At 42.4% G+C, this 288,358-nt stretch overlaps 10 protein-coding genes across 19 annotated transcripts; 6 read left to right on the top strand and 4 right to left on the bottom strand.

Moving 5' to 3' along the window:
* The first annotated feature begins 35,355 nt into the window (after positions 1-35,355).
* On the top strand, positions 35,356-62,673 carry mecom (MDS1 and EVI1 complex locus). Of its 5 annotated transcripts, none has more exons than XM_083985781.1 (17): positions 35,356-35,857; positions 37,435-37,569; positions 44,615-44,717; positions 44,917-45,030; positions 45,352-45,463; positions 45,604-45,751; positions 45,896-46,076; positions 49,246-50,638; positions 50,886-50,976; positions 52,344-52,370; positions 56,275-56,441; positions 56,641-56,718; positions 58,321-58,490; positions 59,453-59,597; positions 61,638-61,883; positions 62,001-62,187; positions 62,294-62,673. In XM_083985781.1, exons 3-17 carry the CDS (start codon positions 44,669-44,671, stop codon positions 62,426-62,428), a joined length of 3,243 nt encoding a protein of 1,080 aa, XP_083841907.1. In that variant the 5' UTR covers positions 35,356-35,857; positions 37,435-37,569; positions 44,615-44,668; the 3' UTR covers positions 62,429-62,673. The 5 variants fall into 5 exon arrangements, with proteins under 5 accessions (XP_083841907.1, XP_083841909.1, XP_083841910.1 ...); XM_083985783.1 differs by having other exon boundaries at positions 45,896-46,052; XM_083985784.1 differs by having other exon boundaries at positions 45,896-46,052; positions 50,889-50,976.
* An 8,863-nt stretch (positions 62,674-71,536) lies between these two features.
* egfem1 (EGF-like and EMI domain containing 1) lies at positions 71,537-126,620 on the bottom strand (the record flags this gene model as incomplete). The annotated part of the gene is made up of 38 exons (XM_083985258.1): positions 71,537-71,616; positions 72,064-72,192; positions 72,310-72,438; positions 73,364-73,492; positions 73,661-73,789; positions 74,203-74,331; positions 75,938-76,066; positions 76,207-76,335; positions 76,755-76,886; positions 78,107-78,235; positions 78,439-78,567; positions 78,953-79,081; positions 79,198-79,326; positions 80,139-80,267; positions 81,016-81,144; positions 85,060-85,188; positions 85,550-85,681; positions 86,314-86,442; positions 86,667-86,798; positions 87,148-87,273; positions 88,703-88,837; positions 89,140-89,274; positions 93,301-93,429; positions 94,622-94,750; positions 97,213-97,341; positions 97,458-97,715; positions 97,855-97,977; positions 98,376-98,498; positions 98,649-98,786; positions 98,990-99,112; positions 99,857-99,979; positions 100,377-100,502; positions 102,072-102,194; positions 105,807-105,929; positions 124,334-124,438; positions 124,653-124,762; positions 125,296-125,430; positions 126,538-126,620. 38 exons carry the CDS (start codon positions 126,618-126,620, stop codon positions 71,537-71,539), a joined length of 4,887 nt encoding a protein of 1,628 aa, XP_083841384.1.
* On the top strand, positions 90,115-92,966 carry LOC310996011 (EH domain-containing protein 2-like). 2 transcript variants are annotated; one of them, XM_083985259.1, is made up of 6 exons: positions 90,115-90,429; positions 90,552-90,728; positions 91,012-91,109; positions 91,551-91,963; positions 92,067-92,231; positions 92,339-92,966. In XM_083985259.1, exons 1-6 carry the CDS (start codon positions 90,209-90,211, stop codon positions 92,897-92,899), a joined length of 1,635 nt encoding a protein of 544 aa, XP_083841385.1. In that variant the 5' UTR covers positions 90,115-90,208; the 3' UTR covers positions 92,900-92,966. The 2 variants fall into 2 exon arrangements, with proteins under 2 accessions (XP_083841385.1, XP_083841386.1); XM_083985260.1 differs by having other exon boundaries at positions 90,155-90,452.
* Positions 126,621-127,560: 940 nt separating the features above from the next.
* mffa (mitochondrial fission factor a) lies at positions 127,561-132,798 on the top strand. 3 transcript variants are annotated; one of them, XM_083984571.1, is made up of 8 exons: positions 127,561-127,751; positions 128,382-128,599; positions 128,917-129,086; positions 129,416-129,507; positions 130,382-130,546; positions 131,548-131,604; positions 131,820-131,904; positions 132,004-132,798. In XM_083984571.1, exons 2-8 carry the CDS (start codon positions 128,386-128,388, stop codon positions 132,133-132,135), a joined length of 915 nt encoding a protein of 304 aa, XP_083840697.1. In that variant the 5' UTR covers positions 127,561-127,751; positions 128,382-128,385; the 3' UTR covers positions 132,136-132,798. The 3 variants fall into 3 exon arrangements, with proteins under 3 accessions (XP_083840697.1, XP_083840698.1, XP_083840699.1); XM_083984572.1 differs by having other exon boundaries at positions 128,917-129,083; XM_083984573.1 differs by lacking the exon at positions 130,382-130,546.
* A 402-nt stretch (positions 132,799-133,200) lies between these two features.
* On the bottom strand, positions 133,201-135,102 carry dnaaf1 (dynein axonemal assembly factor 1; the record flags this gene model as incomplete). Its single annotated transcript, XM_083985622.1, has 2 exons — positions 133,201-134,060; positions 134,166-135,102. The coding sequence occupies 2 exons, from the start codon at positions 135,100-135,102 to the stop codon at positions 133,201-133,203; spliced, it is 1,797 nt and encodes a 598-aa protein (XP_083841748.1).
* Positions 135,103-135,392: 290 nt separating this feature from the next.
* mrpl44 (mitochondrial ribosomal protein L44) lies at positions 135,393-138,230 on the top strand. The gene is made up of 4 exons (XM_083984583.1): positions 135,393-135,574; positions 136,567-137,035; positions 137,146-137,324; positions 137,533-138,230. Exons 1-4 carry the CDS (start codon positions 135,399-135,401, stop codon positions 137,708-137,710), a joined length of 1,002 nt encoding a protein of 333 aa, XP_083840709.1. The 5' UTR covers positions 135,393-135,398; the 3' UTR covers positions 137,711-138,230.
* A 1,075-nt stretch (positions 138,231-139,305) lies between these two features.
* On the top strand, positions 139,306-163,178 carry agfg1a (ArfGAP with FG repeats 1a). Of its 3 annotated transcripts, XM_083985227.1 has the most exons (16): positions 139,306-139,670; positions 147,599-147,692; positions 149,319-149,459; positions 150,658-150,773; positions 151,898-152,063; positions 152,499-152,661; positions 153,878-153,997; positions 155,235-155,306; positions 156,300-156,383; positions 157,447-157,665; positions 158,266-158,482; positions 158,813-158,892; positions 159,457-159,555; positions 161,657-161,812; positions 162,030-162,124; positions 162,321-163,178. In XM_083985227.1, the coding sequence occupies exons 1-16, from the start codon at positions 139,504-139,506 to the stop codon at positions 162,378-162,380; spliced, it is 2,049 nt and encodes a 682-aa protein (XP_083841353.1). In that variant the 5' UTR covers positions 139,306-139,503; the 3' UTR covers positions 162,381-163,178. The 3 variants fall into 3 exon arrangements, with proteins under 3 accessions (XP_083841353.1, XP_083841354.1, XP_083841355.1); XM_083985228.1 differs by lacking the exon at positions 149,319-149,459; XM_083985229.1 differs by lacking the exon at positions 149,319-149,459 and having other exon boundaries at positions 153,881-153,997.
* Positions 163,179-163,350: 172 nt separating this feature from the next.
* Positions 163,351-171,121, bottom strand: LOC310996242 (uncharacterized protein; the record flags this gene model as incomplete). Its single annotated transcript, XM_083985623.1, has 16 exons — positions 170,821-171,121; positions 170,441-170,620; positions 170,011-170,176; positions 169,512-169,827; positions 169,191-169,342; positions 168,288-168,480; positions 167,672-167,813; positions 167,290-167,434; positions 166,951-167,003; positions 166,686-166,850; positions 165,213-165,448; positions 164,551-165,097; positions 164,255-164,333; positions 163,831-164,023; positions 163,586-163,727; positions 163,351-163,500 (listed from the first exon to the last, which is right to left on the bottom strand). Exons 1-16 carry the CDS (start codon positions 170,968-170,970, stop codon positions 163,351-163,353), a joined length of 3,009 nt encoding a protein of 1,002 aa, XP_083841749.1. The 5' UTR covers positions 170,971-171,121.
* Positions 171,122-172,061: 940 nt separating this feature from the next.
* Positions 172,062-179,702, top strand: daw1 (dynein assembly factor with WDR repeat domains 1; the record flags this gene model as incomplete). The annotated part of the gene is made up of 13 exons (XM_083984547.1): positions 172,062-172,101; positions 172,328-172,400; positions 173,208-173,352; positions 174,119-174,177; positions 174,265-174,387; positions 174,492-174,591; positions 174,733-174,840; positions 175,398-175,504; positions 175,658-175,760; positions 176,389-176,503; positions 176,648-176,724; positions 179,140-179,302; positions 179,668-179,702. 13 exons carry the CDS (start codon positions 172,062-172,064, stop codon positions 179,700-179,702), a joined length of 1,248 nt encoding a protein of 415 aa, XP_083840673.1.
* Positions 179,703-181,384: 1,682 nt separating this feature from the next.
* Positions 181,385-232,311, bottom strand: sphkap (SPHK1 interactor, AKAP domain containing; the record flags this gene model as incomplete). The annotated part of the gene is made up of 12 exons (XM_083984332.1): positions 181,385-181,543; positions 181,750-181,934; positions 182,729-182,778; positions 183,434-183,517; positions 184,512-184,673; positions 186,190-189,532; positions 190,894-191,158; positions 191,858-191,998; positions 192,423-192,482; positions 204,106-204,216; positions 205,573-205,675; positions 232,268-232,311. The coding sequence occupies 12 exons, from the start codon at positions 232,309-232,311 to the stop codon at positions 181,385-181,387; spliced, it is 4,707 nt and encodes a 1,568-aa protein (XP_083840458.1).
* Positions 232,312-288,358: the final 56,047 nt, after the last annotated feature.

The following is a 288,358-nucleotide window of genomic DNA, read 5'->3' on the forward strand; positions in this document are numbered from 1 at the left end:
CAGCAGGGCAGCTTGAGTGCAGACAGACGTTCCCTGCTCCCTGCAGAATCAAGGCCCATCAATCATGTTAACATGTTAATTAGTGGGATTTATTTTATTCAGCAGAAATAACAGTGAGGATCCCATTACAGAGACTGGCCTGAGGGCAGAACCGTGTGTATGTGTGTGTGTTAACGTGTGCGTGTGTGCGTGTGTGCGCATTTGTGCATGTGAAGGTGTAAATGTATGAGTTGGTGGGGGGGAGGGGGGGTCCTCTGGGGAAGACCCCCTTCTCTTCTTGTGTAACACCCAATCTCTCTCAGTGGCTGTGCTGTGAGAAATAACGATAAAGCTGTAATCAATCAAAAAATTTAAGTCAATCAATTTTTTAGAAAATCAAACATCATGTATCGTGATTTGTGTGGTCATTACACAACACACTTCAGCACATTTCCAATACGTCAAGCTCGATTCCTTGTTAAAAAGCAAACGGAAATGCAAATTGCCTGCACCACGTTATTGAGCAAAGTTAGTGTGTTAGTGAGCAGCAGCGTTCATAACTGTATGTTTGAGGTGGAGGCCTGCCCAGATACAGCAAAAGATTTACACTCCACTGCTCACTTTCAGAGTGCAAATAAGATTAGGAAATAATACCTGGCGTTCGAGTTACCCCACCTGACAGTCTATGATAGGTTTCATGTTGCGTGAATAGCACAGGCATGGGCTGTATTACAGGCAGCCAGGCTGAGATGCATAAACTGGCTGTGCATTTGCTTGTGCTTGTTCCCTTTGTCTACACAGAGGTGAGGGTGATGCCAATAAATGTCATATTACGTTGATATAAGGATAAGTACCTGTAGACATAGATGTGCAGTGTGTGGGTGGGTGTTTTATGGTCATGGATAATGAACTATAGGGGAGCTCATCGAGTTTTTTATTCTCTCACCTGTGTGCCGCCCATCTGTTTTCACTGAATAGACAAAGGATCAGAGGCTCTGATACCACTGATATTACAACAGGGAAGTGTAGGTAAAGAGAAGCAGGTGAATTATAGAAGTTTTTTTAATTAAAAGGTGTGAGACGATAAAGATGTGCGTTAAACAAAAGGAACTGCAGCTCTGTATCAGGAAGATGTCCGTAATCAGTTTCATTGTCAACGCACTTCCTCCCTCAGCCTTCTGGAAAGTTAGAAACAGTACAGTACTAAATGAACTGGATTTGGATTTTTTTTAGCACCTGTTCTGTACTGACTGGATGTCTAGTGATGAGGTTAGAGATGTATTCAGGAACAAATGTCAAGTTCCTTTCTGCTTTAGCTGCTGAAAAACAGATAAAACAAGAAAGCTGAGTGTGCGAGGCCGGTCGAAATGCGTTAAAACATGTGACACAGCTGTTAAAGACACCAGGATACCCCTTTAGAGTTTTTTTCCCCTCTCTCCTCTTAGATGTATGACTATGCGCTTTTTTCAATCAGTGCTCCATCAGTGTGGCAGGGCGTGTGCCACTGACACATAAAAAGGAAGGTGAAAGGCAGCGGAGGGAAACAGGAGCTGGGAATCTGATCCACCTTGTCTTTATCTGGCTCTGTAAAACAACACCACGCTCCATAGCAATTCAGCCGGCTGTGGACATGCACATGTGTGTGCTCCTGTGTGTTCCTTGTAGTGTGTGTGTGTGTGTGTGTGTGTCTGTGTATGTGTTGTGTTTCCTCGTACAAACCTGTGTTCATTTATGGACATGGAAGTGTGGCTGTATAAACAGTTCTGCTTGTTTCTATTTTTTGTTTTCATGCTTACGTATATATTTGTATGTGTGTTTGTGTGTACGTTTGTTAGTCTGTGTTTGTGTGTGTATTTGTACTTGCGTGTGTATGTGTGTGTGTGTGAGGCTGTTTGATTGTTTCACCACCTGTGCCCGCCATGTCCACAGATTAGTGCCTCCCACCCTGACACTCAAATCAAACACAGCTCAAGTTTCTCAGCTGTCTTTTGTGTCGAGCGTGTTAAGCGATTTTTAAAGTGGTCCTATCCGGTTTCTCCTCCGGGCTCAGGGGGCAAAACTCTCACTGCCTCTCTATCTTATTTCTTTACTCCTTTTGGTTAATTCAAGCTTCTCTTCTTCTTTTTCTCCTTTTTTTTTAAATGTGAGGAATTAAAATTATTAAACAGTGAAGTGATTGTGACAAATTAACAGAGAATTGAATTTAAGAATTAATTCCAATTAAAAGTTGTTGGGTTTTTTCAACGAAAGCTTCAAAGGACCCAAAGCGATCTATTCCACAGACGAGTGGAAAGCTCATATCTCACTCCTCATTCAACATTTTTACTGGCATCCTATTTGCATAGCTGAGAAGAGTGGAGGGGGACAGGGAGATGTGTATGCGGTGGCTAACGAAGTGGCCTGGAGAGTGCATGGATGGATACTTGCCAAGCAGCCCCCTCCTTGCACCCGCTGCTTACTCCCGGTCACCCACCCTCCACCCCACCCACCCGCAGCACATCGATGAGTGCACCCACTCTAAAAGCTCACAAATTCTGCTCCCTGCGACAATGGTTAGGTCAGCCTAGATAAAGCACGTCCATTAGAGGCAATTGAGCTGGGGGGACAGAGAGACAGAGACAGACAGGAGGGCAGAAAAGGAGGGGAAGGAGTGGGAGGGCTTTGACAAATACCAAAGGTGGCCGTAACTCTGCTTGTCTTCCTGGGAAATTTTAGCTCTTTTTTTTTTTTTTTTTCTTAGAGCTCGATAAGTGTGTTTGAATCAAATGGGTTTTAATTAGCAGTTCCTAAGTGGCAACGTTCATTAGGAAGCTCATTAGCATATTGCCCGGGTGTTTGGCTGTTTACATGGGGATGATGGTGCTGCTCTCTGGGGCTCGCTCTGTCTTCCCTGTCTCTCTTTTTGTTTTTTTTAACTACAGCAGTAAAAGAGGCAAAAAGGGAGACAACGAAAAAAGGACTGAATGAGCGAGTAAATAAAGAAATTAAAAAAAAAAAGATGTGGAGAGGAAGAGAGATAGATAAGAGAGAAGAAGACAAGACACTTTGCTTCTCATGTCTACCTTTTTACTCTTGTCCCTCGTCTTTGCTCTGTTACAAACCCTTTCTCCACTTCTTTTTTTCCCCCCATATCTCAGTCATCCCTTCTTCCTTCCTCCACAGTTTCCCTCTTTCCCTGACTTTAAGTGGTTAGCTTGTGGTTATGTGGTGGTGGGAGTTGATGGCTGGCGGTTGGTGGCTGTTCTGTAGGGGCTTTGGAGGAATCCATCTGTGACCGAGTGGTTGTGGTTTCGTCAGACGGTGCAGACCGGCCCTGCTGCGGTGGTGTTACTGGAGAGTGGTACTCAGGATGAAATCAGGGGGGGGGCAGGGTCATCATAAGACAACAGCTCAGATCCTGATGGCTGCTGTGGTTCTGTTGTCACATCATGTAAAGGAGAGTTTGCTTGTAAATGTTGGGGTATCAATTCAGAGGGATGGTTAGCCTAATTTTTTATTTTCAAAGGAAACTTCTCTAGACAAATAGGAGTTACTTGAAATGTTTAAATATGATGGAAACAGAAAATAAACTAAGTTCAGGGTTGAAATTCTGCAGTTTTCCCAGACACAGCATTTTCCTTATTGGTTTTCATTCCTTGATTTCTTTGCTGCTTTCTTTGCTTCTGTATTTTTATTTTTTATTTTTTGCTGATAATAGATCTGCCCTATATTTAGCAATAAATAGTATTATGAAATATAATCAGATATCAAAGGTATATACATGGAATATATAATGAAGTGATGCTTTGGATGGATGCTTTGAAATTTAGTGCCCATGTATTGATGGAGCTTCCTGTGGTCCCCTAGTGGTCATGTTTTCATTAAATGAGCTGTGAGGTCAGTGACCTCGCCTTGACAAAAGCTTTGACCTCATCCTCGGGCTAATGGCCAATAGTATTGACAGATGTATCAGCACATGTCAATACATTTAACAGAAACGTTACAGTTGGCACATAAAGATATACACCAGCACTGAGAGGGGACATTGAATGCAATCCCAAATTCAAATGTAAGTACTCGTGTACTGTTTGTGTAATGAATCGCTTCACGCTGCACTGCACAACCACACCTGTCCAACCTTTCACTGTCTCCCTCCTGCACACATAAATATGTCACACACACACACACACACACACACACACACACACACACACACTGAGTGAGATAAGAAGCACTAAAGGAATATATTTGTTGTGATTTGAATTGCGTATGTGAGTACTGTGAGGGATCAATAGCTCTATATGGAATGGCGGGGGATGTCAATGCCATAGCGACAAGGACTGAGTAATGAGCAAGGGGTCTAATGGCAAAGAACGAGGGGGGAGCGTGTTCCTCTCCATATTACCTATTCCTTATTCCCCTCCTCCTTCATGTCTTCCTTGGAAATGTCCTTTTATCACTCGCTTCCTTCCTCCTCTCCTCCCCTCCCCTCCCCTCCTTGTGCCTTCTTGTTTTCCCTCCCTTCACTCTCTCTATCCCTCCCTACATACTGACATCACTCCCCTCCCATGTGTAATGTTCTAAAGTTGGCCCGGCCCATGGCAGACCGCTGCCGATACAGACTGATTAGCTATAAATCTGGCTGCAGTGACCAGTTACCTCATAGGGGTCAGACAGACAGAAAGACAGGCATGAGAGGAGATTGAGTGAGCAAGTGTATTTGTGTAAGCCCCGTGTGTGGATACCGCAGAGGTAGAACTGTCCGACTTACCAAGCCTTATTAATACAGCGATGACTGATAACACTCACTTTCAATCCATCTAGCTCCCAGTTTAAATATTAAGCCATAACCAAAAGCCAGGGCGGTGACCTGAGCTTTTCCAGGGATCTGCTGTCAAGCCTGTTTGAATGGGAAACACTTGATGAAATACTCATAGTCCTTTGACTAATCCCACAGGAATGTGTGTGTGTGTGTGTGTGTGTGTGTGTGGGTATATTCTCTCGCTCCTTTGTCACCTGCTCTCAGAATCAGATCTGTCAACATCATTAACTCAAGAATATTGTTGTTGTTTTTTTCACAGCGACTATAACATCAACATGAATCTGATCTAAAACATAAAAACAACTGATGTGCGACTCATTACTTAAACTAACAGTACTTCACTTCCTCATTGTGGACACTGCGTACACATACAGTGTATATGTACAGTTAGTTCACAAGACTGTGCATCATTGAACTATACATTTTTAAAGGTATTGTCCACCATTTTTGACGGATTATACGGTAAAGGTCTCGATGGTATCATGAATAAAAATATAGTTAAAATCTTTGAGGCTTTAAATGAAATCAAAATATGATTAGATTAAATGTAATGAACAACCCGTACTGCCTCTGAATCTAGCAGGCAAAAGTAGGATGGAAATGATGAGTAAATTAACATTGACATTGACTTTTATTGCTTAATAAATTACATTAAAAATTCTAACTCAAATTTAATGTCATTGTAAAGTAGAAACCTTTTGTTTAACTCATGTAAGAAAGAAAAACAAAACACTGCTCTGGGATGTTTGCCACTGGTGTTTGTTTTGATGGCACTCAATGTGAAGCGATCAATCAACCACCAAAGATTATTGGAAGGATTAATCAAAAATCCTGTCTGAACCATACTCGGTACAATGCAGAATTCTAAAATATCTCTTGATTGACACATCTTTGGACTGTGGGAGGAAAGTAGAGCACCCAGAGGAAACCCCTGTGAAAATGAGGAGAGCGTCCAAGCTCCACACGGAAAGGGCCAGCATTCAAATTATGTGCAATTGTGGATTGACCCATATGGAAGATTTCCCTAAGTAGCTCGCTCTGCAAATTCACGAGAAGGTGCGGGCGTGCGTTTCAAAAAACATGCAACATATTTCTGCAACTTGTTGACAGTGGCGCTCATTTTCTCTGGCTCTCGGCTCTTCATTTCAAAACTTTATAGATCTCCTTTTTATGTTGACAGAGGGGAGGTAACGATGGACTGGATGAGGAGACAGTCTGACCTTGGCACTCTGACTCTGGGGTTTTTTGCTCCGGTGAGCCCAGAGAATAGCCTGAAGCTGCTCCCTCAACGTGTTCACCACATGTCACTCCGACAACACGGGGCTCTGCATTAATTTCTCCTTTAATCAGATCTTCAGTTGTACTGCGCAGTTCCTCTGAATGTTCTGCCAATATTTGGTGTGTGAATGAATGCTCATGTGTCTGAACAGGTGTTTTAATCTGTGTATACTGCTCTTCACACACCTTCAAACATTGTTATTAGCTGCTGATTAATTGTCTGACAGTGTTCATAAACAGACCAAATCCCTGCTCTTGCCTTGTAGTTCTTTTACTGCTCTGGACCACTTTGAATTTAGAGTTAAAAGTTGATCTTTCACACCAGATGCTAAATAAAGAAATAAAATTTAATGCGAGGAGCAACAAGAAATATGAAGCACTTTGAAAAATTAGCATCATGTAGACATTTTGAGTTATATGAAAAGGACACTACAGCTGTTGCAATAAAAGCTGTGTGGTTACCAAAGAATATGATAATATGGAGAATATAGTATTTCATTGCATTGAAAAGCAAATGCAGTTGTAAGGCCCGGCCGATGCGAAATCATATGCAGCGTATTAATAACACTTTGAGACCTTGTGGCGAAGTGACAATGTATGAGGAGCGCCAGTCTCGGGGAATCCAGTCTTGCACGAGACTTGCGGGCTGGAAGCATGTCTGGACTGTGAGAGCATGCTGTTCCACTCAACACAGACAAGCCCCTCTTCACCCAGTGTGTCTCCATGTCTGTTTCTTTTTCAAATTGCATTAATATTAACACATGATAATGAAGGTCCAGATACAGACAGAGAGGCCTTTTCTCTCTCTCTCTCTCTTTCACTCACACTCAGTCTTTCCCTCTCTCCGTCTCTGTCTCTCTCTTCCTGTGACAATCTAAACCAGATGCCACGGGTCACGGAGTTAAGGAAGAGGGCGACGGTGGTAGGGATGTGTGTGTGTGTGTGTGTATGTGTGTGTCAATGTCCAGAGATGTGTGTCTGTGCATGCACGATTTGGTGGGGATCAAAAGTCAGGGGAAGGAGGGGGAAGGAGGAGAGGGACGTGTCTATAGCCAGGAGTCAGTCATCAGGGGTTGGGGTGGTGGGTTTAGCTGGGGGGGGCACGGGTCATTAATTTGCTGTCCTTTGTTTTGTCAGTTTGTTTTCATGAGGCCCTGGTCGGGCCGAAAGTAAAAGCAGTCAGCCTGAAAATTGTCTGCCTGCTCTGCACCATGTTCTCCCCTCAGGGCTGGCCAAGCCACCCCTGGGATGAAGAGGGGGTGCTGGGACAGGGAAGGGTGGGGGTGGGGGGTGGTGGTGGAGAGGGTGAGGAGGGGGCGCCGGGGTCGACCCCACTTCCCTCTCACACCAGCTACTTCGTCCAAGATTGATCACAGATTACAGATAGCAATCCTGCCCACTCCAGCGACTCCCCTGTCTCTCACTTTAGCCGCTCATGTCTCCGTTTCACTTCGGCCTTCAGACAGGGCGATGGGGCCGAGATAAGACCACAGCCCGCCAATTAATATCAGGAAATGAGTGCAAGCAGTAAACCGCTAATCAATGCACACTCATGAACAGACAAAGTTCTTTTGCTCTCTCAGCCAAGGAAACTGTGCTTGGAAGTCTTTGTATTGCAACATCTTGAGCTCAGTGATTGTGAAAAACATGTTGCTTTTGATGATGTCTTTGTTCAAATGAAGTAGATATTAATCACAGTCTCACCAGTATTATGAATAATTATATTATAGTGCAGTGCACATATGTGGAAGATATCAGGGGTGCATCTCATAGTGTTGTGGAAAGGTGCATGCAGTGTCACTTTATGTTGCACTGTAGATTAATACATTTTAAAGAAGTTTTGCATCTTTGTCATCAAATGTAATAGAAAGTAACAATTTCCATCTTCACTATTTTAAACATTTTCCCTCATGTTAGCTTGAACAGACGAGATCCAACTGGCACCCTGGTACCTCAGCAGCAGGCAGCAGTACCTACAAACCACATATTGCAGCATACTGTATAATGCATCATTAAAAGCAACTGTATAATCACTGCACTTGTGAAAACATATGTGAAAAGAAATACCACACACACACACACACACACACACACACACACACACACACACACACACACACACACTTTGGTGTCCCAGCCCTGATGAAGGCAGGAGGGAAGTTAAATATTGCTAAGTTGATAAATGAGAATATACAGTTTTTGGCAAAGCCATCATATTGAAGTGCTTCATTTGTTTTTTACAGTAATTTAAAATGAAATGTGACTGTGTTTATATGGGATGTGTGTGTGTGTGAGTGCGAGTGACTGGCCCACTGCACGCTGAACCAATAAAACTGAAAATCTGTGGAGTAAAACACTTTCCTTCTCTGGTTACACCACCCATGGTTTTCTGCAGCGTGCTGGAATTCCCACCTCTGCACCCCGGGGTCCACCTAGGTTTCCCACAATGCACTGCTCATAGGGGCCAAATCCCCTCGACACTCCATCAGGGTAAAAAAAAAAAAAAAAGAGACAAAGTAGAATGGAGTAAAAAAAAAAGAAGGGAGTGAAGGAGGTGAGACAGAAGCACAAAGATTGAGATGGAGAGATTTAGAGGGTGCTGGCACCGCTCACGTTCTGCTCAAGTGGGACCGAAGGTGGCGGGGCACGCAGACTCAACTGGGCAGTTAGTGTGCGGGTGATGAAGATGGAAGGGGGGGGGGGGGGCACGTTTGGGCAAATGTGACTCCCAGATGTCACCTTTCCAACCACCAAACCCACGTTGGCCTCAGAGCGAGCGACTGCAGAGCTATGAAGTGTCTGTGTGTAACAGAGCAGCCGACGTACATACATGTGTGTTTGAAACGCCTCCAGGCTCGAGGGGGTTCCAGGCCTTTTTGGATGCAGCTTCATGGCTACACAGAAGCCCAGAGAGTGTGTGTGTGTGTGTGCATGTGTGTATGTGTGTGTGTGTGTGGGTAAGATGCGTGTGTTGAGGGGGTGGGTTTAGCAGATTGTGGATGGAGGATATTAAGAGAAAGAGAGGCGGGTGCGGAGGGGCATATTTCACTGAGGCACCCCTGCTGAGTGCTGTGTACCCACATTGTTATGAGTGCACAGATCTTTAGGCCTGTAAAAATACCAGTGCTTCACTCAGCAGCAGCGTACAAAGGAGAGCCCTCGCGCTTTGTTACTCTCTCTCAAAAACGGCAAGTGACATCAGCCTCCCTTCCTTCTCTCCCTCTTCCATGCCCCCCCTCCCCTCCCCTCCCCTCCCCTCCTCACACTTCTCTTTCCCTCTCTCACCCTCCTCTCCCTCTCAGTTTCTGTCTCTTCTAAAGTGTGTGTAATGGTGTTGTAATTTCTCTGTCTGTCTGTGCTCCGGGAGGCCCAGTGCAGCCAGATGACTGTGAGCCGACTAAAGTTTCACAACATGTAATTAGGGCCTAAGTAGCAAGGTCAGTGCTGCCTGGCCCTGCGGCCGGCCCTCTCACCCCTCCTGCCCTGTCCTGCTGCAGCTATCTCTCTCTCTCTCTCTCTCTCTCTCTCTCTCTCTCTCTCTCTCTCTCTCTCTCTCTCTCTCTCTCCCTCTCTCTCTCTCATTCTCGCTCTCTTTCTCTCTCTCTCTCAATCTTTCATTCCCATTCACTTTTTAATTACACCTCCTTTTTTCTTGCCTGCTCCTCCTCCTCCTTCCCCCTCCATGCCTCTTTTCTGTCGGATCTTTTTCTCCTTCCTTCCCCTTTTCCTTCTTCCTCCCCTCAAATGAGGCACCCCGCTCCAGCTGTTTCACATATCCACACCATCTCATTTAGATAAAGCCTGCCATCTTCCAAAAAAGAATGGAAATGATGTGACAGCCTCTTTATAGAAACTTTTTAATTTAATTGTAGTTTCTTCTCTTATAAATGGTTAATTGAAATGCCGGAGGGTAGCCTGGCTCGAAAGTCAATAAAAAGTCCTCAGAATAGAAGTTTATAGGGGTTGTCTATGTACATAATTAAACCCTTCAGGCGCTTTAGAAAAAAAGAATCTGTAAAATAAATGGTTATGCAAGACCAGCCTGCTGAGAGAGGGGATTGAGGGAGAAGGAGAGAGACAGATAAAGAGAGGAGAGACAGAGGCTATTAGGACAGTGGAGCACACAAATCAGTGGCTCTACCGACACCTCAGGGATGCCTTCACGGTGGCTGACAAGAGCAATACTCCACGGCGCTCTGCCTCCCCGAAAAAACAACAAGGGAGGAAGGAGAAAGCACCCATTGACATTTTTTAAAGCAAAGGGTGAAAAGGAGAAGTTGGAAAAGAAGAGGGGGGCTTCGCCTTGAGAAGTTGCTCTTCAATTCCAGTTACAGTCGCTGATTTAAGTTGGTCTATTTATTATTTCATGTGTTACACAGATACTGTAGAATGTAAGAATGGCTCCTCAGCGTGGTGCCATACGCAGTAATTTGTGTCTGACTTGTTACTGAAAGTGTGCACATTTCTGGATCTCCGAGGTTAATTGGTTGAAACGGTGTGCACTGCATAGCCAGTGGGGTGCAGAGACTGGTTTAGGGTTACACACACACACACACAGATACACACACACACACACACACACACATACAGACTTATCCAAAAAGCACAACTTATAGTTTTATGCTTACAGCATTCTTCAGGGAACAAGGGAACACTGCGGGGCTGTTGGGCCGACACAGGGAGGTCCTGACGATCACAACTCTGTTTGCGTGAGCTCATGAGCCTATATTTCATTCCACGTGGGTTTTATGACTTCTTTGTGTGTCTCTTTTAATGACATGCATAGATCCACCACATGTATTTTATGCCCGCACATCTGTTTGTTTTTTATGCTACTGCCAACCATGTGTATTTTTGAATGTATGCAACACGCAAATGTGTCATTTTTGGATGTGCACATGTGTAAGGGCAGGGGCGGGGCTAGTGGTTAGCACATCTGTATGCGTGTTCTCCTTACACATCTGTTTGTGTGTGTGCGTGCGTGTGTGTGTGTGTGTGTGTGTGTGTGTGTGAGTCCTCTGTCGACTGCACCGGCCAGAAAGGTGGCCCTGCTTTTCCTGACTGATGATAAATGACAGCGCCAGGAGCAGATAACCCGTCAGGAGTTTTCACTCTGGAGAACAGCGGTGGAGAACATTCTGAAACTCCCCGCTGACCTGACACACACTGCAGTCTCTGTCCTGTTTGTTTTCTCTGCCTGACTCTCTCTCTCTCTCTCTCTCTCTCCCTCTCTCTCTCCTTCTCTCTTTCTAACATCTTCGCCATTGCTCGCTCTCCCTCTCTCTGTGCTCTGGTCAGTGATAGAGGAAGGGCCCAGAGCGACCTGCTCACTGTGGGCAGCACACCGTTCTTGGCGCCAGCCAGTCGCAGGAGCCCCCCTCTCGCTGGAGATGTGGGAGGGGGAGGTGGGGGGTGGAGGGGTGGAGGGGTGCTTCTGCTGCCTCTCTTTCGCCAGTGTCTTACACAGAGGCGAGAGGAAAAACCTAAAAAGAGGGGTTGATCTGTTATCAGGTTGCTGTGGCGTGGGTCGTGCCAGAGCTCCTGTCGTCCGGCCGTACATTGGGGTCTTTGTTCAGAGATGTGCCAGTTGGGTTTGTGTGTGTGTGTGTGTGGTTACAGCAGATTGGTGTTTTTTATTGGAAGATGTGGGCGGATGAGTGGATGCATGCACAGTAGCCTGAAGCTGGAGACCAACAACGATCCCGTGGCTTGTTAAATCAAATGCTTAAATACATCTATTGGGGAGTGAGGAGGAGTGTGGAGGGCTGTAGGCCGGGTTATAAAGGGGGTTGAGGAGGAGGAGATGGATGAGAGGAGGAGGAGGAAGAAGAAGAAGAAGAGGAGGAAGAAGAGGGGAGGTGGGCTGCTTTTACAGCCAGGCAGCAGCAGCAGGCTCTGTTTAATATGAAGTAAAGAACAGATCCAACTGCGTCATTAACTCTCAATTACAGCCATGAGGCTAGCAGGCCGGGCTGAGTCGAGCTGGGCACTGTGTGTGTGTGTGTGTGTGTGTGTGTGTGTGTGTGTGTGTGTGTGTGTGTGTGTGTGTGTGTGTGTGTGTGTGTGTACACAAGTACGTTGTGATGGATAACATACTGCCTCGATTGGTGTTAAATCTGAATGCACACAAACATAGGAGGGCTTAAGTATGTTAATTTCAGATTTACATGCGTTTGTTCACAGTAAATACTGGTATGTAGAGTGCTTTTAATGATATGACACTCTAGTGTTTAATACTCTCTTGACGTTACTGTGTTTTTATATTCTTAAGCAGGTCAGGCAGGAGAAGCATTCTGTTCTACAAATCTCAGAAACCTTACTTTGTACGTACAATGTAATATTTCCAGACGCAAATAACATACAGTACAGCGAAATACCTCTGAGATAATTAATTGGAAAGTTTAAGAGTTACAGTTCAGACTTTAATTGCCATTAAGCTCTGCAACTGTCAGCTGGGCTACTGGCAGAAGTCATAGGAAGTGCTGAGTGTATGAGGAGACAATTGTAAATCTATAAATCTCAGACAGCCTGAATAAAATGAAAATGGATTTCCCACATGCAATAAAGGCAAATGGGAGAGGGGGAAACACAGCTGTAACCTGTTAGGATCATTTTGCTTAATTAAATGTTTCTATTAAAACAAAAAGCAGATTATGTTTCCTCAGAAGGCTGTCACTTAAAAAGCCAAGGCAGAAACACACTCACACTTAACTACTTACTTCTTTCTCTCTCTCTATCTCTCCGTCTCTCTCCTCGCTTCCTTCCCTTTCTCGTAGATGAGTAAATGTTGTAAAGTTAGCTGATCCAGATGAGGCCCATTGCCCACATGGGACTGAGATATTTGCGTCTGTGTGCGCGACTGCGCGTTTGGTTTTCGTATAGAGACTTTTCCACTTTGCAATAAACTCAATAAGAGCATGTCCAGATCCACAGCCACAAACAGCCACCGGTGAGAGTTACTTTCTCGTTTATTAGAGGAGCAAAAGCGCCTGGTTTTATCCTTTGATGAAATGCTCTTGCAGGTTTTCGTTGTTTTAAGAAGCTTTACCCCTGACAGACAGGTACTTGGACAGACACTGACAGACAGAAAGACAGATAAGCAGGCAGAAATAGACAAAATGACAGGAAAGACATTTACAGTAGAGATAAACAAGATAAATATATAAACAGACCAAAGCTGTTGGGGTTTCAAACCAGTTGATCATCGAGGGTATTTTTGGATTATCTTGCATGTACTGTAAACCATCTAATTCAGTCAAGGCTAGATGTGTACACTACAAAGTGGATTTTAAAAGTCTTTCCTGAACTGTCTGGTCTTCGGGATGCCACAATGACAGTCTTGTTTTATTGGTTTTCTTTGAGGACATTCACATTCGGACTGGCTCCCTGTCAGTGTTTTGGGTTACACGGAGTTCTTTTTGGCACCCAAAAGAGAGGTTGGACCTGACTCGCATTATGCTCTCCTCTGGCGTGCCAGGAAGGGTTACAACGCGGGCAGTTTTTGGCTTGGCAGAGCGCAGCTTGGCTTGGCACCGCTCAGATTGGCGTTTCCATCAATACTGAATTTTAATGAATGGCAGCTACATGAGCAGTGCTCATCAGTGGCTACAGTGATGATGATCTTCGAGCAGATGAAAAAGTCCACAGCAAAAAACTGCTCATAGTTTGATTATGACTCAGAGACGAGGAAGAAGAAAAAAGAACGCAAGAGTATATAGTTTGAAAAAAATGAAGGTCTGTTTGATGAGCACAACACAGCGGTTATTACAGATGCGTCGCTCAAACCCTCTGAACTCAAGTGCAGCTGCCAGGACCATTATCAATTAATGACAACGGACGCTCTCTCGGCACAATAACTGAAGCGTTCAGTGTCTCATGTTTTCTCATTTTCACGCTGTCCTTCAGAGCTTCCCTCTGTTCCCTCTATTGTAGCGCTTCCCTGTCCCATCCTCTCATCCTCCCACTGTGTTTGTGTGAAGAAGCTTGTTCCCCCGCTGGGCGAGGGTGCAGCGATGCCAGGCTGAAAGGCCCCAGGGGAGAGCGCTTTTTGAACCTCTCTTGTCCCCCTGGTTTGATGCAGTGCATCTCTCTGTTGTTGGGTGTCTTTGTCAGACACTCCGGGAGGTCCATTACTTCAGACTCCTCCAACAACAATCCTTGAGCCTTCCTCCCTCCTTTAAAATCCCTCCATCCTCTGAGTGCTGCTATCCTGTCCTCAGATATCCTCTTGCCCGTGATCAGTCACAACTGACACACATCCTTATAGTCAGACACATCAAAGCACCATCCAGTCACTGAAACAGAACAGCTACAGTGAGTAACTGATGTAGGAACAGAAAATCCTCTAAAGTCATCATCTGAAGCAATAGATCTCACATCCTGGCTCCTCCATCCAGCATTTTCAGTTTTTGTTCTCACCGCTGCAGCATGGACAGAAATGCAGAAAAAGCAAAAAAATAAACAAACTAGGCATTACTTTGTAATTCACCACTCTGGCATTTCAAAATGGTAGCATCGAAAGTGGATCGATCCCACATCTATTCCAAACAGGGCAGCTTCTCAAGAGCAGTGTGTATGCCCAAGGCCACGTGTGTGTGTGGAGGTTTCACAGGGACCACAGAGGCCGGAGACCCAGGGTAAGCAGTAAAGTGGTGTGTGCTGTGCAGGCCGTCTCCCTGGGCATTTACTGGGGGGGATCTGACTGTTTGGACTGGTGATTTAGGATGTTCTCTGGGTCACAGGGCATAATTATACACTGAGGCCGAGGTCAGCTATGGATTGCCTTTCCGCCGGCTCTCCTCAGTTTACCAATGACACCAGGCCCCCACCCTCACCCTCTCAATCACACCTCCCACATCTGACCATTGACCTTCCTCATGATCCGTTTAGATCCATGGTTCATATTCCCAGTAGTTGAAATTTTGCGATATATGTGTGTATTTAGTTTAATGTTTCAATGCACTAGTCTCAAGACAAGGCATGTCATAGGAACAAAATACACAACTGCACAAGGCCATGACCAACAATAAACAATATAATGAAAGTGCACCACTAGTCATAACCACTCACAATTATCCATCCCTTCTCCTCGTCCCTCGAAACCTCTGCACACTGCATGTGCTGCAAACGTGCAGCGCTACGCACCATGCATTCAGGAATGCTTTAGGTATTCATGCAAAATTGATGTTTATCTGCAACTTCCTTTGGGTTTTGAGACGATGTGGGATAACAGTAATTCCTTCGGTCTAAATAGAGGTTGAAAAAAATATGACAAATTGAATGCAGTTGACAGAGGAGCCACGGCTGTTCCTTGTAATTTTTGGGAAAGTTCAGTTGTTAAACATAATGGGCTCTGCACTGTGAATGAACTTTCTTTCCTGGGCAATCTACTCTTATTTTTATGCAAGATGACTGAAAACATGGAGCTCAGTGTTTGCACGCAACAGAGGTTGTCACCATGCATCACAGCAGCAATGATCTTATAAAAAAAAAATGTTTTTACCACCTCTCTGCCTCTAAATTTCAATCATGTACCAGGCCTCTTTTTTCATGCCATTCCTCAGGAGTGGTGGGTCTTCCCCCTGCGTGACCACTGACAGGCCTTTACGGTAAAGAGTTGGACAGGCTGAAAGGCCGTGTGTGTGCGAGAACACCCTGACTCCCCTGCTCTCCTCGCGTGAATACATTAATTCATTTACCACTTCGAGGTCGCCAAACCCAAATATTTGCCTCTGCACATATTTAATATTTATGATGACGAAAGCAAATATTGCCCGGTGGATTGAGTGACACGGAGAGGTCAAGCTCTGGGCTTGGCCGAAGGAGGCAGGAGTGAATGTTATTGGTGTGTGGGTGTGAGAGTGTGTGTGTGTGTGCTCTCCTGAGAGAGCCAGTCCACATCACAGGAGCAGTGCACACTGCTCTGTTTGCTCTGAAACACACATGCAAATATGACACGGTTCAGCAAACAATTTACATGAATTTGTGTATTATGGATTCATGAGCTTAAATCTCAACTTGTCTTCTGAGAAGGACAGCTGTGTTGATGAAAGGGGGTTAAAGTGTGTGTGTGTGTGTGTGTGTGGGGGGAGTGTGTGGCCTTTGGTTGTATGCCTGTTGGGTTTACACGTTTTCACATAGACATCTGTGTGAGTGTGAGTTAACATCTTTGCATGCATGTACGTGCCATGCGCCAGTGTGTGCTTTCCAGTGAGGTGATCCATTAGGAGGGACAGTTTTACGAGCTGGTCTCAGATCTGGATCTGCTCAGATCAGATCCCGTTTCCTTTGGACTGATCTCCTTCACCACTGATTCCGGCTCAAGAGCTGCATGACTAAATGGTGCATACCTAATCTCTTTTGAACTGCAACCCAATAGAAGCAGCTTTAAACTGTAATATCAAGTTTTCTGACAAGCTCTACTTTCAGATTAAGTTGCATGTAGCTTTTAAATTTATAGCCCTCGGCTTCAGAGAGAATCTGTGAGTTGAGCAAGATGGTAAAAAATAAAGACAGATATTTTTCTGTATACAAAAGATTCTCTCTCTTTTTTTTTGTAAATCAGCACAAACATGCCTTCATATGTGATCTTAAACTGTTTTTGACACATAGACACACACACACACACACACACGTCTGCATCCCACCCAGCATTCAAGCAACCTCTGGGACTGGGAGGGTTAGAGGAAGCAAACTCAGGAGATCTCTTATATACACAGATCACCTCTTCACCTCCCTGCCCCTATCTCCCCGCATTTCTGCCTTTTATCCTTTCTTTCATATGAGCTATCTTTCTTTTTGCCCTTCCTCCTTTCACCTCTGATAAGTTATTGTGCAAGTCTGTGGAATGTACACAGCCCAAGGATCTCGATGAAGTGTCATTGTTCTGTCGGTTGAAAGGCACGTCGCTCTCTTTCTTCCTCTCCTTCGGATATGAGCATGGAAAGAAAAGGCCTTCATGGCAGAGTGATAAAGAGTCTTTCAATGAAAGAGACACAAAAAGATGAGGAAAGAAAGGGAGAAAATCCTGAGACAATATTTGACAGTGATTCACCTACAGTTGACACCCCAAGAGAGAGATATGGACTTAGTGACCTAGTCAAGGGGAAAGCAGGTGTGAGTGTTTGCCAAAATTATTTGTGTTTCTGCATGTGTATACAGTGTGAGTGTGCGAGAGGGATAGACACAGCTAATACATTCATGCCTTTAGTCAGTGATAATTCCAAAACACTTAGTCACTCATGCACAGTCTGAGCGCAAATGTGAAAGGATTACATGACAAAACTGGAGCAAAAAAAAAAGAGAAATAATGGCACACTTTCCACACGCCACTGACTGCAAGTTATTCACAAGGAGGAAAAGTCATCCCAACCGGCCAATTAAAGTCTCTCTGCAGCCGCTGTGACAACCCAGGGGACCAATAGCTAAGAGCGATGGAGAAAGAGACAGCGAATGACAGAGTCCTGCTGTGGCTCTTAGGACTCATCGTATTAAAACCCTCTTGATGGTGATGAAAATGGATGGACAGATGAACAAATTGATGGATGAAAGGATGGATGGATGTGGTTAGTCTCCAGAGGAAGGGAGAGACAGAAAGAAGCAAGGGAGGAGTAGGACATTTTTAGAGAAAATTGTACAGTGATCATGACATCCATCATAAACTGTGCTGTAAAACTCTTGTCACTAGAAAGATGAATCACTCACTCACTATGATACTTAGGTAAGGGGCTGTATCATTTTAACTTTAACTTTAGTCAGAAATAACCTAAAAATGAGGAATGTACAAAATCTACACACAAATTTTGGTTTTCTGAAAAACAAAAGAAAAAAGTGATTATTCGTGGTACAAAGATCTCATAACAACCCTAACTTGAAGACAAAGAACAGTGGTGTCATCAAAAATGTTTTCGTAAGATCACTTATGTGAATTAGAGAAAGCTAATTTATTTTTACAACTAAAATGATTTTTATTTAGCATTTATTTATGTATTTATTGTTTTTAATCTTAGCTACTTTAAAGGTTTTTTAATTGGACCAGAAAATAGGATTGTAATTTCAGGTAACAAGGTATTTCTGTTTTAAGTAAATTAGGGGGGAAGATACGATGCCATAGCAGCCCCAGTGATTAAGAAAGCTCTAATGTTATCATTTGAATAAAAGGAAGAGCATAGAAACTTTAAGGAAGTCGTTTCTTTTCTGGCAGGTGAGTTAAGAATGTATGAGTACATGATGAAGATTTTTACAAATATTGTTTATGTGTATGTTTTGGCAGTAGCAAACCCAAGATCACCAGGTTACCATCAGGTAACAGTTGATTTTAACTTAGTTGCTGTATTGCTGGGGATTTCAGCAAACTGGTTATAAGAGCCGGCTGCCAGTTTTGGTGGGAACAGAAGATACTTGCTGTCCTCCAAAGTTTAGAAGCTCAACCAAACCCCACAGTGCCGCACAGGGCAAGGGCTGATGAAATGCATGTCTTTGGACGTGTCTAGTGGGCAATTGTAAAAAGACAAGTGGAGTTACTTTGTGTAAATTAGTAGAATAAAGTGATTGTTGTGAAGGGGAGAGGGTCAAGGCCATGTTCATGGTAGTGCAGTGAAAGCAAGAGGCTGTGTGGGAATGACCTCAGTGGGGCAGCTGGCAGCACTCCCTCTCTTCTTTTGTCAACTCTGAGCATTTGATGCCATTGAAACGGAGCAAGGCAGAGAGATTGAGAGAGCAAAGGCGAGTGCTAGTGTGAAGGTGCAGAGCAGCGTGATGCAATGTGAGATAGCAGCTGCGTGAACGCGCTGTGTGTGTAAGTGTGTGTGTGTGTTTGTCGGTGTACTTGTGCATGCATGCAGTGTGTGGAGAAATGACTAGATTTCATTTAATCGCACCAGCCGGTCTATTATACCCCCCTCTCTCTCCATTATTAGCTCTCACTCATCCCTCACCCTCATCCTTCTCATCGTCCATCCATCCCTCAATCCCATTCTTTCATTTTACCAGAAAGCAGAGGAGGAGGAGGAGGAGGAGGAGGTGTTGGCGGCACGGGGCGGGGGGGACAAGGTGATGTTTTGAAGGCCTTGCTAGTTCCACACCTGTGGGTGTAAGGACAGTTTGTAACCTTATCTCCTATGCTTTGTGAGTCTCCCTTTTCTTTGGCACTGGATATGAACAAATTGAGCATTGTGTTTAGGCAGGGGCCAGGAGGATTTTGAAGGAAGGAAGCAAGCGAGTCCAGGCTCTGCACAGCAGTAGCCTGAGACGGGAGATCAGGAGTGATTCCATGTGTAAGATTCCTTCCTTCTCACGGACAGTGCTAATGAAGTGTGTGCACCCTTTGTTAGACAGGCTCCTCATGCAGGGCCCAGCGCTCTTACAGACACTCCAGACTGACATGAGTGTGTTCTCACAAACATTTTTGCAGTGTATTTTAGTACTGTAGGTTACGGCAAGCTCTGAGACTTTCTAAAAAGTTTCAGTCTTTTGAAATCCCAATAAGTTTCCTCTTAAAATATTGTGTCACTCTCCTTATTAAAACTTACCCCAAATATGTTTTAAAGACACTATTTCAGGTCTATAAAGATATTTCACAGACAGACACAAAAGAAACAAACAAGGGATAAGCCACAGCAGAGACCATGAATCACACTGGGTCCTGTGACAGGGTAGGGAGTATACTGGTGGCTTTTTCAGCCCACAAACAACCACTTTACCTCGTACAACTACAAGTTTTCAAAGACAATTTTACATGTCTCTCTCAGTTGTCATGTCATTTCTGACTTTACGTCATAAGCGAGTACAATCTACCGCGTGTGTACATACATCAGTGGGCGTGAGTCTGCATGGAGCTATTGGAGTCCATATCCGCTGTCACGCTCTCTTGTCTCCGCTCTGTTGAATGCAGATGAGGGAGGAAATTAGCCAGTGTGGGAATATCAGAAGAGACAGATACCCGTGTCACCATGCATCCTAATAGAAAGACTCCTGTTTCCAATTATAGCCAGCTGTAATGATAACGTGATGTGAGCAGCAAGACAATGCTGTCTACAAAGTCCCGGTCTACCGCCTTGGAGAGGAGCGAGGGGGGTGGGGGGAAGGGGGGTGTAGAGAGGAAGGAGGAAAGAGGGGAGGTGGTGATGAGCTGAAGAGTGACACATGAGGCAGGATGAGGGGCAGAGATGAGGACTGGAGCAGTAAACGAATGCTGTTAACAGGAGGGAGGGAGTTTTGGGGTATTTTTAGGTTCCTCTTTTCCAAAGATGTTCACACAATGTCATGTGGGATGATGGAGGGGTGCTGACCAAGATAAAATAAACACATGGGTCCAAATGATAGCTTAAAGTATTTGTAATGTTCTGTTGCTACATCTCGCTAGACAGAACTTGGGCAGATTGTGTCGATAAATCAGCCACTCCAGCTGTTGCTTTTTGTTTTCCTATTTCCAATTGTACTCCGTTAACCTCTGCTTCTATTATTACCGCTGCCAAAGTCTTCATCATGGCGCTCCTTGGGACTTAGGAGAAGCTACCGGGAAACTTCCAGGACCACAAGTTGTGCTCCCTCAACCTATTTTACTCCCACTCCACACTCTATCTGTCTTGCTCACCCTGGCGTGACCCAAACATGCGGCCAGTGAATGCAATGTGTTTTCTATGGACATACAGGGAAGGTATGGAGGCTCCAAACCAAACCTCAGCCATGCCAGGCCTGTGAGGGAAGGAGGGGCCCCTTTTGAGGAAGTCATCACAGAGTCCAAATAACAGGGCCGTCCCCGCCTGGGGCCCGCTGTCAGGTCAATGATCGATGGTCTCAGTCTCAGATGCCTGCCCCAACTGGCCAGTGGTGAACAAAGAGGGGCAAATATAGAGACAGAGAGGGGGTCATCCCTGCCATGGAGGGTATGACACTCAGCCAGGGAGAAGGATGGAGGGAGGGAGGAAGAGAGAAGAGGAGGAAGGGAGGGAGGGAGGTAGTGTAAACCCCAGCATGTTGATTGCTAGTCTCTTCTTTGATTCAAAAAACAGACATGTCGTGCTGTTTTATTTCGTTTGTAACGTGTCCAGAAATCGTCGGCATTGAGACAGCGCTACATTTTAGTGATTGCAGCTCCCGCAGCTGTGGCCACAGGAATGCAGCCTGCCTTCCTTGCCCTCTTCCTCTCTCCTTCTCCCTGTCTATCTCTCATTCAAGCCTTCTCTCATTTCCTCACCTCTGTGCCTACCCTTCGTTCTCTCACTCTTTCTACCCTGAGGCGATGACTCTGGCTCTTCTGGGAAATCTCTGATTAACACTGAGGCCTTTTTTTTTCTTTTTTTTTTTCAAACCAAGAAAGCCTTCTCTTTTCCACATTTCCCTCCCTTTCCTCTTCTCTCTCCTCTTTCTAACATTCAACACGCTCCTGAGGGTTAGCCAGCATCAGTCAGACCTCTGAAGGGGGCTCTCCTTGGCTCAAGAGGAAGGCCTGAGACAGACCCTCTGTTGTACCAAAAATGAGTAGTGATGACACACATTATCCACCTTCAGCAGACTGAATGTACATTCAATACGCACCCAGTCTAATGAATTAACAAGTTGGATATAGGGGCACATTTATAGTAATTCGATATAAATTCTGGCTGTAAATCTTCAGTATGAGATTGTTTACGTTGATGTGCCATTCTAGTTTATACAGATCCAGAAAGGTTTTTTTTTTACCTGAGCGTTCTCAATGGACGCTTTTCTGACAAACAAACCTCAATGGCAAGATCCCCTCAAACAATACTCAATCTGTGAATGGGAGAGAGAGAGAAAAACAACAGCCCTGACTGTCAGCCAATCATCTATCCTCAGCAACCGTGCTGAGCTGAAAGCAGACAGCTTATTTTTAAGGGCTTTCAATAGCCACTTTCCCACAACTGTGCCAAGTAAGGCTCACAAGAGCTGGGGCCAGCTCCAGATGTTTATAATGGGAAATAGACAGTGTTACTTGGCTATTTGAATCTTTTGACCAGCTTATAAATTGTTCTTGTAGCAGACAAATCGTGAACAGCATCAATGAAAGGTAGTTTTGGGGAGAAATTGAGGTGATGTTTGTAAGTGAGTTCAGGCCAGGCCATGCTTGGCCCTGGAGTGGGAAGGAGGCCATTGTGAAAGCAGAAGAGCTTTGCTGCCTTCAAGGCCCTGACACACAAGCACTTATTGTTGTCTCCCCTCTCCATATAAGTCAAACTAAGCTGACTGAATGTACTTGACCCTTCACCCACTCCCTCTTTTCTCTCACACTCCTCCACTCTTCCTCTTCTATACCTCTCTCCTCCTCTGCGTGTGGTCTTGCTTTAACCACCTGTCTCCATTACCGTTGGATTGTCCCATATCTAGTCTGGAATATAATTGAATGTGGTTTTCATGTACTTGAACTAACTCAAGTGTGTTTTTCTACCCAAGACTCTGGAATTAATTTTGCTATTATTTCGGCCTGTGAGATAGTTACCCATTGGTTCTTGACACCCCTCACGAATCACCATCATCATGAATACAACCTCCTCACCGAATACAGGCCTTTACCATGCTGTCCTGGTCCAGCTTGTTCATAGAGATGTGAGTGTAGCTGAGTTTAAAAACCAAATGGCTGGAAGATAGACAAAATAAATTGTGTTCGCTTTGCAAAGTTACTGTGTGAAAGGAGGGGGGTTATAAAAGTTTTATGATACTCTGAACCAGAGTGGACATTTCATTGAGTACCATGCTGAAATAGTGGACAAGCTTAAACATTTCACACAGTTTCTTTTGGCTTCTGCTGTTCAATTCATCTCAGCTTGATTCAATTACATTAAATTAAATTGAATCCATTTAATTTCATTCAAATCAATCCCAAATTGCTCTATTCTCCTCAGCTGAATTCAACCAAACTAAGCTCAGGTCATATTTTAATTGGGTTCTGCCAGCAGGGATTAAAAACATACAACAAATCAACATCTTATAGAAAAACTACTCATGCAGTCAAGCATCAAGAAAATGGCATTGAGAAGCCCAAAGAGGGAGTCAGCTAAAAAAAACAAATCACTCATCAGTATAAAGTACATAATGATAAATGAATCAATCACTGGTTCTTATACTCTTCAGTTTAGACACTCTGAAGTGGCACCATAATGACTTTGGCTTTAATTGTTCTCTGGAGGGGAGACCAGGGCAGCCAGTAATGGCAGCTGCTTTCCTCACCACGTGCCCAACTGAGATCTCAATCGGCTGTGCCCTGCTCACGCCAGTAACCACACGGATCGTTTTCACTAAGCTCCTCGCTGTATTTTTATTTGCTATTTTTACATGCAGTTTGTTGCCGAGTCACATTCAGCGAAAAATGGAAAAAGAATGCGCCTGTCATTTTGCCAGTTTACAGATTTCGGCGGTTGTCTCTCCTACCACAGCTCACATGGCACCGCTGTCATGTGTGTGTCTCGCACAGTCATTCAAGTGAGCGTCTCACTGATTTTTTTGGGGCGAGTGTGGGTGTGTACTTCTCTGAAGACCTGTCATGGTGTCTAATACAGGACTATGACTATTCTGTTTTAATGGGTCGTCTTCTTTCACTCAGAAGGCCCAGACAGAGATAATTAGCAGGGAGGAAATGAGTCACGTCGTTGGTGTAGTGAGGATGTTTAAAGGAAGTGACCACAGATGACCAACTGAACTGATGAATCTGGGAGTGTGTACGTGTTTGTGATCCATGTATGGCGAAATTGAAACTTCACTGTTGTCGTACGTGAGTCTTAGCTGATGACTGAAATGAGTCAGACAAGGACAACAAACACAGAGAATGACTGAGAGAAAGATGATCTGCTGCCGGTGGGGGGTGATAGTTTGTGCAAGACCACAACTATTAGGACAGAGGACAGTTCTTTTCTACAATTGAATCTGTTTTTCTCTGCTTAGCTTAACAGCCTGAAATAATATAAAAACACTCCCATGCTGTCTTGTACGCAAGTGCTCTGTATTTGATGAAAACCTTTTATTGATGTCATGTAACAACACAATGTACAAGTCTGTTTCTAGGAGCCGTGTTGTGTTCTTGGTTGCAGAACACGTTTTCCAATACTAGTCTTTCAACATAGTTTAAGATAATGTTTGATTTTACTGAGAGAGTTTGGAGTTCAATTATTCTCCAAGCCCCATGGTTGTTTTAGCCGCTGTTGTTTTTCTGTCGTCTTACATGCGAGGTGCTTACACTGTGTGCGCCAGCAGCTATGCTTGGCGGGCGGCGTTAGAGAGCCGAAGGAGTAACGCTGATCAGATGAGATATGTAACACGGCCGTGCATTCATCAGCATGTGAGCATGTGTGTGTTTGTGTTAAACCTAATGTGAGGCCGATCATTTGGTCTGCTTCTTTAAAACAAAAGGGCTCTGGTCCAGCTTGCTCCCCTGGGGAGGCTACCTCTGGCCAGGAGAGGGAGAGAAGGAGAGAGAATGAAACCACGCAGCTTGTTGGGCTCTCCGACGCTCACTCCTCCACACTACTTTATGGGAGGGTCAAGGTAGTTAACTAGTGGCAGGCGTTCAGATGGGTTCTGCTCCGACTTCAAACAGGGAACATTATGGCCGTGCGCGCTCACAGGATATTGCACTGTAAGGCCACTGAACACGGCTGGGTTAGAGAGGGGAGGCTTTGTATCAAGCCCATTAGAGCCCTAAACCGATACTAATGAAGCCGTTTCCTGTACAAACGGAGCGGCTCAGGGGAAACCGGCTCCAGCGTTTTTTTAATAAGGCCTTCTTCTCCAATCCCAGTTAAAGATCGCTGGAACTTTTTATCTGGGTACTGAGTGGGTTACTACTACTGGTTCCAAGCAGAACCTCCCTTTGGAAAAGTTAATTACGCATGATTAATGGAGCGTTTTCCTTCCAATGATATCTGTGACAGCACAAAGCTGTCGTAAGGCTTGTCAGGCCCAATTCGAGCTGAATAAGTATTTATGTGATCGCATGTGATGGGCCTCCTCTCACCAGCACCAGCCCTCATCAATCAAGCCCTGCTGCTCGCAGTAGTGGGAAATTGGTCTATCAGCGCGGCTGCCTCTACCCCCCCCCACCACCACCACCGCCGCCGCCGCCTCCACCCCACTGCCACCACCACCTCCGCCACCTCCCTCCCTCCCCATTCAATCAGGCCTGGGGCTACAATGCTTCTTTAGCTCTTACTTCTGACCAACGCAGGGGTCATGGGGGGGAAAGTGGGAGCCAGAGCTGAGCCCATCCATTACAGCTCTTGTTTCTCTCGGTGGCAGCCGGACGACGGGATTCTATTAAGAGCTCCGTCTATTCAGCACTGAGATTACACCAGGGCCCTCTCTCCGAGTACACCTCACCACCAACCCCCGAGCCCTCACCAAAACCCTATACCCACCCTGGGGGCCTTATACCCCCCCACCCCCCACCGCCACCACTGCATCTCAGTCAGCGCCCCCCCTCCTCCTTCTCTTTTTTTACACTTCCCTGTAGTAGTGTTGTTGTTTTTTTCCTGCAGCCAGAACGACAATAATCACTGAGAGAAAGACAGAAAGAGAGAATGAGACAGAAAGACAGGAGGAGAAGCTTGGAGAGGAATGAAAGCAGACACTCTAACCTGAACCTGTTCCCGGTTGAGACGTGGACACACACACTGCCTGCCTGCCCTGGACAGCATTTGACTTGTAAGCACTACTACTGACACACACATGGTTGTAGCGCATGGACACACACACACGCATACACACTCCAAAGCCTTTACTCTCCGTCTGAAACAGAAGACATAGAGCTTCAGCACCTGGCCAAGAGGCCGGGGCCATCTCCACCGCAGTGTAAACACACTTAGATGGGTAACATCACAAACACAACTCTGCAAGCAGTTACGTCGTAAACACTCGCCGACACCAGATCAAACCGCCACTCCTCCGATGTTTAAGAAGCTCGTTTGTCTCCTGCCGGCATGAAGAGACTCTTCATTTACTTAGTATGTGTTAGCACTTGAGAGAGAGAAAGAGAGGGGAGTGCTGCTGGGGTCGCGCCCCCTGCTTGGATGGATGGGGGTCTTCCTGTCAAGGAGAAGGAGAGAGACAGCACTCCTGTCAAACAAACAGAAATTTAATACGTTGTCTTCTATCAGGATGTCCACTGTGTGTACATACTCTCTTGGGCTTGATTATGAATAACCCCCTCTGTCTTATAAACAAGTGGAGTGAAGGCATTCATCAGGGATAGAGAGGTAAGGGTGTGAAGAAGGTGGAATGTTCTCTCCTCCAAGGAGAGCCTGCTGCGGTGTCTCCGCGTGGTGGAGGGGAGGAGAGGGCGGATCACAGAGGAGAGGATACAGGGAAGGAAGAGGGAGAGAAAAGGCATATGATTAAAGAATAGAAAGCAAAGAAGACAAGAGACAAGGGAAGAAAAGAAAGAAGGGTTGAGGAAATGAAGAGAGCGCAGAGGCCTTTCCTTGGCAGGGAGAGGGCACCAAGGGTGGGGCCGTGTGAGGTTTACTCTCCCAGTGCTTTGCCGCGCGGCTCGGGAGCTGGCAGCCAGCGTGCGGGTTAACAGGATCGGAATGCTTCTTCAGGGGCAGCATAATCAGCACCAACTTCCTCTGATTCAGAAACCGTAGGCCTCGCTCTCCGCCTCTTTTGTTTCAGCCGGGCTCCGCTGACAGCGCGGAGGAAGCAGCCGTCTGACGGTCAGGGGAGATGTTGAATGTGTATACACTCACCGTATCCAGGGAGGGAAAGGAGAAAGAAACTAAGAAACTTTAGCGCGGCCTAATGTGTCTGTGCGTTGATAGGTGCCCGTGCCATCTGCGCGCATAGATGCACACACTCGTTTGTGTGTCTTGGCAGTTGCATTGCCTGCCTCTCCCAGTGGAAAACACGCAAGACATGAGTTAAAGGAGGTTGTGTGAGGGGATACTGTGCACACTATAGCACCGTACTCTGTCAGGCCAGTCATCTCCAGCTGTCTGCCCAAGACTTTTGTCTTTGTTAAATGTTGTGTGACAATGAGATTTTCCAAAGTGCCATCTAGATGAAGAAGTGGATTGAGAAAGAGAGAGAGAGAGGGAAAAAAAGAGGAGGGGGAGACTGATAAGAGGTGAGATGGTCTGGTCATAGTCCAGCAGCTGTTCATCACTGCTGCAGCCCCAGATATATCTCCTCTCTGTCTATGAAGGCACTCAACACGCGCACCTTCATCACTTTGTCTCTCTTCTCGCCTTCACAAACTAATACACACACTCCACAACTGCACCCAATCTCAATGCACACACACTCAAGCACACCTCTATTCCATCACTGTGGCTCTAGATCCACAATCGATCCTCGCAGCAGCACCCCAGCCCCCAGCAGACACCTGCAGGTGATTGATCCCCAAATCAGTCCCTCACAACCCCAGTGCCGTAAAAACCATAACAACCCATCATAAAAGCTGATTTATCTTCACTTAGCCCTGGGCCTCACGGTTAGAATATTAACCCAAAAGTGTATGACACCAGAATGATTGGTTTGGAATTGAATAAACCTGGGGAGTATTGACGCTCATGTCTGATGGTTCATATCAAGTCTGACTACTGAAATGTGCCAGGTGAGATTGCATTATCTCAGGACAAGGCCTGCTGCAGACAAACACCCACACATGGAGAAGTTTAGTAGTTTGCATCTGTTGTTGTATTTACGAACCTGCGTGCTTGGCGGCTTTTCTCCACTTTCAGCAGAATCGTATGAGGATGTCTTTAAATTTCTGTCAGCTTGATTAACTTTTACCACAAAAAAGGTCAAAACCAGGTATTAGGGCTGCAACCATTAATCGCATTGTTAGCCAGAAGTGTTGTGTTGCACCAGAGACATCAAGGCCGACAAATCATATTCACACTGCATGAAGGAACATGTTCATAAATGTTATATTTTAAAGGGAAAATGAAAAGCAAAAATGACAATTCAAACTGATATGACATTTGTATATTGTAATATTATGTTTATTTGCATATTGTGCAGCCCTAGCTGTAGTTTTAGTCGTCTAATGTGGTGCATGACAGCAGAACATGTGATTATGTATAGATTTGCCTTATTTCAATAAAGTGTGTATCGATATGGGAAAATATCCATATAACCAGTAACGATGTCACCCCGCTCTGACATGCACAGCTTGTAAAGTAGGATGAATTATAGAGAGACAAATATTACTAATAGTTAAAAACATTACACAGCTCGTATAGTAAAAGATCTGTCGTAAGCGGAGGAAAACAAAAAAGCGGCATATGGTAATGTCTTTTTTTTTTTCTTTTTTTTTTTTTAGCTGTTTTGTTGTCAGTGTTTATGTGTTTTGGTCGTCTGTGTGCATTACTCCATGTGTGTGTTCCTGTAAGGAAACAGTGCCCAAGCCACATTTTAATGAGAGCGTTGGTCGGGATGCCAGAAGCATGGTGTACTGGCAGCAGCATCAGCGTGTGCCCTGTACTCAGCAGTGCAACAAGCTCCCAGGTTAAATATAATCCCAGCCTAACTCAGGGGCCTCTTTGATGCTACTGAAAGCCAGTGAAGCCTTTAATGGGAGCCACTCCGTGTCCCTGTGTTATGTGTGAGCTCCTCAGCTTTCCTTCGATTTAGGGTTGCAGCAACTGATTTGTTGTTTTTTGAGTTAATTCTGACTTTAATCATGCCCACATACACTGAGCTGACCTGAGCTGGATAACAAATGTGTGTGTGTGTGTGAGTGCAACTGAGTGTGTGTGTGTGTGTGGTGGGGGTTTCTGTGAATGTGCATGACGGACACGCTGAACACACTTTCACAATCTGCTTATGCTTTGCACTTACTCAAGAACATTTTCTCACTTTCTCACATTGCAGTTTTGACCACTTATAAATTTTGGATAAGAAATACCCGTTAGTCCCTCTCGTCATGTTTCTCTGTGTTTTTCTCTTCGGTGCAGCTATATAAACCTTTTTTCTTTGCTTTGCATAAAAGGAAAAATATCCAATAAAAGAAAATACCCAAAAGGGTCTGCATATCTGTGAGCCATCAACCAATGGGTGTCTGTTACTCCACCTGCCGCGCCGTTGGGGAAATGGTCTGTCACAGAAATATTAGCAGTTGTTTCTTTTTTAAGATTGGGTCAATTGTAAATATAACACTGTCAGAGAGACTTACAGATTACTATCCTTTCATATCACATTGGTGGAGTTTTTTCTCTGGGATTCAGTTTTTTTTGTACGTGCATGTTTAACTGACATGGCAGCGTTTCCTCCTGCCACACAGAACAAGTATATCGTCTTATATCCGCCAAACATTAAAATATTAGCCTTCCAATTAGACACAGTATATGAAAAGCAGATTGTCGCAGCACTAGAGCGGAGCCCTGACTTTAAACGTGAGAAGAGAGCTCAATAAATGTAATGAATGTGTGACACTTGAACATCTGAAGTGCCGTGTTCAGTTCCATACCGCTTTACCTCCTGTACATAAAAAGGTCTTTTAAAGATGATATCTATGAGCGTTTTAGAGCCAATTTGTTCACCCTGCGGCGACCAGCAACATGCTCTAATTACCTGCCCCCCCACCCCCAACCCCAACCCCTCTTCTTCTCTGCTGGGCTGGAGTGGGGAGGGGAGGGATAGGGTGGGGGGGTGTTTAAGTTTCCAGCCTGTCCCGTGTGTATATGAGCTGTGTGCCCGCTGAATTTATGCTTGAAAAACGTGACCTTTGACTCTTGTGCAGCTTTATCGCACCCCGTAGCCCACATACAGTGTGGCCCTGTATGCTGAAGGTCTGCGAAGGAAGTGTCTGTGATTACCACAGCATGTACTACTTTCTGTACATCATTGCCACCACCACCCCTCTACCCCTCCACCCTCCCAAAGACCCCCAGCTCTCACTGCAGCCACATTCCAGGCACTGCTGCACTAAACAACTGCACACATCGGGTCGATGAAAATTTAATTTTGATCATTATTTTTTACATTCACCCTCCTTTGGTTATGATGTGATGAACATGTCCTGCTGTTGTGCAAGAAACAATATCGCTTGTTCACACTGAGGAACCACTGAACATCACATTTGTTCTAATAGCAAATTCAGGATTGAGACATTAGTGTATTTGTTGGATTTATAGAACTAAAAAAATCTATTTTTATTCTAAAATGCCAAACCACAACAGAGGTTTTCTTAAGGCAATTTTCACATAGAGCAGATCTAAACCTATTTACCATATTGATTCCAGAGGCCTAACAGTTCCCATCATGTGCATGCATGGATGCATACGATCCAGCACTTGATTCTGCAAGATTACCACCTAGATTTGTGTCTTTTTTTTGTTGTTGGTTTACTGCTGTTCATGTAATGCAAATAATTTAATGTTACTGTCTTTTTTCTTTTTCTCTTTACTAATCTGCACCTTAGATCAACAAACATATTTAATGATGAAAAACACACAATATCCCTTTGTGAGAAGCTCCTATCACACCATCCTGCTCTCAGCTGGCAGATGACATTAGATAGATTATGTCCTCTCATAAATCCTCCCAGTCAAGCACCATGTCCTGTGATGGCCTGGCCTGTCCCAATATTGACACTTGACTTTTTGAACGTGATGAAAGAAAGTCGAATGCTCTCATTGATATAATATGAATCTGCTCCTTTCACCAGAGGAACCATTTCATATAAAATAAAAACAGGGCATTGCTTCAAGGTTATAGATTAAAATTAAATAAAGTAAGAAGGCTTTTTGTCTGCCTCGCTCTGGCCGACCTGTCACTGCTGCTGGGTGTCAAAGACAGGGACAGACGTTGCCAAAACAAAATGACCCGGTGCTAATTCAGCAGAACACGCCGGGATTGTTCCTCACAGGCCGCAGAATTTGTCAAGAAATCATCCCTCTCTCTCTATCTCCCTGTCTCTCTGTCGGAATGCCTGGCTGACCCCCGGCAAATGAAAATAATCCAAAGTAATTAGAAGTGAGCTGGTCTGGTCCTGAGAGCCCCCTGACGGCCGGGTAAACATGGCGGAGGGGCCGGGAGGGGCCAAGTAGAAGATGGGAGGGGGTGGAGGAGGAGGAGGAGGAGGAGGGATGGTGGGGGGGTGGCTGACCTTGTCCACATAAAGCAGTGATTTATGAAGTGCAGGGCACAGCAGCAGGGCTTCTGTCTTCTCCCGCAGAACCAAATTACTGAGGTGGAGATTAACACGCCGCTCACAACGGGCCTACTTCCAGACCCAAGGAAATTTTTTATTTACATTTTCCCCTTTCATTTCCTCTGCTCTGTTTTAATGGTAATTGCTCTATATGGACACCAGGTCTGTCCTTTAATATAGGGACTTAAAGCTGCACACTTATTGTATTGTGCACTAATCTCGGCTGATGGACGTGTTAATTAAAGGGGGGAGGGGGGAAAAAAAGGAAAAAGTTGCAGAGCGTTGTACAAACTGTAGGCCAACTGTTCGTTTGAGCCTTAAATGAGTTTTTAGCACTTGATTGAATCGCCCCCACATTTAAGCAAAAATAAAATGCGCGGGGGGGCCGTGTGTATACAGAGGCATGATGGAGACTTAATGCAGCTTTTCGCCGGTGTCAATGGGAGGTCTCGCCGTGAATGGTGGGACTATTTCATGTGGATTTGGCTGCGATATTTTTCTTTCTCTCCCTCTCTCTCTCTCTCTCTCTCTCCTCTCTTTGCTTTTTTTCTGTCCGCTCTCCTAGAGGATGTGCTGGAATGCACCACACAGGCCTACACAGTGTTTCCATGCGGCCCCTCGCCTGCTGCAGCAGCGGTAGGCTCCTGCTGCAAGTCCGCTGGCTGTGGAGTCAGTTTGCAACCCACACGGGAATCCCCCTCTTCTCCAGCCTGTCCCATCTGACTTCACATGGCTCTATTTGAGCTGCAAAATCCAAATCACTTTTTTTTCTCCCCCTGCTCCGTTTTATACCAGATAAATATTACTGCAAAGTTATTCGAAGGGTAAAAAAAAGAAGAGCGGGCCAGTGAAGCTGAACCTCAGATCAAGTAAAATATGAGGCTATTTGATCATAAAAATTCTCTACATTCATGTATGAATTGGTTTTTGCGTGACTGAACTCCTAAAACAAACAAGAAAGCCGCAAGCAAAATAAGCATGGGCCCATTTCAGCAATTTAACCTCCTTTCAAGAATTTCACAGCACTTTAAAGCCTCAGCACTAAACATTATCCGGATGCTGTATGTTTTAATAGTCCCTTAAATAAGTATGAAATGCTGTGTGGTATGATATAGTCGGAACTAACATACCCTGAAGCCTGCATGTGTTTGGTTTGTAATTTGTTGATAAACAGCTTTTCCACACCGCTATTTACTATGTCACAATCATTATGACAAAGGCATGGCATAATTCAGATAAAACAGATGTGTTTAATCTCGGCACATCAGAATAGTGTTTATGGCAGATTGCTCGAATAAATATAAATTAGAGCTGCGCCTTTGCAAATCATCCTCGTGGTTTATTAACAAATGAACGAGTGTTTTAAATTCACCTCCATCGGTCTTTTCAGTGTGGATTCAGGAGCTTTATGGCCGCTCGTTCAGGTGATTATATATTCAAGCCCATGCAGCTGAATCTTTCATGTGCCCATCTAGCAATCTGACGCCTTAATGTAGATGTTTTGTGCTGCAATTCATACGGAGGAGAAAGAAATGACCCCCATCTTATAATAAGTCAAGAAGCTGACTGATAGAGCAGACTGTTACAGAGGATGTAAGATGCAGCGCTTTCAGTGTGAACTTAACGGCTCTGAAATAAAAGACCAAAACGTGACCCACAAAGGAAAGTTTGATTGATTTTTTTTTTTTTTTTTTTTTTTTTTGCTATGGGAGGCAATTTTTTATCAAACCTGTTCCAAAAACATCAAACAGCTAAAACTCATAAACCTGCTTTCATCGATTACATTTCTACAGATACAATTGTGCAACTGCTGATATCTCATTAGTGTCATAAATTCATAAATAGTTATGTAAATCACCACATTATATTTCACAGATTAACAGTTTTGTTATGATTCAGATTAATCTGATAATGTGCTATTAATATAGGCAGAAAACCTCACTTCACAACAGCGACAAATTGTAAGTTTTTCCAACTGTCATATTGTCATCTGAAATGTTCAACTATGCATTCACATTTTTTTAAAGTTCACTTCAGTTGAGCACGCCATCTCCTGACCGGGGAAAGAAGTGCAGTTCCTTCATGTGTCCAGGCTGAGGGGTCCCGCCACTGTTTACCCCCCCCCCCTCGTTTCTCGTTTTTTCTCTCTTACCCCCAGTGATTCCACACAAGCCCTGCGTGTTTATCCTCCCTTTTTTCGGACATTTCCTGCTTTTCAGAAAAAGAGCCGCAAGACCCCCTCTCTTTCTCTCTCTATCAGAATCCTCCATCAGAGCCGGAGAGGCCGTGAAGCAATCACTTTCCCAGATTACTTGTATTTAATACACAATGCATCATAAAACAAATCCCTCATCCTGACAGGAAGAAAATAGAACAGCTCATTCGACTTGAGCTTTCCCAATTTATGGCTAAATTAAAAAGGCCTCCAACAATGGACAAGTCGAGGAGAGGCAGGAAATCAATGACCGGGCGGACCGGGGTGTCTCCTCGGTTCTCAAGGAGCGCGAGACGATGGGAATCGGTGGCGGGGTCCTGCCTTATTTACACATGATTTTTCCTGTCCTTCCTGCACATTTGCTCCACGATTTCGTAAAACAATGGGCATTATCTGGGATGGAAGGTCAATGTCACAGTGTGAGGCGTTATCCATCATCATCTGCTCTCATCAGCCAAAGTCCTGTCCTCTCTGGCTTTATGAGCTGCCTAATAAACTGCGCTCACTGACAACGAGGACGTTTCTTTATTATTCTATACCCTTGTCCTTGCGTAGTATATATGCACAGTGTCACTCTCGGGTCTTGACTTCGAAATTCAACATTTATTTAACACAAAACGAATGCAAGGTTTTCTGTGTCCTTGCGGGCCGGTTGTGAAGCAGGTGCACGTGCAGAAGTGAGAGTATGAAGTATACAGTATGAAGTATATTTTAAAATGAATTGGTTTCAAACACCAGCAACTTGAGCTCTTGTTTTGTAAATTCTTTTTTTCCCCCTTTAATTACAAACTCTTAATATTATCATTAAAAAAAACATTCTTCTCTCATTGTGTGCGCGCGTGCGTGCGTGCTGTGTTGGAGGGGTGTGGGGTGGGAGAACAACACTCTATCTACCTTTTTAACAACTTGCAGTATTTTGTACAAGTCAGGGGAAAAGCAGGTGATTAGGTCAGTGTTTCCCAAAATGTGGACCAGGGACTTCCAATGGTCCTTATGGAGTTTCCTGCTGGTCCCCAGGAGGAACACTTAAGTCTGGCTGTAACATTAGGCTACTCCCCTCCCCACCAAAACACAATTAGAGACTGTTTTATTGTAGTTCTCACTTGTCCCCTTGTTCTGTTCTCGCGTCCTAATACAAATTCAACTCATGCCTATATAGCCTCCATCATTATTACCCCCTGGTTTGGAAAAAAAACGAATTAAATGGTAGAGAAAGGCTCTTTTCAGCTCGGATCTTCAGGTTAATAATGTCATAAAATGGTCCATGAACTGGCGCGGCATGTTGTGAAAAAGTTTGGGAACACGTGGATAATAATACGCTGCTTTGATGCTGATGTTGGTTCATTAAAATGTGCTGCCTGTGTGTGTGTGTGTGTGTGTGTGTGTGTGTGTGTGTGTGTGTGTGTGTGTGTGTGTGTGTGTGTGTGTGTGTGTGTGTGTGTGTGTGTGTGTGTGTGTGTGTGTGTGTGTGTGTGTAGTAGTAGTAGTAGTTCATCCCTTCAGAAGCCCCCGTCCCGACCTCTCCCTGACCCCGCTCACCCTCTCCAACCCCGGACCCCTGTCACTTTAAAATTTACTGCGGAGAGCAGTCGCTTCCGACCGGGGGACAGGGGCAAAGACAGTCCCGTTGCTCCCGTTGAGTCGTCTCTCTCCGGGCTTTTATAGGGATGGATGGACGGGCTGCTGGATCCTTCTTTATGAGACAAAGCGTGAAAGAGAAACATCACATAATCTGTCCCGGACGCGCAAAGTGAGGAGGGGGGCGATACTTGAAAATCACCCGTCCATACACTCACACTGACACAGACACACACACAGAGACACACACACTCCCCCCTGGATCTCTCCGCTATCATATAGACGACACATCCCGACCGGCTGAGGAGGAAGAGGGGGTGGGGGGGGAGGAAGAGAAAAGTGAAAAGTTGAATGGCTACTAGAGGACACCTGGGCGCGTCAGGACAGGAGGGGTGACAAGAGAGGAGCGGACGAGCCACAGCGAAGCGCTCACACACTGAAAAGTTAGGAAGCAAGTTGATGCACCAGAGGGGGATTTAGTGGCGATCCGCGATGTCTGTAGCAGGACAGTGAGAGAGAGAGGAGACCTCCCGAAGTCAGCGGCGTGTCTCCGAGACAACGATAGTGAGAGAGGATTTACTTTCCCCCCGCACCGCGCGGTGTCTGACGGACAGTGAAGGAGTCGACTCGTCCCGCGGGTTGGAGACGCGGAGAGACACCGACACCGAGAAAACAGCAGCACACTGGTGCTTTTTTTTTTTGTTTTTTGTTGTTTTTACTGTGCCAACAATCTGGACGAGGCGCCACAGTAAAGACAATTCGTAGTTTTATTTTCCATCTGACTGTCGAGATTTGATCGCTTTTTTTTGTTTGTTTAAAGCGGAGTTTTCATCACTTTTTAACAGCGCAGTTATTATCCCAGGAGGCTTTAAGTGTCGCTCGCCGCTGCAGGAGAGTTTGAACGGTAAGAGGAAGCAGCCTGTGAACAAAAAGAAAACATTTGTTTTAATAAGCGAATTGAATTGAAAGCAAAAAAAAGCAACAAAAAACTAATAGTCATTGTTCCTTCTTTGTAAACTAACTTTGGCGATTAAAAGACTTTTTTTTATTATTATTTTTGCAGGCTGAATGGGTAGATCTAGTGTTGGTCTAGACAAAGGGCTTTCTGCAACCTAAATATTTATTCAGTGGCAGGTTATACAAAGGCAGAAAGACAGATTTGTGACCCTGGGAGAGATTCCGTTTTGCATCCCAGCTATCGGCTTCGTCTTCATAATTCTTATCACTCGCGGTTTCCTGCAATTGATTTGTTTCCTCGGGATAAAGTTTACAACTGTTGTATAATAAATAGTGACACTAAAACAACGCCATGCCGTTGAGAGAAATGCAGTGTAAATATTTTGTAAACGATGCAAGTCCACTGATGTCATGGTTTGCATCTTAATTCACCTCATTGTTTTGTTTTTTTTGTTTTTTTTTAATTTTATTTATTGTTCTGTAGCCTACATGTTTAAAATGTGTTTGTGTTGTGAATGAGAGAACAACAACCGTCTTCTTTTATCGCTATCAGTATTATTATTTATTATGTAGATTGTTTTTTTTTAATGAATTAAGTAAATCATTTTCAATATTTTTTATCCCACCTTTTAGGAGCAGGTGACATCGGTCATCTGAGGTTTTAGTGTTTTGTTCGTTAAAATGACATTTTCAGAAACGAATTCAAACGACAACTGCTGTGACTCTAAACACACACTCAGTGGCAATATATATTTTTATTTTGATACAGTAAAATAATACGAAATTGATCAGATTGAAAGACAAATGAAATAAGTTTCCAATTGTTGCATTACATAATTTTAAAGTCTTGTTTTAATTTCCCTCTAATCCTGTCAACTAATAAATTCATATTCTGGGGATCTGCACAGTTTGAAGTTGGGACTGATTTATTATTCTCACTTAGAAACATGAAAAACATGAATATTATTTCCATTTTTATTCCACAGTGTAAATTACACAATTTTCGGAGAGATTATTAAAAAAAAAAAAAAAGAATTCACAGACAGACTTATATAATACATTTAATTTATTTATTTAAACATTTATTAGTATTTTGTGGTTTCTTACGTTACAGGAATTCCCCCAATAAATGACTGATGATTACAATTGCAAAAAATATATTTTTTATTATGTTATCAAACATACACAATTATTTCCACATTACAAAGGATTTTTTTTGATGATCAACATTGCCTTTTATTGTCCTCTGTCCAATTTGTGTGTGTGCATGCATGGGTGTGTGAGTGTATGTGTGTGCAACTGTGCATACGTGTGTGTGTGTGTGTGTGTGTGTGTGTGTGCGTGTGTGTGTGTGCATGTGTGTGAGCCACAGACCAACTCCTAACATTTGAGTCTTATTTCTCTGTGGGAGGTATGTGGTTAGTCAGTGTTTGGACACAGTAACCTGGACTGATACTGATCAAAGTCTGATCCCCCCACCCCCACCCCCCCCCTCTCTCTCTCTCTCTCTCTCTCTCTCTGCAGATCTTGGACGGGTCAGGCCATGTAAAATTCTGCGTGGATGCCAGCAAGCCAGATATCGGGAGCTGGCTGAAGCACATCCAGTTTGCCCCTGCGGCCAAACAGCATAACCTGACAGCGTGCCAGATAGATGATCAGGTACGTGGAGACACTCACAGCCTGCCTGGCAGAACAACCTCAGAAATATATATATATATATATACACAAGTATGATCTGAAAAAGAAAGAAAGAGAGAGTGAAAAAACATGTGGATGACTTGATTTTGAACTCCCAAATGGTGATGTGTCCTCTTCTGGATCTCGCTGTCTGGCAGGATGAATCAAGTGCAACTGAGAGTCATACAGATCTTTGAACCTCTGCTCTGCTTCTTCTTTTTTCTTTCTTTTTTTTTTCTTTAACACAGCTCTGATGCCAGAAGGCTTCCCTGTATTTTCCGATAGTTGTCCTGTCTGCATGCTGTTGTGTTAAAAGGTGTTATTGTGATCTAAGTCAGATAGTCCCATGAGCGGTTGGCCCACCCTGCCTTCACTTCACACACACACACACACACTCAGCTCTCCCCTACGCCGCACCGCAGAGACTCCTTGCTATCTGTGTGTGTTTTCTTTCTGTAATTGTGCGCTGGCTTCTGCCGTGCAAGGACCACAGGGCAGGATCAGAGGCGGCCCGCCGAGATGATAGTTCCACACACTTCCCCAGTCAAGCTTGCGATATAAAGTCTTAGATATGCCAGGAATGTCACAGTCCTTTTGCTTCTCACCTGGCTGTGCAGAGAGGTGCGTGCTGTACACATGTGGGCCTGTTCACCTCAGTAATCCCACAGCCTGGCGCTCCTCCTACACAGAAACATCCAGTGGGGTAAAGAGGCTAAACTTTATTTGACACGTGTGTGGAGCATACCAAAGCCTGACCCGAATGAAAAACATAATCTAGCCTGCGTGTTTGTCATCACTTCTCACCGGTGGTCTTTGTTGAGTGTCACCCGTTGAAATGTCAGCAAAAAAAAAGTTCATGTCAGTAGAGTATTAAATAACAGCAGCGGCCATGCAAACTGTAATTAGATATGGACCTTTTCATACTGATAAATGATGCTTTTGGTTTTATTGGCTAATAAATAGTTTTGAAAACTTTTAGCCATCAGTCAGTAAACCTCCTGCTCTTCATCCATTCCATACATCTTTTTTCTTCTCACCCTCATGTGCTCTGGATAAAGAAGTTAAGAGAGCATATATGCCCGGCACTCTTTTCATCCAGAGAATGGGGGGAAAGAAGGAAAGGAGAAGCTTCCTAGAAGTACTTAGACGCTCTCCTTTGGAAGAGACAGAGAGACAAACAGGCAGAGAGAGCTTTCCTGAGCTGCCCTCTCCTCGAGGTGTGACTCGCTGTCAACACTGTGGTTCTGCTCGGGTGGCTGTGTAAGGCTCCGACAGGTCACGGACATGGCTATGATGAGGTGATTGTTAAGTATTACACACTGTCACAACACAGCACAATGTGGCGTCTTTAAGCCTTCCGGCCAACATTGGTGTTTTTGAAAACAGGCTGTAGTGTCTCACAATGGCTGTCTGTATGTGTAAAATGAATAGACTAAGTGGGGTGGTCTTGTAAACCCGCTGTCAGTTTTTTTGTGTGTGTGTGTGTGTGTGTGTGTGTGTGTGTGTGTGTGTGTGTGTGTGTGTGTGTGTGTGTGTGTGTGTGTGTGTGTGTGTGTGTGTGTGTGTGTGTGCGTGTGCGCTTATGAGGCCTTTTTGTCTGTTTATGTGCACTGACCTGTGTGTGAAGTGTTTCCTTGTGTTTCTCGAGTGTGCACACACACCTGTATCTGTCTGCGGTTCTACAGTACATACAGTGGATGTATGTGTGAATATCAGTTGTGCGTACATGTGTGTGTGTGTGTGTGTGTGTGTGTGTGTGTGTGTGTGTGTGTGTGTGTGTGTGTGTGTGTGCACGCTGCAGGACTGTGAATTGTTCATTGCGGTTCAGATGACTCCCCATGCTCCTCATTCCGAGCTGGAAATGTTTAAACACACAGTACCTGATTCCAACAGGTTTTTACTGCCACAGAGAAGTGCTGAGTCTAAACCCAGCCTGAAACCACATATTACACTCTCACCGCACTACGTGTACCATCACCAGATTTCCACACAAAGCCTGACCGAGCAACCCATGGCTTCCATATTACATGTTCTGCTAAATCTTCTCCTCAGAATCCAATCTAAATCTTCTCGCACCACGCCATCACTACAGACCGTTTGTTGTTGTGATTTATTTTAAGACGGTGTCATACAACGACTGCAATTTCCAGGTGTGTCGGTCGTTATTTAGTCCTGGTTCTTTTCAAGCATCAGTTTAGTCCTGCCAGTGTGAGAGTAAAACTGGCCTCCATCCTCTTATTTCTGACCCAGTTCTGTTTATCATAAAACTTTATGACCAATCTCAGGAGGGCGAAGGAGAGAGAGGGAGGAATGAATGAGTGAGGAGGGAGAGAAAAAAAACAGCCTGTTTTGTCTTACTGTAGGAACTGCTGGGGAAAGCACTTCTCCTTTTCTTCTCTGTTTCTCCCTCCTTGTTCAGTGTTTTGTCAGATCGTCTACACTGAGTAGAGTGTATAGAATTATTGAAAGTTATAGATTATATTGAAATGCCAGCATTAAATGCAAATAAAGTATTTTTGCCAGGGTAGACTTTACTTTCCTGCTCTTACTGTTTTATTGCTTTAAATATTTGACACTGCAGAGGAGAGCAACAGGAAAGACTGGAGAGGAAGGAGATGGCAGGTGTCGCAGTTTGTGAGTCACACTAAAAATCTGTAGTGAATTCATCGTGCTATAACTCATAGGATTTGGCCCTTAACATATTATGAAAACAGCTCTCTGAGGAGAATGGATTATTATACATGTTTGGTTATTTTTATTTTAATTAAAAAGTTATATAATTTATATAAATAAAGTATTCACAGATGATAAATAATGACAAAGCTAAGTTTCGGATAAGCTTATTTGTAATTGTTAAATCTTTTTGCTGTAGCCTGCAGCCCGCTTTTGGTGTTTAATGTTAGCCTTTGACCGTCCATGCCACAGTGCTAAAGCTCTCCTGATAGTCTCATTTGTTTGTAGATGCAATGAGCAACGCAGCCTGAGCATTACTTGCATAGATCCGTCCATGATCAGCATGTTTTGTCGTTAAGATAATTAGGGCAATTAGCACTCAAAAACCCTCCACTGTGCTCCTCACTCTACTGATTCAGTTGAAAGGGAAATGGATTAAAAGTGTAATTAACATCATCCAACGAGGCCCTGAAGAGCCTTTCATAAGACAGTGCAGAGGGATATGAGCGTTAATCTCATTCGCTCTATTGATTCTCACTCAGTATTGAGTGGAATGAAGTGGCTGAGGGGCATGTTAGCAAAACACTGACAGTCATTCACTGTGTAAATACAGAATCATGAAGTGAATACGTAATCATGAAGCTATTGTAGCTCGCTGAGAAACCAATTTAGAGCTGATTCAGTTTTGAAACAGTTCTCAGTAAAAAGAGTTTAGATTTTAAAATGTAATGATTGCACTGAAAAAAAAAACCCAGAAAGCCTCAGATCTTTCTTATATTTTCACTTTCAATGCCTTTTACATCTGAAAACATGCAACCTACCGTTACTTTGCAATAATCACAAACCCAAAAAGCCGTTCTGTATATGCAGTGCTTACACCTGACATCGCCGGTACGTCCTTTATGAGGTACCAGAGTGTTTGTGCTGCTTCATAAGGTCACTTTCCCACAGCTGACTCAATCTAACACGAACAGAACCGTGTTGGCTTCCTTACATGTTCATCCAATTTGCTGGAAGCAGCTGCACATTGTGTGCTCATACTCTTTATTGCTATCTAAGTCACGAAACGCTTTTGTTCAGAAGCCAAGTGATGGTGACTGCCAAACATACTGTACATGTTGCATGACCCTGATAAATGCAGGGAGGTTACAACACATGTGGACACACACCGTTGCTCTTACGCCACCGGTGAGCAAGCACAAGTAAACAAAGCAGTGGGAATCAATCTGTAACTTGATGATACTCTTGTCATTTCTTTGATTAGAAATGGATACGTATTTTGGGGAGTTTTGGATGAGTATCTTTTGAAATGTATTGTTGTATCCGATGCATTTTTGAATAAGTGCAGTTTCCCTAGTCGTGGGTCGGAGGCCTCGCTCTTTTCCATAGTTTTTACATATTAAAGTGGCTTGAAATTTGAATTTCACCCAGACTGAGAGTTCATTGTGGCGGAACAGCGTCGCTGAATGGCATACCTGTCGAATGAGCTCTGTGTGAGCGAGGAGTCGGCCAACAGGGTGTGACCAGGGGAAAATGTGACCGTGTTTACTCTGCTAATGACTAATGGTGTCAAGGTAACAAAGTAGTACGATTATAGCCCCTGATCCTTTCGTGGTTATAACCTTTGACACTGAAAGTAAGTGAGAGAGAAAAGGAGATAAGTAGTAGTAACTCAAAACATGAACACTCATCGAGGGGAGAAATAAGATTTCTGTTGTTGCTGTTTTGCAGTACGAGAGAGAAATGGCCTTGATGCTGTGGGGGCTGCGTTTCACAGTGTGAACTCAAGACACCCTTGTTATCTTATCTACACAATAACCTGTTATTTTAAGCCACTGTGTGTATGTGTGTGTGCATTAGTGTGTCAATTACATGCTAAGGATGACCTCTAGGATCAAACAGTGCGAGTCCCGGCCTGTTTATCTGTGTGTGTGTGTGTGTGTGTGTGTGTGTGTGTGTGTGTGTGTGTGTGTGTGTGTGTGTGTGTGTGTGTGTGTGTGTGTGTGTGTGTGTGTGTGTGTGTGTGTGTGTGTGTGTGTGTGTGTGTGTGTGTGTGTGTGTGTGTTTTTGCTGTTTATCTGTGGTAACCCTCAGGGAAGGGATGGTGCATTTGGGGGAATTTCCCTCATATTCGTAATCACCCTCCTGTGCCCGCTCAGGTGCTTACGCTGCCCTAAAATGCATCTTCTTGTGCAGGGAGTGCAGAAAACAGAGCTACAAAAGTTTATTGATCACTAAAAGAGTGGGGTCAAAGGTCAGGCTCCGAGCCAAAAGGGTTGCTGCTGATGCTGTCAAATAAGTCTTTGGTCCTCCTCACTGCACGTCTCTTAATGATCTCCCGTTGTTTTTTTATTTCCAAAACATACAAAAATTACAGAGTTATAGTTGCATTTTACATCGAACTTGTGTCCTTGTATTTATGAACAAAGTGGTTTTGACAACGTCCATTAATTTTTATGTTCCGAGGCCTCAGCCTACGTCCTAGTAGCTTTCCAGAGAGCCTCCCTCCTCGGTCTGGGTGTCAGTGTCTCGGAGCAGAGTCCCTGCAGACTCACATGTTCGTTAGAACTGCTGTCTGACTGTTTCTAAATCACAATATTTTTGTGGCCTTACAGAGGTGACACATACAGGAAAGAGAGCGTCTTGTTTGTATATGTCTGCATCCATGCTTTCTGAGGGCCTATGAAGGTTCGCTCGTGTGTGTCTGTGGTGTAGACAGAGGTTAGAGTAGGGGTCCGTCAGAGGATTAAAGCTCCTGTTGAGACTCTCACAGCTCAGTTCCCTTTATTCTTTCTTGGAAACAATGCAGATGCAGCGCTGCTGTTGATGACCAGCGCTGCACTTCTCTTCAGCCAGACAATGAAACAGCAAAAAGCTGGCAGACTTGTCAGTATGGATGAAAACAGGGACGTATTTTGGATCGAATGTGCTGTAATGTGTCTCCGCTGGTCTGGATAAGTGTAATGACTCTGATTTAATCCTGTAGTGAGTCCGAATTACAGTGCCTCCCACCATCCCACTGACCTTCTTGGCGGCTTACATAGCTTTAATGCCTGAACTTAAATCATACTTCCATTGCTACCACAAAACTGCATCAGTTACTTGCTCAGCGCAAGTTCTCTGCCTTGGCCAGACCAGTTCCCTTTACCCCAGTTACTCTAAGTCTCTAAACTTCCTGTGCTTCAGTGAATCACAAAAAAAGATCAGTAGTGTCATATTTAGTATTATGTCATTTGCCAGGAGCTAGAACAATGACATGACCAATTATAGAATAATGGACCGAATACATCATGATCTTTATTGTGACCAAGATATTTATCATAAACCTCCGTGGAGCCGAAGTGGCTCGAGTGGTTCTCGCAGCGCCGGCCAGGAATTCAATCCACCAGTTGTGTATACCTGTGACCCATGCCTTCCCAGAAGCCCCCTCCCGCTTTCCTATTGCATTTCTAATAAATTCCCCCATCATCATTGTCGCGTCGACGCAGCGGAGGAAGGTAATATGTTAAACCTCCAAAGCATGCCAAAAATAACGCCATGTCTGATTGTTTCGCAGAGAAAGGCCATTGTGTGTCCATGGGAAGCACCACAGTCCCAGGGTCTTTTAGCTGATTCTTTAAAAACGACTGACCCCCCCCCCCCCCAAATACACACATGTTTAGCAACAACATACTCTCATAATCTATATGTGTTGTGGATTAAATTAAGTTAAATTGTGGCTTTTTAGGTACAAAAATGCTGACTTTTTCAGGGAGCTGAGTTGTATTGAATGAGCACCCAGATGTGGTGTTAGTTCTTAATTGATCTCACTGTTGATTTCATCCATCACTTAAAAATTCAATTAACAGAATGCATTTTTTTAACAGCTTGCTTGTTTTTGCAGTTCATCACACATACACTGTGTTTGCTCTCCACACATTTATTGGCTGCTTCCTCTCAGCTATGAGCGTTACTGCAGAGACCGGTCTGCATACAGTATGTGTGTGTGGACAGCATTTATGAGACAGTGTATTTATTCTACAGGATGGTTGTTTCCACGAAGATGGATGTCTTACATGATGATTAATTACAAGTTAATGAGTGTGTGTATTTCCATGTGTATGTCTGCTCTGTGCGGCGCAAGTTTAACAACCATGTACACAATTTTGTAGCCGATCTGCGTGCGTGTGTGCGCGCACTCATATGACGTACGAAGAACTACCCCAAGTGACCTCAGCTGGTTTAGTTCTGGTTCAGTCAAAAGAATGTCTTTACATGGCAAATTCAGATTTGAACACTGTTTGACCTTTATAATTAAACTGTGATATAAAAACAGACTCTATAATCCCTCTTCATGTGTGTGTGTGATTTTCAGATCTTCTACAAAGTCACCAGAGAGATTTTTCCCGGTGAGGAGCTGCTACTTTTCATGAAGGCTGAAGAGTATTCATGTGACACCATGGCTCCGGATATTCATGGTTCGCAACCCACCCCCACCCAAACACACACACACACACAAACACACACACACACACACACACACACACACACACACACACACACACACACACACACACACATACACACACACACAAACAAACACATATTTCTGCCCTTTATCAAAATGTGAGCCACAAATACAGTAGACCTCACTGTTTTCTCCCTCTCACCCTGCAGAGGAGAGGCAGTACCGTTGTGAGGATTGTGACCAGCACTTTGAGTCCCGCAACCAGCTGCTGGACCACCAGAAGCAGCCATGTGGGATGCCTCCCTCCTCTTTCCTTAACCCAGGTTTGACTTTTATTTGTAAATTAGTAGGTGATTTTCATGCCACGGTGGGTAGTGAACAGTAGTGAGGAGAAGGACATGCATAGCTAGAATGGGAGAGCATGACACCAATGATGTAAGCCCCTGAAAATGTGTTCACAATAATTCAGTGACAAGAAGCTGAAAGTAGCCTGTGAATACTTTCAGCCTGCCAGTGTAGAGGTAGAACTTACAGTATATATAAAAGAATACATAAGATAAACGCTGCAACCACAGCGTTTGATATTTTATTATCGGACACATTTAAACAGTCTTCTTCTCTTGCTTTGTTTTCTGTGTTTCTAGGAGGGGACAGTGACCTGAAGGCCCAAGAACCTCAAGACTTGCGACCCCTCCATATGTCCCACGGTCTACATGAGTGTAAGGAGTGTGACCAGGTCTTCCCTGACATCCAAACGTAAGTGTACACCTGGCAGACTCGGCCACATAGAAACATGCAGGGAGCTACTGCTGCTACTGACAGACACATCATATTTATACATTTGTCCATGACCAGATAAATTCTCATTGTTGTTGTATTATCTGTGCTTCCTGCAGTCTGGAGGCCCACGTACTGTCTCACTCTGAGGAGAGGGAATATAAGTGTGACCAGTGCCCCAAGGCCTTCAACTGGAAATCAAACCTGATCCGACATCAGATGTCACATGACAGTGGCAAGCATTACGAATGTGAAAACTGCTCAAAGGTAAAGTGATGCCTTTTGAAGGGGCTATTTAATCAACACACATCTTTTTTGTTGTTGTGTTTTTTTAATTGCAGATGTTTATTCTGTATGTTTGAAGAAGCAGATACTAACTCCCTCTTGTATCTGTGCGGTTCCTTCCCCCAGCAGGTGTTCACAGACCCCAGTAACCTGCAGAGGCACATCCGCTCACAGCACGTCGGGGCGCGGGCCCACGCATGCTCCGACTGCGGCAAGACGTTCGCTACGTCTTCAGGCCTTAAGCAGCATAAGCACATCCACAGCAGTGTCAAGCCCTTCATGTGTAAGTCACTAAGACCCTACCTATGTAAGTCTCCTCAGTACGTTATAATAATAATAACAAAAATGACAATAATAATGATAATATGCTTGTGACTTGCCTTCAGTAGAACGACTGTTATGTTTTTGCAGAAATACATTTTTATCCTTCCTCAGCTAATCCTCAAGAGTCAGCCATGCAATGTTCTACAGGAATTACACAGGGGATTACACTGTACTGTATAGTAGCTGTGTTAAGAGTGACAGCACCATTTCTTTTAAAACAAGAATCATCCAGTTATATCTGCATCAGCACTCTCACATAGTGCTGATAAGGTGATAGCAGCATTTAAATGAGCTTGTAATTTGACACGGTCCCACTTGGTCTAACCTCATCATTGCCTCTCACAGTGACCCAGCTTAACAGACGTTTTCTTTCTCACACACCCACACCCACACACACACACACACACACACACACACACACACACACACATTTCTGGTCTCTGCTCCTTTGTAAACGCTAACTCCTGCAAGACCCAAACACATTTTGACCTTTCACACTTTCACCACCTCACACCACAGATCCCATCTCCTTCCCCTAAAGCATTATGACCTTCACCCTCTGCCCCTTCTCTCTTTCCCTGACCCTGCACTCTAGCACACACACACACACGCAAGCTCACGGAAACCTGTCTACTCATGACATACACACCCTCCTCAAGCAAAGACACACATACACATATACATGTATATATATATATATATAGGTCGTGGTGACTGCATCTCCACTGGAGACCTCTGACTCCCTTCTCTTTCTCTTCTCTCCCTCCGCCACATCCACCATTCCTCACAAATAGCAACCACATGTACAACCCTCTTCCTTGTGCTCCCTCTGAATAGGAGTCCATTTGCTGTAATCAGCAGAAAATATGCAGGTTTAAAAACAACTAATGTGCTGTGTAAAAAAGACAGGCAGCCTTACAACATGACGGCCGCCTGCGAGAAACCATGTGTGTGTCCGAAAGCGTTTGTTTGTGCAAGTGCTCTTGAAGGCCATGAGTGTGTTTTGGACAGTATTGTACTCGTATGCGCATGTGATTGTGTTTGTATGTTAGTGCACGCAATATGTCTAGGTGGTGTGTGTGTGTATGTCTTAGTTTCTCCATGCAGCACTCAGGCAGACTGGGTTATTAATTCAGACACAGAGCGAGCCACTACTCAGCCACTGCTCTACTCTCAGGAATGTGTTTATAATATTTTGTTTCAGTTTATTAAGAGCTGACGAATACACGCGTGTAGTGAATCAGGTCTCACACTCAGTGTGTCATGCGTGTGTGTTGTTAGTCTGTAAATGTCACAACTACATGATTTATGGTGTCGAGCTCTTTCTTGTAGTTTCCGCAGGCCATGTGGCTATACTTGTAAAAACACACATGCAAAAAGAGAGCAATGCAAGCTGCTACACCCCGTCACACTCCGAGTGGACAGATTTAATAATTGCTTATATTCTATCAACAATATTTAATTCTTTGTGTTGATAATGCAAGTTTGACTGGGAGCTCAGCTAGATTCATCAGTTGAAAAATATCCCTATACAATATCCAGATTTCTTCATCTGTGTTGCAAGACAGATGCACAACTTCCAGAGAAGAAACATCACGTGCAAAATCAAAGGAACAAGGCTATTTTTTTTAACGTTTTTTTTCCCAGATGTTTTCAAAATGTTTTCAACTACCGTTCTGCAGAAATTGTGTCCACCAAAGCCAAGCCACAAATACTCTTTATTTCAACACAGTTTTCTGGGTCTATTCATTAAAATTGACTTTTTTTTTATATAAGATTACATTCACCCTTGGCTCAAACATTCCCATTTGTCTTTCCTCTGGGTGTTTATTTAAATCTCTTTCCACAATACTTTTTTTCCTACTCTTCCTCTCCATCTACTTAAATTGCCTCTTGTGCACCTTGAGGTTGGAAGGCATCCAAAGTATGCAGAAGTGTAATCACAGTGTGAGCCTAACCACTTCCTTATCCTCGTTTTGAAGATCTAATAAGAATGTGAGCAAAATCAATCATTCAGAGCTGCTTCTAACGGCTCTCTGAAATTGTCCGTTGATGTCTGAAGTCATCTGTGGTGTAGCTCATCTGCATAGTATCATATAGTGTGGAGGAGGGTGAGCAACAAGGGGAGGGAGGGGGCATATTCCCTTATTCATAAACTGCATTCTCAACTTTTATTAGAATAGCGAGAGAAAAGAGCATGGGAAAACAATAAGTACTTGGCTGCCACCCTCCTTTGTAAAGTTTCAACAAGTCATCCTTTAGTAGTAGATAATGTTGACAGATTAATAATGGCGACAGATAATGTCCCGACGGCGAGGTTTTGTTTAGCGGCCCGGGTGTTGTCACTGTACGTCTCCCAGGGTCAGACGGAGTAACAGACAGGCTTACTGGGGTTGACTGTGGGAAGGTCACTTAGCGCAGGATGACAGGGACCCAGCTATAGGGACCAGGTGAAGGGGGCTGAGGGGGTGATGGGGGAGAGGGGCCCGGAGCGAGGGGGGAAGAGGGAAGAGGGGCAGTAGAGGACGTGAGACCTGTCCCTGGGAACCGGACTCCAGGATAGGATTCATTCAACTCCGCTTCCTTCACAAACTTAAAATAGAGCCATTGTACTGCATACGGCTGAGAATGTGTGTGTGTGTGTGTGTGTGTGTGTGTGTGTGTGTGTATCAGTATGTCTGCATGCCTGTGTGTCTGTGTGTGTGATTCAGTTTCTCTGTGTTATGTGAATATTTTGCAAGTGTTCCTGCATGTCTATGTGTGTGTCTGTGTGTGATTGTTTATGGACTCCCTGGGAGCGTCCCTGGGAGGACAATGGGGCCTGGAGATGCCTGGGAATTTAGTTTTGATGTGCAGGTGATGAGTGGCAGCAACTGACTCACACCATCAACCAAATAGATTCACTCACAATGCCAGGATCTGGACACACCTCTCCTCCTTATTTTGCTGGAAAACTATTGTCAGAGTATTGATGGGAACACAAGCGTATCATTCATGCTGCATTTCCTCCTGCCATAGCTTCAGCCAGCTTGAAGCATGTTAACAAGGGATTGTCATATCATGTGATGTTATTTTCTGTGTGTCTACTGTATGTGTATGTGAGCGTGTGTTGCGTACTGATGGGCTCTGTATCTGTCTCCATGTTCCTGCAGGCGAGGTATGCCACAAGTCCTACACCCAGTTCTCTAACCTGTGTCGCCACAAACGCATGCACGCTGACTGCCGCACACAGATCAAGTGTAAGGACTGTGGGCAGATGTTCAGCACCACGTCCTCCCTCAACAAGCATCGGCGCTTCTGCGAAGGAAAGAACCATTTCACAGCAGGGGGTTTGTTTGCCCAGGGTATGCCACTCCCTGGAGGCCCCGGCTTGGACAAATCGGCCCTGGCCATGGGCCACGGCAGCGCTGGACTGGCTGATTACTTTGGGGCCGGTCGCCACCACGGCGGGCTCACCTTCCCTGCTGCCCCAGCATTTCCCTTCAGCTTCCCTGGCCTCTTCCCCTCTGGACTCTACCACCGGCCACAGCTCATTCCCGCCACTACCTCGCCCATCAGACAACCGTCCCACGGACCCGTTACCGGGCACGGCGCAGAGCTGAGTAAGAGCCCGCTGCTGCCGCCGAGCCCCGGCTCTCAGGAGTCCCGAGAGCTCCTCAAAGCTCTCAGTAAAGACGGCGGTTCACCTGGCGGTCAGATGCCAGGCTCAGAGCTTCACATCCAGAGCTCCTCATCCTCCGCGAAGCAGCGAATCAAGCAGAGCGACCAGTCCGAAAGCAGCGACCTGGATGATGTCAGCACGCCCAGCGGAAGCGATCTGGAAAGCACGTCGGGCTCAGAGCTGGAGAGCGACATGGACAGTGAGAGGGAGAGAGGGGCTCGAGAAAATGGCAAAGGCCCCAAGAGGAAGGCCAGTGAGGGAGGCCCCCAGAGCCCCGGCCTGACAGGCAGCAGTACTGCTAAAGACTTTCCAGGCCCTTCCCTCATCCCATCCTCGCTGGACGAGCACACGGCCGTAACAGGGGCTGTGAATGACTCTATTAAGGCCATTGCCTCCATTGCTGAGAAGTACTTTGGCTCCACAGGGCTGGCCGGCCTGCAGGACAAGAAAGTCGGGTCTCTGCCCTATCCCTCCATGTTCCCACTGCCTTTCTTCCCAGCTTTCTCTCCTCCAGTTTACCCTTTCCCAGACAGGGACCTTAGACCTCCAGGCCTAAAGGGCGAGCCGCAGTCTCCGGCAGATGACGGTAAAAAGGCCCAGGGAAAATCTTCAGCCGAGTCACCGTTTGACCTCACTACCAAGCGAAAGGAGGAAAAGTCAGCCCCATTCACTCCCTCCAAACCAGAGGCCTCCCACTCTGCCGGTCAGGATCAACCGCTAGACCTGAGCCTTGGCTCCAGGGGTCGTGGACGCAATCCAAGAGAGGAGGAGACAAAGAAGAGCCTGAACTATGAGGAAGAGAAGGGAGTGGTGGAGATTCCAAAAGCAGACACCTCCTTACAGCATGCCAGGCCCACCCCTTTCTTCATGGACCCCATCTACAGGTATTGTTATTCCCAGTAGCTTACAAGGCCATCATTCAGGTCACTACTGCAATTTTACATAATGTGTGAACAATTTCACATGAGACTTACACAGAGAGTGAAAGTTTTAATCCCTCAAAAACACTTCTGGTGTCATTTACTTTCATGTTGTATAAAATGTAATTGTTTGTAAAACTGAATATAAGTATAAATGTATCCCTATTTTCTGCTGTGTATGCGTTAAGAACTGATAGAAATCTACTATTAGCAGGGTTGAGAAGAGGAGAATGAGCGATCCGTTTGAGACTCTGAAAGACAAGTACATGCGGCCGGCTCCAGGCTTCCTCTTCCATCCACAGGTAGGTTCAGACTTACATCTGTGGGAATGGGGGCAACTTTTACCTATGCTTTGTTTTTATTTTATTTTCCAGTTGATTTCAGATGTCTATAATGACCCTGGATTGAATAGACAACGAGACAACAGTCCTAATTTGTACGGGTCGTTCTTCTTAGTCCTACCAATTTGAGTCCACAGTGGCTGTGATTCGATGATTGATCATCTCACCATGGCAACATCATCAAGTTCACTGTTAGCTTTCTGGAGCTACAGATGTAGCAGCAGCATTAAATCAGTCAAGCTATATCATGATTGTTTCTATGAGGAGTTGTGGAGGCTGACCAAACTGGATTAATGAGGATTAGTGTATGGCTCCAGCCTTATCCAAGCTACTGCCTGTTAAGACCGTTGTTGGCTATCTGAAACAGATGTGGCAGAAAGAAAAGGCACCCTGTGACACATCTTCCCATAACGTGTCTTTGATTACAATATAAAAAACGATACGCTCTTAAAGCCATGATTTCTGCCCCTGGGTTCTCTGTGCCAGTAATTCCAGTGTGGGACTCCATGTACATGTGCACACACCAGTGCATGTGTGTCTATGACATGTTGCATTGAAGTTCATTTGTTCAATCTTCCCCTGCGGGTGAGAATGGTCCGTCGGAAAGTGAAAACACCATTTTCTCAGGCATAGGCTTTTTTTCCCCTCTTTTCTGGCCGTTTCAGGTCTGGTTTTTACAGGCTGTTTCATTTGTCTGATTTATGTCCCCTGTCCAGACTGCTGCATGGGCCCAGGCTGCAGCAGCCACATGGCCGTCCAACACGCCTTAATGAGGTGTCCTATCAGTAGAAACACTAACAGAGTGCTTAGACCATCTTTATGACTTTATGATGTCTGGACACACAAATCATTCCCAGAAACACCAGACCTGGGTAGGGCTAAGCCAGACCAGGCAAGGGGCCCTTCCGTATACTTTTGAGGGGGTTTGTTTTCAGTCACCTGACTCACTATTGAGCAATATATCAAAAAAAGGAGGTTGCAGAGCTGAGGGGACTGGAACTTTTTTTCATCCTTTAGTGATTCAGCTTTTTATTTCCTGGCAGGAAATTTTACTGCTAAGCAATACTGGCTTAGATTACATACTGGAATTGTATTTGTAGCCTGCTATAATGGGCTTATTCAACACCAGGAAGCATTGGGAACTATTAGAGCCTCCTATAATTCCAGCGCCATAACTCTACAGATAAGTAGCTATTGCTCATTCAAAGTTAATCACAGCGAGACCCATCATCCGTTCGTACCCATATGTGACCAATCAAAAGCTGTTGATTCATGCGCAACTTCCTGGTTCTGACTGCTTTCTCTTTTCATTTTGTTCCGCCCCTCAGTTTCGTTTGCCAGATCAGAGAACTTGGGTAAGTTCCTCTTAAACCTACAGTACCGCCATGTGTCAGTATTTCCACCAAACAGACCCCATCCTCTAATTAATGCATGGGCTGCGTAACAGTTTACGACTGACATCACCCAGCGTTCGCATGGCTTTACCTAATCACCATCATGCACTGACTGGACTTGTGTCCGTTTCTGTGTTATTTGTAAGACATATATATCATCTGAATGTTTACTTCGAACATCACATCATAGTAAATTGTAGCGATTCATTTTGAGTATTTAAGTCTTGCTTTTTGGTTTGTTTACAAATTTACATCTTTACATCTCAACATACCCCCCCTCTGATTCACATGAAAGGTTTAAAGCGGGGATTTCCAGCCGCGCTACACCCTCTCTCCGTCCACCATCTCTGAATATATGTTTGCTTATTTCAAAAATGAAGTACAGCGCTTGCAAATGGGCACGGGGGAGATGAGTGGAAGGTGGGGTGGAGGGTGGTGTATAGGGGGGCTGCTTTACATCAGCACAAGGGTAACAGTCTCTTTGGGACACTGGCGAGCAGGGGGTTAGTGGGGGGGGGGGGGGTTAGTTCCTCCCTCCAAACATCTGGTTCCCGATTAAGATCAACAATTGAGAATGCATCTCGCTAATTAAGGCCCTCACAGCATCACTGACATCTGAAGATAGCCAATCAACTGCTGGTCCCAGAGCGACGCTACAGCAACAAGCAAGTTCACAGACGCTCACACACATTGCCCAGGGGGAAGGACAAGGGGGTTTCAGGAGGTGTGTGTGTGTGTGTGTGGTTGTGTGTGTGTGTGTGTGTCTGTCTGGGTTTTGGAGGGGGGTTGATATAAAACCTTTGAAAAATCACTTTAGAGCCAAATGTGGAGCCGTTTATCCTCCTGTCCTTTAAGTCGGACATTTCACACACATGGCATTGTCAGACAGTGGCCTAATGAACCTGACTCACCATCCATAAAAAACGCTGAATGGCTGAAGGTTTTTTTGAAGTGTAATCTGTGGCAGATTTATGGTTAGTAATTTCAATCATTATTGATGTATTTAATCCATTGGACTAGTTATGTGAACCGGTTCCTGCTCAACTGGTTCTAGAGGAACTCCCAAAACACTGTTGATTGTTTCTGGAACGTTTTAACAAAAAATGTGATGCTACATACAGTAAAGGAAGATTAAACAAAAAATGGAAAGGAGAAAAAATACTATATATATATATATATATATATAGGGTTATTAGGTTATTTATTTTGTTATGTACTAAATTCAATTCACTCCTTTTTAAGAAAAACACATTAACCAATGTCCCAGTGCATCATAGAGACTATTTTGATATACAACCAGACAAATACCATTATTTTAGAACTTATATTTTTAATTTAAAGGATTCAGAGGCAATGGCTGAGCAGAGGTGTGAGATTAAACTCTTAATAGAGTGGAGCAGCATGAGTGGGTTGAGGTGGGACCAGAATTCCCCAGTAGATGGAGCAGAGATGAAGTAGTCTCAGCTCTAAAAAGTGTCTTATCGGACAGGCTCGATACTGCTGACAGCTTTAGGGGCCCTAATGTTCCCGAGAGTTATGGGTTCTCATTGAGCAAGGCAGACAAACTGAGTATTCACTCAAGTGCCTGAAAAGAGCCCAATGAAATACACAGCGCACACTCAAAAGAAATATGAAAGCATTTCACCTCCCCTTCTTCCCCACAACCCCTTGCCCATCTTTCAATTCATTCCCCTCCTTCTTTCTTTCTCTCGCTCTGTTCTCTTCTCTTCGTTCTCTCTCTCTCTCTCTCTCTCTCTCTCTCTCTCTCTCCCTCGCCTTTGATTCATGGCGTGCAGCATTGGCATATTCATAATCAAACGGACCTGACACTCCACATCCTCCCTCAGTGGGAACGTCGACGGCTGCGGCAGGAACTTTACACTCGGCCGTCACTCCTAATCAGCCGCTCCCAACACCAGGTTCCACCACCATCCATCAGCCCTTCTCTCCCCAGACTCTTTTCCTTTTTCTTTCGCTCGCTCGTTCTTTCTTTCTTCCTTCTTTTTTTTTCTTCTTTCTTTCCCACTCGTCTCCCCTATCATCTAGTCCTTCATCATGCTTCTTCTCCGATTCTCTTCCTCTTCTTCTTTTCCCCCTCAGTCTGCTCCATCTTGGCGTGAAGCCTGAGAGTGACAGGGGGTGAAAGCAGGAGATGGGATGTCAGAGTCGGAGCAGGGCTCTGGTGGAGGACCCGAATCACCATTGATTTGTTGCCTTATTGAAATAAGAATAAGAAACAGGCTGAAAATTCAATACACGCAAAATAATGCAAATTTGTGTGGCCCCTTTAAAAACCGACGGAAAAAAAACTCTCAAGCGTGTGTGTGTGAGATGGGCTGACAGGGCCCTGCGGCCTACTGGGACCCCACCCCCCCACCCCCTCACCGCCTCACACCACCCCTCTCTCTCCTCCTCCCTCTAGTTCTCCCTTCACTCCCCCTCCAGCCCCCCGCTCCTCCCCCATCCCGCCCCTCTCAGCACAGCGATATCATTATTACCCGTGTCTGGCCCTTGATCAGTAATGTCAACATCTTTCATATTGACGAATGTGCTGTCTGCTCGCATTGTGCACAGAATGGTTTACAGCCCAGCAGTGGACATGAATCACTCCTCTGCCACACACACGCACACACACACACAAACACACACACACAACACATACACACAACACATACACATACACATACACATACACACACAGGGACATGGATCTGACACCACACAGATACACACACACTAAGCATGTACAATCACGCTCACATACAATGCCCATGTCCATAAGCACACACACACAGTCACATGTACACATGCATTACAAATGTATTCCTCTCTCTCTCTCACACACACACACACTTTCTCTTTCACATACATTGATGGTAATTAATCAACTACGGCCACCATGCAGCACATAGTTTCTCATACATATACACACACACGCACGCACAGACCGACTGACAAGTACACATATTTCCTCAGAGAGTATCTGATGAAAGCAAATGTTCATTAGTAGATTGGCTGCAGTCCTTAATCCTCTGTGTGTGTGCGTGTGTCACTGTGTGTGTTTATGGATCTACTCTACATGTGTATATGTGTGTTTGAACAAAAGCAGGAGTTGGATGAAATGCACATAAAAAGTTTCACACCTGCTTAAAGTTCAGAATCAGTATCACATGTGCTCTTCATACACATCTAACACGGATTTGACCTTGTCATGCATGAATCATTAATGAACGTCATAAAAAGAATTCACCCAATACCCAGTTTCACCTCATTTCACCTGCTGTGATGCCGGTAAACAAGGCTCATCAATCAAACCAGATATGAACAAATCTGCATCAAATGTATTAATTTATATCTTCAGTGAGAAGCAGAACTGTAAATCAGAGTCAAATCTATCTGTGATTAATGTGAAGATGTCCACAGCAAATGTGAAAATGTATGGTCACTGTAATTCTTTCAGTGTTTAGAACACGTGTCCCTACTGGTACATTGGACTAAATTATACATTTTTCCTTTTTCATTTTTACTGCTATCAGAAACTAAATCAAGAGTACAGTGAGAACCTGCTGCAGAACTGCACGGCTACAGTATCAAAGCTGTAACAAATAACCACTAGTTATTTTCAGCAAGTGCAGACTCACAGCTTAAGATAATATTATTTACTTTGGATTTTTTTTTTTTTTTTTTACAACAGGTGACACAATCATAATAAGTAATGCAGCTTTCAGAACTGAAGCAACTCCATTTCAGCATCACTTTTTTTTTTTGCTTTGCATGTTGGACTTAACTCTCTGTTAGATGAGGAGTCAGCATGTTGTTAACCACAGCACTAACCACTTCGCTTCTGTCACTTCTGTCTCCTCAGATGTCGGCCATCGAGAACATGGCAGAGAAGCTGGAGACGTTTGGCTCCTTGAAACCAGAGTCTGGAGACCTGCTGCGCTCTGTCCCTTCCATGTTTGATTTCAGAGCCCCTCCCTCTGCACTCCCAGAGACGCTGCTGCGCAAGGGCAAAGAACGCTACACATGCAGGTAACTTCAACTTTTTTTCTTTTTTAATCTTTAGCTATGAGCTATATTTTTTGAATGTTTTCATGTTACATTTTTTTAAACGAACTACCTAAGGAGTGTTTTTGTTTCTTATTTTGTACTACTGACAACAACTTTTACAGTTTTTTTTTTTAGATAGCTAAACCATAAAGTAAACCATACTTATTTTTTTCTGCTACAGATATTGTGGGAAAATCTTCCCACGCTCTGCCAACCTGACCCGCCACCTCAGGACTCACACAGGAGAGCAACCATATAGGTGAGAAGATTTCTACTAAGTCTGAGGAGCTACATTCACACACTCTGTCTCTTGGCTTGTGTCAATGAGCTATTGCAAAGGAGAAGATACACGTCAGCCAAGTATCATCCTCCTCTCTAGCCATTGTCAGCATCCCCTCATCTATCCTCTGTCTCCCAGGAATGCACACAATACAATACTGTATAGGCACATTATCGTTGAGTCAAGAATCCAATTTGCACAACAGAACATTGACTCCCCCGTGAAAAGCAGATTTTCTTTCCCCACAAATCTGGGTGAAAGCAGCAAACACACACTTTCAAGCAGCGTATTCTCAGGCAGACAGAAAGACAGAGAGGCCCGGCTCATTTGTTAACGGCACATGGATGTTTTCCCAGGGAACTCTTGTCTACAGTTAGAACAGAGTTTATGTATGTTTTCTTATGCCGTAAAAGCCTGGAATAATTATCCTACTGCTAAATAATTTGCCTGATGAAAAATGGTGTCCGTCGCCTGGGTGACAGGACAGGGGTGGGGTTGGGGGGGGTCTAAAGCTGAGCTGTTAAAAGAGCAGAGCAGAGGGGAAGGGAGGAAGTTTGGAGGAAAATTGGGGAGATGAGGAGCTCGGGCAGATGTCCAGACCCGGCAGCTGTGGTCATTTCTCTTGCGCGTTTGAGGCCAAGACTTGTAGTCATCTGCGAGTCCACTGGCTACTTGCCACACTGAGCGAGACTCTCTTGCCAACTTAAAAAGGTTATCACAGAATTAAGTTTCTCTTTTTTTCAGGAACCATAGTAATAATAATAATAATAGTAATAATAGCAATTTTATTTTGTGTTAGGGAAACTTTAGAAATCGTTAACAAAGCCTCCCTCTTCTCACATCAACACTGCGCAGTTGTCCAGGTGCTGCTGAGGTAGAAGTAACAATGCAGCAGCAGTTCAGTGCACATGTAAAAATTAATCTTACACGTTTACTACATTTGGATAATGAGCGAGCCCTGGCTAGCACCGCTCGCCTTTGTAGTTACTAAGGTAGAGGAATGTTGGCCCAAAGCTTGGAGGAGGCCTGCTGACCACAGGGGAGAGAGAAAGATAGACGCAGGCCTCGACTGCCCCAGCCTGATAGCCTGCACTCCACACGCTGGCATGCCATTAAAGATCACCGCTGTTTATTGTAATTTTTTTGTGGAGATAACCGGGGGGCTCCTGAGGGACAGCCAATCGAGCGAGGTAATTCCACCAGAAGAAAAGATGTAATCTTCTTGTATAATTTTGCATGAAGAAACTTGGCAAGAGGCTCTAATTTTGCAGGGTTAGAACCAAATCTGTTGCGTGCTTATTTTGTGAGAGAAGAATGCAATTTTATTGCGCTGGCTGGAGATAAGAGGCAGAGCTGTTTCACCTTAAACAAGCTCCTCCATCATGTCTGGGACTGTGGGACTGCTGGGACTGTCTGTATGTGTGTAGTACATTATGTATCTCATTATGTTTCCCACAGAACAAACCATTGGTCCCTGATTCATTATGCTGCACAGTTGTACTTATGACTAGCAGCATCTGTGTTTTCCTGTTTTTTTTTACATTTAATAGTTGCTCAAGTCAAATGTTCTTTTTTCTGCAGGTGTAAATACTGCGACCGCTCCTTCAGCATCTCCTCCAACCTGCAACGTCACATCCGCAACATCCACAACAAGGAAAAACCCTTCAAGTGCCACTTGTGCGACCGTTGCTTCGGCCAGCAGACCAACCTGGACCGCCACCTCAAGAAGCACGAGAATGGCAACCTGTCAGGTGAGGGGCCAAAAAAAGTCAACACATGTTTCTGCTTTGCAGATCGTGGAGATGTTAGTAGATAATAAAACCGCTCAAGTTCTCTTTTCCCATTTCAAGCTTTTTTTCCTCCCTCTGTATTTCATCAGAGAAAATGAGAGCTGGTTTGAATGATTTATAAATACTTGTGCTGATTAACAAAAATCATAATTTACTCAGGATTGGAAACTATTTTAGAGGCTGAAAAATGAAATAATATAAATCTGTCATCTGCCTCTGCAAGAGCACAAATATTTTTTGAATGAGCTGCTTTCATCAGCAGCTCAGCTCATGGGTTTGATAGGTTGCATCAGCCTGACTCTGAATCAGCAGAACGAGCAGTGACACCTGGCCGGCGGCCGACAGCAACAAACAACGAAGCCTTCAGCACATTCTGAGTGTGAACCGAGTCTCTGTAGATGACAGTGCACACACGGTATTTTGTGATAAAGACAACAGATTGGAAATGTTAAAGGAGCAAAGTCTTTTTTTCCACCCACAGTTAAAATAATAAAACCACAGCCTCTTAAACCTCACAGACACTTTGGCAGCTGTCATTACAAATGCATTTTGTGTGGCCAAACATTGTCAGATCCTTCATGACTTTATTTTAAATTGTAGTGGAGATCTGGAGGTCTCCAAAGATACCAAATAATTTATGGAGGATTCAGTGGAAATGTGTTTAACATGATACACAATCCAATTTTTCCCTGTGATGTAATGGCTCTACCATTACATCAGTAGGGAAAAATTGGATTTGAATATTTCGCTCATTTCAATAACACATTGTAACCAGCAGATACTGACAATGAAGAGAACGTGTTTGTGTTTAAAGGGACATTTAAAGAGGAGCAGACAAACACAGGTCATCGCAATAAAAAAAAAGAGTTGCCAGTGTTTTGAAATATCACAATCAAACCTTATTATTGTTTGTCTCTCTGCAGGCACTGCAATGTCATCTCCTCAGTCTGAACTGGACAGTAGCAGCGCCATATTGGACGACAAAGAAGACTCTTATTTCAACGAAATAAGAAATTTCATCAGCAACACCAGCCAGAACCAGACATCCCCAGATCCCTCTGAGGAAGGGTAAGCACACAATTATGTCCAGAGTCATTACTGGGTGGAATTTCTAAAATTTCTGAACAAATCTATATCTACAAAGTTTTAAAAAATATATAATAATTTGATCATAGATTGTCAAGCACCAGCCTATACACTTCCACAGCAGGTACAAATAAGAGCTAGGGCCTCCTAAAGAATCAGATCCAAGATATCTTTTATTTATCTGAAACTATCAGTACAACCTACATTACTTCATGCTGAACCTTTGCAGTAATTGACCATCGTTGGACTTCAAAAGCCCAGAACAAGCTGCTATCAGACCATTCTGGACTTGTATTTTCATACCACCCAGCCAGCCCTCACTAATAATCACATTATGCTCAGGGGTCTGCACTAGAGAGCAATCATCTGTGATGACATTTAAGATAATCGCAGGTTCTGGAAATGCGCAGGAGCTCTTTATATCAGTTGCAGTCTTGGCCACACGTATGAACAGATATCTGCGCGCATGCAACTCTGGCTGAGCATTATGCAAATAAATTCTTGGAGCTGCGATCAGGTCGGATAGCAGCTGAGAGGTCTGTTCAGGTCTGGGAGTTTGTTTTCACGTGCCTCACGTTGGTGTGATCACAGGGCAGATTGTAAGGCCAGATAGAGATCTCACAGACTGGCGTATGATTGTGCAGAGAGAGGCCTGTGAGAGCAGGGGCTGGGGCTGGGGCTGGGGCGGTGGAGCGTCAGAGGGACGTGGAGGGAGGCGGGAGTGGGGGAGTGGGGGGAGCGCCGCACATCTGGAACCAACATGTCTGCCTACAGGAAGAGGGTAGAGGGGGTGGGGTCAAAGGGTCGGCCCGTGTTTCCTTTCAAAGTGCTTCTCTCCTGACTACTTCTGATAGATACTTTATCCTCAGCAAATTACCACGTTTGAAAGCGTAATTAGCGAATCTGTTTTCTTAATCACAGAGCTCTCGCTGGCTCTCGCTCTAGTCCCTCTTCTCAGCCCTGTGAGCTCCACGCAGCAACAATACCACCTTGTCAGCGTCAAACTCTGTCCCAGCGGGACCTCTGTCGAAAGCACAAAATTATCAGCCGCTGATAAAGGAGAAAACATGATGTACATCCACGTATGTGCCAAAACATAATTTGCGATAATTCTCTCCTCGGGAGTCGCTGCACGCTCAAATGCATCCCTTTTAAAAATCCAGCGCAGGTATCCTGTTTATAAGCGTCCTGTAATTATGTGGTGATGTGCTTGATGTGTTTTTGTTTCCTATCTGTCTGCTTCTCCACGTCCAGTTCTCAGTCCTCATCTCTGAATCCTTTGTGTGAGAAATGGCATTTTTGGGAGCTGACGAAAGACGTCCCAGAGTGTAATTAGTGAATCAGTCTTAATGTGGTTCCAGATGATTTACCAAATGGTGGTTTCCTGTGGCGCTGAGACAGAGGGACAGATTAAGACTCAGGCAGTTTGGATAGCTGGCCCCCGTCTCCCTCCACAGGGATAGAGGAATGGGCCGGTTGGCAACGTTCTCATAACTCTCTCACCAAATGGGGCTGTCAGCTAAATATTTTGCCTATTAGATGAATACGAGATAGCAGAGAAAATAAACAAGGAGAGAGGCAGAGCACTCCAGTTAAGTACTGCAACGATCAAACCCAGTGCTGCTGTGCCCAGAGGGGCCCCCGAGCCTCGATGACAAACGGGATTCCGGCTCTGCTCTATCCCAGCTGCCGTGCCCTGCTTCAGATCCACCTCGCTCTGGTGTTTATTCCACGCACTCCTTTGTTTTTGTTTATGCTGCGAAAGAATTCACTTTTAAGAAACAAAAAACTAAAGACGAAAGCCAGCGCCAGTCATATTTACTAAACCGCCGTATAGTTTTCACTCCAGCGCCTCATTCCTGATGTTACTAATTTAAGAAGCACAAGATTTCAATTCTCAGTTTTTTCATCACTCTCCCTTTTCCTAAACATAAACACAGTGTGTATTTATAGTGTGCATTTCACAAGATAGATGGGACTATCATTTACTCTCTAAAAAATGTTCATGTTCATGGCCTGCAGGTTAAATGGCAGTCAGTTTGAAGAAGAGAAGCCGCTGATGGCCAGCCACGGCTCACACGACCTGGAAGACGAGGAAGCGGAGGAGCTCGGTGCTGATGAAGAAGAAGGTGAAGAGCCCAGCAACACCTCTGGGAACCAGGAAGGCGAGGTGCTGCCAAGCAACCTCAGTGATGACATCATACAAGACGAGATGGACTTCACCGGGCCAAATGACTTGAACCTCAACTGCAAAACTTCTCCTCGGGGGTGAGTTTGTTGGAGAGGCTCAGAACCAAAACACAGTTTTATACTGCGCTAAAGCTGATAATCCTGTTTAAATTGTGTTGAAAATGTCTTATTTGAAATGTTCTGCTTGACATCCAGGTATAAGGACGAGGAGGAGCAGAGCGGCTACTCAGCCCTGGATCATATTCGTCACTTTTCGGACATGCGCAAGCTGGAGGAGAGTGAACTGAGCGATGGAGACGGAGACGAGGATGACGGATCATTCGGCTCCCCCTCCTTGACCGAGGCAGTCAAACAGCCGCTCTTTAGGAAATCTAAGTCTCAGGTAACAGAAGCACTGACACTTGGTATACACTTTTATTGACCTAATTACTTGCATTGACACATGGTAGTTAAATGTATCTCACCCTCTCCCTCTCTCTCACTCTCAGGCGTACGCCATGATGCTGTCTCTGGCGGAGAAGGACTCTCTCCACCCGGCCACCCACACCCCGGCCACCATGTGGCACAGTCTGGCACGGGCCGCAGCTGAATCCAGCGCCATCCAGTCCCTCAGCCATGTATGATGACACCCCCTCTGCGCTTTCCCTCTCACTTCTCAACCCCCCCGCCCGCCCGCCCCCCCAATTACTTCCCTCCCTCGATCCTGACCAGTGGCACTGGGAGCCCGTTACAGGGGGCTATCTGCCGGGGGCCCCTGACCGTCCACAGAGTGACTGCTGAGCAGAACCACAGCCCATCTGACTGCTGAGCGGAGCGCCTTACACACAAAGCAGGGTTACTGTCCATGCAGAACCAAGCCCAGCCCCAGCCCAAGAGCCCCGCCAATGCCCCCCACCCCAAAAGAAAAAAACAGATAGAGGGCAAAAGTGTCCCTGTGACACCTTAAAATTGATTTCTTACATTAACACCAACCAGGATGTGGTGAAAATAATAATGCTAAAATAATAATAGCTGTATTTATTCTGCTGAATTTCTATGTTTTGCACAGCAAAGGCAGCTGGTGGACATGGAAGATGTGCTGATGTACCATTGCTAGACTGCATTTACTGCCCAGCACATACAAAGCAAGGAGAGCATTTCATACTGAGGGGGTGAGTTTGGTTGAGTCTCTAAGACAAGCGCCCATTTCAGCCCAGAGTGCTTCACTGTGCGTAAAGCATAAGAACCCGACAAAATGTATCTTTAAAATGTTTTACAAGAATTCCCTTTAACCCCCAGAGACCCACAGGTGCTTCTCATAAATACAATGTACTTGATGATAAAAATGAAGGGTGGGGTGAAGCAGCCTCAGTTCAGATGAAAACCACTCCATGTAAGGAGAGCGCTAACAGCGCTTTAATATCACAGAAGTTACTGAAGAAGAAAAAACAGAACCTAATTGTTAAACTGAAATCAGGCCAGTTTCCCATCTGCGTTTTCATAGCTGCGTGTGTCTGCACAATCACAGCACTGTACACTAGTGTCTACCAACTGTTCTCCACTGCACTTCATCCTGCCCGCCTGCGCTATCTGTGAAAGGATATAAATAGATTGTCTTTTTAGTGGAAGAGAAGAAAACACTTTTTTTTTTACTGAGATAAGTAGCCAGTGCTGAAGTTAATTGTTGTTCTGTAAAGGGCATATGTCTTTTTCAAAACCCTTGAATCCATCTTAGTCAGCCAACAATACCACTAAATAGCCTGAATGCTAGTCGTTAGCTACTCCATGCTCGTGTGTCTTTCATTTTTAGACAATCATGATTTTGTTTTTTTTGTTTGTTTTTTTCAGTTTTGGTTTTTTTGTTGGTGTTGTTGTTGTTATTTGTTGTTGTATGTTGAGAATTGTATTTATTTCTTGGCAAACTGTAGTTTGTTTACTGAATAGCACTGCTCTTAGCCCAGGTGATGGGGAGATTCCTCACCGGGCTATCCCAGAGTTCAAAGGGGTTTGTAGATTACATTTGAGTGCCGGATAGTATTAAACATACAGTTCACTCCTTATTCTTCTAATGAAACCGGTTGATGAATAGATATTACTTAGGTTTTTTTTTCTATGACAATTTAATGATTCAATTGTAAAAAAAGAAAAACATAAAGAATGAATAATTAAAAAAAAAAAAAAAAAGCCAGGTATAATTTCTTCATAAGCGCATGATTGGTCTGGTAAGATCTGTATCTGACATTTTCTACGGTTGTCTGCAAGCTTGTGTGACGTTCGGTTCATGTTAATCCCTTGTGCCAAATTTATGATAAATAACAGATTACTTTCATTTATTCTCCCGTTTTGAGGGACCAGATTTTTTTGTTTTTGTTTTTGTCGTTTTGTTTATAATCGATTTTAAAAAGTAATCAGCAAGTTGAGGTACTTTGTTTTAATGCTTTCTACAATGTAACTGTTATGCATTTCAATTCAATACTGTGGGAGGAACAACTAAGAAATAAAGGACAACAATGTGGATTGACACGTCTTCCGTTCTCTCGTTGTTTCTCCTTAAACATTTTTTTTTTACTCTCCCTTTGTCTCCCTTTTTCCCCTCGCACCTCCACACTCTATATAATTTCTGGCTGCCCATCATTTTGGCCCCGAGGAGAGATTTATATGAAGAGACATGAGTCAGAAAACCACCTGGCGCTTTCCTCTGGCGCTCCCATGGCCTCCAGGAGAGAGGGAGAGCCTGAACTCTGGTCCTCTTTTTTCTCCAGGCTTTGGCTCACAGAGAGCGAGGGAAGCAGAGAAAAGGCTGGAGAGAGAGGGCTTGAATGTGGTAGTGGGAGCGGAGGCAGGAATGTGTCCTCTTTATTTGTGTCCGTTTGTGGGGCATGATGGATGAGGTGGGTAGATGTGATGACCTGGCTCATCGCTCAAACGCTCAATAAGAGTCCCATCCTGCAGCAGGCCTCCCCATCCGGCACCCCCCTCTGTCACTGCTGCCAGCCGACGTGGGCGGACATTGTGGCTGGGAGGGTTGGAGGTTCAGCGGCTCCATTGTCCGGCGTGGAGCTTGGGTGGGGGGTTGGAGAATTGGGCATGACAGTGAGGATGGCTGGCGCTGACACTCCACATTTACAGTGCTCTTGGCACCCTAATGGATGGGGTGTTTTCTCAGGGCCTGTCGTCGGCCCTCGGGGCTCCGCGGGGCGTCCGGCTTTGATGAGGTCACGGGGGGTCACTCGGTGTTGATGAGGTCAGCGTGGGTCGTCCAGCTTTGATGAGGTCAGCTGCTGTGATGCTAGTGATGGTGCAGTCCAGGGCCATAATGGAGTGGCAGTGATAATGGTCCTGTGTATGAGTTTGGCCACCTGTACTATTGTGGACTAATTTAGGCCGTTATGATGAGGTGGACATGTCAGGTGTCACGCAACAGCTTCACTTTGTCTAATAGCCACAGTCCTTAAACCTGCTATTACTGCTAGCATACCGTTCTCCACTTACAATTCCAGTGGTTAAAGAACAACATTATCATCTATTTGTCCTGTTTCTGCCAAACTGAATTCACTCTCCTTTTTTTTTTCTTTTAAATCTCCACTAACTATAGTCTGTAGGTTGGTTGGTGCTGAGCAAATGTGGGGGTTTTATTTAGAGCTGTTTTGCTGAAAAACATCTGCGTGCTACGGCCAGAGACGATTCTGTGAGAGTGAACCAAAGCAGTAAAGCTCCAGGCCGCAAAACCTAAACAGTGACCTGCAAAACTCTATAAAACAAGCTCAGGAGAACTGCTGAGTCGGGTGCAAATTCTCTGTTGTTTTGTCCCTGCAAGCCGCCCCTTTTATGGTGCACACACACTCATGTGATCCATTGTTATTACAAAATTATTGCTCATATCTGCTTTAACTAGTATTTCTTTATTGCGTGTTCCTTCTTGACCATATTGTCATAATTTATGCCAGAAGCCAGATATCATGTAAAAAAAAAAAAAAAAAGCACTTAAGAACCATGGTTTAACTTAAACTTCCATTTACATGATCTATGTCCCATTAAAAAAGCTGGAACAAACACAGAGAAAACTCCTAATCACCTGTGTTGGTGCAGAAGCATTTTCCAAAAAGGAAATGATGCATTATTCTGCAGGTGCAATGAAACTATCTAGAAGCAACTGTTCGACAAACAGGGATTATATAATGTATACCTTGACTACATCTGGGAACTAAACTTGGCAGCGAACAGACTTTGCCACCACCCCTCACTGACCACGCCCCCACCGTCACCACCACCAGTACAATTCAAATTGCCCGTGTAATTACATCACCTAAGAACTTCTCCCCTAGACAAAAAGTCCAAAGGCAGTTGCCTCTTGAAAGAATACCAAAATATTATGAATACACAGCAGTGTGCATAATGTCATTGTGTGTGGGCAGTGAAGAGGTGTGAGGAGGGCACTTGGGTGAGTTTGGCAGCTCAACGTTTAACTGCTGTGCATGCGCCGGTTTGATCAGCGTTGATTAGCGCATGCCAATGTCACCCATGTATCCTCTCGCACTTAATCAACACGTTGGGACGAGTTATTGCCGTCATTAACCCACAGCTTCTCATAAAGGGCTCAGTGTGTATTGAAGTGTGGCTGGCAGGGCCCGGGATGAGTGAGAGTGTGTGTGTGTGTGTGTGTGTGTGTGTGTGTGTGTGTGTGTGTGTGTTTAAAGAGCTAAGGAAGTCAGACAGAAGAATGTGCATTAGTCAATGCAATCTGTTTTAGTTGTGAAGTGTGTGTGTGTGTGTGTCAAAAGGGGCTAGATACCCAAGCTGCTGTGTCCCTCCCTCCCTACCGTGTGTGTGTGTGTGTGTGTGTGTGTGTGTGTGTGTGTGTGTGTGTGTGTGTGTGTGTGTGTGTGTGTGTGTGTGTGTGTGTGTGTGTGTGTGTGTGTGTGTGTGTGTGTGCATGTGGTCGGGTGGGCACACTGTGGGCAGCGCTTGGTGGGGCTTGGAGCCACTCAGCTAATGGGGCAGCTGGCACAGCCTCAGAATCCATCAGGCCTCATTACAGCTCCTGTTCAGCCACTGTCCGCTTTTTTTTTCTTCTTTCTTTCCTTCCCCTCCTTCTTTCTGTCCTCACCCCCCATCCTCCCCCACCTCCTCACCCACACCACCCGTCCCCTCCCTTTCCTTTCCTCTGCCACCCGTCCACGCATGCAGCCGGCCCTGTGTGGCATGTAACTGCCCTGCTCCCCTCCACTGGAACATACATCACAGCCCCAGAGAGGGAGAGAGAGAGAGGCCATCACAGCTGGCAGCTCTCACACTGATTGACTTGGCACCATTGCTGACTCAGACGCCAGGGGAAACATTTTCGGAGAGGGAGGCATTGGATGGGTGTGGGCGGGTATATGGGGGGGGGGGGGGTGTCGGTATAGAGTGGTACTTGTTGGCACAAGAGTGTGTGTTTGGGTGGGGAGTCTCCAAAAAATCATCACATCAAGGGTTTGTTGTGTTTACAATAATGGTAGCAGCAGCACCTCCTCCTCCTCCACCGTTGGTTCAGTGTCCTCCCATATGTGTGTGTGTGTGTGTGTGTGTGTGTGTGTGTGTGTGTTGAACAGGCTGCTCACACTCTGTCCTCTCCTTCCCCTTCCTCCTCTCTCCTCTGCTTATCTTCTTCGTCGTTTCTAATCTCCACCCCCTGGTAGAAAGCAGCAGAGTTTTTAAGGTTTGTGGTTTCATTCCACTGTTTGTTTTTCTCCCTGGAGGCTACAGGTCATTAGTGTTATTGATGGACACTCAGCGCAGGACGGAGCAGAGCAGAGCAGAGCAGCCGTGCACATGGTTTTAATATGACGAGTCTAATCAGGACAGGCGTGGTGGCAGAACCACTTGGAGTCTGCTATTGAAATCATCTCATTCTTTGCTCATGGAGTAGATTAGAGAGTAGCTCATCAGGCCCCTCAGCTCCACCACCACTGAAGAAGTGTGTGTAGCTATTTAGGGAGGGGAAACCTATAGATATCAACTCAAATGTGTATATTTTGTTATGTTAATTACACTTTACCATAAACCAGTGTGATTATCCCACCAGATCCTGAGAGCCTCTATCATCTTTTCCATTTTGAGTGCCATCTAGTGGTGGAAGTAGCAATGTACACCTACCTAAAGCACATCATCAACTAAGTAAACAAGAAAATACAACTACAGATTCTAGGAAAGTCTTTAAATTATTTTTTCTGCAGCTTATGCTCAGTCTTGCATCTGAACTAAAAGGTAGGCTACACTCTTCACACCACAGATTCCAGAGTGTGGGAGAGTTCATTGATATGCATCTTTGTTGCAGCTTTCACATTTCACATTTATTTTTCCAGGCAACAACCAAGTAAATGGTGCAGCAACGTGTTGAAATGATTTCCCCCTTCCTTCACTCCTTTATCTGAGCCGACAGCTTTGTCAGCTGGAGTTCAAAACGCCGCGGCCTTCTGGGAGCTCTGCTTCAGTGCAGAGGGGGCCAGAAAATTATCTCTGAGGACGTGAAGCTATGGCAGCAAAAGTGATAGAATCTCTTGTGCAAAGAGTGGCGTATGCTTAATTACAGTGAAAAAGTACCCATGATGCGATCTTACCTTTTACGGGCTATTTCATCGCCAGTTTCCTGCACCCTTCTCCCTTGAGATAATTCCTGATAAGCCAGCATGAATACAACAGAGGGCCATTTTCCCCCCCTTCCTTCCAAAAGACTTTAAGCACAAAGAGCATCTTTTTTCATGCACTTGTAATAAAACAAAAGTGGCTTTTAAAGTACTGAGATCATTTTAAGTGAACCAAGATGATGTCTGAATCAGCTCCTTTTCAAGCATCTTAAATAATAATAAAAGAAATAAAAAATCATGCAGCAGTGTGCCGAGCGTACAGAAGGTTTGGCTTCCCACTACAGCTACTCCTTCTTGATCCTAGCATTTAGATGTCTTTTGGCGTGCCAGCTCCTCATTTGTGGCACTGTTCTTAGCCTATGTGTGGAGAGCTGATCCAGCGGTGCAGCGGTGCAGTGGTGGTGGCCACCCAGAGCTGAAGGGATGGATGGCCTCTCTGGGCCTGTTTGACTGGAAACAGGTGTGTGTCATCTGAAGATGAAGGCCCGGCTGATAAACATTATTGGAGAACATCTGCTGCTTGTCACAACACGGGGCGAAGCTGGAACGGCCTCCCATCCATCAGCCACACCGGAGAGCGGGCGGTGTGTGTGTGTGTGTGTGTGTGTGTGTGTGTGTGTGTGTGTGGGGTGGTGGGGGGGGGGGGGGGTTTCATCCTCCGCTGGCGGGCCCGCTCACCCATCACTCACCTCCAGAGGATGCTGGATGTTGGTGCACGTTTTGGTCCAGGCAGGTGCTCAACTCTACCGGACCAGGGCCGCCTCTGGCCGATGGAGGAGAAAATGCTCCAGTGCACATGAAAAATGCCTGAGGGATAGCACTCTCTCTTCCTCTGACACCCCCCACCCCCCAGTGCACCCTGCTCAGGTACCCCCCCCCCCCTCTTTATACTACTGTCAGGGAGGCAGACATGGCCTTAATGCTTGACCCCTCTCGGGCTGATGAGAGATGCCTGTGTAGTAGCCTCACACAAAAACACACACTTACATACACACACAGGATCCCATAGGTCTCCATGACAGCTGGAACCTCCCCCACCAACCCACCCCCTTTTTTTTTTTTTGTCCTACCTCCATACCTTTACTGTGCCCTCCGCCCCACTCAGGGATCCAACCACGCAACACTGCATTCAAAGCACACAAGCAGGTGTCCCCCGTATGTTGTTATTTATTTGGTTCATGGCTCATCTTCACTCTGTTGAACACAACCACATGATACAAACGCATCATCGAGGAAACAAAAAGGAAGACAGGAAGATACAGTTAAAAAAAAAAAAAAAAAGTCAAACAAAAAGCACCACTGCAGCACCGCTGACCATCAGGGGATGAGCACAGTAAGTTATGACTGATAAATGACCTGAGATATAATACAAATACAGTTTTTTAAGTACAAGTCGTACCCTCAAATCAAATGTACATGCATGGTAAATAGGAACAGTAGTGATATGGGACCTGTGGTTGAAAAACAAAACAAAAAACGGCTGCTAATTTTGTACAAAGTGTGCCAAGATTCTGCAGAAAACCCGCAGGGAAAAAAAACACATCAATTTTTATCATACTACCCGACTCCCAAACTCTGCCTTAGCTGCCGATTCAATAAACACAAATCCGGAAGGAGAAAAAAAAAGTGCAATTGCATGCAAAACCCACAATCAAAGCCAATAAATGAAGAGTGTTTCTCAAGCTGGTAAATGAAGGGTGTTCCTGTCCTTATCAGAATGAAGAAATAACTTAAAGACAATATTTTTTCTAACAGAAATCTGTTAAAGAAAGGTGAATAAACGGATGAATAAGTTAACGTGAGGATGAGTCTGTTTAAAACTGAAAACATGAACCAGTGATGGGATTGAAGCAGTTTCACAAAGAACACAAAGCAAACATGTCTAAAAGTGAACTTTTATCAACAACAAATAAGAAACATGGAAGTGATAAGAATCCCTGTGAGTGACAGACACAGAGACATCTCACACATCTGCATCTGCTATTGTTATCCTGTGATATTTGTGTACATGTACAAGGTTAAAAAATGTTTTTCACATTGCCAATTTGACTTGTGTGATTATATAAAACTCCACTCACTACTCCAAACTCACCTGTGTGTGTGTACTGGCTTTAAATCTGACTTACAATCATGCCAATATGTAAGTAAAGCCTCCAGTGCATGCGCGCACACACACACACACACACACACACACACACACACACACACACACACACACACACACACACACACACACACACACACACATAAAGGACTTCTAGGTCATGTAGGAGACACCTTGTGAAATGAAACATCTTTTCATCCAGAGACATTCTGAACTTTAGGCAGAGTTGATGTCACTTTTTATTATTTAGTGTATTTAGTGCAGAAATTATTATTCAAATCAGAGTATTTTTTATACATGATAAAATATGTGTTGGGGTCATTTCTATTATGAAACATCCTCTGCTTTAACATTTATCACTTTTCTATTGGACCATATTTTCCTACTGCCGTCCCTTTATGTGTGGAAGTTGCCGTTTTATTTTTCAGAGTAAGTATATAAGTCACCCATATACATTTCTAAATCGGTTTTAGAGGCATTTAATTCTAACCAGAAATATGCCTGGCACTCTGTCACATTAACCATCAAGTTTTTTGTGGATATGCACGCACACACACACAAAAAAAAAAAAGTGATGTAAAGCGTCTCCAGTTACAAGAAAGTCTGTGCTTCAGTCACACGTCTTGTGCGAGCGACTGCCCTATAGAAAGAAACTGAGCTCTTAACAGCTCATTAGGCGTCGAACTGGAAAGCAAATGAACCACTTTCAATCAGGGATAGTAGCAGATGTGATGCAGGTATTTGTGTCTGTGCAGCCCTGGACTTTAAATCTTACACAATCCGGGCAGGGGAGGAGGGGAGGAGGGTTTAGAGTTTACGGTCCTTGGAGGGCCCCTCTCGTGCCAGGTTCACCGGTTGATTATCTTGAACTCCAGGTTCAATGATGTGGGTCTGGTTTCTGACAGCTGAGTACCACTTTCACAAAAACATAGCAATACCAACGCTCGCTGAGACGCTTCACACACGGCCTGGGCGCTGTGTGTGTTTGAATGTCCAGTCAGGAGTCTGCACCTCTGCTTGGGTTATGTGGTTTTGTTGCCTGCTCGTCTCTTTCTCTGGGACACGGAGAAGTTCAGCAGACCTGGGGTTTGGTGCAGCAGTGCTGAAAAGGAAGGAGGGAGGGAGGGAAAAAAGGCAAGAAGACATCAGCACTATTTGAAAATCAAAAGCAAATGTTCTGGGGTTTGCGGAGGAGAAGTAACTGGTGTGTAGTCTCCCGTGTGCTTGGCTTTGAGGAGGTAAAATGAAGACAGCCTCCAGCCCGGCTCCACGCTGGGTGCAGATTAAAATAACTGTCAGGAGACAGGAGCGGCTATTGAGGGAGACAGGGTGACACACAGAGTGATGGGGCTCAGCCTCTCACACTTCATGACACAGTATTTCACTAAAGCTGCTTCAGCTTTACAGCCTGTGACCCTGTGTGTGTGTGTGTGTGTGTCGGTGTGTGTGTGTCCATTTTGTTGTAGCTTGACAGCCCTGTGTGTGTGTGTGTGTGTGTGTGTACGTGTACGTGTGTGTGAATGGCAGTGGCAGCTTGCTGTAGGTTTACCTTCACTACAGGTGGGACCCAGCCAGGTGAGCGGGCACAGACATCGGCCAGTCAGCCCGTCACAGTGGGCGCCGTGGGAACACTGGCACGGCAGGGAGCAGCCGGGGCCAAAACGATCCCCACCGCAGTCTGAAAGAACGGAGAAGAAGAGAGGGGGGAGGAATTTGACTCTACTTGACAGAATTTCAACTCAACATTTTAACTTAAAACGTAAATGTCGTGTTCATAGTCGTGTCTTGTGCCTACTTTTTTCACATCTGCCTCCTGTCCTTCCTGGGGGACAGAGACACTGTCCAGTCGACGGGTCACACGGGGCCTCGCCAGCACAGTCACATGACTTCTCACAGCTCAGTCCGAAGCTGCCAGCTTCACAACCTGAAAACACACAGGTACACACACACACATGCAGCTGTACTGGTGTATAACATTTTCATTGCCTTCATGTGCCTACAAGGACGGTTCTTGTACTTAATGATGAACAATCATCAATTTATTGGTGAAGTTAACATCTTGACAGACAACATAACCACTAATTAACATGACACACTGTTCTTTATTACACACGGCTGTTATCCTTATATTTATCCAGTCACATAAAGAAAAGCAAACAGGACAATGTCCTAAAAGGTTCAATTTAGACCTGAAGCCCTCTACTTGTGGACATTACAATCTTCCACATGTGAAAATACAAGACCACACAATCACACGAGCAAAAACAGATACAGGTGCACATAGAAAACATTCACTCAACACAAGTGCATTTAGTGATAAGAAAATGTGCATAGATACTTTCTCACGCAGAGACTAAGACACTCACACACAGGCATACACTCAGATAGTGCCTGTGGCTGCCTACAGCTGCTCCACACTGCTCAGTCATATCTCCTGCTGGGACTGAAGTGGCCATTTAGGCGCTCACACTGCGGCTGAGAGCGCTGTGAGCAGGCAGGAGGGCACAGGGATGCAACAGGAACGCATTAAGCAGCCGGGAAACACCTGCCTCTCATCAAATAACCAGGCTGCCTGCCTGCCCACCTACCTACCGGCCTGTCCGTCTGCCTGCCAGAACACACTCACTACTTTTTTTTTCTTTCTTTTTTTTCCTCTTAGGAAATCTCTTATTCATTCATGCTCATATCTGCCCATGTACAACCACAGCTGGGAATCCAGGTGGCTGCTTTTTTTATGAGCACATGAATCAAAATAATAAATATGTATACAATACTTACCCAATGAAATATCTATTTTCAGTCTAAGTTCACATTTGATAATTCATGTTTAGATCCTCGTGTGTACTCACGTCTTTGGCATTGTGGTCCATAGTAGCCCGGTGGACACACACATTGGCCTGTCACATGGTCACACGTCTGACCCACCTTGCAGTCACAGGTGTGGGCACAGTTCACTCCAAAAAACCCTGTGGGGCATTCTGGGAGATAGAGTCAAGGTTTAAGCTACGTGTCAAAGCTGAATGATTGAAATTTGTATCAAGGTCAGACAAAGAAAAAAAAATCATATCTGTTTCAAAGTCTGAGTGAGACACCTAGTAACCTTATCACCAAGTTTCTCTTTGTGTTCTGAGTAGAGGGTTACATACTGTGTTGACAGGCGTGGCCGTAGTATCCAGCGGTGCAGCTGCAAGTGCCAGTGAAACGGTTGCAGGTCCCATTGTTGAAGCAGGGACAGTCATGGGCACAATCAAGCCCATACTTTCCCTGGGAACATGCTACACACACACACACACAGACACTGGATTGTAACTTTCCAATCAAGAAAACATTGGTACTTCTGATTATAAACAATATCAGTAGAAATCTCTACTGTCATATTAACTTCTGCCACTAAAAACAGAGTTAGATCATATAAGGATGATGGCACTTCATCAGGTACATAAGAGTGTGTCAATCTGCATTTTACACAATAAAAAAATAAAAAATTTGAACACGAATTGCACAAAAAGTGAGAAAATGTGGAGATACAAATGAGCCTTGAGAAGATGTTTTGCATGACTTGTCTGAGAAGGAGGAGAAAGTAAACTTCTTGTTGTTGTTTGTCAGAGTTTTGATTTCCCGTGAACAGAGCATGCTTTTGTTTGGTTCTCAGTGCGTTGTGTTGTGTCTGCTGCCCGTGGAGCTGTACCTGTGTCACAGTGCGGCCCGGTCCAGCCCAGTCCACACTTGCAGGATCCGTCGACAGGGTCGCACAGAGCCCTGTTCTGACAGCGGCACGTGTTCCTGCACTGCAGGCCGTAGCGCTCTCTGGGACACGCTGGAGACACGTTCAGAAAACATCAGAGCTCAGACGAGAGCTCCAGGCTCTTCTGGTCTGCTCAGCAATCACACCAACGGGTGTAACACACAGATAACACACAGAGCGCAGCAATGTGTCTATCTGTCTCTTACACACACACACACACACACACACACACACATTGCACACACAAGCCTGCACTAACCACATTCATGTTTATTTAAGCAACAGTTCATTACAGAGATGGCAAAGTAGTCTAATTTGGCGCTGATATAAAAGAATAATCATGTTTCTTCGGGTAATTTAGATTGGGAACACAATAAGCAAGCCGTCTTTGATTTCCCTGTTTATTTATTTGCTTCCTTGCCAAATCCAGCGACACGGAACACAGAGAATGAGCTACTTATAGGTTTCTGTAAACATTCAACAAGAGGAACTTAAGAAGTGGTATGTCCCAAGTACATGCAGGAGGCTAAAGAAGAGAACATTTAGCACAAGCAGTGCTGGAAAGCCCCGTTTGCAATCCAGCTGAATTGCTGATAAAGGGAGAGATTAAGAAAAACCCAGCTCTGCCTCCGTTTCCCGCGAAAAACAGCCCTGTGATCATCAGAGGCCTCACACTGAGGAAATGGAGAATTTGTTACTTAAATATACAGTGAGAGATGTTGAAAAATACACCCTCATCTTAGCGGTGGTTTCTCACTTTCCAGTTACGTCTCCTATTTCTGAAGAACTCATTAGGGCCAATGGTTCCCACTGATGCATGTCCGCCTCAGTGGTGACTCTCTGTATACTCAAGAGAATGGTAAGAGATAAAAGGCTGAATACAAACCATGTTTGATATCTACTGTATCTGAAAGCTCGGTGATGAATTGCCTCTTGTGATTGAACTGATACTCATTTATTCTTGCCCTAAAAAATAAACGATGTGTTGTCCTGTTTCTGTTTGTTTTTGTGCGACTTGTAGACTTTAAACCAAATTACCCAATTTGGGATGAATAAAGTTGTTCTAAGTCTAAGTCTAAAAAAGTGTCAGGGCCTTTTCTGCTTATTGCATAATACAAAGTAATGCACTTTCAGTGAAACGGTATTTATTTATTTATTTTTAACTTTTTAACTCATTTATTAAGTCCCAATCTTAATCATCTTAACTTGAGCAAAATGTTGCTTTTATATACTATATATCAGACTTTGATCAAACTGTGATAAAATGATTCAAACTGGCACCAATAAATACAAACAAAAGGGGAGGTGTGTCACAAGTCCCCAACATGAGCCATTTAATAATTAAAGCAGAAGTAAGCGGAGTATTTGTGTTAATATAAGTCTTAAATAGTTATATCTTCCGACGGCAATCAATTATATAGAGAAACACGGGTCCGTCAGTCACTCTGCTCTGCTGTAAGCCGAGGAGAAAACTTTCCTTGTATCCTGCAACCTTTATCCAATGAGGAGAGAGAACGGCATAAAGGGGTGGTCCACTCTGTGTGCAGCCAAGGGATGCGCGTGAATGTGGTGACGTAGGGACGAGGGCGGGGACTGCTAACTCCATCGGCTGACAAGAAGTTAGCCAAAACAACCGGATCGCTTACTTCTGCTTTAATGGCGTCATTTTTTTAATTACCTTGTTGGCAGGACTGTCCCATCCTGCCAGGAGCACACATACACCTCCCAGTTGTTGGGTGGCACTGCCCCCCTTCCCCACAGGAGCACAGCTTAGCGCAGTCCTTCCCATAGTATCCGCTTGGACAAGCTGCAGAAACAAACACGCCTTCAGCTCCAAATCACAAAAAGTTACGCCTGTGGGTTGGTGGTGGTGGACCAGGATCCCTTAAACACAAACTGAGATTCATGACTCAACTACAAACAGGTGCAACAGGTTTCTTGACTTACTTGAGCTGCAGTCAGCTCCAATGAAGCCTGGAGGACAGTAGCAAGTCCCAGTCCTGAAGTCACAGCGACCACCATTGATGCAGCTGCACCTGGACTTGCAGTTGGGCCCGAAAGTTCCTGCCCGACATCCTGGAGACAAACCATGAGGGAAAGAGGAGAAAAAGAGGAAGGAGTGTAAATGCCGTTAAGTGGTTTGTTTAAGTGTTTGATCCAGTTTTTTTGGGGTTCTCTATTATTCGACCTGCAGAGTAAAGGTGACAGGTTAGCACACGGGTGATATGCAAAATCGGAGTATTTTACAATCAGTTACAAATGTAAAATCAACAAACTGACATCATGGCAGTTGAACAAAAGGCCGTTGAAGTTCTGAGTGACTTTTATTTATGACTTAGATATGAATCTTTGACTTCAGTGGAAATCTACAAATATGTACCCTGCTCCCATTTCTCCCACCCAACTCTGTTTGACTTAAGGCATATTAGTACATGCCCAACATGAGTCCACAGCAGAGAGAGAGAGAAAGAGAAAAAAAAACTCTTTATACTCACGTAGCTCACACTTTGGACCGTGATAACCAGGTAAACAGCTGCATTTCCCCGTCACAGGATGGCACTGTTCCTGATCACCTGAACACTGGCACAGCTGGCTGCAGTTTTGCCCGAACATGCCGGCAGGACAGGCTAGGACAGTACATCCAGAGACATATCACACACTGGAGATCTTACACATTTAAAAAAAAAAAAAAAATTTGTAATGCATTTTTATTTTTTTTCCCATATGTGTGGTTTAATGTTGCATGTGAAGCTGCAGCATGATAGAAAATCACTGCATGGCGTTTAAACTACAGTTGACGGGGCCTTGCGCGCGCACGCACACACATCAGAAGTTTGTGGGAACAAATACGAATGGCGTTTCCCTTTCCTTCCTCAGATGTTCTCTGTGAACATACTGGGACATTCAGTATTGACTGGTAACAAAACCAACACTCCCAGCAACTTTCCCTGGTGCCTACAAAAACCCAGATGGACGCAAAGGGACATTCTTTCACACACTCCGGTCTGCATACATGCTTACACGCTCATCACAATAATGAATAGAGTCCGCAGACAATCAGTCATAGCGAACAAGATGAATCTGTGAACCGAACATGTTTACGGGTGAGACCGCAGCACTCGGCTACTCAGTCAGGCAGCAGCAGGCAGCGTGGGGGACAGATAAGAAAGGACTCCAGACTAAAGAGGCAATTACGGCGCTGTCATTATGCATGTCTGCCTTCCAAAAGCCCTTATCCGCCGCCGAGGAGACAAAAACAATGCCTTCTGTTTTACTTGGCAACCGGTGTGTAACATTTATCAGATGTCTGGGGAGTGTGTGAGGAGAGGAAGGGAGTAAGGGGGGGGTGGTGGTGGTAAGGAGTGATGAGGGGCTGAGTGGCGAAGCTAGTCGTATATAGTCCTAAAGGGTACGGTCTAAATAATGAAACATTAGCATAAAGTCCTGTGACAAGCGAGGCCTTGGTTCTGGAGTAGAGCGCATTTCCTGGAGTGGAATAAATGGTAATGTTTTCCAGGAGGACTATGAAAAAGAGGAAATTTTAATTAGTATTAACAGAAGGATTCTTGGTGATCACTTCAATCCCAGGATGCCTTTTTTTCCCTGCAGGGAGTTCGCCAAGGCACAAATGTCAACCAAATGGTTTTAAATGCGTGACAGTGATATTAGCCGTGTGCCAAGGTTTTTTCAATAAGTTCTACATTAAAGACATTTGTGAGATACAAAATTGCCACTATGAGTTTTTTAAGATGCCCCCTAGAAACCAGCTGCTGCTCACCTCACTATTAAAACAAGAAATCTTGATGTATCAGTCATAAAGTTTTGTTTTTATTCTTTTTATTCTCACTTTTCTCACAGCCAGGTCCTGTGAGCCCAGCTGGGCACCCACAACTCCCCGTCTCATGGTGACAGGACACCCCGGCCTGGCACTGACACCGCTTAGCACAGGAAGCGCCGTAGGACCCCGGGAGGCAGGCTGTGGAGTGGACACACACACACACACACACACACACACACACACACACACACACACACACACACACACACACACACACACACACACACACACACACACACACACACACACACACACACACACACAGTCGGTTTACTCTCAAGTTCAAAGCCTACACTGTTGCCAGATTCATTCACTTGCAATTTCCTTGGTCCTATACTCACGTTTGTCACACCTGGCTCCTCTCCAGCCTGGCTCACACTCACAGCGGCCCGTCACATGGTGGCAACTGGAGCTATGGACGCAGTCACACCTCTGCTCACAGCCGTCTCCAAAGAATCCCTTAGAACAGGCTTCAGACAAAACACACAAGCATTCCTGTTCAGCAACATTAGAGCCTGAAAGCAAAGTTAAAAAAAAAAAATTCTGGGGGTTTTTGTGCTTATTTACCCAAGGCTAATTGCACAAATTGTTTTGACACAGCAAGTTTTATGACTCCAGGAGAAAGTAAACCTTCAATTTTGTTTTGCCACCGCACCACTGAAATGTTAAAAAGGCTTCACTTCTCCAAGTTGTTCAGGACACGACAGTGGCAACAGGCGGAAACAGCTGGATGACAGGTTATCTTTAAATCTCTTTGTGAAACCTTATTCCAACTGTGTAACATGTCCGACGACAATCAATAAAAACTGATGATGCTGTAATACAACAGAGGTGATGTGAAGTTCAGGGAGTCACCTGACTGACAGAGCTCTCCTGTCCATCCGGGTCGACACACACATCTCCCTGACACCTTGTCACATCTCCCTCCATTTTCACAGCTGCAGGCCTGAGTGCAGTTCTCTCCATAATGTCCTTCCTCACACTCTGGGAGAGATGGAATGAAAAGTTCAGATCGGAGGTACAGTAGATTTTACAAGACAATGTATCTCACAGGTGCAGCGAGTAGCTGGAGGGAAGTTAGGATGGAAGGCCTCTCTCACCTAACTCGCAGGCGGCTCCAGTCCAGCCGGCCGGACAGGAGCACTGACCAGTCGCGCTGTCACAGGAGCCACCGTTCTGACACAGACACTGTCCAGAGCAATGTTCCCCATATTGTCCTGCAGGACAGGCTTAAAACACACACATAACACACCGACATTTAAATGAATGCGGTCTAAGATGAGTAAGTAATGAAGACACACATTTTTGACTTCAGAACTACTGAGCCCAAGTCTCACGTCTACATATTTTTCATAATGAGAAATAAGAGAGCAAAAAGTGAGCTGAAGGAGGGAAGCAGATCTGGACCCTGAGATTGTTTTTTTAAAACCAGTTAAATATACCAGAATCAGATGCGTCAGGAGAATTAAAAGTTGGCAAATAAGGAAGAAGCAACCCCAGCGTCTGAATATTAAAATACACAGATCAGCCATATGTGATTTCTTTTAATGAGGCGATTGAGCCAAGAAGCCGTTAGAAATAACTGAAACTACAAATCACATTTCAAATCAAACTAACTAATGATTCAGAGTGAACTCTCAAAAGAGGCCACAGATACACACCAATCAGCCACAACAATAAATGTGTGTGTTCATGTGTGAGATCATCCTCAGTAAGATGGGGGATTCACAGGGAGGAGCAGATTTCTGACATGCTGATGGAGTAGTGTGTTCTAAGGACCATACAGGGGTTGTTTGCAAGATAACAAACATGGCCAAGTTTGCAATTGTGCAACTCAAGTTTCCGTTTGGCTACTTTTTTTGAATTTCTGATGCATTTACTTGTAAGTTCCGGTAATCAACTTTTTTCTTTATCAGGGATCTGAAAGAAACAGACTAAGGATGAAACCCCACTGCGAGGGTCCTGTAAGAAAAACAGCAGCAAATATTTGGAGAGCTTTATTCATTGTCCGTGCTGTGGAAGTGAGTGATGAGCTACTCACGCAGTTGGCAGCTGACTCCGGTCCACCCGGCCGCGCAGCTGCATCGCCCGCTGACGTGGTCACACCTGGCTCCGTTCTGACACTCACAGGTCTGACTGCACTGTTCTCCAAAATGACCCTGCGGGCACTCTGCCCACACAAACCACACACACACACACAAACACACATTATAGCATAATACAGCACACATACACATGCACACACACATAAAACACCGTTCAGCATTACCTAAAATGAATTGCAGCTACATGCGCTGAGAATGTATAAGGGGCATTTTTGGGGCATTAGGGTTTTCAGCACACATATTGTAAACTTCTTAATGATCAAAGTCCTCGATGACATTTAGAGTCTAAGAAAGAGGAAAATGCGCTAATGACAGAGATGCATCATTAAGTCATGCTAGTGGCTTTCTGCTGACTCTGGCTCTGGTAGTTAGGACCACAAAATGGCTGTGGCAAGAGGAAAGTCTTGAATAAGACTGCAGAATGACAGACTAAGAACTTTAGTGGGCATTTCATTGGATTCATTAAAACAACGGCATGAAATCCTCAAGAAACTTTAGCATGAGAACACTGATTGGTTAGCTACTAAAAGACTCTTCCAAGTTATGTTCTCCCTTTCCTAATGTTGATCACTATAAACACGTGGGTGCATTTATCCAGAATAGACCTCAATTAAAGCGTGTATGCCAGAGGGCACGCTCGTCCTCCCTCCTTTCTCCACCCTTACCCATCCCTAAAAAAAGTAATCGGCAATGTCTCATTATAGAGATAATTGTTCGCAAACACATCATAGTTGTGTTTAAGGAGAGGATGTCGTGATGGGCTGCAGTGAGGGCCTCCCTCACACCCCGTTTTAATGATGTGGCTTCCATTACCCAGAATGCAGTGTGGTCCTGCCCAGCCGGCGGTGCATAGGCAGGCTCCTGTGATGTGGTGGCAGCGGGCACCGTTCCTGCACTCGCACATCTGGCCACAGTCAAGACCGTAAAAGCCGTCCGGGCACACTGTGGGCCAAGATAAAACATCCGACTGGTTAGAACTGGCAGCTTCACAGAAGAGGAGAGGAAAAGGTTTAGATGCCAACTTTTTTTTATTTTATATATATATTATTCAGTTCTTTCTCTTCCCTTCCCCATCTCTTGCTCTCCTCTCCTCCTCTTACTTTCCCTCTCTGTCTTACCACCTACTGAAAATACCAATATCAAATTGCAGTACCACGCTGCGGCTGTTCATTTGCAGAGCGTCTGCGTTCGTTAAGTGAGCTCATGTCCCACATGTGTGGTGGATCTGGGCCACATCAAAGTCGACGGCGGCTCGGAGGCTGTTCCCTTTTGGGGGTAGAGGGGGCACAGAGAGCCGGTAATTAGAGCACCTGCTGAGTCCACAGGCCCCACCAATAGACTGCAAAACAAAGCCAGGTTACTGTGCCCCCCTGACACACACACACACACACACACACGAACACACCTACAGTACTGCTGCCGATGCAAGGAGATGCCAGTGTTAGAGTCTGTTTCCCATTCTCAAGGAGAGCCAGAGAGATTGTTTAAGTGTGTGTAGAGTCAATTGACACTCAGAGAGTTTGGTAAACATGGTGCCTCCTATCCACAAGAGCTGAGCCAGAGGCTGCGGGATGAATGAGGCTTTCCACTACTGGGATGTAAATATTGTCTGTAAGCATGACTCCACCAGAGCAGGAAAGAATGACTCTGTTTATTCACGGCCTATTTTTGATCGCTCAATTTGTCACCGAAGAGATCACAGCCTAACTCAAGCATGATAGTCGTATTTTGCAAAACAAAAAAAAAGCTCTGGTTCCATTCCGGCCTTTATTTATAGGAACGCTGCCTCTGACGCTGCCAGAGTTTGACTGATTGACTGACAGCTGTTGTGGACATTTCTCTCTTCGAGTGCCCTCTTCTGTTTTCTATGTGTGTGAAAATCGCAGCCTGGTGAGGGATTTTGGGTGTCTATCCCAACGACCTCAGAGGCCAGCAGTTTTTTTTTTTTTTCATTTAATTTATATACACTACTACGTCCTCGATCTATAAGCAGCTGTCTGTGTTACCAAAGGAAAACACACACTACAGAAATGTGGAGCTTGGTGGTTTTATGTCTTCTAAATGCCACAGTGCTGTACTCAGGGTGTTCCCCTGCAGTTTATGCATCATACCCTCCTTCTCCTGCTCCAATTGATGATGCTGTCCACTCCTACTTTTTCTGCCTCAGGGCCTCAAATTGGGAAAAGTATCTTTCCTGCTCAGCAGTTTCTGGCACGGCCATCGCCTTGTTCCCACGCTGACAGTATGACGTCTTTGCCTGCCTCTGTAGTGGTTAGGCCTAGATGTTATTAAAGCTAGCCCACTGAGGATGCTGTCATTTTAACCCAGCTGTACATTAGGTCTGTGGTGTTACTGTAGCAAAAATCATGGGTTTATTGTCTGTTGTTTATTATTATGATAGCCGTTTCTGACACCATAGCAACAAGCTGTTCTCTCTGTCCCGCGGGAAAATGTTTCAGGAATGTCACTCTAATCATGATATCATTTATTTACTAACGCAATGCGTCGCCGATGTTAAAATATGAACATGAACATAAAACATCTCAGATGAGTGATGTTCCCTTTTAATGGAATTATTCAATCCTCCAGGCGCAGTAATCAGTTCAACATGTTAGAGCACATTTCTTTCTTTCCAAATGCAGCAGATAAAGTTTACGGCAGTACACACACTGTATATGTTCAGGGAATATACTGCCACATCTGACTGGCAAGGTTTATTATTTGTTTATGCCAGCAGGGGGCGACTGGTTTCCATATTAACCGCAGAGCATCAATCTGTCATCTGATATTAGCACAGCTAGTGTTTGTAAATGTCGACTCTTCCCTCTGAGTCTTTGTTTATAGGTAGGCACAGACGATTCGGCCCAACACACACACGCACACACTGTGCCATCGCTGAAAGACTCCATCTCTACACTAAATGAGCTCTTTAAGACAGGAGGATTATTTCCAGATCCCTGGTTGTGTAAGAGCCACTGCTGTCAGCCCATAAAGCAGGTCCAGGGACCACACAGCCGGGGAGAGCAGACCACAGAAATAGAGCGGATAGAGAGAACATAGAATAGGACTTCCTGGTGCTATTCAGGGTCTATACACCCAGAAAGGTCAACACAACAACAACAACAAAACAACCCGGTTTTGTTCAACAATGACGCGGATGTTCAATAGCAGTCAAACCAGAGTCCTTTACACTGCGCCCAAATGAACTGTTTTGATGTAAACATCAAAGCTGCAGAGCAGAACCAGAGCACCAACCACATTAACTGAAGAAGTGGCACAGTGTGCGGGACCGTTGTCAGCACAATGCCTCATTTTTATCCAACAAAACTTGACTGAAATGTTTAGCGTCAGCCTCGGTGACACATGAACGCTCGGCGCAACAATGCTTTTACCGTAGTAACAAGCTGTCAGGGTCTTGCAGTACCTGTTATTTTCATGAATAGTGAGATATAAGCCAGAGTTTGGATGAATATCACCCACGTTGGAGCAAACAACCAAAAGGAAAAATCATCTCTTTCCATTTTAATTCTGTGAAACAGATGAACTGGAGAGATCTGGTCCTTCTCACAGCGCAGGCCTCTTCCTGAATTCTGGTGAAGGAAGAGGCCCAGCAGAAGACTGAGAAACTGGACACCTCTGTTTGAGGGGAAAAAGGCCTTCAGAAAACAGAATCTGGTCAGAGCGATAGCCCTATTTCCACAGCGACGTCCAATCAGAGCGTCGTCGACGTCTGAGGCCATTAGACTGTTATGACTAGGGATGTGAAGCTCTGTTCTAGTGTGACATGGCCATGATTTACGATGCCCCACGCACCATGGAGGTGGTATGAATTTCTGGCCCTGGTAGCACACTTACAGTAAATCTTACACTTTGTAATAACATGAGGCCACTTTGAGTCAAAAGACTATAATCAAGAACAAATCTATTACATTGCTAAGACTCTGAGACTGCTGGCATGTCTTGCAGTTCAGGACAAATATCATAATGATGAGATGAATATTAGTTACATGACGAGATTGCTATGGCAGGATGGCTATGAAATACAGTGCATCTATCCCAGAATGACTAATACAAATTATATCTTGGGACTGGTGTGGTTTTAAAGTGGTTTTGCTTATGACATTACATGGACAATCGGATGATTCATTGAATCTGTGTGATGATTCACTAAAACTTGGAAGAGATGAAAAGCTTAGAAAACCATCCTGCAGCGCCCTCTAGTGTGGTAAAGGTGAAAGACATGGTAGAGATAATCACCTGTGACAAAAAGGAGCAGTGAACCATCGACATGTGGTCACACTCTATTTTCTACCTCATACGACAAAGAAAGCCAAAATCCTCAGGACTCAGGGGGATGTTTTGAAATTACATTAAAAAAATTAACTGTTTATCAGAGTGGTTGCTGGTCATTTTTCTGTTTGTCAACCTGATAAATTAAACACCTAAAAAAAAGAAAAATCCAAATGAAATGTAAAAGATTTTACTCAAGTTGGATGGGGTCATCTGTGAAAAGCTTTTATAAAGTAATTTACTGTAAGGAAAGTATGTTTGCTTTATATTCATGTGAGTTCAGTATGTGTAGGTAGGAATATGTGTCCTAAAGATTTTCTGAGAAAATTAGTTAATATTATACTATATATATATATATACTACAACTACTCCAAAGTATATCCACAGGTACATTAATAATAACCTTGTTACTGGTGAGTTCTGTTAAAAAAAGAAAGTACCAAGGGGACCAATATGAACTGCGCAAAGTTTGCAATTCTCAACAGTTTTGGAGACATTTAGGAGGGTTAATATGACCCAAAACACAAAGGTTAGTTAGTGTTAGTCCTTTATCATTATAAATATTACCTTTTTCACAGAAAGTGCCGGCATATCCAGGGGAACATGTGCAGGCTCCACTTACATGGTCACAATGGGCTCCATTTTGACACTGGCACTGCTGGACACAGCCTGGGCCATAAGTGCCATTTACACAAACTGTGAGTGGCAGGCAGAGTGCAGAAAAAAACACAGAAAAAAGTATAGTAAGGAGTTTGATCTTTAATAATCTTAATCCTTTAAACATTTAAAATCCTCAGTTTCTAACCAAAGTGCATACCCACTCTGACTGTCTCCATAATTGAACGAGGTTCACATAATGAATTCAAATCTCCAATACACATTACATTCTAAACCACAGGATAAAATGCTACTGAAATCAAATGTGTAATGACAAAACAAGATATCAGAAAATGTATTTTTACCATTGTAGAAGAACTCAAATGCTGCTATACCTGTAATCACCCCTTGGTGGCAGCAGTCACTAACTATATTTTTTTAAACTAATGTGAGAACTTACTCTTTTCACAGAGATCTCCGGTGAAGCCAGTCTCACACACACACTGACCAGTGACAGGGTCGCAGCCCACGGAGCCGTCTTGGCACTGGCACTTACTGATGCAGCCTTGGCCCCAGTAACCAGATTCACATGCTATAGAGGGTGTGTTGCAGTTAGGTACATAAACTGAAATTAAGCAATATATACAGCTCTGGAAAAAAATAAGAGACCACTTTCACAAATGTTTCTTAAAAGCATCTCTACATGTATGACAGTCATTCTTTTCTTTTCTTTTTTAAATACCAACACAAACACAACTCATTCTACTTAATGAGACACTGATGAGGTCATCACCTGAACCACATCTGGTTTTATAGGAAGATTATAAAAAACACTGTTGGGATTAAACATTGACATTATCCCACAAAAACTGATTCATAAACTCTTCCTGAGTTAAAATATTCTTGCTGTGTTGTTTAGGAATAAATATGAACATGTTTTCTATGCATTATTATTATTCAAGGTCTGAAAAGACTTGATTATTTTGTTATTTCGACTAGTTCAGTCATTTAAAAGTCATAAATTTATCTAAAAAAAAAAAAAAAAAAAAATTAGCCAATAAAAATGTTGTCAGTAGTTGATAGACTAAAACAAAAAAAATGTAATCTAATTTTACTCAAACACATCTGATCATTTTGGGAGTGGTCTCTTAATTTTTTCCAGAGCTGTATATTTTTATTTTTTCTTAAAAAAACAGACAAAAAAAAGACAGTTCCAGTACTTACATGTTGCACAGTCATGACCAGTTTTGCCAGGAGGGCATATGCAGTGTCCAGTCTGTGGGTCACATCTGGTATCAGGGTGGCAGGAACAAAGCAAAAGGCAGTCTGGTCCATGGTACCCCGGGGGACACTCTGCACACAGCACACATCCACAGGAAACATTTTTAAACACAATCCAAATATTCCGCACATCTGACTAGAGAAATGATAACATCTGGACTCATTCAAAACTGTTTAATTAATGTCATTATTTGAGACATTTCCATGGGAATGATTAAAACAGTCATAAAAAGAAAACAAATCTGATTGAATTTCTTTTATTTTCAGGCTTTAATCTCAGTACAGTGTAAACTCACCCTCTTGGCAGAGGTTTCCAGTGAAGCCTGGTTTACAGTCACAGCCTCCACTCAGCTTGTTGCAGGAGCCTCTGTTCTCACAGGGAGGGCAAGATGACTGGCACTTTAACCCCCAGAATCCATCAGGGCAGTCTGGGGAGCATCAAGTGTCATTGAGATTAAGTCAGCAGTAAGCCACTTATGTTAGTTATTTCACCGTAACGCCTTAATGCCACTTATGCTTAAATCATTTGGGATAGAGATGTATTAAGTGGGCAACTGAAAGGGGTGAAATCTGTCACTAAGCCAGGAAGCTTCAATGCAAAGTGCAAAGAACTCAAACACTGTGGTTGTTCAGTAGGCTGAAAATAATTCTGCAAGCCTGTAGTGTCAGTTCACACCACCCCTCAATACATTTTCTTCCCCCTATAACCTGTAACATGATCACGGCCAAACTGTCCCAAAACTAATATTAAAGGAAAGCATAATTGGATAAATGTACCTTCCTGACAGGAGTGTCCTGTCGTCCCTGGAGGACAGATGCATTGTCCAGTTATGGGATCACAAGGACTTCCTCCACAGTCGCAGACCATCTGACAGTTTTCTCCGTAGGTCCCAGCTTTGCACACTTGCAACAGACAATAAAAAAATAAAAAGAATAAAACATAGAAAGCAGAGTTAGAAAACACAAGGGGCAGGGTGTAGCACAAGAGAAAACATCAGACAGGACTACACAACAAGGAGAAAACTGCATGTGTGAAGCTTTAGAAACACTCAGTTATTTCTGTTTATTTATTCAGTCCTTGCCAGTAGCCCCTGCAGTAGTAACTGAAGTAAATTGCCCCCATCATAACCTGGCCTGCAACTGAAACAAAGTACAAGCCAAAAGATGTGGATTTTTTTTTCCTATATTTGGCGTTGACAATCTCAGCAAGCCCAGGTCTGGACTGTGCATTAGTGCTGACATACTGTAACTCTGCTCTGTTGCCTTGGTCAACTCCGCAGAGACTCCCAGTCATGTTTTTACCAGAAGCTCCTGAACAATATTCAGTATCGCTTCGGATCACAACACAGAGAGTTGAACTTCCATTCAACCAGCAGAGTAAACAGTCAGAGAGACACCCTGCAGTGGAAGGACACTCATATTCTTTGAGTTGTACAGTTTTCAATAACAGGAACACCTGCAAATGACCAGGTGAGTTCAAGAGAAAGCCTCATTTATTTCCACTAAATCCAGTCAATCCATCAAAGGTATCAGAGAACGAATCAAAGAGGTCAGACTGAAGGAGGATTTATAGGTGTTACGGGAATTGAAAAAGGTTGCGACAAAGGTGGTGATGTCAGAAACTCATTTATAACAGTTTGTGCTGTCAGTGTTGATCAGAAAGGGCAAACAAGCATGGAGCAGGCAAACAATAACTACACAAGTAGACACATGTGCCAGTAGGCAGGCCCACGCATTTCACATAATCTGCACAGATACTCATGGCAAGTGTATTCATAATGATCCTCCACTGTGTGACCACAAGAGGGAACTGTGGAGTGGAGCTTTGTGGAGGACCTTGCACTTGCACATCAACAGTGTCTGAAGTACTTTTAAAGCACACAAACAAAATCTAAGATCTAAATAAGACCCAAACTCCTTACATCAGTGGTTCCCAACCTTTTTTGGCTCGTGACCCCATTTTGACATCACAAATTTCTGGCAACCCCCGATCACGTGCAGTCATGTGATCGCAGCCGATATTTTTATATGCTGCATTTTATTTGAACTCGATTTATATTTGAGAAAGTAAAAATGTATAGAACAGAATTGTTTAAGATTGTATGTGGTAATCATAATTTTTAAAAGAATAATAATTAGTTAAAAGAATATTTTTATCAGTAATTCTTTTAATCAATTATTAGACATTTCAGGCGACCTCATTTGAATTCCAGGCGACCCCACATGAGGTCCTGACCCCAAGGTTGAAAAACAATACCTTACATTGTTCAACCTCACCACTTCTACAATGTGATGCACAATGTTAATTAAATCGCTCTGCCTGTCGTCTCACCGAGCTGACATCTATCTCCATGACGTCCTGCAGGACATCGCTGGCCGCACTCTCCAGTCCTGGGGTCACATGACCCTCCACCTGGACAGTCACATGGCTGCTCACAGCCTGCACCGAAGAAGCCAGGATCACATTCTACAAGGGGAATAGGGACACGTACACACAACAAGAGAAGATGAACATGAGGGATGAGCCAACATTGTGTAAAACCTATTCCAAGCAGATGGTGATCAACTTGACTCTGTGATCAGTGGTGGAGGTTATCACAGCAACTTCTCAATATGATTTTCTGTTATGGCCTTTTAGACTAAAACCACGTGTGGCTTAGAAATCTAAATGAGAAGGAGCTAAACACAAATCTTCATGATGCGGAACGGATCGTGGATGCTGAAGCCGACTATGAATTAATGAGTTGGTGTTGTGTGAAGTGCCTATACCTTTCTCACACTGTGGGCCATGGTATGCAGCTTTACAGAAACAGCTCCCTGTTTTGGGGTCACAGCCAGAGGAATGTTCTTGAACACAGTCACATTCCTTGGAACAGCCTGCGCCGTGCGTCCACCTGGGACAAGCTGAGGAGCAGACCGGGGATCAGTTGAGAAAACAGACAAAAAGCACGAGTGAGGTTGAGGCACAACAATGACTGGTTTCAACATGTTCTCATGTTTGTTTGATATTGCCCAAAAACAATATACACATATGATTTAACTTGAAGTATACGGCTATACTCCACTAAAACAGCTTCATAAAAGTTTTTAAAGCTTAGTAAAGAAAATGTGGTTTTGCTTGTTAAAGTAAAGGTGAACTGGGGGGGAAAAATGAAATGAAACCTTCTCCATCATCAGATCACATTTTGGTAAACAAAACAAACCCCCAACCACCATGTTATCATAACGCCAGACTGCTGCTAGTTTAAGTCATGTGACCGCTGACTCATGTTGCACTCAATTCATAGAGCTTCATGCACAATTATGATGCATAATTTGTCTGTGAAGTATAATTACAAATCTCACTCAAGACCAGGCCAACTACTGTTGCACATGCCTTCTTGCAAAGTTTGACATCAAACCATAATGATGGTGGTGAGTTTGTGGCCTCTGTTGCTGGTGGTTTCCTGCAAACTATCGCATAAACAACAGTGCTGGATAAAGAGATGTAATAAATGTTGAGTGTTATGTAAGACTTTAAAAACTTGAATACTGCCACATCCCTGTTCTGTCTCTGGAACAATCAATGTGCAAGAATTTTGCCAAGACTGTCCCTACTCAGCAACAAATACTGAACTCACTCCACCCTGTCCCTCTCGATATTGGCTTTATGTTAGGTGCAGCTGCAGGCTCTGGTTACACCCTCTCCACCCTCTCAATGTCCCGCTGCAGGATGGAGCAGACAGCTGTGAGAATCTGATAATATTCCTCGTGCACATTCCTCCATCCTTCAGTTTGGCCTTTCGAAGGGTGAGCACTGCTTCGACACTGAGACATCCAGAGCAAAAAATTCATCGGCATGTCCTTTCGGAGGCTAAGAAACAACCCTAAAATACTGGGGGATGTCAATATGGTGACAGACGAACTGAAGAATCTTTATTACAAGAGGCTGCTGCCGATAGAGAAGTACTACTCCTTCCATCACTTTCACTCTCCGAGCTATGAGGACGCAGACTTTGACAACAAACCAATGGTGCTGGTCATGGGTCAGTACTCAACAGGGAAGACAACGTTTATCAGGTAAGCTTCCAAACTTCACGCAGGTAAGAAAAGCATGTGAGTGACTTTTGCATGCATTAAAAATATTGTGCTGGAGGAAAGGGTTGATTAACAGTGGTAGTTTGCATATTGGTTGTCTGCAGGTATCTCATAGAACAGGATTTTCCTGGAAGCAGAGTTGGACCAGAGCCAACCACTGACTGCTTCAGTGCCCTCATGTACGGAGAGCCAGAGGGAATCATTCCCGGGAATGCCCTCACAGTGGATCCAAAAAAACCATTTCGCAACCTCGACCCCTTTGGGAATTCTTTTCTGAACAGGTGGGTCAACAGGAAAAAAAAAACAACGAAGACTGACCTAGAGAGGTGATGGGAAACAGAGACAGACAGAGAAATAGTGGATTAGCCTACTAAATTTAAATAGTTTGCTGTATCTCTGAGGACTTGCTGTTTGATTATTATTCTCTCTTTTTTCTTCAAGTTCCCACCCATAGTAATCTTTCATAATCACAGAATTAGCTATTACAACCATACTGATGCTTTGCCAATATTGCTTCATTCCTGCATTACTTTGAATGGATTGTTGTTGTTTTTTTCAATGCAGGTTTCAGTGTGTGCAGATGCCAAATCAGGTCCTTGAAAGCATCAGCATTATTGACACACCGGGCATCTTAACTGCTGCAAAAAGAAAGCTGAGTCGAGGTGAGACAGAATAACTTTCTGATTTCCTTTTCACTCTCAGAAGGAATTAATGGGTCTTTACATCCATATATCCAGTTTTAGGGAGTTACAGATGTACAGCATTGTTGCTGTCTGGGGGATTTACATTCCTGGTACAAGCATAGTCATAGAAGACGTAATAAAATAAGAACATTTCAGCCCAACATAACTCAAACACTTGAAGTCAGAAGCACAGCAGATGAAAGCAATTTGACAGTGGAGTTGGGAGGAGACGAACAGTGAGGAACGGAGCAGTCTTCACTTTGTTTTATGGACACATTAATGGGTGTAACTGAAATGGCTTGAAACCAGCAAGGGCCAGTGGGATATGTTACATGTTTCCCTACATCTTGAGGCACTGAGGCCTGCCCCATTAGAGACAGTGTTAATGAAAACCCTGTGTTTTTGTTCCCTTGTCCCCAGGCTATGACTTCCCAGCAGTACTGCGGTGGTTCGCAGAGCGTGTAGATCGAATCATCCTGCTGTTTGATGCACATAAACTGGAGTTTTCTGATGAGCTCACTCGGGCCTTTGGGGCCCTGAATGGCTATGAGGACAAGTTGCGTGTGGTTCTCAACAAGGCTGACAGGGTGGACTCGCAGCAGCTCATGCGGGTGTACGGCGCCCTCATGTGGTCGCTGGGGAAAGTGTTTCGAACGCCCGAGATCCTGCGAGTTTACATCGGGTCTTTCTGGTCTGAGCCGAGGCAGATGTGTGACCACTACCAGCTGATAGAGCTGGAGGAGGAGGATCTTTTGGCCGACATACGGAACCTGCCGCGCAACGCTGCAGTGCGCAAGCTGAATGACCTGGTGAAGAGGGCACGCTTAGTAAGGGTAAGACATCGCCTTGGGCCAAATGTAACCCATAATTCAGGAAAACATTTACAAACCCCACAGCTGTGGTGATCCTACTGTCTCATTTGATTTCCTCTCCTAGGCTCATGCACACATCATCAGCTATCTGAAGCAGGAGATGCCGACCATTTTTTGCAAAGAGAGCAAAAAGCACAATCTGATTTACCAGCTGCCTGTGATTTACACTAAGATCCAGCAACAACATCGAGTCCCAGCTGGTGACTTCCCTGACTGCACCAAGATGCAGGTCAAACAATACTTTTTAATTGCTATGTAAATATCTTCTTTTGTTTTTTGAGAAATGTGTAATGCATCCTGTGAGCCTTACATTTATGTACTTGTAATTATCTCCAGGAGAAACTTCTGGGTCAAGATTTCTCAAAGTTCAAGACACTGAAACCCAGTCTAATGGCATCCTTGGAAAAACTCCTGACCACCGACATAGCAAACCTGGTGCCTTTACTTCAACAACAGGAAGTGAGGAAAAAATCCCTTCCTGGCGTGTTGGACGGTGACTTTTTGGGCACATTCAGACGAGAGCATTACAAGAGAGATCCTTTCAAGGAACTCCCCAGGGACGATGAGAGCAGCATGGCGGATTTCGACGACTGGGTTGTGGAGAAATACAAGCCAAAATACGACGAGATTTTCTACAACCTCAGTCCAAGTGAGGGCAAACTGAGCGGCACCAAAGTCAGAGAGTGGATGACGACCACGCTTCTGCCTAACTCTGTGCTCGCCCATATCTGGAGGCTGTCAGATGTAGATGGAGATGGCATGCTGGACAATGAGGAGTTTGCTTTAGCTGTGCACCTTATTGAAGGAAAGCTGGAGGGGCACTGGCTCCCTCGAGAGCTGCCCTCCCACCTGGTGCCACCCTCGAAACGGTCAAGTTCAACCAGTGACGACGTGTGAACATGACATCAAAAGGAAAAGACTGAGAATATGTCTTCACTACATGTAACATTTTCTAAACATAAACAAATCTGTGATTGCAGCTCGGTTTAAAAAAAAGGGGACTGAGACAGTGTCATCATCATCAGTATCATCATTACCACCAAAACAGTAGAAGTGATGGTTTTAATCATCTAAAATGCAATGATTTCACATGCTATTTCTCATATATCTGACAATACAGAATTTTCATTTTCAATCAAATTAAACTCTTCTTTAGTTTATGTTTTTGTAAAGTTTTCACTCTCATATATGTAGATGGTATTAAACTTGCAAAGATGACCAGTCATTATGTTATTGTTTGTTATTACATCAACAGCATCTTTATTATCATGATGTTTATATAAAGTTCAGGTACTCACGCAGGTGGCAAAATCGACCATATAATCCCGGAGAGCACAGGCAGGCTCCATACAGCCGATGGCAGCGTCCGTTGTTGGGGCAGTTACACTTTCTTCTACAGTGTCTCCCGAAATAACCTCTTGGGCAACCTGCGGACATGAGTGCAAGAAAACTGTTACACCGCAGGGTACCTGCTTCTTTAAAATACCGGTAAGCTCCACTGTAGACTCAGGGTCAGCGCCAAAAAGTTTGACCCGCAAATTCAGAGGATACGTCGATCGTCTTCAGCGCATGCGCAGTGAAGAGAACCCCTAGACTAAAAATTGTGAAATTTCTGAAAATAAAAAAATATAGTGGAAAGATTGTGGAAAACAAACACTAAATAAAATAGACTATATTCACACAGAAAATATAATCCTCCAGAGTCTAACAGGTGGTTGCCTTACAAAATTGAAGCATTATACGCATGCGCAAATGTGTGTGCGTAAACTGAACGCGGAAATAGCTGAAGCATTTTTTTTTGTAACAAATAAGCAACAAAGCCAAATTGTTACAAGAACCGCAGCAAGTTATATTATAGTTTGATATACGGTAGGATATATTTTGTAGGCCTATGTAGCGCAGCTCCTTTCAGGAATAGTTCAGTACGCAGGTTGTGTATGTGTGTGTGATGGATCTGTTCATTGGAGCTGAGAGGTAGCTAGTTGGCCAGCAGTAGGCTATGTAGTATGAAGAAAATTTGACAATACCAAGGCTGGTAAGTAGAAGATTCTACATTGTTTCTGGAGTGTGTCATTGGTAAGTATACTAAATATGACCGTAAAAATGATATTTTCCTTCCATTATGCACATGTGATTTGTTTACTGTCAGTTTGGAAAAGAAAAAACCCTGAATGTTTCTTCAGCCAGGAAGAAAGATGAAGAAGTCCAGACAAGAGCAGCAAGATGCAGAGAAAGACAGACAGCACGAAGTCATGACACAGAACAGATCCTGCATTTAAGGGAGATTTTCTACTACAACTGTCATGGAAAGGTATGTTTGAGTCTGCTCCATGTTTTTGACAGGTACTGAACATCTCATCTGAAATGCTGTCACTGCAAATTGCTCTTGTGAAATACTGCAATCAAATGTTTAAAATCATTCAAATTAAACATATTCAGATGGTAAAATCAGTCTTTAATAGGACAATGCAAAGTTTAAGATGGCAACATCAGTTATTGCCTTTATATCAAAGGTTCACATGCAAAAAAGGTTTCAAACCAGACCCAAGGCCTGGTTGTTGCAGTGTGTGAATGTCTGCTCTAAGAGTGTGTCTGTAGAGAAAGTGTGTGTATACAAACCATCCTCGCAGAGCAGGCCCTCTACCCCTGGGGGGCACAGACACTTCCCGGTCACAGGGTCACACGAGCCTCCATTCTGACAACGGCACAGACTGTTACAGGCCGCCCCATAGGTCCCCTGTGGACAAGCTGGAGAGACAGAGAGGAGGCAGGGTACACGGGGAAAAAGCAGTGACACCATTAGTATTATACTAATTGGATCATATTGTGGGAAATTCAAGGTCTGTGCACTGGTGGTAAGAAGTCAGTCAACACTTCCACCTTCCATCCTGTCTTTCCCCATGGATTGTGCCCCCCTGACTCTCCTAATCTCTCTGGCCTTGTTAGCAATTACAACATGAACCATCTGGCTGTTTAAGATGTGCTAGAGTGTTACAATCCATCAAGTAAACGTCTGCTTAAATTCCATGTCACACTTTATTCGCAGCAGTTTTATGTCTCTCCGTGGGAAGATAAACTTTTAAATATATATATATGGACGCAACAGCATTATAATATAAAAATGACACAGAAAAACATTATAATGAATATGAATGGAATGAAAGAGAACAAAAGTGTTTTGTCTAACAAGAATAAATAATCTGAATTTTCTATTCACAGACTTTTTTTCATTGATATGATTAAGTGGTGCTATCATTCATGCCAGATGTTGTGTACATGTGGAAATATGACCAAAGTAAAAGAACAGCACAGTATAGCAGGGATATGCTGGATGGAGTCTGCTTCATAATAACAGAATTGATACCGGCTTGTTTGTTAAGGCAAGCTGAGGCACGATTGGACAACACTAAAACACACACACAGCTGTGATTTTGTGAGAGCTTTTAAATCTTACCAATCGAATGGTCTGTATGTCCTCATTTTGAACTTTGTACTCACAACGTGTAAAGTTTAACTATGTTGCCATGCTATTGAAATCCTTATATTTTTTATTTTATTTTCTCAGATGAAGATAGTAAAAAAAAAAAAAAAGACTAAAGCACAACACACAAATACCATATTCTGCTCATTCAGTACATGAACTTCAGTGCAACTTACAGCTAAAGCTTCATTAAAAAAGAAAGTCAAGTAGTAATGGACTAAGTGGTGAAACATTTTCATTTATTTCATGTTAAAAGACCATATAAGGTCCAACATCGTCATCATCACCATCTTTTGACCAGCCTTTGTGCTTTATAGACTGCTATGTTATTACCTACTGTGACTGTTCCCATATCCTTGCTTCAGGCAGTAACAAAGGACATCTGCCCCACCTGAAAATGCTGCCCGTGTCTAGACCCATCACCTTCATGGTGTGCATCTGAATACTGCCACCTGAGATGCGTGTTTCTAAAAGTGACAGATTGCTTCCAAGATATTTACACTATCCCACGTGGCTCTCTTCTTATGATTACCAGCCAGACTCGGGTTCAGACCGAAGACAGCCATTAATCATGGAGCTGGATGGGAACAATGGAGCCTTGCTTTCTAACCCAGTAGTGGACATCCTTGGCCTCAGGCCGCACTCTTGCTGTGGGGCCCTGGCCTCACTCCAGTAGCAGACAGATTGATTCCCCCGGTGCTCTTGTGTTCAGGAGCCCATAAACAACTCAGCCTCCCACACAGAGGAGCCGACAGGTTTTGATACATGGCCCTGGATCCATGCACAGTGGGAGCTATCTCATCTCTCTCTATAACTAGACCACATTACTATGGGTAGCTCAAATAGACCTAGAGGAGGCTGTGTCCTGTGGGGAAAAAGTGTGTGTATGTGTATTGTACTGTACATTATCTGCTTGTCATGTATATACGTATATATGATCTGGCCATAAATTATTTCTTTTGATTCCCCGTCCATACACGTCATAGCCACAGTCATTTGTTTTTCACTGCTACAAAATGAAAACCTCAGGTCCCTGAACTTTTAAAGAAATACTGTAGCTTGGAAAATGGCTTTAGAAACAATTCAGGAGAAGAGCAGCACCGTTATGTACTGCTTGAAAGGTACATATGAGGCCATAGCCAACATCCAGTTAGCTTAGCATATAGACTCCACAGGAAAGCATCTGTCACAGCTCTGTGTGAAATGATCAAAATGAAAACTCAAGATTGTAGCTCTTTTATAGCTTATTTTATTGTCTTTTCGTGACCATAGTAAGTGTGATGTTGTTACACAGCAATAAAGTGGCATTGGAATTAAACACATGAGGCTGCTGTTAGTTTCCCGTTTCATCTTATAACCATTGTTATTTTATAACTTTATCCAGCGTGTTTATTGTTACCATGATGCTGAATATTCTCTAACCTTAACAGAGTACTTATTGTAACCCAAACCACTTTCTCGGAATCAAGATACATTATTCTTGTGCCCTAAACCCAACCATTATCACAAGACAAAAGTTATTTGTTTTTCAATATTGATTTTTAAAAAGATTCATCTGTGGCATCTCCTGCCGCTATACTTCTATTCGTCATGTTGGAGGTCAGGGACAGATGGGGTTGTCTAGGCTGGAGGTCTGTGTTATGTGGGCTTGAGCCTGCTGTGGTATTTGTCAAGATTTAATGATGCGTATGACGCACAGACTCTACAATGTCCAGTAAACTGTACTTACTCATGTTGCAGATGATACCGGTCCATCCAGGTGAACAGTGACATCGGTCTCTGTCTTCACTACACACTCCATTCATACAGTCTTCACAGCTCACACTGCAGTCATCCCCAAACGATCCGTCCAAGCATACTGAAAAAGAAATGGGAATAAGTTCCTCTTTTTCTCTTCAGAACTTCCGGTTTAGAAGATTTAATGGAAAAACAACAGATGCATCTTAGTGTCATCACTCGCACTCTTTACTGTACCTATGTGGCTGTCAAGCCGAAGTTCTCCCCTGCGGTCTCTCTGGATACCAAAATCTTTTTCATTGTCACCACCATCACTGTCGTCATCATCATCATCATCATCATCATCACTGCCGTAACGGGTGTGCAAGGCTGCGGTGAACTGCAGTAGTTGAGGAGCTTTGCGGAATAACAGATCCGGTAATCTGTGGACTTCCAGCTGCTCTTCGTCTTCTTCCTCATCCTCCTCCTCTTCTTCCAGTTCTCTGCCATACAGAGCTAAACACAGCACAGGGTCAGGGTGGTGATAAAAATAGAATTCTTTCAAAACATTTGTTTTATTTCTGTTTACAATGACATTAAAATGATAGATATGACTGTGCTGCCTAGGAATAACTAAAACACTAATGTTACTCACAGATGCAGGAGTGCTGGTCCTGATCCAAGCGGAAGCCCAGTCGGCAAAAACACTCATACGTTCCCAGGGTGTTGACACAGTAGTGTTCACAGCCCGAGGTCTCTGCTAGGCACTCGTCAATGTCTACCAGATGAATTCACAAACACCACAGGTTGCATACAACATTTTTTTTTTTACCGATGATGTGCATGTTTAATGGAACACAGGTTGTGCAGGTCAAGCGTAGGTCGGCTCTGTAGTTTATCTCCAGCAAGAGGAAGACATGAATGTTGCTTCATCTCTCAATACTCATACAGATGTGATACACACCTGGATGTTGCTCTTGTACAACTCCTCAGTGAGGAAATGCTCTGTTTCTAGTTTTCTGATCTAAAATAGCATAAAAACATCTCTGTCTGAGCAATAATTTAATTAGTTAATGTGCTTTGGGAATGTGTATCCTGTATAGAGCTTTGCCAGAACATAGAAAACAAAAAAAAGCATCGAGACGAGGTAATCTGCTAACAATCCAAAACTCTTACCATCACAACCACAGCCGTCTGGGTTTAGTCTGTGGCCGGCTCTGCAGCTGCACTCGTAGCCGCCCGGGTAGTTTCTGCAGAAGTGACTACAGCAGGATTCCCCACTGACACATTCATCACTATCTGAGGAAGGCACACAGCGATACAGAGATGGTTTCAATACAAAGAAAGAAAGAAGCTGAAAGTCGTACATGAAAGAAGACTGAATGAAAAGGAATAAAAAGCAAATATGGATAATTAGACAATGTAGAAGACACAGACAGATAATCTTACCTACACAGGTCTTCCTGTCCTGGTCCAGCTGGTAGCCGTGGTTGCAGGAGCAGAGAGGGCCATTTGTGGTGTGCTCACAGTGATGGGAGCAACCGCCGTTGTTTTTCTCACAGCTGTTGACGATCTCCATCTCAATGCCTGGAGAAGAGAGGAGAAAACCACAAATGTAGTGCTGAAACATAAGGACAAAGTTGTGGGGGCATTTCTAGCTAATGAGGACTACTGCGGTTTATCCCAATCTTGTCATTACAGAAGCCAAGAAGGAAACAAAATAATGTAAGATGTGTTCAGCTGTAGTTGGACTTTGTGGATTTACGTACATTTCTATTTTGTTTACTTACGGTAACATTGTTTGCCATCTGCACCGAGTTCAAAGCCTGGATGGCACACACAGCTGAAGGAGCCCAGCACGTTGACACAGCCATGGGAACACCTGGCATGGCCTGAACTGCACTCATCAATGTCTATAAGTGATGGGTAACACAAGACACAGACATGCATGTTTTGACGTCATACCAAACCATAAATCGAGTTTATAGGAAAATATATCTGTTTTGCAAAGATGGAAAACAAGAGGACAACAATATTGAGACATATCCAAATTTCTGAGCTTTCTAAATGTCATGACACATGTCTTCTTGTCCTCAAATCTTTGACTAGAATTAAGTAACCTTAACCTTTATAGCCGAGTTGACATTTACCCTCAGAACCAGAAAGACTTGGGTCATTATGGTTCATACTGCAACAGAGTTTGGGCAATGCACAAACACACAGAGTAGCAAATGTTAAGGTTTTGGAGCTGGGTTTCTGACACCGGAGGTTAATGAACTCATGATCACATACTGTCACACTGATAAGCCACTATTACAAAAACTGTTTCCATATGGTCATAGAAATAAATCTGCATGTGTGAATGATTGTAGAAGATACTTTCTCAAGCAGGGTCGGATTACACTATAGCTTAATCTCTCCTCTATAGATGTTGGAGAAGAAATGTAAATGTGAGTAATGTCTAACATCGGCCTCTCAACTTAGCACATGTCTGTTGTAACTTTTGGAAAAATCATAAATGTCACCCCCTGAGACTGTAGCACATCCTGGGGAAGGTATTTCTCAGCCTGTTTGAAATATGCGCTCTCTAATTATTTTCTCACTTTGTATATACAGCATGTGTGAGTGAGTGCATGTGTGTGTGTATGATTCCTCACCTTCACAGTTCTTGGCATCTCCAGCCAGTGTAAAACCAGGTCGGCAGCTGCACTGAACCCGACCATCGTCCGAAAGACACAGCTGGGCGCAGCCTCCATTCCTCTCATTACAGGGGTCCCTCACTGACACAAACACACACATCCACTAAGACCGGAGCCAGGTCAACCCAGCAGGCGACTCTCTGACCCTACCGGTTAGCTCACGAGGACAGTTGTGATTTTTAACACCAGATTAACATCTAAATTCTCTTACAGGTTTTCCTCCTGTGTGAGTCTGGTTATGATACTGTATCTGATCCCTCATAAAACTAACAAATAGATTTAATAGAAATAGAAATTCAGGTGGACAAGTCTGAATCACACTCTTTACTGTGCAGTGACCGCTTCCAAAGCAGCATTTTACGTTCCTTTCCTTTTCCTACCTTGCACGCCAGCAGTATAGCCACATAAATTGTGCAATTATGCTTTGATTTGGTCATACTTGTGCATTATGAGAACATCTGTGGGCAAAATGACTTACATTCGCAGTGTCTCCCATCTCTCTTCAGCTGGTAGTTCTTTCGACACTCACATTTGTAGTGGTTGTTTCCCATGTCCACACACTTGTGCTCACATCCGCCGTTCAATACTGAGCAAGAAGTCACAGCTGAAAGGCAACACAGACACGCAATTTAAAAATCGGAACCCGCCAAGGACGACAGATATGATTGAATTAGTTGGCAACCTAAAATGGCTTTAACACCTCAGATTCTGAAGTTGTGTAATTACGGAAAACACTTGGGTAAAAGCTGCCAACTGGAAAATCACATTCAAGCTGGGTCCAGTGGGTACCCCTGGTTACTTTCTAATGATCTTTCCATCCCATTTCTCCTGTGATTTAACGATGTGCCAAATATGAATATCAGCCGGGTGCCTTCTGGGTGCTCTACACACAGACATGATGACACAGAAGGGCTGTAAAACTGAGAGACTGACTGGCTCTTAACATTGATGACTTCAACAGACACAATTAGCTACCCCTCTGCCTCCATCTCTATCCTTTACCACAAAGCTACAAACGTCAAATTGGAGTATTAGAGAGAGAAAGGATTAAGACTAAAAGAGTACTGATTTTCACCATTTAACATTTTCTCTCATTACCTAAAGGTTTTATTGTGCTAAAATGGGAAAAGTACTTTGCCACATTACATTACTCCCTGTATGTCATGTCATGGAATTTCCCACAAGGCACTGTAATCAATGAAGCTTAGTTCTACTATTCTTTTATTGTATTAATCTAAATACAGAGGTGGGGATATTCCCCCATATGTTCTCTCACACTAGAAATGGCCACTTTGGAAATAAACCACAAGGTGTGAATGAGGAGACAACAGGGACCAGATGTTCACTCTGTATGTGAGCAGGCCATTAACCATACTCGCACATCACAGTATGTGAGAAAAACTTAACTGCTCACTGTGAAACTTGAAAGCTGTGTTAAAACATTAATATAGATCTTTGTATTTGTGAAGCCATAGAGTTGTAGTCAAAACTATGGAGACACGATGTAATGTCAAATATTTTTTAAATGTATTTTTTATCCATACTAAATGTTGGACTTGGTTCCTAGTTATGTTTAAATTACTAATTTGATGTTTTGAAAAATAGGCTAATGGACTGTCTTGCTGAGTGTGAGTTGAGAAGAATGATACCACTTGCATCTTGATTTCGTTTTATGAGTCATAAAAGATAATTTGCCATTTTGCTTTGCCATGACATTGCCTGGCAACCAGCAGATACTCCAGCAAGTGACCGGTCCTGACCAAGAAATCCCACAGCCTGTTATCATTATATGTCAGTCGCTGTTTGGATTAAAAAGAGATATAATGTATGAATGTGTGAGCTTCAGAGGTGTTGACATGTGAATATTGCTGCCCTGGAGCCATGGCTAGCTGTTTCCACTCTTTATGCAATGCTAAGATAACCAGCAGCTGGCTACGGCTTCACATTGAACAAACAAATTAAACGTGTATTTCTCAAAATGTTTCAGTATTCTGTAAGGGAGCAATTTGCTCTAACCACAGAAGCCTAATTCTTCGAGCTACACTTTATGTTATTCCCCTTTGTCACTGAGGGAACATTTGGAAAGATTAATGTGGGGAAAAAAAACATGTGGAGAGGATAAGAGAGAAAATGATTACCACAAATGTAATAAATATTTCTGTTTACTACTTACCAATGCAGGTCCGGGCATCAGAGTGCATGCGGAAGCCTTCACTACACTCACAGCGATAAGAGCCCGGTATGTTGACACACGTTTGCTGGCATCCTCCATTCAGCTCCTCACACTCGTTTACATCTGAACAAACAGATGGTATATTTTGATATACATATAAATGCCGTATATGGTACATACAGTTTACAGACAAATGTAAATTTAAGTAAAGGACCTCTTGTTTACAGAACAGAGTATCGCCTCAAACCGCAAGAGTACACAATAACCTACACTAATCAGGAGCCATTAAAGACTTGTGAGGAATGTCACTCTGGCAATGGCGAAAGTCTAACTTCAAGCATCCCAGTCATGAATGTGGCATAATTGGAAGCCCATTTAAATGGCATTGTGCCTTGGGTCCTCTATTGTGTTACAAAAATTGGAGCTTTGCCGAACAATGCCAGAGAACTCTGTTCAGTTGTGGGTAAATAACATTTAAATGAATGGAAGCTTAGATTGAGCTGCATTTTAGAAACAAGACATTTACTGCATCCTTTATAAAATCTCACATCCAACTTTGTGGCAGTCCAATTAAACCTTCCATCTGCAGTGAGCCAAATGAAAGAAACTGAAAAACAAGTCCCCAGTGTTATAGATTTCAGTTGGGTTGTAATTGCATAATTTTGTATATACATATATATATATATCAGATATATCAGATCTGTTTCACATTTTTTAGACATCTGTTTCCGAGCAATACATGTGCAGTTCAGTTGTCATGTTTAAGTGTAACCATCATCACTCTTAATTATTCAGTAATGGAGAAAAAATAGAGAAAGTTTATACTGGAATGATTCTGTATGTTCCTTTCAATGGCAATGTTAATGACTTGCTTCAGAAGCATATACCACGCTGACCCTGTACTCCGAATCCTCTAAGAAATTATATTAATGTCTTCAGTCAGTGAATGATGAATGACTTATCAGGCTGTTGTGCAGTAGTATGTGTGCAATCAATTTGTTTCCTGCACAGGATCCATATGTTTGCACTGCACATGTGTCAGACTGAAGCACATGCTCCACGGAGACAGCAAGTTGAGAAGACATAGTACCTGAACGCTCCATTCAAGGACCATCAGACTTTTTTGTCAGACATCTGGATAACACATCACACATCCTCCTGACCTCCTCCCGCTTGTCATATGCAAATCACTGGGGCTTTTTTAGCTGGCACCATTGATGACAGAGTAAGTAGATGTGTGAGGAGAAGGCAAAACAGTGTTGCAGTTTCATTTTCTTCAAGAACATGTGGTTCGGTTTATTTAAGCATGCAGGACTGCCATCATTTAGGTACCTCAGAGGTCAAAGTACTTCCCAAGTAGTGCAAATATAAGAAATCATTTTCAGATAGATTGCGTGCATATGCATGTGTGTAGCCTATTCTTTCTCTGAAATCTAAACTCTGCGGCAGCCGCCTGGGAACAGCCCTCTTCAAAATGATGTCAAGACTATTTTAATTAGTTTGTGTCCAATAACAGGGGCTAAAAGGAAGGGAGGGGGCTCGTCAAAGTGGGCGATTTTACCCGCTGAAAGAATCCTTTTCATTCCCTGCTTATAGATTAGTGTGATCAGGGTAAAGGAATTCATATCAATTTGCCCTGTTTGTATAGACAATCAGAACCACCAATGATGAGCTACATATTCATGAGCGGTCCCATCAGTCTGGGCTTCTTTTCTACTTTAACACATCAGCTATTGTAGAGGATCCCTAACAAACAAAACAACAGCCGTAAAGAGGAGGTTTGTCAAGGTTAATATACTTATTGGTCTCCTCATGTGAGAGGATTTCAATGGGAGACACACAATGGGTCCTTTTCACCGGTGGGTGAGGTGGTGTTTGTGGAAGCAGGGTTGGGAGTGGTGGTGGTGATGTCGGAGGTCACAGGGCCATGAGTTTTGAATGGTATCATGTGACACCGTCTGGCTCTAAGCAGAGCTGCTGAGTTAGCATCTACAATAAGACAAAGTAGCAGATGAGGGGGGCTCAGCTTTGGTGGTAAAAAGAAATGAACAGATGGTCGACAGAGGGAGTCCCATTGGGAACTAAATTTACCAAAAACAAAGGAAGATCTGAGTGTGACCAAAATCTAAACATGTGTGCCTATGCAATTAAATAATTTATACCTAAATCAAAGTGTTTTTTATTAAGTGGTCTGTCAAATTAAGTGGTCTTAGTTATCTCTCAGTTTCCATAATGCCATACTGGCTTTAAAAGTTTCCCAACAATTCAAACTCTGAAAAACAACATTGTTATTTGCTTTATTTCCCCATAAATAGGACCACACATACAATTCACCCCAAATCTTGTAAAAGAAGAACTTGACAACTGCTGATGCTACTTCCGTTTCTCTGCTGCACCGGTAACCTCTCAGACTCTAAATTATTACAGATTGACAATATCCTGCCCTAAAGGTTGAAGATCAGGGGCCAGTGTTCACACCTGTAGCTCTCAGGAACAAATGGTCCGAAGTGCCCCAACACTAACTCGGCATATTTCTGTCGGCTGAGGCTGACAAACTGAGAAAGCATGTTGCCTGAGAAGGTTATTAGAAAGGTATGTGCTTGCCAATATGGCTGGTTCAATCCTTTGCAGGCTGAAGTCTAGACTGTTAAGTAGATCCTCAGTAGGTCAGCATAGGCTAGTGAATTTAAATGGAATGACCTAGATTTGGCTGTAAAACTACAAAGGCCGTTGAATTACTACAAACGGTTGTACTTGTACACAAATTCATTGAATGTATCAAGTATATAGAAAGCAATTGGTATTAGTCCTCAGTAAATATGGCATGCCAGTTGTATGGTGTTAAAAATGCATTAAAGGTAAACTATAGAGCCTTGGAACACTAGTGCCACAATGGCAGAACAATGTATTTTAATGACTTTCTCTCCATATTGTTTTTGCCATGACCTGTAAGTCAAGGCGATGTGAGTGATGGAAACAGCCGAATGCATCTGTAGGTCCCTTTTCAATAGCATTGCCAGCTTGTCTACCTCCTACTGAGGGAGAAATGTTGAAGAAGCACATAACACAACTGCAAGCGAGAGCAGAGAAAAGGGGAAAAGGCAGTAAATCTTGTAAAAGCGCACAGCAACAGAGGTGATCTGAAGCACATTTCTATCAAAGGCAGAAGAAGACCCCAAGCCAATATAAATATGCATCTTTCAGTGCACTGAAACAGGCTTAGCAAATGTTTTATGAAGTAGAAAATTCAATAGTCATATTTCTTGGGCTTCCAAGTTACACTCAGGGTACATTTAACTGAAAATCATATTTGTTCAGACTAAAAACTTAGACTTAAACTTAGTTCAGACTTATGTCATCCTGCTTTGTTTCATCGATGCCTGCAGTCACCCTGGCTTAAGTGACATATTGCTGCATCACCGTCGTCGTAGAAGAGTGTGAAACTATTGGTAGAAATACATATTGCATCCCCTACATGTGTCTCTTGCGTTGGTATAGAGGCAAAAAAGTTTACAGAGCACCTTCAGGGTACGCCATTGTTTGCAATGCACTGGATAATTTGGGCTGGTGGAAACAAAAGCAGGCATCATAGACATCAAATAAGTTCATTCATGCTCTACTCTGAAAAAACAATTCCATTCACAAAAAAAGTGCAGGAAGCCCCAGCTGGGCAGAGAGCCTGCTCCAGTCCGTCTGTGTTTGTGCACGTTAGCTACATCCAGATGTCCATCTTACCGTGACATGCTTTGCCATCTGGCCCCAGTCTACTGCCTTCAGGACACTTGCAGTAGTAGCTGCCAATGGTGTTGCAACAGTACCCCTCACAGCCGCCGTTATCCACTTCACATTCATTAACATCTGAAAGAAAAGGATTAAAAGGCCAGTTTTACTAACAGAATGCACAGTTGATACACAAAACGCTGCAGCTAAAACAGTTGTCATGCCCCCTTCTCAGCTAACCTGTCCTGCTCTTTGCAGGGCTCCCTCTATGTTTTAGTTTTTTACCTTCTCAGCAAAAATGATAGCAACAGAGCTTTTACGGAGTTTGTTTTCCATCATCAATTTGTACATCATCACTGTGACTGTACTGACTCTCAAGGTAATCTCTGACAGAATCGCTTTGATGTCATAGTTTAATCTAAACTTTTGTTAGTGGGTCTGTTGCCAATCTTTCAGGACCAGTGCCCTTCTGGATGTAAATATTAAGAGAAGGAGAACCTATTACTTGTTATAGCCATATGATAAGCCGCATGTTACAGTTTGCTCATGTGAATGAAGATGACAGAATTACTTATATCAATACCAAAGAAAGAAAACTGGTCTGATCTACAGTATCTCACTCGTCACCACAAAGCATATGCAGGACACTGTCATTAGCATCTAAATCTAATCAACTATTAGTTCAGTATATAATACAGTAAACATGCTCCATTATCTAAAATCAAACATATTGTAATGAACTTTCATCTGTATCCTTGTATAAACTGTTTGAACTGCTGCTACTGCCACTGTGTTCTAGTCCACGTGGCAGCAACACGGCCAAACCGTTCACCAATGATACAGTGTTGTATGCTTGGTTTGGAAAAAAGGAGAAGGTGACAGAGAAATACATTTCACTTGCACGGACCCCATGTCACGAAGAAAGACTAAAGTAACAGAGGGCGGAATGAAAAGATATTAAGTATTTTGTCCCCATCTGTTAAAGGATTTGATGGAATCTCTTAGCTTTGCGTTGAGCAATACTTTGTTTATCTATTAACAACAGGAAATTTTGGAAGCACAATTTGGAAAGAGACCAAAAACAGAAAGATTGGATTAAGTTGAAGCATACTTGAAAGTAACAGGCTGTTTGGCAGCTTGTTTGTGTATGACAAGTCAAGAAGGTCTGCCTTTATAATCATGACGTATCAAATGACTATGGCTTTTCTCGAAACAAGGAAATGCACCTGATTATTGCCAAGCCTCTAATTAAGTTTTAAAACATTGTTTAAAAGTGTATCTAAATCCCAAACAGTTAAACTCATTGCCCAGAGTAAATACAGCATAGAATGCACTCCAAGGCCCCTCTGGTTAAAAAAAAGAAGAAGCCTATCTGTTTAAGAGTTTATATTGCTAAACAAGTGATCTGGGAGCACTTGCAGTATCCCCCTGTTGGTCTGTTCAGGTACTTGTCACCTATGAAGCAACAGACAACCTGTGCAGTATTAAAAACAAAACACACAGTGGGGTATGAAAGACAGGCCTTGTTGCAACAAAAGCTGTTTGATAACGTATCTGTCTCCATATGTGTGCCCATTGGGGGAAAAAAAACTAATAAAAAAAACTAAAAAGTATGTGACTATCTACACATGGGAGTAATACAGCATGATAATTACACAAAACCACAGCAGTCCATTACAGTCAAATTGTCTCCAGCTGACTGTGTGAGATGGTTTATTGATTAGTAAGATCATTTGAATAGATGGGAGGCGAAGCACAGTAGTTTACAATGGTGATGCTGAATTTATTACAAACACGTGAATTTCCCTTTTATCTTCTCTGTCAGAGGAGGAGGTCAGTGTTTCTCCTACCCCTGCCTTGGGGTGAGGTGGCAGGTTGACGCTGACTGTAGTAGGGCCCGTAGTAGTAGGCCGATTATAGCCCGTTTGAAACTAATCGGTAATCGGCCAAAACTCGGCGATTGTCGCCGATATTTTCAGGAATAAAATGCAGGGAATAAAACTTGGTTTTACTTTGAAAAGATTCCCCCGCACCGGCGCCGACCTCATGACAAACTCCATCCACTACCACCTCAGTCACAGCACACAGCAGAGTGACTGATCTGTCTCAAAACCAGTGTTGCCACTGGCTTTCTGTTTCCCTTTTTTTTTTTTTTTTTTTTTTTTTTACCGCGGTCGGGTTGTGAATTAATTAATTAATTAATGCTGTCTCCGGCCGTGTTGGGTCCGAGATTCAACAAGCCGGTCGGGGTCGGGTTTTACCGTTATACCGGCACGGCAGTATGCTCATTTATCACCAATAAACACAGTAGTGACTGAGCTGAGGCTGTGTGACGGTGGGGGGGTCCGCGGTGTGGAGCATTGCGGGACTCTGACTGCAGCGGGGACTATCATGTCTCTGCTCCGTGACACTGCTGTGAGACTGACCGCCGGTGAGCGCTTTGACACGGTGCCGGTGTTATGCCGAGAAATGCCTGCTTGCCGAGATCTGCATGCCGCACAACAAACGTGGAACTGGATCATTCATTACGGGGACGGGGATGCAGTTTTCGGCACAGCAGTTTATTGGACCTGCCGAGATTTGCATCCCCTGGCATTTCACGAGCGACATGCAGATCTCGGCAAGCAGGCACTTTTCAACACATGCCGAGAAGTGCCTGCTCTGCTGGGGTTACGCACAATACGGTTTAGGTGTTTATACATACGAACATGCATTTCATACATGTAGCAAGTAGTGTATTTGGCTAAAACAGCCAGGGGATGCAAATCTCGGCAGGTCCAAAAACTGCTGTGCCGAATACTGCATCCCCGTCCCCGTAATGACTGAATGATCCAGGTCCACATTTGTTGTGCATGCAGATCTCGGCAAGCAGGCATTTCTCGGCAGCAACCGCTGATCGCTTTTGATTGAAAAGAGAGAGAGAGAGAGAGAGAGAGAGAGAGAGAGAGAGAGAGAGAGAGAGAGAGAGAGAGAGAGAGAGAGAGAGAGACGCCGTGCCGTGTAAAAAAAACGTCATGACTTCCTGTATTTGGCCCTTCAAAATAAAAGCCCATATTGATTTTGACAAGACAGGGCTTCAAATGTTTTTTTTTTTCATGCAACCAATCGACCAATGAAATTTTAGTCGGCTAATGATTTTTTGGTCGACCAGGCAGCCCTAATTTATATATTATATAATATGTATAGATATATTATTATAGTAATACAATTTTAAAACTTAATAAAAAATAATCGGCCGATTAATCGGTTATCGGGTTTTTTTCCCCCTAATAATCGTAATCGGCATCGGCCCCAAAAAATCCATATCGGTCGGGCCCTAGACTGTAGTAACAGCTTTCAGACAAGTGTTACAACTCCCACCCTTGATTATTATAAAGTTAATTTGTTGTGTGAAATTCATTCATAATTCAAATTGTATCTTCCGAAGAATTCTGCAAGACCTCAGAAACTAAGGATGGGTCGCCACATTTGTCTCTCAGGCCACACCCACACTTGGTTTCTAAGGGCAGGCAGGGTTGTTTCAGGACTTTCTATTACAGACCGAGCAATGTAGTGGCCCTAAATTGTCATATTGAAAAATAAGGAATATTTCTCCTTTTAGGATTGTAAGCATGCATTTTTCATAATGTGCTCTGTTTTCCTTAGCAGAGGATAAAACAATGACATTGACACTGCACCTTTTCAACTCCTCCCTGCCCTGCCTCAGCCTTTACAAGCTTTTCCTTACACAGCACATTCTACTTCACTAGGGACACACACATACACACATAGTTGAAGCTCCACACAGAGAAACAACCCTGTTCTGCACTTTTCATTAACTCATTTTGAGGTGACGTGGGCCCTTAACCTCAGGCCCCTTCCCCCTTACACATCCTCACTTTGATCCCACAACCCCTTGAGAGCCCTAATGAGCTCTCCATATCAGTTCAGGGTCATTTGCCATCACCAGCAAATGCCAAGTGGGAAGAAGAAACACAATTGGAGAAACATTCATTCACACCCTGCCCAGGAATTTCAGAATTTAGTTCTGGATAACATGATGTTTACAAGGTATATTGCTCAGAACGAGACATGTTAGCAATGCCTACGTAATTATTTCCGACCAAGCTACTCATTATCCTTCGTTGAAAAAATTAAACTAAATGCAACCTCAAAGAGACACAGTAATCCACAGTTTTATGATGCAGGTTTATGAATTTTGCCATTTTTCACTTTGTGGCTTGGCCCGTTACTGAAAGTCATCAGTCACGCTCTGCGTCTCTGGCCTAACTAGACCACCATCAAATGAGCACAGTACTGAACTGAAAGCAATTTAACATGAGAAGGTAAAAAGGTGACGTTGAACAATCACATGTGCCAAACCTTCAGGAAAAGATTTAACTATGAAATGTATCATCATTTGGGAGACTTCAGGGATTGTACTATGAAGATAGAATGAAATATAAGTAGCATTAGTTTACTGTTCATGCAGCCAAAAATACCATAGTGGTTTGTGTAACAGTCAGTGTGAGGGAAGTGGAGAATATTGTTTATTGGGAGCATAAAGCAGATTTATAGCAAGGCAATTATCACTTTTCTTTGGGTATAGAAATTTCAGCAGAATAAAAATCATGAAAATGTCACAGAAAAATGTGAAAATGCAGGGTTTTACACTCCTGGATGAGATCTGCTAAAGAGATTTGATTTCACATGATATCTCCACACATTTTGAATATATATTCAATGGCTTTTTAGATGGTCTCATAGGATTAACTTGGCAAAAATGGCTGGAGCAAAAAAGAAGCATTTCTTATTTTGGCTTAACCCATTAATGTAAAAAACAGTCTTCCTAGCCTCGTTAGCATATTGGCCAGGGTCACACAAGGGTTAGGGTTAGTAAAGCAAAGTAAAGCTAAGCAAAACTGTGAGTTTATACAGTCCATTGAAATTCATGGACTTTTAGCCGAAGTGTCCTGAGCTTTGAACGGTTTTCTCATTGTTGAACATAAACTAAATTGCTAGAGTAGAAAAGTAGGCATAAATACTTCCAGATGGGGCAGTGTTAAAGCCTTGTGCATAACTGCACCTCTCAGATGCGCACTGGGAACCATGACCTTGAGTAGTTTATTACTTTATTAACTCAGTATTTCTCAGCACAGCCGACTCTTCTGTCTCTCAGAACCCAGAAGCAATCTACTTACCAATAAGTCTGACCCACAGTGGTGGAGCATTTCGTTCATGGAAACGATCCTGTTTGACTTTGAATCTGAACAACGTTACTAATGGCACATGCTGGCATTAAGACCTCTTGCCTTAGTTCAGCTGTCGTGACTTCGGATGCATTACACAGGCCACCCTCAAGTACCACACACGCATGCATGCATTTATTTCTAAACGTTTCCATAGACATGCCCGATGTCACAAGGGGACCTTTTATCCTCTGAGATAAAAGGTCTGAAAAGTCAAAATATGGTATCATCAAAACAAGTAAGGGCATTTTTTTCATATGCCTCACACACCATTCCTATGGCAAAAATGCTTATACTGTATTTCTAAGATTTTAGATGAAACTTCCCCTTGTGATTCTCTTGGAAATCTGACATTATATAAGCATCACATAGTTTATTAAAAATGTTATAAAGTGCTGTGACTCTAAACTGAAGCATGGGACTCCCCAAGCATCAACTCCCTCACAAGGCCTCTAGTCTCATGCCATCAATATTTATTTCATTGATAGATTGGAAGGACAGGTGATACTGTACATACTGCATACCTCAACTCAAAGATTTTTTTGGAAACCCTAACCTGAAAGTATTGTTGCACATCATAATTTTCCTTGACTTTTTAACTCAGACACACACTTTATTAGAGGTATTGAATAAGAGAATAATCTCTTACATGCAGCCCTGAAATACCTTTGATGTCTTTTAAATGAAGATTTCTTGAAAAAGATTATTCTTCGCTCAGAATGAAATGGAAAGTGTTGGTCTCTTGTTGCTCTATGAATGGAGGTTCAAAATTGTTTCCCATCAGGCAACAGAGAGAAGGGACAGCTGCTCGAGTGCTCTTGTGCTCTTAGCAGATAAACATCAGCCATTGAGACCTGATTCCTGCTTATCTCATTAGGTGTTAGTGGCATTACTAGTCCCCAACAGTACTGTTTCCCACTTCCTCTGTCTAAAAGAAAGAAATTTGAAAGAACATGAACATTAAATAAATTTGCAAATGTTCAGCTTTCTCTCTGTCAGATGTTTTTAACTTTAAACAGAGAGAGAGTCAAGTTCAATAACTGAATCACCTTGCCTCAGCCACATGGCATGTCTCTTAACCGTGGTCAATGAATGTGGCGGCTTTAAATTATTAGTATGCCATATCTTAAAGGGATAGTTCACCCAAATTCAAATTTCACTCATTATCTACTCATCCTCATGTCGACTAAGGGCTGGGAGAATTTTCAGAGTCCTCCGTGCCTTCTCTGAGTTACGGGGGGGTCCGCGCAGCAGTATTTGTCCATATGATGGTGATATGATTGCTCATGTCGGGGCTTCAATACAAGAGGGACATTACAGACGAGCAGTATGGAGGTATTTGGATGTTTTTTGGTGTGTCTTTTTGGACGAAGAAAAGTGGTATCCATTCACAACCATCATATGGACAAATACTGCCCCCCCCCCGTAACTCCGAGAAGGCACGGAGGACTCTGAAAATTCTCCCAGCCCTTAGTCGACATGAGGGTGAGTAGATAATGAGTGAAATTTGAATTTTGGGTGAACTATCCCTTTAACCTGGAGTCATTTATCATTTTTTCTTTACTATATGGAAGGAAAAATAGTCAAATATTATTACTCCAAGTCCTTGTTCCCACATTTCTATTGGAAGACATAGATAGAGAAAATGAATGTAAAGTAACTATTACGGTAATTATTGTCTGTGTCTATTAATGCAGCCAAGGTGATTATGATTATTTAGGGAGCGAGGGAAGCCTGTAAAACGATTACAAGCTACAAAGGTTCAACAATGTGCACTAATTTTGCAGGCTTTTTTAATTTAACTGGAAATGACACATTACCACAAGGAGATGACATATTTGATGTTGTAACATCTGCTCCCCAAAAGAACAAAATTAGGATCTGTCATAACAGGAAACATCCTGTCATTGCTGTTTTGAACATCACAAGGGCTATTTCAGAGAGCCAGCTAATAAAGCTGTGAAATCGCTGCTGTTATGCTCTAGGCTGTGATAATTCAATGCAGAGATGTTCCAACTAATGATTTGATGGGTTCACTCCCATTTCCTTCTCCCAGTTTGTTTTACTGCTAATTATGTAATCATACTAATTTGCAAAATGTATTGTATCTAGATTATTTATCATGCATTTGTTCTCAGGAACTGTACTGCAGCAGCTCCATTGCAATTGTAATATGTGCAGTTACTGTTTTGTTTTTATGTCTTTGCTGTTGACTGAGGGAACACTAAGTGACATGCACAAGGTTTGATGTCATGTGTATTTGGTTTGGATTTGATTATCTAATCAACCTCTGCTCTCGGTTCAGGGAGCCATCACTAATATCAATATGAATGTAGATCAGTTTGAAGATGGCACAGCCTCTATGCCAGTCTAGATTCAATCTGCCACTATCCAAACAGAAATTTGTCTGACTTCGGTCTACTGACTTCTAATCAAGGTACAGTTTACTTCACCCACCTCATTTGAATAGCCTCCTATTAACTAAGATTTAAACCGGTAACACCTGATACACATAAATTAGAACATTTTATTTATTTATTTATTTTTCTTTTAAGCAGTATAATGGATAGGACAGATGTTAATGGGGAGGCAGATATAGCAAATGACATGCAGCAAAGGGCCACTGGTGGAATTGAACTGGGGCCACTGTAGCAAGGACTACAGCCTCTGTATATGGGGTGCCTGCTCTACCCACTGAGCTAAATGACGCCCCATATATCTGGAATCTTGTCTGCCATAACAGACAATGCACTTCATTACTATAAAGATCATTTCATCAGAGGAAAGAAGGGTAGATCAAGATTCTTTGTAGACAGCTGAGAAGCAGCTGAGCAACATGATCTTAAACAATAAGCTTAGTAGCAGTCAGATAGGGATGAGAAGTGTTGCACTGAATGTAATGAAAAGTAAACTTTAGAGGGTCATACAATCAATCATGGCATTAACATTAAAGAATAAGTCAAGTTGTCATTAGGTCATGAGTCAAGTAAGTGTGTGTGAAGAAGCACACGCTGTTTTATTATCTGTTGGATGCATATTAACAATGTGAAAAACTTGTATGTAATTGTTTCTGTTGCTTCTCAGTGCAGTGAGGAACCATTTATCCTTTGGACGACACTGTCGCAGCCTTTACCACCTCCCTCCCGCAGCTCACATGTTTCCCATTTGTCCCTTCAACACAGAATTTATGCCCTAACATAAGAAGGATTTTCAGAGACAGTATATTTCATATTTCAAACTGGGACTGGTTTCTTCGCTTACTGTTCACACATTTTTCATCTGTTTCATTTTTTCATGGCAAGAATAAAACGTAATTTGTTTCCTCACAGAACAGCATAAATAACCTGAATGATGAAAGCTGGCTGCTGCTATGTATTTTTTCACACGTATACTCCATGAATACATGTATATTACTCAACTAATTTACTAATTATCAAATGTGCCATTCTTAAACAACATTCTCACAAACAAAACATGTGTCAATGGCTCTATCTTCCTAAAGGGGAGGAAAAACAACTGGAACTGCACACCTGCCCTGAGAGTCCTGTGTTGGCTTTTTGTACTATATCTCCATGAAAACTTCTGACAAATTGGTCTGGAAAAGCAGTTCCAGTTTAGTTCCCTTACAGATAGGACAGAAAATGTCTTGCACAGAAAAAGGATTCAATGTGGCTGTAGATTTTTATGCAGATATGGGACTACCTGGCATCACAAAGTAAAAATCTTTAAAAAAAAAAAAAAAATCCCCACTGAAAATAGATTTTAATCTTGGGCTAGATTTGGATCAGTCTCTCCAGTTTCTAAGAAACATCATGAAACAAATGTACTCAGTTACACAACTTCAAATTTGCCATTGTCGTAAATTTTACCATTATCCAGTCCCCCAGTGGATACTGTAAATGCCTGTTAAAACATTAGCTCCCTACAAAACAATGAAAATTCATTCGGCTTCTTCAGATCCTTCTGATTGTTCAAACCTGGTAATGTCTGTATGTCCATGTGACTCGCAGATTTGGCTAGCTCAGCTCTTTGATAGCCATCTACAAAACAGCAAATGGGAAAAACTGCAAACACAGCCAAAAAATGACAATAAAGCTCCAGAAAGGTCATACTGAAAAACAATCATCTTCACTCCCTTGTTCTGTAGCCAGACAGCTGCGCTGTGGGTTCAAAAGTCAGATATTTATCCAGTGCTAGACTGAATGAAGTGTAGGCCATTATCAGAAGCCTTTTAGGATGCATCATTGAAGGGTCCCAATGGTGAATTGTCCTTCACAAGTTTATTTTCATAAACCTAATACTAACGCTTAAATGGAAATAGTTAACCCAAGTTCAAGGACGATGAACTGCTTTAAGCTGAGAGCACTCCACTGCCACTGTAGGAATCGCACAGCAAGTCTTGGGAGCACATGGTCAATCACACAGACCATTAGCTCTAACCCACTCACCATTAACCTGGTAAACAATAGAGTGTGCTTCTTTAGAGTGTGAGAACTTCTCTGCCATATGGCAGCCATTAGGTTCCTAATGAGCTTCTTCCTCTGATAGCAGTACTAAGCATGTAGCACTCGCACTGCTTCTTGTGTCCTCCTGTCTGAGCAGCAACCTTCAAGCCTGCTGGCATACGATTCCTACATCCACATAGTTAACGGTCAGACTTGAGGAATGAAAACAGGAATGGGAGGTGCACAAGGCTTAAAGAAAGCAACATTAGTGAATGACAAGTTAATGCTGCCATCTTAATCTCGCTGTTCTTTTAGACACAGCTATCTAGAGGAAGTGTCCCACCTTTGCATTTAGGATCCCTCCTTTATACTGTTTGATTTATTCACTATTTGTCGCAAGACTTTTTTGTGTCAGTAATAAAAAATAATAAAAAACAAAACCTCAAAGTGGAACAGCTGTGGCTGACATTGCATGTGGAAAAAACAAAATGTTAATGTAATTTATCAGCTTTGGTTGGATCAATAAGCCACCTGGGCTTTTAAATCTTCTTAAAGGGAAAGTTTTTTCTTAACATTTGGTCTGCCTTTTCAATATAGCAGATGCTTATTCTGACATGGCAAGAAGGAAAAAACTGTTGACAAACTTTTTTTTTTATTTGCATTTTTTTTATTTCTTCCTTTCTAATTTCTGAACTGAACACCCAAATGAGGGCTCATGTTTCATAGCTGCAGTTAAGTGGTTTAGCAAAGTTTATCTCCATTACCAAAAGGTCTGATGTGTCCTCCCAGAAGCCTCAGTGGCTTTTGAGTTAGTTTTCAAGAGCTGATCATTACTGTATTGCCCAGAGTATTATCTTCTTCTTCTTATCTTATGTGCCATTCTTGGTGTCCAGAAAACATATAGGAATAAAAGTAGTGATTGCTCAGTGATTAAGTTCATGTTACACCAGACCTGCCAACTTTAAAGGGATTTGTTAATCTCTTAAGGTTTACAATGTTAATATAGTCTTCAGTGAACTTTTCAGTAACCGCCAATAAAAAGCTGCTAGCCAAAGCAAAGACCAAGCTGTCAGAGGTAATCATGAGGTTCTTTATGAAAACAAAGAACATCATGATATTCACACCTCAAGAACGTCAGCACCACAGTGGCTAGCGACTGAATTTTGGGTTAAAGGATTCTTTGAAATGAGACCAAAATAAACAATACGGCTTGCCTTCATTACAAGCATATGGTTTCCATCATACCTTAATTCAGACTACAGTCTGCTGCACACTTTTCACACAATTCAAACCCTTTAATCTGTAAACAGGGCCTTTGGATTAGGCTCTGGTACCCAGTATTAAACTGTGTTATGACCAGGAGTCTTTGGTGCAACTATGCTATTGCTGACAATTATTTAGCCTGGAATCACAACAGTCCTAAAATTGTGTCTTTTTCTCTCAAAAGAAGTACCAGGGAAAATAGGTGTTCACAAGGTTCATGTCACTCAGGAGCCAAAACAAAATGCGAATAATTGACCTGGAGCTCTGCAGTGGACCATGGAAAGACTCAGAGAGGATAAACTGTGTGCATGGTATGTTAGTTAAGTTTGGGTGCAGGAATCATTCCAAATCCAAACCTGTAAAAGACATCACTGTTCCCTAAAGCTGTGAGAACAACCACAGGAGCTACAGGAGAGACATCATCTTCTACACCTTGCTTTTCAAAACGGAATTGGGTTTAACACCACAATTTTTTACCAAATTAAATCTTGGTCTAGAATTATTTACTTTTCCTCTGCTATGTTTTTGTTGTAACCACACCTTGAAATTTTGACTTGACTGCATTTCTGGGCTTAATTACTTCCAGAAATCGGAAAGAAAATATAGTTTCTTTCCATTTTGAAAGACAAATCCTTTCACCGGCTCTCTTTGGTAAGGTTCAGTGCAGGAGCAGCCATACCAGTAAAAATAATGCTGGGCAGACTTTTCCTTCTGCCTGATAGAAAGTCATCGGGATTTATGATGTTACTACCAGAGATATGGACACAGTGGAAGAAAGGAGATCAAACTCATGTGGCTAAAATCTATAGAGATCTATCAGATCTATAATAGACAGTACCATCTGAGAGTTTTCCCACAATGCAAATATTTTTTAACTACATCAAAAAGCAGATAATAACAAAAGCTAATTCAGAAAACCCACTCAATATGCTCTGAGATTCCCCAGCAGCAGGATGTTACAGTGGAAAATGAACTGAACATTGTAAAACAAAAAGGTTTTGAGATGTAGGCTACTAAGGTAACACACAAACAGAGGCCCTGCAGTAAAATAATAAAAAAAAAGACAAGAACAAAAGCTATCTAGTGTATATTCTAAACACTACATTCTTTCAGTACCAAACATACAGGCATAAACTGAAGAGACTGTGAGGATGAATTCCCTGAAGACTTTAACTGAGTCAGCATCTTCTCCCCAGGGTTTTATTCACCTTCCTTCCTACACACAACCCTGCAGAGCGAACCACTTTATGTCAGTCTATAGACTTCAATACAGTCAGTGACAGCTGCTGTTATATTACAACCATTAGATACCCAGGGATCATTTAATAAAATACTTTCAGTGAAGACAAATAAACAGCATTAAGCACATAAAGACTCGACCTGCCCTGCTGTTCCCACAATGACCATATCAAGACATAGGCTACCACTCTCTCCACTCTATATCATTAACACACAAATAAACACAACTTAATGCACACATAAGAAAGCATCCATAGGCATAAACCAAAGAGGATGACAAAGAAAATAGTGTAGTTACTTGTGTCCAAATAACTACACTGTGGGCTATGTACATGCATAGACATACAGGTGTGTTTAATTTAATAGGAAAGGGAGCCAGTCTTGCCCTTGCCCTTGTCCAGACATGAAGTCAGTGATTGAGGTAGGAATTGAGCCTATGGGAGACAAAACACGTTTATATGAGGAAGGATGATTCCTATGAGAAAAACTGTGATTTTTCTCATTTACTGTAAGCTATAAAGCTTTCTGCAGAGTTTCTCAAAGAAAATGACTGATGATAACACATATTCTCTACAAAACTTTTATTGGAATGTAATTTCTTACACAGTAAACTCTGTTTTGACTTTGGTTGTGTGTTCACAACCCAAATTCCATTTTTCCCCTTCCCTGTTTTCTCGGATTCAGGAAAATCCAAATAACTGCTGACATTGTTAGCTGTCTTATTAGATTGCTAAAACCTTGCGTACAACAGGACCCAGTCTTAGGCACTATCCATAATCACTCTTCTGTAAAGTGCTTTGAAAACAGCCAGGCTTCTTTAGTGAGGACCAGATGGTTTCTGTCCTCACTCTGTTGTGTGCCTATGCTCTCTTAATTTCATGCAGACCCATGCACCAATTTAACGAAAGCAAAGCCTAATCCAAGGCTTAATAGAGTGAGACAGAGTGGCATTCCCAAGCACGGGTAAATACAACTATTACAAAACATGCTCCAATGTCTAGGCACATAAATGAGCTGTGTGCAGGCTGTTAATTACCTCAAAGTGTCAACACCATGGCTTTAATGTCACTGGCTGAGATACATTTCCATGGACGGTGCTTTCTGTCTCATATCAGAGATTGAAAGCAGGTGGCTGGCAGCCTCCACAACACATATTGGGCTCTACCACTGTAACTTGGCAGGAGTACCAAAGAGGGTAAAATTCAAGAAGCCAATTGACAGTGAGTGCTGAAAAGAAGGGTGGAGGGTGCGCAAGACATGGATTCTTGCTTGATATGTTACGAGAGCCAAACTATTTTAACACTGCTCATTTAGAATATTCCCCTCCACTCAAATCTACCGGGAGTGAATTGTGCTGAAAAGGCGAAGCTAGCATATTGTCTGTCCAGCAACCCGCCCATCTTTCATCCTCATGATTTATCTTGTATCTGCAGCAACATACTCTACTGAATGTGTTAATAGTGACATTTGCTGAAGAAGTCTGCAGTGTTGTATTTTGAGGTCAGTTGAACTCTAGTATTGTTTTCTTTACATGTACCGGGGCCGCCATGGGCTAGCTACCCGTGGCGGTGGGATCCAGCACGACGGGTGTATGGGTCCCACCCACCTATGAAAAGTTCTAAGAAGAAAACACCCTAACCCTAACCCCTTAGCTGGCAGACAACCTGGTAACAAACACAGGAACGGAACAGACTACGAGATTGATGATCAGCATACATGAGGCTCCGACAGCCACGGCAGGACGCAAGCTCCAGAACGGCGTATGTGGCTGGACAAAGTTTACCTCCATCCAAGGCCTGAAGATACAGTACACCAAGGCAAGAAAGGGTGCCTAAAGAAGGGTCAACAGGGATGTTGCATACGACAACTACTTTCTGAGAAGCAGGCCAAGTCGACTGAAGTTCAGCAGCGGGACATACGACAACGTCCTGGCGGAGAGCCGGACGGATCCTTATCCCCCCCCAAAAAAAGACTCATCAGAGATCTGCCAGTTACACCGGATCAGCCTTCTGAACGTCGAGGGAAAAATCTTCTTCAGCGTGGTCGTTCACAGGCTGGCAGAATACCTGCAAAGAACCAACCTGATTGACACATCAATCCAGAAAGCAGGCATCTCAGGCTTCTCCAGGTGTGTGGAACATGCTAGCGTCATCTGGCATCAGATCCAGGTTGCCAAGAAGGAGGGAACAGATCTTCACGTGGTGTTCCTGGATCAAGGAAGTGGCTTGGTCTTCCCAGGTGCCTCAGCACAGCAGTATTGGGCTCTATGTCAAAGGGACACCTTCCCATTTCCAGTCTGACAGAGGAGTACAAATGCGCCAAAGTCAGACTTAAGATGATGCTACTGGATTCGAGCGATCCATTTGGAGCCCAAGCTGCCCCCATCCTGGCCACCAGGAGGAAGTGGACCCTACTGGCCGAAACTGAGCAGACAAAGGGAACACTCAGACACAGGGAGCACACCAGCCTGGAGCAAGGCCACCCCATCTCAAGCCGTTTTCCCACTAAAATTAGCGGGTCGACGCGGGTTTTTTAAACGCGGGTCGACCCGCTAACAATCGGCATTTGGCCCCTTTCCCATTGACCAAAATGAGCCGAGTCTGACCCCCCGCTGAGGGATCAGACAGAGCATAAACCAGTCGCCCCGCTCTCATCCGCGGTGCAAGAGACACACACAGTCATGCCACAGCCGCCCGCCGCGGAGTGTCCGTCCGCCGAGGCAGACTCTCTGGCTGGCTGACCTGGAGCACCAGGACCGCGGAGGACAGAGAGTCTGCTGCGGCCGGATGACGGACGTCCGCGGCAACACGTCAGTTAAACAGACTGTCGCTTCTTTTCTTTTCTTTTTTTCTATCGTTTTTGGTCAGTGTTCTCTGATCTTTTGATCCCAGTCTCGGATGAGAGCAGAGCGGAGCAGAGCTTTGTTTTGGTACGTGATATGAGACGCGACCGGCGCGATGACGTAGCGTCACGTAACGTTCAGTGTCATCACGTAAATTAGCGGGTTGACGCGGGTCTGGCGTTCCCACTGCAAGCCGTTCGGAGCCGAGCCGATTAAAGGCGATTTTAACCCGCGTCGCTTGCCGAGTCGTTTGACCCGCGTCGACGCGGGTCGACGCGGCTCGGTGCGCCTTTCCCACTGCCACCAAAAGCCGATTGTTAGCGGGTTTAAACGGGTTTTTTGGCCAGTGGGAAAGGGGTATCAGAGACACAAGCTGGTGGTCCAGGAGGTACGTCGGGAAGAGGAAGCGGTAAGGTGCACACAAGCTGTGGCACAGACAAAGCAAGGGCAGTGGATGGCATGGGAACAAGTGGAGAAGAAGAAGATCTCCTGGAAAGAGCTGTGGGAGATGGCGGCATTCAGGGAGAGCTTTACCATCAGGGCTGCCTACAATGTTCTGCCTTCTCCGCAAACCTTAGCCAGTGGTATGGCAAAGACCCTCTATGTCCAAGTCCAGCAACGCTGAAGCACATCTTAGTGGGATGCTAGACCTGGCTTGTTAGCTTGACTGTGCTAACGTTACTAATGGGAGCTCAAATAATAAACGCTAAACAATACAGTGTATGAGTATACTGAATAAAGTAAAATAAAGTAATTCTGTTGTGGAAATTTGAAACAACAGATTTATCTATTCTTTGAAACTGACATGTGTTGCCTCAAGCAACAGTACAGATGCATATAATATACTAGTTAATTAAAGATGGCAAAGAAGAAAGACTGAGATGCCAAATACGTGAATGCTGTAATACTAGAGACATTACATGCCTATGGTTAAGACCACATCATGAAAAACATGCATGAAACGCCATATAATAAATCTAAAAACATCTTCATGACCAAACAGCAAGTCAAGGTGCCTTTAATTTATCATTTCACAAAAAATCTATAGAAGTCAGCATTCCTGCTTCTCTACTGTATCTGCTCTTTCTCCATCATACGTGAATCACACACAAGACAGTCATAAGTCTGTCACTGTGGAATGTAAAAGCTCACAACGGAAATCTAATAATCTGCAGGGTTTCCCAGTGGAACCCTGGTGGCTCAGTGTGCACATGCAGATATCCAGGTTTCCAGGTCTCTCTACGTAATTACGTTAAGCTCGGAATATCTACCATACACACACAAAGAGACCGTTTCTGATCTTTTTGTTTATTATTTTCAAGGAATGCATCAAAATTTGGAATAGTCTATTGTTCTTGTGTCTTATTACTTAACATGTAAAGATAGGTTTGGTAATAAGACACATGTGATTTTAACAATATTCATTTTCAGACAGTTTGTATATGATGTTGATACCAAACACTTTCTCTAGCAACTCTTTTCATTTATTGGGTGGATGCCTATACCATTCCATGTTTCAAGTTAGGATGCTATTGATATCATATTTATCTTGCTGATAACTTGGCAAATCAGTTTTATTTTATAATCAGTATTATTCATACTAACATAAAACAACATCAATTAAAGAAAGAAACAAAGAAAGAGAAAAAAAATTATATGATCTCACCATTTAATGTCTTTAAAATTTGAAAGCTGAAATGTTCTCTTTATCCCAGTAATGCTACTTGACACCATTATCATGTCTTTCTGTTATTATTACATATTAGTTTACTTGAGCTTAAGCAAAGCAAAAGCAGATGTTGCTGTTATACAACACTGATATTTAAACTGTATTGTCTCTTATTGCGGTCAAATGTCACTTAATACTTATCCAAATACGAAAATAAAAAGAATGATGATTTCAATTTGAATCATCTTAAACTGAAGAAATGTGAAAAGGGTGTAAATATGGGGTAATTATGAAGGGTTTCTAGAGCAAATATAGTTACATTCTGCCAAAATATCTTAAATACCAAACAAAATAGTATTAGTGCATCTGCATTTAGTAGAGGGAAATACAGTGCAATGAAGGAAACTGACTGAACAGGGGAGCTTGGCTGACTCTTTTCCTTGTATAATGATTCTGGCAGACGAATGAGGATAAATCTGTCTCGAGAGATGAGGGACGGAAAAATTCTTCACAAAAAGGGAAGAGCAAAATGTGAGTTTTCACTGAGGAAGATCGAGGCACAGGATGTGAGAGAGCGAAAGTAAAACCTAGAGGAATTGTGATTATATCCGATATCTCCTATCTGTTCTCAATCTGTCACTCCGATGTGTGAAAACCAAAGAGCCCGTGTCAAAACAAACGGACAGGAGAGCAACCTCTAACAAACACTGACACGTCCCTGTGAAATGGCTTAGCGAGAGGCAGGACTGTCTACAGCCTGTAGCAGGCGGGCCCTTCCACCTGGGAAAGTCAAGGAACCACACGGGAAAGCCTCTGCAGTGTCTATGTTTGTGTGTTTGCAAGCATGTGGGGGGTAGGAACCAAATATCCTCTGTTCACCACTTTGTCTCTGCGGGACTCTTCGAAAACACTAACAACCATCCTCCTGTTTGCATGTTGACGTAGACTGCAGGGGTTTGGACAGTAGAGAGAACAGACCATAGCCCCCTAACAGAGACAAGAGTTAAGTGTTTACCTTTTAATGTTGTCAGATCCCAGATAGGACTGCTCAGAATCTGACTTCACCACCTCTCACTATTTTACACGTTTTATCGCATTTGCTTAATCCTCTGAGCAGCTGCCAGGCAACCAACGGACACTCCAGGAGTTACTCCCTCCAGCCAAGAAACAGTCCAGCACATAACAACTTGTAACACAGAAAAGTATAATTTTTGTCAGATTTGCTGTAGGTTAAACAAATAACATATACTGGTTTAATTACTGATCTTATTAAGTGTCACCATTCTGACTAACTTTTCCACCTATCTCTACATGTTATGCTAAACTAAACTAAACTAAGTCTAACTCTTCACCAAAAATCCAATGAATACATTGCCCTGTTTCCAAAATGCTGAAATATTCCTTTAGGTTACTTTGAGTAATCTAATGGAGTATGTATCTTCGGCTCCTTGAGTGAAATATGGTCAAATGTGGCATCTGTTCTTGGCTTTTGCTTCCTTAAGCATATTAAACCAGAACTGCAGATACACTTATTAACAGGCAGTTTTTACAGAGTCTCAGCTATGGCACTTCAGGCTATAGCCTTCAAAGCAAGCCATTTCTCCCAGAGAGCACTTCTTCTGCTTTTAACTACCCAGAGACCCCCACAGAGTAGCCTCGTCCAATCACATCCTACAGGCTCATTCTGCTTTTGCAAAGTGAAAGCATAAGGTCTGGGCCTAATAAAGCTAACAACATGATCTCCTCTGAGGATGTTAGTCAGTTTAGTGACCAACAAAACTACACAGATGTGGGATATGCAGGCCTATACATATTTATTTATTGAGGACTTTTATCATATAGAAATAGAAACTCACCATACTGGCATTGCGTCCCTTTGAAGCCCAATGGACATTGACATATCTGGTCTCCAGTCTCTGCACATTGGCCTCCGTTGAAACATGTATTGGCGCCACAAACCCCTGCAGATACCACAGAACATATACCACAGTGTTGCTGATGTATCCATTTTTGTATGTTGTTCTAAACATAGGGATGTGTACAGTTGGTCATCTAACTGGTGGGTTGGTTACTTTCCTGTCACATATAATTTACATTTTTGTAATTCATTATTGTTCAAATAGCAATACAACTAGTCCTATAAGATACATGTGTATGCAAAATCATGTTACTCACGATGAAGGCAGCCCATTTCTTCACCCCTCTGAGTCCAACCTGGGCAGCACTTGTAGACTGTGTGCAAATCCATGTTGTACACCTGCCTGTACGTTGTGTAGTAAGCTGTCCTGAGAATGAGACATGCTGTTATAGTCACATGATTGTATTTTCTGCCACATGTGTATACTGTAATGTAATGTGCCAGCATTGTATGTCTTGTATTTGGAGAACCACATCTTCATGATAACACAAAGATGAAGATATCTTACTGTTAGGACTACTGGTGTTCAGTAGTGTTATTAGTTGAAGAATGAAAACACTAGTCTTTTGTCTTTTGCAAATTTAGAGCTGCACATTTCCTCTATTGCTGGCAAGTAAATCAAAGCTGTTATCTCAGTGAACAGGCAAATAAAAAAGGGTTGCGTCCTGGCACTTGATCCATCCTTTATCCACAAAAAGACCCTAACTTACAGATGGCACACACAAATGTATTTGACAAGGAAAACTACAGTAAGTTTGTGCACAGGCCTGATGTGTAAAACACTCCATCACTACTCACCACATGATGACTTATGAATGACATAATGATGAACTCCTTACCTAAATAAATCTCTGTCTATTTAGATAAGTGTCATGAGGTGATAATATGATCTAAACTTACCTCCTCTCATAGCCCATACACCATCTGTGGTTGTTGCAGCCCTGTTTCCACACCTTGACCATGCGGGTAAAAGCCTGGACACAAGGCTGACGTGCCCCCAACATGGACATCTCCTGGTCAGCACAAACATTTGGCCTGCGCATTGAAAAAGAAAAAGAAAAATAATCCACTAGACTTCAAAAATCAGTAGTAATACATGGGGGGGGGGGGTGCACAACTGGTATTAGAGTATTTTATTCCTATGGGTAGTTGACAGAGTTAGTGGTCTAAGCCTCCTGCAGAGCTTTTGCATGAGACATGAACTTCAAAATGTTCTAAACATGTTCAGATGCATAAACATCATCTCATTTAGTCAGTGTTTGTCAGGCAATTTTGCAGCTTCCTGTTTGGTACTACAGCACCCAATAAACAACCAATGAAATTCCACAGGAAATTCACATTTGTTCCCCAGAGTTGTTTTGCATGGTAATGTGCATGCATGCAGTGATATCCTATGGGGTGCATGTTCATTAAAGAAAATGGAAGGTTGTACTGTATAGGGCTCTGTCATAATTAACCTGCATGCGTGTTGTCAGTGCAGGTAAACTATTCAGAGGTGTCCTCCTCCACACAAACCATCTGGCTTCAATACAGAGCAGCCTGATGTTAATTAGAGAAAGTATTTGACATATCTGTTAATGAAAATGATTTCTCCAATCCTGTCCAGCACAAGTCTATTTACACTTAGAAACCTCTGGTAGAGTAACAGGCTACAATGAAAAAAAAAAATCCATGAGAGGCTATTATGATAGATAGATAGATAGATAGATAGATAGATAGATAGATAGATAGATAGATAGATAGATAGATAGATAGATAATTTATTAGTACAGACTCTGGGTCCAGTTAAAAACACAAGACAGGACAGGAAAGGATTATGCAGAAGCACGTTACACCAGTGCTATAAAATGCATATCCTCATGGGGGACCTGAAAGAGCGACTCCTGGTGGGCACTGAACAGACTGAGATGTAAGGTAACAGTTACGCTATAGAGACAAAAAAAAAAGAATTACATGCACAACTTGGACTGTAAATATATTTCTAAATGTAGATTGAGTCACGTTGCTTGTGGCTTATTATTTAAAAGCCTGTAAAAGTGAGAGAGTAGGCTAACCCTCCCTCACTCATTCACCTGACTGCTTAATAAAAACAAATGAGTACAATGTGAGAAAACGATTTAAAAAAAAAAACACCTTACTTACATGCCAGGTTGCAACTCCAATGACGATGCGACGTGCGTGGTGCTGAGTGATATCATGCACAAAATGAAAATATATGGGAACATAATTTCAGCCGGTTACAGACACGGAGAGAAGTAGTCAATCGGCGCAGCCTCACATGAAGAGCATCCTGCTATTTATGGACCTTCGTCTTTCGACATGACTCAAATGTTCATGATTGTCTTGAAGGGATATCTGCGGAGATCCAGACGTGATTCCCCGTTCACCGGTTAATCGCAGGGAAGACTTGTCTTTGAAAGGCTCCGAGTAAACGCACCACCCACAATCACTGAGGGGCCAGCTCCCTAAACCCCCGGCGACTCGAACCTGTGTGCTCACTATTAACCTATAACACAGCCAGTCATGCTTTCACAGTAGCCTAATTTGAATAAGTGGAAGAAAGTAGGCTACTGACAAATTTATACTGAAGTGAACTCCTGTCCACCTTGTTCATGAAAATGAGAAAAATACAAACAAGAAACACATTTAAATGTATAATGCAATCCAGTAGGCACAATTGAAATACAAACAATCTATTAAATTATTTTGTTGAATATATGCTGTTTTATTTGCACAATGTAATACCCAGTAGCCAATACCTTATTGTAATGTTGACATTTTTTATGATGTAATTTACATTAAATGTTCGTTAGATTAAGACGTTTTTAAACCCACCCAGAGAAATTTAGACCTAAATGTCAGATGAATAGCCTAAGTAAACATAAAACAAATATAATTTTGTATTAAGAATTTTAAACAGGCTATAGTCTAGCTATATTTATGAGACATGAAAAACAAGACAGTAAAATACAACAAAATACAATTTAAAAAAAAGGGTGCGTACATCGTATGTCAATTGTATTGAATTATTTTTCAAGAGGAAGAGCTGGGAAACAAATAACCCTGATGAAATATCCATCTGCATGTCTCATGTTTCTGCTTTTAATTTCAGCGCTCGGTGGTGGTGACGTCACTTCCCCCTGGCTGTCGGTACTTCCTGATTGGTGAAGCGACAGAGGAAGAAGAGAGGTGTCTCCTCTCTCACATCAACACAAGGCGATGCTTGACAGCTACATCATCTGTTACACATCCACTTAGCCGTGCCAGTCGGAGGGAACTTGGACGTTGTTATTCCCCCTTTGGGATCTGATAGATATTCTCTGGAGAAGTCGCTGCCCTTAGCAACCAAACACACGGTAAGAAACCGAAGCTAGCGCGCTAGCTTGTAATGGCGCTAGTGTGTTGTCTAAACAAAACTAAGGCCAGCTTCTGCATTTTTTAAAGATCTCCTGGCATTTATTGAAAACACAGAGGTAGTAGTAGTTTAGAAACTGTTACAATCATTGGTGAATTTACGGCATTAAAGAAGAAAGGCTCTGGTCTACTGTAGCAGCTCTTATCTGCTGCAGTCAATACCTCACTGCTGCATGTAGCCTCTCTTTGTGTCCCTTCGTCAGAAGACACTTAGTTATCATATGATTGTGTCATATGATGTGTTTTCCCTCTTTTTCATCTCTTCCAAGCTCATCAGCTGTGCCAATATTTCTGTGAATATAGTGACTGCGATTTCAGTCAGCTAGAGAGGGAATGCTGTACAACAAGCTCATCAAATGTGAAAATGAAACTATTAGAACACAAATCTCTCATGTTGGATTGTTTTATGGCCACAATTGATATAAATTGCACAAAAAGATAAGCCGGCAATGAGTTTGGGAAAATGCAATCACAAACTCGAGTATCTTTCATGTTGGGTTGTTTTCTGCTCGTTGTTGTTGTTGTGCCCAACTGTTCATGTCTGTATTGTCTGATCATATTATTTCACACAGCCAAATGAACGGAGCAGCATTCCCCTCACCTACGGCAGAGATTGCCGAGATGAACCGCATCCACTATGAGCTGGAGTACACCGAGGGTATCAGTCAGAGGATGCGCATCCCTGAGATGCTCAAAGTCGCCCCTCAAGCCCATGAGGACCCTAACGCTGGATCTCAGGAGGTCCCCCGCAGCGTCCTTATGCAAGTTCCAGAGAGAATTGTGATTTCAGGTTGGTACGCTGGTTAAAAAATAATTACTTGACAGTATGTTATCAGACATACACCCTGCCTGTCATTGATTCCTGTCAGCTGACTGTGATTTTACTATTATGTGGCTTTGATACAGCTGTTGACAGATACTAGATATCCCTCTATCAGTGGCTCGGGACTTTGTCCTGCTCCTAGAGGCCATTTCATGAGTGACCTTTCCTTCCTGTCAAAGGAAGGACATTATTATTGTGTCAGTTAAGAGTAAAACTTGAAGAAAAAAAAACTCAAGTCAAGTAGAGAATGTGAGTTTGTCATTATCCACTCCTCTCTCTGCCAGGAGACAGCAGTGACTCCCAGTTCTCCAGGCCCAGGGACCTGGACCTGATCCAATCAACACCATTAGAAGCCCTATCACTGAAGACTCCACCCAGAGTCCTGACCCTTGCTGAGAGACCCCTGGACTTCATGGAGGAGGAGCAGCGGGCAGCTGCAGATACCGAAGAGGTGGTCTGTAATAAAAGTGTTATATTAATCAAGAAATCTAGCTGCCAGATAACCTGAGTTGATTATGCAAGTAACATCATAGGTCAGTTCAATTAATTCAGATCAGTTTCTGATGGCTGGAAATCTAGCTGTCAGATAACATTCCCCCTGAGTTGAAGTTGCAGATGAGTCAAATTGATACCCTGGATTTATCTGCATGTATTCCCAAATAAATAAATTGTATGTATGTTATGTAAGGAGGCTATACAAAAGCCACTAATTAGATTTTTGACTAATGATTTCTTTGCAGTTATCCATAGCCTGAATAAATCAGTTGTCTGTTTACCCTCTAGTTACAGCCCCAAGGCCGAGTGCGGCGGGAACGTTCAGCCAGTGAGAATGCAGCTGTCTCTCATAGCCGTCAGATGATGAGAAATGATTCAGCGTGAGTATTGGCCTGGATATACCATTATTAGCCTTGTGCTAGCTCCATCTTATCTTCTACGTGTGCGCTAGCATGTTGCATCTTTCTTTTCATTCTGTGCTCTATGTCTTGTCTCTGTGATGTTGTCCATGCTGTTTGTTGTGAGACATTTTGCAGCTTTCAGTGTTAAGGCAGACTTTATCTGTTGTCACTGCCACTAATCCATCAACTAATCACTTTAAACAACTGATATGTACATGCCATTTTGATTTGATCATTTTCAGATTTTAAAATGTACTAAATTAGTTCAGGATTAGTGCAAAAAAAAAAAAAAATTAGCATATAAACACACTTAAAGACCACACTCCTCAGAAACACTGGAGGAAAATCAATGTGTGCTATACATGTTATAATGTTTTAATAGAAATCTGTTCTGGTGTCAAGTGTATGTCTGTTAGCTTTGCTTATTTGAATACAGTCCTATTTTACACTTTATGTACTCTGTAGCTTTATTGTTTGATTTAACATTTAGAAAACTACTTACTTACCTGGACTAACAATTATATAATTATGGGGCAAAAAAAATCTTTTCATGTCCTGATTACTTTTCAATGCTTTGCGGATGCTTTTCATTCATATTTCCTTTTCCATTTCTGTTTTTGTTGGGTGTATTTATGTGAGCAAAGCCCTGTAAGTGGTTGGACTGGTGAAATCTGAAGCTATGAATGCAATTACTTTTATTTACTTTGTCTCAGTGGCAATTTTACACAGACAGTGAAGTTGAGGACAGTTTCTTTTCCTTATTTCTCTCCCTTTCCTCCTTCCTTCCCCTCTTTCCTCTTTTGTCTTCCCTTTGTCTCTGAATTGGCTGCTCTTAATGGTGGGCACTGAGCAGTGCGACCGCGCCCCCCCCAGCCACTGTCCACCCTTGCCCCACTCTCACCGAGACTGAGGAAGAGCACAACCTGTACAGCGCTAGTGGTGTTCTATCTTTCCTCCAGTCCACCACACGTCGGGCCTACCAGCAGGTCCTGGAGGTCTTGGATGAAAACCCTCGCAGGTGACCTTGCTATCATCTGGTCATTTCTTTATTAAAAAAAAAAATGGAGGAAATTTGGCTGACTAGACATCAGTCAGAGAAGAAGATGAGTGGTGTCAGTGGTGTATCTGAAATGTTGTTTGCCCCTTAATTATGTTGGAAGCCTTGGATTATTTGTGTGATAGTCCCAATCATTATTTGATAGTTTCTAACTGCCTGGTTCTAACTCTCAGTAACAGTATTAATACGGCATGTTTTATTGAAAAGGGTTGTAGCTATGTTTTTTCTCCGTCTTTCTAAACTGGGTGTTGGTTCAGGTCATTGGTGTGTTATAAAATAATAATCACTACAGGAGGACTGAAGTGTTTAAGGTGCGTTAGGCCTTGTCAAACTTGTTTTATTTAGTTTTAAACACTGGAGGTAATTTGTGTGTTGTATCATCATTAGAAATACAAAAGATGCAGTGATGGCTGCACCAAAAAGGATCCCATATAAAAGGATCCGGTCCTGACAGCATGCCATGTTTACTCCAAACATCACAGGTGCTCATGGGTCAGGAGAAGCTGTGAGTGTACAGAGCACAACTTCATTACTGAGCAGCAAGGATCATAAAATGCTCGTACACACATTCCTCAGAGTTTTGCAACAGTTTGAACTTTTGACTGTTTGCCTTCCTGAGGACTGGATGAGGTGAAAGCAAAAAGGAAAGTCTACAAAGTGTTACTCGCAGATGTGTATGCTCTTCATACTCTCTGCGCACTGCAGAAATGTAATTTACAAAATCAATCAAACATCTCATCTTTTTTACCATTGAAGGATCATTAAAAAAAATAATTTAGTAGCACCTGTGTTGAATAAGGAAAAAATACAGTTTTTCTGGAAAATGCAAAAAATGTTGCTATTTGAAGGATATGCAGGAAGGTAGAGGGTATTGTGTCTGCATATAGGCAACACTGTACCATGTGTGTTTCTGTCTCTCTTATTCTCCCTTCTCCCAATCCTGTCTTTCCCCACCTCTTCAGCAAACCATCTCTGCGAGGGGGGTCGGCTTCAAGCTCCAACCCCCTGCATGAATCCAGGTAACCTCACCTGGAATCTTCTTAATTCTGTTCCCTTTTCGTTTCCTCATCTTTTCTTATCTCACATTCTCATTTTGCATCAAGATAGAAGGTACAAAAAAAAAACAGTCTTTGAATAAAATCATGTTGCAATTGTTAACATACTGTGTGAAACTCATGCTCCGTCCTGACCGTTTGGATCATGTCAAACTCAAAGTGGGTGTTCTCTTCTCAAGGCTTGTCTTATCAACGTATGAAGCCACGCTGGAGGGAGGGCCTGATGACATGACCGTGGTTGACGCGACAACTCTGCGACGTCAGGTTAGTTCTTAAACAACATGATGACAACATGAACAACGTGACTTTATCGTGGAACCTCGTGACTGAGAAAAAAAACTTTCTGTGATTTTTTTTCCATAGCTCATCAAGTTAAATCGGAGACTCCAACATTTGGAGGAGGAGAACAAGGAGCGAGCAAAGCGAGAGATGATCATGTACTCAGTCACTGTAGCTTTCTGGCTCATCAACACTTGGGTGTGGTTGCGACGTTAGAGCCGGCCTTTATTTCTGCCATCACCATGACAGGAGAACGCACTGTCCCTCATTCTGTGTCAAATGTTTGCTACTCGCTGCACTCCAGCCCTGTGTGGGGAAGACCTTGACGCATGTGTACAAGGCCTGTTAACACACAGGGCTGATATTTTTGATTTTGTTTATTTAATACATGTACAGTTTTATTTTTTTACTCCACTCTTATTCTGTTTATTCTGTTTTCTCATACTTTGTTTTTATTAGAAACCCTCTTGCTAAATGCTAAGCATGACTTGTTGTAAATATTTGTTCCTGTCACACAAAGCTTTGGAAAGAACTCACCAGAGCTAATATACAACATAGTTTATCAGGATGGGGAAGATGAAGCTGCAATGAGGAGAAGTAACATTTTGACTATTTAATGTGGAGAGAGTAATACGTGACATGTACTGGGAAATGTAATAGAATGATGTCGCATGACGACTTGTCCTGTACTTTTATTGAAGCCTTATGTGAAAAATGCACACATTACTATAATGTTGCAGCTATGTGAAGAACATAATGGTACCTCTCTCACTTTTAGCCTGGTAGCATCTGAAATTGAACTTTTTGGGGGGGGTTTATTTACACAGGTGGATTTGTTTTTAAAATCATTTTTCCTTAATGCTGACATTTCACTTTACATAGATGAAATGATATACAAATGAATAAATAATAGACTATTAATGTAGGTTGTCTTTTTTTTTGCACTCCAACTCACAGAAAGCCAGTGTATGATTTAAAATAATAGACATTAACATTTGGCATAAAGCTATTGTTGCAACTAAAGAAAACATGGGAGAATTCAGACCAGATCAACAAAGATTTATTATGAGTTCACTGTCTTATAATGAACCACAAAAACAAAAATATCTGGCTCCTTTAACACAAATATGCAAAGAATTAATAACCATATGATGTGTATCTTTCCAAAACGTTATATTCATTTTTAAAATAAAATGCACTCTTTCCATTGTCTCACATAGGCAATAGAATATCCAATTTTAAGCCATGTAATGTGAGACTGTTGTTACAAACTTAAATACATCAGTCCAGCTCCTCAATCAGGCAGCGTGGTGGAGATGAGGTTTGGTTTGTCTTTGACTTTCCCACTGGTTCAAATATCAGTGGCTCAAGAGAGTCCCAATCCCCTGGATACAGGAGTGATGAAGAACTGCTAGAGACTTGAGTGAACAAAGAGCTTTTGTCTGGACTTGGAGAAGGAATGGTCTCACTCTGGTTCCCAGTCGGCTCATCTTCATCACTGCTTCCTGATATAACCTCTATTTTTGGTCTGAACACCTGCTGAGAAGAGAACGCCGAAGTGAAGTCTTCTGTGTCCACATCCTCCAAATCAGGCAGGTCATCAATATGGAGTGAGCGATGCAGTGGAAGGTGAATGGTTTCCAGCTGTTCTACATCATCCAGCTCTGTAACCAGTGGTCCAGGACCACATGTTGGAACGACCACATCTGTTTTAGGAGGTGCTGCCTTGACAGGGGGAGGCTGTTTCTTCTCACACTGCTCACTCATGTTTGCCTGCTCTCCCTCTGCTTTATTTCTCATCACCTTGATTACACCTCCCGACTTGTTTTGCTGTTGTTTATCTTCAGTTTTCTCAGTGTCCAACATCTTTGGAGCGATACTTTCCAGCTCTTGCGCTGACTCTTCTGGATTCACTCCTTTCTCTTCTCTCACAAGCTGCTCCATCTGTGATTGGTCCTGGTCATCCATCTCTAATTGCTCTTTCTGCAGCCCTTGACTTGCCTGCTCCGTCTGACTCTGCAAGAATTCTTCGTGGGCCTCCATGCTGTCCTCCACAAAGGCTTGCATCTTCACCTCTTGGGATGATGTCAAAACCTCGGTGTTGTTTTCCTCACATTGAGTGGTGAAATCTTCTTCCTCCCCTGAAATGAAGCACACAGGCAATACTTTTCAATCATGCAAATCCATATTTACTGTATTATCTAGTCGTTATTAAAAAAAAAAAAAAAGCTAAGCAATCTTTTCACCTTTTTCCTGTAGCTCCCGTAGGTGTCGTCTCTCCTTAGCTTTTTTCCGAATCATTGCCATGCTGTCCAAGCTGTCCTGTATTTTCTTCCTCTCCCGTGTTTCCCACTGCTCCCTTTCTTTGCGCTCTCCTTCCAGCCCTCCTACTGCCCATGCCTCTGCACATGCCCTGTCTTTGGGAAATACTGGACGATCATCAAGATAGGTCAGATTCTTCAGGTGCACTATCATGGTCTTTCTGTAGTTTGGGATCCTCCTCACCACCTCATTCCCCATGAGATTTAGCACCCGCAGATCTGGCATTGCCTCTAGCGCAGTGAGGATCTGTGGGTCCTTCAGCAGGTTGTGAGACAAATCCAGCACACTTATGGCCAAACACTGACTCAGGTGCTCTATGTCCTCCACAGTTTCCAGCTTGTTATGGGCGATCTGCAGGGTGCTCAGGTCAGGAAGGCAGGAGATGTTCTCTATGGTGTGGATGTAGTTGTTGGAGACATTTAAGGTGCAGAGTTTTTGCAGATCTTCAAGATTTTCCAGCTTGTATATGAGGTTCTGCTGAAGAAACAGGCAGCGCAGATCAGTCTGGGCATCCAGGTTCTCAATGCGCTCCAGGCCATTGCTTTCCAGCCAGAGACACTTCAGTCCTGTGTACTCCTCTAAGTTCTCAATGGTGGAGAAACCTTTGAAATGCAGATACAGTGTGTCATTCAAACTGGGTGTTATGTAAAGTTTGTTCTGTTTGCAGTGGTCCTTCAGGAATTTCTTGGTCATTCGCGGCCCTGACTGCTGTACTGTTTCCTTCTGAGGTGGGTTTTGCAGTTTGTCGCCTCTTTCCTTGTTTGCTTGAGATGTATCCTTCACCGTGGCATCCACTTGGTTTTTAACAGAACTTCTCTCGGCATCCCCACCGTCCGTGTGAATTTCCTCTTTATCTTCCATTGTCTCTTGGTATTCAGCAGTTGACATTGCCATGAATATATCGAAATAATTAGCAAATGAAACTGAACTATTCTCTCCTCTCTCTGTAGATGTTAAATAGCTGTTAATTAGTTAGTTAGGTGTCCAAGCCGCTAGTTTTTCAACTTGCTGTTGAGCTAACGTGAGTTAACGTTTATGTTTGTTACCATGGTAACGCAGGGCAGCGTTGGGAGGACCGTTCCAATCAAGCCGGATGTTGTCAGTTGTTCCGCGTCGGACACATTTAGCGGTCGCAATCCGCTGTCACTGGAGTCAACATGGCGTCGGGGTACATACTAAATCGTGGTGCGCTAACATTAGGGATTCACTGCCAGCGTGTTTGCAGAAATATACAGTTATCACAAGTCAGAGAGAAGAAGCGATGGATGAAGGCGTACACATACCTCATGGCAAAGAAGTTAAAGCTGGAGGGACCGCCACCTCCGAAGCCACGGTGAGACTGACGTTAGCTAACACAGGAGTTCACTGGAGAGCATTTCAAGGCCATTGATGTGTTTTATGTTTGTTAGTGAGATACGGGCGAGTCGACAATACAGTACCATCGAGTGGGTTTTCACTGTGGGTTTGTTGTTAAGCTGCATGTAGGTGGCTCGCACGGTTTTGAAATATTTTGCATAGATGGAGGAAAACCTGGGCTCCCCTCCATCCTTATACACACACTTTACAGGTCAAACGTTTGGACATAACCTTTTCATTCAATGGTCTTTATTCATTTGTTTTTTATTACTTTCTACTTTGTAGATTCATATTTAAGACACCAAAACTATGAAGGAACACATATGGAGTTAGGATGTAGTAAACACCAAAGTGTTATCTGTCACCTGACCTATACCCAGTTGAGATGGTTTGGGATGAGTTGCACCACAGCGGAGTGAAGGCAAAAAGCCAACCATAGGAACTCCCCCATGGTGTTGGAAAACCAGTCCAGGTGACGACCTCATGAAGCTGGTGACAGAATCAAAAGTGTGCAAAAAGCTGTCATCAACGCAAAAATTGGCTACTTCGAAAAATCTAACATGTAAAACACCTTTTGTTTACTACATAATTCCATATGTGTTCCTTGATAGTTTTGATGTCTTCAGTTTGAATCTACAATGTAGAAAGTAATAAAAAATAAAGAAAAAACATTGAATGAGAAAGTGTGTCCAAACTTTTGACTGGTAGTGTGTGTCGTTTACAATGGTGGTATTTGTTTTGGCAACTATGTTAATAAAATAATAAATATAATTAGCTTTTCCTGTTCCAAAGTATTGGTTCTTATCTTGTGGTGCAATGAATAACAATCTCAGCACCAGTCCTACTGAACTGGTACATTATGCATGCATACCTCACCATCATCAATCAGAACAGAAGTACTTACCATCCGTATGAGAAACTTTCCTCACAGAAAGTTGGTTAACTCCATGTGTGACCTTTTTTTTTCAGATCTCAACAACCTCAGTGGGATTACCATGCTGAGGTTCAGGCGTTCAGCATCCGTCTCCATGAAAACCTTTCCTTGGAGCTTCTCAAAACAGCCTTCACCAATCCCTGTTACCTGACGGCAGAGATGGGGAGGAGACAGGGGCTGGGTGTGGACTCTGAAACCACTGCTCTTGTTCTGAAAGATAATATTCAGCTTGGTGCAAACGGTGCTGATTTCACCAAAAGTTTCCTGACCGACTGGTGCAGGGCCAGCTTCCCGAGCCTGCCGAGCGAGGGAGTGGAGAGTATAGTAGGGCACCTCACCAGTTCAGCGATAGTGACATATGTAGCAAGAAATCTTGGTGTTGAAGACCTGACCATGAGTGCAGAATTCCCTATTCCTGATGATGTGCTCCATTCCACCTTCATGGCAGTGATTGGAGCTCTACAGGAGAGCAGTGGAGCAGAAAGAGCAGGATTTTTCCTGAGGGTAAGATGTTTGGTGCACTGTGACATGAACACTTCACCGTCTGGCTTAGGACTCTCGCTGTCTCCACAGCAACCTCCTGAGCTCACCTTCAACTTGTTTCCCCTCTGTAGGATTTCCTGGTCACTCAGCTGATAGGAAAGGACCTCTTTGACATGTGGACAGTGGTCAACCCAATGGGACTACTGGTGGAGGAGCTTACTAAGAGGAATGTCTCTCTGCCAGAGCCTCGCCTCATTAGGTCTGCAGGAGCCAGCACTGTTCTGCCACTATACTTTGTGGGCTTGTACAGGTATGTGTGCATTGTGGATGCTTTCCTAAAATGAAGATTTTTAAATTAATATAAAGTATGAGCTGACGTATTGAGTGAGGTTACAATTACACTGCAGCGTAATTTGTAACATGACAATTACACTGCAGTGCAAAGTTGTGATGGTAAATAGTATTATTTGCATAATTTCATTTATTTTTTGCCTGTGCTCCCCTGTCTGTTGATGTAGTGATAAGAAGCTACTGGCTCAGGGTCCAGGAGAGACGCTTGTGGCAGCTGAGGAAGAAGCAGCCCGTGTGGCCCTCCGGAAACTCTACGGCTACAATGAGAACCGCAGACCATTTGACTTTTCTCCACCACAACAGCAGCATCAGCAGCCATTAATTCAGTCAGTCAGCAGCAATTAATGAAGTAACAACTCCAGTACAGCAGCAGAAAATCATTTGAGGATAAGGAGGAGACGTTGAAAAATAAAAGAGGTAATTTCAAACACGGTATGTCTCGTTTTGAGGACCAGAGACCAGACATGGATTGCAAGGAGAAAGTTAAAGAAGCTAAGGTTACCATCTACCTTGCTAAGCGTCAGTCCAACAGTGCACTTGTCATGATTGATACTATTGGGTATTCAAGTGTCAGTACCCCCAGAAAAAAAGAGACTAGAATAAGCCTTCATTTCAGAATAAAAAGTGTGACTCTGCTGTAAGATTCAGGCTTGTGATATAACCTCTGTAATTTATCCTAATTGTTAATTTTTTTTTTTTATCACATGTATAACATAATCAAGTGTTAAGTCCACTGGTCTTGGAGGTTAATCTGGCCAATTACCCATAGGTTCAGCAGTCTATCATGCAAAATAGTCTTGATATACGGTTTTCCTTGTAAATAATACAGTTGCCATTTGGTTTACTTGGTCTTCTGTGATAAAAATGTTTTTCATCTGTAATAAAAAGTCATGTATGTGTACATCATAACTCTGTCAATTCATATTTATTTGGAACAAGACTTTCGCTATAAATATCTACACATATGTCTCTTAAATGTTATCTGAGGGTTGTTAATTCAGATTTTAAATATGTCTGTTAAATATATGTTATATCTGTTAAAATGTCCATTGGCAACTATCTTTCACATATCTTCATGGCTGATTTAGCTGTAGCTTAAAGTCTAGTCACATGAAATTTGTGTTATTCATTTGTTTATAACAAATTAATTCACAAACAGGGACTAAAGTGTAGATTACAAAGTTTTGGTTAATAGGATTTTTCTTTAAGCTGTAACTGCGGATCGTGATCTCCTCTTGAGCCAGCAGCCATTTACGCAATAGGGGAAAAATATTTTTACTGACAAAGCCATTGGCTTTTTATATGCATTATTTATCACATGTTTTGTTTTGCTGTATTACCTTCAGCACCAACCGCAGTAGTGCTGCAGTGGCAACGCTAATCCGCTTAGTGGCGGTAGTGTGTAAGAAAGATTTGTAGCGGTCCATGGTCTGTCAGTACAACCAAGGAGGTCTCAGTGTAGAGACAAGATAGTTCTCACCCCTTTCTAACCTTCAAAATCATCCGTGTTTACACGTGATATTACGCAGAACAGAACGTCTCTGATTCCGCATATTAGTTCGCAGAGTCTCTGGTATTAGTGTCCCATATATCTATGTAATTGTTTTCAACATAAGAGCACCTCACCGTCCGAAATGGCAGATAAACGAACACGCATACGCTCTGGGTGAAACAAAATGCGGCTCCGCGCAGTACATCGTCTGATAGTTATTGTGTGAGACCACTACGCTCCAAGAAAGCTACCTTAAATATAATTGGCACAACAGGGGTTTCGCTAAGAAAATCTGTTCCAAATATTTTAGGATGTTATCAATATGAAATGCTCATATTTGGCCATGGTCCAAAAAGTAGCGTAGTCTGTATAACGGGATTTGAACGAAGGCGGAAGTAGGTGGCAGTGCAGCTCTCGTTCCGTTAGTGAACGTGATCCGACGCCTCAAACTCCTTGTTCGAGGAGGAGACGCGAGGCCGCCGTGACAACAGAGCGACCTGCCCATTCCCTCTCTGTCTTTAACACGGGCCGGGCAACCGTTAAAAAGAAAAGCACAGTCCTTTGTTTTAGTTGTAGCTGACCCCCTTCTGTCTTCCCCGGTTTTATTTAATTAATCCTGCTGTGTACCCCCCCTTCCTTTTTTACCATGGCGGCCAGCGCTAAACGAAAACAGGAGGAGAAACACCTGAAGATGCTGAGAGAAATGACGAGTTTGCCTCCCAACAGAAAGTGCTTTGACTGCGACCAGCGCGGCCCGACCTATGCCAACATGACTGTGGGCTCCTTCGTGTGCACCTCCTGCTCTGGCATCCTGTAAGTATTAAGTTACCCGGGTGACCTTAGCTTAGACATGGCGCACCACGATATAACGTTTTTAGCCCGCTCCCTCCGGCTACAAACGGCAGCAGTTACCCCCCCCCGAGCCCGTTAGCCGACTAACGTTAGCGCTGCAGCTAGCGGTGGGTAACGGTAGGTATGAAGTAGTGTCAGTGTGAGTTTTGACATTGTCTTGCTGTGCTGTGGGGCGGGGTGCGTTCAAGTGCCAGGGCTCAGCACAGCAAGCTAACGTTAGCAAACCAGCCAGCCACACGGGATGCTAGGTAACTTCATCCTCTGCTGTTAGCTAGTGAACTTCTCTTGCTCGTATTTATTATTTTGTCTTAATTATAGTCAATTACAAATACAATACTGTTTTCTTTCTTTTCTTTTTTTTATACTGCTATTGCGATCTGCTATTATCTGCAGTCCTATACATTTCTTTGCTGCTGTCTGCTGCTGCGACCCTGTAAATGTCCCCACTGTGGGACAAATGAAGGATGATCTTATCCTATCTTCTCACTTTTTGCTACACAATTGCTACTACCAGTTTGCAAGCACACCCTTGTGACCTGGCTAACTGATGTGGTTACTGGTATACCCCCCCTCTCACACTCACACATTACTACATGTTTAAATTTCTCTCCTGGACAATGTTACATTTTTACATCCCATTACTATTGTATTGTGTTACTTCATAGAATCAAACAAGGTAATCGGTTTATAATTTATATTCATTACTCATTGTTCTTGGGTGGTACCTTTTATATTTTTGAGGGCCACATAATTTCTGAGACGGAACCGATAATGATGGTATTCATGCTGCCTTAGTCCAGCCATCTATGTTTATATCAAATTTTAAAGCATTAATCTAGTCAGCCTCTTAACAGATGCACACTGTGATGAGAAATACCTCGGCTCAGTTTTCTCTCTTTTCGTTGGCTGACTTTAAACCCTTATGTATGAATTCACTCACGTCAGTAGTTTACACCCCTGCAACAGCATAAGTCCCTACCCACAGCATTGATATTTTTTTCAGTGTAGCTGGTGTTTGACTGTAGATAGCATTTGCCTGACTTACAGCTTTGCTCTGCAGTTGTGTAACCAAGCATCTGTAGCTTGGGATTTGGGATTAGTGAAGCATTCCGTTTTTTTCTTATTCAGCTAAAGTATCCCACCTCAATATAGGCTAGCTGTCAAATGTTGCATGGTAAAAAAAAAATGTTGTTGAGTGATTTTTTAAATATTTGGAAAGAAATCTGATGTTGCTTAAAGCAGAAGTGAGCGATATTTTTGTGTTAATCTAAGTCTTAAATAGTTATATCTTCCGACAGCAATCACTTACATAGAGTGTTTGGACCGAAACACGGGTCTGTCAGTCACTCTGCTCTGAGCCGAGGAGAAAACATTTCTGGTATCCTACAATTTTTATCCAATGAGGAGAGAGAACGGCATGCAGGGCTGTGTGTGCAGCCAAGGGATGCGCCTGAATGTGGTGACGTAGGGACGAGGACTGTTATGGTGCGTTCAAGGCAACTCGTAACTCGTGTTTTTTCCAACCTGTGAAGTCGTACCAGTTCGATCTGGTACGAGTTCACGGGTCGGAAGTTACGAGTGGCCGTTATAGTGACTTTCACAGGTAAAACAGGTCGGAAAAACACGAGTGGATTGCCTGGAACGCTACAAAGTCGTAATTTGTGACTTGAAGCTGTAATTTACGGTTTCAAAAGCCTGCCTGGAACGCCGCATTACCCTAAACGACCGGATCGCTTACTTCTGCTTTAATATAATAATGACAGTAAATCGTATGATTTTCACATAGTCTTTTCACTTTATGTCCTGATACCTGGCAAACTGACTTTAATCTTACTGTTATCAACATTTGGCTCAATGGAACCAATCTACTGGTGTGCTCTCATATGGATGAATTAAAGGAAACAAAGAATGGTGGTTATTCTCCCAGATGAGTTTATGGAGAATCAAAGCTAAGGGGCACTGAAGGTGTTGGCATTACTGTAGGTGTTTGTTACCCGTCTGTACATCAGTTGGCCCTTCTACTCTAGTGGTACCTAAAAGACACATGCCTTTTTTTTCTAGATCAAGGTTACAGGCAGGCATGGCATCATGGGTATGATGCTGTCTTTTATAAAACAAGAATTTCTGATATAATCTTTGCTCACAAATAGTTTACTTTACACAAGCCTTTGCAAATGAAAATGTTTAAGTAAATTGGCAGTAGCCTATTAGCAGGTAATTTAATAAACTGTTCATTTGTCCCTCCTGTTCTGCTTATTCACTGTCAGCAGCCTGCACTGGTCTGCCTTAATGCTTTATGGAAATAACCCTGCCATTCTTCGTTTGAGGAACAATCGTTCTAATAATTTTGAAGGGAAAGTATTTGTTTCCCTGTCAGTTCCCTACTGACCTTTTCCAGTTGTATTAGTCCACAGAAGAAGAGACGACTGCTTTGACACATTTAAAAAAAACTATCAGTCCTCCAGACTTTTTCCAAGATAGGCTACAGCCCGTGTTTGCCTAGGTTTGTGACCTTAATCTGTGAAAACTGTTTTAGCTGTCTCCACTTTGAAGGTTATTTACTGTAGCACTGAAAATAATGAGATTAATTGTGTGCTTGCTGATGGGCAGAACTTGCCCTCCATTTCACTTCACCAGTGGGTCTGCAGGGACTCCACTATGAATTTTCCATCTGCTCACCCCATAGTGTTTAAGTCTGTAATGTGAGTTAATTGAGTTATTTTATAGCTTGATATCACAATTCCTCACTTTTTTTTCTCCTGCCAGCATTCACACTTAAACATGCTGAGGATGGGGTCTGGGTTAAAAAAAAAAACCCAATAGAAGGATTGATGTCTGTCAGATGTACTGTATGCAGGAAACCTGGTGTGTTTGTAGGCTCAGGAAGTGGTATGGCCTCGTTGTGCAGCTACATCAGCAGCATGTGATTTTATGTGCAACAGGAACTGGCGGAGAAGTCACTGTCTGCCTCTCACTTTCCTTTCAAGTCTAGAGAGGCAAAGATGTTGAGCATGGTACAAAGAGCGTCAAAAAGTTATTTTTCAGACTGGGTGTATTATCTTTGCTACTGTCTTGCTGCGTATTATTCTTTTGTAAAGAAAAAAGAATTGTTTGCTTTATATTCCTCTCCACAAGGAAAGCAAAACGACCCGTCCCCCCAACCTAGACATGCATCACTGTACACAATCCTCAATTAACATGAAATATTGTGTTACTAGGTCAGTTTTTTTTAAGTTTTTAACATTTGAAAGCCAGGGATTTATCTGAGGCAGTCTCATAAGTCATTTTTCATTTATGGAATTTGCAGGTTAGTAAAAGCAGTAACGGTGTTAAATTGTTTAGGGGCACGCGCGACCATCTGCTTCACTTCGTTTGCCCCCATAGTTGTGGTGGTAGTTTAATGGGTGGAGTTGGAATCTGCTATGTAAACACATTCCTTGTGAAGGTGGAGGACTTCCCAGGAGGTACGGCACTCACAATGACTCTTTCTGGAGATTTGCTCATAGCAGGAAATAACCCCACTTGGCCTGTCTGTTCCTGAGTAAGCAGGGCTGCAGCCCAGAGCATCACAGGTGTGGAGGTGTCACTGACACCAAGCGTTCACGATAATATTAATAAATAGCAACTTAGCGGGAAGGATTTGAACTCTCTCAACAGCTTGGTTAGCTTTTCTTGTCTACGACAACGTTTGACTTAACATAGGTGCACCATAAACGTGACAAATTGCTGTAATTAAATATAAGTGCTGATTAGAAAGTGATATTAAAATTGAGAAGAGGTATTGTCCTTTGATACTTAACTGTTGTTTGGTAGGGATTAAGAGTAGCAAGTTGAAGGCTGGTGCAGAGCCTTGTATCTCTTTTGAGACTTAACATTGCCAGTTTCTCTCCCCTTCGGGGTGTAACAGTATGCAAATGAACTGACTTCCTGTGGCTTAGCTGGTCTGATGTACAGTAGCGACTAAGTCATAATTATTTTACTGAGCAATATGTGATACTGTGATGATGTCAGGGTTGGACACTACAGCCAGACTTCAGCAGTTCTTTGTTTAAATTGTTAATCAGTGTGTTGCAGAAATTGTTCATGCATGCCAGACTGTGAAGAAGTAATTTTATCACTACATTTTACAAAATTGATAGCTACTGCTGTCATTTAATTCTCTCTATGAATATCCCCCCTGTCACTAACACTGTTTCAGTTGTAGGCCGACTATGTCCAGAAGAAATATGAGGTGTTGGGAGTCTGCAGGGCCACAACATTGTGTTGCTGGGCTCTGTACCAGACTGGAATCCAGAACACAGTAGTTGTCCGACAGTTATAGCCACCACTAGATATAAAAGGACCTAGAGTTGCACGATACCCACGGTAGCCACGGTACCCCGCGGTGCCAAAACGTAACGGTTCCTACTATACTAGAAATTCTACACGACGGTACTACCGTGGATTACTACTACCGGTGCCAGTTTCCGCTACATAGCGGCCGCCCCTCCTCTCCTCCCGGCTTCTCCCTGCATGCTACTCCCTTGTAAACAAAACCCACATGCACCCACTGCAACCTAACTACACAGCTGCTGAATGATTGGCTGTTTGCCTGTTACTGGTGATGTCCGGGGATATGATAGGCTGTTTCCGCACGCTGGGTCCGCCCGTCTGTTATCTGATTGGCTGTTCGTGTGTTCATGCCGGCAAGAACGGACTCATGCAGACAGCTGAGACAGCTCCGCTTCCATAGAAATTCGCTTCAAAACAAACAACGAGCTAAAGTTCTGTCTCGCCCAGACGCGCGCACGGCACGAGACAACACACTGACCACGGCAGAAGCACCGGGCGCGAGCGGCGGGTCTGCCGCGGCGTCGTCGTCAGTGGCACTTAATTAATTTAGCTCTGTTTATTTTCTCATTGGCTAATATCAGGCTATATGCTCCGTGTACAGGCTGAGGAATAAAGAGTTAAGGGATGTCCAAGTATAAAGCACCTAGAAAATGCATAAAAATATAGTTTTCACAGGGAATCAGTTCCTGTTCATTGTATCTTGTCCTCTATGGTTTATTATGAAGAAGCATTATTGTCAAATAGATTTTTTTTAAAGACAGTGGATTTGTTTTTATCCTAAGTTGATTATTTATATTTATTAAACATAAATTAATGTGCTAGAGACTGAATGGTTATTTATGTTCAACCATATAAATTCTAACTTCATTTTTTTTTTTTTATTGCTTATTTAAAAATATTTGTTTCAGTCTAATTCCTACTTCACCAGTATTATGTTTATTATGCACCAAACAACATTATAAGTAATTAATAAGTATTTATAACTTGTACAAATACATGGCAGTTCATAAAAATAATAATTATAAAAAAAGGTTGCAGTATCGTGATATTACCCGGAACCGTGATACTTTGTCTGGTATAGTACCGTGGTTACTCATTTTGGTATCGTGACAACTCTAAAAGGACCTATAAGACTTTTCAAAGTTTAGAGAGGCTTTGAATTAAAGAAGAGGGACAGACATGCATTTAATACAAAATAAAGTAAACTAACTAAAACAAAATAACCACTAGAAGAATTCTTTAATTGGATATCTGGATAACGCTGGTATCATATTTAGGCCTTTAGGGCTGTGGAACTTTCTTCTTGTGTTTGACCTAGTTTCATCTTCATGAGACAAGGATCTGATCACTCACCTACCTCAGGGCGCAGAGGAACACACACTGAAATACACAGAGACTCATTCTCACACATTCTGTATTCTGTTTTTGTTTTTTTTGTTTTTTTTACAGATGTTTTTATTAGTAGCCACTTGGCCTCTTGCTTTTGATAAATTGGACTCTGTTTTGTCTGAAAGCTGAGACATTTTTAGTAATCCAAATAGATGCCACTAATAATTTATATAAAATATTTTGAGTTATATTAATCTGAACACTTATCTCCACATCAGCATCAGCCACGTTCCCATCCCTTCTCATGAATGCCTGATGGGAACTTCATTACAGTACATATGATGTCCACTTGGACTTGATGGTAAACTGATTAAGAAGGTTAAGTTCACTGTGACCTCACAAAATCTATTTGGTCATAACTTTATAATTCAAAAATCACTTATAATAATATATTCATGTTTCTGCAGAAACATGAATGTGAACTGCAACTTGACTGGCTGGCTAAGGTAAACAACCATAAGACAGTATTCCAGTTTGACAAGTAATTACAGCTGTTGATTCATCGTCATTTTTCTGTCTTTTGGCATTTAACCAGGTTTTTCATTTCCATCGTAAGTTCTACTAATGTTTTACTTACAATACAGCAGTTATTTTTAGTCCTGTGGCATTTTTGGTCTTATCTCTCTTCTGATAGTAATCCCAGCATGACATGACTGCAGGCAAAAGATGATAGATGGGTAACCCTCATAGTTCCCACGGACCTACTTGATATTAAGGAGAGGGCATATGGACGCTTTTCAATTAACACGCAGTCTTTGTATATGAGTTGATATAGCTACTTAGAGGATACAATCTGTGGACCAATTTGTGGCTCTTTTATCTCTTGTCAGAGTTCATTGTCATAAGTATAATTGTCACTGTCTAACACTTCATGGTACAGTCATCTGATTGGTGGGTGTGTAAAGAATGGGTGGAGATGAGAACAACTTCTGTTAGGGCTGACAGCAGTGAATAATTTAGCAGTCATGTCTAGTATTTCACTGCCTTTAGGATCTGACTCCTGCGTTTGTATAGCATTGTGTTTGTACTTGTGACACTGTGGATCTCATTTCCTAGAGAGCTGTCATGACAAACTTACAAAAAATGTAGAAGTTAGTAGTTCAGTGGGAAAATAATATCTTGATAATCCTAGATTTAGTTCTGTGGTTTGCAGACAAGTTCACAGGAAATACAGTGAATTTATAGATCAAAGTTTTTTAACCTGTAATCCTTCCTGTTTGCCCAAAGAGCTCACCCACGGAAATGCATAACAGGTGCTTCAAGCAACAGGTTGTTTTAAGAACTGTGAAGGAACAGCTGCCTGTTCTAACATCTTGGCAAAAAAGTGAAATAGTTTAGAAAAACCTTCAGAGAAAAGTTGGGGAAAAACACTAGATGTCTCTGTTCCTGATAAGAAAACTTTAAGGTATTTGGTGCCTGACTTCAACACGTTTCTGACATGCTCTAGCCTGCTCCTCTACCACACACCCTGGGAGAGTTAGGGCCAGGTGCTCAGATAAAGCAGTCAGATGCAGTTCTCTATTAAACAGCAATAATTTCCCTTTTTCCTCATTCTGATGACTCTGGTTGCGGCTTTCTTCCTACATGCCTAATGCGTATTGGCCACACAGTCAAAACAGGTGGTGATCTTGAAGCAAGGGCTACAATAATTTTCACTTGCTGCTTAGTCTGGGAAAAAACTATGCAGGCGAGCAGGCCTGGAGCTTAATATAAAAGCCTAATGATGGCTCTTTTCTACTATTACAGTTACTAGGCAATGCATTTTTAATTTGGGCCGTTGTGGCATGAGCTGTGACCTGCTCAGGAAAATGAGCACGGCTTGTGTGGGCTAATGGGTGTTACTCCATAATGGAAGTTTCTATATTAAGGGAGATCATTCTTTCACTGCACTGACAACCTCAGTTCAGTCAATAGCAAATACGAGAGAGTGTCATCCTCTTCTTTTCTTCTTTCTGGTCCCTATCTTTCTTTTTAAAATGTGTCACTGTCATTATTTGTCCCTGTCATCTCCCTCTGTAACACTGTCTTCCTCTCTCCAGTTACCCACACCAGCCAGTCAGTTTGTTGCTAATTAAACGGCCCTGTCCTGAGACGTAGTATCTGGAGAATGTCCAGATGAGTGTCTTCAAATTAAATTGACACTTGTCTCTTTGCGTCTTCACCCACAGACGAGGACTGAATCCACCCCACAGAGTCAAGTCCATCTCCATGACAACCTTCACGCAACAGGAAATCGAGTTCCTACAGAAACATGGCAATGAGGTAAGCACGGTGATTATCTACCCTGTCACGGTTGTTAATTAAGTTTGAGGTTAACTTTCCCACTGCTTTGGCAGGTTTGCGTTACAGACTGTCCTTGTTATCTAACCCGACATTGCACCATTTTTTTCTTGCATTTGTTGTCCATCTATGTCTGTTAAAACGTTTCATTGACAATATGAAAAATGTGTAATGCGAGAATCAGCATGCCACAGCGTGCAAATATTTAGGTCTTTCACGAGGACGGCTGTACTATTACTTCAAGACAAAATAGCTTGAAATTTGATTGGACGTTTTTTTTTAAATAGCCTAATATTTGACAAAACATACCTTATTTCAATAAAAATATGAGGGCTAGAAAGACCCCTGAAACAGGATGGTCCATTTTTTCCACACAGATTATTTTTAAGTACCACAGTATATTATAGGGGTGGGGGAAAAAATCGATTCATGTAAGAATCGAGATTCTTATTCTCTAAGATTCTGAATCGATTCATAATCTTCAAAAATCGATTTTTTATTAATTTTCCTCCGTCTCAATACGCGCCCTCACTGTGCCGTACACAGCGCTGCAGCACGCCATGGCGCTAAAAGACGCTCGTTAACCACCTACAAACGTTAACTGATCTGATTTAAATGCTCTATTGAATGTCTGTGACTAGGCTTGTGCCCATCAGCAACCCGACCCTCTATTGGGGAGAGAGGACGATCGCTGTTTTTTTTTTTTCGCCGTTAAACACACGCGCGCTCCAGCTGAGCAGCCACATCCACTGCGCTCTGGATCAGCTGATCGGTGCTCAGGTGACGTTAGATCTTCACTTTTTTAAACTCATACAAAGTGCAGCCAAACAGCAGGCTGAAGAGTGAGGACCAACAGCAGCAGCTCCTCTGACAGCTCCTCTGTGGCGCTGCAGAGTCAGACAGGCTGCAGGTCAGCTGGCGTGAGAGCAGAGTGCCGTCTTTTTTTTTTTTAGCAGCCTTTGTTACAGGTGATACATGTCTATGTGCATGTGCATGAGAACTGATTTTGAATCGAATAGACACCCAAATATTCACATCCCTTCAGTCCAGGCTTTTGAAAAGAGTAGCCTATAAAATCAGCTTCATGTAGCAGTTTACTTTAAAATGGTTCAAATATATTGCTGCTGAATAAATCTGAAACATGTGATGTGCATTTTTGGGGGGGAAATATGGCTTCTGATATAATAGTCTGTAGACATCATCATCATTCAACTTTTTCACATGGTCTGGTGTTAATAAAGCAAACCAAAAATCGCAAAAATAAAATCAAGAATCGGTTGAATCGAATCGATTTGTGAATCGAATCGGTTGAATCGAAAATCGATTTTGAATCGAATCGTGACCCTAAAAATCGGAATCGAATCGAATCGTGAGCCACCCAAAGATTCACATCCCTAGTATATTACAAACATTACTGTTATAAATTTTAGCCTCAGTCTTGTCTGTTTGACTGCAGATTGTGGACTTCACTAAGTAACTACACTATACCAACATAAATTCATATGGAAGTACATTCATTTCAAAGTTGTATTTAATGGTATGGAGTGTTGCTTTTTATATTATCCATTCATTTATTTTGAGGAAACACTTAGTGCTTTGACCTTATAGCCCTCATCGACCTTGTACTTGGCAGCATCACATACCTGTTTTCACCAGGGAAACGCCAGTACTCCACCCCACAACACAGCTGTTGCTAGAAAGCAAATCAGCACTGGAAGACTGATGACTTGTATGGCATACTTTCATAAGGTGACCAGATAGGGATCATTATGTTGCGCTCTGGCTGTTGTTGGATGTGGAAATATGCAATTGTTTGTCAACATGTCAGTCATTGTAGACTAGGTGTCTGTTATAATAAAGATGTGCCATTGAAGGCTGTAATACACTTCAGTGACCCAGTTACGCTTATATGCAAAAATATCATGAATTATATTGCTACATACCGGTAAATAGTTTTGAACAGTGCAACTTCTGTTTGTCATTCAAATCCAGCATCTCTCACCTATCTATCATAACCACAAGCAGGTACATATTTGTACAGCACAGAAGGGCATCATCGCTCAAGAACCATTTCTGGTAAACGGAGTATGAAATAGAGCAATGTCACCTGGGAACCACAGCCTATTAAAAGCTGTAGCAAAGTGGCAGGGCAGGCAGACATGCAGGAGATTCAAGGTGGGAGCTGATGCATATATCCTTCAAGGCTGCTGTATAAATACCACTGCATTCAAGTTGCTTTTTGTCTTTCCTTGGAGAGCACTTGGCACAGAAAGAAATTCACATACTACATGTAGCAAGGTGTGCTTTACATTTTCAGCAGCCACAGTTACAAAATCTATCCAATGAGAGAGAGGGCGTGAGCTTGAATGCTATGTTTGTGATCATGTGCACTAAAGCCGGCTAAAGAGAAAGCAGCAGTAGCACCAGCAGCATATCAATAAAAAAAAAGCTGTGTTGGCTCTTGCAGCACCATCATCCCATCTACTATGCAACACCCTATACTGTGTGTATATGCATAAAGCCTATAAATCTCTCTTTGCAGGATTAGGCAAATACTTCAGGAATGCCAGTGTCCAAAACCCAAAGCTATAGTGAGACACTGATTTTACAGAGTGGCTTTGGTCAATCTGAATTTCTAAACATGGGGTCAACTCATGCTAGACTCAAACATGGCTCCATCCTTCAGTCAAGCCATTGAGACAATGGCACCACATAGATGCTGTGTGTGCATCTTTTATTTCTTTCTAGTCCTGATCAAATTTGCACATGATTACATTTTACATTTTTTTACAATCAGCCAATGTTTCTGCAAACTTAACTAATTGCTTTATCTTTGCATTTCCTATGGTTTAACACTTAAATGGCTGATGATTGAGTGCAAGTCCTGCACTAAACTGTGTGAGTTACACTGATGTACCAAAAAATGTTCTGTCACTGTGCATTCTAGGTATGTAAACCAATCTGGCTTGGCCTTTATGATGACAGAACCTCCTCAGTACCAGACTTCAGAGAACCACAGAAAGTCAAGGAATTCCTTCAAGAAAAATATGAGAAGAAGCGATGGTAAGTCCCTTTCACAAACATGCAGGGCAAAGGTATGAACAATCCTCTGACAATCCTCTGGTGTGTACTGTGTAGATGTGTAGCTTTTCTTTACGTTTGTTTTTTTCTCCTGGCTTGGAATGTCTCACAGGCAGCTCGTAACATTTAGCCCAAAGCAAACCTCCAGATACCCTTCTTTAAATGCTGAGAATGTAGGTCAGTACAGTGAAGCTGCTTTACTGTATGTGCAAGATTTAGTTATCCCATAAAGTTGTAGGTTTTATTGGTTTCAAATATGTATGAGATTTAACTTGTTTGTTACTGGTGCGTTGTGACTTGTGTACTATAGCTAATGAGAGCATTTACTTTTACAAAAATAAAACTAAGGGCAGACGTAACCAACAAGTGACTGCCTTACTAGATGCAAATTAGGGTTTAGTCATTAAAGGTAAAGTCAATATTGACTTAGCGTGGCCGTTTGTTTTTGGAGGTATACGCCACAGAAAAAGTCATATCACTAAGAGACTGTGTCGAAGCACAAGTGAGCACAGGTTTCCTTTTCTAAAAATATTTTATTTAGCTTATTTCACCCGTTAATACAAATTAATGAACATTAGCAAAAACTGGTCACTTGAGAGGTCTTCCACACAAAACCCTACTCAAAACACATCAATAAGAAAACAAGATGTTAAATAAACGAACTGACCTAACAAGAGGGGATATGTAATGGCTGATCACGCCATTGGAAAGAAAAGCGGAAAACAACATAGACAGTAACTGAAACTGTAATGATGTGGGGGAGTTTGTGAAACCATAAACAGATTCCATCTTTGGAATTTATATGTTGAATATAATAAGACTGGAAACATATTAGCATCAGATCTAACTAAGAAAATGTTATTTTCCCACATATTGATGTAATTACTCAGTGGCTAACAGTTGCCCATTCAATTAATACACCTATTCGTTTAGGTAGTGGTGTTTTTGTTGTCTCTTTGTAACTCTGAAGTCTGACCAAGATGAGAGCAGTGAGCTGTGCATGTCTCAACATGCCCCCATTTGCAGGCATTTTTACTCACAAAGCCGCTCTTCTGTAACAAACAACACACAGATTCTAATTTAACTCATGTGAATTGTTTTCCCAGGTACGTTCCTCCTGAGCAGGCCAAGGTAGTAGCATCTGTCCATGCTTCCATCTCTGGGTCTTCAAATAGCAGCACCAGCAGCACCCCGGAGGTTAGACCACTTAAATCCCTGCTGGGGGAGTCAGCCCCCGCCCTACACCTCAACAAGAACACCCCACCAAATCAGGTGAGATTTTAACTTGTTTGCACTCCCCTCTCCCCCAACCACACAGACAGCGGCGCCAGAGACACTCTCTGTTTTTCTTGTATGGTATTGGTTTGTATTGTGCAACAGAGTTTAGTTTATTGCATTTGGCCTGCCTGAGAATACTGTATTTCTGCTCAACCCTTATTTTTGCATTCTGTCAAGTAGTGCACATCTTTAGTATGAGGATGTTTTTAAGAATCATTATTCTAAACCAGGTGTGCTGTTTATCTGTCTGAATATCTCTTAAAGTCAGGGTAGCACCCCTATTTTGTCATTAATGCCTATACATGTACTATGTGCAGACACATTGTATACGTAAGACTGCCAGACATTCATCCTCCTTGTCTGGGGCACATAAACACAATCACCTTCATGTGCATGCAGTTTTTCTAATCCCTCTTGTGTCTCCACCAGTCTCCAGTGGTGAGCCGTGGACAAACGCATCAGCAGCAGTTCCATGACAAGAAGTTTGACCTCCTCAGTGACTTGGGTGGAGACATCTTTGCTGCCCCACCTAACTTGAATGCAGGCTCCAGCTCCAGTTTTGCTAACTTTGCACATTTCAACAGCCACACAAGTAAGGAACGCAATGATTGCTTGAAAGTCTAACAAGAAGCTACACCACTACAACATGTCAGACAAAAAATAAAATAAACACAGGAGAGTGATCTAGTAGGTACCAGTCAGTGAGGCAATGCTGAAAAGATGAGCAATACCTCTCATCTCTAATTTTAGATGTTTATTTGTGAAATTGCCTTCATGGTCTGGTGGAAAAATGTGATCTCCATCTGAAACATATTCATTTTCTCAATGCATGTACACATGCTCTGTTAGAGCACTCTCTGTCTAATTTATACAGGCTGCCTCTGTTTTTCCTCATCCCTTTCACAAACACACATTTTGTGCTCTCATTGTCTCTCTCACACTCCCGCACTCTCATAGATCATTATGGATAATATTATTTAACTTCTCTATGTATAACTTGTCTTTCCTGTTTCTTCCAACAGTTACTTTTAGATTCAGGCACATGTGATAAACATTTAACTTACATTTTTGTGAGAGGCGGTTTATTCTTCTTTTTCAGCTCTTGGTGGTGGTAACTCAAATAACTCTTTAGCAGAGGCTCAGTTGCTGCTGTTTTTACCTACAGTTTAATATTAGCATATTGGCATATTTAGAACAGCAAACAGACACCTGTTGGTCATAGGTGTCTACTTGCATCATCCAGCTATTTAAAGTGAATCTTCACTGGCCATGGTCTAACGATTAGTATCAGAGGTGCTATGGACAGACACATCTCCATGGTTACTAATGTCTACTACATAGGGCTATTAGTGTTTGCTTCCCATGGCGAATAATGTCCTCTCATCACCGCCTCAAAGAGCCATCAAGACTGGCCCCTAATGCAGTAACTAAAGTGGCAACCACACAGCTCCACGTAGCAAACATGAGCACAGATGTGAGCCTCTGAGTTGAATGTTTTGTTTATTCATAAGCAAGGTTATTTATTCTCATACTGTATGTGCTCCTAGATAGTATCTTGGCGCAGAGGGTAAATGTCAGGCTGTCCTGCCTGCCCTTAAAGCTGCTATGCATGTTATTGTCATGTTACACCACTCTATGATTATCTCTCATATTTAGCACATAATCCATTGTATTTGTTCTGTAGTCTGTCATCCATGCCTTTGGCTGTCATATGTATAAATCCATTCTATTATTATCTCATCCATTGTTATCCTCTCATTGTGTCTTTTTGTTCATCTGTCTGAACCTCATCCTGACACCACCTCCAGCAGCACAGAATGCCAACGCAAATGCAGACTTTGCAAATTTTGATGCGTTCGGGAGTACTTCTGGGTCGACAGGTGGTTTCCCCTCCGCACCCCAAGTCCCATTCCAACCCTCAAACACAGGTAGAGCAAGTTATCCTCGCTGGACAAACAACACACATCCAAAACCATTCTGATGAAAACATCAGCTTGTATACTTTTAAGTACACAGACAGTGAGAATGTACACAGAAGTCAAAGACAGACAACCTATTCAAATGCACCACACTGTAAGCCACGTCCTCTGCCAAGTCATCAGCTTTTTGTTTGTTTTAACTGTCATAACTCATATCCTTTGCTTCCTAAAACCTTCCATATGTGCAGCGTCCCTTCATCCAGTCTTCAATTTTAAAGGTCTCTGCACCCAGTGTACAGCCAGCACATTTAACAGAATCTGCAATTTTAGAAGATTAAATGCGCATTTTGGTTTTCTGTAGTTCAGCTAATTGCTGTTGACTGAACTCCTGTGTAACCGAGGAACACATAAGATAATGTTTAGCTTGTATGTGCCTTGGGCATAGAGGTTAGGAAATAATCTTCAGAGAATTTGCATGCCACACAGAACAAACACTTTAGAAGCATTGACTTCGTGCCACTTGCAGCTATATATACAGTGTGTGTGTGTGTGTATATATATATATATATAGAAAGGGATGGTTATACATCACAGCAGTATTACACTCAGTCCAGCTTAGGTTGTTTTTAGTGGCAAGTAATTAATAATATCAAATATGAACTGATTTGTGTTTTTAAGAAGTAAAAATGACCAAGTAAGTAAAGATCACTGTCTAGGCAGGCAGTTTTGATATTGTACTATAGTATAGTATAGACAGTACAACAGGTTTGTTAGTGCTGTAGTACCGTAATCACATTGTGTATAAACTATTAGGAGGTTGATATCGGTATAAATGCAGGCTGCGTGTTTTCATTTGATATATTTATTGTAATCTAGAAAAATGCAGTTGGGGCCTAGTTTCAGGAAAATGTTGTGCGCTACAGTGCCATCTGCTGGATGTCTATATTGGTAATGATCTTAATGCGGAGCTGCACAGTGATCTCTAGCATGCCTACTGCCTGATGATAAAGCTCCCCTCACTCTTATGGCTTATAATCCCTTTCGCACAGACACTGACTGACTGTGCTATCTGGCCTCAGCTGTCCATTCTGTCTTATGTGTTTTTCATCCGTTGCTTCAGCAGTTGATTCATGCATTTTATTTGTTTATTTTTTGGTTGACATCTTGCTTTGTTTCTTCACCCTGTCTTACTCTGCTCATTGCCCCATTTCTCCATCCCTCCCTCCTTTTTGATTTTGGCTGCCAGCGTTCACTGTGCTCTCATCCAGCCGTAGTATGGGTGAGTTTGCCACTGCTCTGCCTCTCCAGGGTGCACACAGTAAGTTTCTCTCTCTGGACTTGCCCTCCTAACAGCGTTCACCCTTTCCACCGCCTCCTAATGTGCAGTCTCTCTGATCCTCCTGCCTCTCTGGATGTTACATGTGTCTCAGCATGTGGCTCATTTTGTCTGACACTTTGAATGACAGTTAACAGTCTCACTGTTTAAAAGTGGTAACATAATAAGCTTTGCTGGTTGCTGCCATTATTGAGAATGTCTGTGTTGAACCAACCAAATTGAAGGACAGTAGCATAATCTGGTGTAAAATAAAAAAATTTAAAAAAAGGGAAAATCAAGGTACAATCACAGAATCACTGTACTGGTTCTACATACCCTTTCCCTTAAGCAATAATTAGGAAAGTCCAGATTTAACTTGAAAGGTGAAATTTAAAAACAGTAAACATGGAATAAAAATAGTCTTGATTTCTCAGATGCTTACTTACTGCTCTTTAAGTTCTTCCTTAATAAAAAGGTACAGTGTTTACCTGTATCACACATTACTTCACAGCATCTGTGTTCTTAAAAATATTGTTAACTATTATTAGTAATTTAAACCTTTAACCTTCTTCTTGTTTTTCCCGAGCTAAAGTCAATGTATCCCAAATTTCATGAAATGCAGTGAAACACAGGTCAAGATTAAACTGGTGGTTCAGTGTCATTACTAAAACTCTTCTCTCCCCTTTTACCGTCATAGGGACTGTGCTGTGTTGTTTTACCTCAGTATTCATTGTATTTTTAAGCTCTATAAAGTGTTATCATAATTAATGTTATGATATAGCAAACTTTTTATTGCATTACAAACATATGAGTTCACCCAATCTTACAGAAAACCATGGACTTTGGTCTGAGATTTTTATCATAATAGATGCTCTGAAATAGATGTTTATTTTATATTATTTATCGATAAATGATAGTTAATGTTAACCAACAAGATTAAAATGTATCTATGATGGATGAGTGTCTATAACCCATTTAAAAAATACAAATACACAGGGGTTAAAGTGGATCGGAACATGGAGCGAGACAGACGAGCACACAGGCAGGAAAGAAGCCCCTCCCAGCAGATCATCACGCAAGGTGATGGTCTTTTTAACTTCATTATTGCAGAAGAAACAACGGCCCACTTATGTGGGAACACATAAAAGCTTCTACATTATAAATTCGTAAGGTTATATTGTATAGTTCAGCTCTAATTAAAAAGAGCAAATGTGCAGGGTGGAAAAATTGTGTAAACAGTCAGACAGCTGAGTCAGAGTCTGGCCAGGCCTTTCTCAGACCTGAGCATAGCTGACAGCTTGTCTATTGGTTTTTTATTCAGAAACAACTTGTTGACAGGCTGTTGGATTATTCTAGTGTGCAGTCTGTTAGCATAGAGAGAGGATACCTGCTCAGATGGTACTGATGTCCCAAGATTTGACTGACCTATAGTATTAATACTGACCAGTCAAAATTCTAATTATTGGTTAAGTGCTTAGTCATGAGCAACCTTACTCTGAAACAGAAGTTAGAGTTCATCTGCAAGCATTTCTTGAGATGTTAAATGGGGGGAAATGTCTGAATTAGTATGGTTGCCAAACATAAACAGTACAACAGATATATAAGTTTCTTACCATATATACATACAATTCTCAGTAGTTTATCAATAGATGTTGTTTCTTGTAAGTATGTTGTAATGTTTTGTCTTTTCTGTGTACTCTGTACTAATGTTTTGAAACTTGTTTTCTCAGTAACAAGCTTGGTTTTGGTTAAAAGTGACACCCATTTCAGTTTTGCCTGGTGGTTTTGTCAGACTAACAATCTTTCACATGATCCACAGTGTGGTTCTGAACTCCTGTGTAACTGAGGAACTCAACAAGGGTGCTGTTCTGTACACCATGAATCTTTTAACACAAAGAAATTTGAATTTCATACGCTCCCCAGGTCTATAGGCTAATGGGGGGCCCACCTAGTGCAGCGCTGCAGACTTGTATTAGTGTTGCTATCTCTCCTATAGATAAGAAGTCCCATCCCTAGCCTGAGTCCGTCCCAACTTCACCTTCCATGCAACTTCTTCTCTCCCTGTCCACCATGTTAATATTGTCAGTCAAATCCAACAATCAAGGTCCCCCTTATGACTTTTGAATCTCTCTCTCTTATACAGGTAGCGCCTCAGGGGGACTAGCAAATGCCAATTTTGCAAATTTTGACAACTTCCCCAAATCGTGTAGTGCTGACTTTGGATCCTTCAGTTCCTCCTCCCAGAGTAACTCCACAGGAGCTGGCAGAGATGCTGTACAGAGTACTAGCGTCGCTGCTGCTGATAGATACGCAGCCCTGGCTGACCTGGATAACATGTTTAGCTCTGCGAATACAGAGCCAGGTAAACTTCTCCTGCCTAGCCTGTTTCATAGATCTCAATTGTAGGAATAGAGGTAATCGGATGCATAGATTTCAAATCCCAAATGAGTCTTCCTCTCAGTGCAGGGACAGTCGTAGTGGCTCTCAAACAGGACTAATTTACATTATCTAAACATCTAATCCTGTATCACTAAGTTTTTGGCTTCACCAAGGCTTGGTTGTATTTTGTCGATCAGATGGCCTCACCAGTTTGTTTCTTTCAAAATTCTCCTGAACTCAGTGTTATGGAACCATCCTGTGAAAAAACAATAGGCCATTGCACATGGTGGAAATACCTCCCCGCTTTAAAAAAGTTTTCATTTTTTGGTTTCATTGGAGAGTTTCAATGTCACATGGTCAGAAATCTGGCACTCGAACATCTGTGCTGGTATTAGTATTGTTTCATGATACAATCTGTGTTTCTGTGCTAGAAAACTCAAATTTCCTAATGATTGAACATTTATTCCCCATTATTTTTAATAGGTTGAAAATGGCAGCTATCTCCGGCAGCTAATTTGAATCCTCCTCCTCCATTGGTCGAATGGACTTAACCTGGCTGTGTTCTTCTTTGCTTTTATTGCAGGAGGTGGTATTCCTGGGGGGCTGAGCCCAGCCGCTGCAGCTGCTGCTGCTGCTGCAGCCGCTGCAGCTGCGGCAGCAGGAGGAGTGGGTGGTCTGCCTCAAAAGCAGCCAGCTCTGACAGGGGGGGACCGTTATGCTGCTCTAGCTGAGCTTGATACTGTCTTCAGTCCTTCAGTCCCTGCCACTAGTGTTTACAACACCACCAGTACATCACAAGGGTGAGTTAGTAGCTCATACACACAATAGCCTAATGATTATTTTATTTATTTAAGGTTTAAGTTCACCGTAGTAAAAATCTTTATGGCCAAATTATTCACCTGATTGTTTAAACATAGTGGGCCGTAGCTGAAGGATAAGAGCCAATGTAGCACATTGCAGTTTGAATACAGGCACAGCTAACCCACAATTTAGCAAAGTTACTTTTATCCAAAGCAACATGACTTGCATGGCAAACGGTGACCTCTGTCATAAAGCATTATGCAGTGGTCCTTGAATATTGCTAGGTTCCCCCAATGAGTCTGTGTTGTGTTGATTGTGTTTCCCTGCAGGGGCATGTTTGGCTCGGAGGCTGGGGTGTCAACAGCACAAGCACAGCAGGCGATGCCTGGCATGGCTCAAGGTTTCGGAGGTGAGTGAACCCACAGGCTGTTTTTTTCCTTTCTGACGGTTTCCTCTCATCATTGAAATCAGTTATGATATAGAAACTCCAGTTAGATACAGCTATTTGGATTTTGCAATTTACAATCTTGGTGCTTTTGTGCAACCTTTAAAGACCTTCATGGTTGAGATGTGATGAGCAGAGAGTGTTTGGATCATCAATTTGTTGCAAGTCTCATGCTTTGAAAAATCATTGTGGCACGTCAGACATGGATTACTTTTTCTCAGGGGTTGTTTCTTTTTAGGCAACCTGCCTCAAAGGTCATTTTGGATGGATATATTCTATTATATATTTAGAGATGTTTTATTTTATCATCTTAGTCCTTAGAACTCAATGTAAAGCCTAATTTGTCAAAATGGTTTAAGCCATAACCAGTTTGGTTGAGGGACACAAATGATGACAAGGTCATCAACAGGAGTTAATTAGTGCTCCAAAGATTTAAAGTGGGTGTATTTCAGAAGTTTAGACCATGAAGTTCATAGCGCTGCTTCCGACTCTACACACGTATGTTGACTTGATATCTCTCTCCAACAGCTCAGTCAACTAATCCGTTCGTAGCTGCCCCAGCAGCAGCTCCCACCAACCCATTCCAGAGCAACGGCAGAGCAGCACATGCCGCAGCAGCAGCAGCAGGTTTGTTTGTGTGTGAATGTGCAGTGCACCATCCATTCAAAATTGGTGCTCGAGTGCAGATCAAAATCATTTATTTATTTAAAAAATGTAGGCCTGTTGTATTATCTTTGAATGAATGTATTATAACCTTGCACACCCGAAGTGGCAGCTTTTGCCCAGCCTGCCATAGCAATGAAAATGCCTGAGAGCAGACGAGACATTTATTATACAAAAGTTCTGAATACCATCTTGTTCACAGTTAAAATTGGTAGTAGGACCAGTGTTACCACAGACTGGTGTCTACAAGAGGAATGTAGAAACTAAGATTCAGTTGTGTGTTTGATTACTCCTGCCATGCTGGACAGGCTTGATGAGGGTTCTTCAGGGACAGGGTTATCCTCCCTCCTTTGGTAGGTTCTCTTGTGTGCTCACTGATCTGTTTCCCCTTTGCTGTCCTGCCATCACTCTGGCAGCACCTCCTTTTTGTCCTGTTGCAAATGGATCAGGGAAATGTTGGGAGAGTGCGACAAAAATGAACTCAATCAACATTTCATCATAGGGGAGAATGAATCAGACCCTATGTCTAATGCAGTATGATGACATTATAGGTCTGCACTGCAGAGCAAAGCAGTCTTGTTAGACTAATCATTTGGTACATTAGAAGAACAATGAGTAAGGAATCAAAAGAGCTGCAGTTTAAGAGAAGTATAGGTGGATATTTATTCATCTTTACTTTTGAGTGGTGTCTTCGTTTTTCTGAAATGTCATTTATTATGATTAGTTGTATTACTGAGAGTGGATTACTCATCTTACCCCACACTCAACAACAATGGCTTCCTCAACATTTTCTCATTAGTCTGGTCTGCCTTTTATAAAAACATTACATTTTTAAACAAACTTTTCATTATAATCTACATGAAAAATCATGCAATTATTATTTAGATTGAGTCTTAAAAAACTGCTATCAGTCCAAGGCCCCAGTAAAATAATCTTCCACATTCAGTGTCCAGAGCAGTTAACCTGTTTGCTTTTGCTCATATATTCAATTCACATTAGCTCCAGTCATTGACTTTGATCAGTGGACATTGAATGTAGCATTTGTAGCAGATAATTACATTGTTCAATTAACAGCTGACTGCACTTCCCACAGTTTAATGTCACTTGTTGCACAGTGGGAAAGTTTTGCTCCTGTGTGCTCAGCAGAGGTCAGGCACTGGTGCTATACTTGCTCCAAGTGTTGTAGCCTCATGCCTGATTCTTGTTCAGACAATGCGTCCTTTTCACTAAGGCTTGTCTGTAGACGTATTTGCAACTTGCATGTGTTTTAACAGTATAAATCCATGCACTGTAAGAATCTAAAAAAAACCACGCTGTTGATTATAGAATCACATGTACAGCTGTTCACCTGCTAAACTAATGAGGACCATGCCTACTGCATGGCATAAGTGATGAATTTTCAGTCCCTAATTGGTGTTTCTTTTTGTTATTGATTTCTTGGTGACTTGTCTGTAATGTTGTTTATCTCTTATTCCCTGAAGTTCACTACAGTACTACAGGATACTACCTTCTAACAAACTACTCATATGAAAGGGATAGAAAGGATTTTCTCAGAGAGTTGTCTGACGTAGTCACATGTAGTCAATACATTACCTCCAGTAGAGCCTGAGCAGCATGGTATATTGCCATGTATGGTGGCACCAAAAGAAGTTTCAGACACTGTTAAAACACCCACCAAGACAATCCAATATTTAATTGCACATACTGAGCTTAGCAACACCCAACTTTGCCTGTCTGCCAGTGCGCCCAGTCTGGGCACCTAAAAGCGTGTGCGCTGATCACAATCTACTGCAGGTAATGAACCGACTACCTCACACAATCCCACATCAAAAAAATCTGAACTATCCCTTTAAAAGCTGTCTCCTGTTTAAATTATTTTGTGCTTTTCTGCTGATGTGTGCCCGCTCTTGTGTAATCTAACATTTTAAATCCAAGTGTGTGCATGCTATAGAGTTAAATTTCTAAATTCTAAACAAGCGGTTGTAGTGTAGTGTAGTGTAGTGTTTATGTTGTTGTATGGATTTAGGTATGGGCTTATTTAACCAGTTGCTGTTTTGTTGTGTAGCTGCATCATTTGGCACGGGCTCCATGAGTATGCCGTCTGGATTTGGGAACGCTTCAGCCTACAACCTCCCCACCAGCTTCAGTGGAACCTTCCAGCAACCCTTCCCTGGCCAGGCTCCCTTCCCTCAGCCTCCTGCGTATCCCCAGCAACCCAATGGTATGTATGCCTTTTTTTTAGAAGATGACCTGGTTAAGGCCTAATATTAATAATCACACTTTATATACATACATTATCTGGGATTCTTACTAGATACAATTGTGATACTTCTGCACCTAAATGGTTTTGAAATATGTCACTGTGGATTTAGGCTGTTCTGTTCTGCTGTGATATGAGGTTAGAAGTCCTACCTAATAAAGAAGTACATGTCTTTCAGGTGGAGGATATCCAGCCTATGGTCAGGCTAAGCCTGTTGTGACTCCTTTCGGGCAGCCCATGCCTGGATCCATGGTCTCCAGCAACCCATTCCTGGTTAGTGATAAGGCTACATCTCATGATTTCCTGTAAAAGAAATCAGCTTTACATTAAGAAATAAAGGGGCTGTAGTTTCATGAGCCAAGATTGTTTGATAGAGATGAAATATCAGATTTTTTGATCCTACTGGATTTATTCTGAATCTCCTTTATACCAACTCTTCTGACTGTGTCTCCCCTTTTTCCTTCTTCAGGGTGCGGGTCCATCTGCACAGTATCCAGCTGGAGGCTCTTCCACGAATCCCTTCTTATAGCGATCCATTCAATCAGCTGTACTACAGGGTCAACAACTGGCGCGCTTGCACCTATTGCACTGTTTTGTTTCACAAGTAGCTTTAAAAACACAATGTTTGTAAAGGATTTGTATTTTTTATCGCAGTCTGTCACTAATGGAACAATATGACAGACAGTCATGCTGACACTGTCTATGGCTACAAAAGTGATGGTGTGTGCAGAGGGAGAGGTGGATCCCCTCTTCTCTATTTAACCTGTGAACTGGCCAGACCTCTACTGAGCCACAATGTATAATCAAACTGGCTGAAAACTTAAGTTATTGCATTCAGTATATTCCATTCATTATGCTGCAATTCTGTACATACTATTTTTCCTTTAGGAAATTAGCTCTTTGTGCATATCAGTATTTGTATCTAACACACAAGATTTGTTAAGACAGAGCTGTTGTTTGGAAAAGCTAATGGGTACTGCCAGTTACCGTCTTTGTAAAGAACCAAACTGTTTATTTGTGCAGGACCCTTTTAAGGTAAAACTGTTCTCACTAAAGATAAAAAAAAAAGAATGCATATTCTGTTGTCAAGATGTGGAAGAAAAAGCGTGAATGCTGCATCAGGGATGGGTAGGGGACTCATTTCTCTGCCATCCCCTGCCCTGCTGCTCCTGAACTACAGTGAACCACATCCGTATGTGGGTTAACTAGAACGATGAACTGAAAACCACTTGCATTGGGTATTAGAGAATTTTAAGTTAATATGTAAATATATACAGTATATATATTAAAATGAATTTTAAGTAAGAAGAAATGACCAAACCATTCATTTATATGGATGTATGGAAATCTTGTATATTTGTTTTTGTATAAAAAAAAAAACTCCGCATTTACATTCATGGTGTTGAAGTCAGTAATTTGAAGCTTGTTTTTGCTTTTAAACTGACACGTAGCTACAGTCGGGTGATTATCTTTGCTTGCAGGGTCACAGTCCTTGTTTCTCAGAATCTGTGCTCATCAAGGACGAGAGATTCCTTTTTGTCTGGAGGAGTTGTCTCTTTTTCATATGTCCGCGCTTTCCAAATGGTAAACAGTCCACGAAGTGTAAACAGAACAGCGATGACTGAGAAGTAGCTGGCATATATGGTGAACTGAAAAAAAAAAGAGCACATGGTTTAGTGATGCGCGGACTTAGAAACATTTCCTCTGCCCTTGTTTTCTGGTCAGGTGGCTCACCTGAGGGAGGATGGCCAGGCCCAGTCCTCTACTGTCAACCACAACCGAAGTGATAATTGTCTGTAGAACCAGAGCTCCAAAGTTGTTTGCTCCAAAGATAAGTGCATATCTTTCCATTGTCAGGTCAGCTGCAATTTGGTACCTAAGAAAGAGGACTTAGATGTGTTTTTTTTCCCAGGAATATTTGGTCTGAATGATGGGATAAATTATAAACCACCTTATTTAAGGTGACCTGAAATTCTTACATGGCTATTGTTATCAGCAGCATGTAGAGGCACTTGAAAACGACGTAACTGGTATAGCAGACCCATATGTTGTTGATGAAGGTCATGAGGAAAAGTGCAGCTGCCCCGAGTGCAGAGAAACCCCCGAGGGCCAGCTCTCCCCACTTCTCCCATCTCACCTCAGTGAAGCCTATACTGTAAGCTGTAGCTGCACCTGTAAACACATCAGATTTGGATTATTGTGCTACAGATGAGAATTAGATGAGCAGTCAGAAAATGAGTGGGATGTCGAATAAGAGCTGTGAGGGATTAACCCTTTTTGTAAACAAATATTTACATTGAATATGGTGTATTAGTATGAGTCTTGCTAGTGGCCACAAAAACATAATTTCTATTTGGCCAAATTTCCTGTTTTCTGTGCTGGAAATTTGTATCTGTTGCTTACTCAGTAGGTTGGACACTGCTTCCACGCCTCCATTGTAGATGCTGAAGTTCTGAGAAGGCTGCACATGCTCCCACAGCACCTGCAGGGTAATAGCATAGTGCACTTATTTGTGTTGGAGTTTTTGCATCGGCTCATTGGATTTTCATTTGCAAAAGAATCAACTGTACACAGTTTGACCATAAAGGGCCGGTACAACTTGATCTGATGGTGCTTTAGATTGGTGCAAAGCTTGTGGATTATATTTGCATTATGGTATAACCTTTATTTTCCATTGTTTATTCGCCTACACAACTGACCTGCACATAGTTGACTGTCTGGTTGTAGCCGCAGGTGGCCATGGCCCACCACAGAGACCAGTACAGCAGCTCTCTGGAGGAGTAGCACTGGCAAAAGTCCCTCCAGAGCTGGAGCAGAACTTGGCTGCAGCGCTCTGTACCAGCAGACTCCTCACGGTCCTCAGCCTTATGCAATTTGACAGCATTTTCCTCTGTTTTTCCATTTGTATCCACCTTTTCATCTCTCATTTCTTCCAGAGAGGTCTTTGCTCTACTTGTGGGCTCTGTCACATCCACAGTGTCACTTCCATTACTCTTTGTTTCCTCTGTTGCTGTGTCTTTTGCATGTCTACGATGAAAGAACATGCTACGCTGTGGCATTGGCAGGAGGCAGGAAGTGAGGAGAGCGATGGCAGTGAGAACCAGAGTAAACACCAAGATGTTGTTGTAGGACAAGAGGTCGAAGCTGACGAGCAGCTGACCTAGAACAGAGCCCACTGTGTACCCCAGGAGCTGGATACTGCGGCTGTAGGAGGTGGCCTTCCGGTACCTTTTCAGATCTACCACACTGTAATAAATAACACATTCAAAAAGTCATATCTCTGCCAACAATGGAAAGTTTAGTTCCCTGACACATGGTAGTTCTAGTGCAATGCTTTGCCTTTTGACCTGCAGTACATGACCTGTAGATGTAGGAGAAATAGGCCACTTCGCTGGCTGTCACCACCCCATAGAAGAACTGCGTGGCCTGCATGGCTGGCACACCTTTGGTCCACAGAAGAATCGCTGTGGTGATGAAGAGTGAAATACACTGGAACACCACCACCGGCTTGTAACGCAGCCAGTCCGTCAGCAGAAACACTGGCACCAGCACAGACAGGTAGGAGTATGTCCACACCGGGAAAATTTGATTATTGACCTAATGAGGAAGAGTGATAACTGTGACAACAGCCCTTGTATATGAGACTATATTGCTTTGTATTGCCATAGCAAGGTCCAATGATGAAGATCTGTTTTTATCCTTTTGAATGCAGAAAGTTCCTACTTGATTATGATTATATAATTTGCCTGAAACTAAATGTAGCCCCCGCCCCCTTCATTCTATGTAAAAACCAAGATATACTGTATGTTGACATGATAGATCTTCAATAGAATATAGAAAATAAATGTAGGTGATGAGCTTCTCTGAGCCAGTTATCTGCCCTGGAAACATTTTTTAGGTCTTTAAATGTTTTTGCAGAGTTTGCGTGTCACTAACTGCCATGAAACCCAATCTGATCTTCAAATGATGTAAGCCTGTGCATATTCTCATTTGTCCAGGTCATAGTATCTCAAAGGAACTCAAAGGATCAGTTCATGTACGCATCTGACCAGGCTGGACCAGTCCCAGCCTGGTCAGATGCGTACATGAACTGATGAAGCCTCTTGCATGAGAGGTGAAACGTCTTCCCAGACAAATAACTAAGTCCAGTTGCTTTCGATTTAACCTCCTTTGAGATACAAATGATGTAAACACTTTTATTATTGTGTTACTTGTCCTTTAACTCCTCAACTCATGGCACAACAACACAACAAAACACAACAACTCCGCCCACACCAGTACGTCTTCCCAGAATGAGGGAATAAATTAGTTCCATAAAATGCTTCTTTATAAAAGAAAAATAGATATTTATACAAGAGCCTGCATTGCAAATCATCTGTACAGTACGTGTTGCGCAGGCTGACAGCATTTTCAGAATAAAATGACATGACAGTAACTTTATTGCGGTAATAAAAGACGTATATGCTACAAACTCTGAAGGGATAGTCATTACAGTATTTCTTTAGTTAAGACATTTGAATAGAAAACAGTTGTTAGCCTGTAGCTGTTAGCGTGTAGGCCCAATGAGCTTTGTCAGCACCTAAACAAATCTAAATACGTAAGACATAAATGAATGTTGATTCAGTTTTAAATTCAATCATGCCTGGATTTGTACTCCCACTAACAAACCATTTTAATATGATTTACCAGCTTGTTTATTTTGTATTTATTTTGCATATTTCCTATTGTCAATGTCAAAAAACACAAAACAAACTGAAATACTAAATTATGTCATCATATTTGTCTGATTCATTATCTGCTTAACTAATGTTGGCATTTGTCTCTGCTCTTATACCTGCTCTGTTGTCAGATTCTTGTCCGGCCCTGTCAGGTATGGGATGAGGAAAGGCTCCAGGGGTTTAACAGTGCTGAAGAATCCATAGATGCACAGCAGAGTGGTGGGATACCTCCAGTCAGACCTCCACCTCTTAACTGCCTCCATCTTCTGCTGTTTTTCTACCTGTTTCAGGTGTGTATGTGTTCCCTGGTGTGCTACTCCTTCTGTCTTTCCACCTTGTGGGAAACTTCTAAGTGTTGAGCTTGGTTTGTCAATCAACAACCCGGTCAAAGAGCAACACAGTCTTGGTGATGGTCCAGCTCAAGCTCAGATACACTTGTAACAAATTAAACAGGCACAGACAGATATCAGGACTTATATCCATACGTTATCAGTTACAATTGAAGCTTTATTGCACTTTTTATTGTGTTTACAAGATGTATAGATTATATGTCTGTCGTTTCATTGTCAATGAGCAGCACTTTTGAGGCAATAAAATGCTCAGTGTTGCACCTGTTACACAAAAATATTTTTTTCATTCCCTGTAAACAAAAGAAACAACCACCTGCTTTTTTTTTAGCGCTATTCAGACTACAACAGGTTGTTAAACTTGGTCAGAAACGTTCAGCAGCGACAACCTCTATGCTGGACTTTTGCTCCTCAGCCTCTATCTCCCTGGGTCCATGACGACTTAAACAGGTGGTGTAAGTCCCTCGGATCAGAAACAGCACCGAGATGGCAGTGTAGTAGCTGCCGTAGATGAGGAACTGCAGAGAAATGTCCAATTTCAGTCATGTTAATGCTCCATCTACATCCAACATGTCTGCATGCAGTAGTAAATTATAACCACCAGGTGTCACTTTGTCCTCACATTTAATTGTTTATTAGTTAGAAAGATTAAGCTGATTCAGTGTGAATTTACCCCAATAGGCCTAGTCTTTTGTGTTAAATATAAATGCACTGCTGAAAACAGTATAGAGGTAAGATGCGTATATAAAACATACCTGTGTTTTAATGTCCAGTCCCAGTACAGCCTTATCAACTACAATGAGTGTTAAGATGGTCTGCAGTGACTGAGCCACAAACGTGTTGATCCCAAATGTCAAAGCATAGCACTCCATGGAGAGTTTAGATGCAATCTGAAATCTTACAGAAGAAAGCGAAATATAAACTCTGAGAGAGCTCAAAATACACAGGCAGTGTTAAGGCATTGATGGTTCATCCAAAAAAATCAGTGAGCACTTGTATAGTTAATTGCTTTAAGTAAATGCCAAACAATTGCAGGTACTTTCTTAGATGAAGATGTCTTTCTTTATCCACTGTTGTGTATTTTTGTAAATTGAATATTTTAGGGCTTTGAATGAGGGGAATGAAAATGAATATTGAATGGTTCTTGGACAAAATGATTAACCAAATAATGAAGGAAAATAATGGAGAAAAGAACTAGCAGATTAGTTGAAGCTGTAAAGCCCCTCTCCAAAAACCAGCCTTCTTTGTGAGTGAGCTTGTTTCACTGAGAGATCTTTGTAACAATGCCTCTTAAGAGTGGAGAAAGTTATTTCAGGATTTGTAAAGCCGTGGAATAATCGTTTGGTTGGAGAAATTCTCTGGTGAACTTACGTTGTGATGGTGATGAGAAGCATGTAGCAGGATTTGAATATGACATAACCAGCATAGCATGCCCAGATGCTGCTGGTGAGCGCCATCAGAAACACAGCACCCGCCCCTACAGCCGAGAACAGCCCTAAGGCCAGCTCTCCCCACACAGCCCAGGTCACCTTGATGTAGCCCACGGAGAAGGCTGCAGCAGCACCTGGACCGTGGAGGAGGAAAAAAAAGAAGAGATTAAACTGTCATTCCAGTGGACCCCCCCCCCCATCCCCTCTGTTGTGCATCCTTGTTGTGACTCATCCATTAAGCCTAACAACAACATTTCTTCCCTTGATCACTGGCATAAAGGGGGATGTGGCCTCTATCAAAACGTAATGCGTGCACATGCCTTTGCCGGCCTCCTCAGCCACCGCCTATTACGATGAACCACTTTCACCCGGCTCCTGGAATCAGCGATTATCAGAGAACCCATTACCTTCTAACTCTATCTCCTTAATTGAAGCAATTACTCTTCTTCTTCTCATGCTGAGCGAGGTTAGGAGTGAGCCAGCAGGACTATGGTGATGCTGTTCTCTTTGAAAATCAATACGCATTTTCCATCCCCCATAACCAAGTATAGCACCATTGTTTTATTTTAATTGCAGGTTTTTATAGCTTTATGTGCCATCAGACATAGCAGATTTTAATAACACTGTTACATTTTATTTTGCTCTATATGATGCAGTTGCACCACAGCTCTCTGTTTCTCCTCTGTGCTAACTGAACTCCTGGTTCCTGATCTCAGTGTGGTGAAAGACAGTGAACGTTATCCTGTTTCTATGGTCATGTTTTGGATGATAATATTATCAGTGATGTTGAATTAGACTGAACAGCTCAAGTCTCTTAACAGAGCCAGTGTATCACCAGTCTTACCTACAAGAGAACATGCTGCCTCTACGCCTCCATTGTAGATGGATGATGTAGCAGATGGTTCTATATGGTCCCACATCAGCTGGATGTAGTTGAAGACTTGCACATAGCCAGCTGTTGCCAGAGCCCACCACAACGACCAGTAGATTAAATATCTGCATTATGATAAAGATTATAATCATGTATGAATACATTAAAACAACATACTATAAATAATCATCTCCTTTGTTCATTTGTGGCAGTAAGATACATTAAAGGATGAAATAACTGCATACTCAGCAAAGCCAAACTCAAAGTGTATTGAAATTCAGAAAAAGGAAATGCCTGGAAGAGTATGACTCCCTGAAGCTTTGCCAAAGTAGATGGCCCGCCGTGACCACACTCTCCCTGCTGCACCAGCCAGGGCTGCCATTATGCTCCATTTTCTCGTTCCCTGAGCCAGCTCCATCCATATCCATCACTGCTTCCTCAGGCCTCTGTGCTCCCAGTGGTTCCACCTGCTGGGACTGCAAGTGCACAGCTGCAGCCTGTTTCCCTTTGAAGAACATGCTTCTCTGGGGCATGGGCAACCAGAAGGAGATGAGAAAAGCCATGCTTACAATCCCCAGAGTGATACAGTTGATGTAGTAGTAGTCCACTCCTGTTAATTAGAGTTCATACTCATACATCAGCTCTTATGGTTCTTCATGCAGTGCAGCTGTATTCTATTAGCATTCATTATTGTTACACTGACGAGGCAGATTCAAAGTGAAGAAAATGTAGGCACCGTATAATACAATTATTATTTTTTAATTTTTTGTGTATTCAGCCTTGAAAAACCTACCAGCAACAGAGACAAGCACTTGGCCCAGGCCAGCACCAAATGTATATCCAGCCAGCATGGCACTGCGCAGGTAACCAGTGGCTCTTTGGTAATTCTCAACTGGAATCACACTGTAAATGTAAGAAAAGTAGGCCACATCTGTGGAAGTCACCACAGCATAGTTGACCTGTGGATGGGAAACCGTTTTAAAGAGACCGTATAGCCTATAATATGATGAAGTCTCTTGTACCAGTTATGCATTACTGTACGAAGTGCAGCAAAGCTTGTCAGCAGCATGATTACAATACATGTACTTTATTTTTATGTAAATAAGATATTTTGGTGTTAGGATACACTGCAACTAGTATAATTCTGAATTATATGGCAGTTGGTAGAAGAATATTATCAGTATTCAACTCCTTTAAAAAAAGTTATGAGATTTTCAGCAGACCTGAAGGAAGATCATGGCATGGAGACCAGGGGCAAAGCAAAGCAGGACATAGTTGGTGACGAGAAATAGCCCCTGTACCATGATTAGGGGCTTATACCTCAGATAGTCAGTCAGAAGGAAGACGGGGAAAAGGAAGGCCAGGTAGGAGTACGTCCAGATAGGGAACAGGTAGTTGGTCACCTATAAACAGTAAACAACAAGGAACAAGAATGCTGATAGGGTCAATGATTTGTTTTCTTGTCCATGCTGTCACTAAATAGGAGTAGGCTAAGTCACTGATAAGGGTTCCTAATAAAAAAACAACAATTGATAAAGACAGGCTGGATTGTGACTCTGTGTGCACATTTCATAAAAGGAATCTGTGTTTCTGCCGTCCTTACCACTTCTTCAGAGATGTTCTTGTGTGGTCCAATTAGGTAGGGTGTGAGGAAGGGCTCTGCTACTCTGCAGTTAGCAAAGAACCCATAGATGGACAGGACAGCGGTGGGAAAGGCCCAGCTGGAGGACTTCATATTTGCCCAACAGCCCATGTTTCCACTCCAGCAGAATTTCTCTGAGACAGTTTTTCTTCTTAGTTCCCCTGGCCACCACGTCAATCAGACTACCTGTACAATCCCCTCAGCGCTGTGAGCTTCACTGAACACTATCATTACTCATCAGTAGCTAGAATATACACACATAATCTTTATGATCCACACGTGCCATTCACCCCGGTTCATGAGCGATAGACTTTGAGCTTGTAAACAATGAGATGGTTGAAATGTGGCGTAACTCGACTTTCTTCAGGTTTGGTTATCAGTAGGCTACTATGCCATGAGTCTATGACAGATTATATCAGATGAGACAATTTAAAAGACTGAAATCAAACCTCTTGTCAGGCAGAGGCAGGAAAAAATTAGCCTGGAAATAAGACGGCTCCTTATTATCAAGAATTTGTTAGTTACATTAAATACATGTTTCAATTATGACTGTGTGATTGTGTGTTTGTTTCAGGGTATGAACTCCCCAGGAACCCCCTCGATAACCTATGGTGGTACCACCATACAAGGACTAGAATAGGCATGACAAGAATAGGCATTCAAATATTTATCTGAAATTGCTTGAAAATTGTGCATTTACCCTTTGAAATAAAATCTTCTGGTCCCCGGATCCCATATAAAGATCTTGGTTAAACCTTAGGCTATAAGTCCTATCAGCCTCTGCCAGTAACTAACATAGGGTGTTTCACCCATTTACGTATGGTTTCACCCATAGACATAGTTAGTTAGTTAGTTAGGCTGACACAAATTTGGGTCCAAACAATGTAGCCTACAACAAAACCCATAAACACACAAAAAGAAGAATGATACACACTTATTATCCCTTCCATCTCCCACCTGGCTTTCCAGCATTATAAAACAAGCTTGTGACATAACTAAAATCTTATTATCAGTGAGAGTGCAGGTTTTATTCTATTATTAATGTTAATATAATACATCCATGGTTTTATATCCAGGTTCCACCAACTTGAGTTCAAGCTGTGTCATTTATGTTCAAACTGCGCATGCGCTGTGAGTGCACGCGTGTATGTCGCCGTGGCAACCGTTTGTTGACAGGTGTTGTGAAGGAATATTATCACAAAATGAAGCTCAAGCGGTTCCTGCTCCGTTATTATCCTCCAGGTAACAAGCTTGGTTCATTTAGTTGTTTATTTCTGACGTTTATCTATGTTAGTTCCTTCTATGTGAATATGCCGCCGGCGTAAGGGACTGTTCGTCAACATATTGCAGTAGCAGCTTAACTTTAGCTGCTCTAATGCTACACGGCCTTACTACCAACGAAACTGTTGTTGTTGTTGTTGTTGTTGTTGTTGTTGCTGCTGCTGTAATTTCTTTTTTCTACTGTCAGGTATAATCCTCGAATATGAGACAGGAGGAGATGTGCATACCAGATCAATCGACCTTTTGGGTTTGACCACAGAGTGCGTGAGTTTTACCCTTAACCATCTTTAGAAGTACTGTAGCTATTGTTGCTTTTCATCTATTCCTTCATCTGCATACAATATACGCAGCTAATTACCAAACTACACTACTAACCTAACGTTACACTGGAGAGAACATGAAAGGCCTAGCTACTAAATACTTAAAACATAATTTTGCTTTATGAAGTTACGTTGTGAATAGTACAGGTTATAGCTAGTTCTATAAGTTAGTAGTATAGTACTTTGTGGATGCTCTTGTGACATTTTATAGATGAGTAAGTTGTTCTTGATACCTCATTACAAGTCACATTCGTCTGTCTTGCATAAATTCATCAAAAGTTTTCTCTGGGCACTTGGTTTAATCTCCAGGAAAGCTTTTACACATACTTTCTAAAATGGGCAAGGCAAGGCAAATGTATTTGTATAGCAAACACCAGGGAATTCAAAGTGCTTTAGAGAGGCATATAAATACATTAAATCAAAAACAGAAAAATACATTTAAAAGAAAAAGAAATAAATAATAGCTATCAGAATGATTAAAGTGATGTACTTAATTTAGATAAAAGCTGTAGCAAATAATGACATTTTCAACCCTGATTAAAGAATTGACAGTTTGTGCAGACCTCAGGTGTGCAGGGAGTTCCACATATGAGGAGAATAATAACTGAATGCTGCTTCACTTTGTTCTGATTATATCAATCATTTTCTGATTATTTTCCTAAATATTTTGTGTTACATTGTTCCATCACCAAAAGGCTAATTTGATGGTTAAAAAATGCATAAAACCTGCATTTTCCCACCATGCAGAACAAACCCAGATGAGCTGGTGGCAGAGATCAGGCAAACAGAGCCTCTGATCACAGAGGCCCGGGCCGCTCAGGTCAAACAGCTGATCGTCCGACTTCAGCAGAAACAGAGCCAACAGGACCACCACAGGTTCTGTTTCCACAAGGTCAGAACAATGGACTCATTATTGGCCAGTGATAAAGTAGCCAACACCACTCTGCCCTCTAGATTCATTACAGTTTCTCCTTCTGGTTGAGCCAGTGCGTTGCTATTTATGTCCCAGGGCAAGTTGTAAAATCCATGGTACTGTTTTGTTATAGATGGTTATTTGTCTTTTGTGTCAGCGCAGACTTTTTGGCACATCTATATTTTTGCATTACTGAGGGACTGAAACAAATGCTGTTAAGTGGTAGGCTGTGTTACTGCTTTCCACTCACGCAGTTAAAAAGACTTTGGATGATGACATTTTTGGCAAGAACAGCTAATTCCAGCGGCATATAAGTTTTCATCTGTGGCATAGTGGGAGTTTGAGTTGTGAAATTAACAGTAACTTCTCCAAACAGGCACTAGAGAGCAGCAGTGTTTAGGTTACTATGTCTTACATTTGGAAGAAAGGTAACATGGTTATAAAAAAGCCTTATATGTTTTATGGAATACAGTATGCAAAGCTGCTTTGCTGATAAGAGGTCAGGGGTGGTTACATGGCTTTTTGCCTGTATCTAAAACTGGGTAGATTCTCAACTCTGAGCTCAGTGAGGGAAGAAAATCATTCCTCTGCTGGTAGCCCAGGAGGAAGATCTCTTCTCATTACATCAAAGTCTGATTAATTATATATGGATGGATATTACATGGGTAATCTTAAAGATGAATGAAAAGTTAATAACTGTATCACTTCAGAGGTTATATTTTATAATCTCTGGGCTTCTTTGCAGGATCTTAAGGCACACGTACTGCCACTGACAAACGTCGCCTTTGACAAATCCGGGTCGAGGTAGATTCACCTGGAACACACAAATGTCTGGCACTTTGGAGTTTTTGTTTATTGTATTGCTATTCACGCTTCTCTTTCCCTCTTCAGGTTTCTAACTGGAAGCTACGACAGGACATGCAGAGTTTGGGACACGGCCTCAGGCACTGAGCTGCACACGCTAGTGGGTCACAGAAATGTGGTGTATGCAGTTGCATTCAACAATCCCTATGGGTAATGAACACATACTTTATTTGTCATAGCCACAAGAGCGAGACAAGAGAGCTCCAGACATTTGCACATTCTTCACCTATTTTTTTCCTCTTTATCAAACTTAGAGACAAGATTGCCACCGGCTCCTTCGATAAGACCTGCAAACTGTGGTGTGCTGAGACGGGGAAATGTTTTCACACCTTCCGAGGACACATGGCAGAGATAGTATGTACACCTGTCTGTTTTATCTTATATTCAAATACTATTTACTTAAATGGTATGTTTAGTGCTTGCAAATAAAAATCCTATTTGGCTTTGTGGAAGAGTCCAAAACCAGTAACGAAAAGAGAGCTTTGTACTGCGTAGGTGTGCTTGGCGTTCAACCCCCAGAGTACACTAGTGGCCACAGGCAGCATGGACGCCACTGCCAAGCTGTGGGATGTGGAGTCTGGAGAGGAAGTGGCCACTCTGGCTGTAAGTTGTCCTTTTTTTTTTCTTATCCCAACGCCTCAGTGTCCCTCTTACTCCTTTTTTTCTGGAATCATGGCTCACAACCATTAATTATGTAGTGATTAACTTTTCATTTTCTTGTCAGAGTAATTATTGCCTAAATGAAGTGTTACTACCTCTGCTGACGGCTGGCATCTTTACCAGCTTGTATATGCACCCATGGTCTGATGGGAAATGTAACTGTAACTCTTCAATAAAGCCCTGATAACCCACCGCAAGGGGAGCAGCGAGTCCTCTTGATGTGCTGCTAACTGCCTGGGGTCCTGGCTCTCTCTTTGCAGCTCTCTCTGTTCTGTCAACATATCCCGCCATGAAGAATCAATCATACTGACAGCAGTCAATTGAGCAAAGAATTCTGAAATACAAATTTTATTAATTTATTTATATCAATGTCTACCAGTAAGGCCAAGCTCTATGTTTATTTTAATAAATAATGCTGCCTTTTTGATGTGCATTTTCATGCATAATGGGAGATATGAGGCAGTAGTGAGTAACAACTCTCTCTCTTTGATTCCACACAGGATCACACTGCAGAGGTCCTCTCTCTGTGCTTTAACACGGTGGGAAATCAACTCGTCACTGGCTCCTTTGACCACACTGCTGCTATATGGGACGTTTCTACAGCAAGGTCAGACGTCGTTGTCGCACTGTAACACCTGTATTGATCTGTGCGTTGGTGCTCGACTATGAACATGTCATCACATATACTATACAGCACATGCATAACACCTATAAATTCTGCATACAGTGCTGTACTAAGCTGCTTTCTGTTTTTTCTCAGACGTGTCCACGCTCTGATCGGGCACAGGGGGGAAATCAGCAATGCTCAGTTCAACTGGGACTGTTCCCTCATAGCGACAAGCTCCATGGACAAAACCTGCAAGGTGAACTGTCCTCTACCCAAAGACTTGTAAAGCTGCACTTGTACTGTATGTGTGTGTGTGTGTGTGTGTGTGTGTGTGTGTGTTAACTCTTTGAAATACAGTTATGTTTTTCCAAAAAGCTTCCTTTTTTCCCTTTTTTTTCACCCTGCTGTATTATGTATTTATTGCCCATTGAAGTAGTTTCTGTGAGAGTGACAGTCATCCATTTAGCATTTTAAACTATTGCATACCATCAGTATTTGAGATGGATGGCTCCTTTTGTCCTTCATATTCACTATCTTCTGTTTCCCACTTTCCATCTCTTCCGTCTTCCTGTGTCTAAGGTCTCCATCATTTCAAGGAGAAAAATGAATTCCTTAATTATGCCAAGATGAGTCATGCTCACAAGAAAGTATTATCCAATTCATTTTATTCCTCGAGGGGAGATGGTTAAAATATAGCCACTCACACAGCTAGTATGCATAAAATATGCAAGCATATTTATGCAAGCATATTTTATGCGACAGTGTGTGTATGTTTGTTCACATGAATGTATGTGTGTTCCAGTTGTTTTTCATCCTACTGTATATATTTCCTGCCAGAGTGTGTGCGTGTAATGTCATTTTTCTTGTCACGTGTGTATTTGCAGTTGTGGGAGGCAGCCAGTGGCAAGTGTGTGGCCACTCTAGTGGGACACAAAGAAGAGGTTCTGGATGTGTGTTTTGATTTGAGTGGTCAACTCATTGCTACTGCCTCTGCTGATGGTGAGACATAAATATCTATTTACTATAACAACATTACAATTAAAGAAGAAACACAGTTTTTTTTTCTGATGCCACAAGTCCTCACCATCACAATATTCTGGTTGTCTGTTGGTGTACACTAATGATTGTGCCTTTCTATGTCAGGTACTGGACGACTGTTCAGTGCAACCACACATCAGTGTCTCCTGACCCTGGAGGGCCACAACGGAGAAATCTCTAAGGTAAATCACTGGACACAAAACAGCCACTTAGACAGACAGACAGACAAAAGTTACATCATGCCAGCACAGAGACATAACAATGGGTCAATTTTTAGCTCACAGCAACTATGAAAATATCCCATAAAGTGCAATTGCAATTGTGTCTCTTTAAGTCACTGTCAAGAAAGAGCTGTGTGCTCATGTTTCAGCTTTAATTAGCCATACTCAGTGGAGGAGAAAGGAGCTCAGAGCTGAGTCAGGACTTTGGCTCTCTACAGGCTGTTTTATCAGGATTATTTCTCATGGCCAGGAAATTGATAGGAAACATCAGAGGCCAGATTTTCTCCCTGCCAACCTTTCACATGAATAAACACGGCAGCAGAAAACACAATTTTACCCATTTATACTGCTCATGTTTGAAACTGTAATTAGAACATTCCCAATATTGAAATGATAGTATAACATTCAATGTTTAAATGCAAGTGTTATTTTAACTGACCATGGTGCAGAATCTGTTTTGAGATTGTTATGAATCATTAACTACTTGTGCTTGCCTCGTTATAGAGGGTAAAGTTTGATGCTGAAGTTGAGTCTGAATAGAGGTTATCAGCCTTTTCACTCTGATGACACTTCCGTTGATCCACCTAATTAAATCTCCAGGTTTCAAAGTAGATTTTCAGTGCTTTCTAGGTGCAGCTCCATGAGAGATGATAAATACCATGTATTTCATCTTTCAATACGACTGAGCATGGTTTCACCTAATGTTATTAGCCTTTGAACTTGAGAGCACCAAAAGCCATCAGATGTAATCACACATCCTCAAAAAGCCAAACAAACACATGCTTACATCAGGTTTATGTGTGTGTGTGTGTGTGTGTGTGTGTGTGTGTGTGTGTGTGTGTGTGTGTGTGTGTGTGTGTGTGTGTGTGTGTGTGTGTGTGTGTGTGTGTGTGTGTGTGTGTGTGTGTGTGTGTGTGTGTGTGTGTGTGAACCTGCACTGATCTTGTTATCTAATGTGAATGATATTTCCCACTCACTCTATGCCAGGTTACGTGCTGGGCATGAGTGTGTTTCCCCACATAGAGGAGGTTTTGTGTATTAGGGGCAGAGGAGGGAGCTACCTCTGTCTGTTTCCTGTAACACATCAGGCAGTCAATAATAAACAGGCTGGATGGGGGATGATTCCAGAGGATTATGACACTAATCTCTCCCTAACAGGACACTTCTCTCCTCCCCTCCACCATGCTTCTTAACCATCAACATGTTTTTTTCTTTTTTTGTTCTGAGTCTGCTGTTTTTTTTCCCCTCTTTCATTTTTATTCCAATTATGTCTCAATCTCTACCCTTGTTACTTCACCTTGCTGCCTCATCCTATTTTAAATCCCAGTAAGACGAATGCAGGATTTATCATGGAAGAGTCTAAAGATTGAATGCATGTTTTTGTGGAATCTATGTGGTATTTTCGTGTAAGGAAATCAAATACCTCTTGTTTTCAAATGTTTTATCCCTGCTGGTGAGAGCAGTCCCTCATATTTAAGAAGCTCCTCTGGCTCTTTATTACATTTTAATGAAATCATTGTCATGTATTATTTAGCCCTAAAACAGCTACAGCTTTATTTACATACTGTATGTTGGTTTATTTTTCTTTCTCTTAAATGTTTCAAACTGCACTGAACACAGACGCAATTTAACAGGTCCAACTTGTACAATAACTTTAATTATGGTCTGTATGCAATAAAGCCTTTGTAATTTTGAAACCCATATTCGGGACATGAGGTCAGAATTAGTATGTAACTGAATGTAAGAATTGGGATACAGCTTCAGTTCCGTTTGTTACTAACTTGTTCCTCATGTTTTTCTCCTTTCATCCATTTCAATCTGTCTTCTTTCCATTTCTGTTCCTTTTAGCTTCCACTCATCTTCTCTCCCCCGGTCTTCTATCTTTGTCAGCTTCTTCTCTTGTCACTTTCCATTTCCTGTCCGGGGATGCTCCTTGAAGCTCAGTTTAGAGTTTTAATAAAAACACACTTTACTTTCATGGCCATCTCGAGCCAGCTTTATTTAATCATCCCTCCCTCTACCTCACTGTGGGGATATAAAACCATTCACGAAACGATAAAGCCAGGCTCTAACATGATCAGCTTCAGTCATGATTTTCGTAATATGCTACTGGAAAAAAAAACTCCTGACTAAGTAGTGCCACCGTTGCCTCTATCCTCCTTACATATTTAAAGTTGAATGACCTGTGTGGAATAATACCACTGATATGGTAAAAGTCTGCTAAACTCACTCGTTTCCCTCCATGTCTTTGTCGTTTTAAACCACATCTGGCCTCATATCTTATTCAGCGCTCTCTCTTCTCTCTGGCTCACTCTATCACTCATGTAGCACTGTCCTGTGTGAGAACAACTCTCCTGACTACAACTCTCTTGGTAGATCTCTTTCAACCCTCAGGGCAACAGGGTCCTGACTGCCAGTTCCGACAAGACAGCTCGTCTGTGGGACGCTCAGTCTGGTGTCTGCCTGCAAGTCCTGGAGGGACACACTGACGAGATCTTCTCCAGCGTCTTCAACTACGAGGGTGACACCATCATTACAGGTACGACACAGGCACACCGTGTCTGACAGCTACACATGCAGCTGACACCTATGCGCTGTTAAAATGTTGCCTCAAGCTGTGACTACACTTTTGTCAGCCCTCACAAATGCTCGTCTTGGCAGCACCTTCCTAACTGACGCCCACAGTCTTTCATGTACTCAAGTTATATTTCTTTATTTTCTTTAATTTTTTTTCTCCTTCTACTCTAACTTCTTAATATTACTATGCTCTTCTGTGTCTTATTCTGTTATTTCTTGTTACACTGATCTGAGGAGAATAAAACCACTTTGATTCTGATTCATGGCAAATGTTGCAGCTGTTTCCCTTTGTGCAAACCACCTGTTCATGTTTGTGCCCTCCTGCAGGGAGCAAGGATAACACATGTCGGATCTGGTACTGACCCTTCCTGTAACCCTTCAAATACATGGACACAACAATTATTGTGTGTTCCCATGTAGTGTATGACCTACTGTGTACCTTTGTCAGTGGTGATTACACACTGATACATCTGCAGTTGCTTTGAGGTACAGTAAAAATCTGGATCACAGCAGGTGTGTGAGTTTTTTTTTGTTTTTCTCAAATCTGTACTGTGCTAACTTGGTACTAGGCTCACTGTAGTGTTTCTTTTTCTATGGCATTTGTTTGTTTTTTTTATGTTTGTTTTAATTCTTACACACATTTGAAACAGCTTTTGGAAATATTAGATAGCAATTTTGAGCTGGTCTCACTCACATGAGCATTACTCTAAAGGTTTAGCTTTGTTTCATCTTTATAACGCTGTGATCAGTAAGCTAAAGTAATAATATTGCTATCATAACATTTTCATCCTACTGCCTTGTGTCTTTCTGTGACGAAAGCTCAATACTGTGAATGAATGTTTATTCAGATGCTTCTTTGCAACTTCCCGACAGATCATATGGCTGTTGTTTTACAGTCTCACTGCATCTGTGACGTGCTTTTGGCAGGCAATACAGTGTAATACTAATGTGGATAAATGCACTACCACGCAGTGTTGGCTTTCTATTGAATGTTAAGGAATGATTCCAATATGCTTGTACTTCACATCACATAAATTTATTGATGTCAAAAGATAAATACATTCATTTCTACTGTGACAGAGTTGACAGCTGAGTCGTGTGCTTTTTTTTTTTTCCCAATGCTGATGTAACACTAGAGTACCACTAAGTAGAGAAATAAACGGACCAAATTCACATACAAATTCAACGTTACAAACCTTACTCTGCCTTTTTGACATAGTAAAAGCTAAAGAGAGCAGTCCACTACTCCAAGGTGCAGCAGTTCCAAATCTACAGTATGTACAGTACAGCTATCCAAAATAATCAGTTCTCAAGTAACATGAACAAGATGACATACTTACTCTGAACTGAATTTCAAGGTCACAACAGAGGTGGCATGTTGGCCAATGAACACAACAAAGATATGAACATTTTGCTTATGTTAAGCAAATGTGCACTTCTAAGTGAATAACAGAAGAGAGTGGGCTTTTTCTGGGCTTTCATTTCATCAGCCTCTTTTACAGAGTCGTTTTTTATACAAAAGTTTTTAGCGTGTCGAGTTGCGGGGAGAATTGAACCTGATTTTCCTGTCTTCTATTGGTACTTCGTTTCACGTGTGTTCATTTGGAATAAATAAATAAACTCATAATTTGGTTGTGAGAATCTGTAAATAAATATATGTATATATAATCTAGAGCAGTTAAAACCTGCTGACTATAATCTCTTGAAGGTTAGTTCATTCCCCAAGAGGAACGTCCAACCTACAGTTTACTTTGCCTTGGTGTCTCACGCTAGAGAATCTGAAATCAAAACCGTACTTTTATTAAAGGGAGACTGGTCCAGTCATGGCTGCGAACAGACAAAAAGCACGACCTCTGCGAAACAACGGCTGAGTAGTGTGAGTTTGTCAAGTATTCTGATCCCGTCGTGCTTTCAGCTTCAGCAGCACAGTTAGGCGACACTTGGTGTGAGGACACAGGGTTAGGGCAAACAGTTAGGGATATGTTTTCGAAGTGTGAGCGAGCGTGTAGGTTTTTGTTTGCAGGATGAGGAAGCTAAATCTGGACTACAGGGTCTCCAAGAGCCAATCAAACAGGCTGGACAGAGACCTGCCATCCTCTTCCTCTTTCTCTTTCTCATGTAGCTTACAGAACTGCACCACAGCGCTGAACAAGTCGGCAATCCTCCACGCCTTCTGAGACATGAGGTGGACCACCCTCTGGAACTGATAGGACACACAGCGAATCAAACAATGAATACATGGACATTAACTTCAAATACGTGTAAATCTTTGCTGAAGAAATTACCAAAATGTTACATGAACAATTTACAATAAACAATATCAACAAGATAAATGGGGATTACCAGCATCTTAAGCCGTCTACTTTTCAGTTTTTTTTTTTTTTTTTTCATCTGACTTGCTGTGCCTACCTTTGAAATTCTCTTCTCTTTGGACTTCATAAAGTAGAGCGCAGGCAGGCCCAGCTCGGAGGCAGCGATCCACTGCAAGGCCACCCTCAGCTCTGTGTCCACGCACTCGGGCTCAAGGTCGCAGTTTATCACCAACAGCTCCCTGAGGTTACCGCCGCCGCCCGCTGTCCTCGCTGAGCCGCTCTCTGAAACATCAAAGACGATGAGACATACTCAACCTGCAACCTCCAAAAGTTGCACTTCTCTAAAATGACTGCTTAAGGGGCTGCTTCCAAAAGTGAGTCGATCCCTGTAGACTCCCATGTTAAAATGCCCAAACTTTACAGCAGGGATAAACGTGTCTACAGCTCAGTTAACAGGGCGAGGAATGCACAGCTTTGCAGCTTGTCATAAAAATAACTTCTGCACTCCTCAGAACCAAAGCCAGGCTCCTGTGTTTCACTTGTCACCTGTGGTTTGAAGTGAAGGGGGTCAGCCTGAAGCAACTCCCAAGCCCCCCTCCCTCCCAGGCTCTCCGACTACAGTCTGGAGCTGAGGCAGCAGCAGTGAACAGACGGCATCCCTGGATAACACACCTTGAATGTTAACTACGTTGCTCTCACCATCAAAGCAATGCAGGCCTGCAAAGACACTTCTGTGTTTTCTCCACTTGCCAAAGCTTCACATACAGTCACACAGTACACTCAACTTCACAACATAGAAATATCCTGAGCTCAGTTTTGCTTTCAGATGATGTTTGCTGGAATGTAAGTCAGTGCTGAGATGCTTCTGTAACTTTGGGCCCTCTTAAATTATTGATGATCATCTCTACTCAAGCACATCCTGGTTGAGAAATTAATCACACAGACCCAGCACGTGCTGTCCTCTGAATCGCTCTAGAGCTCTTGGTGAGCAGAGGGATGTTAAAGCACAGGGAGGAGGTAAATAATTAACAGGTTGATAACATTGAGACGGCATTAGAATCCATGACTACACTTACCAAATACATTTTCCTTAGTTGCTGCCAGATGGCCCTTTTCCGTCTCCTCACTGTGAGGGGAGAAAAACACAGCATCACTTTAAGCAACAGCTCAACATTTTGAGATGTATGTTTATTCACTTAATCTCAGTTAGATGAGAAAGTTGATCATTTTAGATATGCCCTATATAAAATATGATACTACTGACAACAGCTTGTTTGCTTTAGCTTATCATTAAGACTGAAAATGGGGAAATAGCAAGTCTGGCTCGGTGCAAAGGCAACACACTGCTTACTTGCATGTCTGAGATCAACTATTTCCCATGTTGCATCATGGTTGATTAATAAGTACAAAAACTGAAATCTAAAAAACAACACACTGTATTTTTATGGGGCTACTTCATCCAGGGTTATTCCCTGCCAATCTGAATGTGTTACTTGACAATTAAGATATATATATATATATATTATATAGAGAGAGAGATAATTAGAAATGTAGCAGACTGTGCCTTTAATGTCTGTAAACAGATCTTTATTCTCTGTGATAGAATGAAAACAGAATATGTAATTAGTGTGAGCCCAGCAGACTGTCACAGTCACATGTCACCTGACTGCTGTGCTCTGCATGAGGACATGAGAAAAAGCAATATACTGTACTTTCTGTCTTATTAAAAAAAATGTGACACATTAATGAGAAATATTTCAGCACTGGCCTGTGACAGGTACCTGATTATTGTGCTCTGAGTGGGCACATCAGAGAAAGTATCTAGGTCTGCCAGGCCTAGGCTGGACGCGCTGCTGGTCCCGTTCCTGCAAACCAATAAAAAAAAAAGAATATGTGATAACTTCATATGCATGTCCTCTTGAGACGTATGACACTATCGTTGACTTGTTAAGAGAACGATAATCAGGTGCGGTGATGCAGGTCATGTTGTTTGTTAGCAGCTGCAGCAGAGCTGGACGCTCAAAGTGGGAGAGCTGGTGATTTTTGCCTGTCTGAGTGTGAGGATGGAAAGAGTTGGAGGCAGTTTAGGGGAGAGGAGAGGAGAGGTGGGAGGTTAGGGGGGTGCGCAGCCAGGCAGGGCCGGCGGCAGCCATGCCCTCGTATCGCAACATGGATCAGCGATGAGGTGGAGTTAAATTAAGCAGGTAGATGGAGAGGTTGCAAGGAGCAGCAAGTGTTATGGTGGTGCAGACAGCTACCATTGCAGCTGATTAAGCAACGAGCTGATACTTCATATCATTGCTACACTGAGCACATGGAGCCCTCCAGCTTCCCTTTCCTCTCAAATCTACACAGCAAAGTCTTTACAGATTAATATAGTCAAACATGCCGTTTAAGACACTTAATCTTAAACAGTATTTGTAATAATTGTTGTAGCTATTTGTAATGTGGACAATTGTTTTGGCACCTGTTTGTAGTGTTTGTGGTGGAGTTAAAACAAATGAGAATTTGATGAAGCAGAAAATGGTGCAGCAAAATGCTCAGCGCTAGAGGGCTTTTGACGTGAGCAATCACAACCCTGTTCCACTGCAGCCCACTGCTGCAGGTTGTCGTGTGTGGGGTTGCAGGCGGCGCAGAGCCGAGCAGCGGCGTGGCAGCTATGGAGAGGGCTTTTGTGGAGTGACATCTCTGCCATACACTACCTTTAGCAGGCGTGGATATTGCAGCAGCAGGGGAGGGGGTAAATTGGTGTTGGCACAGGAAGAGTGCAAAGTGTCAGTAGCGATGGGCCAATGAGAGTGGGGGTGAGGGTGACAGTGGCGGTGTTTGGAGCAGCATCAAGGAGCAACGGTTACTGACCCCTCACTCAGCTGGATAAAACTACTGGTCTCCTCGTGGGGGTCTTCCTCTGGGCTTATATGGGACCAGCTCCCCATGCTCTCTTCACTGCTAGCGCTCATAGAACGCTTGTCCCTCTTCACTACTGCAGCCACCGCCACAGCTGGCCTGTCCCTCTCACTGCTGGGGGAAAGCAAACCGCAAGACGGTGGGAATGACCATCACATCGACTAGATGTGCACAGTGTCTGCTGTGATGTGTGGTAAACATTGGCTGTTTAATTTCCACTGTTCTTCCAAGGCTGCTCCTCTGCAAACAGTATTGTTTTGTTGAAATTAAAATACATCTTAAAAAGGCAATATCCTCTCTAAAAATCACTTTCAAAATAACTTCATACAAATAACAAGCCTTTGCAGTCTGAAATAACTATGCACTTCATAAAAAGAAAGCTAATTCATTCCCCCCCCCCGGCGACTGTTGGATTTCAGTTTCTTTTCCAGGGAGCTGATTCAATTAAAGACATAATCAGATGATTGAGGGCTGCCATCCGCAACAATTCCAGAGGGAAATTAGCTTTTATTGACTAGGCGAGTGATTGACTTCCACTGTTACACAAGGGACAAACAGATGCACTCCACTTGTTCCTGGATTACATATATTGTCAAGTGAAAAGGAACACATCTTGTGACACTGCTGTGTCGTGTTTTTCTTTTCAATAATTTCTGACCATATCTATTTGCTTAAAACAAATTCCACTGGGTCACAACTCCTTCCTCACATCTGGATGTTTTACTTTCCTCTATGTACCTCTCTTGGCAACCCCTTTTTTCCACCTTAACATTTTCAGCATGTTCATTTGATTCCAGGATTGCTTCTGTATTCATTACCAGCAGAATATCCACTAAAATGTCTTCTGGGAGAGTCTACGCTATGCTGCCTCCTCTGAGGCGACTTAGACACTTTGACTTTTTAGAATTAGTGACTCTGGCCACCTTGCCGAGGCCTCGTCTCACTGAAATGTCAGTGGTTTGAATATGCCCTGAAGACTGACCATGTCGAATAAAGCACTAATCTAAAGGGACTACATACGCTCACTACAAATGAACCGATGTAATACAAACACCAAACTCCTCAGCTAACCTGCAGCTGAACAACTTAAACAACTCAAGGAAGTTTCCATCTAATGCAGCCCCAAAACTCCTTGTTATTTTAGCTGTGTCACTGCAAGTCTACAGACCTAAGGATGTCAAGTGGTTTTAGTGTATTAGGCAAGTGCGAGAGTAGCTTGTACTGATCAAGGTGAGTTCAACAGCCCCACAGCGGATAAACGATGAGGCCACTAAAAGCTTTCTGCACACACAGTACATCATCCAGACAGCGCGAATCACAGCCTAGCCGAAGGTTTGTCAAACCTCACACACTGCTCAAATAGATTAGTTTTCCTTGGGACTAGATCCTCTGCTGTCAGTCTTTGATGAACCTCTGCAAAATCACTAAACTGGATAGTTGGATGTTATTGGATTAGTGGAGATTTTCTTAGATCTATTATGTTTATCTTAACAATAATCATGTGATTCACTTTTCTCTTATCTACTTTTCACATACACACTGTGATTATTCTGCTGCTGGGCTGTAAAAAGTGGTTTCTGCCTGAAGGAGGGGTCTGACTGTCAGGACAGGACTGTGAGCAGTGTCGTACCTGCTGCCGCTGGCTGAAGCTCTCTCCGTTCGCTTGGTAGCCGACACTTCCGGGGCCGTTTCCTGAGGTCCTCCTCCAGGCCTTTCGAGGTTTGAAGGGGTCTCCTCATCTTTCTGATCTCCCTCAATGTGGATCAGTGGCACATCTCTGGGACTCCTCATGCGTGGCGTGCAGCTGTCACTGGCCCCGGGCACTACTCCAGTACCCGCTTGCTCCTGGCTGGACCTGCTGCGACTGCAACTTAGATGTGATTGTTTGAACCCCCTCCGTCTTTCACCAACTGGCATGTGCGACCCGAGCATGCCCCCAGCTACGTCCTGCTGGCCCCCGAGCGCAGACTTGCCAATATCTACTATGTCAGCTGCCAGGCGATTGGCAAACTGCTGCACATGGGGCTGGGATTCTCCTGCAGCCTCCAGCTCGATACTGTCCTCTGGATCAGCAATGATCTTATTCTTTCTCATCAAAGACTCGATGGAGCTCGACCAGGTCTCATGAATCAGCATGTCAGTGATCTGGTCGGTCTTACCCCTTTGATAGAGGCAGGAGTCTGACTTACACAGTCCCATTGCTGACACCGAGTTGGTGGGGAAGATATTCAGCGTGTCTCCATGCACATTACGGGCGAATCCATCAAAAGAGTTGGCTTTAATGGGCGAGTTGACTGTCAGCCGTGAGTCTGAGGAGCGTCGGTCTGGGACGGAGGACTGTCTTATGCAGAAGGGCGTCCTAGGGGAAGGTGGAAACAGGCTGTTGCTCCATTCTTTAGTCTTGGCAATGCCATACTCTTTGTTTTCCTTATCCATGTCCCGAAGCATGAAGCGGTAGAACTCCTCTGTGATGCTCTCTGTGCTGGACTGTTTGGACAGGCAGGACGAGGCCCTGACATTAAGGTGACCATTTTTCTTTGATGCAGCCTGTTGCACAGCTGCGGTCAGAATGCTGCTGGCATTTTTCCCTGCGTAGTAGTCCAGCAGAAGGTCAAAGCCCCTGCCCTCAGTCTCCATCTGGTTCACCATAAACCGTGAGAACTCATCCGTGATGCTCTCACAGCTGGACTGCTTAGAGATTGAGCTGCCACGACTCAAGTTCTGACCTAAGCGACTGCCGGGCCCCAGCGTGTTGGGCGTTCCTGACGGGTCTGCGTCTTCCTCAGGAATGCTCTCGTAGCTGGATGCCTTCCCGCGGCTCCATCTCTCACACTGCAACCTGCTGCGTGGCTGTCCTGCTTTGGAGGTATCTACCACGTTGAGCTCGGGGCAGTTCATGATCCTGGCTGTGACCTCTGAGGCAAAAAGGGCAAATGGGTCCTGCAGTTCATCTGGGTTGACCGACTCATCCACCACCCGGTTCACAAGTCGCTCCATCAGTTCTGGTTGCTCCTCCGTTTTCCTCTTGATCTCGCTGAGGCGTGGAGCCCGATGCTTCTTGGAGGTGGCGTTGCCGCTCGGACCCTCTTTCCTCCTGAGCACCGTGCGGCAAGTGGGGATCATGTAGGCTTCTGGCCCTTCAGTAGACGCCCCTTTCAGAGCACAGAACCAGGGTTGTTTTCCAGTGGAGTTCTCCAGGCAGATGGCTGCCAGTTCTGTGGCCATCGATACGACTGTAGCAGCCAAATCATCAGCGTAGCATGTAATAGGCGTCCTGGATTCAGAGTCCATCCTAAAAGAGAGGAGAGAACTGCAAGAGTTGAGGGAGGACTGTGGCGTGAGGGAAGCCTGCCTGCTGTCACTTCCTGTCACTAGTCGTCCCCTCCTGTCGGTGCCGTGAACCGAGATTTCGCTCAAAGGTTCCCTGATGCCCTGCTGGATCTGCTGGTGGTCGGACTTCGACTGACTTTGTCTGCACAGCGACGGCAGCTGTTGCTCTTTGCTCTGCGCTGCTGAGGAGGATACAATGAGATCACATTCCTCAAGCACATATTTCTCCTTCAGCCCAGGGACCATGTTGAGCATATCTGTGAAGTGCAGCGTGCCACCGTGGTGCTCGCTATTAGTGGACTGGCCGTGGCTGACTAAGCTCTGTAATTGGCTTAATGGATCCTTGCTCTCCTTGGTGGCGGCCGGCGCCCGAGTACAAGTATCACCCTCCTGTGTCTCAGCTGACCCTTGGTCAAATCTAGAGATGTGACTGATTTTCTTCTGCGTAAGGCAAAGGATCTCAAACAGCAAATTGTTTACACTGTCCTGCAGGCAAACCTGAAGGCTCGGTGCGTCTTTTCCAGTCCCCTCCAGTTCTTTTTTCTTTTTTGCTTTCTCTAAAGCGTGCTTAAACAGGCTGTCTGCGACCTCATTAATTAAGTCATCCACCTCCCTTTCATCCATATAGGACTTTTTTGGACAGGTAATACCATCTACTATCTTGTTGTGTGTGGACTCCAGCAAGTGAGCCACACTCCTGTAGCCTTGTGGCTGAGTCAGCACGTCTGCTGCCTCCCTGTGCAGGACTTCAGCAATGTTGGCACGAAACGCTTCGACGCTGGTGCCCTGCGCCACGCTGCAGTGCAGGGTGAAGGCCGCGGAGGCCTCGGCGGCGGACATCAGGCCGCGGGATGCTGTGTAGACGTCCGTGGAATCTGCGTCAGAATCGCCACCCTCCCCCGAATCGTCCGTTATCTCCACAGCCGCCACAGCGCCGGCTACCTGAGCCACGCCACACATGGCCGAGGTGAGGGAGTAGTCGGCTCCATCCTCTGCGTCCTGCAGCTCCTCCTCTGTTTCCTCCTCTGAAGCAGATTCCATGGCCAGCTGTTCTGTCAGCTCTGGTGCAGTAATGGTCCCGATGACACTGGCAGCACAGGCCAAAGCCACTTCTACGTGTTTGGATGAGTGTCCCCCGTTGTGGTGGGGAATGTGAGCCTGTGTCCCATTTTCTGGCACCTCTCTGGCCTTGGCAGCGAGATCCTGGTCGGGCACATGGGACACCTGGGTCTCTGGCCATTCTGCAGCTCCATCAGAGCTGTCTGGGCTTTGAACTATAACAATCTTGGGGAGTTCAAAAGAACATGTGCGCTGCTTGGAAGGCTCTTTGGTCTTTGAAGGACCAGTGGGTTTGGACGGACAACTTGCAAGGGACACGCTGACAGCAGCCTCGGAAACAAAGGAGGTTTCATCTTGAGAGAGGCGTATGAAGGCGTCTTGCAGCACTGACTCAGCCAGATTGGTGGCGTAGTGACCGGCTGATTCCTTCGTCTGGAGGCTCGCCCGCTGATGCCCTTCTCTCTTCAGTTCAGCATCCTCCCTGCTCTGGTGACGGGCCAGCTGTCCCCTCTGACACGCCAGTCTGACACAGTGTTTCTGCGCAACCTCTACCAAGCTGTCTGCCAGATCACCACTCTCTGGCTCTGTGGAGAGACAGAGGGAAAGGGGGGGGAGGACAGAGAAACAGAGGGAATGAGACATGTCCACTCTGATTAGAAAGTAGCTCAGTTTCCAAAAAGTCACAGCAGAATGAGAATATTTCCCTGTTTTAGCTTGTTTGTCTCATTCAATTTCCCCTTAGACAAAATTTCAGATAATTATTTTCATCTAAAGTATTTTGTCACTGGTGTAACACACTGACTATAAATATATAGGCGACTGCTCTCCTCTCTGTGTTTGCCTACTTGGTAGATGTGCTGCAATACAGGATTCTCGATTCCCTTTTTTTTTTTAAACAAACAAACAAACCTAATACTCAATAAAACAAACATGACTAGAACAGGGAGTATAAAATTAAATGTGAATTCTAGCTTGATATCAATAATAATGTCAGAACAATTCACATTTTATATTGTTGTCCTTAAAATACTACAGTATCTAGGTGAGACAAATAGTCTTATCACTATTTGACAAACATAAGACTTAACTAACACCAAACCTCTTTGTTGGCTGTGTTGTGTCTCATTTCTGCCACAGACCTAAACATGAAAACATTACACTTAAGAGTAAGTGAAGAGAGCAGGATCCACATGAACAGAACAGTGTCTGTTCTTGATGGACTCAGTTGCTTGTTGCTTGTTTAGCAAGCTTTTAAAGATGACCTTAAAAGTCAAGATTACTGTAAACTTCTTCTTTTTTTTCTTCTTTTGCCTGTTTTCTCAGTTGCTTAAGAAAGACGCTATCACATCAAAGCATATTTTTGGAGCCGGCTCTTCACGCTGCACAGTATGTGGTCACCATGCGCTGTAAGGTTTTTGAGTGGACGGCGTGCTGACTCAAGCTGTGAATAATTGCAAATGTATCACAGGAACACTGTGAGGCTGCTGGGGCCAACGCTGTTTACACAATGTGCAGATGTAGGATGAAGTCTTTAACCCCTGTGCTGTTGCACACTGGGTCACGCAAAGGACAGAGTGTCCTTCAGGCAACTACAATGAATAAAGCTTTGACAGAGAAGATCAACATTTATATAAACACTCAGCTTGCATTAATGCATAGAAAACTCACTGCATAAATGCCAGAGTAGCTATGAATATTCACAACATAAATAGGAATTCATCCAGATTAACTCCCATGGCTCTTTGAAAATGTATCTGGATCTTAATCCTTATAACACAAAATGACAGACAATCATATGACACATGTGTAATTCTCTTTTCATTTACATGCAGAGGTTCAAAAGAAAATTAGTCATGATCTTCCACAGTAGAGAATGTCTAAATATTGAGAAACCAGCCAGCTGACATGTGCACTTGAAAAGAAAACCTCCATGATGGTGGTTCACCATTTCTGAAGCCGTCATCCTCGCTGTCATCTCCCAGGTGTTCTGAAGCCGTCAGGAAATCCTCTTCTATGGACGAGATGGAGCGATTGGTGTCGTCTTCAGCCCGCTGCCCTGCTGCCGGGCCCTGCTGGTGCTGCCGCTCCTTTCCCCACTGCAGACCGATCAGGAACTTGTTGATCTCAAAGATGATGCTGCCGGGTTGGGGGGAGCGTCTCTGCCCCGAACACTGTACCAGGCACACACCTGTGCTTCTCTGCTGCCCGCCCTGAATGGAACATGTACAGACACCTATTATGCACATAAATACACACACATCATATACACAACTCCTCCTGCAGACACACGCAAAGGTGCACACCCATCATGCATAAACAAAACACACAGGTGACAACGTATATACATACATACACGAATTATGAGACATAAACACACAAACATCTGGAACCTTTAGTAATTCTATGTAGCTATGATGGTTATTTCTCCCTCCTTTATTCCATATACTGTAAAATCATTGGACTTGCTCATGCAACTTTAACTGTCTCTGCAGGTTCCTCAGGCTGTGTATTGATTCTAATAGTGGATTTGAGCAGTGATGTATCTGGAGAGTCCATGAGATGAGGTCGTAACTGTTGGTGTATTTTTATGCCTGTTTAACCTTTTGAAGTTTTCTGAAATACATGCTCTCTATCTCCAAGTGTCATTTCCTGTATGTAAAATGTTGGTTTTCTGTGTGACAAGAGGTTGTGTGATGACAGAGATATTTTTATATCCACGTGGAGTGAAGGAGGGAGGATGTGCCTCCTCCTGTGGATCTGTACCAGCACAAAAGGTTCAAATCATAATCACACAAAATTGCTGTACAAAAGTGAAGAACAGCTTGCACCCTCCGCCTTGTACCGCAGGGCTGGTTAATTCAAAGGCTGAAAACGCTCACAATGATTTGAAGACATCACTGCAAACTCACCTGAGAGGGAGAGTGTGGGTGTGTTTGGCAGGCGTCTGTGGCTTCCAGGCCGCCTAGCAGTAGGATCTCATTTTCTTTCGGCTGGTGGACTGTAAGTAATTCAACGAGCTTTGGCAGATCTGGAGACACCAATGCCAGTTTCTGCAGGAGACATGCCGAGCACAAAGAGACGATGCTAAATGATAACAAAAAAAAAAAGCCCCCCCCCCTCCCCGAGTTACTTCCAAACTGAACATAATTTGTTCTGTGTACTTCCAACTCAGAGACACGTAATTATAAAATCCTTCCTGTGAGAAGTCTTGAACCATGGAATGATTATTGATCGCCCACCAGTGCCACCAGCAGCTGCAGGAGGCTGCTAAATCTGCATATTATCTAAACAAATCAACCCTCTAATTCTGGGTAATGATCCTGAATCCATGGCAACTCAGCCAATGTTTATATGTGGAATACAATGAACCCCTGGGAGATGAAAAGTGGATGGAAAAGGAAAAGGGGTAGCAGGCAGCAAGGACAGAAGGAGGAGGAGGATGATGAGGAGGGAAAGAATGAGGAATCAACTCACCTTGTTGTTTTTGTCATTACGACAGTCTGTTTTCTGAGGGTCCAGATTTACAAAACAGATCTGAAAGACAGAAAGAGAAAGACAGATTTACCACGAGAGGCGGATTGGACCGCAAAAGCTGAGCAGAAGAAGCAACAACAGCAACAACAACAGCCATTTCTTTGTCACAGTTTCTGGCTGAATAATAGCTTTCCTCTAAGTGACTCCCAATTTAAAACTACAGCAGCTGTTTGTTGTGAATAACCACTGTAAGGCACCTTCGTTCATTTGCAGAGCTCTTTCTAAGAAAACTCCCCTGTGTCGCAGGGGCTGCTAGAAGCAGGTGTAAACCTGCTACGATTGTCTTAGCAAGTCTGTCTTTTTTTTCTTTTTTTCCCCCTGCCTCCCTCACTCTGCCCTTGTCACATTCGGTGCGTCCCCTTCTCTTCCCACCTCACCCGCCTTTGCATCCGGCTGCAGGTTTAATGGTCTGTGTGGAGTCCTCGTGTCAGTGCTGGGAGTCTGGGACTGTCCAACGTTTGCTGTTGGATTCGACAGCACACAAGCCTCTGATCTGAGTCTGCATAGCCAAGTTAGTCCTGTGCGGCTAAAAGGATAAAGCATTGCAGCAGCAGCAGCAGCAGCATTTGGAGGGGGGTGGGATGTTGCTCCCACATGAGCAGCCATACTAAGCATGTGTATTCAGGGTACTGTGAAGTGCTTTGAGAGAAGTGACATGTTTGTGCATCAGTCAGGAAAATAGACTTTTCTATATATGTTTATCGTCTAAATGCTATCATGCTTGTCACTAATAATCAAACCCAGTCCTGAGACAGACGCAGAGACAGTTTCCATCTTTTCAATGCAAAACAGACACAAGCTGGATTCTGCTCTCTCCCTTTTTCCTCTGGCATCTGCATATCCACTCTACCTGCTGCCATCTTTCCACCTTCTCTCCTCTCTAGACCTGTGAAAAATATATAGTTTCAAATAATCCCATCTTGACACACATCTGTGTTTGAAATAATTTCCTTTGAACTACCTGAGATGTGCTTGATTCATCCTGCTAGGCTTCTAAACAGCCTCAGTGCTGGTGAGATAGCATGATTTTTATCCTTTTTTTCTGTACCTCCCCGTGTGTCTGCGTTGTATTTAACAAGATCTTTTTCACATGCAGAAAGTCATGTCAAAATAGATCCTGCACATCACACTGTCTGTTTCTGGCTGCAGATTTGAAAATGAAGCAAAGGATGAAAAAGAAATGCTGCAATAAATAGGTCAACAGAAAAATTATATTATAAAATAAGGCTGTAATTTGGATGCACTTTGTGCATTTTCTGTCCGTTAAAAGACTCATGATTGACTCATCAAAGTACAGGCTAAGATTAAGAGGGAACAATACCAGAAAAACAACAAAACCCTGTCTGCAAAGCCACATTGCATGAGCCAAAATGTCCTTCGGTAATGCAGCACTTTCAAAACAGGCCAATTTCTCCCCCCCTCACCTCCAATCTGGCATCCTGCAGTCAAAAACAATATTTTACAAACTAGCACGTCTAATGTGATGAAAATTGCCGCTTGAAAATCGAGTCAGTCAAGTATAAAAAATGTGAACTCAATGACAGCTGACAAAGACAGAATATTTGAAAAGGTTTTCCTATCTCACCCATATGTGTGTGTGTGTGTGTGTGTTTTCCTCATTTGCCCTTCATGGATTCCATATGTCATTTATAACATTTATCTGAATACCAGGAGGTTTCCTTCTTTTGTTACCTTTCCCTCCAGATAACAGCCCGAGGAACACAAACAATTGCTCATTGGCTTGTCTGTTGTTCAGATCAGTTTAGTGAGTGTGATGAGGAACTGTCAGAATAGCTGTTAAATGTCAATGATATACACATAGGACCTGAGATTATTCTTCAACATTTCCTGAAAACAAATGATGCATCCATTGTATTTGGACTGTATGATTGTTTAATGCATGTTGTGATGCACAACTCATTGATTTCTATCCATACTATGACCCCCATGCTCAGGAGACCTCTATAGTAGGTACTGATGGAAATCAACTCAGAAAAGGAGTGTCGACACCTTCCCACTACCAGCACCTCGCCTGCAGATGACACTGAGATTGAGGCGAATGCGAGGCGAGTGATCCACGATTTTGACCTTGAGAGGGGTTGAAGCAATTTAACCCCATCAGACGGCGAGAGCCGAGAGGCAGTTGTTCTAAATTTGGGTCGCAGAGGACCGTCTAGTCCTTTCTGTGTCCATGTGTGAGATGAGCCCAGGGACACGCTCCGATTCTATCACTTCCTCACAGACATGCCAGACAACACTGGCTTGCATAAGCCTGTCTCTGAAGGACTGACCACATAAACATCAGCTGAGGGATACAGAAAGCGAAGTAGAGAAAGACGTATGTAGACATTGGGAGGGAATATGACGATGTGGGGCTAAACTGATACAGTGAGAGTAAAGTAAAACACTCAAGGGCTTGAAAATTGCTTTGGATGAGAGAGATGGGCAGTAAAACTGTTCAGAAAAGTAATGTTGTTATGGTTTGACAGTTAAAGCTCCAATAACTGATCGTTTGGCCACTTGGGGGCAGTAGAAACGAACTCTGAACAAAACACTATCATTACCTTTTAAGAGGACACGGTAAATTTATATAACAAGTCAAGCAGATGCAGAGAATATCAACATTCATCTTGAGTTGTGTATCTGAGTTGTGAACTTGAAGAACGTATTTATATTCAAAATTCTTGATATGAATGTCCTTTATTTCCCACCATGTTGTGTCCACACTGTAGCTGCAGCAGAGGTTTTGCTGTCTTTCCAGGCTTTCTCGCATCACTAGGTGCTCAGCTCATGTTAATCTGAAGTCGTGTTCAACATTGGCCCAGCCAGCCAAAGTGAAACTCGGGGTGACTCTGACCACCTGTGCTCATGGAGCGCTAAGACCAAACTGGACAGCAGCACCAGGGATCTAAAAACAGCCTCAGAGACAACGGGCAGCAGCAGAGTTGTGTTTTAGTTTCACCTTCAGAAAAATGTGAACGCTTGAATAGATGGTTGTGCAAGGGAACACGAAGGCCGTCTCTTTGTCCGATCGGCTTCAGGGGCTGCTTTATTTTCATCCCTGACTTTGAAAGTAGTAGTTTGACAAAGCAATCCCAACTCAAGCCAACTCACTAGTTTTCTTTTTCCTCCAACGCAACTTTAAACAGTGTCTCTAACTATATCACGCTTATCACCAGTGATGGAGTTGGCTTACTGTACGATGCTAAATGATAACAAAAAAGGCTTTTTTCTAATTTGTTCTGTGTACTTCCAACTCAGAGACACATAATTATAAAATCCTTCCTGTGAGAAGTCGTGACCCATGGAATGATTATTGATCGCCCACCAATGCCACTATGCAGCAGCTGCAGGAGGCTGCTAAATCTGCATATTATCTAAAAAACAAATCAATGTGTAGACAGTATTGTCATAGTCGCACTGTTTGGTGGCCGGGTGTTGCCGTAATATAGGTACTCCCGCGAGAGCTTATAGTAACGTGTGGAAGAACACACTAGCAGGAATGTTATTGTTAGCTGTTGTGATCACACTAGGTTCCTGAAGCTGGTTGCTAATAAAACGTTACCTTGGACCGACATCACCTCTCATCATTTGACTCAACACAATGTATGTTGCTGTTGACATGTGAGCTCTAGGGGAGAGCGGGGTAAGTAGTGCCAATTTTTACTTAAATTGCCTTTAAAGCAAGGGGATTATAATAATGCCCCCAACTAATAGTTTAGGATGTTGTGCATCCCTGGGAACAATCACTTTGAATCTTAAATCATCTGTTTCAGAAATATAGCTTTAGAAAAAAAAAGAAAATTCTGGCACAACTTGCCCCTGGTGCGGGGTAAGTTGTGCCATTAGAGAAAATACACTGGGGTAAAATGTGCCATTGATAATTGAAGTAAAACAGATCATTTAATCTCACAAATGTTAATGCTATATAAAAGCAAGACATTCAATACAAAATTAAAGCCAGAAGCGGCGATGATCGGGCCCTCACGTGTCCCCATGCAGTCGCGGAGGCCTGAGCCACGCTGGGGGCTGTGGCGCAAAGAAACACAATGTTTCGTTCATCCACCAGGCTACGAGCACAACCAGACTGGGCAGGTGTGTTCAGGGGCAGTCCCTCATCACACATGTTAAGTTTCAAGCAAATCAGTGCCCACTGCCATGTTTCTCCTATACACAGACAGCACTGCCACTGGCACAACTCAACCCAGGCCCTTTGGCACAAATTACCCCAAACTCAGCATTTTGAAAAAAAAAAGGATTCCCCAGCTGTTATGAGCTGGCATAATGCTAACTGTATAGACTCATGGTGTAGCTTAATAAAGCACTAAAACATGTGTGAACTGTTTTCAAAGTTATCTATAATTGTTCAAACACGGCAATCAAAAAACCTTGATCATAGAAATTTTACTTTGGAGGGCAAAAACTTGTTTTTTGAACATAAATGTGCTTTCCTCTCAAGCCATGTGTCTCCCTTCTTGATAGGATGAGTGAAATGGATGCCCCTTCAAAAATATGTGGTCACATGACCAACTTCTTCTATGGTTTTCTAGATAACAGGGGTGGAACTACTTGCCCCATGGCACAAATTACCCCACTCTCCCCTATATGTTTTATGTGGACACATTCAGAAACAGCATGTTGTGCATTTGAGACACACACACACGCACACACACACACCCACACACACACACACACACACACACACACACACACACACACACACACACCATAAAATCACATTTGGCTTTGGACATAAAAAAAAAACTGTTAGGCAGGCAGGTTTCTTTCTAGGACTAGGAATATTGCTTATTCAGATCCTTAGTCCCCAGTTTCAGCACAATATTGTGTGCACACACACGTAGCTAATACAACAAACCATTACAAACATATCGGTCTCCTTTGTCCATCAAAGCTTCACTCCCCTTCAGCAGCCCTCCCTCTCTGCTCACTACTCTGATCCTCCCACACACAGCTGCTGCTCTCAGTCCTTCTGTCTCCTTTTTTTCCTCAACTGTGGCCTTTTTTTTGCTCTTTTTTTTAATATATATTTTTGTAGTTGTGTAGTCCTTCGTGTTACTGTGTGCCATCTTTCTTAGCAAAAAGCAACAATGAAATATAGTTAATAACTTCAGCCTTGGTAGCAGCCGGTGTGACTTACAATCTTCTACTGTAACACAGTAGTTCCTTTAATTCTGCATTATTTACCATCATTATTGTCTGTCCAAAATTAGCAGTAGCAGTAGGATGCATCATCCTTGAATACAGATGTGGAAACAGTGTGTGCTTCATCAACAGCCGTGCCCGTCTACTGCTAAAAGACACACACACACTCATTTACTCACAATTACAATTGATGTTTGGCAGTGAGTTGCTGAGCTTGGAGCCCCAGGCTGACCATCAAGAAGCTGACCCTGTCCCAGTTCTTTTCACGGCATGAATAATATAGATATGTTATGGAAAAATGTTGAACGCAAAGAATGAATCGTATCTCTGGGGAGTTCATACATTCTCCCGTGGGTCAAAAAATGTTTACATTCACGAGAGGATCCTAAATTTACCGGCACATATGGACAGAGTGTGTAAATGCGTTCATTCCTCAAGAGAAGAGGAAAAAAAGGACTATGATGAATGCTTGGTGGATGCTGTGTCATATTTGCAGTGCATACATTTGAATTTGCAAATGAGCTTCACATTAGAAAAGTGTTAAGATATGTTGTCACCACATCATCATTATTATTATTATTATTAATTTTTTTTTTTTTACAATGCTTTTAATGCTAATATCACCATAAGAATATTTTTGCTCTGTGAGAAGAGAAGAGAGAAGAGTGCACATAAGAAATAAGACCTGTAACACTAAATCCTATTATGGTAATGAACATACACTTAAATAATCTATCTAATGGTCCCGGTCCCATTCTATATTTTGTACAAGTTATTTTCCTCCCTCTATTTTTAATGACACATGGTGGACTTCACAGAGAAGGGGCTTCAACTTTTGGCCACACTTTAGACAATGACCCTGCACCACAGACTGTAGATTCTCAACCTGTCTGTCTGAGGTGAAATGTGTAGAGGAAAGGTTTAGGTTTAAAGGGAAGGAGGGTGTTTGTGTTCCTGCTCTGATCCTGCTGTAAGTCAGCGCTCCTGCCACAGCTGATGGCATATTTATTCTGTTCTGCCTCTCTCTGTGCTGAGAAGGGACAGGTCAGGACACGGCACTCCGCCCGAGTGTGAAGTGTTTGAATCCGGTGATGAATGGATCACTCTACTCCTAGGACTACAGCTTCAAAAGAGGAAGGACACTGAAGAAAATAATTTTCAGCATTTGAGAAATGTTCTTGCATTTTGTTGAATTCTCTTATTGGCCTCAATTGAAATTCAGTACTACTCGTTTGGTTTTCCCTCTTGGTTTGCTCTTTTTGTTCAACAACAGAACTTTTATTGCTCATTTTCTCAGAAATATCTTCACCCTAGTCTACACCCACATTAACTGAATAAACACATCGATTAAGAGAAATACAACATGGAAATCAGATGCAGAGATTTGACAACTGTTTGCCTCACGAAGAAGAAAAAAAAAAAAGATCCAGTCTCCCTCAAAACGCTCACCCTGTCGAATCTCTCAGGGATGTGATGAAATGCAGTGTGACTATCACAGCAACATGACACTTCTCTGTGACTTCATGCATTAAAACATGAGTGAGTGATCAAAGGTGACAACATGATGCAGCCAGTGGTGGGTGATGGAGCGAAAACCACAAGCTTTTATCTTTTATTTGCCTCACTATTTATTGGCCTCTCCGCATTCACTATTCGGGAATGTTCCTGAAAACATCAATGCTTAAAACTATGTCGACTCTCAAACAACATGTTCTTATAGAAACCACAAGACAATGGGACTGATGTGGGAAAATTTGGATTTTCAAAATATTCCCTAACCAGTCAACTTCCAGTAAAGTCAGACTATGCTGTTTTAACCTTCAACCAAACCCTCAAAAACTCAATACTATAATTGCTTTGGTAAATTAAAGCCAAAGAAGGCCAAGTCAACAACACAAAAACAATCAGATTCCTCTCCTCCTTGTGCTCTGTGTGTTTTTGTATCTCTCTGCACTTTCCAGTGTTTGTGTGTGGTTTTGTGGCGGCTCCTCTCAATCTCTCCGGATCAGCATTCATTGTCTTTTTCACTCGTTTCCCCCGCTTCTATTTTCCATGCTAGGCCGTCTCTCTCTCTCTCTCTCTGCCTCCCTGTACAGTTCAGGCCAGGACAGGAGAATTTATTTCTCACACGGTGTCATCAATCGTCAGCTACCGCCTGATTGATTGGCTGTGTTGAGCCAGGGAAAAGCCAAATAGAGAATTGAGAGTCAGAGGAGCAATTTGTCACGTCAACGTCCAGGAGCGACGCTGTGGGAGGACGGGCTGCATCTGTTCACTCTTGCATTAAAGTTCCACCCCGATTCATAAAAAAAAGTCTCGATGAAGAGAAAAAAACAAATGACCATTGACTCCTTTATGAAGATTAAGCTGCTTTTGTTTTTACATTTCACGAGGGAAAACAGAGATAAAACTGTCTGCAAAATCTCTGCCCTGGGTAGTGCGAGTGATGTCTTTGTTTTCAAGTTGGCACAAACAGCATCCCAGGTGAAGAATAATGTAGAGAAAGAAGCATTGAGGCATAATGCATAAATCTAGTTTGTGAGACTCTTTAACCAACAGGACATTTGAGCTGATGTACAGACCATCTGCCCTTTGAAATACCACTAAACTTAAGCTCTGTATTTTTCACAACTTGTATCGGTACATGCGCGGAGCTGTAGCAAAGATCAAACACCTCTGAAGAGCTCTTGCATATAACCCACACACAGTTTGAGTCTTGTGTATAACTTGTCCTAGATAATCCAGCTGGTGTCTGGGGGGTTCCAGGAACATTCAATTGAGCACGTGGCTGCTCTCACTTATGAAGTGCGACATGAGTGAGTGAGAACGGTGCTCTTTGCTAAATGACTGCTTGTCCTGTTACCTTGGTAATGATTATCAAACACTTGAGGCATGTTTTAGCGAAGAAGAGTATGGCGGAAAAATGTCAAAACACTCTGCGTGTTACTGGCATTTATTCTGCAGAAGCCAAACCAGCTATCGACCATGACTCAGGAATGAAAAATAAAAACACCAACAAGTTGCACAAGTGATGATTTGGTGGTGAGAACAAAACAACAGGAAGTTTTCAATGCATCACTTAAATAAGGGTTGAAAACCTGAAAACCATGTGATGCTCTAATCATCCTTATGTTATTTATGATTCTCAATGTTGACTACTACTGTGAAATGAGAGAGTCAGTGTAGTAGTCTACAGCCAAGTTAAGGCTACTACACTATAGTGTGTGAGGCTGTGCATCACTATCTCTCTATGGGAAGATCTTTGAGAGTGATACCACTACTCTTGCAGTGGAAACTGAATCACTGAGTCGTGGCTCTGATCAGTGAGTTGCATGTCGTGACTCAGAGACAGTGCTGCCCAGGGGGCTCTCAGGAAGAAAAAAAAATCCATTGAAACAGGGAAATATGAGTTTGAGATGATGTTATTACAGAGAAGTGATTAGGCTCTTTAATGAACCCCAACAAAAACATTGAGCAAAATTTCATCTTTCTTAAAGAAAGACCTTAGTCCGCATTTATTTACAGAGTTCAGCTGGTTTAAATCTATATTCTTTGAAGAAGTACACATGAGTAATTTGTGTTGTTGACAATCATCAACCTTCTTTTAAATTGGTGTCATGTGCCTTGTCATTTGTCCCACAGGACATGCTTACTGGATTTGATATTGATAGATTAGTGTTTCTACTTACAGTAATCTATTCCCACATGCAAAGAACAAAGGCAGGGACAGTATAAAATGGCTAATTTACAACATTATGTTCCAAGATATAAACCTAAATGTTGTGTTTTAAAGGTGTACAGAAAAGAAAATTGAATTTGAGCCCACTTTGGGTCATAACATTAATGTGATAACTCATCTTTCAGACGTTGTAGGCCAAACTTTGTGCAAAATTCTATTTTTGAGTAAATCCGGGATGAAAGTGTGTATTTTTTTTTCCGCATTGGATAATGCAGGCACACGGATTATACGTCAGCCTGTACACGATTCATCAGCCACTGATATTGGATCCGTCATCCGTCATTCAAACGTCTGAGACACGCACACACACACGGAGCTCGGGCTCGCTCCAAGCTTTGAATATCCCGCCCGCTCGATAACGACCAATCAAATTCGTTTTCCTCACTCGGGTAAACTCGTGTTGCAGCTCGTGACAACTCGGCGCGACAAACAGGATAAACGGCCATTTCTGTACACCTTTAAAGTGTTCTTTGAATAAGAATCCATGACTTACAGTATATTATCTCTATTAAATCTAAGTGGGACTGTGCAGCTACTCTGCTGTAGCTCCAGGCATGTCAACCCAAACTCAGACATATTTAGTGGCAAAGAGGACAAAATCATAAGATGAAGCTAAGGTACACTGATTGAATTTATGTAACACTGAGATTGTTTATCTCATATTGATGGCTGTATGTCCAAATATCAAACTACTGAAATCCTCGAGACGTTACAGCAAAGATGAAATTCCACCCAAAAAACATGGTCTATGGTGAGCTGGACAATAAACCCACTTTCTGTCATAGCTGAAAACAGAATTGGCTGCTAAAAGGTAAAGAAATTCAGGTCAGTTCAGTCATGTACAAGTATTTGCTTTGGCTAAATAACGCTGGTGTACACCACAATTTTATTTATTTATTTATTTTAAACTATATTTTTGGGCTTTATGCCTTTAATTGATAGGACAGCTGTAGAGAGACAGGACGTGGGGAGAAAGAGAGAGGGGGAATGACATGCAGCAAAGGGACACCGGTGGAATCGAACTGTGGCCACTGCGGCGAGGACTAAAGCTTCTGCATATCGGGCGCCTGCTCTAACCACTGAGCTAAACAATGCCCCCACCACCACCATTGGTTTTGAAGGTTAAGTAGATATTGGATGTACTGGATGACGATGGTTTGTTTTATCTCTAAACAAACTGTCGAACACAAGGTTAAAGAGATCCGTTTTTCACGTGATATCAGACAGGCAGCTCTACCATCATGTGATAGTTATGTGGAACTGAAACACGAGTTTAAACTGAGTAGATATCTGTTGTTACTATTTGTAAGTTTAGGATGAACAACACCAGAATTCCTAAGGTCACTGTCATATGAGCTGAATAGAAACAATAAGATCTGCAGTATTTGTAACAGAGTCTAAACACAATGAAATATACAGAGAGGAACTCACCAAAGTATTATTTAAACTAATTGTCATCATCGTGGTTAAATCAATACTGTTACTGCACTTACTGCCTTGTGCCACTGTTTTGTTATTAATGCATGTTCTGTTCACACCATGCAATCATGCAGTCTTGAGTCACATAAATAAATGAAAATAGTAATGAACTAAAAAAGGCCATTATGACAGCTTATTTATTTTCAGTCACGGAGTGTGATAAAATAACCACATCAGAGATGCATCTACTACTGTATATAAAACCATCTTCCTTTTAACAGGTTGATCACAGATGACCTGCTGAGACTGAACAGAGCCTTTCACAATCTTTCTGCAGAATAAAATTGCATCATTTATAACCTCTGCTCAAAGAAAATCTTCTGGTGTATTTGAAGCAGGAAAGCACTTTTGAGAAATACTCTTCCATTAACACAGGCAAAAATAAACACAGTTTTCCAACCTAATTACAAAGCACAAATCCTCTATTTTTATTCACAGAAGGGGGGGCAAAGAAAATGGAAAAAAAACACTCAATGACAACATCAGAGGTGACATTGTTTATGAACTGATTAATTGTTATTTAGGATGAAGTGAGCAAAGCCTATGTGCAAGGACCACACCTAACAATGATGTCAATGCAACGACAAGCCTTCAAGTATCCCTCTACATCACAGGAGCATGATGAGAAGTAAAACTGCTGGATGTCAGCACAAAAAAAGGGATTTTGATCAGCTGTTATGTTGCCAACTGCTACAGTGGAGCTGCAGTGTGACCAGCTGTGAAAGAGCAGAGGCATACTGGGAATATCACAGCTGTTAAGATGTATTTTTGTGTAACATCAACTTCGCCTTGATCAGTAACTCTGCTTACAAGCTGTTGCTACATACAGTATAAAGTGCTACTGAAGATTTATTCTTCTAATTGAACACTACAAAGAAACCTCAGCAACAAAATACTGCACCCATAGATCTGAACTGAGTCACATCCATTCTGCCAAAACATTCGCTCAACACAGTACGAGAGGCACATTACACTTTTTGGCAGCTAAATAGCAGCGAGGAAGCAGCCATCATCACCATGCCTACAACACACTCGGAGGCAGCAGGCTGATGAGAGTGCAGTTCTTAGACGTCATCTCACATCAGCTCCACCTGAAGATTCAACCCCCCACCTCACTGTCGCCTCAGGCCACAAACACACCTGCAGCTTCACGTCTCTACAGTCAGAGATGACTTACTGTAGTAGTGCAGCTTTGTTTCCATTAGCGTGCGCATGTTTCATCACCCGCAGTATGCTACTCACCATGGTGCAGCTGCCCTCCGTGTCGTCGTCCAGCAGGCCCAGTCTGCACAGAGCCTTCTCGTTCCTCAGCCAGTACTCGGACGACTCCAGCACGCTGTTACTGCACAGCACCTGCAGCACACAGATAAAGCCCTCTCAGGTAGGAGTAGCATTGAAGTCACACAACACAGAATCCTGGAGAATAACACACACACACACACACACACACACACACGCAATCTTCTGAGTCACCCATTCACTTTCATCTGCCAGTCTCTGTGTTTTCCCCCTCTGGTAGATGGGATCAATTGACCTTTCTCCGGAACCTTCACTTCAGGATAAGTGTGTGCGACAGAGGATCAATAATCTGTCAGCTAACCAGACACTGCACATTATATATACACATCAGTTATTGTCTCCTCCCTGGAGGGACACTTTAATGAAGCCTTTTTGTATGAAACCTACAGCAATGCAGCTGCTTTTGTCGGTGACAAGTGTGCCGCTGACTGACACATTCATTTGTCACAGACTATTGACTTTCCAGCTTTAATAATCACCCAGTTCCAATGCCAAGGATGAATTTAAACATTCCCCTGATGCTAATCACAATGATAGACTTTGCCCATATGGTATATTTCTATCTGTTTTATTTGTAAGACAAGAAAAAGGAAGTTTTCTGTAGTTTGCTTTCCTTAAGCCCAGCAGGCAGAGGATTAAAAAAAACATGTTGTGATTAAAATGATCCTTATGCAGTCACTTTGACGTATGACAGATATTACGTGTGCGCTGTTGTCTTGTCTCAGTGTATTTTTAGTGACAAATCATGCCCCCCCTATGCTTGCACCCTCAGGAATGGGCCATCTGTGCAGGCCCACGTCCAGGTAAAGGTGACGTCGACTCGGCTGCTCTCACTGAGAGCGATCGTATCAAAGGCTGCGGGCACAGGTCAGCTCCAGTTTGAACAAAGCTGTCACCTTGTGTCTCTATGGGACGCTGGAGTGGAAGTCGGTTACGATCATGAGAGGCTGGCTAATTAGGAACACGCACCGGCCGAGTTCACCTGCACATATACACATATAGTCAGGGGTGCACACAAATAGAACTACACACACTTTAAAAGAAAAATTCAATCTAGCCTCCACCTCAGCCTACTGATCTGTACCGTTTCCCCTGTCTCTCCGGTACTGGGAGATGATAAATCTACTGGGTTGACCCCCAGGGTCTGGCTGTGCCTCTTATTACACAACCCCTGGGTGTCACTGGCACCCTGGAGGAGGAAATGAAAATCTCTGGCTCTGCTGGAAACACACAAACAGATAAAGTGATGAGGAACGAGGAGACAGATATGACAGGCAGGTGCACAGAGGATGGGGAAAAAATGAAAAGAAGTGTTTGAGAAGTGGTCGTACAGCAGACATAGGCTACAGAGACACGGTTAGATAGATCGCAGCACAAACACATGAGACCCAGCTCTGGTTTTTTTTTTACCTTCTTGCAGGCGCTGATGGACGAGGCCACAGTGCTGTCTGTGGTGCCTCCCTCCACCTCCACAGCCTCTGAGCCTTCAAACATGGCAGACGACTGGAAGTTACTGCAAGACAAAAAGGGCATGGAGTTGACTTTGTCAGAGCAAATTCTTGTCAAACACTCAACACTTCCCGTTTTCAAAAAATGTACCCAAGCAACATGAAATTTCCCATGTTTACTGAAAAGGGAAAGAGTTTTTGTATTAGTCTTTTGAATATCAAGACCTGCTTGTCGCATTATCATTTATGGGAAGCCAGTGTAGTCAATAAGTTTCTTTTGTGTTGTCTGTGATGTCTTCTCTCTCTGCATTAACACACTCAATGCAGAGAAGAAAAGGCAAAGCCAACTGTGTGCTGGTCCGTTAGAGAACTGCGGCTTTTTGCAGAAGGCTATCAGTGTGTTCAATAGAGCCTGCAGCCAGTTTCCAATTTTCCAAGATACCACACACATACTGTTTACAACTAATGCATTAAAAAAAAACACCACCACCACCACACTGTCACCATAACTGTCAAATGACACGATCTAGGATTAGAGAAAGACAAACAGGAACTGCAACATTTGGTGCATCAGACAAAATTATTCAACAAACTCCAGTGATGAGTATGTCTGTCAGACTATGGTAAGCCTACAAAAAAAGCCACTATCCTAAAGTCAAAAATCCCAGGATGGCGTCATTATCCACCATGCATGCTTTCACTGAGATAAGCCAAATCGAAGCTTATCTGGAATGGCATTAATGAGGATCAATTTGGAAAATAAAGAGGCTGGGATGCATATTTAAATAGGAGCAGCTGCCCCCCCCCCCCCCCCCCCCCCCCCCCCCCCCCCCTTCCTGTAATCCACATATTTCAAAGCAAATTAAAACCATTCCGTTTTGAAAGCTCCCTGGGGGATCATACAACTGGATCTATTTGCAGTTAATGATGTAAATAAGTGTGTCTCTGGAAAAGTGAGGTTTGCACTGAATGGCTGGACACACTGAAATGATGTAGAGATGGTAAGTAGATGTGATGTGCTTTAAATAGGCTGCTGTGTCTGCGAGGCACACATCAAAACAGCCAGCCAACACACACACACAAACACACTCACACAGTGATTCTGCGGTGAATATGTTGGATGCATGCATAAAATAATAAAAATAAATTAGAAGAAAAAAAAAAACAGTGGTGTTCGTGCAAGATTTTGAGTTTTTTTTTTTCTTGCAGTGAATTAAAGGAGAGATGCGGGATAGATTTGTCACGCCACCTCCTTGTCTAATCTTTGCGTTTAACGACCTCTCCATCACGACACCGTGATGATTGACAGGTCGCTGCACTCTCACGTGCTCCCGGGGCCCCAGAAGGTCCCCAGCAGGAATCAACCTGATCAGAGGACACACTTAACCCCTGAAGATGCCCAGGTCCACCGCTGTAATTTACTAACTGGGAACGTTTGTGTGTTTGAGGACTCCAGAGCCCAGTTTACCGCATGGTTACACACGAACCTGGCAACTTACTGCTTAATAATGCGTGCGTATAAAGTTTAGATCCTGAGTGTGGGAGACAATAACTTCAGCTTTGATTGGTAACAACTGAGGAAATTGTTGAAGCTGATAACTGAGGAAATTGTTGAAGCTGATAACTGAGATGTGGAAATCTCTCTTCTCTCCTCTGCCACACATTCAGCCAGGCCAAGCTGAGATATTTTGTTTACTGCACACACACCAACAGTCTGCTGTGAAAGCCTCTTTACTGCAACGCTCTGCATGGATTTTGGGGGCGCGTTTCAAGACCAAACACAAACTGACACGCTTTGCACAGCCAAAAAATAAAAATAAAAAATCACACTACGCTTTTGATCCAACACACTCTGTGCACCTGCTGCCTCACACTTAGCCATTTAATTCCTGTGACATTGTGGAAATAGCTCATATAGGACACTATTAGTTTAAAGGGTGCTGCAAATATCACAGTAAATCCACTTAAAAACAGATATTTGCATGGCACCACTGTACAGTAGATGTTCACTACTGAAGAGCATGCAGTTTCAGTGCCAAAAGATGTATTATGTTAATTTTGTTTGGAAATATGCGCCAATGCTCATCGACAGTGTATGTTTTTCCAAATTGGGATGTGGAGCGGTGTCTTACCTCGGGGTTTTCAGAAGGCACTTTGCGCCTGCCATTCTGTCTTCAAAAAAAAAAAAGGAAAGAAAAGAAGAAGAAGAAGAAAAAAAGAAAGAATACAGAAAAAAGGCAAAGTGTCCTCAACCGGTGTGATTATTTCCTCTGTGGGGGAAGGGGGACAGGGAGAGGAACAGCGGAGCGCCTCCACGCGTAATTGTCCCCGGGAAACTCTACGGTCCAGATGCGCATCCCAGACCGAGCACTGAAGGAATCCCAGACTGTTTTCCCATCACTGGAGGAGGACTGTGATGCACTAAGCGGATACCCCGCGGTATCAGCAACAGCAGCAGCAGCAACAGCAGCAGCAAACCCCTGCTTGCCCTGCGCGTCTGTCCGCCAAATGCTCAGTGCAGGCGCAGGAGCCCTGCATGAATCAAACGTAATGAGCTGCACGACGCAGGCAAGGGCATGGATATGGACAGTGCGCGCTCATGTTGCTGCACGCGCATGTGTGTACAAACAGTGGTACGCGCGCACACGTACGTAGTTGTTTTACCACCAAATCCACATAACGTTGTTAACCACTTACAGTACAGGGCTCTTTAAATAAACTGTAGGCTAATGAATGTATTGATCACGGAGGAGTGATGAAGACAGGCAGGAACCAAACAGTGGGAAAGCATCATGTGTAAAGAGGAAAGGAACCAGCAACAGCAGCAACTATAAATATAGGCTGAATAAATAGTAGGCTATAACTCTCCACCACTACTGAAACTAAAGAAAATGTGATCTGTAGCTGAAATAAACCCAGACACTCCTCTTCAGCCCTTTTATTTCTAACTTGAATGGATTTGAATATGAAGCCACACTGTGACATTTTAGTGACATTTTAACTCATTGTATTTGAGCATGATAATAGGATGATTCCGCTGCGTACAGTATAGGCACGATTATAACGTCTCAAACTTTGATATTGGAGAGTTTTCTATAGTGGCAGACAGGATGTGTGATTATGTTTTAAACCACCATCTATTCTGTTTGTACTTACTGGCTTAACAGCTGTATTTTATACATTTATGTTTTAAAAAATCATGTAAAACTGGTCCTTTCCCAAAGACCCTCCAGAAAATAAAAACCTTTGATATCGAAAAAGGAAAAAGAAGCTTGCATCCCTTCACTGGGATTCCCCTAAACTCTGATGACCAGTGTAGAGTACAAGGAATGCAAAAAACAACCCACAGACACGACTCAGATGGATTCCCAATTACCCACTTGAGATAACTCTCATCCTTGTCATCTCAGCTGTAAATGCTCCTATAGAGAGTAATAGCAATGTTATCTGTATATGATGGACAGAGTAACATTTCCGTCTTTGGTCCATTAGGGAAGTCACCCAAAAAAATGAAGAAGAAAATCAAGAAAGAGCCGTGACCTTTAGCTCTCTATTATCCACCCTAAGTCGGTGTCGGGGGAGTAGTGAAGTGGTGGTGGGCAGAGAATGAGGAGCACAGTGGATATTCAGGGGAGGACAGAGAGAAAGCGGGGGTCTTGATGAGATCTGAATGCATGGTTGGGAGTCAGAGAAATCACACTCTTGATGCCGATTGCTTTCATTCAGCTCCTATCAAAACCCAATTTCCGTGCTGGAAGTCTCTGTGTACAGCCATGCAGCCCACAGGGAACACGTGTGTTTACAAAACACTTGCTAGGGACTTAAAATGCAATACCTTTCCCAGTTCTTGTATACTATTTGTTTAGTTTGAATTAATAAATACATTCAAAGTCCTACAGTAACTGAGCAGTAACTCAAGTAGCTCAGCCACTTTCTCTCAAATCTCTCATTACAGATTTTGATATAAATAGCCGAGGCCCTGCTTTAGCCAGCATGTCTCACAAACTGTGAATGCCCCTCCATGGTTATTCTCTACTAGCTAATTTCATGCTTCTCTGCTGAGTGAAAAAACATCTTCCCAGTTGAATATTTTGTTAAAAAAGCATTCAAATGAGATGCCAGGAAAGCAAAATCTGTCCTTAATGATACAACAGGTACATTTTTTAAGAGGCACCGGAAAAAAACAGCATGACTGAAATCAAAGTATCAATGGGAAATAGGAGCTCCATACAGTCTCACCATAGCCAGACTTATTTTATAAGCATGAAGCAACAAAAGCTGTATGTAACACAATGAATCATCAAATCTTCTGTTTTTTTATGCGGCCACTGTGTCAGAAATGTCACCACCCCCCCATCTTCTGACTGCATGAAAGTGCAAGAATGTTATTACTAAAACCTCCTTAAACATAAAGATACTGTACATTGACAGGATGGGACAACGCTGTGTGCATGTGTGTGCACTGTGCACTATTCTTATGCACACCTCTACATGTGTTTGCAGCACTGGGCAACAGTATCACACCACCTCCCCCGTTAAGCTGTTTGGTTTTGTGCATGAGTGACCTTAAACAGTGTCCCAAATAGAAAATCATCACAAACCCTGTGTGCCACCTGCTCCATCTAAATGTAGATGTAGGATCAGAGTCCAAAAGTGCATCATGACAAAACAGTGATGGATACTATTCAGGATGTTGAATCACTACAACTGTAAGAAAGATATTTAATTCTTTCTTATTTAAAGGTACCATCCCGGGCGGCTCATTTTGTGGCAAAAATATAAAAATCTGAGTATATTGGTTAAGTATTAGACAGTAATTGATGACATAAGTGATTTTTTTCTTCTTCTTTTTTTTGTGGCATTTTTGCCTTTTATTTGATAGCACAGTGAGATAGACAGGAAAGGGGGAGGCAGAGAGAGGGGGAATGACATGCAGGAAAGGTCTGCCTGCGTTGAGGACTATAGCCTCTACATGGGGCGGCTGCCTTAACCACTGCGCCATGCACCGCCCCGACATAAGTGATTTGACATATCAATGACGAAATTTGATCATCTGTGTTAGGAGTAAGGGCTAAAATTTGGCCGACCAATCAAATTAGTCTCAGACAACTTTGGTTGGATGGCCCGTCTGTCCGTCAACGTGCACACTGTTCTGCTCATGTGCTCTATGCAAGCACTTTGATTGTAGCTACACTTTTTCACAGCACATCACAGCCAGCCAGCTGCCAGCCAACTTTTATTGAAAGTATGAAAGACCGTCAGAAGTTACTTGGCTCGTTTTCTCCCCCGGGATGAGGATGGAGGTCGGCCCCAGCAGATCAGCTCAGTAGAGCGGCTGCTGCCGCTGTGACAGCTGTGTGTGTTTTGAACGTTGTTTCAAACTATGTGGGCGCTAATCTTCAATTCGGAGTGACAAATAAAACCTTGAAGCAAGAAGATTTTGCCTTTTGTTTGAGAACTGACATTGATGTAGCCTACATACAATAATTCAGTAATAGTTGTAAATGTACCTTAGTACAAATGCTGGATAAAAGAGACCATAGAGATCAGGAAGCGGGCAAGGGACACCATCAACCGGGACGAGGGGGCGTACACTCTCTCGCACACCTGGGATTCCGTGCTCCAGAGACCACCCAGGGCGGAGGGGGCGCGGTCAGTTCGGCGGACTCTGACAGGTCTGCCGAACCGGCCAGCTGATAAATGACACGTCAGCAGCACGTCGGATGACGCTTCTGAGGAAGACTGGAGTCACAGTCGAAACTGTCAAGCAGGTAACATCACTCTTGATTTCATTGTCTGAACACAAGAAAAATATAACTAATATTTCACCGTTCAAAAGCAAGCTCAGTGCTGTCTGTCCCATAGAAGAACATGACAGCGGCAGCCTGCTGTAGCCGCTCCGTTATATCAGTCGCTCTGCTTGTGGTGCATACTACAACAGTCTCCGGCTGCAATGAAGCACGCGTGCGAGCCGAGCAATGGGGGCGTGGTTTTTGTGATTCCTGATTGGATGGAGGGGCGGGTGTGCAGTTCGAAAAAGAAATCCTTAGAATGAATTTATATTTCTAACTCTATTTTTTTTTGATGGATGGATGGATGGATCGATTAATGCCTGTAAAAGCCCAATACTTTTTGAGACAGTGTCTAAGCTAAATTAGTTTTGATCTCTAGATAGGCTACTCTGTATTTGTACTGAAGACAGTGAATCACTAATCAGAATTTTGTGCATGTGTTTTCAGAATAAACTCAGACTGTATGTGATCGAACTAACATGTCTGGGAGACTGGAACAGACATGCATCCAAACCCAAGTGTGTTGTTGGACTTTCAGTGCAACCAGTGCCTTTTGGAGAGAAAGTGTGCACCATTATCCTCATCTGATGGCGGGCTTTTAGCCCCAAGTGTGGCCATTCACAAAAAAGTATGAACACTCTTGTCTTTAGAAGTGGCTGAATTACACATTGCACAGACTGGTTCATTGAAGCTTATGAAAATCTTTGTCTTGTTTATCTTGTATCATATATTGACTTTTTCTGGCCTTTGTTTCTGGTAGAAAGCCTGCAAACAGCTTGGTGTGGGATTCATGGATTCATACTCAGCATGCGCGATGCTTAAGGTTTAGAAGATATAATATTCCAGCAAAGATCGCGGGGCTTCAAGCTGGTTTGAAAGAGTTTTAAACAGTCGCATAGCAACAGTGAATTACTTTTAGTGTGTGTGTGTTTTTTTTTTCAAAGCAGCTGATAGACTGATGATAAACAGCCGGTAACAGCAAACCGAGAGGCTGATATACATCACAAACTGTTGCACATAAATCTGTGCAAATGATGAACACTGAAAACCAAAAGGAGTTTAACTACACTGATGGTTAGTCTGACACACACACACACACACACACAATATTGGATGCTCAGTGTTTTCCCCCTTTCGCTCTTGACACCACTTTCCCTTTCTTCTCCTCCTAATCACCTCCTCCTCTTCCTCCTTCTTCTATTCTCTTTTTTCTTCTCTGCCCCCACTTCCCTCTTTTTCTTCTTCTCCTCCCTTTTAATCATCCTCTCTGTTGCCATCCACACATCTTAATCCATGGGCTTTTTGGGGGTGGGTAGGTGGGGGGGCAATCTAATCCATTGCACACTTTCTTAAAATAAAAGATGCAAGGACAACTAAAGTGGAGATGAAAGCACAGGCTGCTCTCATCAGCAAAGAGGAGACATCAGACGGAGAGAGGAGTAAAAACCAAATGAAGACCGAATCAGCTGAAGTACAGACTCGCTCACCGTCAAAAACCCTGTCACAGCAGGGCTATTTTTAATATAGTCACAGAGTCTGAGACAGAAACACGTCACGTGAGAGGAGGAAAGTGAGAGAGAGGAGAAGGTATGATGATGAATCTGAGCAGTCGTGATGTGAAAAAGGTATTTATAGTACACGAGGAGAGCAAAGAGTGTGTAAATAAGTAAACGTCAGGTAAAGGTGGGTAATCCTACCTGCAGTTCATGTACGTCTGTGTTTGGTTGTCTGGATCACAGTAGCTCAGATAAATATAGAGGAAACATACAGAAATATGGCTCACTTTTTACACCCAATTACTTGGATTGTAAAGTAAAGATGAGCAGCTCTGATAAAAATACGACAACAAAAAATTAAAACAGGTTATCTTCTATCTCTTTTAGAATAAAACTAACTTAAGAAAACACAATATATCAATTTTGCTGTTGCACTGAGATATTATCTATTTATTTTGTCTGCACAGCGTTGGACGAGTCAATTCTCCACCCTTAATATTGAAACAAGTCCAACTGAGGTAAAAATCCACAAACTGATTTTTAAAAGTTACTGACAGAGGTCTGAAAAGTTCAATGCGAGAGGATAAAACCAACAGAGAATTATATTATGAAATATTAAAGACAATCCTGTCCTCTGGCAGGCATTAAATGAAGTTATCAGCTGGGTTTATGATAAGCCACACTTTGACTCAGCCAGGAAGAGTTAGAGGCAAGAAGACCAGGGATCACCCCACTCATATTTTTACATTATATACTTTTGTAGGGGAGTAAAACTTAGAGACCTTTATGCCTATGTCTCCCCAGTGTGTATTCTGTCTTCCTGGTACTACAACGAGGTGTGGTTAAAATAACGGCAAACAACTTTAGATCAATTTGACTCAATTTTATTAGAAAAAGCCATTAAATATATGAATGGAAATTAGTTAAAGCAGAAGTAAGCGGAATATTTGTGTTAATATAAGTCTTAAATAGTTATATCTTCCGACGGCAATCACTTACATAGAGTGTTTGGTCTGAAACACGGGTCTGTCAGTCACTCTGCTCTGCTGTAAGCCGAGGAGAAAACTTCTTGTATACTTCCTTGTATCCTACAAGCTTTATCCAATGAGGAGAGAGAACGGCATGAAGGGCTGTGTGTGCAGCCAAGGGATGCGCGTGAATGTGGTGACGTAGGGACGAGGACCAATAGATTCACGACGAGGGCGGGGCTGCTAACTCCATCGGCTGACAAGAAGTTAGCCAAAACGACCGGATCGCTTACTTCTGCTTTAACCAGTTAACCAACAATCACCAGTAAACACTGTCTATCGGATTCTGTTGTCAAGGAATCTGAAATCAGACTTAGTTCAGGGATGGCAGATATAGGTTTAAAAAAAAACACTCAGTGATCTTTAAAGAATAGCCCTGATGCCTGTGTTGAAGTATTCAGAAGTTTTTAGAACATCTTTTCTATTCAACTCAGAGGTACCCAGTGAAACTATCAGATAACAGGTCCACTGGTACTAAATATAAAAGTCTCAGCAAAGTAGCACTACATATTGATGGTTAACATATCAATTATTGTAATGTCCAAAAGGTGAAGACCACACTATAGCCAGTAAAATGCTATCCCAGAGACAGGTATTGCTACACACTTAACGTGTGGGAGTTCTAATATAGCAGAAAACTCAAAGGTTAGGTCTTTGCTCTTTCCCTTAAGTATCCAACCAGAACAAAGACACTTTTCTAATTACATAATAAATGGAAATTTGCATAGAGACACCATTCACATCGGGAGACCTTTGATATTTAGGGAGTATGACAATGAAAAGAGGTAGTAGGAGGACCCCTCTAGAACAGTGGTCATTTAGTAAAAGTAAGTCTACTTTGGGTGTTTTAACCACTTAGACCTTATTTCTTGCAATGAGACCATCAGAATGATACTAATCATGAACAAATTGACATCACTTGTGTAATAAATACATCTCAGATTCAACATTTCAAGAAGTCAATGTGCTCTTGCTGTTAAGGAAACACTGCAAGAGCCACCAGATGATGATGATGATGATGATGATGACGATGAGGTTAATCATACAGTAGGTGCCTTATTAGTTTAGTTTAGTTTAATAAGTTTATTTGTATCAGGGACAATGTACAAAATAACATTAGTCTCGAGATGAGACGAGATGCCTTGTACCGGATTTAGCTTACTAGCTACTTTCCATCCGTAGTCCCTGGGCAGGTGAATAAGAACAATAGAAATATAAGAATTATCAATTTACATAGCATTCTAAACATCCATACACATATGCATATACACCCTCTCACACATCACAAACACTCAGGACATAGTCCTATTTCATATCAGTTAAGAATAATTTAGGCTCAAGATTAATGCTGACATGTCTGATTTCTTAGGATCCATTGTTTGACTTCCCGGGAGAAAACATTGAAGTCTGTACAAAGTTTCAGATTAGTTGGAAGATTGTTCCATGATTTGACAGATTTAAAAGAAAAGGCAGATTGAGCAAAGGCAGAGCTACGCTTGGGGATGTTACAATCTCCACTTGAGACAGATCTTAAAACTCTGGTGGAATGCTCAGAGCAGAGTTTAACAAAGGTTTTCAATGGGGGAGGGGCAACATTATGAATTATTTTGTACACTAGACGGACATTAGAATACATCATTAGATTATCAAAGCTAAGCATTTTATATTTGTTTAGTATTTCACAGTGATGATACTGTCGTGACTTTCTGTCTAATATTTTCAGTGCTTGTTTGTGAAGTGACCTGATGGGTTTCAGGACAGACGGACTCGCCTGAGACCAACAGGACATACAGTAATTATAATGTGACAAAATCATGGCATTGAAATAAGTTTTTGCGGCTTCAACTGTTAATGAGTTCCTGATGTTTCTAAAATTTAACAAGTTATATTTCAGCGTGTGGCTCATTTTCTTAACATGGCCCTTAAATGTAAGAGTGGAATCTAGTATCACACCCAGGTATTTGAACTCATTGACATTTTTTATTATTTCTCCATATATTATTTCTTCATTCAATTACAAATGATCAAGAGAACAATACAAACTGGGCCCTGCCAATCTGGGGGAAACTTCCACTGTTTCAGAGATAAGAGTTTAGGGTAGAGGTAGGTTGAACGGTCTTACACTTTTCAATTATTTTCTAACTTACATGGCTATAAATGTTTCATTAAACTAAGCAGAATGAACATTAATATTTTAGCAAATTTTCTTTTGCTTCTTCTGATTTGTGTCGCACAATTTCAGGTTTTTTGCGGTCTTATAAAGCTGCCAAGTATTTTAATATACAGAAATTATGTTTTTTTAAATCTTATTATTTTTTATTTAAACAGATCCACTAAGTAGCTAAATATTATATGAATAATTCATAATGAATCATTTTCAGTTATCTTTCCACCATTATCAGTAGGACAAATGCCACATACTGTTTGCTTCCAGCCTCTTTTTTGACCTTTCATAGACAAAACCCTGAAAAAATAATTGGTAGATTAATTGACATGACAAATCATTAGTTGCAACCTTGGTCAAACAATTCCTCAGGCCTTTTGGAAGATGTTTTCCAACATATTCTTCATTGATGAGATCTCTAGACACAACCTGCTCCACACTGTCCAGCATCAACAGCACAGCGGATGTGGGTAAGGGCAGGTAGCTGTTAACACCTGAATCAGGGTTGTGGTTCGACCAGGACTTGAGATGTGGTTAACTGGACCAGGTCACAGGATATCGTCAAGCCTCGCAGTTGTCTGTTGCCATTACACTTACTACCAACCTTACTGGAGAGAAAAATAAAAACATCTTTCTTTTCCTTTCAACTGCTCCGAAATGAAAACCAGTGATCACTTTCACATAAAACCCAAACACTTGAATCAACATACATGACCAGGGGGCAGTGCCAGATAGCTGTGAACATTAACCAGAGTATTCACAAGCTGATAGTCAGTTCTGGGAAGCAATTTGAGGTAATGGCCTTGTTAATCAGAGTAATCACAGCCCCCGCTCACCTCAGTCATTCCAGATTTATTTTAGTTTAACCTTTCCATCTATCTTCCTTTCCACCTGTGCTCTCACCATAATGGAAACTTATGATTACAGAACCTGATCATTATAAACTCATGAAAAGGTTAATGGTGGTGAGAGTCATCGGCTTTGCACGAGCACTGGCTCTCTTCTCAGTTTACATATTGAATAAAAACAAAATGAGCTGGCCCACAAAGTACAAAGAGTTTGGGACTTTAAACCATATTCTTGTGTCCTCTCCATCAACTGGCAGCCCCCAAACCTCCCCATAACTGATCCAGAATATGGAGTCATAAATAGAGCTGAGGACTTGCATGTTTCAACTACAACACACTAATATTGTTTGAAGTCTTCTGTGTTTAAATGTGTTATGGATGCATATCTAGACACAATGTCATTGTTTTCCTTCTGCTGTGGCATTTTAATCTTGTAAGACGACACAGTAGCGCAATGAAAGGCAGCGGTGGATGACTGAAAACTCATATATTAATTTTCATGTGTCAACGTATCTCCTCTCTTTTTACTTAATTTTCTCCCTAAGATCTCTTGTTTTCTCCCCAGTCTTATTTCTTCTACTTTGCTTTCATAAATGCTCTGCTGCTTTTAGGTGCTTGTATTTTCTTAATGGTGCAGGCATCCCCACAGCGCTAGTGTAGCTACATCTTTGGTGGGTGATGGAAAGAGTGAAGGATGGTGGAAGCTGGAGTGCAGGTCATAGTCTTGGATGGGGAGATGGTGTGAGGGCAGGACAATGGAGCAGTACAGGCTGTAGGAGGGAGGTGAGATGGAGCATGGTGGGTGGGGTGATGGTAGCCACACGGAGCTGTAACTGTACTACAGTAGGAGTTGCTGGTGGTGACAGATTGCGTTTCCGGTCTGCCGCTGGGAAGATGCCTGCAGATTTTGAGCCAGAAGCAGCCAGAGGCTTTGTTCGAGCCAAGTCAGTGACAAGCCTGCTGGGTAACAATATAATAAGTGGTATTTAAGGCTGATGAGACTATCAGTACATATACATATGTATGGGGAACCGACCTTGATTAAAAGGCTGAGTTGAGGGAATATCTCAACACAATGCTGCCGAGAAGCTGACACAATATCTCCTGACAAATGTTTGGCTGCAACATCACTGTAGTCTGAGTCAAGACTTCACTGTCAGATCACTAAGCTGCAAAGCTCATTGAAAAGCTGAGCAGCAGGTTGAATCGATCTCTTGAAGCCTCAGTATAATCTCTCTCTCTCTATCTGTATATCTTTCTCCTGTTACTCTCTCTCCCCCTTCTCCGATGCTGAATGTAAAACCCTCTTTCATTCTGTCAGTCTATCACTTTGGCCTCCCTTAGCAGTTGATTAGCACTTGTCCACTCTAATCTTTGCCACATGGCAGAGAAATGGCCTGTGTGACTGTTTAATCTCACAGGCAGGGAAAACAAATGCTGACAAAGAACTCCCACATATACAATTAATACGCGCTAGAGATAGACGTATCAGTTGGGTGACATATTGGCCCCAATTTGGCATTAAATATTACCTGCCAGTCGTGTGATTGGATGTTAATAAGAATGAGGTTCTTGATCATAACCAATAAAAACAGTCTATAAAGGAGTTTATAACCTGCAATAAAATTTCCCTTTCACCTTTAATTGTCTTTTAAATTGTGCCATAATCTTGTAATAATGATCTCCTCCTTTCCTGTTCCTCCCTCTCTGTATCTGCCATCTGTGTGATACGTGACATACAGGGATGATGTGAATTGGTACTTGCAGTCAACTTTTGTTTGTTGTATTCTGGACTTCCCCACTATTTTGTATGTGATGGTCTCTTTATTGTCTTTTCCTATTTATTTCTGCTAAATCGAATAAACCAAAAATCACATTTAGAAAGCTCTGCAAGTCAAGAATTCAAATTTTGTGTGTGTGCCAGGTTCTGAAAACAAGTTGTGTCCTAACAGTAACACATTTAACATAGTAAATTGTAAGTCCAAGCAACAGAAATGCAATGTGCATGTGTTAATTTGTCCACCTACGTACTTGAAAAAACAGTTTACAAAGTACAGCCATCATCAGCCTCATGAGACTGATTCAACACTTCTCTGACTCAGCGTCAAAAGCTGAACAGTTAAAGCATCTGATTTCTTTGTTTATGTTTTGTCAGTCATCATGAGGTCTGTTTGGTCATTGCTGGTCCAACTTGCGCTGTAAGACACATGTGTCAACACCAGCCATTGGCTTTTTGGATACAAACAAAAGAGGAAACATTGTCAACATGAGGAGAACTCAATTAACATTCACAATTAACACAGAGAAACAATGAACTTTGACTCGGTGCTACAGTACAGCTCCACAATTCAATTATTGCTTGTACTGGCAAGAGAACCAGTTAAGGTCAAGGACGTGTCGTAATTATGAAGCACTGAGCACTGTAACGGCAACAAGGATTATCAAGACAAAGGTCTCTCTTAAAAAGATTAAATATGTCGTCTGTGCAATGAAGACAGTGCTCAACGTCAGACACTAAACATGAGGGAAATATGGGTCTGATGGAGATAATCACTGTGGAGCAGCAGATCTTTTTGAACTCTCAGCATGAGAAACCAAAGTCCAAGTGATCCAACTGCCATGATAGTCTTAGCGTCTTACAGATGCTCCCAGATGTTAAGTCCTCTTAATGCTGAGAAAATGTTTTGTCTGTTCTTCACCAGCACAGTCATTTTACAGATTCCAGTTGATACATTTTAGAGTGGATAAATACTTCATGCCTATGTCTCAGTGCAAAATTGTCCAAATATATTCAACTGCTGCTTACTAAACTGTGCCTTTGATTGATACTAATGTCCTTGGCGCTGACGTTTAATGGCACTTTAATTTCTCGAGGCAGCAAAAATAGCACCGCACCACACTGATGTTCCGCATCTGACTTGGAAATCCCGGATAAAAGACTTTACAACCTCCATGCAAAAGACCTAGATGAACTTTTGCTAGAGAAACTGTGCTGTAAAAAAAAAGAGCCCATAGGTAAGGAGCAGCAGGTTATTATGACCCGTAGTTAGGATTTGTTGTCAGACAACACCTGTTGGCCGTAGTAATTAGCAGTAAGTGCGTCGACTTAGTATAAAGACCGACAAAAACACATGACTTTGTCAGAGGAGAGTCGTGTTTGATTCCCACATGAAACTAGCAGTTGTTTCTCTTATCCAAGAGAATTCGATAAAGTTAACCACGTCATTATTACAGTAACCATGACAAACAAAGATTGTCTAATATCAAGGGAGCACTTACTTTAATAAAAATTACAATCTTTTCCTGAACCTAACCAGGTAGTTTTTGTGCCTAAACCAAATCAAGCTATGACCATTATTATAGGTATGTGTTCCACTGTAGGTGCACTCTGTGAAGAGACACTCCTTATGGATGCTACCAGATGGCTGAAAAAACAACCCATATGGTTGTTTAGGTTGGACGATTGGTTCGCATTTAAGCCACATGTGTTTGTAAGAGTTTCCTATAGCTCAGTGACAACAAAAACTCTTACCTTTGTTGCAGGAGGTAATTAGGTAATTTAAAAAAAATGAACCCCACTGAAAACTAAGGTTGAGAGAATACAAACCTGGGAGGTAAAGGAATTAAATGAGGCATCAGATGGCGGAGGACAAAGGCTTTGTAGGTGAAGCTGGGTCGGGTTGAAGGGGAGAGCAAGAACTGGATCTGGATTTACAAGATAATTATCGGATGCAAGGTAACCCATTCATGTCTGAAGATTTCATGGTCCAAGCTCAAAGGACAATGGCTGGAGATTGAACTCCATTTGCTCTGTCTAACTTTTCCACGTGCACTCACACATGCACACTCTGACGTAATGGCAGGTGTGCACAGAGTCACACGTCTGAAATTTGATCAACCATTCTCAGGCGAGGAAATGACCTCGAACGGATCGATATCACAGACTCATACCTTATTTCTAAAGCGCACTCAATTACCTATGGACCGAGGAAAGAAGGACACAGAACTCCACCTTCGGATGTTGGTGGAAATGGTGATTCATAATTCATCGCAACCTATCAAATCTGTGATCAATTAAGACCACAGTGAATGAGGGCAGCTGTAATGAGTGGTTGCTGCAGCCTCAGTGAGTGCGAGTGAGTTATGACCAGTCTGAAGGAGGCGTTAGTGGTAAAGATTTCCTCACTTTAAACATTCATGAACAAATGGAAAAGCTAAGAATGGCGCGGAGGCAGGTGTAAACAGTGTAGATCAATGCTCACTGATTGTCGGGCTAAATTCAGCCCAGTCTTACACTGGGTCTCCATAAGCCTGGTTCATCAGTATCATTTATAAAAATCTGTGACAGGTTGGACATCGCAGCTGCCGGAAAAAGGCCTTTTCTGGCTGCTCAGGGGGCGTGAAATCACCTGGAGAGGGTGGGGATAGCACAGATGAATACACTCTGAGTGGGAATATTAATCTAAGAGAAACATCTGTCCTTAGAGAGAGAGAGAAAGCGAAAGCTGCCGCTGCTGACTCATTCTCTCTTTCTGGCTGCTTCCTCACTGCTTCATCACACATCCACCCTCTTTCCTCAGCTCCATTTGTTTTTACCCCCTTGCTTGTTGTTTTTACTTGTTCCCATCTGATACGGTCTGGTAATGTGCTTTCATGTTTCAGTAAACACTTCCCGGGTATACAATATTCTTCATCTCTGACACATAAGTAGGACAAGAGCAAACCTTGGAGACTTTTTTTTTTTTTTTTTTATGATACAATTTTTTCTGCTTTATAGTTTGTGGAGTCATGACTTGTAAAAGAGAGTAATGTACAGTAGTGAGCAGCATACCACTCCCACAACATTTCTGTAACAGGCACAGCGGTCGCGTGCAATGCATCAAGTCCTGTGTGTCTAAAAATGGCAACCTTCAGCACAGCAGGAAATAACTGGGATGAAAAAGCCACATCAGAACTAATATAATTCTGAATATCATCATCTTGCCTGTCCTCCTTGACCCAGATCTGCATCCTTAAAAACAGAAAATAAGTGACAAAATAACACACGGTGGTGCAGTGGTGATTCTTTTTTTTTTTTTTTTTTACAAAGGTTTTGTGAATCTCAATTTTGAAACTACTTTGACACTAACACTTTAACACAAAGATGCTGAACCTTCACATATGCGTATGAACAACCATCACAAGTTTGCTATATGAACCCAATGCCACATAGATTATGCAACTAGAGGTTGGATGAGAGTGAACCCCTGAATAATTCAGGTGGACCAGGACTTGACGAGACCCTGGAACACATTAAAGATTAGGGACAATGTCATCCTGTTGCCAGGCCGGGTGGGGGGTGGGGTTTACTGTGCAGCTGCAGTCTGACATGATCACGTTTTCAGTGACTTTTTCTTAAGCTTCATATACTGTAACTCCGAGTCCCCTCAAATTATTAAGTACTACTATCATCACCCATATCTGCCCTTTTTCTATTCATGATTCATCAACCAATATAAATATTTTTAAGAACATATCACTGAAGATCCAAAAATAATAATGAAAGCATCAACAAAATAAACTCACTTTTGTTTTTCCAACGACAGCGTTTTCATGTCTGGGCTCATAAAACATGACACGTTTATTTTTGCAGCCATGATCTCTTCACATCGCCAGTAACCATAATCCATGCATTTAATTTTCCTCCCAAAACATAACAGGCAAAATCATTCAGCGGTTTAAAAATGCAATTTGCTGGAGACATATTTCCATATTCATACACACACTGATGACTCGCCTGCTCTGCATTTTCCGAGAATAGATGCTCAAAAAGACTCTTGCTGTGTCTGACGTATCCAAATTATATTTCATAACCTTTATCCACAATAACAACAGATGGTATGCATTAAGCTATATAGGAGAGTTTCATGATATAGCAAAGCCCTGACAGTGAAATGGTCAGTGTTTGCTGAAGAGACACATTTCACTGAGTGAGTGACTGATGCTTTTCTATCAGCGGGATGCGTGTTCGGCCCAGTGGAAAGACTGCAAACACTGAATGAAAATACTCACAGCACACACTGTTGTTTAGATAGGATGGCCCTCCTCCACCTCTCCTCTGCTCTCCCTGCCTCCCTCTTCTGCTCCCTGGAGGCGGCTGAGTGCTCCTAATCAGCAATCATTTGAAAGGTCATGAATGAGACGCCTGTGGGAGAGGCTGCTGGCTGTAAGCTAACAGTTTGTCTCAGTCAACTGGTGCACTGAGCTGGCACTTCCTGAGCTGTAGTTGAACTAAATTGGCTTGAGACCCCCTTCACTGTATGCTATCTTTTTTTTTTTCTCCTTGTGTCTTTGTCGTGACCGCTTTTTGTAACTTTTAAAAACAAAACATAAATATAAGAGGGAAAACGATTAGTCTAATTCGCTCATCACAACAGGTCTTCACCTCTTAATTATCATTCAAGGAACTTAATAATGCCTTGAAGGCATTTTGACATGTCACAGAGGGAAAAGCACAGGCATAAATAATAATATTAATAATGGCTGAATTCCATTAGGTGTTTGAGATATATGGCTAATGCTGACTCACCATCACATCATCATGTCTGAGAATACCTGAAAATAAGAGTAATTGATAATGTCCTAAGACCTGCGACTTTCTAACCATGATAAATTAAATGTCTGTGGAAAAGACTGATAGCTCACATGTTGTGTTTTCATGTTGCTAAAATTAACCAAAGAAGAACCACATATTCATTCATTTGTTTGTTTCAGTCAGAAATAGACATGGTGTACAATGATACAAAGATGATAATAGCAATGGGTGATTATAGACATCCTAATAAGCTTGAAAGCTTGTAAACAGTGACCCTGCAGTCACAGCACAACCAACATACAAGCCCTAAAAAGAAGAACTATAATCCCATTTTTGATCAAATATACTGTTATCCATATTATTTAGATTCCAGATTCATCAAAGTCTGTATCTTCAATCTTGGGTTGAGGATCACGTCAAAGATCCTGGTTGATCAATTATAGTTTATAAACCTATAGGTGCACCCATCTGGTCCTGTCGATGTTATCATTTTGTTTCTTTGCATGTCTGTATAAAAGATAACCACCTCTTCAGTACAGCTTCATATTTATGCATGGTTCACACAGTCCTGACAGTGGTATCAGTCTTTTTGTCTGATAACCCTAAAACTTTTAAACAATTCTCAGGCTTTGTTGACACAGCATTTTGCTCCAAAACTTGTATAATCAAAAAAGCCTCGGTAACCCCGTGTAGAACAACGCTCTCAGAGCCGGTCGGTGCAGAGAGATGCTGAGACAGATGGCTAAGGCCAGATTTACTCAGGCGTCCCACTGTCTAAAACCACAACTCCATCTCCTTCAGTGCAGATACAACAGTGTCCATCTGATCCCAACCACACAGCATCTGCTGAAGCATTCTGGGCTGTGTGTCGTCCTGTGTGGGTGCATTTAAATATATATGCTTATGCCGCATGTCCTCATATCCATTTTATGTTGTGCATGAGTTTAAAGAGTATCTATACAGAATAGGTACTTTTTACAATATGCCGGTAATTATGCATTATGTATTCCTCCTGCCGTCACCAGCAGGGCCTAACGCTGGGAACACATTGTCTGGGTTGCATGAGCATAGTAGCAGATGTTGAGCCGATGCTGAGCAGAAGGCGTGTGTGTGTTCGGCTCTACATCTCTACAGAGAGTTTGCAGGTTGAATGTTCGATTTCTTGTCATTATAAATAAATATTTGGTACAATATGTCACGAAAATGCAACTATTCTCCTCACATGAATTTATCGAGACGTACAAAGCTATAATGGAAAATGTCAGTTTTTTGTGATGTTATGTGAGTATGACATCTGTCTATCTCTGACATGCATGAAAAATAGTTGTGGTGGCCAATTCTCTAGATCACACGCCACGACAACAACAACTCACACATCTCACATGCGTCTCCTGCAGGCAGTGTGTCGGCTCAGGCTGTAACCTGTTCACATGTGCACTGCACCAAAATGAAAATCAACAAGTCAAATCAACACAGCCACACCATGCACATGTTCCCGGCCGGACATGCAAGGAACACAGAGAGAACAAGCAGCAATGGATCAATGACACTTCTAAAAAGAGATCCTGGACAGCACAGCAATTGGCCAGTGAACTCAATGAACTATCTACACTGTAAAAAAAAAAAATCTGTACATAACAATAAGTGTCATGTCCCCTGCTCATCCTTGAGCACAGAACCCCATTCAGTCCTCACACACACACACACACACACACACACACACACACACACACACACACACACACACACACACACACACACACACACGTACTGGCAGCCACCAGTGTGAAGAACACACTCTGCCTCTAATGACCCTCAGTCCTGCTTCTCATTATCGTTGCTCTTCCTGCTCAGCCTGGCCTGCAGCTCTGTAGACAGCTCCTCATACCGGACACTGTAAACACATACTGTTGATCATATTGTTGTGACAATACAGTTTGATCACTTGTATTACCGATAAAACGTTATTGATTTTTTCCACTAATGCCATAATGGGGTTCACAATTGCATTTTGTTTTTGGGAAATGTCTCCAGCAACTATTTGATGTTTCATGCTCATCCAGCGGCATGGTCAGAGTTTCACAAAGCGGCCAGTATGGTGACTCAAAAACAATACTCTAATGCATATTTCAATTAAAAAAATAAAAAATAAATCAGGGCTCATTCAAATTGAAACAGAAAATTCGGGCTAATTTTAAAAGCAAAAACTGAATCATGACAGAGGTGTTTATGATAAACCATTTCTGCTTTGATGCTCCTCTTGCTACAGTTGGTCACTAGGTCGGATGAGAGAGTGGGCCAGACAAAGATGCTTCCCTTCACCACCTAAACCTGTGTTAGTGCTGCCATTGATATAATATAGACCCTCTTCTGTGCCAGTCAGTGAGTTTCTGTGCCAATCTGGTCCTCTATCCCACAGATGCTGATCTCTGGCCTTTTGCCCTCAGTGCATCATTCAAACAAGTACCCAAACTGCCAATTTGTAACAGGTGAGATGCGAAAGGATTGTGAAATGAGGGCACTGCACGGCTTTGACAAGACCGCTGATGACACTAAATTTAATTCAATCTCAGCCTTATTTGCTTCATCCTCTTCCTGCTCTGAGCCCTATAAGACCCCATATCACAACTTTTCTAAGGACAAATAAATTACACTCCATGCCTCTGTCTCACCTTCCACCATTGAATCAATGTGTTTTTTTTCCATTACAGAGGAAAAATGTTTTATAGTAGAGGGTGAGTGCAGAAATAGTCTGTCAAACCAAGAGCTTAAAGAAAACTGCCTACAGAGAAATACAACCTGTCCAACCACCATGCACTGATCCTTTGTTTGATACTCTGGTCCAGGTACACTGCTAAATATATAAGACCTTAACCCTTCATGTGAGAGGGAAGGCAATGCAGGTGTGGAGATGGAGACAGAACCTGGAAGCAGAGAGCAAAGAAGCCAAATAAAGCCGGAGCTCAGCGAGGGCCGCATGGTTGGAAGGCGCGGGGCCATTAGCATTGTTCTGCTTAATAGTGAGTTCATTCATCCAAAAGAGGGAAACAGAGAGAGGGCTGGGAAGGAGAGGAATAAAGAGCCAGAAAGAAAATCACTGCTGATTTACACCTGCTGTTACAAGCTCCATCTTCTCTCTGAGCACTGATTACATGCTTGCAACATCAGACACCTGCACACCTAGCAATGACTACAACCCTGCCTACCTGCATATGCATAAAGAGCCCTTGATTTGTCACAACATAGTTCCCCAAACAACTTTGATAGATCTTCGAACACCAAGCAGGGGTGTCATGGATTATGGGGTCACTGCTTGCACCTGGTCTGGCATCAGTCACAAGTAATTATCAGGTTCATAGTAAGGACAAGCAGTGTCACTTCTCTTCCCTTCACAGAAACAGAGACACAGGATTGTTCTTCTTTCACAAATTAACAAACAGGCAACTTGGAGAAAACTACAACATTTAAATCTCAAATTTGATACAATAAGACAATCTCTGTACTGGTATATGGTTGTTTGTTATATAGGAAATGTTACACCTAAAGGACTGTGAGTCCTGAACACATATGCACACATACACAAATTAGTGTTTCCCCTCTCTCCCTCAACATCAGCTGCTTGGCTTTCAGCAACAGAGCAACTCAGAGGCTCATGCCTGAGTTGATGCTGAAATATAATGATATTTAATAACCAAATCTCATCATGGACATAGCATCATTAGCTGTATTGTCTTGAACTGAAAATAGCCATAACATCTCTCCCACCATTATCCAACTCATCATGCTGTTCATTACTTTCATCTTGATTATCATTAGACATTGAATTTACTGAGTAGTGTAGTTAATAATATTCCTTATTTAAACTCATGGGTCGCCCTGCTGTGTTCTTCTAAAGTAGAGACCGGAGATCCATTGAATCAAGAAGTCATTTGATAAGAGCCTGATCATATCGATCAATATCCACTTATTGATTTATTTCCTCCTTGGAGGATGGTGCCATGATCGATGAGAGCTAATTCTACACTGAAGGTAGCTGTGTTTCCCTTCAGTTTGCAGCCACACTGTATTATGCTTCATTAATATTTTTTGCCAAATGTTTCACTCAGGATTTCAAGCTGCATATGCAAAAAGAGTGCTGACTGCAGTCTAGCCAGTGGTGCACCAGATACTGCTCATGTTTTACTTGGGGAATATCAGCTACCGTTGGCTAATGGACAATTGAGGGCGAGGTTAGACTTTAACAGCCTATGGGCTCATGTTAGGCAAAGGGCAATGTGCAGTTACTTAGCAAATGCACCATAATGGTTGAAGTGTTTTATGACTGGGGCACTGCAGGTCAGGTTTGGGTATCAGAGTATGTCAGACATGGGGTTAAATGCCCTGCCATTATGAATGTCAGAATTTATTGAGTGTTTAAGCCATACTGGCATCTCTAGGGATGCCAATGTGGGTCTTTCACTCAGTGAAATAGAGTGTTACAGGACCGAAGCTTTGGTTAATATAAGCTCAAGACATTTCACATTTTTATATTCTATGCCATGAAATATGTCATTCAGTATTAAAAAAAAGTTTTTATCTGTCTCATAAAAGATAGATGCTAACAAGTGGCTTAAGTGAGATCACAGAGGTTGTGGGGGATATAATAAAAGGGTAAAAAAACCAAACACCTGAGCTGTTTCAGGGACTGTGTGGGGAGCTGAACAGAAAAAATAGCTCTATCAGGTGCAGGAAGGGGGATGACGAGAAAAGAAAAGAAAAAGAAAAACAAGAGAAGATTTAAATAATGTGATACTATCTAATAAAGGATTTAAACTATCTTCAACATTATTTTACCAAAAAAGCAAAACAAAACAATGAAACGCTACAAAAAGAAATAATATGAGCATTCATGAGTGTGACATACAAGATTTCCATTTTTGCTTTTGCTGGTTCCCTACCACTGATTGCAGCCTGTAATAACACTGTGTATGTGCTCAACACTCGTCCACACACGAAACAACCAGTGATGACAAATGAACCACATTCAGGCACCTGTGCACCCGAACACATCCAAGTTGTTCCTCCTCCCAAAGTACATTTTGACCTACAATTATCTTCTGCTCTACTTCAGTCCGTCCCTGGTGATTCAGCCAGATAAATCTCAGAGCAGGTGTTTCTGATGCCCTTCACCATTTATCACCCCTGTCCTTCACACTGCTCCCCCGAAGCCTGATTCTGACATCTGTATGATGCTGCTGTTCATGCTGATGGTTGTTCCACTTTTGTTAATGGTGAAGTGCTGTTTTTAGTCAGTATTATGTTTATTCCCCACTTGAATTGGTATAAACAAAGGTAACAGAGCATGTGATTTTAAGGGATTTAAATAAATTCCATTTGTGTATTTAACATGCAGGTGAAAGCTGTTCATGCAGTGCTCACTGAAAAAGTTTCTGTTCCTCTCTCCTTCACTATTTTTTGTGTATGTGGCTTGCATGCATTATTAGTCTTTTCCCTTTCCCTTCCAACTGTTGGCACGTATTAATGACGCAAAAGCCAGAGGAAAAAAACGGACACTGCCATTTCCCCCAGAAAGTGAAAACAAATCGCCAACAGCTGCACAACCCACAGCACATTATTTGAACCTCAGCTGCTGCCAAGTACCGACAACAAAACAACTCTTCCTGCTCCTCCACCTTCACCCTCATATTACATAAAAAATACACCATGCTTGCACTCTTTTCACCATCTATGTCATTTTTTTTTTTCACCTGTCTCCAGGGCTGCAGCACCTCTCATGTCGGCCGTGCTGTTGAGACATCAGCGCTGTTGCTGATGATGAGGTGTCTCTCAGAGGCCTGTGCTCTCTCAGCAGCCTGGCATCCATTAGTGCTTTATGGCCAGCTCACTGCCTCAGCAGTCCCAGCACATGTACAAGTGCTTGGCTTTTCATTTTTCTCCCCCTCACTCTCCCTAACCTGAGTCCCTGAGGCCCAGCGACTCCGGCCCTGATGATAAATTGTGGCAATTATACATTGTAATCACCCCCACACTGGAGACAGATGTTAATAGAGCAAAAAAAAGAGTGCCCTCACATGGAGGGGAGGGAACATCCCTTAGTGGTGCAAGAAATGGATATTTTTATCTTGATGGGTTTAGAAAATGTAAACCAACACACATACCGATCCCTATTACTAAGAGAGTGTGTTCAAACAAAGTGACACAGAAACAACAAAAACAGAAACATGAAAAAGCAGAACAAATAGGACTTTGCAGATATTTGGATAACTTAACTTAAAATTTCAACACAAGAAACACAAAGACTAAGAAATATTGTGCATTGTTTTGTATGATTAAAGCAGCCTGAATTCCCCACACAGTTAATCAGTTAAACACTTCTTTGTGATGTTCAAAGAAATTTAATTAGTCAGGCTTTAAAAAACAAAACAAAAAAGAGGTAGCACTATGTGTTGGGTTAATTTGTGTTCGCTTAATTTACGGTAAGACATTTTTAGCAGGGGTAAATGAAGATCCTTAATGTCTCAGATGCAGGTGATGGCACAAACATTTGAAGTACTCTGTTTCTTAATGAGGTCTTCTAAACAAGTTTGTCCACTTTGCCTCCCAGTTCTGGTTCCATCGTTTTGTTCTTTTATCTCTTGCACATAGTAATTCTGTGAAGCAGCCTTATGTTGACTGCAACTCTGTTTATTCCAATAAAAACTGAAGCAAAGTCCGGCCTGCAGTACAGTAAATCACCTCGGATTCAACAGCTATAAGTGTAAAGTAAAGGAACAACAGTAACAGCAAAGTTGACAAGACGTGAAGATACTGAACGCAATACATTTGTATGCACTGCTGACAATTAAAGAAAATGAGCAACTTGGCATCTACCCACAGCAACCACTGTTCACTTCCAGTCAGCTCCACACAGCCCCGACCAGGGGAAAGACAGCGACAGCCACCAGCGTCAAGGCCTTTATTGAGGGAAATAACAGACAGCATTGTGAATAGAGCTACTATAATAGTGTAAAAATAGCTGTACTTTTTACCTTAAATAACCACTTGCATATTTCTACGCTTCTCCTTACGTGAAGATAAACAACATGTGTATGAGATATATAATAACTATGAACTCAATATTCAATGCTCCTGCACTGCCTTATGACAGTGTGTGTGTGTGTGTGTGTGTGTGTGTGTGTGTGTGTGTGTGTGTGTGTGTGTGTGTGTGTGTGTGTGTGTGTGTGTGTGTGTAGGAAGATGACAGTCAGGAGATTAACAGACTTTTTCAGGTCCGCACCGTCTGAAAGCTGAGAACCTGAATTGAGACCCTATACTGTAAGTGCAGCTCTTGATCTGCTCCAGGGTAAAATAACACACACCTGACAGACCTGATGGGAAAAATGATTTATCTCAAACAGAAGCAGGTTAAGAGCAAAAAAAAAAAAAAAGGAGAAGGGCACGAAGAGCGGCACGGTGGTGCAGTGGTTAGCACTGTCGCCTCACAGCAAGAGGGTTCTGGGTTCGAACCCGCCGGCCGGCTAGGGCCCTTCTGTGTGGAGTTTGCATGTTCTCCCCGTGCATGCATGGGTTCTCTCCGGGTACTCCGGCTTCCTCCCACAGACCAAAGACATGCAGGTTAATTCGCGACTCTAAATTGCCCATAGGTGTGAATGCGAGTGTGAATGGTTGTCTGTCTATATATGTTGGCCCTGCGATAGACTGGCGACCTGTCCAGGATGTACCCCGCCTCTCGCCCAAAGTCAGCTGAGATAGGCTCCAGCTCACCCGTGACCCTAGTGCAGGATAAGCGGTATAGAAAATGAATGAACGAAGAGCCTTAAGGCCTTAAAAACCCAGCTTCATGTGTTTGTGAAAGCAGATCCAGACAAAGCAGCAGTGGATTTCCTTCATCAGCTATGGAATATCCAATCAATATTGATCTCTGTTGGAGGCTGGAAGCCCTTAAAACAGTCCCAGCAGCCATCCACACAGAATGCATGAATCCCACTGTATGTCAACATATGGGACATAGAGGTCAAGGTAACAGAGAAGGCCTAGGAGTCTAATACTGTGCAAAACAGAGAGTGAACCAAACTGCCTGCAGAGCCTCATTACAGTCAGCTCATTGTGGAGGATCACCATGTTGAGTCAGATTTGGGAGGAGAAACAGACTATGCCAATGAGCAGCTTGCAAAAAAGTTCTGAAAAACCAAGCAGCACAAATGGACAAAGAGGTTTGAGAAGTTAGATAGACAGTTCAAAGACATGAGTGAGTGGGACGAGGGACGAGGGACTGGCCCATCAGGATGTCCCAGACATTAGTTGGATGAGCTTTGTGAGAGACAAAACACAATTGTCTGAATCAGTTGGGCCAGGCATTAATCACATTTTAAAGGACCACAAAAAGGATGGGGTTGATTTAGGGTCAAACATTTTCAAGGACTGACGAGGTGCATACAGTTAGTATGTAGGTGAATAACTGTGCAATTGGTTAGGGTTAGTCACTCACAGACCTTTGTTTATCTTCTTCTCTAAGCCCAATGACACTTTGATTTTTGGTTATTCACTGGATGATCTGTAGGAGTTGACATCAGGATACAAGTGTTGCTCCATAATTAACACAATAAAAAGGTTAAAATAAAAATAACACATTTTGTAGCTCTTTCAAAAATAATTTCTTCTCAGTTTCAGAGACAGCATAACGTCTGTTAGAATATTATGAACAGGTGTTTGATCAATGTACAGAATAGACAACAGAAGAAAGTGTTGGTCTTACAGCTCAATGAAGGCCCGCAGCGCCAGGAACAGTGACGACAGCATCTTTAGTCCGATTCTTCGTTTAGGTTCCTAATTTATTGGAGCGGGTTCATACCTGAAACACACAGAGATAGCACAATGGATGACAGTATGTAACACACACAGACACACAGACACACATACATATACTGGTGTGAGAAGGTAGGAACAGATGGCTTCCTTTCTTTGAGACTAGGGTTGCAAAATTCCGGAAATTTTCAAAGTTGGAAACTTTCCATGGGAATTAACGGGAATATATGGGAATTAACGGGAATAAATCAGAAATTTACAAAATTGAAGGTTGGCCCTTAACAGGGAACTTAAATATAGTTGGAGAAAATATATTGTAGCATAATCTTGGCTAAAACAACCAGATTTATTGCAAGTGCACTTTAATATCTATGCTATTCCATGCACACAGCATACTGCTTGCTGCAGGGCTATAGTCCACGCCCCCTACATGCACTGTGCAATCCTCCATCACATGCACAGATGATTTCTTGAACCCTGGACTCCTTTCATTTAAAGGGACAACGAGGAGTTTTTGAAAGTGAAGTGTTTTCACACTACATTTCCCATGAGCCTCCGCGCACGGTGACATTCTTGGACCGGCGCAAGACGGACGAAAGCAAAACATTTGCCAAGAATATTTTCATTGATCAAGAATGAAAGTCGGAGGTTGGAAAACGATCAGATACCGTCATAGTTCCAACCATAAACAGCGATTCGGTGACGTTATTCCCATGACCCACAGGGCAGCATCCGCGAAACCAAAACTAGGAAATGCTGGGCGAGCCGACCACTAAATAATAACAAAATAACGATAAAGACAAAACAATATATTTATCGAAAGTGGACCCATTAACAAGTGGGTAATGTAGTTCATCCACATTAATATGAGCCTTTTTTATAACCAAATAAAAACTTCTCCTTGTCCCTTTAACATTTTTTTTTTTTTTTTTTGGGGGGGGGGGGGGGGATTATTTTACTCAACATTCATGTTTTTGTTGTTCAGTAAAATAATTGATTGTTCAAACAAGAATTAAAACTTGATAAAGTTCTACTCACAAATATCTGTTGAAATGTCATGTTTTTTAAATTGTATTTTGCATGGATGTCTGCTTATGACAAAACAAAATATTTACATTTATGTTTGGACATGATACAGTTTGTTTAAATTACCCCCAATTAGTTTATTCCCATAAATTCCCAATAATTCCCATAAATTCCCATAATTTATTTTTTTTTTTTCTATTTCCAATTTGGAATATTTCCAAAATTCCCCAGCTTAACTTCCCATGGAAAGTTTCCGGAAATTTAACGGAAATTTCCACCCCTTTGCAACCCTATTTGAGACTAAGTCCAGCAGTTTTCCCCCCGCATCATCTGGCAGGTGTTGTGCTGTGGCATTATGGGCATCAGCAATTTAAAGCACAGCAGTGAGTCTTCACCTTACTCCCACACACACACACACACACACACACAAAATTAGCAGGTATGTTCATGCACATTCACACAAGCAGCTAAGACATGAACAAACACACAGCTGTTAAAAGGGAGTCCCTACACACGTGTGACATATCTTGGGTGATAATGACAACAGATCCTGCTTAATGTGGCTGATGCAGGTAACAGCACTGAACTAGTTTCGCATGTTGAGCAAGGAAGGTTAAAAAGTAAGTGCTGAATATTTGCCATAACCGTGGTACAAGTGGACAAATTACAGTTGCATCATTTTTATAAACAGACGCTGCAGCTGTCAACACAAGACAAATGACACAACTGTAATAGGCAGCTGTAGATCCAAGCAGGCACACAACAGAAAGCATGAGGTTGGAGAGAAACCAAAGAAGACAAAAGAGAGTCAATCCACACAACACTGTCAAATTTATGATGAGAAATCTGCAGCTTCATGTTGTTTGGGAGCCAACTGTTTGGATCCTTCACACAGAAGCATGTAAAGGATCAGGTTTAGCTGCTGCAGGCTTGTGCCCTCTCACCGCACTGGCACGATTTTAACATTAAAAGACAAAAGATTAGCTATTTCTATTCATCAGCCTCAGATTCCACAAACACCTTAAATATTTAACTTAAACGTGGCGCAGCCTATCTTTCTCAGCTAATCCGCCTATGCACACCAGACGCCTTGTGGTTTACAGCACCATTTAATATGTTAACACAAGGTTTATATGATGTATATTTAGCATCCATATGGCCTCTGCACCATATGGTCATCCCACACTGAGTATGAAGTCAGAAGACTCTGCTAGCATGTGCTGCACCATACCTCAAACATTTAGTGTTGATTTTTCTGCATGAAATAGAGCAGAAAGACTGTAATTGTTTGTTTTAGTCATTAGTTGTTTAACAGTGTGTTTATTTGTACGTAATACAGCAGTATGTTTTCTGGCATTAAAATGAATAGGAAAGGGCTTGTTCTAAACATTTGAGTTGAATATGAGTAATATTTACTGTGTGTGTACTTGTATCACGGTGCATAATTCTTGCCTCTATAGCAGCTGCCATTTGTGTTAAGTAAATGGACTCTGGGCCTTATAGTTATTGTATATAATATTACAGTCAATATCAGCAATCCCACGGAAATGTCTAGGGCACTGGGTAGAGTCAGAAAAACTCCATACAGCGGTTGGTAAACAAGAAGTTTTGCAGATTGTGTAGTCACAGCTCGGTTGTCACACTGCTATGATGAGGTCATGGAGAATTGTAATCAGGTTGCTGCACACATTAATTATGTTAGTGGGCATTTTAATGAGGTCAGAGCACACAATGATGAAGTCATTAGACTCGTGGTGATGCTTAAGTTAATCTCATATAAACACACACATTGATTGCTTCCTGTAACACAATAAGGGAACATCCTCCTGATGATTGCTGAAGATGGATGAAAACTTGATTAATTCTTATTAATGCATTTTATGCAACATCAAAGTGTATTAGTGTAACACACGCTGAGATTTTAAAATATCAGGTCAGTCGTTCAGAATAGGTGCAAAAGAAGGAAGAAGAGAATTGACTTTTTATTGTCATTGTGTGAAACAACAAAACTTCTGTTCTGTATTCATCAGCTGTTACCCTGTTGGTTTATACACCTGTTGTTATTGTATGTTGTTATGTGAGATTACTACATCTACTTCATTATTGTAACAGTCCTCTTACTTTAATGAAGCATATGTTTCAACCAAAACTAAGATCATTTTCCAACTATTACTTTATTTTGTCTTAAAACATTACTTCCCCTGTAAATAAGTCATTTTTCACCCATCCTAAACAAGCCTTACCCACAGTGTTTGTGACATCATTAAAGAAAGTTGAACGTGACCTTTGACCACCGAAATACAATCAAGTCATTCTTGTTAGTTAGTGTCAGATTTGAAGAAGTTTCTTCAGGTGTTATTACGATATTTTGTCCATAAGAACGGGACAAATGGAAAACCAGAAAAACAATACACCTCCAGCTGTTGCATGGTTGGTAATCTAATTCCTGAAATTGATTACTGACCGTGCTAAAATGCAACTGCCCCAGGGGACCGCAGAGGCCCTAAAAGCTCTAGGCTTACTTTATGTCCAATGGACTGTGCTAATTTGTTTAGTAACTTGTCAACGCACTACAAAAGCACAATATTGACTGACATGATAAAGTCCTGTCTTGAAGAAGGTTGCTGTTTCAAAGACATGAAAGGCCTTCATTATTTCGTAGACTTGAGCTTACATGTTGAATATTTCTGAATTAATTGGTGTTTCAATTATTATACACAACACTTGCAGGGGCTGCCTAACAAAAATCTTACAGGATGTCTGGAGTATGGAAAGAGCAGGAGGATTAATAGGGGCCTAGCAGCTCACTCTGCCCTGGGGCCCACTCTGAGGTTACTGCAACCCAGGGTAAAACAAGATGCTTTAGAGCTTTGAACAGGCAGAAAATACACAGGTTACATCATCGGTGTCTTCCTCCAAGTTCCTACTACTGAAAACACAGTATTGCATTCTTTAACATCACGATCAGTGGTGGAGGTGCAAACTGAGGAAACTTCTTCCCCTTTTCCCCCCAAAAAAAGGCAGCTTCACAACACATTTACAGTACACGTTCTTGGCAGCAAGTCAATACGTCAAACCTGTAGCAAATACATCCATCTCATAAGGTGTGACAATCAGCACACACACGGACAGGCAGGAGGAGGGCCCCAATTGGCTCTCTTCAAGCAGATCCCCAGTGCTGACAAAAGACAGGTTTGATTGCTATATCCATGCACAGCTACAAAGGAAATGAGAATTCACTCGCATTGCTTTATTGATCCCTGCAGGAGACTTTTCAATTTGTAGTGTCTTGCTTAAGAACCTTTCAGAACAAGAGACAGGCTCCCCAGTGAGTGTGACCACTGTGATCTTCGTTAAGTCGCCTGAAGCGCTGAAAAACGGTTATACAATGTTACGTCACCTGATGTCAGTCCACTGGCATTGTAATGCATTATCTTTTAAATCTACTTAGTCTGTCTGTGTCACCTCTGAGATCTATCTCGACCAATAAATAAAACAAAACAAGGCGTGAGGTTCCCAGTGACAGCTCCAATGTCTTATTGATTAAATCCGTACCATCACCAACTCTCTCAGCCTGACATCATTGTTTCGACTGCTGCCTTCCCTCTTCTATTGATAGAAACGAAGGGAAAGCTAAGGAAAACTACAAATGAACCAAAGCTGTAGCATGGATGGACAGAGACTTTCTTACAAGACATATAAGGTCCCAAGGGAGAGAGTTTGGGGGTAATTCGAAATGCTTCTTGTGAGGATGGAGATAAACAACAAGAGAAGCAATCTGGCTTTGATGGCTACTCTCTGATCTTATCCAGGGTTCACAACCACTTCAAAGCTTCGGGGAGAAAGATAGAGGAACATTGGGGGAAAAAAAGAAAAACAATTTCAACACCGTTTCATTACCCTCGTGCTCGCTCTTTCCCTCCCATCAGTCTGCTTAGTCATCTCAGATCTTTGCTGAAAGGTCATTTCATGTCAACAAAGACTGATTAAACAAGCAGGCAAACAAATACAGTCAGTGTGATGGAAAAGTGAATCCACGCCATGGTGGTACACCCTACTGACTGACCGCATTTAATCAGCACAGAGTAACAAGGTGTGTGTGTGTAATGTGTGTGTTTTAAGCCCTTCCATCTCTCTGAAGGAATCATTAGAGGCAGGAAGGCTGAAGGTAGTGGGGGTTAAGGAGAACACAATCAGCAAATGGATTTATTTTCACACCTGCCATTTAATATGACTGACAGCCTGACTTTAGCATCATCATATCGGGATGTCTGTCAGTATGACCTGTGTATATTACACTGAGTCTATTTTCAACAAGCATTGAAGAAAAACAATATTTCTCTTCACCAAAAGAAACAAAATGGTGATGCTGATGATGTCGGGTCTTGTACTAGCTCAATAGGCTCATGCTACTTTTTTTTTTGGCTTTGTGAATTACCAAGTGAATGACACCAGCCTCTTCTTCTGGCATGCCTCATTTTTGCTTCAGTGCAGCTTCTGAAAACTGTTTTCTGCTGGGCCGACAGAGAAAAGCTTAATCCTGGTTTATCCGTCATAGCAACATTTTCTGTGACACCCGGGCTTGTGTTACATTAGGAATTCAATTTAAAATATTTTACAAGCCTCTGTGGTGGTCACTGCCATTTGGGAACACTGTGTAATGGTTAATGAAGTTTGTGAATCCTGTGTCTATTCTGCTCCAGCTGTTTTTACTGCCTTCATTATAAATTGAAGACACCACCCCTCCCGCCCCCTTCTTTCCTCCGATTATATTGTTACTGCAGTGCCTGTTGTGTTTGGCTGTTGTATGAAACGCTCAATGAATAATTGATGGCATAAAGAAATTATGACGGTGATGCAACATCAACAAAAATTTAAAGGATAACTCTGGTTGTATCACGACTTCTTTTCATGGATTTGGCCGTCAGTTAAGATAATATTGTTAAGCCGGAGCAGGCTCATACTGTTGATTACATTTTCAAATTGCACAGGAAAACTTAATTTGCTGTAACAGCTACAGCAAGCACACAGAGTTAAAGTTGAACTCAAAAGTTTGAGACTTTGGGGAATGATTTATTTCCTCAGCTTCATTTTCCTCGCAAACCAAGTTTGCCTAACCTGGGGTGTTGTTCAAAAACTTCATCCAGTAATCGTCTAGCTCTAAAGTGTTTCTTGCCCCATTTTTTTTAGGATAGAAAACCAAAGTCTCATCTCAATTACTGTAAGCAGGGAAGTAAAATGTGATTATTGTTAAAGAAATTGGTGTAATTTGTACACAATTTGTGATAAAATAGAATCGATCAGTGACTCACAAAATTCTCGTACGACACTGAGACGCATTTGCTCTTCTATTTTTTACTGCAAGCCATTTAGATAGCATAGCCTGCTTCTCTCTGTTGAATCCCTGACTTTTATTTTAAGTACCAAAGCTTAAAAAAGGTCTGTAAAGTAAAGATCATCACAGTGAAGCTGCGCAGTTACCAAAATAGAATCTGAGACACGCTCTTAGTAAGCACACAAAAGCAACACAGGAAATATCGCAGGGATTTGAATAATGTTTTTTCTTGCATCACTATGGAGATAAACTAAATGGCCAACACACATGAGACTTAAAATAACAAAAAGACAGAGTCGTCTTGTGACACACGTTTAAGGAAACAGGTCCAACATCAAGGCAAATGTCAAGGTGACACATGGTTAATGAGCCACTCTGCTGTCTGAGGCCGTCTCCCTAAATATTGACGCATGTTCTCATTCACGTCACGAGTTTTCACACATCACAGCTGTGACAAACTCGATGTGTCTCAGGTGTTATATTGCAGTGGTCGCGACAGGACATCTGCACCACGCTGAGAAGAGAAGGAATTGCAAATAACACTTAGCATTTGCTGCTTGCTTGGAGAGTCATAAGTACCAGATTTGCGACAAGGGACAAGCCAATGCAGAGTTTACAGTAAATGTCAATCACTAATTCCCTATTTGAATGTGTTTTTGATTGATTATTATTGAATGAAACAGTCTGAATTGTCTATAAAATGTGAAATGAGAAATTAAGATTTTATGTCAGAGAGATCCTCGAGTCAGGTTTGGACAGGGTGAAGGAGAGGACTTGAGGTAAGCAGGGCCAGGGGAACAGTGTGACTTCGGTGAGCATCACTTGTTCTGCTTTTTAGGTAGGTGTAGGGAAATCAGGATGGCAGCTCGGTGTCACTGAATCAGCCACGCAGCCCTTCTGGCACTTTCTGTACTAGCTGGGCTTCAGTATGGCGCCAGGTCTCTCTACAGTACCTGCCAGGAAGCTTCTCTTCTAATTGATGGAACCAAGGAAAACAAGAAGAGAAAGGGGGAAGAGGAGAAAATGGGAGAGGAAATGGAAATTGAGAACTGTGCCAGCGTGTGTGTGTGTGTGTGTGTGTGTGTGTGTGTGTGTGTGTGTGTGTGTGTGTGTGTGTGTGTGTGTGTGTGTGTGTGTGTGTGTGTGTGTTATAAAGTACAAGCCCCTGACAGTACAGCAGCAGCCGTGATTGAAGCTCCACTCTCACTGTGTAGTCTCTGCTGATTCAACTACTCCAATCCTGATGAGGTTTGATAACCTTCATGCCTCCATTCTCCCTCTTTCCTCTCCCTTAGTTACATTTCCATATGTACCTCCATCTGTGCACTGTCTCACTTGTTCACGTCTCGCTTCACTTACTTCCTGGATTGCTGTTATGTGCGTCTTATACCTAAATAAAACCACAATCATGATGTAGGCTATGTCTCGATGCAGAGAGCTGCTATTTGAATATCAAGACAACACTATCAGAGGAAACCAGTCTTCACTCTGCATGTCCAGCATTTACCCACTGTGATATTTTCTGACTGATTAATACAAGGCCTCTAGAAACTCTGCAATACTGTGAGAAAACACAGTCATTAGCCACAGTTAAAAGGTACTTTGTTCACCACTGATTTTTGTATTAGCCTCCTTTAATCACTGCAGCTCTTAACTGCTATTTAACATATCAACAGTGCTTATAAACCAATTATCTTTAGCTGCATTAATTAAATGCATAAAGGGAAATGTCATTATGTCAGTTTTCTTCATTATTTCCTGATAAATGTGACCAAATTGTTCATATCTTATCCCACTGTTTTGCCCTTGCTAGAAAACTAATGGAAAATACAACAGGATTTTGGTTCAAAGCACATTCTCACTTAGTAAACAGTCCACATATTGCTTGTTTTGCTTCTTACAAAACCAGTGTTGCTGCTTTTCAACTAGATATGGATATGCTATGTGAATATGATTTACTAGAAGATTTAATACTCAATAACCAAACATTTTTTCAAATGTCTACAGATCAGCAATGTCACTTTATATGCACAGAACCAGTCCGTAGTGAATTGTCCTTATGTATCCTTAAAAATATAGTGTTAAATATAGGCTAGGTTTAGATAGACCAGTGTTTCTCAAACTTTTTTCAATCAGGGCACCTTTCAAAAGTGCATAAAATCTCACGGCACCCCCTGTGTAAAATATAATTCAAAATGACACTGCATAGCCTAAATGTAAATGTCCTGTTTATTTAGACGGGACAGTATTACAGTATTTATGCATAGGTGCCTCTGTAGCCTATTATGCACACACGCACACAATAATCCGCAATGTGAGAGGAAGAGAGAAAGGTCTACATGCGCAGCGCAGGCACGCGCTCACATGAATATCCACCGGCGTCTCCGCTCCGTTCTCACTCCGTTGCGAACAATCAGAGAGTTTCCACCGGTGGAAGAGGAGAGAGGAGGCTGTGACTCACCATCAGTCACTACGTTTACATGCAGAGCTTAATCGAGCTATGCTCAAAAATTTGTATTAAAAGTAGGCTACAGAAATGCTGAATGGGGTGAAAGAGCTGCAATTAGTGCCACTCAAGCATTAACGCTGCTGACCATAACATTACATCCAGTCAGGTATATTTCCCTCTCCCTACTCTGCTCTGTGAATGGTTTCGGGTCTTGTCCTACTCACCAACATGCTTCGGTGCCCATAGGTTCCGACTCTCAAGTGGTTAAAATCCAGAAGTAACGGTACCGCGCAACGACCAGGTACCGACGTACCGGCCCACTTAGCACGGACTGTGTTGTCTTGTTAAATTAATATAACTTATAAATAATGTGACACACGGGCAGGACTGATAAGCTTTGCTGTTTAGCTTCCGTGAGTCGTTCTATTTTTAGCCGTAGCCGCTAGTTTAATGATAACTTTCTCAGTGACTTTTCTCTAGCGCGTTTCCCATTTCCCATGAGGCTTTGCGCCATTCTACAATTTAAGAACGAACAAACATTGCTGGTTATTTTATATGTTTGGTCATGAAAGTGCAGTTATATCTGAACAAAAAGAATTAGATAAAGACAGGAGGCTAAACAAAAATCATTTAGTAGTCTGGATTGATGAGAGTCTGCGTCACTATCGCAACCATGAGTGAGATGTAAAAAGACAAGAAGTGGTATAAATACTGGTTGGACTGTTACTATCAATTAATTCAAGGAAACCTTGAAGATTATCATGACAACATGATTGACTTACATTAGCCTTAACTCACTGAGGCTGGTCATAAAGGCCGCATAACCGCGCAGGGCAACCTGCTCGATGGTATGCTGGAGCATATTGGCTGGACGGCCGACCGGGAGATCTCCTGGTCGTCCTGATAGCCATTCCGCAGCTGGTATATATATATATATATATTTCAACTCTGAGCGCTCTGAGCGCCGCGACAAAAAAAGGAAAGTCCGACAGCTTTTTTCCGAGCTCCATAGGATCTGAATGGTGGACACGGCCCCTTTGCATACTGTATATAAAGAGAATGTATTCTATGAAATGTCAGAAGAGGTATTTTTTTCACGGCACCCTTGATGCAGTCAGACGGCACCCCAGTGTGCCGCGGCACCCACTTTGAGAAAGGCTGAGATAGACAACACCAACTGTCCTATATCAACTGTATAATGTCAACTTTAAAGCACAGACATACTCGCAGCACAAGATCCAGAACCTTACAGGACACCCTAACATTTACTGATTTGACCTTCATCAGAAGCAACTCACAAGGGGCATCAGTGTTTCAGATACAGTAGGAGATCTTGGTATGAGGACTAAGTTACAGTTACACTCATCAGTCAATACTAAGATACCTACAGTTACATGTTATTGTTGGGCAACCTCTAGTGGTTGTGGTCATTCTGATGGGAGCAAAGGAGAATTTAAATAATGGAAGAATAGAATAATAAATAATAAAAGCACCAATGAGAAAAAAAACACAGGATTTAAGTTGCTGATATTATGTTCCACAGGTAATTGAATTATGAGCTATAGACCAATTAAGTATTTCAAACCAGTGGTCTTATGGGAACTGGTGTCTCGTGTGCATGCCTATGATTAATGCTCAGGTGGCGACCCTTCGAGATGTCTTTAACTACTCGCTCAACAGGATTATCTGTGGATCACGTGCTAAAATCAGCTCTGGGTGTTGTCAGGCTGTCAGTAAGTGACTAAGTACTGTAGCTCCAGGATGGAGAGGTGGAGTGCTGAGGGGAGGTGAGATGTCGACAAGCAAAATGAGTCATCAAGGCAAATAACCCGCGCATGCAGGGAGCCTCAGAGCCTGTCAGCTTGGAAGAAAAATACAAGTGTGTGTGCTTGGTCACAGGTTGGTGTGTCACTGTGAGTGACAGAGCAACAGGGAGAGATGAAGAGTCTCTTGTTAGTTCTGGAAAAAGCTGCTTGTTGTTTGACTCGGGAGTGTCATGTACCGTCTCTCCCTTATGTTTTCTTAATGGCTTATTATTGGCTCCAAGCTGCAGAGCAACTGTGGAAGTTGTAGAGATACGCTGGCTGATCACAGACTGGATCCACTGACTGCACTGCCTTTCATTAGTGCTGAGTATACTAAAACTGCCACTAATGGAAAAATGATGAGATAAATAAAAAGTAAATGTGCAATGACAATTATCCATCAGCCTTGTGGGTTGCTTCTACCATTGCATAAAAAACTAAATCATATGTACAAAAACAAAAAAAGGAGTGCTTCTTTTGGGAGATGAGTAAACCATTATTGTTTTTCAATGAGCTATGATGTCACTTCCTGTTATAGGCTTCACCTGTGTCTCTCTCTGGTTTGCCACCCTGATGAAGGCTATGTGCTGCAAAATGTACTATAGGTGCAGTTTTTAAACTCTTAACCATGTAGCCACTTCCAATAAAGACTTTTTAACTTGTAAACCTCAAGAGTCCCTTGGCCATCCTTTTCTTTTGTTGTTAAACAAAATCAAATGTAAACATAAAATCCTATTGAACTCTGAGCCTCAGCACTGGTGTGAGCAAGTGGCCACCAAAAGCCCTGTGGTAAAGCAAAAAGGAGAAGAGGAGGAAAAGTTGACGCTGGAGGGAAGGAAAGGAAGTGGGCAGGGACAGATGCACTGACATTTCACACCCATCACCACGGTCCACAGAGTGTGTGCCCGCTCTGCCCACAGACGCTGCTGCTCCTGGCTGCCGTGTGCATCGGTGTGGAATATGGACAGGTAGGTAAATGGCCGCATATTTGTAGAACAACTTAAGGAAACAAGAACCAGACAAAATTTTAAAGAAACATGAGATTTGGTTCTTGTAACCGCTCCCAGGAAAGTCAGTGCTTCAGTAAATAAAAGCTCTGATAAAATATACATGGCATGTGCTACTGTATGTTTACTCATATGAACCACACTTCATTAGCAAAGCAACTGAGGGGATATGTGACAGTTTCTATTCAGGCACAATGGGTTTCATGCAGATGGGATACCAAGTGTTAGAGGTTGTTTGCTCTAATGAGTTCTGAAGTCAGTTTATACTGATACTTTTAAATGAGTTAAGTTTAATTTAAGCTGCAGGAGTTTCTGAAAGTTGGTGTAACTTGTTTTGCCGTCATGGAGGTAATAAATTAATGACGGCTACTGCAAAATGGACCGAGGATAAAATCTGAACAATTACAGCTGTCACGGAGAATGAGCACAAACAGACAGACTGCAGAACAGACACACTATCAGCCACAAAGCACACTGGCAAATGTCAGCAAACTTATTTGTTTATCTTTTGTCCAAGAGGTTCAAAGAAGTTCTGTTCAAACCCCCAAACTGGCAGAGATAGGAGTAAGGAACTGAATGAGTAACACTTCACCCTCTATCAAATACAGATCTCTTGGCAAGTGCCCATGAGCAGGGCACTCAGTGCCAACCAGACCTTGTAGGCTGTTCACAATAATTTTCATGATAATTTTCTCCCATTTTCTCCCTTATCCTCCAATAAATCTGTAAATAATCAATACAAATATTATCATAGAACCAATTTTACAACAGTACAGACGGCGATACACTGCGTGTTTGAACAACCAACTCAGCTTCTTAGAAAGTGACAGACTGCCTTGGTTTGAATTTCCTCCTGAACCTTAGATTCTGCTCACGGCTGCTTGTCATTCTTTTCCACCATCGACCCCACCTCTCTTCTCTCTCCCCCCTGCTGTATACATACTGCATATTTGATAACCTAGTGTGTGTTTGATACCACATGCCCAGCCTGGCTGTCTGGCACTGTATTGAATAAAGGGATTTCTAAAAATGGGGCATTGTTTTTGTGTTTGCCTTGAATACACAAGAAAGTTCTTTGTGCTATATAGCCATGTTGTGAGCTCCTCTATTTCCAACAACAGAACTTTGTATGTATATGTACGTGTAGTGTACAGTACTGTATGTACATTTCACCTAAAGTAGCTACAGTTGGTTGAGGAGACAACCTGCATTCCAGATACAAACAACTGTCATAATAAATGATCAATTAACACACTAATAAAGCAGTGCAGGTCACACTCATCAAACCTTCTAGCTCAATTCTTCCTGTTTAGTAGGGAGGTTAAGGCCAAAAAATAGGCCTTTGACTTCAAGTCATGATGCAAAGGTCCCCTTTGGCATGGAAGTACCTTAGGGTCATACAAATAAATCTATCCAAAGACACAAGTGAGATCACACTTTGTATCCGAAATAAACACGCTTTTAAAATGCCTTTTTTTAATTGAGAAAACGCATGCTAAAAGCACATTCCCTTTAGAATGTCCATATAAACTCAGGCAGATGCCCTGATGCCTTCAGCTCCTGGATGAGATCTACAGCTTCTGAGACAACATGGAGCTGCTTGTGTGACAGGATATTGGGTTTTATTAATGTAAAAACATTAATAAAACTATACTGATACTGATTTGTTGAACATCAGACGGAGTGCAACAAATATAGCCTACAAGTAGTTAAATAATAAGATGTAATTCATATCACAGTAGTGTCAGGAAAGACCAATTAGCCAAATATTGTGTTGGTCAAAATATAGGCCTACCTATAACTAGTTACTGCTTGTGTATGTTGATTTAAAAAAGTTGAATTTACATGTATGACCCATTCTGGGTCATATTATACGTCAACTTAAGGTCAAAGGAAAAATGTTTTTACTGTTCTCAAATGTAAAAATGGGTCACATTGGACCCTCTACATTATTTAAGGCTTATATAACCTGCTACTGAATACATTTTACATTGTGCTCCTAAAGTAAACTAACAAATTTTAGTGTAGAGCGCCCTTAATAAGCAATGTTCAGCTTTTATATACATATAGGGAAGTTTAGGTTTGCAGCTCTCACATAAAGCATATGATTAGGACTGACTTATTTCACCAGCGCAGTATAGCTGGCTAAGATCCTCTCAGAGTAATGCTGAGAAACTGGTAAGCTTCATTATTTTGGTAGATTTTTACTTTTGTGAATGCTTGTTAATGCTCATCTTATCAATCTCATGATGTTACAGTATCTTTATTTCTTATTTCAAATTAGCCATAATGGAATGTCTTGACTGGACTTTAGGCTTCCTATGTCAGTCCACCCTACAGATTGAAAGGCAATAGATCCCTGTTCATCATTCAAATTGAGAAACAATCCTGAAATATTGCAATCATGTCACAAATAAGCTGTAGATAACATCCAGGAGCTGAAAACATTGTAGTTTATATGGACATTCTAAATGGAATGTGCTTTTAACATGCGTTTTCTCAATTAAAAAAAGGCATTTTAAAAAAGTGTTTATTTCGGATACAAAGTGTGATCTCACTTGTGTCTTTGGATAGATTTATTTGTATGACCATGCCAAAGGGGACCTTTGCATCATGACTTGAAGTCAAAAGTCGCTTAACCTCCCTACTAGTTTACTGATCCTCTAATCCCACTGAGCATCACAGACAAAATTATCTTTGAGTTCTGGGATTATTACAGTCTTCAAATATGCCTGTTATTGTTCTGCATGTCTCTCTTCTCTTCATATTAAGTATGAGCCCCTCTGAGAAAAGACTCTTTTTCTCTGAGAACTTTGTCTTACAACAAAAGTGACTTAATGACTGGTTGCCTCTTATATTTTCCAGATTGTGGTTTTGAATGTGCTCTTCCCTGTTATCACATCACCAAGGGTCCAACACAGATTTAAACCCATTGTTGTGAGGGAACCATCAACAGCAGCCACTGAAGTGATGCGTCATCTTTAAAAGGCTCTTCTGGTTTGTGTCTGACACAGTTATAAAGTCATGTCGTCGTCTGTATCAGGGGCAAATGCTAACTGAATGACGAATCCTTCTTTCAACACTCAGACAAAGTAGCAAGCACGGGGCTCGTGTGAGTCAATTTTTCTGTGTTTCACTGGTTCTTTATCTCCTCTCCCACTTGCGTTTCACTCCCGGCCCACTCTCTCAGTGGGAAAGAGGGACAGGCGCTGCTTAGCTACAGTACTGCTCCTGCTGGCTCGCTTTTAGTTTTAGTAACAGTTTTTACTTATAACTGAGACACAACTAACAAATGGCCATTATGAAAGAGGTATCGAGATTCTAGCACATCACTGGCTCACAGTGGGATGTCTGAAGGACTTGACACATTGCAGCTAAACAGTTGGTCTGGAAAGGACACTGATGCTCCAATATTTGTCATCATTCAAACAAAGTCAGGTTTTTGCATTACTTTACCTTTATGCCCAGAAGCTGCTTATGAGAGGAAATTTTGATATGGATGAGATGGCTCAATCAGAGACAGAAACATTTTCCTGAGTAAGAAATGAGAGTGCTGCTGCTAGGGATGAGTAGAAATCGCGATAAAACAGACAAATCAAAAGTGTCCCTTGCAGGGGAATGTTCGAAAGGAAAAGTTCTCGAAAACAAGGAGCAACTCAACTTAGGAGTTTTCTCTATACATTTTCTTGCCCCAGTTTCTCCAAAAATGATAGTATTAATGTTTCTTAGCATACTGAAGGAAAAACTGGCTAAGATTCAGCAAACACTACTACTTGTACCTACTGTGCTGCTCTCTTGGCCAGGACCCCCTTGCAAAAGAGATTCTGAATCTCAATGGGATTATTCCTGGTTAAATAAAGGTAAAAAAAAAACAACAACAACCAAAAAACAACATAAATTCATTCAATGGCACTTCCTACAGTACATTACCACCAAGTAGTGTTGATACACGTAACTGCCCTCTGGACGCTGGTGCTCATGGTGTGCATGTGTGCCCTTGTGTCCGATGTGTGAAAAGAGCTGACAGGGCTGAGAGGGGTGTACTGTTGTAACTGGTCTTTGCCAACAAATACTTCACACTGACATACATAATACTTGAAGGTCACTTTAGTTATGCAATACTGTTACAGTACGGCATGTACAGTGTGTACTAATATATGTGTGTTAGTTTAAACTTATATACCTACAATTAGTATACACTGTGTATCACTGTATGTATGCTGAATCTATGCTCTGTTCATGGATGACTATCAATCATGATGCTTCTCCCCCTTTGAGGCTGGCATCCTTCACATCAGTGTGTCCTTTAATATGACACAGGTGTATTTCCCCTCTCAGCTGGACTCTGACCTTTAGAATAATATTAACATCTTCCAGGGCTCATCTTAGTAAAAGGCAAAAGTGGCCAAACAAGGTGTTGGCATGATGTCACACCACATCCTAAACTCGAGGCAGGATACAATACAGTTGGAAAAGTCTCAATCTGTGAAAGATGTACAATGATGTTTTATTGTATCTAGGTAGTTTGCATTACAACTACAAAAAAGTGACATTTTTAAATTTTTATTTTGGTTTCCCATCAGGATCCCATCAATCCAGTTTGGGTTATCACAGGCTAGATACTGTAGACAAAAAGGTCCTGCTTTTTGAGATTTGTAGCTCAGCTCTGTAAATCAGCTCAGAAAATTCAGGAAAATCTCACATGCGATTTAAGATCAGTGGACCCACTAGTGTATTTTCTTTGTCTAATATGTTGCTCTGGTTTATTTCAGTGAAGTTATGTTTGTTTGCCAGCAGGAGGAAGAGAAACTCCTTCACTGTTATGCGCTAATCTTGACAGAGGCATGGGCACAGCCCAGGGAAGAACCCATTGAATGCTGAGGCAGATCTGGATCGTATGAATATATTTTTCCTTTTTAATGTGAGGGCTGGTGGATGTTGTTTGACAATGGCCTGCAGACGTCTGTGCTCTCCAACCCTTTCAATGATTCTCATCTTTGTCATGCTCCTGAACAAATTTTCAAATTTAAAGGGATAGTTCAACATTTTGGCAAATTGGCCCATTGCCATAATCCCTATAGTCATAGCAGTAGGTTTGTTACCTTTAATTGTCAGTGTAAGCTATTTTTAGAACGGTGAAGCAGCTGCTCAGAGCTACGCTATGGAGGCTCATGGGATTTCTTGGTTTCCCTCATCAAATACACAATCCAACAACTCCAAAGCGCTCTCGTGGACAAGTTGTGACCTGCACATTCACCACGCTATGAGATAATAACAGAACGTTACGAAACAGAGTTGTTTTCAAGGTAAATTCATGCAAAACCGCTGATGCGCGTTCCCGTCGGGGGCAGTTTTTCGGCAAGCAGTCTCTGCATTTGCCTCGAAAACAACTCCGTCTCATAATGTTCCATTATTATCTCAGAGCTATGCTCTGAGCAGCTTGTGGCTCTGCTCCACCGTTCTAAAAATAGCTTACACCGATAATTAAAGGTAACGAAACTACTGCTATGACTATAGGGATTATGGCAATGGGCCAATTTGCCAAAATGTTGAACTATCCCTTTAAAGCCACTCATTTATTGAATCTGTCCCGAATTCTACAGGTGAATCACTAGCAAGGATAAACATTAAAAAGGTGTGATTTTTCATGGCTGTTTCCATATTGTCAACATTTTGAATTTACTTCAGCTCTAAAAATCCAGGTCACCCTGTCAGGGATCATTTATGTCTGTCTGAGTTCCCTCAGTTCACCACACATGTGTATGCATACATAGTACACATGTACTTGCTATGTCATACTAAGACACACTTTTTTTTAATGATATGGTCTAAAGGTTGTGCGTGTGGATGGATGGGTGGGTGAGTGTCTCTCTGCCTGATGTGGCCTGTCAGGTGCGACCATGCAGTGCCCAGTGGGAGCGGACTGAGGTGACTCAGACAGACACAGTCGTGCTTGTTCCTACCACTGGAAAAAGGGGCGGAACGTGGACGAGCGAGAACATGAGAGACAGATGATCGAAAATCGTGTGTGTTCGTGTTTGCAGAACCTGGGGCCCTCCATCCCCACACTCACTCAAAGAGGTCCTCTGGCTGTTGTGCTGCTGTACAAATGAACTTGATACTCAGCCGGGCTGTTTCCCGTGTGTATCTTTTGGCAAAAAAAAAAAAAAAAACACATTAACTCTGGTTGACATTTCTGCCCACTCTGAGGGTGAAACTGTAATTAATGTAGTTTTGCTAGAACTTTTTAGGTGCTACATTTATGTGCAAAAAGGTGAGCTCACATTTGCTGAGAAACTGTACGCACACATGTGTTTCTGTGACGGTGTGTTGCAAGGCAGCAGAGGGTCTATTTTTAGCACAACCTGGTGATGTATTTATCTGCCAGTTATGGTGATAGGGCTCAAGCAGAACAGATCCACAAGGCACTCAGGAATAAACAAAGCCTCGGCACAATGGTCTAATCAGGGGGGAAAAATTAAAAAACACATTTCTCTCCATCACCTTCACCTCCAATTAGGCTACACCATGTTTTAGTGCTATTTTTCAGATTTTGGTTTTCTGCCCATCAGACACAACAGATTTATTTTTCAATGTACAAATTGGATGGATTCAAGTTTAACCAATGCATCTGTCTATACTGGGTGCATAAAAGTAGGTTTTATAAGACTAACATAGACTTCAAGAATAAAATATGTTTTGGGTCAATTTTCCTCAATCTTCCCCCAATTTACACATGCATGTATGTGATTGTATAGTGGACTGTAACTGCTTGCAGAAGCTTCTGAGTGCACAGTAGTGCTGGCACATGACAAAAGCAGTTTCTTAGCAGCACAATGCAATCTTCCTTTAGTGAGAGTCTAGTCTAGAGTCTAGAGAGTTTAGTGAAGTGACCTTCACCTAGTGGTTTCCACGTGTTACAGTATGTGGTCCAGTTTGGCTCAGCCAGTTCAGCAGGCATGTTCGCCTTAGTTAGTTAAGCCTACACTGTGTAGTTCTTTTAACCCTAGAAAGTTATACCTAGAAATACTGCAACTGCAAATGAATGCTGATATTAATGCAAATGGCAGTTTTTAAATCACTTTGTACAACACAAAGCTGATTGGGTGGAAAATTGGCTGTTATAAACATTAACTTACACTTGAAAAGGCCAATGGGAACTGTGTGAATGTTTGAATGTTTTTGCGGAGTTCAAACCTGGAAGAACTAAAGTGATTCATTGTTTCATCAAGTTATTGATTGAATGCAGCATTGTTAACTGACAGGTGTCAACAACTGCGCAGCGGATACAAATCTTTCACGTACAATAATTATTAAGTCGACAATGATGATGACAACAAGCAGCGACAGATGGCAGCAGCTCAGTGTGGTATCATTGTTTCGACCGAAAGGGAACATGAATTTTTGGGTACGACCACTGATCCCTGAAGGAAGGACGCCTGTAGTTTGCCCTTTTCCAGCTTGTCCAGTTCTCAGTGAACAGCAGCTGTTTAAATGAGCCCCAGCAGGTTTCAGCCTCCAAACCTGCCAGGACTCATCAGCGTTTTCAGGCATGAGCGAAATTATCTTAATGATAAGTCAGGGAACTGTGGTTCTATCTTTAACCTTTCACTTTATGCTGTATCAAGAAAATTGTGAGTTATTCTTAAATGTAGTACAAAAATACATACGATCAATCAGTAGTATATTTCTTTATTTACTTTTTATTCAATGCGTCATTCAATGCGAGACAAGCACAAATTACTCACACTAACATTACCCCTTGTTTTCATTCATTCTTCCACACCTGTCATCATCCATCCTGTCCCCCTCCCCTTCTCCCTCCTGTTTGTTTTAGCCTTCTTTAATGGTCTCTCTGCATTATTTACATCTCCTGGCTATTTTCAGAAACCTTGAATTACAGTGTCTAAATGAGGCCTTCAGGCAACCAGGAAGTGTTTGATAGCGTTGCTGATTCTTTGCATGTGTGTTCAAATCCAGAGAGCACATACTCTTGACAGCACAGTGCTTTTCCTGTTTGTTCTTTCTCTGGACAGATGTGTGGGGCTGGGTGCATGAATAAATAGTGTGTGTGCGCAGGCCAGGGTAGGTACATGCGCATACACTGTACCTCCAGTGTGTTTTCATGCACAGTATGTAAATATCTGTACATCTGTATGTGTGCGTGTGCCGTGTGTGTGCCTGGCAGACTAATGCTTTGCGTTCCAGTAACACTGCAGAGATCAATTCTCTCTGTGTCCATTAGTGAAGCAGCCTGACCCTTTGGGATAAGCAGGGAGCCGGATGCCAGCACTATAGCAGCCTGGCAAAGCGCGGGCTCTCATCCATTTAATCCCTGTCTGCTCCTTTGTCTCTCTCACCCTCTCCTTCTGTTTCACCCTTTTCTCACCCTCTTACAATCTACACTATATCACAGTACAGCTATCCTTTTCCAAACCTCCAGCCTCACTTACACTGATTAAATGCTCCCTCAACTGTACACTTTAGTAGGCTTTTAACTTACACATTAATACGGCACAGTACACAATCATTGTGCAGATAGGAGTAAAAAGGTCTTGCTTGTCACTTCTTAACAGGATTTAGGAAAAAAAAAACATGAATCACATTACTGGCACATCTGCTGTGTCAGTAAGGTTGATAAACGAAACAGAGATGCAACAGAGTTGTACAGGTGAGGTGCAGTTTTATGTCATTTGAAAATCCGCATTTATTTTGGATTCATCAGGCCAATTGTTCAGTTCAGATCCCAAAACTCACAATGTCCCTACTGAGTATCAAATAATGTCAAAATGTGTTCAAGAGATGTGAGATTATGATGTCACAGTGAAGTTGACCTTTGACAATCTGCATATAAACCGTTCATCTACTTCCTCTTGATCATTTTATCCTATTAGACATTAAATTGTGTCATAATTAGCATATGAATTTGGGCATTATGACCAAAATTATAATTTCTTGTAAGGTCACAGTGACTTTGGCATTTTATCGCCAGGATCTAATCAGTTCATCTTTGAATGTTTGTGCTAAATCTGAAGAAACTCCCTCAAGGCTCTTACTAACATCCCAGACAAATGTATTCATCTGGCAGATGCTTTATTCAAAAACGACTTACAAGTGAAGAACACCAAAAGCATCAGTGCAGTAGGAAAACTTGGCGCATGTACTAAGTACTACATCTATTCATCAACTTAAAGGAGATCAAGTATTGAACTCTAGTGCACAGTAAGAACAAGTTAGACATGATACGATGTCAGAGGTGGCAAGCCACAGTCTGACTCTGGACCAAAGATTTAACATTGGGTGAAGGAACACCTAAAGAGCAACACAATGGTCAATATTGAAACAACCATGGCCTGGACCAAGAGTGCACTGAGCCAGGTATGGTCTGCTTTTTCTGATGTTGTGTAGTGCAAACCCACAGGAACAACAGATGGATGTATAGCTGGTCATCAAACACTACACCAAGGTTTTCTTACAGCGCTAGTTGGAGTAAGAGATGAAGAGAAAATGTTGATATCTTTATGGAGTGATTGATTGACTGTGATGACTAGAAATTCACTCTAATGTAACGTTCCTTCATCCATGCATGATGACAGACACACAGAGAGGCAGTGGAGTAGTGTGTCATCAAGAATGACAGGATCTAATCCACTTTTATTTATATAGCACGTTTTAAAAACAACAAGGTTACCAAAGTGCTGCACAACAGATACACAAACAGTGAAATAAATAAAGTTAAAGTTAACATACAGTAAATTAAAAGCATATAAACACACTAAGAAGATCAGATAAAACAGAGATAGGGGTGGTGCGTGGCGCAGTGGTTAAGGCGGCTGCCCCATGTAGAGGCTACAGTCCTCAATGCAGGCGTCCCCGGTTCAAATCCCGCATCGGGCAGAGCTTTCCTGCATGTCATTCCCCCTCTCTCTGCCTCCCCCTTTCCTGTCTATCTATACTGTGTGCTATCAAATAAAGGCAAAAACGCCAAAAAAAAATATTTAAAAAAACAAAACAAAACAAAAAAACACTAAGAGATATAAAAATGCAATAAAAGACAAACAGAGACCACACAACTCTCATGCTGTATTAAAAGCCAAGGAGTAAAAATTAGTTTTAATACAAGATTTAGGGTGGAGGCCATTTTGACGTGAGTGGGTAGCTCATTCCATAGTTTAGGAGCTACCACTGAGAACGCACAGCCCCCCTGGTCTTTTGTCTGCTTTTTGGCACAACGAGACGTATGATCAGCGGATCTCAATGCTCTCGAGGGTTTGTATAAATGTATAAGGTCAGGATGTCAGGTCAGGATGTCATATGGATGTCATACGACAAGTAATGCAAACAGAAAACTGGACCCAAGGAGGTGGCCATCCATGGCAGACTTTGGTGGGAAGAAGATGGGATAAGGATGTTGCTAGTGCAGACTGAAGAAGCATCCAATGAGAGAGGGTTCAAACCAAGAAGCACTTTGCCCAAGATGCCCACGCAGCTCCAGCTGTCTTTAGGATTCGGTCACAGACAACAGAGCCCTTTCAACTCAACTGATTCTGATCAAGGAGGTCCCTAGAGTCTATGGTACTAGGTAGGGATGGGCATTTAGAATCATTTTCTAACCGAGTATCCTAACCTTGTCGTAACCGGGTAACCAAATCTGTAATAAAAAATAAAATGACGTCATGTCTGACGGACACATAGATATATATACGTGTATATACGTATCTACAGTATGTGACGGACAGAGCGCAGCCGGTGCATAAATGCGCTCTCCGTCAGACAGTTCGCATTACTGACACACAGCATCGTCAGACAAAATATCAGGTGGATAATAAGAGTAGAGACTGGAGTTTAAGATGCACATATGGGGCATATGTGCATCTTTATGCCGGGGAATAAATGCGCTGCATGTGCTCTGAGCGCTAAGCGCAGCGCATTTATGCCGCGGCTGCCTCGGAGGAGAAAACTTTTTTTTTTTTTTTTTTAATAATTGATTATGTCCACACTACATTTTGGTGCCTTCGGTCCTCTCTGCCTCGCATCGTTTCAGGAAATAACTGGGAAGGTTTCAGAATAATGTTTGTAAACTGAAAGCAGACTTGATGACACCTGTCGTCGTCTCCCTCCCGACGGCGTACGCCGAGGGAACCACCACAGATTCTTGTAAAAGGTTTGAAAGTCCGAGGCTCGATCCAAAAACAGAAGCAGAAAATCACGTTGCTTGATCCGAAACTGTTTAACACTACAAAAAGCCGAACCATGGCATGATGATGTAGTTTGATCCGACACTAGACTGCGCTCTAACGTGCCGTCTTTTTAATCCTAGGTTAACCGGATAATAAATGCATAACCGGATAGCAGATTGCCTACTCGGTACTCGGGTAACCGTGCACATCCCTAGTACTAGGAACATGATGGAAATTCACAGTTAATGAGACTGGGACAGATGTATAACCCAAAAAGTAAAGTTCAAGAAAAGTTTCTGCTTTTTCTTCACACCTCGACTTGAAAGGCGATAAGTTTGATTCATAAACCTATGTTTAAGTGTACAGCACTACTTGATGATATAGTCACTTGTGCAGATTCATAAATGTCATTCACTTGTTTTCATTTGAGTGAAAAAAAAAACATTATGTGTTGTACCAGACAAAGATCTACTGCGACCTCAATTATCTTGTGCTGCACTTTCAAACATCTACACCTTCAGTCTCGAGGTTAAATGAGGTGAATACGACAACCAGTCGACCACCTCACATAAAATCACGGTGCATTAAATTGGCTGAGTGATGAAAAGGAGAAGTGTCCTGTGAGAAAGTGTTTTGACGATGACTGATAATAAGCGAGAGAAACATAAGCAGACAGGAAACGACAAAGGGCATTCATTACTTTTGTCGAAAAATCATTATCAATGAAAAGCCTGTTGGGGAAAGAAGAGGGGCAAGAGGAGGGAAAAGCAGGTGAGCAAAGGAGAGAAGGAAAATAATGAGACAGCAATTGGAGGTGATTCGACTCCATCTCTTTTCCCACAAAATTAAGCCACTATTGTTTAGCCGTTATTGCTAAATGCCATGCGGGGTCATACATGTAAAACTGTGGTTGAATTGCATCCATTTATTATCAATGTGTCAGACACATGCTACCGAATGGGACACGTTTCTTCATTATGGACAGTTACTTTGTGCAAAAGAAGCCACCATGTATTTTGGGGTTTCTGTCTGTGTGGCTGCCAAGGGAGAAAATAAACACCAACACGAGTCCAATTCAATGACACGTGAAACAAAGACAAAGAAAAAAAAAAGTCTGTACTCTCATTTCCAGCTCTTTCAAAAACCACAGTCTCCTTCTTCCTGTAACCACGTCAAAGAGATTAATTGATTACATGCTGTAGATTTGGCTCATTAGCGGGCTACTTGCCCACACATGAGATTTAACGAGCTCTGTAGCAGGGGGAGCTCAGCCAAGAGCTCGTTAAGGTTTGTCAAGACCCTTGTTAATTGCTCCATCACACTGTTTGTCCAGTTTCTGTGGCAACGTGCTGCTTCACTGACTCAGCCAGGTATCACATTCTCTCTCTCTCTCTCTCTCTCTCTCTCTCTCGATTTGAGAATGAGATTGCATTATTTTATTGCTTTTTTTCCTACATGTTTGTGAAATGCCATTCATTCAAAAGTTGCATCATAATGTTGCTCTATTGTTAGAGCACAGACAAGTCTTTATCAGGTGACAGTTGCCCGAGTGACACCTAATGTTGTCACAGTGTCTCTTGATGATTCAATAGCTCAGGTGTCCTTTCACAAACAAAACTCTGTTCAGGGCACTAATTGGCCATAGTTGGATTTATACATTATCTGCCACCTGCCACACACACACAGCCTTCACCCTGTTAAAAAACAACTGTAAAATTATCTTTTTTTTTTCTATAACCATTTGAGCCAGCAGGTCTGATACGAACAAAATACTGCACTAATGAAATGTTATTGTTTTTGAACCTGTCGTGTGTTCAGAGAGCTCATGTGCAAATTGGATTGGGACTACGAGTGTAGAACAAAACCACGATACAAACGTCCACACCCCCATGGATCAAGCGATCATGCCTGCTGCAAAAGTTAGGGCTCTACTGTAGTGTTTTCCTCCCTTATAAATCCCTGGCTCAAAGTTTCAGACACCAATGTCTCACTGGAGGTTTAAATGAGTCCCAGGACCCTTTCTGTGTCAGACGTTTCCCTGATTGGACTCTTGAGCTGTTGGTCTGACCACTTAATTAAGAGCAGGTTAAGGAGACTGCTGACAGCCTGATGGTCTCTGTTGGAAGAGCATCGGCATCACAGTCGATTCCTTCGTGCAACACTTGCTGCAGGGCTGCAGGATTCATTTTAATTTTTTAATTACAACTGTGATTTTGATTATACCTCTCTGCAGTCACAATTTCTAAATGACAATTCTGCCACATTTGCATTTGCAGGGAGATCTGATGGATCAAAGCAAGCGCAGCTAATTTATGCCCAAAGCTGCCTCGAGAATTGACAAAATCCCACATGAGGAACTGAGGACGGGCAGGACTAATACTGTGAAAGAAACAGCTTAAGACAAACAACAGGGTTTCTTTTGTTTTTTGTTTTTTTAAATCTATAATTATGCAGTTTGCGGATCAGCTACACAACATGTGAACAAGAACACAAACCAGGCTTTAATACACTACATCCCTCTGGAAATTATTACGAAGGACTACAAATTAGGGAAACATTAAATAATAAAGTACACAACACTTCCCAAAATGTAGGATAAAGGAGTGGAAGTGTGTGTATGTCTGTGTGTGTATGTGTGAATGTGTGTGAGCTGCAGGAAGCAAAGAGAAAACGCTGGGGAGCAGGAGAGTGGAATTAAGGCTTCAGAAATGTGACAACCCTTATTACATACAAATCAGTGAGAGCCACACAAGCACCCAAAGGCAGGCAGCGCGTGCACACACACACACACACACACACACACACACACACTGGTAGTGATAAACTGTCTTAATACATGGATTTACAAGTAATATAACAGACACAGTAGATATCTTGTTGATAAGCCCTGAGCCGCTCCACCAGTGAGGCAGACCAACAAACCAACTGTGAGCACAACACAAAGTAATCACGATCTCAGTTTGTGGAGTGTGATGATACAACCACAGGTTATCAACAAAGAGAGTACAGTATACATTTTCACGGCTCATCAACCCCGGGTACATTCACTCGTTCAAATAATGTGATGAAATACTGAACAAATGGCAACACTCAGGGGAATTTTACCCATAATTCTTGAGACAGTGTTACAGTTACCCAGTGCAGGCTGCAAAGGGTTGTCACTGAGGAACCAAATACGTATTTCTCACAAATTAGGTATAAAACTTTTCAAATTATCATTTTTAGACCAAACACAGGTAAATGAAGATGTTGATATTAATGACCAACATATGTAATCACTGCAAGCAAGTACAGGCAGCACACTTTTCTGATAATACACCACAATGGATGGAGAGAAAACCATCTCCACCCAGAGCAGAGTATCACACAACCCCCACATACACTGTGGAGCTCACTCTGTTGGAAAGAGGAAAATAACTAAATTGAGTAATCATGTTTGGAGCTAGGTAGCTACTGACAATGGACTGCTTATTGTGTCAGCTTCGCCCTGGTCACTGGCCAATGAAAATATCACTCAGTTTTCACATCTTACACACTTGCAGCATTATTTATAAAGGCACAAAGTGAGACAATACTTTGATTTCATTTGTCCTCCTCACATGCTGTTTGCCGACACACACGGAGGTCAGAGAATATGATCAGCCACACACTCTGGCAACTGGTATGATCCTGTTAAAACCAGCTTCTCTCTGCTCACTACAGTACAACAGCCCACTGCACCTAATTATATTTTGAACATACAGTACAGTAGCTCTGGAAAGGTGCTTTTTGCTAGTGTACACCACAATGCACCTTGGATGTGTTACTGGAGCTCTGATATGATGCAACTCACGCGCTATCGCCCGAAATGGTCACTTACAGCTCTCAGCTTTTGATCTGCCACTTGATCAATTTTCTGCCCTGTCAAAAGCCATTAGCCAGTCACAGCCTCTTACATGGCTGTCAGGAAACAGTGAAGGACACTGACAGTATCACTGAACACAGATCACACGCCAGTGTAAACACAAGGGACGAGACAGAGATGGCATGACCAGCACAGTCACAGCTAGAGAGCAGCGCGGAAGAACTCAAGTCTTTTCTTCTGTATGCTGGATGTGCAACTTTTTTTTTCCCTCCATCAATTCACAAAATATTTAAATGCAGGGTTGAATTATTTACCTAGTTCTCTGCGCTAGTTTTTAACTTATATCTATCTAACATTGTTTATGTTGGCTACAGGTTTGTATTGTTTTTTTCTCTTTATCTAAATGACTGTAAATGTAGAAATAAACCTTAATTTATTATATTTTGTGAGACTAATCCATACAATTTAATTTGCTTGACTTTACTGTTTAATTGTGTGACGTTTGTGGACATAAATGCATGATGAAAACTATTGTATATCCAAAACAAACTGAGCTACTTTTGTGTTTTTCAGAGTGCCTTTTAGAGGCTCACACTGATGGACACATGTGACAAGTAAACTTTATACATGGAAACACAATCTTGATAAAGTGTATCAATGTTGCTATTCCACTGCACAACGGACACAAGTCAAGTGTGTGCTACAGTTGTCAACTCATGCACACATAATAACAACACTCACAACTCAATGCCCAAGGCGTACATATACTGTCTGCACGTCAGACTTTATGGTGGCCTGACAGTTACGACGCATGCTGTGACGTTGACATCCATCGTTCAATCACAGCCCCAGACTTTTGTTGCATGTCATTCACTTTCTTCCCATTGTTTACTGACTAAACTTTGCTCTTCTGATGAATACCATGTTTTACCCAAGACAGAGTTGAGCATTCGTGAGTGTGGAAACATTTATAGAAAAGGTGTTAAAACAAGGCAAATTTTCTGTATTCTCATTCTCGCTGCAATGAACAAGTGGTAAATATTATATGACTTTGTAAAAGTCAACACGACTGCTCTGAGCGAAGGGCTTTTTTTTTGCTGGGCCTCAATATAGCACCTGAGCCAAAAAGCTTTTAGTGGGAGGAATTTAATGACAGTGTACCTAATGATGCACCTTTTCAGAGTAATGAGCAGAGATTGCTTAAGCTTTAATCAGATGAAAGTTTAATTGTCCAGACGACCTGACGAGACACATGATGGAGTAACTTAATGACTCTGATGGAGACTTACTGAAGCATTAAATGCTATCACTAACAACAAGGGTGGAGAGCTGAAGTGGAAGGAAGTGTCACTTCTCTCTTTTTAGAAGTTATCTAATTCAGTATCCTCCTCTGCCTCACTATACAAACTACTTAATTTTGCAGTGAATCTGATCGGGTCAAATGTCCCTGCCTCAGTTGGTTGAGTTATTTTATTTGCACGAACAGATCTGTTTATCATATGCAAGGATAGAATTTAACAACCTCGTTGCCGTTTTCAACACCCATCACATTCACATCAGTAAAGCATTAGCAGGCTCCATATTCATACGTCCGTCCATGCGAATGTTGAATCACTTCCTCTGCTTCCTCTCTCAGTGCTAAAACCCTGAGCGCACAATGAGCCAGCAGCAGCGTCGGCCGTCCTGTCTGCCTCATTACACATTCAAATCATTCAGTCTGTCTCAAGGCAGATTGAGTCTTTAATGTGTAAGGACTAACTTCTCATCAATTAGTTCAGTAATCTTAACACTCGTGTTTGACGTCACTCGTGTTATGGAAAGGCGGGGTAGATGGTCGAGTCATCACACGGCTGACAACATCCTCCTGCTGGCACGTTTGCCAGCTTTCTGCTTGTTTAATGTCTCTGCCTCTGACGTTGATAATTGATTGGGTAATAGAGGGCACTGATGTCATTTGTGTGTAGTACATTCGAAGAGATACTTCATGGTGGAGAAAGGGGTAAAGCTCACTGAGTAGTGCCTGAAATAGCCTCGTACACCTGGCTGGATTTAGATCGAGCTTCAATTGAAAACAAAAGTTGTTCAAAAACTGCAAAACAGTACAATTAACGCCACCGATGGGATTAACATGAGTGAAATTTGTTATTGGTCTATATGTGGAGGCCACAGAGCACTAAGGCTTCGAGTCCTCAAGAAAGAGTAAGACCAATCTAAAAGCTACTGTAGTTATAGAGCTGCAATAATTACTGGAACTCAAGGAAAATGTATCTACAACAAGTATGTGCAAACTATGCTAACTTGTGCTGAAATGTGCTGTTTTTTCCACTGTAAACTCAACATTTGAGATTTAACTGTTAGTTGATCTAATCAAGTAGGCTAATTTACTGTAAGAACTTGTAATGATCATTTATTGCAAATTTCTTACTTTTTCTTTCTTGAAACTATTATTGATTAGTCTGTTAAAGCTAGAATTACCACTTCATAGCTGTATGCCTTAATTGCTTAGACTAGTTTCAGATGCCTGTTTATCAAGAGACTTTCAAATCTATCTATCTCTGTGAAATCTATGTGTATGTATGATTATGTGGGTGTGCATTTATACTGTATGTGTGGCTAGTATATATAGGTATGGGTACATGTGAGGTGTAACGGGCACGCATGTGTGTATGCTTGTACATGTACAGTAGGTACATACATATTCCACTGATTCCAGTGAAGATGTGTTGCTGCTTTTTCACTTATTTTTATTTTCATTTTTCCTTGACTTTTTATTTTCTCCTGTTCTGTTTGTATTCTATGTTTTTTTTTGTTTGTTTCCTTTTTCTTTTCTTTTCTCCCCCCTTTTTTTGGGGGGAAATACGGGGAGGGTCGGGACCTGGGTTAAAAAAAACAACAACAACAAAGAAACGTACGAGTCACTCCATCACTGATATTGTTTCAGGATGGATATTTTTGTTGCTGTATTTTTGTGCTAATCAATTGAAAATAAAAACATATTTTAAAAAAAGAGAGATTGAGCTGAGCGCTCTGCAGAAGGTCGTTCAAGCTGTGAAGAAAAGATACAAGACTACAAACATCATGATTTTGGGGGACCTCAATGCAGATGCACGTTATCTCTCACAAAGCAGTAGGGAAAACAGTCCCATGTTGCATCCTCCCTACTATTGGCTGATAGACTATGGCGTTGACACCACTACAAGTAACAACAATGACCACACCTATGACGGGATCATTGTGTTTGGAAAGCACATGCATGACTCTGTTGTCCCCCGCTCAGCGAAGGCTTTCAACTTCCAAAGAGCCTACCTTCTGTCCGACGCCACTACTCAAGCCATCAGTGACCACTAGCCAGTGGAAGTGCAGCTCAAACAGAGGGCGGGCTGGAATAACTGGAATAAAGAGTCTATTGAACTTTGAAAAAAAAAGAGACATAAAAAACAAGCTTTCACAAACATGCTTTGTGCAGTCTTAGGTAATGGCTAATAAGTGTTACTTATACCAATATCAAATCAGTTTTTGTGCCAAATTTGAAAAGTCAACGTCAAGTCAAGTCGAGGTGTTTGAGATACTGTGTTCACAAGAATTGTGCTTATGTACAGCTGGAGAGACAACCATCAACACAACACAATTATTATATATCATATTATTTGGTTATTATTATCTCTATCTTTCTAAATTTGTTGCTGAAGCCTTAAGGGAGGTCAGTGTCAATAGTGGATGGCTCAGTTGTGGCATCATGTTCAGACAATCTTGTATCTTGTTTCATGAGAAACAAAGGAAACATGGCACCAGCACTGTAACCCGTCCGATATTCGTCCTGTAAATGACTTAGTTGTGGCACCATGTGTGTGTCTGTGTGTATACTGTAGAGTATGTGTGTCTGAAGTGAGCCTGTCAAAGCCATACATTTATGTTACCCACAAATCAATAGGCCTCTGTCTCCTGCTGCAATGCGAGTGCAGTGCTGATATTAGTGATAGTCCAGGCTCCCCTAGATTCTAACCACTGTGGCACACACCTGTGATTTTGTGTATACGGGAAAATTACACACACCCGCACACACAGCGAGAGCGAGTGCGTGTGAGTCTGTTTTGTACCTGCATGTCGTGTCATCTGAGTGTGTGTTGGTCTTGAGGGGGGTTCTGCATGGAGAGGTGGTGAATGCATTCTGTATGCAGACATGCTACAAAGAGAGCTTCTCCGTCTTGTTGCTGGCTGATTGTATCTATATTGATGTTCCAGCCTCGTGTGCTTCCCTCTGATTCTGTTTGCATGTAGATAGCAGTAAATCATGTCAGCCTGCATTACGCCTGACTGCGAGTGAATATGGCAAATAGCTATGGCTATATTTGTACTCATGCTGCATTATGTATGTACATTTAAGTGTCTGTACACAGTGCGGCGTGTGATGTCACGTTTGTAAGTTTCTATGCGGGAGGAACAGAAAGATCTCGGAGGCAGAGAAAAGGCAAGAAAACTGCAGTGGGCGGTGCCGAAAACTAAATTTCCCCTCATGTCTTGTGATACAAATAACGTGAGGTCAATGCAGATCAAATCCATTTGGTCTCTGGAAATACTGTGTAATTAACTGTCATAATTAGGGTTGGCGAAGATGACAGGTTATAAGATGATAGGGAGGAAGGGCAGTGTGGGCGTATGGCGAGAAAGAGTCACTAAAGGGAAACAACCTATAGATACAGAAAGACATGTAGAGCAAAAAAGGACAAAAAAGACAAGTATACATCTGCTAATTACAGTGCTGCGTCATTTATGCCGCTTCCATCTGAAAACTGTAGCAGTTGAACATACATTTCCATCTATATTTGATAGGGAAATGTAATATTCATGCATTTTTAAATACTTAAACACAGCCCCATCAGAAAATTGACGTATTTAGGCGTCTCTCCCTCACTCACTCTCTTACCCAGCTGTCACTTGATGCCAGAATCAATGTAAGCTAGGTGATGTGGGAAAGGTGACCCTAATGGAAAATCAAAACGCTGCCACCATCTGTGGAAATAGTGCATCTGACCCCATAATGCAATTAGTTCTATCTGGCTTTGATGATTGATGGGGTCCAGTAATGCCTGTCTATTTTTTTAACGTTGATACATTTATTTTATTAGAATATCAGAGTGATTGAGAAAGAAGAAAAATAAAGAAATTAGAAAAAAAACTAAAATAAGAAAGTCTCTGTATATTTGGCTCTGCCCTCAGAATTATCATTATCGTGAATCTTTGTCCCATAAGAACCCATTAAACTCAGCCCAGATATGTGTTTCATTAAATTTGCATGGTTACATCACAACAATGCTAAGACACCACATTACATGCTCTGACAGGTTCTGTAATTTAATTTGTCAGCTAACAAGATATTTTTCCAAACCATTCTGTACTTGGATATCCATCGCATTCACATGAGTGTATCTAAGTAAATACTGGTTGTGTTTATTTGCAATTTCTCAAGTGATTTTTCCAAAAACGTGTTTGTGTTTCATATTTTAATACGGTCTTGCATGAAATAAAACATTCAGAGAGGTTGCAATGTTCCTGTTTTCGAGAAGCGCTGATTCACTAACTAACCATTTTCATTATCGACGAACATATCAATTCTTTTCACGATTAATCGTTTACCTAAAATGTTGGAAAACTAAAAAAAAAAAAAATACTAATTTTAAATTGTCTGACCCCAGGCTGAGTAACCACTACAACACTGACAACAAACACCTATCAGTAGCCTTAAAGTCGAGGCCACACTTTAAAAGAGCTGTACTGTTGTTGGACTGCAGGATTAGTCTGTTTTATCTCTGTGTACCAACTCATATTGACGACTCCTAGCAGAGACATATCCTGGACTGACTCCTCTCATCAATAAACAGGGGTGAAGTTTTGCTCCCACTGGTTACAATCCACTATCAGTGTTATTTTGTATCAGTACAAGAAAGCAGACATCAAGTACATTCAGCCTACAGTGACTGTTATCCTCTCCATCTGTACCACACAACAGCGTGTTGTCCCAGCTAAATTACACTCTATATAGCTTAGAGTTGTAAAAGCCTGATTACAAATACCAGTGATGCTGTATCATGAGGTTGTCGTGATTAAAGGCATCATCACAGTGAAACATATATGAGGCTTAATAAAGACTCCCCATTCTCCATTGTTATGACAGTGGCTCTGTTTGTGTATCGCTTGCAATATGCAGAGCATGTAGCCAAGATGTGTGACACAAAGAGAGAAAAGAGATGTGAAAAAAGTCCTATTTCTGTATCATGGCTGACTCATCAATTGTGTGAGCTTATAGCTGGGGAGCAAAAACTGTCAGTGAGATCTCCAGTGAGTTTGTTCTCCTCGAGGGGGGGCTGGGCTTTGTTCTATTATTTCTTGAAACAGCGTGATCACACTCATGGTCTGATCCGCAAACCAGACTGTGGCACTATTCAGCTTCAGCGGTAACATACAAAGGAAGGATAAAACATAAGTGAGGCAAAATAAATGTGTGAAAATGTGTGAAGATTGCAACATTTGAAGTGGTCTCATATGTGTTCAGTTTGTGTGTATGTCCGTATGTGTACTATGTGTGCATGGACACAGCGTTTCTCTGCACACTGTTCTGTGCAGCCCTGGATCCAGGAGGTGTGACGGTCCAACACCACTCAAATTATGGATGGGATCTGGAGGTACCGTGTGGTCGGCATGACTGACTGCAGATCATAGGTTTGTGTTGTGAATCTCAAGTATTTACACTACTATAAAGTTAACAGAAAACTAGATGGAGGATTGAGAGAGTCCAACAAAACAACAACAGAGTACTACTGTACAGGCACAAACAGGAAATGGCGTAACACGCTCACCGGAAATCTGGAGGAGTCGTCTCAAACTGTTTGTAAAAATGGGCTTTACAAATAAAATTGCCTTGCAAGGGAAGATCACTGCTTGGTTAAAGCAATGGTGTGAAATTTAGCAACGACAAAAAAAATGCCATTGGCTTCTTTGGCAACAGTGGGATGATCAATCCACTTATCATATTTTCGGTTAATATGAAGTCATGACCAGATTCACCTAAAAGATGAATAAACTTCTGAGAAAAGCCCTGCATACAACCCACAGTAAAGCAACAGCTTATTGTTTTTATCCCTTGGTTCTCCTGCATGTTAGAAACAAGATAATGTATGCAACTAGTGAGCAAATTTAAATATCTGTGAAATTAGCTACACTAAAATGTTAATTCCAGTTTCCAGTTATGCTAACCAAATGCTGTATTTACGGTAGCTTTATATTAAATGCCCAGACAGCATTTGAGATTAGAAACATATTTCTTCTTGACAAATGACTAAAACAATCAATTATCAAAACAGTTGCTGCAACAGATTAGCTGCCTGTACACAAATCTATTCGTGGTGGAAATAATTTATTCGTGGCACACCGCCACAGATAAATGAATGTATGGGAGACACTGCACACACAAACTCCTTTAAACACTGCTGTGCGAGTGGTGTTGTATAATAAGTATATTGTACTACTGGTGTAACAACACAGGGAGACAGGATGGCTTCTTGCTTCACTCCCACATGTACCACCTGCTATTAATTGGAGTTGTTCGGATTAATATCAAGAGAATCAACATTCATATGCAGCGCTGAGCTCCTAGAGACCAAAGAGCACCATGTATTAGACAGCCCCACTGTCACACACAGAACAGTGGGCGAGTCTGAATTCAAATCTTAATCTTACAGTCTGACTAATGGTTTGCTTCATAGATTTGATTATCACCACTGGCTCCAGCGCAGTCTAAGATCTGCTCCATTTATTGTCATCACGCTCTAACGAACGATTATCTGGGCAAGACTTGGAGGAGGGAGACAGATGGAGAGAGAGACAGACAGACAGACAGGGAGAGATCACAGACAGCAGCAATCAGCAAATGCAGAGGGAGGAAGAGAGGCCGAGAGCATCTGTCTGCCTCGCTCCCAGTGGAGAAATGTTTGTCACCACAAGCTGCTCAAAATGAAACTAGGAGCCAGTTACAGTTAATGGTAAAATGAAGCATATGCTGAGATTACATTGCTGTTCAAGTCCTCCCTAAGAGGCATAGGGAGGGGCAGAAATGAATTCTCAGCCCGTCTGACCCGTCCACACATGGCCCTCGAAGTTTACCTGAGGTGCATGGGTCGTTTGGTAACACTTACACATTTGCTATCACATTTCTAGCAAGAAAACTGCTCAGTAGATTGAGCCATAATTAAGACTATTAATGGCTGCAGGAGGCAACACGTTGAATGTATTGATCTCTTTAACAGCTGGAAAGTATTCTGTGTTCATTTTGTATAGTGAAAGTCACACCCTTTGTTTATGAAGTGCACTCTTATGTCAATTGCACTCTTTGAGTACAAGACAATTAGTCTAATTAATAGATTGTTTGATCGTGAATAAATACAGTAACTTGATTAACCAATTTACAAAGCACTAATCCCCCCCATCAGATACAGCCATTACAAAGTGAGGAGCGCTACAAGACGTTAATTGAGATGCACAAGCTCAAGACAACAGATGCAAGAGATACAGAGGGAGTTGCTGAAAATATGGAGATGTCGGGTTATTAAACATTCAGACATGCAGCAATTATGTTAAAATGTGCTGAGACCTCTGGGACTTTATGCATTTTTACTGTCACTTTTTCACAACTATGAAATTAAACTTTTGACATTTGACCCTGTTCAAGGCTGCGGATGAGTGTAACAGAGGGCTCATATGGACAGATCAGTGTTTTTCCATCTGTTAAAGAGACCAGCTGCTTCATTCTTTTTATTGGCAACGAGGAGTTTAGAGTCAGCTGTAACATGTAGCTATTCAAGAAAGGTCATTCGATGAAAAAGGAATCTTTAACTCTAAAAGTATCAGCCCTACATTTTGCTGATGTGTTAACAGCTCTCTACAGATGTTCAGTCAGCTGCTTGTTTCATCACTTTGATCTGACTAAGCAGAATTTCATGGCAATTCATCTTTCAGATATTCCAGACATTAATGACGACCAAATGAATCACTCTGACTTTTCGCATTTCCCTGACTTTTACTTTGGAAGCCGATTTTTTTTTTCATTACTTTTCATCTGGATCCATCAGGTCAAAATTATAACATGGCTTGTGTCTAAACTTGTAAAGAAATACATTCCCATAAGGTTTAGCTGTATTTCATTAAGAAATCACAAGGCCCCTTTGATGCGTCAGCTCCTAAGCAGCTGATGAAGCAAATTACACAACCTGTCAAGCTGTGGTGTGGAGACACAGATCAACAAAAGCCGATTTACACCCGCTAGTTTGCTAAAGTGGATTAAAACATAATGTATGGCTTAATTTCTAAGTATGGCTGTCAGGATATGTTTAGTGGCTTTGCCACCTCCAAAGTTTACAACATAACAACATACAATTTGGTCATCTTAACTGATGATGACGAGCAAAAACCAAACTGAAAATACAAGGATGGATGATGTTCCAACTGTTGTTACACTTGTTAATTCAACTGGCTTTGTTATCACGTACAAGAAAAAAAAAACAACAACAACGTCTGAAGTGGGAAAAGCTAAATTTACAAATAACAATTCATGCAAACAAAAACACAAAACATTGCAATAGAAACAGAGTAGAAATGGAGATTGTTTTTGCAGTTTACAGCACATTTAATGGCTTACTGTTGGTGTATCTCTCTCCTGTTGGCTGTGCTGAGTTTACTTTTTCTTTCTTGCTCCCTCACTCCTAATAAGTACTTATTTATTCTCTTTGAGCTTCCTCTCCTTTCCCGTCTCGCTCACCTACTTCCTCGTCCTTTCTCACCTTATTGTTTGCTTTCCCCTCACACATCCTTCCTTATTTTCCTCCTATTTTTGCCACCATTGTATTTGTCACTTAAACAATGCATTTACTTTTGCCCTCTCTTTCCTCTTCAGCTTGATTCCACGGGACAACCAACCACATGCCCTCTGCTCCAGTGTGTGAGAATTTGTGTTGGTGAAAGCCCCAACAGTGCCTAGATTAATTCACACTTATCTTGCGAGCAGAAACTCTCACTCTACTTGCAGTGTTATGTGTAATCATCACAACATCCTGTTCTTTTTCCTTTTTTCCTTTTTGTTTTAAGGGGGGAGTCTCGCTCTACTCTCTCTTTAACGCAACTGCATTGCAATGTCTGCAGTGCCTCTATGTCAGCAGTCCATCTCTGTCTATTTTACCAGCCTGTCTATATGACATTTTAAGGATCTCTCAAAGTGTTGTCACAGAATATGACTTTATTACAGCTTGTTTGAGCGATCTTAAGTTTGAGTGGGCACAGAAAAGCTCGAAATAACTTCAGAGCCACTTTTTTTCTTTACTTCCCCAAAAGATGCATACACTCAGTACGTGTGAGTAGGTGAGCGCTTTGAATCTCCTCCGCTGCTCTTTGAACATTAATCTCAGCCTTTTGATTCTAACACTGTTAAATGTTGGAGCTATTAATAGCGCAAGTCTCTGGGTTGTGGTTGCGAGAGGGGGTGGAGGCAGCGTATGGCCAGTGTTAGAGGACGGAGGAGCCTCCACTCCTCAGGGCCTTTATGAAATCACACATGGGCCGTGAAATAAGCAAATCTGCAGGGGATCTTTGACGCCTTCAAGTTTCCCAAGATGCTCTGTTTTGAGGCTGGGCTCATCTGTTTTGGATCAGAAGCCAGGTTGGGCTGAGATGATCGTTGGGTGTTTTATGGTTTGGTTTCCCTATATGGTTATGAATCATTCAGCATATCCCATTTGGGGATGCAAAGTGCATCCCGATCAGGGTGCCCGTCTGAGATGATGAATAAAGATTATAAAAAAGGTTCCCCTAGTGCTATTAAAGTGACCTATTTTTTTAAGCGAGGGATTTTAGGGAATGAATATAAACAGCAAGATGTCTTCACAGTGGATAAATATTACCCATATACACTGCATCAGTAGCTCCCTGAACTCACTAGAAGATGGTCTCACCTCAGGACATTCAAGACAATGTCCCTGATGTGCAGGGAGATAGCACCATTACTTGCCTACTGGGGAGAGGGAGGGAAAGGAGCAGGGAAAAACTGGAATTTAATCTCTTTTTAAAGCCTGGTGAGTCACCCTAGCAAGAGCGGGGGGGTTTTCACCCCCAAGTGAGATGCAGAATCCACTGGGAGCAAGAAAAAGCCCATTCTGACCTTTTACTAAAAAGACATGCCTTTTGGTTTGCTTTTTCTTCTGGTGTATTCACAGGCGAAATAGACCTATACCCTCCCCACCCCCCCAAGTCAACTTCCCTCTTCTTAAGAAAAAAACGACAATAATGAAATTGCATTTCCAATGCCGGCTGACTGTTGTGACAGGTGGTATTTTTTTTCTTCTTTGCTGCTGCATATTAATATTAGGATGGGAGAGATGAAAGCTAAAGGGCTCGTGGTTAGACAGGTTGCACAAAAATACATGTTTCAAATGTAGCTAACAAATTTTACAGTCCAGAAAATCCCTGAAAGTAAAAGAGAGCAGACAAAAGACAATTTACTGAGGACTTAAAATCAAGTCTGTCATTTGTTACTCTCAAGTGACTGAACAATGTGCTATCAGAGCACTGATTGCCTATTATCCACCAAGAGCTAGGCAGAAACACAGCAAAGGATGTAATTACTAAAATTCTCTTTCCTGTTTAGCACTTCACTCTTCACTTCTCTTGGCTGCGTTTGTGCCTGAGAATCCATGTGTTAAGCTTAATTAGGCCAACATAAAAAAGTGCGTAAAGGAAGAGAAAGGATTCGAGTGTATTTGGTTTTGTGTGGGTGTGTCTGTGATGGATGAAGACGACATGAATCAACCTCTGCTCTTGACCTGTGTTGCAGGTGTGGCTTATCTGCAGCAGGAAGAGCAGCTCCAGTGATCTATTGCATTGTTCGTTCACCATATCATTTTAATTAAATGCCATTGATTCCACAGACTCACTCTCCCCAGCTCTCCTTTGTGTCCAGGCTCCGATCTGAGCCGGCTAAGTCCTTTTCAAACTGCACCTAGCTCAACACACAATGAAGAAGCTTCTCACCATTGGTCTGAGTGTCCTTTAACCGTTTACTCTATAGGTCTTTGCAAATAGAACAATCAAAAGTGGGTTGACTAGTACTTAGTCCTGTCTTGGAACATGCAGCGCCGTGGAGAATTATTGCAAACAAGGCTTTGATGATGATGATTAGATCTTGACAATGTGTTCTGACTAGCATGACATTCAAGAGGAAAACAACACTCTCATCAAGAAAACCTGTCAATTTTGGTGATCCTCTGATTTTGGCATTTTGATGACCTTTGTCTTGGTGCTGCGATCATGACATACTTAAATTACTACTCCTTCCTCAACATGGTGTAATCTTGATTAAAAAAGCAAAGGCTAAGTGGTGAGAATTTTAGTCTAAAGTCGGTTGAATCCTTAAAGTATCTGAATAAAGCTAAAATAAATACAAGTCAAAACAGTGAACGTTTTGGAGTCGTGCTGTGAGTTACATGATATGTTCATTCATTCGTAACAACAACAATATAGCAGCAAACAAGTCCAAGTACATTAAGTCCAAGGCTGAATTTCTCCCTTTGTCCAACTGTGGAGCCGATACTGGTTTAGCTTCTCTGAGACAGAGGCCCTACAAGGGATCAACAAACTGTCTTTTCTTCCTCTTGATAACCTGGCGTGCATACATCAGTGGTTTTCCTCATTCTGTTGTTGATCTGTGTGTAAGAAGTGAGGAGTAAATATTGGCTCCTCTATTACAGCATCAGGAAAGGAAAATCTGGCTGGCATGGTGGCTGCGACTGTTTTATTGATTTTTTGGGGGGGGTTCTAGTCCCTGATGTTGATACCACCTGAGAGGATCAACAACTTGTGATAAGTGACTGAATGAAGTGTGTCGGTAGCTGTCAGTCTGTATTTAGTTGGTGTTAAATGACAAGATTCTGTTTGTATTTGAGGATTACGATTGGTTTATTACTGTGGAAGTAACAATCTTGGATTTTCCTCCCTTCTCTGGCCCGTCGGTACATGGCAGTGAGTAGGCTAATACTAATAAGTGGCCTCACGTCATCTCATGTAGTGGTGGCCAGCACCTGCCCACTGTCCTCATCCCAGTGCTGCACCCAAAGGGTTTTTTTCTGGGAGATTCAGGAAGAGTCTGTTGTTGTGATTTTCTGGACTTGTGTTTTTTCCCCCCTTACCCTCAGAGTTGGTCTTATTTATTGACTATTGGGGCTGCAGCCAGCAGACCAATGGGGAGAGTAGCTTGTGGACGCCTACTGAGAAGGAAGCTCAGCTGTCACATACACTAATTAGACCAGAATTGCAGGGGTTAGCCATGTGTTTTACTCTTTCATCATGTGATTGTGCACTGGACGGTTTGTGATACAGTGTATTTTGCAGGTTTATCACATGGTGGAAGCTCAGGGAGTGCAGGGAGGGATGGAGGGAGACCTTTAGAGCAGTTTAATCTGGGTGGTGTTGCAGTATGAGGAGAGGGGCGAGGAGGACCCCATGCAGGGAGGAGAAAGGAATGACAAAGATCAGAGAAGGAACCTCCCATTATTGAGTATTGACAGGATTTGCAAACCAGACAGCAATACAACCAAAAGTCACAGCACAGAGCCAGTGACTCGACATTGAATGAAAGACTTCTGAGGAGCTGGGTACAAACACCGGGCACAGCTGCTCCCGTTTGACATTTTGGGAAATATGCTTATTTTATTTCTGTCCAGGAGTAGGATGAAAATATCATCTGAAATCAGTAAATATGTCAGGAAATATGTTTAGAGTTGTTGGATGAACCTGAAAGGTTCATTCTAGGGTTTGAATTAGAGACACTGTCTTTGCTGCTCCTTTATGGAAAACCACAAACTTTCCGATATCTCATATCAGGAGTAGCATTCACTGACAATCTGAGCAGCATATCTGTGTTGAGCCAATATCATGAAGACCTTCACACTCGATGCCGAAGGCGGGACGATCTCCCCCATCGAAGGGAAAGATTGAGCCACGGTTTACAAAAATTGAGTACACACTGGAGGGGGGACGCTGTATTCAAAGCTTTTTATATTTTCGGTGTTACCGTATCATTTGTGCCTTTTGAGTTGTAGTAAGTCAGAACCCCCCCCCCTCAATCAGGCCGCTTTCTCCTCCAAATGCAATTCAGACTGAGTCGTGGTTGGAGGGCATTTGAAATGAACTCCTCAGAGGCCCTGCTTAGGAAATGAAATTGCCTTGGCTACGGCCTTTTGTCACGTAGCTCCACAGTGCATATTAATGATCAGTGGCACGTGTCATAGCTCTGCGCTGCGGATTCACACAGCAACACAAGTCTAATCAGACTATGTACATTCACTGTCTGTTATATGTCACCTCTGTGTCTTTCCTGCTTGTTCCTTAGCTTGCTCCAATTCTCTTTTATTGTGACGGTCTCCTCAGCCTCCTCAGAGATTGGTTTCTTTAAAGTGGAACTATGCAAGCATGGTCCCTTTTCCGGTGTTTTGCTAACCCTCATCCTAGCCATGTACATTTGTTTACAATGGAACTGGCAAGAAAGCAATCAATAGAACTGCGCATTACTTTATATATCATATACGATGATGTTATGACGTTTATATTTGTGTAGTCTTATCTGTCATAAACAAGAAACTGCGGGTTACGGGGCACGTTTGTGTTGCGGTGCCACAGAGACAAGAGCTGGGACACCGAGTTGGAGGCCATTATCTCGCAAGGTCTTGTCTCCCTGGAACAAGTTACAAGTCACTTATTTAACCATCACAATTAAGGCAAAAATGTAGCATTTTAAGGTAAAAATCTTGCATACTGTAGTTCCTCTTTAACTTACCACTATTGAGATAAACAAGTTTCAACAGCAGTGACGTACTCATGTCTTGATGCACTATACTAACATGGTCTAAAAACAGTTTACTTTACAGCAGCAATCAACACAAGATAGCGTTAACTTATTGCTCACATTTCATCATGTCACAACTGAGCACACCAGTAAGTAAAGCAATTTGTCAGACTGCGGGCAGCTAATGCAAAGCAAGCAACCTGATGTGTGACATTAAATTACCTGCCACAAGTGCACCAACACTGAAAGATAACCATCTCATTCACCAAAAGTAGCTACATCACTCTCTGCAGACTTTCCATTAAAGAAATGATGTCAATAATTGGTCAGACCTGTGCTGATACAGTGATAAACTGGAGTGATGCTCTGAGCACTGCCCCAAATTAATGCTGTCATCATATAATGATATTTTGTTTACTTTTTCAAATTATATAAAATCAGGAAAGTTAAAAAAAACAAAAAAAAAAAACAACTGCCAATTAATTTTCCATTAATGCAGAAGTAAGCAATCCGGTGGTTTTGGCTAACTTCCTGTCAGTGGATGGAGTTAGCAGTCCCTGCCCTCGTCCCTACGTCACCACATTCACGCGCATCCCTTGGCTGCACACACAGAGAGGACCGCCCCTTCATGCCGTTCTCTCTCCTCATTGGATAAAGGTTGTAGGATACAAGGAAAGTTTTCTCCTCGGCTTACAGCAGAGCAGAGTGACTGACAGACCCATGTTTCAGACCAAACACTCTATGTAAGTGATTGCTGTCGGAAGATAGAACTATTTAAGACTTATATTAACACAAACATTCCGCTTACTTCTGCTCAAAGTTATTGCCTAATTCTCAGTCATCAATGTTTAATGGAATATAATTATTTTAGAACTCCAATCACTGCACAGAGCAAAGCAAAGACATGCTCAAATCAATTATTTTCAGTAAATTAAATATCTGAAATCTTAATGCAAATGTCTGTCATCCAAACAACTATCTTGAGATAAGAGATTCCTCGTTTTACTTGACACAAAAGAAAAAAAAGTGTTAGCCTAGTCATTTTCCTAAAACCTTTATTTTAGGTGCAAGCCTCAGAAAAATAATGTAACACAATCTCAAATAAATCTCCACTGTGAGCTAAGTCCCTCTCTGCAGGATGCATGCATGGGGAGGACAGATGAATATTATTCACTGTGCTCTCCATCCTAATGCTCCCCAGCTTCACTTGGTGTATGTGCCTCTCACAGGAAGCAGGAGCACTAGAGACAGAACTGAGAATAAGAACAAGAAGAGAGAGAAGGGAAATGACAAATTACTGTAAACCTCACTGTGAAATGTGAAAATTAAAGTCTCTCTACCTTTCTTACTCCCACTGTGCAGAGGCAGTGGGACTTATAAAAACATGAATGTCAACACACGTACAAAAATGACAACGTCTTCATATCAGTGTCCAGAAATGAAGACTGCAGTGTTCATATCTGTCTCTCCTACTGGTGTGTCTTAATTAAAAAATATTATCTGGCAGACCCGTGGGACATAAGAGCCAAGGAGAACATAAAAAGAATGAACACACATGATCTCTCACCACTCTGGACAACCGTGACTGTGTTCATGTGTCATGTGGAGTACAGCAAGCTGAACCAGGGAGTCAGGCTGCAATGGATACAGTATAATTCACTGTTCACGTTCGTTTTGTCTTTTTCACCCAGATAAATTTGGTTTGTTTACAGCTTGTATGATCATCTGTCGCCTCTATTTGCTGTCGCTTTGGACTACAGCAATTGTTTTGTAAGGTAAATTGTTCTCTTGACTGAAATAATTAGAGTCTGGAGCTATGAAATTAAGACCCTAGTTCCAAGTTTAACATATTCATAACACTTTCATATTTATCTTTGCTTGACATGATGCTGCCCTTTCAGAAGAAAGAAAAGAAAAGAAAAGAAAAGAAAAGCGACCCTGTGAGGACAGCATACATGTCCTTGTGGAATACCAATGGCCACACATTTGTCTTGTCTCTGGTCTGTCATTCTGACCAATCTCTCCCATCACCCTGTCAGCTACATCCATGGGAGCCTCGGCACTGTTGACCCGCTGAAGCCCGAGGCTAGCAATCACTCCACCACCTCAGGCACACACAGGCACATACACATCATATCACACACTCACACATTATGTGTACAGTGTCAGAACATGGACACCACCGGGCCCTGAAGCATGTAGGATGAAGACAATTATATTTGACAGAAATAATTTAGTTCCTTTGCTGCCATTTCACAGGCACGAGCAGCGGTACAGTCCTGCTGGTGATAGATGGTTATAATAATGCCCCTTAGAATCACCTTATGTGTTGCCTTTAAAGTGTGCACACTGACAGTCTTATGGATCAGAATAATAGTCAAAGTGTCCAGCACACATTTCTATTGGCAAGCATGAAAAGATGTTAAAAGCAGAACTGATGTTGTCAAAAGAGCAAATATTTTTTTCTTATTTACCTGGTGCAATAGTGTGCATCAATGTGCTGTACTGTATGTATGTAAAAACACTCAGTGAATTTAAATATAGTATTTTATTTACGCTACTTTCATATATGCAGTCTATTGTGGTTTTGAAAATTCAACTAAATGACAAGAAAATAAGCAATGACTACCAGCTCTCTGTGCAACACATCAATTTCAAATATTGTACGAAACTAGGTGTTTAAATCAATTGCCCCGATTCAATTAACTGACAAACCAACAAGTCAAGACACTTAATCATCTTCTTACTCTAAGTAAAAATATTTTAGGTTGGACCAGTTTGGGTCACTTCAGTTGTGAGATTTATGCCCTTGACACACAGCTCTGCATTTTCTCTTATAAATCTGTGTGTCAGTTCAGCACCACGGACAGCATCATGGTTTTAGCAATACAATGTGATGTGGCTAGAGAGGGGGAGGGCATTATCTATGACTGAACTGGAAAAATTAAATAAGCAGGTATCTCTAACAAATATAATCCATAAATATTCCAATGATTTAACTGAAAATAAAGTGATCGTGTCAAATTTCCCACCAACTTGCAAGGTACAGCAAACTACTCCTTCTGCCATAGTAGCCAGGTGGTAATACAGTGTTTAAAACACTGCTTGAGTTAATTTTGTAAATCAAATGGTGCAGTTTCAGTGTGGACAGACTGACATGTAGAGATTTTTATGCACATTATTTAAACTGCATGTCATTATTAGGTTAAGGACACAATTTTCAACACAATCTGACGATGACTCAATAAGAAAATAATTGTTAGTAACAATCCTTGTGCACAGAAATGCAGCTGGTTTAGTGAAAATTACCGTTAACAGAGCCAAAGATAAAGGTAACATGAGGTAAACACGGCAGTGTCAAGGACATGTCAGTGAGAAACAATTATGTTTGTCCTCTGACAGGCAGGTGTCTCCCAGGTAGAAGGAAGGAAAGTAAGAAAAAGGGAGACAACGTGACAGCTTCAGAGAGGTGAGAACAGCCAGGTGTTGTGGCATGAGACACCCCAACCAACAACAATTTGGTGTCATCCTCAGGGCTATGACTTTTCCTAATTGTAATACTTTTAGAGGCAGTGATGAGACAACAGAGCACGCTTCACACAGAGATTAAAAATCCGGTTCCTTTCTGCTGAAAAAGATTTAGGCACAGAGGTATAAAGACACTCAGCGTGATAGAGGGAGAGAGAGGAAGAGTGAATGGTAAAATAAGAGAATAAAGTGTTTCATTTATCACCAAGTGAAGGGAAAAAGCCCATTCATCTATAATCCATTAATCTAGGACACTTGTGAGAGCCTCATTCGCGTCTCTCTCCCTCACTCTCTTATGACAAACGGAGCTAATCACTGAGAGCAGAGAGGAGAAGCACCGGAGCTTCAGCCCACACTGTAAAAAATAATGTCCAGCTCCACAGTCAGAATCAGGAGAGCGGTGGGCTCTGACAAACACCCGAGCACATGAGGTTTCAAACATTTGTTGACATGAAAGTATTCAGTTAACAGTGTATTGTCGTAATCTTGTGCTTATTTAACAGTGAGCACCTGTAAATCCCACATTAAAACAGCTAAACCGAGCAAATGTTTTATAAACGATTATTTGGTGGGGGGATTACTTTATTTGTTGATCGGCTCATCAGTTCATCGTTTGTGCACAAAAAAGATTCTGCTAAAAAGCAGCACATTTCAGCAACATGTGAAGTATAAGAGCACATCTAAGTAGATGCAAAATGTAACTTCTTGTGAACTGTCACCTGTCACCTGGCACAAACAAACAGCCAGCACGTCTCCATGGACATGTCAATGCTGACATCAAGACAATGAAGCAGCACGGTGTTGTAGGCGTGAAGAAAAGTGACAGCATTGTTTATTTGTTAAAATACTACAAACATTTTAAGCTTACAGTAGCTGCTATGGCCATGTTGAGATTCAGCACAGCTCTTATTTTGATCACATGTCAGTGTGACTGTCAGTGGAGGATAGGCCGCTTGGCGCTTGCCATGACTTTTTCCTGAACTTAAGTTCTTTTTAAGCGCAGTCAGGATCGTTCCCTAATGCCCAAAGTACAATCCTCACCCAAGCGTAACACTTTTTTGTCCTTAAACCAAACCAAACCTTTGCCAAATAATTCTATTTGTAACGTGTGCATTTTGGGAAACACTGTCAAACTGTGTCTCTTCCCAAAGGCGTCAAATCAGAAAACATTCCTGTCATTTTTTAGACAATGACAAACAACCTGCTTTGTCGCGAAAACTATTCAAATTTCCTTCTTTTGTTAATGCAGACAGGCTCGTCAAATCTTGTCAAAACTTTTCTTACACACTTCAAGAATGACAGAATGACACTCCTCTCCCTCTGTGGATATAATACAAAATTTACTATAGTGCAGGAAACCACCAAACCCTGTATTTTGCTCTTTATGTTCAACAGCCTAATTGTCGGAAAATCTAAATAGGAGTAGCTTTATGAATTACAGTTCAGGCCAAGCCAACGTTGGTTACAAACTAGTCTCCCAGTTAATTACTCAACTGTGTAGTAGTCCATTACGACTGTACAGTACAGTATGTTCTCACACTACAGGGATGTTTTAGGTAGAGTGTGAATTTCCATCACTTTTATCAGTGCTGGCTCCTCTGTGTAACGTTAAATACAATGAAGAGATTCAGGGGGAAGGTAATCAGCTGCTGGGTGATGAGCCAGGGGATCCAGGGGCTTCTTGGCCAGCTATGATAAGGCCACACTCATCCCACAACACCCACTGCTGCGGTTCTGGCTAATGCATTGGCTGCCATCTGAAAATACATTTGTTTCCACACTGCCACCTCACAAAATCATCGTCAGAGAAATGTTATTTTGCGGCAGAGAAGTAAACACACGCACACACACCAAACAAGTACACACTGAGAGTGAAACCCATTTCTACAACTTAAATCTGATTTACTGTGGAGTTACATGAAGGTGCATCTCTAAAGAAATCTTTAAAGAAAAAAAACATGTCGTTGTTGAATCTCTGAGGAATTTGGTTCATATGGTACAGCCATCAATACTTCCACTGTCATATACTGCATCACTGAGCCTCTACCTGATCTGATCTGATCGGATCACAAAAGGTCAACTCCAATTACATCAATTCACAATTGACATTAGACTGTGTCTTAACATGCATTCTGACTGACCACTTGTCGGTTCTATTTGCAAATAAACATTTCCAGATTTCCATTTGCAAAGACAAAAAGGCAGGGTTGCTTTTCACTGGCAGGAAGCAGTAATGACAAAAATGAAAAGAAAGAAATCAAGACAATACATACTGGGTCCTTTGCATGTTCCAGGAAAGCCAAATTAACCAAGGTGTTTGATGCACTCACAATATGTCGACCAAGTGGACCTTAAATGTCTCAGACAGTATGGACAAAGCCAGCTTTTGTGATTTGAGTACCGATCATGAGAATGAGTACTTCCTCTGTAAACTATTTTCTGTTGCAGTATCCTTATTCCTAGACGAATCATTTATGAAAGGTGGCATTTTAAAACCAGACTCAGCAACAATCCATAGCCCATTCATTGATATAAAAATAGGGCAAAGGAGCAAAGCCACAACATTCGATAAGCTCGGGCCACCTGGTGTTTGTCAGCAGAAAGGTGATCGATTAAGTGTTTAGATGAATTCTTCCAATAAAAATGCCTGACAGGTCAATCCGTGTTTTAGCAAAAAACCCACAATAACCAAATACAGATTTCCCTTAACAGTAGCATACATGTAGCTTTATGTTAATAACTCTCACACACACATTGTGCCCTCTGCAGAGAACAACAGGAAATTAGCTCAGAAACATCTGCTTATGAGGAACAAGCTAATAGAGACACTGCAACAGGATTGAATTTAAAGGAAATGTTGTAACATTTTTCCAAGGCTAGAAAAGGAAATCTCCTCAGAGAGGGGGGGATCAGGTTGGCAGTTTGATGCTGGCATTCTAACAGGATTACTACAGGGACATCGCTCCTCCTCCTCCACCAGCTCCCTACTCCTGTTTCTTTATACCTCCACATTTCTCTCCTGCTTCCTCAGACACTCTCAGACTCCTCTCCTCCTCCTCGTACACCTCTCTTATCACTCTCTCTCCTAGACAACCTTTTCTTTCCCTTTTCTCCCCTCCATTTCAGCCCATTTCAATTTTGCCATCCCTCCCCCTCTTTTTCACACTCTGACACACTTTCACTCCTGTCAACATGTTTCCTGTCACCTCCCGAGAGATGATACTAAGTCATAGGCAGACAAAGGGACAGGGCAATGATGAATATACCCTGTTTAGGCAACAGAAATGCACAATGAAAATAGTAAAATCAGCATCTATATACTTAACACATTTGATGTGCTGGGTGTGGTAGTCCTGCATGGATGAGGCTGTAAAAACAAGCATTGATTCTTCTCTCTTAAGTTTTTTTTTTCAATTGCAAAAATGTAAAGCAACATGAAAAGGCCTTGAGTCATAAAGAATTTACAATTACTTGAAAGTATTGACGTCATGACGCCTGTTGTGTTTATCGTGCATCTTGACATTGCAATGACGATGAAAATAGCATTAATTGGTCCTAGTTAATTAAAGCCCTATAATGCCATACAACAACAGCAACCATAACACAACCATACAGGGCTAATAGTATATATATACATTTTTTTTATCATGGTATCAAACTCAGTATCATAGTGACAGAGTGGAGCATCTCTAGTTGTACTGACCGCACAAAATCCAGCTCTCTCATTATTGCAAACAATTTTTGACTCACACAGGCATTAACACATTTGGCAATGTGAACACAATTAAGGCTCATGCCTCATTAGCATGCCTGGGCTGGAATCCTGTCTATTCCTGCCTGTCGTGTCCAGTGAGCTGCACTCTGGAGAATGTCAGCTGTCAAACTGCTGCACATACCGGTGGATCCTCATCACGGTCCTGACAGCATCCTGCACAACCCCAGTCCCCTCTGTACACTGTGGCGTCCCCAGGCAGGCACGCCCACATTCACACACTGACACATACACAGTGAAAACACACAAACATATGCTGCTGACAAGACACGCGAAAGTGCAAAAGAAATTCTGTCTGCCTATCTGTAGTTGGGCACATGATGGATGGTCCTGAGAGGGACCATTTCACCTCTGAATGCACTCTCTTTTCTACTCCCATGTTGCCAGGATACAGTGTTCAACCCAATTCAGAATAGTTTATCTGGTTAAGAGAAAAATGTATATATCACACCAACCTGAGAGGGTAGATGACTTATGACATTAATAACACTTGCACCATGGACATTTTAGTCAAATCCAGTGAGGTGTAAATGTTTGTTTGCTTGAGCAGTGGATGAGTATAGATTACCCAGTACATAATCAGAAAATCAATACAGTGTACCTCCACACAAAATTCAGAGGACCAAACAAAAAAGAGAGAGAGAAATGGATATGGATATCAAAAAAATTGTCTCTGTGCTCCTTTGGCTTGTACTGCATTAACATGTTAAATACACTCACTGTTCTTGTCAGCACACACCCACAGATTCTACTAAAACGCTCCTGCATGGAAAAATGTTCACACAGGTCCAGTACTGACTACAAAAAAAAAAAATACATAAACAACTTCCAGGTCAAAGAAGCCAACTGAAGCAATAGGTTTTTTTATTCAAGCGAACAGGAAAGCAATACTGATGGATTTAGATCAGGTCATATTGTTCATAACCACTTTCCAAAAAGTTTCACCGTGCACCACTGCCTGTTGTTTTCTACTGTTGCTGGATTTGTCTAACAACACCTGAAATTAACATACAATATAGATCCCCCCCCCCCCCCCCCATTTTTTTTATTTTGCCATCACCAGAGAAAACTCCTAACTCATAAATGTGTTTATTATTATTATTTATTTATTTGTCATTATTGTCATAAACCTACAGAGAGCCGTCCACTTCTGATCAGACGATCTGAGATACATGTTAATACAAGGTCTGAACAAGGCCTAATTGTCTGAAAGATATTGGACATTAAAAAAAACTGGTGGTCTTGTCCACTTCATGCATATCTTTTGCAACATCTGGTCTAAATCTGTAACACTAAGCCAGCATTATCCAGGTTCATTAGTCTTTCAGAGTGACTTCAGGTGAGAAAAGAGATTTATATAGCTCTAATGAGACTGTGACATGGTTACAGTTCATTAAGGGGACATGCGATTGTCACCAGCAGGAGCATTGCCGGCTTTTCAACAAGCTGGCCATTGCAACCAGACGACAGGGTTAATCTGTAACCAGGATGGAAAAGCTAATGCTAGATAAGCTAGCTCTCTTGTGGCAGCAACAATCACTTAAGGCATCTGTTTTTTTTTGTATCTTGGAAGCTTTTTATCACAGCAGGTTTGCCTTTTCTATATACTGTAACTGGGTGCTTGAACACACACAGATCATCAGAGATGTGTGGGGCAGAGTCGTCAAAGTTGTGCAGAAGAATGGATTTGCCTTTGTAGTTAGGTAGCCAGCAAAACTAACCTTGGGGAATCCAGCAGCCAAATGAAAATGTCTTCTGCTTGTAAGAGGAGCGTGACACCAAAGAGACATGAAAGTAAAATCTCAGCTTTCTTCTCTAAAAGAGTTTGGGTTCAATGAGAATCGCAAGCAATGGAAAAGGTACTGCTGTCAGTGGTGGTAAATAAGAAACTGACCTTCAGCTGGTTCCTAAAAATATTGATTCAGGGGAAATACTGTGTTCTCTGGCAGGTTCTTCCAATGAAGTCCATCTTATAATAGTTTGTGGATAAATCATTACAAGGTTGAATCCCCGAGAAGCTGTAGCCTCCAGAAAGAAATGAAGATTTTAAAAAAGGGAATTAAGAGTTCTCGTATTGAATTTAGCAGCTGACCATGAGTCCTGACCTTTGGTACGTGCACTGTTGTACACAAGTCCCTCACAGCCCCCATCATTATGAATGATGACGAGTTCTTGAGGCTTTGCTCCACAGCATTAAAATGTTGCACTCTGAGAATGAACAGGAAAGGATCCGAGCAGTGGCCTTTGTACTGGGAAAGTCTATAAATAAACACTTATGAATTGAGGCTTGTACGTTTTGTGTTCATTGATGGTGACACTTTCTGCATCAGTTTGTATAATTTAAAACCCCACATTCCCCCTCCAGCCCGGGCTCATGAAAGGGAGAGAGATAAGTAACCAGAAAGAGAGGTGAGAGCACAATCAGTTGGGAGCATCGGCGAGTAATACTGACACGAAAACAGTGATAGACAAAGCGGGACAGAGATGAAAAGAGTCTTCTGTTGTGCACTGTTGTCATTATCCTCCATTGTTGAGAACAATACAAGAGGTCTGTAGCACGGAGCAGGAATTGGCCAGAGAGGATGGACTGGTGATGTAGATGCCATTGTACCCTAACTATTATTAACTCATTGTTCCAGAGATCTGCAAGGGACATTATATATCACCCTGTACTGGGTAGCATATTATTGGCCTGCTTAGTAGTTTCCCTACTCTATAATTGTGCCAGGATGCTCATTAAGCTACTTGCACATTAGCACATGTGAAGATTAGAGCAACAACTACCATTGAGAGACCAAAAAAAAAATGAGAGAGAGAGAGGGAGAGAGGAGAGAGAGAGAGAGAGAGAGAGAGAGAGAGAGAGCAGTTGTAGGGATTTGTGGAACAGAATCATTGTGCGAATAACTTTCAGTGGGTTGCACATTTTCTGCTGTTCAGTGCATGTTGATAAGAATCTACAGGAATAAGGGCTACAGATAGAACACCTGTGCGTCAACGTTATTATTTTGAAAAATCATTATCTATACATTATTTTAGAAGATCAAAAGGTCATAGGTGAAATTTAGATGTGTAGCTCTGGTTAAGTGCAACCATGTCACCCACAAATGCATGTTCCTATGAACATATGCAGATAAGATTGTGTGGATGAGGGCCACAGCTGATGTTCCTCTGGTGTCACATTTGTGTGTGCACAAGCTGCAGCACTGAAATTCTGCTAAAGTAGCAGTGAGGCAGCAAATTAAGCAATCCCCTCTTGGATAAAGATCACAGGAACAATATTGGCAATTTTGAAGTGAACAAGATGAACCTTTGGCCTTTTGGAGCTTAAATTAAAAGAACGCGTTTTCCACTTTATTTCCGTGCTCCCAATGTATTGTCGGGGGACAAAGTAAGTTGAGTAAAGGCCAATCGCAATCTTATTCTTGCTTTTTCTAAGAAATTCCTCTCTTATTTTTTCATCTTCTCTTTTTCCTCACTGAATCTAAATGTAATTGTTACATTGTCCCCCTCTGCTGGCCTGGCCGTAATCTCTCCTGTGCTCTTTTCCCATCCAGGTGTGTGATTGCTGCGGGGCGTATATAAGGTTCTGCGCGCTCTCTCTCTCTCCTCCCTCTCCGGTCCTGCGCTCCACCACTCGGCCACGCTTCCTCTCGTGGGTCCGGGAGTGTGGTGCTCGCGGCTGGCTGGCAGACCTTTTGATTCGGTTTTGTTTCTGTTCAGGGTTTAGGTTCTGGTTCTGTTGAGGATAGGGAAGAAGGTCGGTGCCTGGTCCGACGGCCCTGTGTGGGTTGACTGCGGTGGCCGCCCTTTCCTTTTTCCTTTTGTTTCAGTTTGCCTGCCAGTCCAGCCGCCTCCGTTGCTCAACTTGTTTGATCCCTCCTGCTTGTAACAATAAACCTTTTTACGTGCATTTGTAACTCCTGTCTCCACACTTATGTTGCCTCCCGTGAATATACATAGTGGTCGTTTGGGGTCGTAACAGTAATCTGATTTGAAAATACTAACACTATTATATCCTTCATGCTCATTGTGTTGATGACACTTTGTTCTCTCTAAATCTACCTCTGGAGCTCCTCATCTTCTTGGTATGTGTCGAATGGAGGGATGAGCCAACTATTTGAATAAAATTCAGCTGCAGAAGAGGTTTCTTCCCCTTAACAGGAGCTAAAATAATTGTTTGATAAAAAATAAAAATAAAAGAAAGGAGAGGGAGAGTTTCCACCACTGACACTGCAGAAAGCCAGCTAAACCGCCTAACACTAATCCAGTTAGCTCCACCATAATTCCTCTTTGTGTTAAACGGTTACAGCAGTCATCGGCCATACAAACATTGCATCCACTCACATCCGGAAACAGAGATGTGCTGTATGCTGTGTCCCAATTCCATACTATATGGCAACAGTATACAATATCTATGTCACAGTAGATGGTGTCTGTACTTCTTTGTTAGTAAACATGAGATCAATGTACTTTTAGTGTAATTTTACACATTAGCACTGCCAGTTGAAGAGACAGAAAAATATGGCTTCAAACACTGACTTTACTTTTTATCCACACTAGCAGCTTGGCTCTAGGGATGGTATTGCAGGTCAGTCCACCAGTTTGGTCCAGACCAAAATATTTCTGGTGGGTACATTGCCATTTTGTACAGATGTTCATATTCCCCAGAGGATGAATCCTGACTTGAGCCAACCTTGGTCCTCAGCCTCAGATGTGCTATTTAATATTAAAGGGATAGTTCACCCAAAATTCAAATTTCACTCAATATCTACTCGTCTGTAATGTCTAGGGCTGCCCCCTACCAAAGATTTTGTTGGTCGACCAGTAGTCGTCACTTATGGCGATTAGTCGACTAATCGACCCCCCACCTTGAGGGGGAAAAATATATATATATATATATATATTTTTTTTTTTTTTTTTTTGCCCGCGGTCAGGTTGAGAATTAATTAATTAATGCTCGTGACTCCGGCCGTGTTGGGTCCGAGATTCAACAACAAGCCGGTCGGGTTTCACCGTTATTACCGGCAGAATGCCCGTTTATCACCAACACAGTAGATGAGGAGGGTAAAAAGTTACTGAGCTCAGGCTGTGTGACGGGGGTGGGGGTCCGCGGCGTGGAGCGGTGCGGGCATAGACATAATGTCTATGGGTGCGGGTCTCCGACTGCAGCGGGGAGCGGGTCTCTGACTGCAGCGGGGACCATCATGGATCCGCTCCGTGACACTGAGACTGACCGCCGGTGAGCGCTGTGGGACGGGACCGGGGCTCAGACAGCACCTGCTAAGGTTGAAAACAGCGGTGATACGAGAGAGACGGCCGTGCCATGTAAAAAAAAAAGTGTCACGTCACGACTTCCTGTATTTGGCCCTTCAAAATAAAAGCCCCATAACCTTTCATATACAGTTCAGTCATTGATGTTGGCTTAATTTTGACAAGACACGGCTCCAAATGTTTGTTTGTTTTTCCTGCGACCAATCGACCAATGAAATTTTGGTCGGCTAATGATTTTTTGGTCGACCAGTGCTTGGTCGACTATTTGGGGGCAGCCCTAGTAATGTCCCTCTTGTATTGAAGCCCCGACATGAGAAATTGTTCCGAAAAAAATTAAATAAGTCTATATTTTAAGCTTGTTTGTAGCGGAAGCTCCCAGTGTCTCAGTTCACTGCTCTTCCTGTGTCGGCGTAACAATTTCTCATGTAGGGGCTTCGATACAAGAGGGACATTACAGACGAGCAGTATGGAGGTATTTGGATGTTTTTTGGTGTGTCTTTTTGGACGAAGAAAGTTGGTATCCATTCACAACCATTATATGGACAAATACTGCTGTGCGGACCCCCCTGTAACTCAGAGAAGGCACGGAGGACTGAGGAGGATTCTCACAGCTCTTAGTCAACATGAGGGTGAGTAGATAATGAGTGAAATTTGAATTTTGGGTGAACTATCCCTTTAAATAATGTTTAGCAAGATGTCAACATGCTGATGTTCTAAATAATAATTTCACAAAACAGTGACAAACATAGCATATGACAAGATAAAGAAAACCTGCAGAGACTGTATGAACACAGGGCAGAGCCACTACATTATAAGAATGAAATCTAAATTCCCACTAGCCTTCAGGGACTTGTGAAGGGCACTACCAGAACAAGTCGAGCATCAAAAAGCAAATGTGAAAGATTAAGAATATTATCAAACCACTATACTGTATGTATTAAGCACATGATCTCATTTGTTTTGTTTTGTTTTTTTCATTTAAAAAGAAACGAGTCAAAACACAATCTATGTGGCATAAATACAATACCTTGTTGAATAACATATGAGTGGCCTTTGAATACAATGGGAAAGATTTAAAAAAAGGCCCTGATCTGCACACATGCACTAATGTCCAAGACACGTGGTTGTAAAGGTCCCATATTATGCTGTTTTTCAACCATTTCACATGGTTCAAAGTTGTCCAACCATATTGTATTCCTAGTGTATTGTCCCCAAATCAATCTGCAGCTCTACATCTTAGTAATCTAAAAGTGGCTCTCCAGAGCTCTCCTGCGAACGAGCCATTTCTGTGTCTGCACCTTGAAATGCAAATAAGATGTGTAAACCACGTCCACTCCACACCTGTCACGGGGAGAGGGTGTGGTTTTCACTACAGGTAGGACATGTGCCAGTGTTGACATTGGGACAGGGGTCGGGCATTGATTTCCGGAAAAAAATAATAATAATTCTGAGACTGGCATGGAGAGACTCCTACATGGAGAGACTCCTACTACCATCAGAAAGTTCTGTGTGAAACTGTCAAATAAAAAAAACAAGTGAAACTGAGGAGCGCAGCACAAACTGTGCACTGTTGTATGGACTGATGAGACGCTACTGGAGAATATTGACGTGGTTTTGCGCCGGGAGAGGAGACTTCCTCGTTCAGATGTCTCTCATTCCGTGATGAGGACCGCTGCGCTGATGAGAAGCGGTATCATTCCAATATTCTCTGATCCGCGATTTCATTTTTAATGACAGGCGGCTGTTTTTCAGTCAATGATTCAAATCGAGCATCTGGCGGCCGCGGTACCGACCGCTCCTCCCGTATCTACCGCATCTTCATGTCAAATGACGGACGGGGGGGAGAAAGAGAGAAAGCGTGTGTGTGTGGATGGGGGGGGGGGGGGGGGGGTCGCTGTTCCGGAAAAGTGTCAGCGGGCGGAGCTCAGGGTTTTCCAGACTGGCCC

Source organism: Trachurus trachurus (genome assembly GCF_905171665.1).
Source record: "Trachurus trachurus genome assembly, chromosome: 13".
Taxonomy (NCBI): domain Eukaryota; kingdom Metazoa; phylum Chordata; class Actinopteri; order Carangiformes; family Carangidae; genus Trachurus; species Trachurus trachurus.

What these genes read in the sequence shown, in the direction of transcription:
- mecom (XM_083985781.1), top strand. Translation starts at nt 44,669, where the DNA reads ATGAAGGCTGAAGAGTATTCATGTGACACCATGGCTCCGGATATTCAT. An exon ending in GTCTTCCCTGACATCCAAAC is followed by an intron (nt 45,464 to 45,603) that starts GTAAGTGTACAC and finishes TGCTTCCTGCAG; the next exon opens with TCTGGAGGCCCACGTACTGT. An exon ending in TGCAAAACTTCTCCTCGGGG is followed by an intron (nt 61,884 to 62,000) that starts GTGAGTTTGTTG and finishes CTTGACATCCAG; the next exon opens with GTATAAGGACGAGGAGGAGC.
- LOC310996011 (XM_083985259.1), top strand. Translation starts at nt 90,209, where the DNA reads ATGTCCTTTCGGAGGCTAAGAAACAACCCTAAAATACTGGGGGATGTC. An exon ending in GGGAAGACAACGTTTATCAG is followed by an intron (nt 90,430 to 90,551) that starts GTAAGCTTCCAA and finishes GGTTGTCTGCAG; the next exon opens with GTATCTCATAGAACAGGATT. An exon ending in AAAAAGAAAGCTGAGTCGAG is followed by an intron (nt 91,110 to 91,550) that starts GTGAGACAGAAT and finishes CCTTGTCCCCAG; the next exon opens with GCTATGACTTCCCAGCAGTA.
- mffa (XM_083984571.1), top strand. Translation starts at nt 128,386, where the DNA reads ATGAACGGAGCAGCATTCCCCTCACCTACGGCAGAGATTGCCGAGATG. An exon ending in TTGGATGAAAACCCTCGCAG is followed by an intron (nt 130,547 to 131,547) that starts GTGACCTTGCTA and finishes CCACCTCTTCAG; the next exon opens with CAAACCATCTCTGCGAGGGG. An exon ending in CGACAACTCTGCGACGTCAG is followed by an intron (nt 131,905 to 132,003) that starts GTTAGTTCTTAA and finishes TTTTTTCCATAG; the next exon opens with CTCATCAAGTTAAATCGGAG.
- mrpl44 (XM_083984583.1), top strand. Translation starts at nt 135,399, where the DNA reads ATGGCGTCGGGGTACATACTAAATCGTGGTGCGCTAACATTAGGGATT. An exon ending in GAGCAGGATTTTTCCTGAGG is followed by an intron (nt 137,036 to 137,145) that starts GTAAGATGTTTG and finishes TCCCCTCTGTAG; the next exon opens with GATTTCCTGGTCACTCAGCT. An exon ending in TACTTTGTGGGCTTGTACAG is followed by an intron (nt 137,325 to 137,532) that starts GTATGTGTGCAT and finishes CTGTTGATGTAG; the next exon opens with TGATAAGAAGCTACTGGCTC.
- agfg1a (XM_083985227.1), top strand. Translation starts at nt 139,504, where the DNA reads ATGGCGGCCAGCGCTAAACGAAAACAGGAGGAGAAACACCTGAAGATG. An exon ending in GCCTCTCCAGGGTGCACACA is followed by an intron (nt 155,307 to 156,299) that starts GTAAGTTTCTCT and finishes ACAAATACACAG; the next exon opens with GGGTTAAAGTGGATCGGAAC. An exon ending in CATGGCTCAAGGTTTCGGAG is followed by an intron (nt 158,893 to 159,456) that starts GTGAGTGAACCC and finishes TCTCTCCAACAG; the next exon opens with CTCAGTCAACTAATCCGTTC.